Genomic DNA, 241,217 nt, shown 5'->3' on the forward strand with positions numbered 1-241,217 from the left:
TGTCCAAAGCCAGGTTGGACAGGGCTTGGAGCAACCTGGGCTAGTGGAAGGTGTCCCAGCCCACGGTAGGATCTTTCCCAGTCTCAGATTCTATGATTCCAACAGATTTCACCTCCCTGCCGATGTCCTTTGAGCAGGGCAGTGCCCGAGGACAGTTGTGATAGGGACGGTGCATTGTCTGCAAGAGGATGGCACACAGAGCTCCTTCCTGGGCAGAGCAGAGCTGCAGCCTCTTTGAAATTCCTCACACACGTATCCCGGGGAGTCAGCAGGGGCGCGGGCTGGGGGGAGCTGGGTTTTGTTTTCTCTCTGCAGAGAGCCTGTCAGAGACGCCCACCTCTGGGAGGACAGGATGGACAGACGGACGTGGCTGGGCTGAGCAATGCTCGGGGTGGGCTGGGGGAGCTCCCTGAGCTCTGATGAGCCCTCCAGCGCTGGTGCTGACAGCTGCAAAGCTGTGCCTTCGGTTTCATCCTCTCCCAGGACTGCTCCCACCACTGACAAAAGCTCTTCCTCGGCTTTTACACACCCTCATTCCAGCAGCCAAGACCCTGACACGGCTCCTTTGGCACAGGGTTTCATCCTGCCCTCGGGACAGAGCTCTCCTCGCCTGCCCTGCCCTTGCTGAGCATCCCCAGGCTGCTGGTCCTGCTCCATCTCAGGGCTCTGGTGCAGCTGACAAAAACTTTATTCTCACAGCATGTGATTGTGGGAATCTCACTGTGGCCTTCCAGTACTTAAGGGGGAATTCATAAAAACCAGGGAGAGTGACTTTTTACATGGGCAGAGAGTGACAGGACAAGAGAAATGACTTCAAATTGAAATAGAGGAGGTTTATTCTAGATATCAGGAATAAATCCTTCCCTGTGAGGGTGGGGAGGCCCTGGCACAGGTTGCCCAGAGAAACTGTGGCTGCCCCATCCCTGGAAGTGTCCAAGGCCAGGTTGGACAGGGCTTGGAGCAACCTGGGCTAGTGGAAGGTGTCCCAGCCCATGGCAGGGGGTGAAAAAAGATGACCTTGAAGGTCCCTTCCAACCCAAACCTTCCTGTGGTTCTGTGATTCTCTGAGGACAGCCCAGGCTGAGGAAAAAGCTGTTGGAATGAAAAGGAGCTCAAGGAATAGCTGCACAAGGCCCACCCTCAGTTCTCCCCCAGCCTTGTGAAACAGTCTTGGGAAGACAAGTGGGTCTGTGCCAGCTGCTTCTCTCCAGTGTCCTGCATCCTCCCCTTCTCAGTTTTCCAGGTCTCCTATGTCTATATTCACATTTACTTTTCAAGCCTCTCTAAAATCCCAGTGCTTTGCAAGGAGATGGGGGGGTTGTGTAGAATTTAAGAGCAGTTGAAAGGGGCTCGACACACCACTCCCACTACACAGGGTTGGCACTGGGACAGGTTTTCAAGGGCCAACATTAGAGCTGAGGGCGACATTCCTTGTCTTTTAAGAATATTCAGTGTCCATGGGAGGCATCTGTGATGACTGCCCACAGATCTTGCTGTGGCTCTCTCTCACTGAGCCTGTGTTTTTGTGTGGGTTTTGGAAGCTGGGGCATGGGACAAGGGAGCAGATGCAGCAGACACATCTTGAGTTTACACTCAGTGGTAGGAGGAGGTGGGGAAGGCTCCGTCTGCAGACACCCTGCAGGAAATTGCAGGTATTTTTGTTGGTTTGCCCAAACCCTTCTTTTCCCTGTGGCAGTTTTAGCATCTTCTCTGTGAGGCAGAGGTGGGGATGTAGCTTGTGGGGCCAAGACAGGTACACCCTGCCCTGGGTCACCTCCCTGGCTGGGTTTGCCCTCAGGTGAGGCTGCAGGCTTTGTGTGGGGATGCTGGTCCAGACCTCTCCCTGTGCACAGGTCCCACTGTGGGATGCTGCCTTATACTGCAGACCTGTGGGAGACCTGCAGTCTGGAGGGTTCAATCCCCCTTTCAGTCACTACCCCAGAGCATTTTAGCATCCTCTGTTGCCCTGGGAGGAGGGTGAGGGGTCCCACAGCCTCACAGCAATCCCTGATGAGCCCCAGCTACAGCAGCTGCTGCTGCCAGTCCTTTCTTTGCTCTTCCTCTCTGGTGGCATTGCTCTGCTCCTGCATGGCTTCATTACCCCTGAGCCTGGATCAGCAAAGTTCCTGCCTCAACATCTTCCTGGGGGAAGACTGATCTGCTCTGGGGAGAAGGTGACTTCCCTGCTAATGGGCACCACAGAGCAGGGCAAAGCTGCCTGGGAGTGCCTTTGGACCTCTTCATGTGACGCTGAAATGACTCACCAGTTTTTAATGGAAGTTTTGGGAGCCCAGGAGACGGCTCCTGGCTGAGAGGAGGGTGCAGTCCCAGGGAGACAGCAGTGCCGTGGAGGGGTCCCCAGATTTTTCACGGGCACTCTGCTCCTGGAGCCTTCACCCCCAGCCTGGCTGAGCAGGCAGCCCAGTGCCTGCCAGAGCACAGCCCACAGGCTCAGGACACGTGGCTTGTGGTCAAAACATGCTCTGTGGAGTGCAGGACCCACCAGCTGCTGCTGCATCACGTCAGGATCTCTGAACTGCTGCTGGTTTTTGTGCTCCTGGCAATGTCTCAGAGGAGGGATGGAAGAAAGGTAAGGAGGGAAGGGTGGTGGCATGGTTGGAACGTCCTGCAGACAACCACAGGTTGCTCTGAGCCAGCACCAGTGATATTTCCACCAAACCCAGTTGCTTTACCATGCAATCTCCGTGGCATTCCTGAGCCACATGGAAGAATAAGAGAGGACAAGAGGAAATGGCTTCAGGTTGCACTGGGGGAGTTTAGTTTGGATATTAGGAACAATTTCTTCACTGAAAGGGTGGTCAGGCAGTGGCACAGGCTGCCCAGGGCAGTGGTGGAACCCCAGTCCCTGGAGAGATTTAGAAGATGTGTGGATGTGGCACATGGGGACGTGGTTTTGTGGTGGAGTGCTGGGTTAATGATTGGACTTGATGATCTTAGAAGGCTTCTCCAATCTCAATGATTCTATGAAAGGCCAAAGCAGAAAGTGCTTGGAGATGGAAACCTGGCACAGGAAAGGGAAAGTCAGCAGGCTCTCCCCAGTGACAGGCTCACCAGCTGCCACCAGCTAGTGTACTGCTCTGGGCACGCTGGGGATGAGCACCAGGAAAGGGCCAAGTGGAGCTAAAATGGGAGTTTCCTATCTTGGTTCTCTGTGCCTCTTGGCAGAGCTCCATGAGGAATGGGGATGGCTGCCTGCCCATTTGTGTAACTTCCAGCTTGCCTGTCCTTTAATCCTGTTTTTTCTCTCTTCCTGCCTTGTCAGCCTTGATCATGGGCTCCATCAGCCCTCCCTTCCCTCCACTCCTCCCTCTGCCATTCCTGCTGGGAGTTTGCAGCCAAGTCCCCCCACAGCTGCTCACATCCCTCCCTGTGCAGCAGACACCTTAGAATCACAGAATCATTCAGCCTGGAAAAGCCCTCTGAGATCAAGTCCAACCATTAACCCAGCACTTCCAGGGCCACCACTAAACCATGTCCCCAAGTGCCACATCTGCAAGGTTTTTGAACACTTCCAGGGGTAGTGACTCCACCACTGCCCTGAGCATCCTGTTCCAATGCCTGAACACCCCTTCTGTGAAGAAATTTTCTCTAAAATCCATTCTAAACCTCTCCTGGCACAGCTACCTGGGAGAAGAGACCGACCTCTCCTGGCTCCAACCTCCTTTCAGGTGTGGAAAGAGTGATGAGATCCCCCTGAGTCTCCCTTTCTCCAGGCTGAGCCCCACCAGCTCCTAGCCATTTCTCATCAGACTTGTGCTCCAGCCCCTTTCCCAGCTCCATTACCCTTCTCTGGATATGCTCCAGCACGTTGGTTCAGCTCCTGCCATGGGCTGAGGATCCTGCCTGCAGTCTGCCTCTCCAACACCAGTAGTAGCCCTGCTGCTGGGATCTGTGCCTCACACCCTCACCTCACAGCAGCAGGGTCCTCAGAGTCTCTTGCAGACAAGGGTAAAGCCCCAAAAGAGATGCTTTTTGGGGGCAAACAGACCTTAGTCACTGTCTGCCATGGGCGTTGTCTTCTCCTCATCTTGCCAGGCAGGACCAGCTTGGACTTCCCTGGGTGCTCACCTACCCCTAGCAGCACTGAGGAGCAACTGCCCAAACCCAGGGCCAGGAAAAGCCTCCAGCAGCCATGGAGTCCCATGCAACCCACTTTCTCTGCTGACCTTCAGAGGCCAGACGCTGAAAGCAGTGACTTGAGCTTACCTGGGACACCACTGAGTCCCTGCCAGGTCTCACAGCCTGGACCCAGCCCATGCTCAGCCCTTGGTTCCCCTCTCCTCTGGCCTCCCCCACCCCGGTCCTGGGGTCCTCCCCACACCAGGCAGGGCTCCCCCACCCTTTGCACCGGCCTTTATGTTGCCGAAGTGGGGCAGGGCATGAAATATGGATGAGGCGCCGTGACCTGTCGCGTGCTGCTGGGCTGGACCCGGACTCGATTAGCCCTGATGTTTCTTTCATGAGCCAGAGGCTTTCTCCTCTCCGCAGCTCTTTGCCGCGAATGCCGGGCTCAGTCACGGAAGCAGACGGCTGATTAACCACCCACTGCCTGCCCCTGCTCCTGCCTGCTGCTCCTGCCTGCTGCTCCTGCCTGCTGCTCCTGCCTGCAGCCACCCGGCCGCGCCCTCCCTCCTGTCCCTGCCGCCGCTGTCTCCTGCTTTTCCCTACCACTCTAGCTGGCACCTGCCTTCCTCCTTCTCCCTAAGCTGGCATTCCCGTGGGTCATTCCAACACCAAATGCAGAGTGGTTTTCCCCATGTGTTGGGACTGGGCATGACTGGAGGTGGAGCAGCACTGCTCAGGGAAGAGGTGATGGGACACTGCCTGATCTGAAGGATACGGTTCAAGGTGTGCAACCAGGTACCTCCTGCACCAGGGACAGAGCTCCTGCATCTGCTCCAGGGACATAGGGTTGGTTCCCAATCAGGCTCATAAATCCTCTCTTCAGCAAAATGTTGATGATTTTCCTAATGACCAGGCCCGGCTCCAGAGAATTTCACTGGGCTATTTCAGGCAGCTAATTGTGCCTAGCAAGGACGTTCCTACCGTTCAAATTTTCAGTTATCTGGGATGTGAGAGCTCACAGGCTTCCCAGAGCTGCTCTGTGGGGCAGGAGAAGGAGACACAGCAGTGCCTCTGCGTCTCTCTTCGTCCCTCTGCTTTCCTAGGGTAACCTTGGAGCTGATACGTGCCATTGGCTTTGAGACTCTGTGCATCCAACTCTCCTCAGCTTTCCTTGTGCAGGAAATCCTAGGAATGGCAGGAGCCATTCCCCCCAGCTCCATCCACACGTGTGATAACGTGGCTCACACTCAGCAAGATCTTGGTTGTCTCCTTCCCAAACAACCAGCTGCAGGAGGCATTAGAGGCACCAGAACTTTGCACAAATTTAAATGCTCAGGTGTCTGGAGAGGGGTGGATAATTTTGCAGCTGAAAACTTTCCCTCTGCCTTTTGACCCCCTGAATTGCACCCGTGCTCTTAATCGTGTGCCTGCATAAAGTTTCCAAGGAAGCACTGGTGGGGGCCAAAAAATCTTCACCGATGAAGATTTTCAGCTCTCAGTTGGCCAAGGGCAACCTGATCTGACTTTGAAGTGGACATGCTTGCAGCTGGGGGCTGTACTGTGGATCTCCAGCCCTTCCAACAAAACTCCTTGGCTGAACCTTGTTTCGTGACAGCTCCAGCACCTCGAACCCTCAGGACTGTGGACTTTTGCTCTTTCACTGCTGGAACAACCCAGAGCATCCTCTCGAGTGTTGTTTTGCTCTGGGAAAAGCTCTGCCCATTCTTACAGCTGCACTCCCTGGCCTCCAACGGGTGCCATTCAGAGATGGTGCAGTTGGCTCCAGGAATGATTTTTCACACTGTCACTGCTTGGATGCAGCTCAAGACATGGCAGTGGTATGGGTGGGTCACGCCTGCCAGCTCTCTGTGCCCCTTAGCTGAGGGCACAGGGGTTTCCCTGACCTCGTGCCCGTGCTCCGAGGGGAGGCAACGAGCTGGATCAGGAATGACCTCCAACACACGGACAGGTACAAGCCAGTCAGCTGGAATAAATGGAGTCACGACAGGATGAGAGCCGAGCCCAGCAGCCTGAATGCACTGACCCACTTCTTACCCCTGAATTCCAATGCCTCCCCGTCTTGGCGGGGCTGTTTTTGGGAGCGCATCGAGCACTCCGGGGGAGCAGGGGCTGTGCCCAGGATCGCAGCCCTCGCTGCCTCCTTACCCGGTGGGTGGGTGGGCTGCCTGCTGGGCTGCCGCTTCCAGAGCCTTTCCGCCGCTCTGCCTCCGGCTCCCGCGCGGGGAGGGCCGGGCTGGAGGCGGCGGCAGCGATCCCGCGGCCCTGGGGAGCACTTGACACGCGATTCCTCTCGCACAGACAGCGCTTTACACGCTATTGTTGGCACAACACAGCGAGCGGCCGGGGGTTTCTCTGACACACACACACACACATGCTCTCACTGCAGCTCCCACGTCTCGTCCTTCTCTCAGCCGGGATCCTGTCGCTGCCGAGCGCTGCTTGGGCAGCAGGAGGGTCTGTGCTCCTCGGGGAGAGCAGGTTCCTCACTCTGCCTCTGCTTCTTCTGCCCCTCCAGCCCTCACTGCCTGGCTGCCCCAGGCCACTGGTGAAGACTTTGTGGGGATGGAGATGGCTTTCCCCCTACAACATCTGGAGTAGTTGGTGGAAGATGCCTGTCCCAGCCATAACAAGCTATTACCCATCTCACCAGTGTGGTTCAGAGATTGTTTTTCAATTTGAATTTGTCGTTCTTGGATCTTGTGGCCAGGCTTTAGGGTCTGTCTGCCTTTTTCCAGTTCAAGCTGACAGTGATTGGCATTCCTCTGGGCCAAGAACCATGGTGCAAATCCAGACCCTTCCTGTGCTGGATAGAGTGGTCCTGCCCTGGAAACTGCAGCTCCTCCTGGTCCCTTACCTCTTCCCCCAGACCCAGCCTCAGACTCTATGTCTGTCATGGGGTGGTGATAACACCTCCAGGTGTTCCTATATCCCAGGCTATTTTTCCATCTCCTGCACTTCATTTACATGCACAGAGGGTTCACTATGTGGGTTTTTTCCCTCTGTGCATTTGTTGTGCAGTTCATGCAATTCATCTGCTGTTATGTTGGCCATGCACCACACTCAGCCAGGGCTCCCTGAGAAGCTCAATTTGGGGCTCAGAACTCCAGGGAAGAGAGACAGGGGCCCTTGAGGACAGAGTGAGTGACTCTGCCAGCAGGCCATCTGTCCATGCTACGAGTGCTGGAAGGGAAGGACAGCAGACACACTGGTGAGGCAATGCCAGCACAGGAGATGCCCCAGAGGGTCCAGCCCAGGTGGGAAATTCAAGGGGTTTGGAGCTGGGAGTGTTCTAACCAGAGAGGAAGCACTATCCCATGTGGCTGAGATTCGTGTACCAAAGGGTGAGCAGCTGGTGTGTGCAAGGGAGTGACTGGGGTGACTTTGGTTTGCCCGTGTCCAAGCTACCAGAGCAGAGATGTTTACCCTGGAGCTGTGCAGAAGGATGGTCCCTCTGTGCCCTGGTGTGGTCTAGGGGTGTCTGGCAGATTGTGGCTGCACAGGATGGTGGGCATACTCCTCTCCTCCCAGCCTTCAGGCTTCCGACTCCATCTGCTGTAACAAAAGTGGAATTTCTGCGACTTGCACCGAGCTGCCTGTGCTGGGGGAACATGCAGCTCTGAGCAGGAGGAAACTAGGGCAGGCAGGGATGAACTGGGCTGTGGATGTAGCCTTGGGAATCCCAGGTATTTCCCAGGAAGACTGAAATCTCCACTCAGCTTGATTAGAAAGAGTGCCTGGAGCGTTGTAACTCAGCAGTAGGAAGACGGAGACCACACCAGTTGGTTCTTCCAGCATCATCCATGTGAGTTCGAGCTTTTTGCAGCATCCCTGTGATACATGGATGTTTGCCAGGTGAATGTGCTGCCCAGATGCCCAGTACAGGGCAGCAGAGTAGCTGCCACCCCAGTTTCCTGACTGGGAGTGTCCCATCAGGGATCCAGGTCTGTGGGATCATGTGTGCACAGAGGAGGCTGCACTGGAGCATGCACAGGGCAGGCCTGCAGGGCTTTAGCAACAAAAAGCTGCTTTCCCTCTTCCCAGCTCCCAGTGAAGTTTGGGGCCATGAGTCCAGATGGGACACCCCATCTGCCCACATCCCAGGGCTTTGTCTCTCCCTGTCCATGCCCCTCACACCCTGCACATCAGGAGCTTGTAGCCAGTTGTATTTGCTGCAGAGAGAGGGAGAACCAAGCCCTTGCTTTGGGACAGAGCTGGACGTGGCTCTGATGTCCCATCTGACTCCTTTCTCCCCACTTCCTGGGCTGCCTGCTCCCAGCTCTGCTGGCAGGGACATGTGGGCAGTTCCTGCCCATTTATGTGTGAGGAAAGAGAAAATCCAGACTGGTGATTTTCTCTGGGGGGCTGAGCACAGATCAATCTCACTCTGCGCTCTGAAGCCTAAAGGACACCTTGAAAACTTCTTTTGTCAGGAAAGAAGCTGATTCCTCACTCCCTGAGGCTCCTTAGGGACTTCCCAACAGATTTCCAGCATCCGAGAAAGCATCTTCCCTGTGCCCACTTTCTCCAGCACCCGTTGGCAGTGCATGTTCATGGGCTGCCACCGAGCCTGATCAGGGGGTCCTCAGGCTGGGCTGGGGTGCAGGGAGCACCATTTTCATGGATCCATGTTTTTTCACAGGGCTCTTTCAGTCTCTGCTCTCTGTGGTACCTGCCCAAGTGTCCTCGTACACCCAGAATGGGAATGTGCCCAGGGAGAGTTTCATTGCAGTCCTAAAGGTGCTGCAGGGGCAGAGCCAGGTCTCTGGTGCTGTCCCCCCTTTGGCTGAGCCACATAGGATGAGCCTGCAGATGGCTGCAGGTGCTGGGAGAGCTTTGCAGGTCAGGACATTGCAGCACCCCCACAGCTGGGGCCAGACCCTGCACAGTGGGTGGATCCGGGAGGCTTCCATGGAACAGGAGTGTCCCTCTCCTCCCTTCCCAGTGCAGCTGTTCCCTCCATCCCTCCTGGCTCCTCCACCTCCCAGCCTTGGCTGTGCATAGCAGAGTGGAGAGAAATTCCCACAGAGAGGGGGAGCAGAGTCTGGAAGCAGTGGGAAGGAGTCATCAGACCCCTCACAGCCCCCCCAGCCCCTTGCCCTCCCCCTCAGCTGCTTATGGCAGCCCCAAATTAGAGATGAAAGGTTAACAGGAAAAAACTCCATGAAGGCAAAAAGCAGGACATGGGCTTCTCCAAAACAGCCCTTGCCCTCCACTCTGTGGCAAACCTGGGTCACCACAGCCCTTACTTTGCTCCAGGTGGGAGAGCTCACCACAGGCATGGGAATGCCCCCATGTCCCATCAGCTCCAGGCAGGGCCCCTCGCTTTGATACTGTAATTTAGCAACGTGAAAACAGTTGCATTCTGGAATTAAGCATACAAGGAGCTCTCCTTAAGCTGGGGGAATTATTTCCACATCATTTCAAATTTTCTGCTCTATTAATTTCCCTCTAGTCTGTCATTTTCTTCATTTGTCCCACGGCTCCTGGGGTTCAGCAGAGCCAGCACTAGGCATGATGCTTAGTCCCTTCTCCTCAGGCTAAATCCTGGTGGCTGGCTGGGCTTTCCATTTCCCTGGAAGCACAGCTAAGTCCTGGGTTTGCAGGCCAGTGTCGCCTTGGGATAAGGGATGCTCTTCTAGCTCAGCATCAGCTCCAGTCATTCAAAAGGAGGCTCTGCACTAGGCACAGGGATGTGATGATGCTCCCGTGACTGCCTGCATCAGGCACCCCCAGCAGTGTGTTCCCTCTCACCTCCCACCTTTGCCCCAGGCTGGAGGGGGCTGGGAGAACCTGGCACTTGGATATGTGGCCTTCCCACAGGGATGCTGGCAGTGGTAAGGGCTGCTGCCACCTCCTGTGCTCTCCTGATACTCTCTCTGCTGGCACAGAGGGCTGGTGGTGGCAGGGGGACGCAGCCTGCAGTTGCCTTCTTGGAATCATGGAATTGTTAATGCTGGAAAAGCCCTCGAAGATCATTGAGTCCAACTGCTAATGCCACGTCACCACTAACCCATGTCCCCAAGAGCCACATCCAGAGGTTTTTTGAACACTTCCAGGATAGTGACTCCACTGCCCTGGGCAGCTGTGCCAGTGCCTGACCACCCTTCCCAGGAAGAAATATCCCTAGTGTCCAACCTAAGCCTCCCCTGGTGCAACTTGAGCCGCATCCTCTTGTCCTGTCACTTGTTCCCTGGATGTTCTCAGAATCCTACACATTCAGCTGGGCACAGGGCAGAGTACCCTGAAACCAAATACCTTTGCCTCAGCCTCTCCCAGTTCCTTGTGTCCTGGCTCTAGTGCTCAGATCCTTCCTGCCCTCAGGGTTTCCAGTGTCTCCTGCAGACCCCTTGTTTCAGGATTGGTGTCCTGCTTGGCTGGGCAGCCTGGGCTCTGCCCTTTGCTGCAGGTGAGGACTGGAAGCAGGATGCTCTCCAGCATGACGGGCTGGATTAATCCCCCTCCTCCCCAGTCTTTTTACATTTACTTCCCCTTGGTGGTCCCTCATTAGCATCCCACTGTTGTCCTCCAGCTGCTCTCCCTGTTTACACCATATCCAAGACTATGGTAGGACTTTATGAATCATTTATCTTAAGCAGCAATTATTGTACAAACAAGTCATAAATACTGTGTCGATCAACCTGCTCTGAACAGCCGAGACAAAGAGAGAGGCACAAATGTCGCAGGAGACGGATTGAGAGAGGAATTGTTCCAATTATGTGAGCCATCCTCATCCTCTCCCCACTCACACAAGCCTTTTCAGGAATGCCAGTGGGATACCTGGGCTGAGCAGGATTCCAGTGTGAGACTCAGGGGCAGGAGGAGGAAAGGTCTGGGTGGAACAGGGCAGCAATGAATATGCAGAGGGCCCATCCCAGATATCAGGAATTAGAATGTTATGTATTAGGACAGATATTAGGATATTAGGACTAGATATTAGTTAGAAATTGTTCTCTGTGAGGGTGGGGAGGCCCTGGCACAGGTTGCCCAGAGAAGCTGTGGTTGCCCCTGGATCCCTGGAAGTGTCCAAGGCCAGGTTGGACAGGGCTTGGAGCAACCTGGGCTGGTGGAAGGTGTCCCTGGGGGTGGAACGAGAGGAGCTTTAAGGTCCTTTCCAACCCAACCTATTCTGAGATTGTATGGTTGATCCTGCAGCCCTGGGTATGCATCTGAGCACCATGTAGTGCCATATATATATATATGTATGTGGCATAGATGATTGATAGATAGATAGATTAGATAGATAGATAGATAGATAGATAGATAGATAGATAGATAGATAGATAGATAGATAGACAGACAGATAGATAAATAGATATCCTGGACTTTTTTCAGGGCAGCCCAAGAGAAGGGTGAGCAGTGGATGCCCCAGGGGGGTGTCAGGTAGTCTCTTCCTAAACAGCACCACTTACCTCCTGCAGTGGTGACTGAACCTCGGGACCTCAGGAGGCAGTGAGAGACCTTTGGCTGCCCAGGCTGAGTGGGTCCTTCAGCACCATCTCAGGGAGCAGGAATTACATTCCTGGATGGGTCCCTGCAGGAGCAAGGGGTTGGGAGACTTCAAAAGTTTCTGGGCAGGATCTGAGGAGGGCAATGCTACAGCACTGAGTGTTCCAGGGAATCTTGCAAGAAGGAGAAATGCCAAGCTGCCTGTGAAAGGATGCCTTTCTGCAGGAGGGTAAACAGCACAACCCTCAGCATCTGGTCAGTAGGGAAAACTTCAAAGCTGGAAACAAAGCCAATTCCATCACAGCTGTGAGTCCTGCCAGGATAAATGGAGTTGGCACAACCTCAATTACTTCAGTTAATTTGTGATATAATATACAAGGTTTCCTGGTGACAACTGGCATGGCATCATTGCTCTGGCCCCATCCAGCACCCTCCAGGCACAACCTAATCCAAGCCCTAGGAGAGCACTTGAGTGTCCTAAACCATTTCTGGGAGCACTGAGCACCCTATGGGGGGAGGGGGGGGCACCCTGAGTCAGGCTGGCCTGGGCTTTGCTGGGACCAGTTGCCAGGAGACCAGTCCTTAAGACCGATCAGCCTTATCCTGACCATGCTGAATGAACCAAGAAGTGCTTCAGTGTATGAAAATCATAGGATCATAGAGTTGTTAAGGTTGGAAAAGACCTTTAAGATCATCAAGTCCAACTGTGAACCCAGAACCACGACCATGTTCACCATTAAAACTCAAGTCCCATATACACAGTTTTTTGAACAGTTCCAGGGATGGGGACTCCACCACTGCCCTGGGCACCCTGTGCCAATGCTCTACAACCCTGTCTGTGAAAAAAAAATCCTTAATATCCAACCTAAACCTCCCTTGGTGCAACTTGGTCCTCTTCTCCTCTTCCCTGGGAGCAGAGCCTGACCTCCGCCTGGCTCCACCCTCCTGTAAAGGAGTTGTAGAGAGCAAGAAGGTCCCCTTGAGCCTCCTTTTCTCCAGATTATACTACAGGGACCAGGTTCAAACAGGGGAGGCAGCACGTGCAAGGTGTAGCAGAGACTGAGGGGCTTTGCCTCACCTTCCAAGGAAGAGACGTGAGGCTGGGAGGGTTGAAGCCCCTGGAGAAAGGCTGGGGTCAGGTCCAGTGGAGAAACAAAGGCCAAAAAATGATGCATGTCTTGTTGTCCCCACCTGCCCTTGGAGAGAAGCAAGTTGGAATTTGGCACTGATGAGCAGACTCTGCCTCTGCCAGCTGGGCACATGGCTCCTCAGAGCTGAAGGCACCATCTCCTCTGACGCCTGATTCATCCCTATCCCCTCTTCATTCCCACTCCCATCTATCTCCCCAGCCCCATCCCTATCTCCATCCCCATCCCCATTCCCACCTCCACCTCCACCCCCACCCCTACCTCCATCCCCATCTCCATCCCCATTCCCATCCCTACCTCCATCCCCATCTCCATCCCCATCTCCATCCCCACTCCCATCCCCACCTCCATCCCCATCTCCATCCCCATCCCCATCTCCATCCCCACTCCCATCCCCACCTCCATCCCCATCTCCATCCCCATCCCCATCTCCATCCCCACCTCCACCCCCATCCCCACCTCCACCCCCATCCTCACCTCCACCCCCTCTCCCACCTCCACCCCCTCTCCCACCTCCATCCCCATCCCCACCTCCATCCCCATTGCCATCTCCATCTCCACCCCTGTCCCCACCCCCAGTCCCAGCCTCATCCTGAGCACGTGCAGCACAGGCTGCCCTCTCCCTGCAGCCCCCTCGGGGAGTGTCCCCCCCTCGCAGGGACCTCAGTGAGGCCGAGGGTGTGTTTTGCAGTGGGGAGAGTCACAGAAAAAGCTTTTTCAGTGACTCCTTCAAAGGCGGCGCGTGCGGGGCTGGGGTCACCGCGGGGCCGTTCCCCGGCACTCCTCCGTAAAAGCTCTTCCCCCAAAACACACAGAGCCGTTTTCAAACACGTTGAAATGAATCACCTCTACTCCACAGACAAACTTTTTCTCCTCCTAATTCTCCTTTGAAGATGCTCACAACATGCTGGACTTATCAAGACTAATTTTAGAGAAAAACAGAAAAAAAATATGCAAACTACAGACTCAGGCCCCTGAAGACTAAAGCACTAAGAGCTCTTCTGAGGAGTGCAGATGCAGCGAGACTGCCTTATCTCGGAGTCAGTGCTGAAGCAGAGCCACGTAACGAGGGACTATTTCCCATCTGCTGCATAAATCTAAAGTTACTTCAGGCAGAATGAGGAATCAGAAGATACTTCAAAGGCATTTGAGCTCTATATCTGTGTCAAACCGCAGCTCTAAGCACTCTGTGTTGCCCCCCTATTAAAGATGAACTTTTGTACTCTGTTAGACATCTTAAAAAGCATAAAACATAGGTTCATTTGCTTTTCAAGTACTCCCATCCCCACCTCCCCGCTCAGCTCCTGTGCAAAACAGGGTATTTGTGAACAAACAGCCCTGGTTTTGCTGCAGAGGTTTCATCTCCCCTGCAGCGCAGGAGGGCTCGGCCGGGTGAGCTGCAGTTCTCCAGCACAGAGGGGAAATGTCACCAATGCTGTCAGGGCACGATGGGACCAGGCACCACTTCCCACAGGCACGTCCTCAGCATCCCCTGGGCTGGAAATGCTGTGCAAGGGGAGGTGCAGCTCTGCCCTGTCAGAATTGGGAGGGTTGCTTGGGAGGAGAGCAAACAAGGCTGACTGTCAAGGTAACCCTTTTCCTTGTGGAATTTGTGGCTTTATCAGCATTTTTTTTTTTTTTTTTTTTTTTTTTGCAAGATGAGATGAGATGTGAAGAGTTTTCAGCTGTGAAAATGTATCGCTTCGTTCTAAGCTGGCACGGAGCCCACGGCCTCGGGTCCTCACGGGGTGTTGTGGCATCCCCACACGGGTCAGTGACCACGTTGCTCCACAGGACCCCTCCCCTGGTAGTGCCACGAGCACTGTGGGACACACTGCTTGGGCAGTGGGGAAGAGAGAAGAGCACAAAAAGCCCCTAAACTGAAATCAATTTATGGCACTGAAGCAAAACAAAGGGCTTTGCTGTTTCCAGAATCCGCTGTGTATTCGCCAGCAGAGCAGCTGCCAGGATTCTGGCCTGTTCTTTATGTGGTATTTCTTGACAGGGCTGTAATTCTCTTGCTTTAATGAGCCACAGCCCTGTTACCCACGGGGCAGCTGGGAGGGAGGTGGCCCCAGAGAGACAGGGAGGATGGGTGAGTCAAGGCCAAGCAAAGCCTTCAGAACCTCCAGGATCTGAAGGGAATATTTTTCAGGGGGAGTGGGGAGGAAGAGTATGAGAAGAGAAGGAGAAAGTGTTAGGAAGAAAGAGAGGAAGACATGGGTAGGGCTCTGTACAGCAAGATCAGAGGAGGGGAGCACAGTGGGAGTAATTAGGGGCTTGTGATTCAGGTGTGAGGCAAAAGGAGGGGAATGTCCATAGGGGTTGGGGGAACAGAGAACAAGGAGGAATTCAGAGCCTGGCAGCAGATGGGCAGGAGGGGGTTAGTGCAAAGGCAGGAAGGGAAGAACCAGAGGAGCAGCAAAGGAGGACACAGGTACAACAGGCTCGAAAATGGCTGTGACAGTGAATTTCTGCACTGCCTTAGAGAAGGTGAAGTACCTGGTAATGTCTGCAAGGATGAGATGGGGTGTCAGATAAAGCAAACCAGGGGGCACAGGAACAGCCAGACAACAGCATCATCCATTTAGGAGAGCAGAGAGGCTGGGTGGGGATGGGGTACAGCTTACAGAAGGGATTGAAACAAGGAGCACTAAAGATAGAGGATTTCAAATCAGGAATTAAAATAGCACTCACGACCATGTCTTAAATCTGAAGACAAAGAGCTGCTGCTCACCTGGGTGCACAGAGCCAGAGATGAAGGCAGGTTTGTACAGACCACTGGAGATGTCCAAACGTGGGAGCACCTCCTGTGCCACACTGGCACCTCGTCCTGGGCAGCTCAGGGTCTGTAGGCACAGCAGTGACAGGGTGTGTCTTCCTGGTTTGTGTCCCAGTGGGGTGGGCCCTGGCCCCAGGAGACATCAGGATCCCTGAAGAAGGTTTTTGAGGGATCTATTCCCAACCTGTGAGAGGTTGTCCTGTGTCAGCAGCATTTGCCAGCCCGGGATGGAGCCAATGCCACCCCAGTGTTACCCAGAGAGGGGTTGTGTGGCCTTGGCAAGCTTCATCAAACCCAGTGCAGGAGAAAATCAGACCTTCTCTCTTGTTAGCGATTTACAATCCCTTCTCTAATTTTCATTATCTGCAGCAAAGGAGCAATTCAGGGAATCAATTTTCTAGCAAACTCAGCAGATGGATTTGGCTGGATTGCCACCTGTCCATGTTGGGTGTTTTCCCAGTCCCTTTCCAGCTCATGGGGGGCACTGAGGAGGCTGTAGCTGCCAGCCCAAGCTGTCTCACATGCAGCAGTGCTGCAGGTCAAGTCCAGGACCAGCACAGAGCCAAGAGGGCTCTGCCTGGCATGGGGACTGGTGGGTACACACTGCAGGTACGCAAAGCACCACATCAATCCTGCAGGACAAGGACCCCCAGAACCAGCCCACCACCTCTGGCAGAGCTGTCCTCCACAAACACCCCCCTTCCCATTTCCAGCTGCCAGCCCTTCGTTATTCTACATGCAGCAGATCTCCAAAGCATCTCTTTCCCATCTTCCCATCCGTTCCACCTCTTTGTACACCTGTTCTGCCTCTCCCACCAAGCCACGTCTCCCTTGTGGTCCTGATTCTGGTTGTAAGAACTTAGGTTTTGGGTGCCAAGGCCAGAACTGCCTGTGCTGTATCAAAGTTTTCTCATTGATCTCAGTATTTTACTGAACCAATTTGCCTTTCCCTTTGCTGCTGGACATAATTTCAAGGTACTGTGAGGGAGTTTCATGTTGCTGCAAGATCCTTTCTGTGTGTTGCTAATTTGGAGCCTGTTATCATGTACAGCTTGGGTTTCTTTTCCATCTGAGTGACTTTGTGTCAAGGGCATGGACTCAGGGCCATTTTATCTCCCTGCTGGTCGTCATTTTGACTTTTTTTTTTTGTTTCTTTTGAGATCTGAACATTCTGAATACAGTTGCATTGCTGCCTCAGCTTTCACCGCCTCCTTTGGCTGTTACAAACATGCTATCAAGCCTTGGACTCTGCCAGAATTCCTGGGCCTCTGATGATGAGCTCTTCCATCATGCAACTGGCCATCTCTTCCCAGCTTTGTTTTTCTCTTTTTTGAGCTGGTCCACAGGGCTGAACCCCTACACCTTAGCACAGGAGCCTTTTCTGAGGTACCTTAGCACAGCCTTTTGAGTTCAAAGGAACTTGTGTTGGTGATATAGTCCTTCTCCTTGTCCTTTTTCACCTCTTCAGAGATCTCCCTGGGGTCTGATAGAACTGACTCCCCTCTACAGAAAATCCCAGGGCAACTTCTTGATAAATTTTGTTTATTGAGGTGTCTATTATGTCTGTCCCTCACTGAAAGTTGTCCCAATTGCTTGGTGTGGCATTGAGACCCACTGGCCACTTGCAGTCCAGTTTTTTGTGTGGTTCAGTGTCACATCTGTCACCCTCCACACCGATTTGAGGTTGCACATTGGAGTTTGCAGCTGATTTGATTCTTCTGGAAGTCTTTTCTGAGTCACATATAATCCTGGCTCTTTGGGACTCTTCAGGCACGTTTTGCTCCTCTGACAAATTTTTGAGGCAACTTCTCACATTTATCCCTTGGGAATCTCCTTGACAAGAGGTGTTCAGAACATCACGCAAAGGTTTAATTTTGTTTTTCTGTGCAGCCATGTGCTGCTCCTGTCCTCCTTTAATACACTGTAACCTGCGAGTGGTGACTGCCTCTTGACCACCTGACCTCCCGAAGGGTGGGAGAAATTGCATTCTCAGCTTTTAAGCTGCTAATAAGTTGCTCTTAAGAATTTTTAATCAGCTACATTACGATTTGACACTTAATTTGCCTGGGTATGGACACATTTTTCTTTTCTGCATTTGAACAGTACTTTTTTTTTTGATTTCTGAGAAACTGGTTCACTTTGCAGTGTAACCATTGCAGACATTTAAAACCTATCAGTGCTAACGTTCAGTGTTTAAAAGAGCATTTCTCCACCTTAACATACAGCAATGCAGAAGTTTAACAGATTTTTAAGCACTGCTTACATCTCTAGGTTTTATAAAGTAGCACGGCGCTGCTGTAAAAGTGTGGTTTATCATACTGGAAGATAGAAGAGGCAGTTATGGACTAACAAGCGTGACCAAGACCCCAAAATGGATTTACCTCATTTGAGAGGCTTTTCCATTAATTTGTTTCACTCCAGGCAAATTATTTGTGCCTCTCAAATCAGGCTTAGTGAAGATCTTAGTCACAAACAATTGGTCTCAAACCTCAGAGATCAAGGGTAGTTGATATCTCTTTTTTCCTCTAATCTAATTTGATTCCCAATAGTCTGTGGCTAATGCGGGCACACAATGCACCAGACAGAGCGTTTGCAGCAGAGACAGGGACGTACAAGGCGGTGTTAAGATCTTACTTACATCATTATCTCCAGCTCTGGCAGCAGTGCTGAGAGGATTTGGGGAGTGGAGGAGCACAGGGACCTTGGCCTGACGCAACCGGGGTCGAGAAAGGAGATCGCGATCTCTTAAATATGGAAGGGGATTATCCCATTTCATGGCCAATTCTGGCAGCACATAAAATCTGCATAAACTGCCTGCGACCACCGTGACACGGAAAATTAAGAGATTCACGAACACACAAAGGGGAACGGGTTCCCAAGCAGGGAGAAGGGGACAAAGACGTTTGGGATTAGTTCCATAGCAAAGGGTCGGGGAAGGAGTCAACCTGGCGCTGGAAATGCAGGTCTGCATTGCAGGCAGAATAACAGCATCCCCTGGAGAGGCTGAAAGGGATGGTCCATCACTGCCTGCCAGCATCCCTTTGTCAGGTCCTGCCGGCCACCTGCAGGGCCAGAAACCATTTTTCTCCTTTAGAATTTTTTTTCCTTCCCGTTGCTCATTCTCTCAGTTCTCTTCCCTGCCAGAGCAGTGAAACAGCTGGACTGATGTCCAGGTTAAGGTCAGTCAGGCCTGACGCATCTGTTACCGTAACTGAGGTCAGGATGAAGCTCCCCCAGCCAGAGATGCTGTTATTTTCCCTCTGTACTATAGGTTTTGTCCACTTTCTCCCAGTATCAGCTGGAATTTTCCCCCGAGAAACTGCCTGCTGTCAGTCGTCTCCCTTGATACCTGTCAAGCATTGAAAAAATATCCTGTCTTTGCCTTAATATCTCACCAGTCCCCAATCAGTGAATGTGCTTTTGGAGCAAACATCCATGATCAGTAACCTGGTCTTGTGGAAGGTGTCTCTGCCCACGGCAGGGGTGGAATGAGATGAGCTTTAAGGTCCCATCCAACACAAACTAGTCTGGGATTCTTTGACTACTGTGACTGCTCAGAGCTGGGCTTAGCTCAGGTGGTGTAGTCTCTCCTTGACTCCTGGTCAAGGTACATTGTTTTCTGAGAGAGTAGTTTTTGATGTAGAAATCTCTGAGGGCCAAGGATGACTTTAGGAAACCTGGATGAAGCAATCAAGGATGAATAGGTGGATAACAAAATGGGAGAAATCACATCCACAGACGGCATAGGGTAGAGCTGCAGCCAGTGTCCTTTGCAATCCAAAATGCTGAAGGTGTTTAAGGACTAAAGAAGAAGCTGCCATAGAAGAAGTTAGAAAAGTACAGGACTTGACTGGGCACACTGAAGCTCCAACCAGCTCCACATCTTCCTTACACACCAAAATAAGAACACAAGACCGGAAAAGATCCCTTTGATAATGCTGGGAAAACATTACCAAAGGAAAATTGAGAGATCAGGGTGACCTAGAGACCCACTTTGTCTGAAGGGGTCTGCACCAAGCACAGGACAAGATCACAGATTGCCCCTGTGGAGACTGATGGAAGTCAAGGAGCTCCTGAACATTTCTCCTCACCCACGGGTATGGTCCAGGCGTGGAGCTGCTGTGCTTGGAAAGGTCTCATAGCTCACAGTGGAGCTGAACCACTTTGTGCCAGGCACCTCCTGCAAAGGTTCCTCTGATGGAGGAGGGCTGAGAGTGGGCTGAGGCAGGTCCTTGGCACATGGTGGAAGGGGAAGGCTGTGTTGAAATTCAGCACAACACACCTGAGCCCTTCTTTTTAAAGTCTTCATTTAGCAGCACCTGCATCCAAGCAAATGATATGGAAAGCACAGAGAGCAGTTCTGCAAGGAGAATATAGATGGGATGTCAGGACATTGGGGAACGTACACCAACCCTCCAGCAGGAATTCCCTGTCCATCCTGAGCCATGGGCAGCTCATAGCATGAAGAAAAAGAATGAGAGAATCTCAGAGAGGTTTGGGTTGGAAGGGACCTTAAAGACCATCTCGTTCCACCCTCCTGCCATGGGAAGGGACACTGCAAATGTGACAGCACCTACCAGTACAGGATGGGAAGAAACCCTCCAGCTTTCAAGGAGTGCCTGGCAGTGGGGCAGCACGACTCAGCCCCACCAGCTGTTTGTGACTGATGGATGGATGGTGGCCATGGCTTGGCTCTTCCGTAAGTTTGCCACGTTCACCTCTTCATGGGGAAGGCATTTTTTTCTCTGAACACTGATATAAATTGAAACAAATCTTTACCAAGCGTCCACCTCTAATAGCACCTGTCCCCAAGTCCTCCCCCTGTGAGAACCTCCAGGAAACAGGAGAGCTCTGGTGACCATGTCAGCACAAGCTGCAGATCAGACTTGCTGCTGTCCTTGCTTACAACAGGGCATTGGTGACTATGAAATCCTATAGAACAGAGAATCACTAAGGTTGGAGAAGCCCTCTAATGTCATTGAGTCCAACCATTAACTCAGTGTGATGATTGTCACCACTAAACCACATCCCCAAGGGCCACATCCAAGTCTTGAAGACTTCCAGCGGTGGTGACTCCCCCACTGCCCTGGGCAGCCTGTGCCAATGCCTGACCACCCTTTCTTGGAAGGAATTTTCTCTAATATCCAGTCTAAACCTCCCCTGGTACTACTCGAGGCCACTTCCTCTGGTCCTGTCCCTGGTTCCCTGGGAGCAGAGCCTGACCCCCACCCGGCTCCCCCCTCCTGTCAGGGAGTTGCAGAGAGCAAGGTCCCCTCTGAACCTCCTTTTCTCCAGGCTGAGCCCCCCCAGCTCCCTCAGCCCCTCCTGGTGCTCCAGACCCTTCCCCAGCTTCTCTCTGTTCTCTGGACAAGCTCCAGCATGCACAGCCTTGGTTGGAAATCTGGCTGCATCTCACAGAAGCACTTTCTGCCTGCAGCAGTTAGGAGGGGTGGGAGAAATACTCCAGCATTTAAAGAGGATCCAGAGGTCAGCTGTCTCCTGGGACTGGCAGCAAGGTGGTTCAGTCCATGTATCGTGGACCATGCCAAAGTCTGACAGAGGCTCAGACACTTAGGGAGAGACATTCTGGCTCTTCTCAGCCCTGTTCACAGTCACAGCCCAGTGGCAGTGATGAGCCTTGACAGAAGATGTGTCAGAGGCAGTGTTGCCTTCCAGGTGTTTCCTGGTGTTCGTGTCCCAGCACAAACTGCAGAGCCTGAGGGAACCACAGGCAGCCACCACCCTCTGATAAGTGGTCCCTCGTGGAATCCATCTCGGAGAGGCAAAGGGAGGGATGCAGTGGCACAGTAAGAGCTGCCCTTTGCCTTCTCCTTCCTAAGACACACTGCTCAGCCCACTGCAAAGTCCCCACGGGACATCAGCAGCCGTGGAGGGCCCAGGATCTGCGTGAGGACCAGTCAGTCTCGTTTGATTACCAGCAGATGGAAGATAAATGCAAGAGAGAGATAATTAATTAATTGCAACTTTCCCAGCCTCTAGACTTTGGTTTCTATTGATCTAAGTTTTATCTGGAGTAATAGAGACAATTAGGAGGAAACACAGCAGCAGAAGTTAATTACCAATGGAATGGAAACTGTGTCTTTCAATTTATTAAACTTTTATCAAAAAAGCAGCCCTGCTGCAGGAGCATGGGGAGAGGAACCGTGCCTCCCATGCCTCCCTGCGTCCTCTGGGTCGTGCAGAGCACTCCCCACTCCTGACAATCAATAATAAATTATAAATTCACCCCCCTCCTGAGCAGGGCCAAGGCTCTCGTGCCAAGTCCCAGGGAGCTGAGCCCATGGAGGAGAAACATCTGGGCTGCTTGGACGGGCAGGGTTTGCTCCCACCAGGATTCTGGAAGCTGCTGCTCATCCCTGCTGGCATCCCACGGAGCACAGGCAGGCAGGGGCTGTGACATTGCTATTCCTGCCCTGAGGCTCTGAGGAAGGCAGCCCTGCCTGCAGCCACAGGGCTGGGCAGAGCCAGCTGGGGAGCCTCAGAGAGCTGCACTGGTCAGGGCTGGGTCGAGATGAGCTCTTGGAGGTGGGTTTCAAGCAGCCTCGGGGACACATGCCCCTTCTAGACTTACAACACTCCCATAGGGAGGAAGTGTTTCATTTTGTCCCGTCATGCTCTGTCCTTGTGTCCTCCTGCTCTTTCATTCTACACCTCTGGCTCTACCTCCTTTAAAGCCTCCACGTAAGGCAGAGAAAGATCTCACCCATCTCTCCCTTCTGGAGGCTGAACAGATGTTCTTTTGTTCTCTTTTGGCCCCATGTTCCAGCTCCTGACCACCTTGGTGACCTCCTCTGGATCTGCATCTCATGCAGCAGAGGGGCCAAAACAGTCTCTGTTGTGTGTTGAGTAGACTCCTTGAGTGTTGAGTAGGAAGGAAAATGACTTTCCTTGACACACCAGGTCAGTGTAGCCCACCTGAGGACAGCCCTGCTCAGTGAAGGGTGCATTGCTGACCCAGTCCAAACTGACCTTGACCCACACAGCCTTGACCAAATTGGAGATTTCACCAGAAAAATGTCTGATCCTTTATGAACCTGTCAAGACTCCCATCCTGGAGTGGACCCAGTTGCTAAGCTCTCTTCAGGGTGAAAAAAAATGACTGATTAATTGCATTTATTTAAGACGGTTAATTTTCTTTAGGACTCATTCTTGAAGCATCACATCAAAAAATTTTGACATGGCATCACTGACTGCTTCACCAGGGTCACAGGTTTAGGAATAATGGTTCCATTTTTAATGTGAGGTGACACTGAACTGGACTGCAAAGGGAAAGGCAGCCTGGAATATCTCCTGTCTGATGGCTTGGTGTTCATGCTGTTAGAAATGAAGCAGTTGTGAATCTGGCCGGTGCTTGAAGAGGGTACAGGTTTTAAATCCCTTGTATGGTAGGCACAAGCAAATTAGTCATGCTTAAATACTTGGGAGATTGCTGGAGCTCCAAGCCTCAGGGAGCTGAGAGATACAGCCATGCCCTGCTAATGAACTGATTCAGAGGGAAAGAGGGAAAGAGATATTTTCTCAAGGTGAAATAGAAGTTCCTGGAGGATACGTGGGTTTAACCCAGTTATTAACTGGCATATTAGCCCCACAGCCTTGATTAGCCCTACCCTGGGTTTCCCAGGTGAAGCAAACATGAAAAGCAAAAATTAAACAATCTACAGTCACAGAGATTTGCAAAATGAGGCTTTTTGTGGCAGTTTAACCAGTTCTGATGCTAATAGAATCACAGAAATCTGGAATGATTTGAGTTGGAAGAGACCTTAAAATGCATCTCGTTCCACCCCCTGCCATGGGCAGGGACACCTTCCACTAGACCAGGTTGCTCCAAGTCCTGTCCAACCTGGCCTTGAACACTTCCAGGGAGATGAAAATGTCATTCTGTAATGCAGCATTATAGCAAAGAGAAACACAACTCTGGAGTCAAAGTAGAGACAGGGTGAAGGCAAGAAGCCCTGAGCACCCTGGCCAAGCTAATGCCAGGCTTTGCAATGAATTCATGATATCCCCTCTCCGGTCCAGTGTGGGACCTGGCTGAGTGCCCCAGGTGGGCAGGTCCAACCTGGATACCTGTCCCTTACATCCACTTTTCCCAGCCCTTTCCAGGGGAGTCTGCTCAGCAGCTGTGTCCGTGCCAACCTGACAGAGGCTGGGGCATCTCTCCTTTCCATGTCACTCGACACATCCTCCTGCTCGCCCACAACTCCTAAATTCAATCTGATTTCAGTCTGATTACTTTCCCCTTCACTTGAGAGAATTAATTAATCTCCGGCTCTGCTCCAGGTTTTTTTTTTCCCAATCGATAGAAAGAGGAAGGGAAGGGTGGTGTACCTGTCATTAATCATCATTAAATTAGTGACTCTGGATTTAGCTCGCCATGAAAGCCCTCTCTATTGCATCTGCAGAGCTCTACTCTCTCTCTGTGCAGCCAGACCTGGAGCTCTGCAGAGCCTGGACAGCAAGGAACAGAGGTCTGAGGGACACCTGCACATGGGTGTCACATGAGGGAAAGAATGCAGAACCTCCTTGGTGGCAGAGGAGGAATTTCACCACAGCAAAGCACCTCTACATGGACAAGTACCTGCAGCTCCAGGTGCCTCAAGCCGACACTTGAGCCAAGCCAGAGCTTCCCAGTCCCTGATCAGCATCAGCCACATCTCCCTGGAGGTGACACTCTGATCCTGAGGGCTGGCTCCATGCTCAAATGGCCACACTGATGGTTTCTTTCCCTTCCACCCCGCACAGCAAGTGGCCTCCAGCTGTATATGGAAAATACAGGATTATCTTCTGCATGCCCTGCATCCCTTCTTCCAGCCAGCCACGGGGATCAAGTGATGCTGTCCCTTGCCCTCATTCCCTGCCCTCACCCCTTCCTCTTCGGCCTCCCCTCACCCATCCTCTCCACCCTATGCTTCGACCTGGGACAGGAATCACAGAATCACAGAATGGTTTGGTTTGGGAGGGATCTTAAAACTCCTCTCATTCCACCCTCTGTATCATGAGCAGGGACATCTTCCACTATCCCAGGTTGCTCCAAGCCCTGTCCAACCTGGCCTTGGACACTTCCAGGGATGGGGCAGGCACAGCTTCTCTGGGCAACCTGTGCCAGGGCCTCACCACCCTCACAGGGAAGAATTTATTTGCCTTCCCTTGGCAAAGTTGGTCATGCCTGGCCTTCACCAGCCCATCTGCATGCAGCACCCAGCACAGGCTCCATAAACATCCTCTGCTTGACACTGACACAGCCAGTGGCCAAATCACATCTTTGCAAGGGCTCAGGCACAAGGGCAGGTAGGTGACCCCCCTCCATGGCACCTCTTGCTCACACAAGCACCTCATTTGCCCCATTAGCCACAGTGAACAGCACTTTTTTGCCTTCTGTGACCTGCAACCAACATCCAAGGGCCCTTCTACCCGGGATGCAGCCCCTCTGACAATTGTGACCTCCCCTCCTTGTGTGTGACCTGCCCTCTGGCCTTGTTAAAATGCATGTCTGTGAAATGAGCCCACCCTACCCAGCACTGCACTGACATCACCCAGCACAGGTCTGGCTCTCTCCTCTAAATAATGTATCTCAATAACTGAGCACTCAGTTCCTCCAACAGCCACCGCCGTGCTGAGGAGACGCTTTCTCTCCTGCTATGCCTCAAAGCACTTCATTTAGTACATCAGAAAAGGCCAGAAAAACAATGCAAATATTCCAGTCAGTCAGTGCTTTCGGAAGGATTTGCTGTCCCCGCCTGGCTGGACTGCGTCCAGAGCATCTCCGTGTGCCCATCTCTGCACAACCACGAATCTGAGCCTTTCTGGGGACTCAGACCAAATCCTCCCCTCCTTGGACCACCCCTCCCACCCCTGATGTGGCTCATGCATGTTCCCAAACCCCTTTGTCCATGGGGCTGCAGGTTTAACCCCTCAGGGAATGAATGCAGGATACTTCCCAACCCCTCCTCCTTCTCCCTCCTTCCTCCGTCACTTTGCTCCTGTCTGGGATGTCCTGTCCCTCCCCTGTGACAGCTCTGGTGTAAGATCACCAACCCTGCTCCTGTTGGGCACCACGACTTTGGAAAATATTCCAGAAACTTCTCCCCTTCCACGTGCAGCTGGTGTTGCTGCTGGCAATGAGAGACCAGGGTGGGTCATTGCTGGTGCTGTTGGGGTGACAATCCAGGCAAAAAGAGCAAAGCTTGGGGTACAAGGGAGGTGTCTCCCATGGCTGGCCTGGGGAGGGTGGGCATGCTACTATCCAAAATCCTGTCCCTGTTGCAGGGAAGAGGCATTCCCAGTGCCGTGAAGCCTGCACCCCAGGGCTGCCATGATGTTTTCTCTCCCAAGACTTTTTCTCCTCACCCTCTCCTGTTGGCAGAAGAGCCAGGAATTTGGCATGGAGATGAGCTGTGTCAGCTGCAGACATACCTGTGCCAAACACCCCCACTGTCACAGGCATATTTTCTCCCAGTGTAACACTTTAGAAATTAAAAAAAAAACACTCTATTTTGAGTTATAATTCTCAGTCACAGATCTAGAGAAAGGTTTGTGATGTACATGAGAGTGTGTGCCTGCCCTTGCTGTACCTGTATTCATATAGTATGTTTGTGCTCCTGTGTGTATCTGGATGCCACAGCTCCTCCTACATTTCATGTTCCCATCACACACGTGCCAACACACATGTGCAACCTTCCTGCTGTGCCCTGCACTAGTCCCTTAGTCATGGGATTTGGGCCAGCACAGGACCAGGACCCACCCATGGTACCAGGGATGCCCTGCCTATGGAGTGGGAATCTCTATGCAGCCTCCAAAAACATGGGCTGAAAGGCACTAGGATTTTAAATAACCCTTTCCTTGCCAAAAAAGAAAACTGTGCCCATGGTGCAATCTGTGAATTGAGAGCTGAGGGAGGCTGAAAGGCTGGAAGGGGTGATCTGAGATGTTCTGTGAATATCCATGTCCAGAGGACACCTCTGTCTACAGGTCACAATGACTCCACCTCTGTGCACACTAACTGGAAACTGTGGGATGTGAATATTACAAAGTCACCATCACTGCCAGGGTCCCAAACCAGTAGTATTTCACTCTGGCTTTGTTGACCAAGCCTGGACCTGCACTCACTAAGACAGTGTGCTCCTTCCCACAAAACCCCTGCCCCTGGTAAGCCCCTCGCTTGCACCAAGTTGCTAAACCAGCTGAATTTGCCAAAAATGAAGGTGTCATTGCAATGAATGTGAGCATGAATTCATAATGGCACTTTAAAGCCTCTCTCTGTGCTTCCTGCATCACTGCCTCAGAGCTGTGGAGGAGCCAGATCCACTGCCTCATTTTGCACTAATAACAGCCTTCCCCTAACAGGGACAAACAGCAGACTGAAGTTTTTGCTGGCAAAACACATCTCCAAATGAACTGCTAAAAATGGCCCACAAAAGGCTATTTCCAGCTCCTCCACCCAGCTGGAGCTGGCTCTCCTCCCTGGCTGGTGTCTTCTGCTTCTGCCACAGGAGTTACTGCGCAGGGAAGGGAGGCAGGGGGTGGTGCAGGGCACAGGTGAGAAAGTTTGGGACAGGCAGGAAAAGGCACTCAATGTTCGCTCATGAGAATGTTCACATGTTCAATGTTCACTCATGAGAATGTTCACATGTTCAATGTTCACAGGAAGGGATCACAGCCCTGTCACCCCTGTCACCAAACAGCATCACCAACACAGCCCATCCAGGCTGGGAGCTCTGTGAAGGTCTGTGCAGGCACCATCCTTATCCTCCAGGAGCCCTCCGTGCTCCTCCCTGGCCACAGGCCCACTGATGCTGCCAAGTCCTGAGGTCCACGAGGGAATCAGGTCCCAGGGGTGCTCACTCACATGGGGGTCCTTTACTTCTCTCTGACTTACAGTAAGCACTTGTCAGACACCTCTATAATCTCAGGTATAATAAACCTCCCTGGCTCCCTGATTCCCATCTCTGACATGTGAGCCAGCTGTGCACTTTGCATGCAGATGATTTATCTGTCCTCAGTCTGATCCAAATACACCCCCTGAGCACAATCAGGCAGCAGCAGCTCCTCCTCCCAGAGCCTGGTTCTAGGACACCAGAGTGAGAGGTTGTACTTGCAGGGATCACAGAATCCTGGAATGGTTTGGTTTGGAAGAGACATTAAAGACATCCCATCCCACCCCCTGCCATGGGCAGGGACACCTTCTACTAGACCAGATTGCTCCAAGCCCTGTCCAACCTGGCCATGGACACTTCCAGGGATGGGGCCCCCAGAACCCTGCTAGAAGGCTCTGGTCCTAAATGGTCCTTCATGAGATGATCCCATAAGAAGATCATGGGATCATCATAATCGGGCTGAGAGAGCTGGGCTTGTTCACCTGGAGAAGAGAAGGGAGACCTTCAAGCCCCTTCCAGGGCCTAAAGGGGCTCCAGGAGAGCTGGAGAGGGACTTGGGACAAGGGATGGAGGGACAGGAAAGAGGGAAATTGCTTCCCACTGCCAGAGGACAGGGTTAGATGGGATATTGGGTAGGAATTGTTTCCTATGAGGGTGGTGAGGCCCTGGCACAGGCTGCCCAAAGAAGATGTGGCTGCCCCATCCCTGGAAGTGTCCAAGGCCAGGTGGATGAGCTTGGACCTGGTCTAGTGGAAGGTGACCCTGCTCATGGCAGGGGGTGAAAGAAGAGATAGATTAATTGATTGATGCATTTGTGATTGATTTCTTCCAACCCGAACCGTTCTGGGGTTCTATGGCTCTGTGATCAGCTCTGCTGAGAGCACAGCTGAGACAGGAAGGCACACAAATGCTGCTTCAGAGGTGCCAGAAACACAGGAGTCCTCAGCAGTGCAGCCCTGGGGGCTTGGAGACAGCCACTGGCAAACACAGTTTGATTAGAAATTAATCAGCCCACGAAGCCAAGTGTGATATTTAATAAAGGGTGAGGAGATGCAGCAGAGCCCAAGGGCCAGCCTGTCAGATCCACAGCCTTAGGCACAGCAGAGTCCCCGTCCCCACACAGCTGCAGCACACAGGGCTGGCAGGAGGCCGTGGCTGCTGGTCAGGACACGTCTGAACCTCAGAGACACAGGGGAGATGCTGCCATCCCATGTCATGTCTATAGCATGGTGTCCCTAAATCTTCCAGACATTTAGAAATGCTTCTCAGTGTCACCCTGGGGGTGCTGGTAAAGCCCCTGCTCTGTCCCAAACCTCTTCCAGACTTCAAATCAGGCCTTACTTAAAAACCATTATTGATTTTGGATTGTCACCCTCAGCTTTTGATGTCTAAACTGACAGCAGCCTTTTCATAGTGGTTTCGAGACTCTTCCTTCAGCAGATGGGCAAAAATATGCTTGTTTCAGGCAGAAACTGAGTATTATGCTTAATCCTATCACTGAGGGAAGTAGGGCTTTAAAAAATACATTTTTATCAGTTTGTGAAAGCAAGGGAGCATCTCTTCCTGATTCTCCTCTGGGAGAAGGTAATGGCCAGAGAGAGAACAAGAATTTTGCTGTTGAGGCACCAGGTCTCAATGAAAAATCAAGCAGGTACCACTAGGGCTCCAGACAATGATGTCTCATCTCCAGATCCAAACCACAGAGGAAGTGGGATGCTGAGAGAGAGGCTTTGCGTGCCACGCACCGAGCTGGTGGGATCCCAGAGGAGCAGCAGGATGAGCAGCTTCTGGAAGAACAACATCACTGGCAGAGTATCTTGGTCTTGTCTCCAAAAAGGTTTTTTTTTCTCCCCTTCTGTATATCCAGAGATGCAGCACATCAGGGTCTGCAGCAGGATCCTTGTAACCACAGCAGAGACAAGTGTGGGTGGTTCCTGTGCTGTTTCTCAATCTCTTTTCCATTAAATTGTTGGTTTCAGTAATTTTTGTTAGTGCTGATCCAACAGCTGAGTGACATGAGGTGCTGCAGCTGCCTGTGCCCAGGTCCAACAAGTAGTGAGGCTGAAGATGTGTGTTCCCAGCAGGCACAAACGAGTACTTCATCCCTACCAACAGAACTGGATATCTGGGGTGGCACATAGCTTGCTTTGTGTCCCATGGGCTGTCAAGCCCTGAAGGGATTTGTATACTGCTTTTCAGGGGAATGAAGTGTAATTTCTGGACCAGTTTGCCCAGTTGTTCCCTTCAGTGGTCTGCAAAGTCTGATTTCCACCAGCCCTGGTTACTGACGTGCTCTGCTGCTAGAGTTGCACACCAGGACACAAAGAGTTTAAATTCAGGGAAGATGTCATGTCTAGCACAAGAATTGTCACTCATACACTTTCTTATCAAGCACCTAAAGCCTTCTAAAACTGTGCCCAGCCTGGATCTGGAGGCAACAGGCAAAGGGAAAGCAGGGAAGGTGGGTGCTCATATCCCCACTGTAGAGGCAGAGATGTCAAGGGACCAAAGCAGGGTGACAGAGCCACCATCAATCACAGAGGCTTCTGAGTATTTAAATCATTAATTAAGATTAATGAAATGCACTTTTGCAGTATATTTAACTGCATGTTCCGAATCTGAAACCTGATCATTAATTAGTGAGGGAGACAATCTGAAGGGCTCAGGAAATCCCCTCGTAATCCTCAACGAGGCCCATCAGCACCGCTCCGAGGGGAAAGACATGGCCCTGCCCAGAAAATGGTACATCAGAGCAGCATAAGAGACACCTGGGAAGAGATATAGATCCTAACAATATGGGCTTTAAGGCATTAGGGAGATCCATCCAGCTCAGGACTGAGAATGGGAGGCAAAAACTGTAATCTCATTGTACCATTGAGGCAAACGAGAGGCTTCATTTGACTTCCCCAAATAAATTAAGCTGAAAAATTCAGGGATTACTGAAGGGATTAAAGTTCCTTAGAAATCCCACTGCTCATCCCGAGACTCCTGAAACCTCCTCGTGAGGGCTCATGCAAACAAATACGTCCCATTGCAGGATGAATCTGCACTGGAAATTAAAATGCCTGCTTTTTGTCCTGCAAAACGCCATATGAAGCCCCACTGTAGGGTCCTGCATGTGCCAGCTTGTGCTTGTCCTCCTGCTGGGACCACTGTGTTCACCGGATGAGATGATGGAATCATAGAATCCCAGAATGGATTGGGTTGGAAGGGACCTTAAAGCTCATCCTGTTCCACCCCCTGCCATGGCCAGGGACACCTTCCACCAGCCCAGGTTGCTCCAAGCCCCGTCCAACCTGGCCTTGGACACTTTCAGGGATGGGGCAGCTACACCACCCTCACAGGGAACAATTTCTTCCTACATATCCAGAGGACCAGGACCCACTGTCCAGAGGCAGCCACCTTCCAACATTCCTTGTCCTCCAGTGTGCTTCCCCATTCTGGTCACATACACAGGACACAGGACCACAGTCTTCTTCTGCCACTCAGTGCAAACTTCCCCCTGGCTCTGGAGAGTCCAGCTGTTTCAGGGCTTGAGGCCACTCACTGGGATGTTTGGAAAAATAGTGTTCAGAGTGACCTTCTCCACAGTGCAATAAACCAGACACACTGGCAGCATTTTCCATTACGGAAAACTCAGTAATTAATTAGAAGCTGGGATTCTTCCCATCCCTCAGTGCAAGCTTGGAAATTAAAATCCAAGTGAAGAATAACTCCAGGCCAGGGAGTCGGTGCTGGGGCTGCCACACAGTTGCCCCCACACAGAGACTTGAGTTGGGCTGCAATTGCCTCTGAAATGTTGATTGATTTGCTTCTGAGTTGGCAGCAAGGACATGGGTTAGACCTCTGCCTGTGGAGAGGACTTCAACAGGAGGGGACCCTGCGTGGCTCATGCCACTGCAAGAGGAAAAGTGTTCATCCATGCTGGAAAGGGGCTGTGGAGGTGGCTGAGGAGGGTGAAGTCATAGGGAGCACAGCAGAAGGGGAGAGGTTGGAACCAGCCCATGGAGCGTTGTGAGGTGCCGAGCTGATGGAAGCGCCTGAGAGGATGTTGGAGGCGTGTGGGCCACACCAGGTATCACTGCCCTCTGCTTGGGGAACCAGGGCCCAAAGAGCAGCCAAAAGCAGAGCTCCTGAAATTCCGTGCTCACTAGACACAGATCATCAAATCCCGGAATGGTTTGGTTTGGAAGGGACCTTCAAGACCACCTCATTCCAAGCCCCTGCCATGGGCAGGGACACCTTCCACTAGAGGTGTCCAGCTTTCACACCACAGGGATGGAGAGGCACCGTGACCTCCAGCTTAACACAGTCTGGATGCCTCGAAAATGTCTGGCCTGGCTTTGCACGGCACATTCCTCAGATATTCCTCGGAAATCTGCTCAGTGGAAGGTTGGCTGGTGGAGCCTGTGAGGCCCCTGCTGGGGTTCTGGCGTCCGGGAGCAAAGGCAATCAGAGCCTCGGGAGCAGCAATCAGATCCTCCAAATTGGGCAGATGTGAGGGGGGGGTTGTGAGTTCGGATCGATCCGGCAGCCAAGGTCAGTCAGAGGGAAGCCGAGTTCCTGGAGGAGGCACTGTGGAAAGCAAGCTGTAATAAAAATGAGGTGTAATAGGGCTGCAGCCAGCATGGACCTCCAGCTGCCGTGACCTAGTTAACGCTGACACTCTCCTGCAGGAAACTTCCACTCCATTTTCAAGGCCTTAATGTCAGGGAAAGCAGGTCGTGGTGTGGATATCAACCTGGGAAGGGGAGACAAGGCCCTGGCAGCCGCCAGGATGTGCAAAGGGTGCAGGAAGGATCTGTGCTGGTCATCTCAGCCCCATGGGAAACACCGTGTTACTACAAACCAGTGCGTGGTGGTTCGCACTCCACTGGGATGAGCACATCCCTGTCAGGGGGAGGGATTCCCGATGGTCTTGCCATGGCCTGATGGCCCCAAAGAGTGCAAACCTCACATACCCAGAACTGAGGTGTCAGAACACACAGCCCGGACAGAGGGATCTTGTGCCTCCCCCCAGTGTGACCCTCACTTGGGGTTTGAAGGGAATCTCACTATGTCCGGGGTGTATTTCAGAGCCTTATCTCCTGAGCCTTATCTCCTTATCTCCTGAGCATAAAGCCAGGAGGGGAAGGAAAGAAGGAACGGAATTTGTCTTTTTTTTTTTCAGTTGCCTTCTAAAAATGGCATTTCAAGCCATTTCTTTAAACCCCTGGGATGTTTAGGGGATACTGTGGGCTCTCCTTGTCGGGTGAACAGGCTGGGGACTCCCTGCTGGAGTAGGGGAATGGCTGGGGTGGGAATCAGTGGGCACCAGGCTGAATGTGAGCAAAACACAGATGAGCTAAACTGCTATATTAGGGGGATTGTGGCCAAGTCAAGAAAAATTATTCATCCTTATGATCAGCGGTGGGGCAGCCACCCCACTGGGATGTGGTGGTAGCTGATCACTGCTGCAGCTGCTTGGGAGCTACTGCAAGGAAATAGAGTCCAGGACATCTCACTAATGCCAAAGGATGTCACACGGGATGGTGGTCACAGAGTGGACCTTCAGAGATTTGAGGTGGACATTAGGAAGTGCTTCTTTAGCTGAGTGTGGTCCAGCCCTCAGACAGGTCACCAGAGCGATGGGTGATCCCTGTCCTGGGGGGTTTCAAGGCTCAGGTAGGCAAAGCCATATCCACCCTGATCTAGAGTTGGGAATATTCTTACCATGAGCAAGGACCTGGACTGGAGATCCCTGAGGTCCTTTCCACGGCTTAGTCTGTTTGGCCTTCTCTGCTGGGGGAACAAGCCAGTCTGCCAGGACCATGACTCTGCACAGTGGGGACTCCTGTTGCTTGCCATAGGGCTCCTGGCGTGTTGTCAGCACAGCTCTGGGCACCCCGTCTTGATCCCATCTTATTTATGGCACATCCTTCCTGTCTTCCCCCTGCTATTACTGCCTGAAATGTTGTAATTTAGATTCCGGCTGTGTTTGATTGCAAATTCTCCCAATGTACAAATTTCAGTGACAAGCACTAGAGCAGCTCATTTACATGCCAAAGTGATCAATCTGGAACTGCTTGTTACACCAGAGAATAAATAAATAACGGATACATTAAAGAATGGGTAACAATCAGCCAAATTAACCAATATATGTCGAATAATGACAAGCCCTGACATTCTTAACAGGGAACAAAAGAGGGAAGGATGGGACAAGCTTTCCCAACATTGCCCAGGGCTGCTCAGCACTCATCTATCTCCTCTCACCCCATGAGCCGACAGGGATGTGCATCAATGACAGTGAGCAAGGGCTGGAGCCTGAAATCCTGCCTTTTAAACCACATACCTGTCTTTATTCCTCACATCTGCTTTCTGCAAGGATTTTTCATAGGAACAACACATTCCCTGGGACAGCAATTTAAATATTTCAGACGTGTGTGGCAGCTACGCAGTGTGGCAAGTGGCCTTGTGGCCTGATTTTCACCTGACATGTCAGGAAATCCTTCCAGGGCACCATCACTCTCCACAACCCCCTGACAGGAGGGTGGAGCCAGGTGGGGGTAGGCTTCTCCTCCCAGATAACAAGTGACAGGACAGAGAAAATGGCCTCAGTTTGTGCCAGGGGAGGCTTAGGTTGGATATTGGGAACAATTCCTTCACTAAAAGGGCTGTCAGGCATTGGAACAGGCTGCCCAGGGCGGTGATGGAGTCACCATCACCAGAAGAGTTCAAAGAACATGTGGATGTGGCACCTGGGGACATGGTTTAGGGGTGGCCCTGGCAGTGCTGAGTTAATGGTGGAACTCCATGATCTTAGAGGGCTTTTCCAACCCTAATAATTCCACGACTCTGTGATTCTGCTTTGGGACAGCCCAGCTCAACAGCTCTAACATCCATCTGTGTGGTTATCCAGGCACCATTAACCCACCAGTGGCTGCAGCAGAGTGCATGCCAGTGGGTGCAGGTCTGCACTGGGATGCTGTGACTGGCAGCAGAGGTGTGTGTGGTACCTGACAGCACTGCTGATCTCCATCTCTGCCTCCTGCACAGTGACAGGGAGGTGCCAGCTGCCTGATTTCTCCTCCTCTGGCAGCTCCTGCCTGTCAGCTCATCACCCTGGGGATCCCCAGCAGGGAAGGAGCATCTCTCCCTGTTGTCTGCTGTCAGGCAGCTCGCGTGCGCCTGCAGGCACTGGGGACGTGTGGGGAGGCTTCACAGGGGTCACTGCTCTTCCAGGAAAGGCTGCAAGGCTGGGATGGCACTGACTGATCTTGCCTGTCAGCACCAGCTGGGAGGGCAGCAAGAGGTGAAGGTGTTGCCCCGTGGCCCATCCTGAACCCATTCTGAAAGGAGGAGGGTTGCTCAGGGTAGAATCCTCTGGAGCAGAGTTGCTTGGTGTGCAGCAGAGCCAGGAGGCCACGACAGGTGCCCTAAATCATGGGGATGCTCACCTGAGTGGTCGGGTTCCCCAAAACTGAGGGCACCATCCTCTTTGGGGATGATTTTGTGACACCTGGAGCTCTGAAGAGCATCTACATCCCCTGGTTCTTCCAGGTACACCCACTGTCCCCTCTGCCTTGGGCTTGGCCCCATTCCATATCACCTGGGGGTCCCACGTATCGACGTGGCCCCTGCTCGGTGATGGAGTGACGGTGCTGCTGGATCCACCTCAGCCAGGAGAACCTGGCAGGGTTCACACGCCCCACCATGGAGTTCCTTTCCTCACTGAGGAAAACTCCTCCCCCAGTCTCGGGGGGTACCAAAGTGCCCCCACCCCTGGGAAAGGGCTTTTGTGGCCGTGTCGAGGGGGTGGGTTATCCTGGCTCCCAACGTGCGGAGGTGTCCGTGCTCTCACTCTGCACCTGGACATCCTGCAGGACACCTGGGGACAGGGGGACCCCCAGGGGGGTCTCCCCGCCCCTGCTTCGGGCGGAGGAGCGGGTGGCACCGAGCACGGCTGAGGCAGCGCTGCCATCTCGTGGCGCGTCCCGTCGCTGCCGAGCCGACCCTGCCCGCGGCCCCCCGGCCACCTCCCGCTCCCACGGACAGCCCCGTGGGAATCGCAAGGACGGGGATTCTTGTGCTGGCGTTTGTGGTCCTCAGCAGCCTTCGGGACGGCGCCGTGCAGTGCTTACCCACGGCTCCCCGCAGCCGGCACCTCTGGAACCACGGGTGGCAGTTCGAGTAACTTCCCGCTGCCAGAGGACGGGGTTAGGGTTAGATGGGATTTGGGGAAGAAATCCTTCCCTGGGAGGGTGGGGAGGCCCTGGCACAGGTTGCCCAGAGAAGCTGTGGCTGCCCCTGGATCCCTGGAAGTGTCCAAGGTTGGACGGGGCTTGGAGCAACCTGGGCTAGTGGAAGGTGTCCCTGCTCGTGGCAGGGGGTGGAACGAGATGAGCTTTAAGGTCCCTTCCAACACAAACCAGTCTGCGATGTCCCAGCTGCCGATCTGGAGGAGGAGGAGGAGATAGAGGATGGGAGAAGAAAGCTTGGCTTGACCACAGCGACTCTGAAAGTCACACAAGTGGGGCTAGACACTGCTCAGGAGTCTGGAGGAGGGAACCCCTGGAACAAGCACAGCTTCAAGGAGATACTGGAGACCCACAAGCAGCCCCTGTAATTCAGCATTTAAATGGGGTTAAAGGGACAACAGGAGACAAAGGACACGGGAGCACAAGGACCAGCCATCGATCAATCCTGGATGAAATGATGGAGTGGTCTCATTTGGGCTGTATATTAAGAAAGGGCAATGGGGCAGAAATACAATTACTGTCCAGAAGCATCGTTTGGTGGAAGGTAGGTCCTTTCAAACTCACCTGTCATCTTGTCTTGACACGGTTACAGGTCTGGTTGATAGAGGAACTCTGTTGATAAAATAAAATTGCATTTCTTCTGGGCATCTGATTTATTATGGGATGACATTTTGATTAAAAATATGTATTATATTACATTAAGAGGGCATCTATTCAATGAATTAAAGACCAGCTCAGTGACAGATCTCTGGTGGCAATGATCTCAGCGCTGAGCTTTGGTCATTCCCTTTTTCAGCTGTATTAGACATGATGCAACACCTTCCTTGGGACTGCCAGAGGTGGCAGGCAGGGGGGAAAGAAAGGGAGGGTTGCCAGCACCCCTAGGCTTTAGAGCCACCCTAATCCCAGGCCTACTCACTGCCCTCTTTCCTTGGACATTCTCCTCTGAACCCCAGCTCCAGCTTTGGGGACCCCAATGTCCCTTTCTCATGAAGGTCAGTGCAGCTGCCATAGGACACCTGAAAAGACACTCCAGGTGGATATGGATCAGAAAGCCCCTCCTCACAACCCACTGTGTCTCCCCTGGCTGGTCCCCAGGGTCCCAAGGACCCCACGGTCCCTGCTGGGATCATCGTGGTACCTCTCACCACTCACTCCCTGGCACGATGGGGCTTGGGCACTTGTGGCATTTCGGGGCTCATTTTTAGCAGAGCTGAAGGCACATCCCTGGGCTCTTTCCCTGCACTCAGTGGGATGAAATGTTGGTGTTTCATTTGTCCAGTCTCATGAGGCCACACAGCTCCAGAGGTTGCCCAGGTCTGGTTGGTGCAAGGCACAGCCACCCAAAGGGAATTGAGAGCAGTGCCAGACACCCCCTCTACTACAGGCACAAGGTCCCCAAAGCACTGAAGAGAAGGCAGTGGGAAGGAGACCATAGGATCACAGAATATCTTGATCTGCAACAGAACCACAAGGATCATCAGTCCAACTGCTTGGCCCCGCACAGATACCCCAACAATCCCACCCTGTCCCTGAGAGAGCTGTCCAAACACTCCTGGAGCTCTGACAGCCTTGGGGCCATGACCACCACCCTGGGGAGCCTGGGCAGTGCCCAATCATCCTCTGGAAGATGAACCTTTTCCTAATATCCAGCCTAAATGCTCAAGGTCCTGCTGAGCCACACAGGCACTGACATTCCCTGCTCCATCAGGCTGCAGTGCCCAGGTGGGCATCTGGAGGGGTTAGCCCCCAGCAGCCACTATGACAAGGCTGGGTACCAGTGGCAGACACACTCTGCTCATCACCCAGACCAGGAGCCTTCAGAGGTGATCCCTGGCCCCCCTCTGAGCATTCCTTGGCTGGCTGTGACCCCTGGTGCTGTGATCACCTGTCCCCTCCTGCAGGGACAGAGCTGTGCTGTTCCCCTGGACAGCCTCTGGGCACCCTCCACTGTCATGTTGCCTTGTGCCCAGTGTCCACCAGTCCCCGCTGTGGGAGCTGTGCTGCTGGGCCAGGCTAGGTACCCAGCAGTCCTGCACTCTTGCTGACCAAGCTGTTTCCAGCACAGCCAGAGTCAAGCGAGGAAAGGGGAACAAAGTTCTTTCTCATACAGAGAAAGTGAAACTCGACACATGCCTTCCCTGACTGGGCAAACCACCGTGTGTGCAAAGACATCCTCCCCCCCTGCTCCTCTTCCTCCCTGTTCCCAGGGAAGAGCTTCCAGCAAGCTGAGCTGCTGCTCACTCTGGTCTGTCTTGACCCCCTGCACCGAGGTAAGTCACCCCAAAGAGCAGGGGACACACTCCTCCTCTGCCACCACTCTCCTGACCTTGCTCCCTCTCCTCATTCTTTCTTCACATTCCCCCTCCACAGGAGTTTAAAGTAGGAAAATGGGAGGAGATGACACAAGGGTGGGGGGAGCTGCAAGAATCTGTCCTGGGCTCTGCAGGCTTGTCCCAGGCTGAGTACCTCAGGTTTTGAGATAGGTGTTGTGTGCTCAGGGTGTCTCTCCGTTCTCCCAGCTCTGTGTGTTGGAGATTTGGATCCCATTTTCCTGTTTTCCCCTCCCTGTCATGTCTCTTTGCATCCTTTCTTCCCTTGTGTTCTCTGTCCCATGGAACCACGGCCCTGTACATCACTGCTTCTCCCTCAAAACTGCACTAAACATCCTCTACATGCATTTGAGGAGCCACGACCCATCCCCGGGACATGCAGCCATCCTCTACATCCTGGGTTTTTGCTGTCGTCTACATCTCAGGCTTTCTAATCCCACAGTCCTGCCATGGGCATGTCAGAGATTGTCATTGACTTCTGTTATGTCTGATCACACAAGGAAACACCTCCAAAACCCTTCTAGGAAGCTGTTTCCACCACTGCATGCAGAGTCTGGTGAATTGTACCAAACAAGTGCTGAGAGCAGTTGCATGTCCGTGTCCAAGATCTGTGTGTTTGCCTCCATCCCCAATTCCCCACCCTTTTGCTTGTAGGAGGCAGGATGCAACCCGAATTTTGGCTGGGGATCAGCACCCTGGCAGCAGTGCTGAGCACAGCCATGCTGGAGAATGGATTCTGCCGGGCACCAGATGGCAAGGATGGCTTCCCTGGAGTCCCTGGCCGTGATGGGAGGCCAGGGCAGAAGGGTGACATGGGAGAGCCAGGTAAGGGGAAGCCTGAGATGCCCAGTGTGGGGAGCCTGGGAACCTCTTGATAGGGGCATTCCAGGCTGTGGGAGCAGCTTGGGAGATGCTGGATGTGCACCAACCGCTCCTCTTCACCACCTCTCCCCAGGGAAATCAGGGCCAAGGACGGGCATCCAGGGACCCAAAGGGGATGCAGGTGAACCCGGCCCTCCTGGCATTCCAGGGGACCGAGGCCTCCCTGGCCTCCCTGGCACCATTGGGATGCCAGGGCTGCCAGGGCTCAAGGGGGAGAAGGGGGTACCCGGCAATACCCTGGAGCAGCCGCGCCCTGCCTTCTCCGCCTCGCGGAGGTCCCCGCCATCCATGGGCAGGACGGTGGTGTTCGACAACATCATCACCAACGAGGAGAACTCCTACAGCCCCCAGACGGGGCAGTTCACCTGCCGCATCCCCGGGCTCTACTACTTCGCCTACCAGGTGGTCTCCAGCGGGGACCTGTGCCTGAGCATCACCAAGAACAGGGAGGACGTCGCCAGCTTCTGCGACAACAACAGCGTCGGCATCCTGCAGGTGAACTCGGGCAGCAGCGTCCTCAGCCTGGCCCCGGGCGACCAGGTGTCCGTGACCACCAACCCCGCCCTGGGCAGCTCCATCTACAGCGGCTCCGAGGCAGACAGCGTCTTCAGCGGCTTCATGCTCTTCCCACAGACAGGCTGAGGGGCCCCCAGGGCATCGCGGGGGGTCTGTCTGCGTGGGTGATCCCCCTGTGGGTGTGGGATGGTTTAGTGCCACAGCACGCCAGGATGGCCCCAAACTGAGCGTGCAGATGGGTCCTGTGCTTCCACCAATGTCACAGCTGGCCAGGCCGTGGGTCCCCAGCGCAGCAGTCACCTCTGTGCTGAGCCTGCCCACTCCATCCTGGAGGCAGTGGACTCTCATCCCTTTCTCCTCCTGGGCATTCATACCTCACTCCGGCGGGTCCCAGTTGTCACTGGCTGTGGCTCTTTGCTCCTGGGTGGGAAATCACTGCCTGCCACTGCTTCTGCTACACTAACCACTGTAAATGCCTTCCTGGCACTGGCACACATTCTCTCACATCCTCCCCACCAGTATAAATAAACCCTTCTTTCACCATATCTCTTTGAGTTTTCTTTTCTACTCATGCAATCTTCCCCAAACCATGAATATCCTGGATCCCTCCCCAAACTGTCCAGGGAGAGAAGCGATCCCAGCTTGTCCCTGGCACTGCATAGAGAGGACAGGAGGGAATGGAGTGTCCAGTCAGAGTTGACACTTACAGGAAGGAATGCTGGGATTGGGCTGTGTGTGTCCTTCTCTGCTGAGCCCAAGGCAGCTGTCCTGCAAGGGAAAACACAGGCAGCAGGTCGTGCACCTCACCAATGTGGCCCCTGTTAGTACCCAAACTCTCCTAGGAAGAGGAAAGGCAGCTGTGGTCCTCTGGCCTTACAGCAAGGAGGGACAGGGATATCAGGGTGACTGATGGGGTTGTGGGGTGTTGGTGGTGGAGTTGTGAGGGCCTTGGGGTGAGATGAGTGGGAGGTACAATAAGCTGGGCACGAATCGGACAGCTGGGAAGCATCAGGGAAGACACATAGGTGCCATACCCTGGGTCTGCTCCTCAGGGGAGCTACTGCACACACATTGGGCACTCAAATGTCTCCGTTCCTGGAGCTGTGAGGAGGAGGTCAGGTCACTGAGTGGAGCGACACCCTGACAAGGGATGCTGGGGCCTCACAAAGTCCAGCACCCAGCAGAACTGGTGGAGCACAGTGGAAGGTGCAGGTCAGAAACTCTCAAGGAGAAACACCCTCCAGTCCCATTTAGGGGTGCAGCATCTTCCATCAGAGCCCAGCAGCGACCTCGCACCAGCCCTTCAGTGTCACAGGCATCTCTAGCCCAATAGAGTTGGCCTGAGGCTCTGCTCTCCACGCTCAGAAACAAGTGAAGCAAAGGGGAATGCAGGTGATTTCGGGGGGGGCCAGTCCCCATGGAGGCTTCTGAGGGTGGTGGCACATCTTTTGGCAGAGTTTTGTCCCACTTCTGTCCTTCCAGCCCTTCCTGTTGCAGTGGCACGAGTGCAGGTCTCACTAGACAGCCAAGAAAGTGCTCGCTCAGCAGAAACAACCAGGCAGAAGGATGTGAAACTCTGCTGGGAACAGCTGGGGGTTCTGGGTTCCCAAGGGCCTTTCCCAAATCTGCAGCTTCCTCCGTGGGGGTGACAGGGATTGTCACTGTGCAGTGACTGCCGCGGCCAGAGGGACCAGCAGCACAGGGTCCTGTCCCCTGCTCCCCACCAGAGGTAAGAGGTGCTGCAGGGTCCCTGTGTCTAGGGTGGGCTGCAGGGGGCCTGGGGGTCCAGCAATGTGGCCCAGTGCTGTGAGGAGGATGTGGATGTGAGAGGAGGAGGAGGAGGAGGAGGAGGGGAAGGAGACAGGCACTGCTGGGCTGCACACATGTCATGGATGCACCAGCAGATAGAAGTAATCAACCCGAGGGACAGAGCCAAGACAGTGAGGCTGCTGCTGGAGGGGGAATGAGATCAGCTGGGTCCAGGGAGCTCCAGCCTTGGTGCAGCACAGTGTGGCAGTCCACAGTGGTGTGTGCATCACCAGGGGCTTGGACACTGGACTGGGAGGACTTGGAGCTGGCCGTGGGTACCACAGACCTCATGGCTTCATCCAGACTGGAAGTCCAACCCAACTTGTGCCATCAGTGACTGCCCTGGGGTTGGTGATGAGCACAGGGCCCATCTCCACGTATCCACCTCCCCACTGCCTGGCAGTTGGTAGGGGTGGGACACTGAGGGCACACTCATGGGACCCAGGAGCTCCTGATGCAGCCAGCCTCCTTTTCTCCATGCCCTGGAAGCCACCCTGCCATGGCCCCTCAGTCCAGCATTTCTTTCCCTTTGCATGCTACAGAACCAAAATGGAGCAGAGATTCTGGGAGCAGCTCAGTCTGGCCCTCACCCTCCTCCTCCTGCATGTGGGCTCTGCTGTGAATGAAGATATCCCTCTCAACTCCTATGGAGTTCCAGGCCTGCCAGGAATGCCGGGTATGCCAGGCAAGGATGGCCGGGATGGACTGAAGGGAGCCAAAGGGGAGCCAGGTGAGTGAGAAATGAGGGAAACCAGCATTGAGGCCTCCATGGCTGGTCTGCCTTGGTTTGCAGGCTGGGGAGAGCACCCTCTGTGGTCAGGCTGGAAAGAGGCAACAGCACTCTCCTGCCCAAGGGAAGGGGCTGGAGAAGAAGCCTCTCCCCACATCCTGCTATTGACACCGACTCCCTTTCACTCCCCACTACCCCGCAGGTATCCCAGCTCCTCCTGCAATGCAAGGGCCCAAGGGCATGAAAGGGGAACCGGGCAGCCCTGGCTTGCCAGGCAAGAAGGGTCCCGCTGGCCTTCCTGGTCCCGCTGGAGCCCCTGGGGTGATGGGCCCGCGTGGAGAGCCAGGAATGCCAGGCAGCTACAAGCAGAAGCACCAGTCAGCGTTCTCAGTGACGAGGCAGACCAAGGAGCACCCCTTGAAGAACGTCCCTGTGATTTTCAACCACGTCATCACCAACACCAACCACGACTACAACACCACCACGGGCAAGTTCACCTGCAAAGTCCCCGGGCTCTACTACTTCGTCTTCCACACCTCGCAGACAGCCAACCTCTGCACCATCCTGCACAAGAACCAGAGGAGGATGGCCAGCTTCTGTGACCACAAGACCAACACCATGCAGGTCAGCTCGGGGGGGCTCCTGCTCCACCTGGCTGCTGAGGACCAGGTCTGGCTGGGAGTGAATGACTACAACGGCATGGTGGGCATCGCCAACTCTGACACCATCTTCTCAGGGTTCCTGCTCTTCCCAGACTAGAGGGTCACCAGAGCCCACCCCAGCACCCTGACTGCTTCATCCTGCTCCAAACACACTGCTCACTGCCAGGCTGCTGCTGACACTCCCAGTTTCTCTGCTGAGTGGGAAGCCCCAGTGAGGGCATCACCCCCCAGACACAATCCCTCAGTGTGGGGACTGAGCATTGGCAGCTGCTGAACAGGGGGAACAGGCACATCTGGATGCATCTGCACCCAGAGTGATGGTGCTGAGCCCCCTGTCCCACTGGCACTGCCTTATAACCCCACCCGATAACCCGACATTACCTCAGGGGTCTCTCTGCCTCTCTCCCCTCCCCACCTTGGTTGCCCCAGGTTCAGCCAGGTGTCCCGGGGCTGCAGCAGCCCCTTTGCCATGACCTGGCTGTGGAAAGTGTCAATAAATCCTTCCCCAGTGCACCTGGTATAGTGTGTTGTCTCCTCCATGACTTACCTTTCTGCAGGTAGAGCCTGATGGATATGGTGACGGATGTGTGTGTGACATCTGGACATCTGGGTGGCATCAGCAAGTCCCTGAGCCCTTGCTGTGCTCAGCATCAGTGACATCACACACCATCCACACCCAGGCTCGGGGTGGGGTGAGGGTACGACCCCTGGCTGCACTGCCTGCAAGAACGGGATGGTTTCTTTGCCCCCACGCAGGCCCCACCAAGGGAGGACCAAGACTCCTCCAAGTAGGGCCCCTGCTCCTCCCCTTTCCCATCAAAGTGGAAGCAATCCAGCTGCAGATGGGCACAGACCACGCAGCAAACCCCACTGACACGCCACTGAGGGGGGGATATCCCCGGGGTCCCAGCCCTGCCAGGGACAGAGCTCTGCTTCCCTGACCCAGACCAAAGGAGTTCATGGCTGTGCAGGCTGCAGAGCCCACCAAAACTCAATGGGGACTCCTCCTGGTGGCACACATTGTAGGGTGGAACAGGTCATATCCCAATGTCCTGCGCTTCACCTGCGCAAGGCAGCAGGGGAAAGCAGGCCTGGGAATGCTTTTCCCGCAGGGTAAAATCACTTCCCACACACAACATTTAGGAGAGCCTGGGGCACATATTCAGGATGATGGATGCCAAGGCCCTGCAGCATCCCCTGGGTCTGCCAGAACCTCCCAGCAGAGCTGGGAAGGTGCGGAGCAGCCTGAGGGAGGTTGGCTGAACGCACGCACAACTCTGCGGCACCGATGGGTTCCCCCAAACCTGTCTGGAGCTCAGGTCAGTGTTCTTCTGAGCAGGGGAGGGGGCATCTGAGCAGGACCCAGGGACCCTGCAGGACAGAGCTGTACTCTGGGGGGGCCTGGGGTGCTGTTTGGGGGTGCCTTGTTCTGCTGAGCTGGCAGAGACCATTCGTGGAGGATGTGAAACTGCCACGGACAAAAGGGCAGGAGCTAAAGATTAAAAAATGGGATGTGTCCCAGATCCTTTCACAATAACTCCTGCAGCCAACTTCTGCTTCTCCTCGCAGGCATTTCCAAGCAGGACGCTGGTGTGTCCCACTCCATCTCCCTACCCAAGCAACAAGGAGTTCAAGGTAAGAGCAGGGCTGAGCCCCAGCCCCCCACACAGGCAGGAGCACGTGGAACACCTGGTCTCGGGAGGGTGACAGTCACCTGCACCCCTGGCACTTCCCTGTGGCTTGGGGCAGTAGAGAAAAGGGGTGGTGGGTATGCTGGGTGGGGATGGTGGAGATTTCTGGTGGGACCCCAACCTCTCCTGCTCCACCTGGGAGAAAGGAGAACATGAAAGGGGAGATTGCAAAGTCCCAGAGGGGTGATCAGGGACTGGGCATCAGTCTGAAAGGTGCCCTGGGTGTGGTCTCCTGCTCTTAGATGCTCTGGTCATGTGATAGACCTGGGCTAGGAGCCTGTGAATTCATCCTGTCACATCCAAATTGGACCTGCCGTGGCTGGAGAATCCAACTCACCAACCTCTTGTCCTGCTAGCATCAGAGTTTCAGTGCTGGGAAAGTCCACCTGAGGCTAGAGGGCATGGTTGGGGTAATGTGTAATACAGCCCCCAAATGCCAGGTGCTTATCCACAGGCATCCACACCAGGACCTGGGGGAAGGAGCTGAGTTGTGGGATACAGGGAGGGCAGAAGGAATGTGAGACCTCAGGGACTGGAAACCCAAATGACTGTCCCAGTAATACTGTTTAGGTACAGAAATGCCTCTGGGATGGAGCAGCCATGTGGCAGGACACAAGGGGAAGCTGCAGGGTGCAGGGGAAGGTTTGGGGATTCATTGCCATCTTCGAGGACCAACGCTGTCCCTCAGACCTGCTGGTGGAAGGCAAAAACCTTCCCCTTGCAGATGATGAAACTGCCCTGGCTGGAGGAAAGATTGTCCCCTGCAGGTGTGGTCCTGAGATGGGATGAGGAATTTCTCCCCCCAAGGGAGCAGCATGGCCAGGCTGGACATCAGACCTCTGGGATAACCTGTCCCAGATAGTCATGTGGCTGAAGCTGTGGGCACTTGCAAACTGGGAATTTAAGATGACCAGAGACTGACAATCTCTGCCTCGCCCAAAGGGACTGGTCCTTCCCTCCAAGGCCATCAGGACAGCAGATTTGGCTCCATAGTAGGATGTTTTCCCTCCCTGATGATATTACCCAGATGTGCTTCCAGTCACCATCCTTCAGAGTAGCATAGAGTGCCCTCCCCAACCCTCCCACCACCCAGGCAAGCCCCTCCACACCCTTCTGTGCCCCTGCAGATGTGGATTGTGTGGGTGATGCTGATCTGCCTGGCTGAAGGGCAGCTTGCCAGTGCCACACTCTGCAAGACCTACGGCACCATCCCAGGCATCCCAGGGTCACCAGGACGACCTGGCAGCAATGGCAGAGATGGGGAGGATGGCCCAAAGGGCGAGCAAGGTAAGGAGGAGGCTGCAGGTGGGGAAGACAATCATCTTGTGAATGCCAAGAGCAGGAAAAAGCAGAACCAGGTACGTGGTCCTGGGAAAGCAATCCACTTTCGCCAGTTCCTTTGAGGTGTTGTCAGGTGGGGGTGATGCTCAGGGACAGAAGGGACTGGACAGACTGGAGCTCACCAAGGAACCTGGGGAGGGAGGGTGAACAACAGCAAGTTTTCAGTGCTTGCAATGCTATTTTTGCATTCTTTAGCTCCTGTGCAGTTTCCACTTTCAGCTTGTCGATATTAAGAGTGTTTCACTGGCAACTACAGACAGAAGCTGTTTCAAAGCTTCTACTTTAAGCATTGTTTAGAGGACATCCCACTAGTTTCTTCCTGAACTTGTTTTTGTTCTTTCACAAATTTCTGTAGATTTTCTACATCTTGACAGATTACTGGAGGTAGATTTTCATCCTGTCACACCTGCCAGTTGGGCAGGGGTCTGACCCGCATTGCGTGCAGGTTTCCTTCCCCAGACTCCCTCTGCAGACCTGTGGGGCTCAGCTGTGACCACAATGACTCTTCTTCCTGCTTCCTAGGACCTCCTGGTCGGGCGGAGCATGAAGGAGACCTGGGGGAGAAGGGAGACCCGGGAGAGCCAGGGCACCCGGGGAAGGTCGGCCCCAGGGGCCCACCAGGTGCCAGGGGAATACCAGGTCTCAGCGGATTACCCGGCCCGCCTGGGGACGCTGGAGACTACCAGGCCACCCTCAAGTCTGCCTTCTCGGCTGCCAGGAGCATCAGCACCTACCCCCGCCGGGAGCAGCCCGTCCGCTTCGACCGCGTCGTCACCAACGAGAGGGGCCACTACGAGAACCGCTACGGCCGCTTCCTCTGCCGCGTCCCCGGCATCTACTACTTCACCTACCACGTCACCTCCAGGGGCAACCTCTGCCTCAGCTTCAAAAAGGGACGCGGCGGCAGCAGGGGGGAGAAGGTGGTGACCTTCTGTGACTACGTGCACAGCAGCTTCCAGGTCACCACGGGCGGCGTGGTCCTCAAGGTGGCAATGAACGAGTCTGTCTGGCTGGAGCCGTCGGAGAAGAACTCCCTGGTGGGGATCGAGGGGTCCGACAGCATCTTCTCCGGCTTCCTCATCTTCCCTGAGGCTTAGCCCGCTGGAGGTGTCTCTGCAGCCCCCTCTGCAGGGCTGGGGACTCCCCTGCAAATGACTCTTGGCTCCCGGATCGGTGCCCCAAGTGCATTGTTGCCATTCCCGCCCATTAAATGACAGCTTTTTGCGTTGTTGGTTCCTTTCTGCCTCGGATTTGCCTTTTTTCCCCCCACATAATGTTCACATACCCAGGGCATTGCTTCCCATCCTCCTGGTGCAGCCCAGGCTTATTAGGATCTCATCACTGCTGAGCAGAGCCAGACAACTCATGCAGTTCCTGCTGCACACCAGGCTGAGGATCACCTTCCAAGACACCCAGAGAGTCCCAGCCTAGGGTTAGGAAAACATGGAGAGGCAGCCTGGCCTCTAGCAGGGGACAGGACACATGACATAACTGGGGCCACTGGGTACTGATGGTAGATGGGAAGATGCTGCAGATGGTGCTGTACTGGAGAATCCTGACAGTGGCAGGATCTGGGAACCCAATTTCTCTTAGACTTTTTTTTTCGGGTGGTGGTGACAGAAATATGCACAGGAATTTGTCAAATCTTGTGATAATGTGTGTGTGACAAGGGCAGTTTGATGCCATGATGGGAGTGGTTTGGAACACACAGCTACGCCCACACAGCCCCAAAACCCCAGCAGAGAACTGACACACACATGTCCTGCAGCACAGCCAAGTCCTCCCTGAGATCTCATTAACAGTAGAGCTGATGGACTCAAAGACATCCAAATGAATTAAAGCTGAGCAACCCAATGACATCCCCGGCATGGGGCAGGTGACAACCCAGTGTTGTACCTGGGTGGTGAGTTGTCTGCAGACCTCAACCCAGCTCACGGTGGACACGGGACGTTCAGGAAGTAGAAAAGAGAATTTTTGTGGGAGCGTGGGGCTGGATGGAGAGGATGACGATAAAGGGTCTTAGGGAGGTGGGTGCGATATGGACTGGATTTGTGGAGCTCTCCGCGCCTGCTTGTAAGTCCAGAGGGCCCCCCGCAGCTCTGGGATGCTCAGGTGTCCCTCTACCAGCGCAGGACAGTGACTGACGCCGTTGTGACTAGCTTAGAGGCTCCTGCTCGTGTCCGGGGTGATTTGCCGGCAGGTGGCACTGGAGACTGGCTCAGCCCTCACCCAGCAGCAGGACCATGCTCGTCCCGCCGGCTGGGCGGGCACAGCTCCAGGGGCCGGCTCAGCTCTGCCCGTAAAGTCTGGGAGGAGGCAGCGGGCGGGATCAGGGAGTCTCCCCTTTCCAGCCTAGTCCATACCTCCTCCTTCTCCCCACATCGCTGCTTCATCCTTCCTGCAGCAAAATTTGAGGCTGCAGGACACGGCCACCCGTGTCCCCAGACCTCTGCTCCTCTCAGAAGGTCGGGGCAGAGGTGTTGGGTGTCACGACTCGAAGTTCTCTCGGTGCCAGAGCCCTGGTGGCTTTTAAAACGCAGCCACAACACTCAGGGTGTTTCACAGCTGGAGATGTAGCATCCCACCAAAAATCGGGACAGCAGGACATGGTAAGAAGGACAAGAGCAATCCCCAAAACCGAGCTGGGCTACATTGAACACCAGCTCCATCTCCTGCCAGGAGACACTGAACCAAGGAGCAGTGGATGTACAGTGGATGTTCTGCCATTCCAAGAGCCCTAACAGGCTGGAAAATGAGCTGGCAGGAGCCCACTGACATTTAATGCCTTCTTCTGGCATGGGATAACCCCATGTGATAGGACAGGTGTGGGCAAGAGGAAGCTTCATCTGGGATGCTGTTGGACACCAAAACTTTGATCCAGGTCTGCTCCCAAACCTCCCCACCCTGCTTTGAGGTCCAAAATTCATTCATAGAACATGGAGCAATTCTGGAACAACAACACAACGATTAACAGGAGAGCTGGAGAGAAACCTGTGCAGGGTCAGGTGTGGTGGGTGATAAGGGCAGATCAGGGCAGTGCAACGGTCGCTGATCCTCAGGAAAGGGACAATTTACATATTTAATTAATTCCTCACACCTTCCCCACGAGCATCTGAGCCCAGCACACTCCAACCCTGCACAGCTGCACCGCAGGAACAGACCTGCAGTGTCTGTCCTTACAGAAACACAGAATTACAGAGTCATCCGTGTTGGAGAAGACCTCTGAGATCATCAAGTCCAACCTTTGACCCAACACCACCTTGTCAACTTGACCACGGCACTAAATGCCACATCCATATTCCTCTTAAACACCTCCAGAAATGGTGACTCCACCCCCTCCCTGGGCAGCCCGTTCCAGTGTCCGATCACCCTCTCTGTAAAGAATTTCTTCCTAATGTCCAACCTAAACCTCCCCTAGTGCAGCTTAAGACTGTGCCCTCTTGTCCTGCTGCTGGTTGCCTGGAAGCAGAGCCCGACCCCCACCCAGCTCCCCCCTCCTGTCAGGGACTTGTAGAAAGTGAGAAGGTCTCCCCTGAGCCTCCTCCTCTCCAGGCTGAACCCCCCCCCAGCTCCGTTGGCTGCTCCTCCCAGGACTTGTGCTCCACATACCCACGTTCCTGCACATCCACGTCGCTCTGTGTGTGCTCACACGGTGCACCCTCCCCCCTGTGCACGCTCCCCCCGTCCCTCAAACGCCCCCTCTGCTCCGTGTGTGCTCTGCAGCTCTGCCCTGACACGCCCATTCTGCTCCTCTTCGCTGCCTTCGGAGTTTATTTTCAGGGTGGCCGCGGTGCCTCCCCATGGCCCAGCCACAGCCTGTCACGAGGAGGTGCCGTGACCCTCACCTGTGCACAGGCTGAGCCCACCAGATGCTCAGCAGATGCTGAAGTTGGGGCAGGAGGTATTTCAAGGTGACTTGGGGAGTTTTAGGGTTTGTCAGTGTTTTGCCAAGCAGCTTGTGGGGTGCTTTGGTCTGTCGGTGCTGGAGGGGAACAGAGAGGGAAACAGGAGCACAGATGTGGGCAAAGACTGGTAGAGCTGCCAGGGTTTTAAAATAAAATCTTCCTGTTTCCAGGCACAGAGCATCAAGGATCAACAACAGAGACCAGCAAGAAAACCAGGTGGAGGTTTCTCCTGCATCATCTGTGGGGGCTTGGAAGTTTCCTCTGTGCCAAAGCTCCAGAGGCAGGACTTTGGCAGGATCTGATGCAGTGGAGAATCCATCGTGGCTGTCAATATTTGTGGAAATGAAGCTGAGCTGGACACATGAAAGCACGACTGTGTTGTTTGTCAGCGAGATTGAGGCAGTGATGTCAGTCCCACAGTCTGGTCTAACACCACCAGTAAATGCTGGGGAGCCTGCAAAGGTGTTGATCTGTTTGCACCTGAGCCCATGAGTTCCTAGTACCTGCTGCTCAAGGAAGAGCCCTTCCTAAACCATCCTTGCTTGGCCTTGGTCCTTGCTGGAAGCATCAGCCACAGCCAGGCTGCCCAGCAGGGCCTCCTGGAGCAGTCCCCCATGCAAGCCCCTCCAACCAGCCCTTCTCCCATGCAGCTTGTGACACTGCTCCCAGATACAGGGAGGCTTTTCCCTTGCCAGCAGCTCCCTCCTGAAAAACCAGCTCTGAGGTACAGTCTCCTCTCCCCTTGGGCCAGACTGTGTAGTGAAATACAGGGGAGGAGGGATTGTGTTTTTCCTTCCCTCCCATTCTCCAAACCATAATATCAAGCAGGAGCTGTATGGGAGTATGGGAAGATCTGTATGGGTTCAGTGCTGTACCAGGATGCTGGAATGCTTTTGGCAGAGGCATTACTGGGACAGGCACTGGACTGTGCCTGCTGGCATGTTGCAGACAGCAACAGGACACAGCAGCACCAACTCAGGTTTGGTGGTTACTGGGGTCACACATGTCACACTTCATTGTCAGCAGGGCAGGAGCTCCCTCCATGGATCCTCTGGGTGCACTGGCTCCACTGGAGGGTGGTCCCAACCCCAGAGGGACTCTTGTGGAGTTTGATACAGCAGGGACCAGTCTGGGACAGGGAAGAGTGTTCAGACACCAGCTCCTACCTCAAATCTCACCTCAGGGCTGTTGTTTGTTTTCCCCATCCTCACTCAGGCTTGGATTTGAATTTGAATGGGAAGGAGCAATTACTTCTTTTGCCTGGAGCAACACAGCCTGGCTTGTCTCCGCTCTGAGCTGTGCAGGGAACTCCTGGTTTTCCTGGCCCCTCTGCAGGGACCGGGAGCTGGGAGCCTCTGCGCTGGACTGGACACCAAGGGGTTAAATCCCAGCCCTGTTTTTTCTGCTCTGCCTCCTTATGAGGAACAGCCTTCGCAGGGCTGCAGAAAGGCTCTTTCTTTCCCCAGCAGATCTCTGGGAATGAAAAGTCTGTGTTCCAGATATTAAATTACTCATAAAATAGTTGGCCTGTCCCCGAGGCGGCTCCGCACCCCCCCAGCCCCCGCCGCCGCTCTGACGGGCTGCTGATGTGCATCTGCATGTCACCTCCTGCTACAAGGTCAATCTCTCCAATTTAAAGCAGCAACGTTCGAAAGCGAACCAGATTTCAGCCGGAATTAGCTTCAAATGGAGCATTCAGGGGACTCGTGCTGGGAGGGGAGCGCAGGAGGGGAAGGACCAGCAGAACCGGCTGGGGGGGTGGGGGCGGTCCTGCGGCTGCAAACCCCCGTGGTGGGGCACCCAACGCACCTCGGGGTCCGTGGAGGGGCTGGGATGCTGCCAGAGCCGCGGGGATGCTGCCGGGGACCCCTAACGCTGCTCAGTGGGGTGGATGTGGGCGGGGACGGGGGGAAGGGCTCAATCCCTCTCCCCTTCGCAGCTTTGGAAGCCTCGGCAGGAGCCCCTGGGTGTCGGGGAGCTCCCCTCCCCCTCGGACAGCCCCCCTCGCCCCCCTGGACCGGCGCGGCCATCGGTGACCTACAATCGGGCACGGGTGCGAGGCGGGGCGGCGGGGCCGAGGTTTCCATGGGGATGTGCGGGATGGGAAGCCTGGCCTGGTTCAGCTCCAGGCACAGCTCTCCTGGATGTCGGGGCTCGGCTCCTTCCGCTCCGCTTCCCGCTGCCTCCTGCCCTCCTGCGCCCGGCGCGGCGGTGGGAGGGGATGCGGGAGGGGATGCGGGAGGGGATGCGGGAGGGGATGCGGGAGGGAGCGGCGGGAGCACGGCTTGGCCCTGCCTGGTCCGCTACATGTCCTTAACCCCTTGGGGGATGCACCGCAATGAACTCAGCTCAATGGTTAATCCAAACAGTGGTTTGTCCCCCACCCATTGGGACTGGGTGCCCGCGGGGATGCTCTGCCGTGATGGGGATGCTCTGCTGCGATGCAGGACCAGGTTCTTGGCAAAATCCCAAAAGCAATGCTGGAGATGTTGACAACGCAGGTCTGGGAGAGCCCCACACAGTCCTGCTCTCCTCCCCAGAGGTTTTCTCTGTTCTGCAAGAAAAAGGAAAGGCACACTTTTTTTTTCTTCCACTACTGGCTCCTGGCAGTAACTGAGACTGGGGACAAATCAGTCACACACACCCCTCCCCAAATGCCTCAGTTCCCCCACAGGGAGAACAGCCCTGCTCTGCTCTATATCCTGTTCTACCCTCCTCGCTGGAGGGGTTTCAGCCCTCGGTTTGCCGTGACCTCACCCCTGTGAGGCTGAGACAAGCCCCCAGCCCCAGCCCGTCACATGTGGACCCATGTGCCTCACACGAGGCTCGGCTCCCGTGAATTATCAAGCAGGGCAGGCACAGGCACCAGCACAAACCACACAAACAGAGCACCACACTCCTCCAGCACGCAGGGCCAGAGCCATGCCCAGGCTGGGCAGGCAGTACCAGCGGGCAGGAGACCAGGGCTGCTCTCAACAACCTCATGCTGCCCTTAAATCTTGTATTTACACACAGAGGGGAAAAAAAACCTGAAGCAAGGCAGCTTGAAGCCCACAGCACAGCAAGACGTGGACATGTGCATAAGGAGGGTCCCTGGGTAACTGCGTGCAGCAGGCACGGACACATACCTGGAATTCCCATCTGGCTTGTGAACAAGGAATATCTGTGAGCCTGCAATCCTGGCTGCCTGGGAAAGAGCAGGGGCTGGAGCTCGGGGATGAGTGCTCGGGTGGCAGCTCCCCAGGGCTGTGTGGTGCTGCCCAGTGCTCCCTTCTGTTCCCATTGTGTGCCGGGATAGCTTTTGTCCGGGGATGTTGGCGTGTGCAGTCACCAAGGTGACGGGAACAGCGGCGGGTCAGCGGCAGCACTTCCAGAGGAGCTGGGAGAGAACTGGACAACCCTGAACATCCTGGGGGGAAACTGGACAGCCCTGCACATCCTGAGAGGGAACTGGGCAGCCCTGCACGTCCCTGAGTGAGTGATTCTTGTGGATGCACACTCACCACAGACTGCACAGCCTGGTATCCTCTGCTGTGTGAGGTGACCCTGTGTCACACATCCAGCCCTGCAGCCTGGATGTGTGTCCATGAGGGGTGTCCATGAGGGCTGGGCAGAGGGTCAGGCTTTGGGAACATGAGGGGTTTGTGCACAGTTTTGGCTCCTGCAGAGCCCCAGGCTGTACATGGCACCAGGCAGCAGCAGTTGGAAGACCCCAGCATCCATTGAGACCTGGGCTCTGCTCCTGTCACGACGCCTGGGATCTGCAGAGCACCAGGGTGGTCCTGCCACTGGTGTCACCAGCTGCCTGCAGTGGAGCATGGTCCCTCAGGATGTGGGGGAAGAGCATGGGTCACGCTGGATGTCTCCTCCCTGGAGAAAGGCAAGGATCAGCTGGCCCTTCCTAGCCCTGGATGCTCTCCTGTGGCAGGCTGGGCGGCCAGGAGTAGGTGACCTTCTGTCTTTAACATCCATGTGGATCCACTACAACTGCTCCAACGCCTGCATCCTCAGGCTCAGGATGAGGTTGGGCAGTTCTGCCTTTGTCCTTCAGTCTCCTCCTCCATCACACGTGTCCCTCAGGCCCATGGAAAGCAAGGAGCTGAAGCTGTAGGTGCTTTGCTAACAGCAGTTCATACCTGCATCCTCACTGAGCAGGGAAAGAGGGGAAAGAAAAGCCTTTTTGGAGGAGAAACAAATGCCAGGACAGTTTGGGAAATGCTGTAGCACCTTTTGCCTTCCCAGCTCCAACATGCAGCCACCAATGGCTGTCCCAAAAGGCAATGGAGGTGGATGCTCCTGCCATTTGCCAGACTGGGACCTCAGGAGAGGATACAGAGCATGAGTGAGAAGGAAGAGGTGAGTTGAGGGTTATCCAGGAGGCTTGTCCTCCTCCTTTGGACAGGCTTATTCATGTTCTCACATGTTCTGTCTCTATTTTGTCAGTCTTTCCCCCTTGTTTTCTTTTCCCTCTAGTCAAATCAATTACTGGAACATTGGATGTGCCTGAACATTGTGCATTGGTGACCCCAAGGACCTCTACCCAGAGCATCTGAGCACCGTGAGCCTTGGCAGAAGGAAGCATCTCCAGTTTACTATTAACACATTTTGGTCTCTGTGGCTCTGGGTTCAATGCATTTCATTTTTAAAGGCAGTTTTGGTGCTGGGTTTTCCTCATTTTTTTCCTGCCAACATTAAAATGCGGGTGGGTTTTTCCTTGATCCTGGTTTTGCTGTGGCATTGCTTGTGTCTAGGAGTGCTCACAGGGACTGAAGTTGCTGTCACAGGAGACGAGGAATGTCATCCCAGGTTTCCTGTCGCAATTTTCAGACATCCAGCTGAAGATCAACATCCAGCTCAATGCGTCGGGTTCAGCTGCACGTCTGGCTGCTCACAGTGTGGCACAGCCACTTGGCACAACCACTTGGCACAGGCTGCGAGGTTCAGTGGAGGTTACAGCTGCTCTGGCTCTGTGGAGGACCACCAAAGCCACACCCTGCATCTGTATTTCTGGTCTCTTTGCCCTGCTGTCAGTGTGGTCCTGAAGTCCTCATTCCCTGGTGCATCTACAGGTGTATCCTTCCCGTACGCCCTGTGTGCCAAGTCATAGAATCCCAGAATGATTTGGGTTGGGGGGACCTTAAAATCCACCTTGTTCCATGTCCTTGCCATGGGCAGGGACACCTTCTGCTATCCCAGGTTGCTCCAAGCCCCATCCAACCCGTCCTTGGACACTTCCAGGGATGGGGCAGCCACAGCTTCTCTGGGAAACCTCTTCCAGCGAAGCCAAGGTGATCTGCAGCAGAAGGTAGGCTGTACCAGAGGGAATTTAGGCTCCATGGTCTCTTTTGCCAGGGGACAACATCCATCAGCTATCAGCAGCTCATGGTCCAGCAGTGTGGATGGTCTGGTGCGTAGTAAACAGTAAGAAATTGCACTGAAACCCTGCAGTGGGGACATTAATGACCAACCTCTCCCGTGTGTGCTCTCCAGAGTGGGTTTTCCATCGTCTGGTGAGGTATGGAAACTCTTGCCAACACCTTAGTTAAACACTGAGCAGCCCAGGCTGTTATTTAACCTCAACCAACCCATCATCCCCCTGCCAGGGCCACCTTAGGTCCTGGGGGCCACCTCAGCTGGGATGAGATGCCCTGTGAGCATCCTTGGAGCCACGTTCCATGGTGCAGGGTCACTTCACCTGTGGCTGATGCAGGACACAGTGTGAACACCCTGCTTGCACTGGAAATATTCCCAGGCCTGACCTCTATGCCACATACCTGCCTCTGAGCAGCTGGCAGCAAACAGGGGAACGTGTTGGAGCACAGACCGAGTGGGAAGGCGATAGATGCGCCTGTGTTTGCTTCCATTTCCAGCCCAGACATCTGCTCTGGGGCCCCTGAAAATCCGAGACGAAGCCCAGGGAGCAGAGCACGTTTCGGGGTGGGCTGTTTGACATCTCGGGGCTGCCGAGGCTATTGTGCAGCTTGTTTTTGCTTCCCTCTTCACTGGGGGCTGTCTGCTGCCATACAAAGGGCAAAATGCCGCAGCGGGAGATGCCGTGCTCGAGCCAGGAAAACCCAGCCGACGTTTTCCTCCTTCCCTGTCTTTACCACTAGATGTCATTGGAAAAGCAACATCGCCAGCCCTGCTCGGCTCACCGGGATGGGATTCTGGGGGGTTAACAGGTCCTTCGCCCACCGCCGGACGTGAAGCATCTTCCCAGCCTCCTCCTCCTCCTCCTCCTCCGTGGCTTTGTCTGTCTGCAGACCCTCTGGAAAAACCATCGCCGGGGATTCAGGGTTCAATGGACATTGAAATGCAACTGAAACCTTTTTTCCCAGCGCCTGGCTAAGCCGCCCGCTCGGACCCTCCCAGGAGGGAGCCGCACGTCACCCGCTCTCAAAGGGGCGACGCTGTCACGCCGGGACCCGCGGCACCTACAGCAATATGGTCCCCTCAAACAAGTCGGACAAACAAGGCCTTTATAGGCACTTTCTTTTCTTCTGGAGTGGAAGAGAGAGGAGCCGGGGGAGAACTCGGGGGCGTCCCACCGCAGCGGAGCAGCACACAAAGGCTTGTAATGAAAGGGGCGCCAGCAAATCCTCTTAGGGGCTTCACTGTGTGCACATTCATATCCCGGCCCCATCTGCCGGGGGGATCCCCGGGAGCGAGGGGGGAGCGGGGCTCTCCCTGCCCCGCGCCGCCAAAGCAACCAAAGCGCATTCAGGGAGGGAGAAAGGGATGAAAAGGAAGAAAGGCCAAGCCACGCCAGTGCAGAGCCGGGCTGGAAATACAGCTCTGCCGAGGAGGAGGGGGGTTGGCTTACAGGGGGAGGGGGACGCAGATGTGGTGGCGACTGTGGGAGTGCCGACACCCCACCCCCGACCACTCTTGGACGCCGGGGATGAGATGGGAGCGAGGTGGGCATGAAGAGAGCCTGGTGCCTCCGGACAGAAGAGCCATGATGGCTCCCTGGGCACAGAGGAACACCCTCCGTGGGTTTAATGGTGCCTTGAGCGGTGGAGACCTGCTGGGAACTGGTGGAGCTGCAGGAGGATGGAAGTGACCTGGCCAGGTGGGGAGCCAGTGGGCTCATAATGGTGCTTGACCCCACACAAGCAGAGCCAGGCTAATAGGACTTATGTTTCTTCCCAAGATGGGGGAAAGCCAGGAATACTTTTAGTCTGGTCTGGAGAAAACACCTGTCCCTTCCTAGAAGCAGGTGATGACTCAGTAAATGACACACATTGATACCCACTTCTTGGTGCTGCAGGACAGCAAACGTCCTGTCTCCCATGGGTTTGCCTCTTCCTTTTCCTGCTCATCCTGCAGCCTTTGTGCACTGGGGAGCCCAAGGACGTGTCTAAACCAGGTCAGTCTATACCAGGAATTCGCTCCCTGCTCCCCCAGGCTCAGGGCAGCCACGCTGAGATGCTCAGACATGGGTGAGCAGATCCGAAAGGTTAGGCCAGAGTGATGGGTGGATTTGGACAGTTGACCCAGAGAAGCTGGGAGCCCTGCCTAGGCTTGGACACAGCGAGGACGGAGCCCAAGTGACCTAAGTCCAGCCTAAGTCCCCTGGGGGATGACTGATGTGCTTGCCTAGTGATGCCAGGGACTTGCACGTTGCAGCACTGTGGCAAAAGTGGGGAGGATGGGATGTTCTCTCTCTCGTTTGGGTGAAGGATTTAATTACTGCAGCCAAGGCAGCTTGTCCATCCTTCTAGCCTGGAGCCAGTCCAGTCCAGGGAGTGGTCCTTCCTCTCTGGTGGCCTGGAGCCAGTGCTCCACGAGCCCTTCCAATTCTGCCAGGAGGTGGTTGGGTCATGCTCTGGGAGAACATCTCTTTCCTGCAGCTGGGTGGGGATGTCAGGGAACGAGGATAAAATGCTGGAGAGGCAAAGAAAATCAGGATGCCTCAGGTCTCTTCAGGAGGCAGGAGTAAGACTGAGGTTGGGATGTGACTGCTTTGGGCTGTCCCATCAGGGTACCTCAGGCTTCCAGCCACGTGGCTGAGGAAAGCATTCAGGAGTGAAGCAGGAATGCAGGAGTACAGATAATTCCCACCTGGGGACCTCCAAAGCTGCTCCCAAGCCCTGTGATCAGGGTGGATGACAACGGGTACATCCATTATCTGGAGGCTTCTGTTCTCTGCTGCCTGCAGAGATGACTCAGGAGCAGGTTGGGTAACTCCTGGTGCCAAGCTGGTGATGAAGGTCAGACAGTCTGTGTGAGGCTCTCCCGGGTGAGACAGTGTGAGACACAAACAGCGACAGACCGAGGGAGAGAGGGGGATGTTGGAGGGCACCGCCTCTCAGAGGGCACCACGGGCCACCCACACCAGTCTGCTGAGTGACACCCATGGGAAGGTCTGCACAGCACCTCACCTGAGCTCCTGCTGTCATCTCAGGCTCTGGGCACTGCCTACACACCCTTCCAGGGAGCCAGCTGGCTCAGTGGCACAGCCTGGGCCATCCAGATTGTGTCAGGAAAGGTCTGTGGGAAGGACTCGGGGGTTTGGCTGCTGAGTGTGACCATCAGATAACTTTGAGCTCTGGCTGGCCTGGCTGCATTTGAAAGAGCCAGCTGGAGCAGTTCTTCCACAGGCAGGGGAACGAGTTGTGTTTGTCCCGCCTGACTATTCCAAAAATTTTGTGAGGTGCGTGGGAGGAAGGAGGGGTGCAAGAACATCATCTTGACTCTTTGCACTGGTGATCCAACATCAGTGCAGGGATCAGGGAGGGAATGTTGAAAAAGAAAATGAGGAACGTGGTAGTGGCCCTACCTCACTGGGTCTGACCAACCATTTCTGCTCCAGTGACCTCCACCCTTATCCCAGTCACCACTGCCTCCTTAGCAGGAAGGGTTTATGATGCCCCACGGAATGCAACCAACATGCTCATGAAAAGTGCTGTCATGGACTTATTTTCCAGTGCTTGCAGATTTCCACCTGCATCATGCCCTCGAGCTTCCAGGGAAGCCTCCTCCTAGCAGAGCTGCAGCAGTGTGAGTGCTCAGGCCCTGCAGAACATGCTGCTCAGGTTCAGGAGTGCCTGATGCCCACTGGACAGTGCTCCATGCACCAAGAGACCAGCTCTGAGAAGGGCAGTGTGAGGCACTTCATGGTGAGGTGCAGTTTTTGGCATAAACTGTTGCCAAGGGTACTTTCATAGAATCACAGAATGGTTTGGGTTAGAAGCGACCTTAAAGGCCATCTTATTCCAACCCCCTGCCATGGACAGGGACACCTTCCACTAGACCAGGTTGCTCCAAGCCCCATTTCACTTCCTGCCCATCAGCCTGGCTAGGAGCCCTTGGCACATGGGGAAAAAAGGTTTGGCACTGATCCAGAGTCAGGGGTGGATTTCTGTGCCTCTGGTGGAAGGCAGCATATGGGATTTTTTTATTTCTCTTATTCTGAAGAGAGCACTTTGAGTGTCTTCAGCCCCCACCAAATGCAGACACGCTTCTGTTGATCCCGTGGAGCTCATATCCTGTGGCAGCGAGCTCCCAGGCAATCACTCAGCATATGAAAGTATATCCCTGACGAAAAGGATCGGAGATTGCATCAGAAGGCATCGAACATCCCCTCCTGGAGGCCAGCAAAGCCTCCACGAGAGCGAGAAACGCCGCTGACATTTTGCTGTGTGTGATTCCAGCAGGACATGGGAGGTCGAGCTCCAGGTGCTGTGCTGGCTGGCACACCCGGCAGGCTCCCCTTCCCCCGGGCAGGATCCGAGCAGGGAGCTTAGATCCACGTCAGTCGCCAAATACGAAGAGCCTGATGTTTTCCGACAGCCCCTTCTCCCCTCATCCTCACAGCAGACTCTGGCTCGCCCTTCACTCAGCAGCTCGTGCAGCGTCGCTCCCCGCAGTTGCACATATTTCTTGTCTTGGCTCTCCTCCCCTTCCTCCGGCAGGCCTGGATCTGCTGGGAGGAGCAGCTCCTTCCTGGAGCCCCTAAAGGCGGGTGGGATGGGCTCCTACAGGCAGCCACCGAGGTCTCTGGGCTGCTGAGTGATGCTCTCCTTCCACTCCTGCATCCTCGCGGTGCTGCGGTGACAGGGACGGGATCCCGCAGGGATGGGAGAGCTGTAATTGCAATCCCACTGACTGCCACGCTGCCTCGGAGCTGGAGTCGCGGCAGCTCCCGGCGGTTTCTGGCACCGGCAGTGTCCCTGTTGGCAGTGCTCCCCCCGCCCCGGGGCCGCGCTGTTTGCTTATCTAGTGCCGTGATTTAACACAGACGCAGGAACTCACACACTCTCTCCCAGTCTCCTTCAAATTACTTTATTGCTTCCTGTCAACTAGCCGAGCATATCCTGTTAATATACAATCCCCAACGAGCCATTTTCCCAGCGTAATCCCCCTCCGGCAGATAACACGGCTCAGCTCCTGCGGGATGCCTGGCTCTGTCTAAGGATGCAGGATTCCAGCACCGGGCAGGTATTTTCCAGCAAGGTGGGGCTGCTGTGGTTGTTATTGTTAAAGATAAGCCCCAGTGCTGTGAGAGATGCTGGCACTCTGCCAGTCCTGTGTTATTCCCAGGGCTCCATCCACTGGTGACCTTGCTCAGCCGGTGCCAAGTGCTGTCCCATGCTGGGTAGCAGCGAGGCTCCTGGTGCTGGAGCCTTTCTCCCAGCTCTCCCATCCCTGCTCCTGAGGTCTGTCCTGATCCAGAGATGTGTCTTTATCCACCTGCAGCAGTGGGACAGCAATAGAATCACAGAGTGACAGAATCATTACAGTTGGGAAAGACCTCCAAGATCAAGTCCAAACTTCCATCAAACACCATGGCCACTAAACCATATCCATGTCCATGTCCATATAGCATCAGGCACTGCAGGAATAATTAGCTGTTCCTTTTGCTGCTGTTTATGAGCTGTGCCCCAGAGAAGGTCAGTTCAGGAGATATCCATGCATCCTGGAGGTGGTGGTGGAAACCCGTGTGACCCACCAGGTCAGGGTAGACATGGCTGTGTCTGGCCAGATCCTGGAAACGCTCCAAGGGATTTCCTGCAACCCCAGGTTTCCTTATGCCAGGTGTCCCATCACCCACCCTGAGGCACTGTGGACTCTCAGCACCACTTGGAACATCCCCCAGCAGGACATCTGCCACAGGCTGCTCTTGTAGTTAACCTGCTGTGTTTCTCCTACCTCTTTCTGGTCCTCCATCCCCCATGCTCAGGTCCCTTGCTAAGACATCTGTGTGTGTCCTGACATTGCATTTGTAGGACATTTACACTGCTCTGCCCCATCTGGTCTCCCCCAGCCTCCTCAAGGTCTTCCTCCCTAATCCTGATGTCCATCTGATGTGCCAGCTGAGCCTGTGTCCACAGAGTAATATTGAGAAAGTCCCTTTCAGAGAACACCACTGTGATTTTTTGACTCTGTGGTGTGGAAGTGTCCTGAAGACCAGGTCACTTCAGAGCCTGTGCATCCCCCCTGTCCTTGTGCCAGGTGGTCCTGCTGCTCCTGGGCCTGTTGTGCACAGAGCAAGAGGACAGATGGAGGTGGCTGGGCCCTCCACTGTGGAGGGATGGAGACCAGGGCTATTCGGTGTGGGTGCAGCTGGGCTTTTGGGCTGCTCTAAAGGCAAACAAAGTGGGCAGATGATAAATTTGGCTTGAAGGCTCACCCTGTTCCTCTGCAGCTCCGAGGATACTGCTGAGGATGCCTGGTTGATGAGCAGCCAAGGCACGTAGCTCAGGCTCAGACAGCTCCCTTCTCCTGGGAGCAGGTACCTGTGCTAAACCTCCCTGACAGAATCCACTGCGTCTTCTGTGGACATTTCTTCAGCAAACTTTGGTATTTCAGGGCTCTGGGGGCTGTTCCTGCTTGGCCCCTTGTTGCAAGCTGAAAGCCACTGTTTCTGTCTGTCCCTTGTCATCAGCCTCCTCCTTCGGCCCAAGGAAAGGGAACACCTGGAGCCACACGATGCAGCCGACATGAAATGCGGCCATATTTTTGTGGTTCTATTTCCCAAGTTTTCCCTCGGTCCTGCCCTTAGGACAGTGTCTTTGCCTGAAGTTGTACCTGGAAGTTGAGGACAATCCTGGTGCTGGTTGTTGGTTTTACTACCAGCTGGATCTGCCCTCAAGTACTTGTGATTCTCTCTACACTTAACACCTCATTAGCTGGAACATCCACTTAGAGAGCACAGCTTTGCTGTCTGAAAAGAAGGAAAATCCTGTTTGACTGAGACGTTACACAGATCACTTATCTCAGAGACATCTGAACAGCCGGGCTTGGAAATTGAGTCCAAATTAAAAACCAGTTGAGAAGAAGTATCTGTCCTCCCAGGTAAATCAGGGGCTGATTTATTTCCTCCTCAGTATTCCTGCTAAGCAATGCATTCAGCACAGAGCCAACCTGGCACATCCCTGCCTCCATATCCCCTCCTGCTCTCCCTTACCTCCAAACTATTTTAATTCCCTGTGTGTTATTGATTCCTGACTTTTCCTTCCAAGAGCTTCTCCAGCCTCCACTTGAATCCCTATGAGTTTTGTGTATCCACAGCTCTGCTGAGGAGGTCCCCCGTTCATCTCCCACCTGTGTGAAGAACAACCTCCTTTATTGCCAAACCCCAATCTTTTGTGCCCTGGCCCTGGACCTCGCACAGGTGTCGTTTGGTGGTCTTGATTCTTTCATGGGAAAAGACAGAGAGCAGCCTCATCACCGTGCAAGCGAAGCTGTGGTTGTTTTCCCCATGACATCACCTGTCCTTTGTCACCTCCCTGCTCATTCCTATTCCTGCCACTTCTGGGGCTGTTGTTATTGGGTCCAGCTCAGGCCCTGCAGGACAGACTGATGACCTCCCTCTGCTTGTTCCTCTCTGCTTAAGCAACTAAAACAACAAGGAACCCCCTTGATACTCTTGGCTCCTTGTTTTCTTTAAAAAAATTTTGGCGAAGGACTTAATGGAAAGCCTTTGGAACTCCCAGCACATACCAGGGACAGATTGCACTGACCACATGTGTTTTGCCATGCTGAAGGGCTCTGAGGAGTTGTGGAGCAAGATTCCCCTTTGGAGAAGCCCCATGGACTCTCCCCTGGCAGATAGCACTCACCCTGAGGTCTTCAGCTCTCCTCTGATACGTGCTTTTTGTGTCTTCCAGGGACTTTTCTTATGGCCACCACAGTACCCATCAAGGCACCCTGTACACTCCTGGTGCCAGGAATGGCTGTGAGAGACTCAGCCCTGATGCCATGGCCATGCAGGAGCAGGGGCACCTCGATGGGTGCAGGAGGAGTCAGCAGCCCCAGGTGCTCATGAGAGTCCCCAGAGGAGGACTCAAAGAGAAGTTCCACAGAGTCCAGGCAGGACGCTGATGCCAATGGGCCAAGGGGATCCCAGGAGCTGCAAGGACCAAGTCTTGGATGGAAAACAGCAAAGAGCCTCTTCCATTGGCCACACTGAAGGCTCGAGGAAAGGATGAACCCATGAGCTTTGTGACCATTGCTGCCCCCTCTGCTCAGTGCTCAGGGCAGGGACCTGTGCCATGGCCTCTCTACCAGCTCTGCCCCTGTCCCAGCGGTGCCGTGGCACCATGTCAAGGTGCCAGGAGTCACCTGAGAACTTTTTTGCTGGCAGGCCCCTCGGGAGGCTTGCCAGGGCAGCAACCCAAAGAGCGGGTGGACAGGCTCTTCCAGGGGTAGCCATGCTCCATCCATCCTGGTTAATTGGGCAGTGCTTCCTTCCATTCCCTGCCAGAGACACAGACAGGCTCGGGGCAGCTCCCTGCTCCTGCACCACAGCCAACACTCCTGCAGGGATGCTTCCCCTCCCTCTACGGACAAGGGATGGAGTGGCAGGACAAGGGGAATGGCTTCCCACTGCCAGAGGGCAGGGTTAGGTGGGATACTGGGAAGAAATTCTTCCCTGTGAGGGTGGGGAGATCCTGGCACAGGTTGCCCAGAGAAGCTGTGGCTGCCCCATCCCCGAGGTCCAAGGTCAGGTTGGATGGGGCTTGGAACAACCCAGGATAGTGGAAGGTGTCCCTGCCCACGGTAGGGGGTTGGAACTCAGTGTGGTTTAAGGTCCCTTCCAACCCAACCCCTTCTATAATTCTATGATAACTCAATGCTAGAGATTATTATTCTGATGAATTGTCAATAAAAAAATGGTAAGTCAGTCAATATCAGCATGAGGAGCCTGTGCATGCATTTGCCATCCATCTTACTCTGCAGGAATTGTTCCAGTTCAGTCACATTTCAGTCCAGGCCTTAATGACACGGATATTCCGAGACCCAAAGGGAAAATGGGAAATGCCAATCATGCAGCACGAGCCCCATTCCTGCTGACTCCTGACCTTTCATCTCCAGACCTCCGGGGGGGTGAGGGGGGGCAGTTTGCCTGTTTGCCTGCACACTGCTCTGCTTTCTCTGCTCCACCACATCTCCTGCAGCTTGCTTCCCTTTGGAAAGACATGGATAGAATGGTAGAATGGTTTGGGTTGGAAGGAACCCTAAAGATCAGCGAGTTCTACCCCCCTGCCATGGGCAGGGGCACCTTCCTCTAGACCAGCTTGCTCAGGGCCCCATCCAGCCTGGCTATGATAACCTGTCTCTTTTCCAGATGTGCCTGCCTCCTTCAGGTCTGCATTTCTATAGCAATCACCTCTTAGGAGGAAAGAGCAATTTCTCACCGGGCTGTTACCTCTGATCCTGTATTTGCCTTCCCATAAACTGCTGCTGTCTCGGGGCACCAGAGCACTTTGCTCTCAAGGGCCTTCAGTGTAACACATAATGTTGCATTTTTTCATAGTGTTCATATGCATTTGCAAAGCTCCTACTTTTAACACCAGCACCGACAAATACCAGGTAGTTTTCTCCCTGGTTTCCTATTAAACGCCATTTCAGCATTTTCAATTTCAAAGATGCCACCCTGTAATTTTATAGTATTAAACATAGACCTGAGTCTGACTTTTCAGCTTTTTTACCTTCCTTTCAATGACTTTAAAACTATTTTCTTGAAGACTTCTGGGCCTTGGGTTCCCTGCCACAAACTAGCTTGAGTTACATCCTTTTTTTAAAAAAAGTCTTTACAAATGACAGCAATTAAATCGAGCATCCTTTTATGTTGTTACCCCTGTCAGTAGGTAATGCCTGGCAGTTTTTCATCAGAGGTTACCCACTGGGCAGATTTATTCTCTAACATTGCTATTTCTGGCTACAATCAAGGACTAAAATGAAAATATCTTCCAGAATACAAACCCCACCTTCTGCCAGTCATGCCTCATTGCTGTAAAGTATTTTGGATTAGGTTTATACATATAACATGATATTTTGGTGATGGTTCCACCTATTCTTTGCAGTATATCTAAATACCGGGTTTTAAATGTATTTTTTAAAACAGAGTGATACTTTATATTCTTGGTGATTGCATTTCTCTCCATTCTGGAAAGGTGGTGGTACTTAGTTGAAGGTTAGACTCGATAATCTTGGAGGTCTTTTCCAACCTTAACGGTCATATGATTTTACAAATCAGGAAATCCTTGGGTTTATTTAAAAATAAATATGTAATACAATGTTTTATTTAAATTTGCCTACTTTTCACCCTTTTTTCCTTTTCTGTCTCTCTAAGGTCCTGCTTATTTACCAAAATAACTTTTTTCAAGAAGACCTGGCATCTTTTGCAGTCCCCCAGGAGACACTTTTGCAAACTTTATTTTTCCAAAATCTGCTTTTAATTTTGAACGTGGCTCCAAATTATCTGTTGAACAAAATATCCCGAATTTCCTGCTCAATTCTACAGCTCTAAATCTATTTTAAATGCTTCAAAAGCACCTCTTCTCTTTTAATTTGTTCCCATGGCTACCATTCAAAAGTTTCATTCATTTTCGGAGTGGAGAACTCTCCAAACCATTACTGCAGTCTACCAGTTGACTTCCCCTTCCTAATTTAGCTAAACCCTCAGACTTCAAACATTGCAACAGCAACAGGAACAGTGTTACCTTCCACTCCTTGATCCCGGATCCTCACTGCAGCCACCCTTGTCCCCCCCAAAGAGATTAAATCCTCGCTTGAAGCTTTTCGGTGGCTCTGCCTCCTTCCTGGGGGTCCCAGTGCAGGCGATGCTCAGCTGCCCAGTGCCATCCTCTTACCTTCCCCCTTCTCTGGTGACAAGCAGCTCAGAGTTCCTACACACGTGAATCCCTCAGGTAGCAAGAGATGAGCTGAGAAACGCCGGAGGAAAGAGCTGAAGGGGAGAGGGAGCTGCTGGTTCCCCCCTCCACAGGTCCCTGCAACAAGCTAAACAGGTTGAGTGAGGTGGGCTGTCCAGTGTCGTGTTTCAGCAGGAGTCATCCAGGGCCAGGTGCCCTCACCGAGCATAAAGGGATGTAAAAGCTTTATCTTGATTTAACTGTGTGCAGAGAAACCTCACCACAGTGACCCCAGTGGGGTGGGCAGGGCAGTGGGCTGCAGCCAACGCCTGCTGGGGTGGTGGCCAGTGACTGGTTATACCTGGTAAAGGTGCTGGTTTGTTCTGGGCTGATGAGGGAGAGGTCTGAGACCCTTGAAAGCTGTGGTTTTATGGGACAGATCAGAGCGGGGATGTTGAGCTGAGAGGTGTTGGGCAGCACCCAAGGCTCAGCCCGGTGGCGGGGAGCCCCTCCTGCTCCCACCCTTCTCCCCCAAAGGACCAACCTGCTTCTCCCTCAGTCTGCAGAGCATTCAAGGTGCTGGGAAAAGGCAAGGAAGGACAGAGGAGACAGGTGGTCACCTCTGGTGGTGGTGACAGGCTGCAGTCACAGATATCCGTGGGGTTTCTTGCTGTTCACACACCCTTCTCAGAGGTTAGAAAAACTGGCTATTGGGAACAATTCCTCCACCCCTGCTGAGCTGGGGAACATTAAGTAGGTGATAATATGCGGTCCCTGAGCGGGAGGGCCTGCTCTCCTCTGGATAGTGCTACTTCAGACAATTTATCATTCAAACAAAGAGGGGAAAAAGGGTTAAACACTGCCCAGCCTCCCCAGCCAGCAGTGGCTTTGGTTATCTGCAGCATGGCTGCAGGGCTACATGGTGCCTGTACATGTTCGAGGATCAAGAGTTAAGTGTTTAAATGATAAGTGATATCTTAAAAACATAAGTTTAGCAATGAATCTTTACCGACAATACTATACTATTAGTTAATAGGCAGAATTAACTCACTGGCCTGGGGCCAAGCCCATCACAGCCAGAGCCAGAACAGCTGAAGTTGCTTTTCACTTGGGTTTTGCTTTTACGGGATTTGCTGCTGCAGGGAGACTCCAATTTCTGTAAAAATATGCTCATATTTTCCTCCTCCCAGCCTGCTCCTGGAAGCTTGAGGCTCCTCGGAGCTCAAGGGATTCAGCCAAGAGGTGGAGAGCTTTCCTCCTGCACACAGAGATGTGACCAGGGGAGCTGGTTTATGACCAAGGGTGCTGGTTCCCTGCAGGGTGTCTCTCAGTGGCCCCAGACCAGCTCCCTGCCTGCTCTTGGTGGGACTTCACAGACAGATTTATTGCTCCAGGTGCCACCCTGGGACTCACTCCCCATCTCTCCCATCCCAAATAAACTGCCCTCTCCCTCGACTGGGGCATTGAGATTGACCAAGTAGCTTCCCTGGACCACAAGAGCCTCTCCTGAATGCCTCTGGTAGCTGAGGCTCCTTGGCATCACCAAGGATGACCAAGGCAACCAGCAGCAGGACAAGAGGGCACAGTCTTAAGCTGTGCCAGGGGAGGTTTAGGTTGGACATTAGAAAGAAGTTCTTTACAGAGGGAGTGATCAGGCACTGGAATGGGCTGCCCAGGGAGGTGGTGGAGTCAGCGTCCCTGGAGGTGTTTAAGAAGATATTGGATGTGGCACTGAGTGCCATGGTGTAGTAGGTAACGTGGTGTTGGGTCAAAGGTTGGACTTTAACCTTGCAGAAGGTGAGAGGGAGTCACCTCCTCCAGGTGTGATGAGCCAAGGGCTTCATGTGCAAATCGAACCTGTTCTTCCTGCACCAGGAACTGAAAATGCTGCATTAAATGCGTCACCATCAAACCCACTTTAATGTCCTGGAGATGGCATCTCTCCTGGCTCTGTCTACCAGAGAACCATCTTTTGATGTAAACTAACACTTAGGTACAGCTGGAGGGGTGGCTGTCCCCTTTTTGTGACCCCATCAAGGCTTTACCTCATGCTCTCTGCAGCAGGGTTTGAGTCTCCTGCAGCTGTAGTGCTGCCCAAGGGTTAGTTGTGGGCAGCAAGTACCAGTAAAACCTACATAGGTTGACTCCCAAGGTGGCCACATCCATGTGACACAGTCCCTCGACCACTTGTCACCAGATGGCAGCAAGGAGAGCATCATCAGCTCACAGTGTGGTGGCTGGCTGAGGACACACAGTGCTCCCTAATCCATGACCAGGCCACTAAACCTGGTGCAGAGCGAGTGAAAGGCGCAGAGAAGGGCATTGGAGGAGGTCTGGAGTCGCTTGTCACGGCGTGGGGCTTTGTGGTACTTGCTGGTCTGCTCAGAGCTAGTGGCTTGGTGACCAGAGGGGCTTGTGGCTTCAGGTCCGAAGGTGGATACTGGTGGCATCGCCTTCAGTGGGAACAGCAAGTTTGTGACAGTGACTGGAAACCTTGGCAGGCCTTCACATGGATTCCAAAAGGATGCAACAGTCACAGAACGTCCTTCCCGGGAGCAGAGAGAAGGCATGAGGTGGGACCAGTGCTCACAGTTCATGACTGACCCTGAAGAGCATCTTCAGGGCAGAAAACAGATTCCAAGGAGCAACATAAGAACTTCAAAGTCAGTGCAGCAGCCAGACAATGTCTGCATAGTCCAAGATCCATCTCCATCAGCAACAGCCTAAGGGAATGCTAAAGGAGAAGAGAGGAGGTCTCCAGTGGCTGTTCCTTTGGAACAAAATTCCCATTGTGTCTGGCAGTGCAGCACTGGAGAGTGCTGCAAGAAAATCCAGAGGGTCTGGGTGTCAAATGGACAGGGCTGCTGCTCTTGGGCTCTTAATTTGGAGAACTGGTGGATCCTCAGGGATATGCCTCTTCAGAGCACTGTAGGACACAACAACAGCCTTGGGATGAAGAAGGGTTGGAAGAGTTTGGAAGTGGTGAGTGATTTCAAACATCTGATGGACATTGCTGATTGCTCCAGAGCAACAGAGAGCTTGGGAAATGGGGGAGCCTGGGACAGTGCTGGAATGGGTAAATAACTGCTGAGGATCCTTGGAATTCTAGCCCTGGAGAGGAAAACCTCTGGAGGCAGGAGCAGCAAGGCCACTGGCTGTCCCTGGCCTTCAGCCTCCTTCTTCCATGCAAGAATGTTCCCTACAGAGGCACTAAAGATGAAAGCTTCTCCACACACAGTGGAGCTGGGCCACAGGATTCTCCAGAGGCTGTTGTGTTGGAAGTGGGGCCAACCTGGAAAGGCAGCAACATCTGCAGTGACAGGAGCTCCCAAAGCAGATCAGAGCCTGCAGTTGTCCACACGGAGCTGAGGAAGCACATTTGGCTCACATGTATGGCCAATACTCTCAGGGAGCTATGACCTCCTCTAAACACTCCTGTGGAATCATTTCCTGTAGCCAGAAATGATGGGTCAAGGCATGGAAGACAAGGTGCTCAAGCTGCTGGTGCAGCAAAGGGGCAAGGAAGAGCACAGTGAAGCCTGGACTGTCTTTTCCATGTCTTAGACACTTTGGTGAGTCGAAGGACAGAAGTCCATCCTGGAAGTCCAGTGGGTCTTCAGGTCCTGCCTACGAGCCTGGCACAGCTTGTGCAGAGCTCCGTGTTCAGGGTGTGACCTCCCTGAGAAGATTCTCCAGGACAGAAATGGTTCTCGCAGGAGGCATCTGACCCTACTTCCCAGCCAGTAGAAACTGGGACACAGCTATGAGGGGTGAGCAGAGGGCACTGCTGGGTACAATATGGATGCTGGAGGGATGGACGGGAGGAGGAGGAGATGTCAGGGTGGTGGTAGAGGGACCTCATGGAGCAAACTGTCCTGGTAGCAGTCACGTATGTCATAGATCCACAGAATGGGTTGAGTTGGAAGGGACCTTAAAGACCATCTGATCCCAACCCTCCGGCTATGTCCTGAACAGGGTTTGGCTCAGGAGATGCCCCCAGGGCAGATGTGGCTCCCAGGCACCGAGGGGAGTTGGCGCTGTTGAGTGCTGGGATGCAGAGGTGGAGCTGGGTCTCATCTTGCACTTTCTGGGAAGGTCCTGCTTCACCTCAGTGGTGTCAGTGGGGCTTGTGACCAGCTCACAACTGCTCCACGCTTGAAGTGGGGGGGAATTCCTGCTCCATCTCCACCTGGGCCGGTCTCAGGGGGCTGGGGTGGGGAGGGAGGGCTGCTCAGGGCTGCCAGCAACAAGCCGCGGCTTTAACAACTCCTTGGATTCTTGTTTCCTTTTTTTTTTTTTTTTTGTATCCTGCTGGATACATCCCCTTCTCCGGCCGGGAATCTCCTCACCGCCCCGCTGGGCAGCGGCGTGGGCTCAGCCCCGCGGGAGGGATGCTCAGCTCGTGGCCCGCGGCGACCGCGGGCGGTGCGAAGGGCGGCGGGGGCATCCCCGGGGACACCCCCCCCCCGCCTCTCAGCTGCCCCTCCGCCCCTTTGCCCGGTGCCGGCGGCGCAGCGAGGCGGATTTGGGCTGAAATCACGGCTTTCTCTGGATGATCGACAGCTCCGGGAGAAACCATCGGGCGGGTCGGGGGGAACCTCCCGCCCGCCCGCCTCCCACCCTCGCCCGTCCGGGGCCCGCCGGTCCCCGCCGCCCCCCGGCCCGGCGCGGCCGCCCCCTCTCCCGCCGCCCCCGCCTCCCCCCGCGGGCAGCGCGGCCCCGGGGCGGGGCGGGGCGGGCGGCGCGGGGCGTCCCCCGCGCGGCGGCGGCGGTGGCTCGGCCCGGCCGCGGCGGCGGGGCCGGCGGAGCGCTCCGTGCCCGCGGCCGTGCCCGCGCCGGCGGCGGCCCCAGCGAGGGGCTCCTGGGCTCTGCGCTCCGCCGCCTCCATGGAGCGCCGGCCGCGCCGCCTCTGATGCCCGGCCCGGCGCGCACCATGGGGCCGCTATGGCTCTGCTGCCTCCCCCTCGCCCTCCTGCCCCTGCTCGCCGCCGTGGAAGGTAGGAGGGGGTGGGGGGGGGGGCGACGAGGGGCGCGGGGGGCCCTGTGTGTGCGGCGAGCCCCCTTCCGCGTTTTCCCCGTTTTTTGGGGAGGTGGCACTTGGCCCCCCCCCCCCCCCCCAACCACTCTCCGCCGCACACCCACCCCCCCCCTTCGGAAGGGAGGCGAAGTTTTGGGGAAGTGCTGCCCCAGCTGGAGGTGTCGCCGGCGGAGCCCCGGTGTGTCGCGTGTGCCCCCCGCCATCCCCGGACCCTCCCCATGGCCCGCCGCGCTTCTCCCCGCCATCCCTTCGCCACGGTGGGCATCCCCGGGTACCACGGAGCGTCCCCCAGGGATGCCCGGGATTCGCCGCCCCACCGCTGGTCTTGGGAGAGTCTTTGGGGCGCCCCTCAACCAGGCCTCGCCGGCATCCTGGAGCTGGTGGCCGGCTCCCCGTTGGCGCCGTGGCGTTCCCGGCGTCCCCGGGAGGAGCCGAGCTCCCCGCCGAGGTCCCCGGTGCTCAGACAAAGCAGAGCGAGGCGGCAGGTGGGAGCTCCAGGGCTGGGTGCGTGGGGACGGCGCTGGGTGGGAGCCCCGTGCTGGGGTCTGGGCAAGGGGACGGCTCGTTTTCCCATCTCTGAAACCATCCCAGCTATTCCTTCCTTCCTCCTGCCCGCCCGCTGCATGGACACCCTGGGAAGCGGCGGCGAACTGGGCTGGGCAGGGGCGAGGGCAAGGTGTCAGGCCAAAAACAGGCTCATCCCGGAGCAGCGCGGTCCGTGGGTTCGTTGTGGAAGGGTTGTGTCTGAGGGGTTGGGTGGCTCCACTGTCTCTGGCTCTGTTGGGCTCCGTGGGCAGGCTGGGTGGCCACTGCTGGCCCTGGGCGCGCCGGGCGGTGGGAGCCGCATGGACAGTGTTTGTCTGGAACGTGGATGAGGCACCATTTATTAAGTTGGAGTTTTGGGAGATGACTCATGGGTTGGCCAGCTATACATCGTGATATTTACAATATGGGAGCTTGGCATAAATAGGACTATTTACGTTGCAGTGGAGAGCGCTCGCCAGCTCTGGTATTCAAATGAGCCCAGCATGGTTTTAATTATGGGGGGGGGAAGGTTTGGGGTGATGAGTGTGTTTTTGGGAGCGTGTGTGTCCATGCAGGATGTCTGGCCCGATCAGCTAGTGGCCTTGACACTTCCAACGGGGTCTGGGCTTGGCCAGCGGGGCTTGGCCGTGCCCAGCCAACACTGCCAACTGCAGCGGGGACAGAGCGGGGACAGAGCCAGGTGCCTTGTGCGGGGACGAGGTGACACGTCCACCCCACCCTGCCCCTCCTGCACCGCAGGAGAGGTTGTTGGGCAGTGCTGGGGGTCAGCGACCGGCTCCCAGGGGCTCCTCTGCGCGTGCTTGAGACGTGAATGACTGTTCCCCTGTCATGGCAGGAGCAGCGGGCGCTGGATGCACGAGTGCCAGGGCACATCCCAAGGGATGGGGAAAATATCTGGGAGCAAGGGGGTGGCCATTGCTGGTGGGGTGTTTTGCCCACCGGAGCTGGTCTCCGTAAGGTGTGCTCCTACATGGGTGGAGATGTGCCCGTGGAGGTGGTCAATGGGCACCCTGCACTGTGCTTCCAGCAGCCATTCCCAGCTGGAGCCAGCTGTGTGGATTTAGGTTCAGGGGGTCTCCCCATGCCCCTGATGTTGCCTCTTGCCCTGTGTGTGCTGTGGGGTTATGACGGTCACTCGCAGTGTTGGCGTGGGCAGCCAGCTCCCACGCCCAGCCTTCCTGGAAAAGGCACCTGGAGATCTGGCAAGGTGAAGGCATGTGGGATGCAGGTCCCCTGGTGTGCCTCTGCTCCTTCCTTTTGGGAGCCGCCTCTTCCCACGGTGTTTGGATGTGGTGTCCACCTGCACCTCTGGATGCTCTGGATCCCTGTGGTGTGGGCAGACTGACCCAACAGCAGCTGCTGCCCATGGAGGTGTTGGCTGGACCCCACCACGTCCCCCCGGCCGCAGGCACCTCCGCGGTGGCGATGCCTTCCACGCTGCCATCACCAGCTCCAGCAAATTCCCAGGGCCAAAATGGGGGCAAAAAGGCTTGTTGAGGGAAAAACCACAATGCTGGAGGATCCTGCCTCTTGAGTCCTGTTTTCAGCTCTGCCACAGAACGTTTCTGTACTGCTGGTAATTTCACTTGTCTCCTCTGTGCCTCAGTTTTCCTAATTACAAGGCGTAAAATAATCCAAGCGTCTTTCCCAAGGGAGCTGCGAGGTTTTGTTAATGAACATGACAAAGTGCTTTGGGATCCGTGGTTGAAAGCATAGCCTTAGTCAGTGTGGCTGTGTGTGGGGTGTTTATTTATCTACATGCTTTATATTTCTCTGTACGCTATATATTCACTTGCATTTAACAAACCTTAATTAGAAACAAAGCCGATAGGGAAGGAAATATAAACAGGAGTGTGCATGGAAATTGGAAGTTGATTACTCACTGGCCAGCAGAATGCGTGGCTTGGGCTCGGGAGGGAAGGCTGTTTGGTTAAAACCGGCTCTGTTAAAAGGAAATGTGAAAAGAACGTAAAACATAAATCAATATGGAAAACAGGGAGGTGGATGACAACGTACATAAAGCAGAGGTTAGGAATTGCCTATAGTTGTGAAGGCAGTTGGAAGGTAATGTGTCTGCAGCTGAGAAAGTTCAGGCTTCTCAAAGGAAAGTTTTTTTTGTGTGTTTTTTGAAAAAAAAAAAAAAACCCAACCCCAAACCAGAAAGTCAAGAACAAAGGAGTCCTGGAAGGGTCTGGATCCCACACCGGTTGGTAGTGCTGCTATTGCTAACGGCTCCGCTTTGTATTCCTGCCGCGTGTGCTGCGCACGGATCGGAGCACCGGCTCTGCCGAGGTGTTTTGGGGGGAGCTGGGAAGGACACCGAGGTATTTTAAAATCAGCAGCCCGTCTGACTCACGTGCGAGGGGGGGAAAACCAAACCGCCGGCACTCTTTGCCCCGTTGGAGTTAACTTTTCATAAACCTTGCGGTGCTGGCAACTTTCCCGAGGGCTGGAGGAGAGCCAGCCTTGTGCCAAAAATGCGAGAGGAGACACGAGATTGCCCTGCTGTCAGAGAGGCTCTGGGCAGCCTGGGGCCGACAACACAGAGGCAGTGCCAGGCTCCAACTCGATGATTCTCCGTTGCCCACCACGAGCTTTGCTGGGAAGCAGCATCACAGGAGAGGGGACTCGATAGGGAAAATCAGCTGTGCCTGGCAATCCTAATCGTGAGCCCAGCTTTGGGCTTGGAGAGGAATGCTGGGGTGGGAGGGCTGTTATCCACTCCCCGGGTGGGTATTCCCGAGGCATGCTGTGGCTGAGGTGCTGGACATGGACATCCCTGCCCATCCTCTGAGCAAGCTGGAGACAAGACTTTTCAGTTTATAGTTAATTATAATGTACATAATATGTCTTACGCTCTCAGGCACATGGTGGGATTGTTGGGGTGTCCTGTGCGGGGCCAGGAGTTGGACTGGGTGATCTTTGTGGGTCCTTCCCAGCGTGAGATATTCTGTGGTTCTGTAATATATGGTATATTTAATTTCATGTCTACTATGACATATTTTAGTGTTCAGACATGGTCTCCTCTTCTGTACCCATGGTCATGACCTGCTGCTGAGCACCCCACAGCCTCCTTCAGGCCCTGGGGGTGCAGGGGGATGCCAGTGGACACAGGGTTGGTTTGTATCTCCTCGTATGTGGCTTTGTGGTCTCTATGGGGGAAGAGTTGAGCCATCCCCTTCAGAGTTACAGTCACACCAGGGCATTGACCTTGGTACTCCAGGGAGGTGGCATATTCCAGGTGTGCCAGGACCACAGGAGCTGCAGGAGCATCCTGGCAAGCCCAGCACGCTCCAGAGGGACATGGCAGAGCAGCAGGTCCAGGGAAAAACCCAGGATCTGTCAAGAAGCTGATCCCTCCTGTGTGATTTAACTTCAGATCTGCAAACACCGTCCTGAGACCAGGCTGGGAACAAATTTTTTTTGAACTAATGGGACTGAGGAGCAGAGCAGAGCAGAGCAGAGCCTGTGGTTTCAGGTCAGCCCTGTGCCTCCCTGCTGCTGCCTCCCCTCCCCTCCTTTTCCTGGGTTAATTTTTGACGAGGCACATTCCTTGCACCCACCTGCCCTTTGCATTACAGGGGCAGCAACAGGGAAAACTCCTTTTGGAGAACAAATAAATCGGTACCTCATTTAAATGTCCGTGTTGCAGCCATTGCCAGTCTGCTCCGTGGCTTTTCCAGAGCAGCAATTCGCTCAACCCCTGCTGAATTTCCAGCTTCTCTGGGTGACAAAAGCGTAGGGAGCAGATGCTGGAGGGGACAGGGTGGTAGGAGAAGAGGGCTTTGGGGTTGGCATGGCCACCACTGTCCCCCAGGGGCACCACACTGAGGGATGTGGGGCTGTGAAGGGGGTGTGTCTGTGCCTCGAAGATGCTTCCAAGGGGTTGGGGCTGTCCCCCAGGATGGGAGCAGCAATTCCCTTGGAGACAGGCTGAGGGCCTGCCTGCACTAGTCGTGGCCGTTTGTGTACACATACCTGAGCTGGCTGGAGAGAGGAGTGGGCACCCGCGAAACCCTCCCGAGGAGCTGGGTAAATAGTGGATGCTGCGACAGCTCCCGAGGCCTGAGCGCTTTGAAGGGAGGGATAAAGGAGAGTCTGACTACCCCTCACCCCCCCGCTCCTGCACGGACCCCTCCCGGCACACTGGCCCTGCTGAGATGGGTGCTGGGCGTGAGTCTGTCTGGGAACGCAGTTCCCATCCCCCCAAAAGCCCGTTTTTACCGAGGAAGACCCCTGTCGGCTCCCGCTCTGGTTTGCAATCCCTCCCAAACCTGGAGCTGGTTTGCAGAGCGGCCGGGGCAAAGTGTTGGATCTCGTTGGGATGGGGGGAGCGGGGAGATCCTTGGAGGCAAAAGTTCAGCCCTTAGATAAGGGGTAACGTGGGGCCTCCCGCGATAAGGAGCTGACGGGCGGCACGAGAGGGAGGGAGGGAGGGAGGGAGAGGCACCACAGGGTGGGGGGAGTTGGGAGAGGGCTCTGCCCTGCCTGGTACCCAGGGATGCAGGAGCACGGGGGGATCAGCCTGCCCTGCCTGGTACCCAGGAGCACAGGGTATCCCTGCCTGGTACCCAGGGATGCAGGAGCACAGAGGTATCCCTGCCTGGTACCCAGGGATGCAGGAGCACAGGGGTATCCCTGCCTGGTACCCAGGGATGCAGGAGCACAGGGGTATCCCTGCCTGGTACCCAGGGATGCAGGAGCACAGGGGTATCCCTACCTGGTACCCAGGGATGCAGGAGCACAGGAGTATCCCTGCCTGGTACCCAGGAGCATGGGGTATCCCTGCCTGGTACCCCGGGATGCAGGAGCACGGGGGGATCACTGTACTCTGCCTGGTACCCAGGAGCACAGGGGTATCCCTGCCTGGTAGCCAAGGATGCAGGAGCACAGGGGATCACTGCCAGGTACCCGAGGATGCAGGAGCATGTGTATATCCATGCCTGGTAGCCAGGGATGCAGGAGCACAGGGGTATCCCTGCCTGGTAGCCAAGGATGCAGGAGCACAGGGGATCACTGCCAGGTACCCAGGGATGCAGGAGCACAGGGGATCACTGCCAGGTACCCGAGGATGCAGGAGTATGTGTGTATCTGTGCCTGGTAGCCAGGGATGCAGGAGCATGGAGGTATCTGTGTCTGGTACCCAGGGTTGCAGGAGCACAGGGGAATCACTGGGAATGCTGGAGGCAGGCCCCTTGGGGGCCAAGTGGCAGCAGGAAGGAGTGTGTGAGGTGCTGGGAGATGTGCAGGGAGGTATCGATACGGACTTTACATCAATGCCAGGTGTTTCAGGAACATGCTGGATGCATGTGAAGTTGTGCCAGGGTGCAGGCACAGGGGTGGCTGTTCAGGATGTGCCAGCCCGCTCAGGAAAACAGGATGAGGTGAAGGAGTGAGAATCATGCCATGCTGTGTGCCCATCCCTGAATTTCCTTGCTCAGGTTGAAGGGAGCAGCACCAGGTGTGATGCCCCCTGACAGGACATGTGGCACCGTTTGCCAAGCCATAAAGGAAGATGAAATGGGCCACGAGGGTAGAAAACACAACTATAATTGTGGCTGGTCTGTGCCTCCCTAAATGTCACATTCAGAAATTATAGTTTTAGTGGCTGGGAACAGTTGTGGCTCTTTGGAGAGCCCACAGGAGGAGGATCTCTGAATCAGACCCGAACACAATGTGCAGGACATGGGGTCGACTGCGTGGGAGCAGGTTCAGTCTCCCAGTGGGCACGAAAAGGGTCTGGAGAGCTCCAAAAGTTGCTGAAGCTTTATCAGTTGATCCAATAAATGATGTTCTTTCCACCTTATGTCTCTTAGAGTCAGACCATCACATCCGTAAAACAACCAGCACTTAAAACCACCACACAGTAATGGTCTGTAAGTGAGGCAAAGTGAAGGAGCTGGCCAAAGGGAGAAGCTAAAATAGGGAAGTGCTTGCCCATGATGTAGGAAATTAAATTAAAGCTCAGAATAAATTCACACAGCCATTTAACATGAGTTTTCTAAAAAAAAAAAAAAGCAAACTTGATTAAATGGCAAATTGGAGGAGGTCAACGGAGGTAAAAAGATGTTCTTTGGAAAGTGGAAGTGGTATCTAAAAGGAGAAAATAGAAAAAAAAATCAGAAACTGTGGTGTGGTGAATGCAAAGCCATATAAGGCAGGCTGAGAGGAGTTTGAAAAATAACTTGAGAGAAGAAATTATTTATCCCCCCAAGTTTCCCTATGACAAATGAGTGTTGGGAGGTTAAACCTGCAGGATGGAGCCCTGGGGAAGGTGGGGACTGACTTCAGTGTCCCCCCAAATGGCCATGGCCAAGGGGCCTCCTGCCAAGGAGCTTTCCTTCCCAGGGCAGGGCTGGGAGACTGCTCTGGAGCGATGGCAGGAGAATATTTGGGGCAGAGTAAATGGGACGAGCATCCTTTAAGATGATCTCCCTGGGTGATCCGAGAGACTCCAGAGCAGTAATTTTAGAGGAAGGGCTCTCTTATGGATTAAAATCTGCTTAAAGAATGGGAAACAAAGAGTCAGTTTTCCCACTGGATGGGGTCGGCATGAGACTTGTGCTGGGTGATGTATTCATAAATGAGAGAGGGGTGGGAATGGGAAGGCCAGAGTGTTTGCAGATTATACAAAATTATTCAGGATGATAAAAACAACAGTTGTCTTGAAAATATTGCAAAAGGCTCTCATGACACTGGATAGCCGGGCTATAAAGTGGCAGATTAAATGTAGTCAGGGATGAATGAAAAGGGATTCACATGGAAAAAATTACCCTAAACCCATGCATGCACAGTGGCAGTCTTTAAATTACTTATTAGCATTTTAAGAAAGAGATCTTAAAGTCATTGTGGATGGCTCTTTGAAAGCATCGACTCTGAGCCGGGAAAGACTGGGAATGGGGGTGAAGATGCTTGTACAGGAGGGGTACAGGGGAGGGATGCTCCAAGAAAGATGCAGCTCGGGCTCAGGGGGGGGCACAGAGGTGCATTGGACCACAGGAGGTGTGAAGAAGACGGTGATGAAGGGGTGATGATGCTTTATTTTATATTTTTCCCCTCACTCAGGAGCAGTGGAGGGTGAAGCCCCAGCCCTGCCCGTCCTTGGGTCCTGGGGGGCATCAGGAAGCCCTTGGTGCTGGGGTGCTTGTTACACCTCCTCCCTGAGCATCCTGGTGCACTGCTGGAGGTGGGATGGAAACCAGGAATTCCTTTGGTTCACCCTCCCTTGGCAGGTGTGGTGTTTGAGGTCAGTCCCAAGGGAAAGGTGCCTTCTCCAGGCTCCCACACTGGATGCCCAGGCTCAGTGGGGTCCTGTTGCCCCCCAGCTCCCAGTTTGGCTTTCAAGACCATCTGCAGGTTTTGAGGCAAAGTGCTGGGGAGGTCCACATTGCTCTGGGGGCTCATGGCCTTGGTGAACCACGATGGTGAACTCTCTGGGTCTGGGAACACCTTTAGGCTCTTGATTTTGGCAGGATGGCCAGGCGAGGGTGACATCCCCTGGAAAACGCTTGTGGACGCTCGTCTTCACCTTGCTTGGAGTTTTGGAGGCCAAGAGCATCTGGCTGGAGCTGCGGGGAGGAGAGGAGCTGCCCTCAGCCCAGGGTTCATCTTGGGGGGGGCAAAGGCTGGGCTAGGGGAGGTGCTTGGCTGAGCGGGTCAGGGGTGGCGAGGGCGGCCAAGCGTGTGAACGTCCCAGCGGTGCAGGTGACGCCTCGAGCTCGTGCTCCAAGGGCCAGACAAAGGGAACAATGGGCTCTGGCTGCCGAGCCCCCGGCCTGGGAGAGGAGGGGGAGGCAGTGGGGATGACTGCAGAGGTCTGGGATCCCCTCTGCTCCCACTCAGGTGTTGGGGGACACAGGGACACCCAGTCTGCAGCGGGCTGGAGGGCATCCCCAGTGAGAGTTATCACATGTGGGGCAGCCTGTGCCCAGCTGGGAGTCTGTCTGTCTGCCAGTGGGCTGAGTCCTCACCATGGGAAGTGTCACCCCAGCTACCAAAATGTGTCCCAAAGTGTGTGAGGCCCTGCTGAAGCCTGGTGAGCTCTGGTTGAGTGTCGTTGTTGTGGCTTGCAGGGACCCACGTTAGGGGGCTGCTGCAGCACTGCTTTGCTGAGAGGCAGAGGAGAGGGGAACCAGGGAGGGTGAGGAGGGTCAAACAGGGAACAGACCCCCTGGACCTCATGTCAAAACCCTCTCTGAGCCTGGACAACTTCAGCAGAGGGAGGCAGGAGAGAGAAGGGGTCTCCATCCTCCACAGTCCTCGTGCACAGGCTGTAGATGAGAAGCATCTGATGCTTCACTATGGTGTGACAATGCAGGTTCTGCCTGTCCTAGAGTGTCTTGGAGCAAGAGAGGACAATCAGAGGACTCTGCCTTGGAGCAGGGAGTCCTCAGTTGCTCTTGGGTCTCCAGAGGAGGTCCTGCTCTTTGAGCCTCCCAGGAGGCCACTAGTTCCTGCAGAGTGGCCACTGAACCCAAGCACTTTGGTTTGGGTTGCTCACTGAGACTGGAGGGTTGGACACGATGTGTCCAAGGACAAACCAGGCAGGAATGGGTTGTTCAAGTGCCTCCAGGTGTGTGGTTGGTTTCAAGGCTGGGGGGTGTGTGTGTCCTACCACGACCTAGATCTGCCTGCATCCACTGCTCTCCACTCCTTCCAGGCACGTACTGGTGGCCATGGCTGGTGCCCCTGGGTGTAGCTGGCATCATCCTTCCCTGCTTCTGGCTCCCGTCACTCTGCAGCTCATTGTCCCCAGGTATGGACAGGGCGATGCCTCCATGAGTTTGACTTCAGTCCTTCCTCATGAGATGCATCTTTCTTGCCAGCTTTGCTTTTTGTATGTCCAGTGTATGTCCAGACTTTTGGGTGGGACCGATGATTCAGCCAGGAGGGTTTGGTCCTAGAATCATAGAATTATGGAATGATTGGGATTGGAAGGGACCTTAAAGCTCATCCAGTTCCATCTCCCTGCCATGGGCAGGGACACCTTCCACTATCCCAAGTTGCTCCAAGTCCCATCCAACCTGGCCTTGAACACTTGGGTGGAGCAACCACAGCTTCTCTGGGCAACCTGTGCCAGGGCCCGTGCCACAGCCAAGAATTTCTGCCCAGTATTCCATCCTACCCTGCCCTCTGTCAGTGGGAAGCCATTCCCCCTTGTCCTGTCACTTGTAAAAAGTGCCCTCGTAAAAAGTCCCTCTCGAGCTCTCTTGGAGCCCCTTTAGGCAGTGGAAGGCACAATAAGGTCACCATAGAATTCCGAGGGTGTGTCCAAAGAAGCTGTTTGTGGTGTTGAAGGAGAACCAGGAGTGCTCTGGGCTGACAAACACCTGTGCAGCTGGTCTGAGGCGAGGTATAGCAGAGAGTCTGCTGAGGATCAGGGTTGGGCCACCCAGATGAGCAGCAGAGGGGAGTTGAGGAAGCCCTGGGCCATCACAGAGAGGGCCGTGGTAGTCAGGCAGCCCCAGCTGGTGCACGCCACATACTTGGAGGGGGGAGCTGGGCTGGAGCACGTGAGGGGTCACGTCTCGCCGTGCCGAGGTTACGGTCGCGTTTCATGATTTGCTTTGCTTGTAATCCTGTTTCCAGGCCCCACAACTGCGACTCGGAAACCTTTGCTGGGAGCCTCACTTCATAAATCTCGGCCTTGTTTTACTTTTAAGCCTGTCTGGTATCAGGGGACAAAGCGAGGGGGAGAAACGCGTGACCTGAGGGGCAGCGTGGATGGAAGGGAACAAGGTGTCCGGGCTGCCTGCAGGGACGGGGGCTGGCCGGGCTGCAGGGAGTTCACTGCCAGCTTTGAGAAGGCATTTTCCGCGGATCTCTTCTCCGGGATCTCTCCTGCAGGATCCCGACAGCTTCAAGGCTGTTTGCAGAGTGCCCTTGCAGGTGACTGAGCGCTGGTTTCGTGTCCCCAGCCACGCTGTGGCACCTGTGTGGTAGATGGGAGCAGGCACGTGGCTCCCTGGGCACCTCTCTGGCGGGGAAAGCAAAGTGGGGATGTTGTATTTTCATTCCCTGGGGAGCAGAGAGCAGCAGGTGCCTGGATGTGGGGAATGGCTCGTGGCAGGGTATTGATTACCCAGTGTTGGTTGCCTGGTGGTGGGATGGAGGTGCCATCTCCCCGAGCTGGCTGTGCTGCCTGGCATGGGGCACAGTGCTGAGGAAGTGGATCAAGGCAGGCAGAGCAGGGCAGCCCCACCTGGGGCAGTTTCCAGGCAAGATGGGCAAATGCATTCCTGGAGCCACCCTGTCCATGCAGGAACTCCCTGGAAGTGTCCAAGGCCAGGCTGGATGGGGCTTGGAGCAACCTGGGTTAGTGGAAGGTGTCCCTGCCCATGGAGATGGTCTTTATGGTCCCTTCCAATCCAAACCATCCTGTAATTCTATGACACTGGGACAAAGCCCCAGTCCTTTTGCAGAGAGATGGATACTCCCTGTGTAACAAGGACCCTCCTGGGCTTCTCCCATCCTGGCTGCATGTCAGCCCCGCTCTGGAGGCTCGGGAGGGGAGTTTGTGTGATGCTGTGTGGAAATGCCTTGACATCAGACTCATGGCAGAGCAGTGGGACTGGCATGGGCTGGGGGAGCTGCTGTGCCAGCTGCTCTGGAGGGGCAGAGTGCTCAGTGCCTCAGGGCTTGTCCCCATCCCCTATCACCTTTGGAGGACCTCAGAGAGTCCTGGACAGGTGCAGAGCAGTCGGGAGCAGGGTTGGTGCAGGGAGGGTGCTAATTAGGATGTTGGCTAATTAGGGGTCAGTTTCTGGCTGGTGGGAGAGGTTGAACAGGATCTGCTCCGTGTCATGTTCAATGTAAAGCTCGGGGCAGGAGGCAGGTTGTGAGTCTGCAGGGAGGACAAGGCCAGTTCAGGGGTGATGGAACTGTCCTGGGGTAGGTGGGTGAGTCCACCCGTGGCAGCTGGGTGACAGACAGTGATGTGACTCTGCCATGGGACTGCTCAGAGCATCACCAACGCTGGGGAGCTGCCAGCTGGGTGACAGACAGTGATGTGACTGCCATGGGACTGCTCAGAGCATCACCAATGCTGGGGAGCTGCCTACATTGTGTGGCTGTGCTGCTGCTACTCTGGAGCCAGTGCTGGCACACCTGGTGTTGTTCTCCCTCTTTTGGCTCTTCACCTCTCTTTTTCCGTGGCTGTGGGTGAAATGGAGAGTAGGGGAGCTGCTCACATTGCATTTGGGTTTTTTTTTTGGTCTGCTGTCAAACTCTTATGCCATCACACTGAATAGCTGCCACAAAATTTTGCTGTGACTGACACCTGTTCTGGCTGCAGAGCAGCAGCTTTTGATACAAACATCCTCTGGAAATGCTGAATTTACTGGCAGCTGCTCCCGTGTATCTACTGGTCTCTCTTCCCAGGTTTGGCTAAACCTTACTCCACTTAGAAGGTTGCTGGGGGGTCTCCTGGGCTCCACTGGTTTATGGACTGTGGGACAGGCAGGAGATGCAGACATGTGCAGGTGAGGCTTTGCCAGAGGGTGCATCCAGGGCCACTCTGGGCCACTGAGCTGTCTCCATCCCGGTGGGACAGAGTTCATGGGTGTGCACAAGGCGGGAAAAGGAGCTCATGCCAAAAACTGAGCAAGCCAACTCGACCGTTGCGGCTTCCCTTTCATTCCTGGCCGTTGCAGGAGCCCATCCTTCCTTATCTGTGGGGTTGGGGGTGAAGTTCAACCTCTCCCTGTTGTGTCCCCCGGTGTTGCTTTGATGCTCCCAGTTTCTGTTAGTCCCTGGGCCAGGCAAGGTGGGGCTGCAGGGAGAGGGGTTGAATTTTGGACTGGAAAGCAGGGGATGTGTAGGGGCACTGCCAGGGGCTGCAGTAGGTTTGGGAGTAGCACGTTTGTGACCAACAGGAGGGACCAGTGGAGCCCACATGTCCCCATGGCATTCTGGGTGGGATGGCAGGGGCTGCCCATGTGGCTTCGTGCTGGGGGAAGCCAAGCAGGTCACCCTCAAGAAGAAACCTTGCCCTGTAATTTGAGTGTCCTAAATATGACCTGGGCTTCTGCTTGTGGGTGCTGAGCCCTTGGAAGGCTGACCCGGCATTTTACTGTGCGTTTGGGAGGTCCTTGGTGTGTGGGCTACGGAGGGGAAAGGAAAAAAACTGGGATTTATGAGGTCAGCCCTGGGTGTGGTGTCCACCAGCCCTGAATTACTTGGTGGCCAGAGGGGTGGAGAAGGGCTTAACCCCTCTCTGGATCTCCCAGGGGTTCTGACAGCTCATCAAGCCGTGGTGATGTGCCCACCCCTGTGTGTCAAGGTGCTTGTGCATGGTGTGTCAGTGTGCTGCCTGTGCTGGAAGGAGGAACCCCATTAGGGGCACGGGCTCAGGTGATGGCACCCGAAAACACCACGGGCTCTCCTTCCCCTCACTGGCAGGAATGTACCCTACACTCACACAGGGCTAAAATAAAACTGCTGGCAAACTCCCATCCCACAGAAAAAGCCCTGGGGGGACATGTTCCTCTCCTGGCTGCTGTGGTGGGGATGCTCAGCAAGGGTTTCTGAGGTGCTGGTGGCTTTTATTCAGCGCAGAAGAAGGGGTTGAAGTCAATGGTCTGCTCTTGTGCTCTGTGTGCTCCAGAGCCGGAACTCTGAGAGACCACCTCGCATGGCCATGGGCTAACGTGGATGGTGGGAGCCCACCTGGGCTGAGAGTGTGTGGTGGCCAGGAGGGAGATGGTGCATCGTGCCAGGGAAGTATGGTGAGGGTGAGCAGACAAGCTGGTGGATGAATCAACAGAGCCAAAAAATGTAAATTAGAAAAAGGAAAACCTCGTTTCAGTTCCAATTCTATAACAATAAAATGAAACAAACATCGTGTTCACGTTCCCTGAAGAAATCCCACCCGCCAGTAGGGCTGGGGGAGACCCTGCTGGTCTGATGTCCCTGCCCCAGCCCTTCTTCCCGTTTCCAGCTAAGCAGAGACTGGAGTGGGGCTTGGCTTGGCTGCACCAAGCGTTGGGTTGGTGTGACCCTGTGACAAGCCTGGGCTGGGAGTACCCACCCTTTCAATCTCCCCCCCTCCCAAGTCTTTATTTCCTTCTCAGACAGTCAAATTTGAGCACCCTGGCAGTGGTTTGGCCCAGGTGGGCCTGGTTTTCTGGGTCAACATCTGCTGGAGCAGATACCCTCTCTGCAGGAGGACTTTGCCCATGCTGGGGACCATGGTCTGAGCTACAGCCATGGAGCATCAGCCTGGTAGAGACAGCGGGTGAGCCACAACTTGGATCATCTCAGTTTAGCGAGGCTGGCTCAAAATCAGGTGTTTTAACCGAGCAGAAAATGTTGCTGTGGGTTTTATTTGGTCTTTTAGGGGGGTGGTGGAGGGCTCTGTGCCGATTCTGGGCTGCTTCTAGGGGAGAAGGACATTGAATTCCATCGCTGAAAGCACGGTTTTGTTGCACCTCCTGCACCCAGATGGAGTCCTGGTGGGGTGGTTATCCTTTGCCCTGCTCTGGGCTGCAGCAGGAGTAAATACTCACTAGAGATGTTTTATTTTGGTCTCCCAGGCTCTGGAGCCCGGTGGAGGTGGGAGCTGGGATGTCCCCCAGTGGGGCTCGCCAGCCTTTAATACTTGGAATACTTTTGCCGCCTGCGTTCGCAGGGCTCTGGTGGGGATGAGACTTGCCAGTCTCCATGGTTTTATGTGCCATGGGACCGTGCCAACAGTTTAATCACAGCTGAACCCTCACAGAGCAGCATAAAAAATGTTGTAGTTGGGATTAGGTTACCCATCCTTCCTATAAAAGACTCTATAAACAGTCCATCAAGCCCCAGCATTCCTGTGTTGGCTGTGAGGTCCTTCGCACTTAATGGATCTGGCATTTGCTTTGACTAAGCCCTTTCTGGGGGGAGGCAGTGATATAAAGGAGCCCCCAAAGGATGGGTTTTCTGCTTGCATTAGTGGGGGAACCCAACTGGGCTGGCTTGGCAAGAGGCGGTGTTGGATGTCAGAGGATCCGGCTGGGGAGGCGCTGGGTGAGAGGCAGCCGTGACAAGCCCAGGAGGCACTGACAACAGCAGCTGCTCCCTCCCCATTGCTGAGGGCTTTTTCCATAGGGATTTGCTGTTTGCCTGAGAGTTTTCCCTAACTTTGGGGCAGGCAAGGACCTGGGACTCTCCTCCCATCTCCCAGCACGCTACAGATGTGTCTTGTCTCTGCTGTAGCTGAGTAATGCTCCTGAGTTAAAGCTCCCCAAACTTTCTGAAAATTCTAAAGCTTGGTCTAGGGACCAGATGGTCTGTTCTAGCCATGGGTTTGCCTTCACCTTCCCCTTCCCCTTCACATGTGATGCCTGCCATGGAAGAGCTCCCAGTTTAATAGCATTGATGGGACTTTCTTGAGGTGGTTTGAGTTTTGTTCATCCTTTGGGGAGCCAAAGGGGAAGGGAATGGATGGATGCCCGGGGTGATGCTGAGGCTGTTCCTTATCCTGGTTGCTGCATCCTTGAGGCAGGTGTGCACACCTTGATTGTCTTTTGGGGCTGCTCATCTCTGAGACACTGTTGATGCTCCTGCCTGGGGCAGTCATCTCCTGGAAACCTTAAAACCACAGTTATGCTATGGAGGGGAAGGAAGAGCCCTAATCCTCCTGGTTGCCAGGGGTTCCCAGCTGTGGTGGCAGTCCTGTAGGTGACACCTGCCTGCCTGGAAGGGGACTGAAGCCATCCCATTGTTTCACACACAAGGAATGTCTGTCAGGTGGGAACAGCATCCAGAGCTGTGGTACCAGAGCTGGGCACAGAGGGCTGTCCCTAATCAGTGCCACCATGTCACTGGGATCATCTGGAGCTTTTCCTGGTGCTTACACCTGCTGAGCCACACCAGCTCCGGGGGTGGTTGCTGGAGGAGACCAGGCTTTCCAACGCTGAGTTTAAACCCAACAGGGTTTAATTTATTTTAAGGTTTGTACAACCCCTAAATTTTCTTCGAGGATGATTTGATCAATTTAATCATCATCACAAAAATGAGATTTCTAATGTAAGCTGGAAGCAAGCCCCCCCCTGCCTCAGTACCCTGCTGAAGGCAATTCAGCCCACCTGCCTGGCTGGTCTCGATCATCAGCCTGTCCTTGGAGGCCCTTTTCTCTCTGTTGTTACTATCTGGAGAAAATGAACAACTGCATTAAAGTGGGAGCGTTATTTTTTAATGTGGCGAACGCCAAGGGTGAATCCCATATCCTTCACCTGAGGATGCTCTGCAAGGGCATTCCATACCTCAGCAGTGCTTTCCTTCACCCCTCTCCATCACTGCTGACTGTAAAGGCAAAAATGAACCCGGGGCTGGTTCCTGCAGAGCCCACCAAGGTCCAGTGCTGGGAACTATTACTTGGAACCTGCCTGCTAATGAGTTCTTAATCTATTTAGGATGTTTTTTGATGATGTGGGGTCCAGGCTGTGCCTGGCACAGCAGCTCTGCTCCCTGTGCTGCCCTCATGCCTCCTGGTTTCGGCGCTCAAGACGCTCTCCTGCCTTGTACACAGCTCCTCTCACCAATCCAGCTTGTAATCTCAGTGAAGAATGAAATCAGATTTGTTTGACAAGAGCTGTTTCCTGTTCGAAGTATGTTGACTGGTGTTAATCATATTCCTGTTCTTTAATTCTTTATGATTGGAATTACATCAGCTTTTTCATTATTTTTCCAGAAGTGATTTCAAACCGAGCGAGACCTTGAGTGCCTGCCATTCCCTCACGTTGTAATCCTAGTGCATCCACCAGACGTGATCCTTCTGCTCTGAGATGCTCTGCATTAGTGTCTTCAAGGACTTACCAGCCTTCTTCTTCTCCCAGGCATCCCCTCATGGGCTCTTGCTTGTTCATTCTCGGAGCCTGTTGGGTCTGTCGCTGTGAAATGTGTTTGATTTTCTTAGTTCTGCCTCTCCCTGTTGTCGTGGTTTTACCCCAGCTGGCAGCTCAGCTCCACACAGATACAATACACAGATATTCCCTGGAATGGGCTGCCCAGGGTAGTGGTGGAGTTGCCATCCCTGGAAGTGCTCTAAGGCGTGTGGATGTGGCACCTGGGGACATGGTGTAGTGGTGAATAGGGCAGTCCTGGCCCAATAGTTAGAATCCATGATCTTGTGGGGTTTGCCAGCCTTAGTTATTCTATGATCCCTTAGTCTATGGACCATCCCCTGGAAAATGTCCACAAAATGTCCACTGAGTTCATCAGGTCCATGACTTCGGGCTCTACCTTTTGTGGTGATCACTTAGACAGGAGAGGTGACAAAGGGGATGGGGACACTCTCTGGAAACACAGTGCTGGAGAGAGCTGCATAGGTTTGCTGCACCGCCCAGTTACTCCTACAAACCTTGACCAGCACAGGAACCAGGCTTGGGAGCTTTCTTTTGGCTTTCTCCCAGTTTGCTCTTAATGGCTGGTCCCACAATTTGATTTTGTCAGATCTGTTGTGGAGGTGTCGCGCAGGAATTTGATGTGGTCATGGTTCCTTGGCCTTGTTTATAAAAGTGTCATCACCGAAGCGGCCAGAAATGAAGATAAATGAAGGCTGTGGGTTCTCCCACCTCCACGGGGCCGTTGTCTGTGGAGAAAAGAGCCGAGATGTTTGGCCCCCTCATGGTCCCGACGCATCCGTTCCAAAGTCTCAGTTATTTGCTAAACGCCTGCAAACGTGTGTGATTTTTAAGGAATTACAGCCAGACGTTCCCTGGGTCGTTAGTTATGTATGAGCTCAGGAATCCTGGCTGCTCAGGGGAGGAAGCAGCCCTGTCCTCCGGAGGGCTGTGGAATAACATCCCACTTTCCTAATAAAGACACAAACTGGCTGACCACAGCCATCCTTCACACACGGTTACCAGGAACCACAGCGAGGGAAGGTCTAACTGAGAGCAAAAAACTACTGATGGAGAGTAAAAATCCTGTTGATCACCTTGGGAGGGGAGCAGGAGTGAGAATGGCGACAGTACCACCAGCCCTGAGCTGTCTCAATGCTTTTTTCTATGTTTCTATGAATATTAACATTTTTTACATAGCATTTTGTCTATGTGCTGAAAAGAATTAACATCACCATAACTTTTTCTTCTCTTCAGACAGGGATTTTTCCATAGGTTTCTCTTATTCACTTCCTGCCAGTCACAATAAAACAGGGGTTGTGCTTATTCTCCTTCCATTTCTCTTGCATTGCCTTTGCACGTGTGATTGTCACGAGCAGTTTGTTCCTCTGAGGCTGGTTTGGGTTGAAGTTCTTGTCTTCCTAGGTTGCCTTCATATATAAAAAACCAGTTGTTTAAACTTTTCTTTGAGTTACAGAATCATAGAATGGTTTGGGTTGGACGGGACTTTAAAGATCATTTAGTCCCAAACCCCTCTGGTTTTCATTTGTGCTTTTTGCTCCTGTTTCCTGGTTGATTCTGGTGGTGAATTTTATGAGATAGGGGAAACTGATACATTTGGATCAACAGGCAAAGCCATTTCAGGGTTTGGCCTGTCCTCCCTTTGGCCCACACAGGCTGAGGTCATCAGTGCTGGGGCAATTCCATGCTTCCATTCCAGTGATTCAGCCCTCAGTCAGTGTCATTAGGAGGCCCAAAATTGGAGACCTCAGGGTCTTTACTGCACTTTGTGCATTAAAATTATGTAACGAGCCTGAGCTCACTGATCACAGGGTGTGATACAGCGGGACAGGGACAGATATCGACAGGTACCAGGCACCAGGGAGAGAGGCAGAAACCCTGCCCTGAGAGCTGGGTTGTTGGCTCTGTGTTGTCACGTGTTGCCTTTCCACTGTGTGTCATTGCACATGTCCTGACACGCATGTCCTGAGCAGGTTATAATTTGTATTCGTGCAGGGGGGGGGGGCTCAGCTGAACCAGGGTGGACTGAGATGTCTTCTCCAGCATCCTCTTCTGCAGAACTTCCTGGTGATGAGTTTATAGGATCACAGAATCATTAAGGTTGGAAAAGGGCCTCCAAGATCATTGAGCTCAACTATCAACCCAGCACTGCCATGTTTGCCACTAAACCATGTCCCCCCGTGCCACATCCACACATTTTTGCCCTGGGAAGCCTCTTCCAATGCCAGATCACCCTGTCAGTGAAGAAATTTTCCCAAATATCCAAGCTAAACCTCCCCTGGCACAACTTGAGGCTGTTTTCCTCTTGTTCTGTCTCTTGTTCCCTGGGAGCAGAGCCCAGTTTCCCCCCGGCTCCCCCCTCCTGTCAGGGATTTGCAGAGAGCCAGAAGGTCCCCCCTGAGCCTCCTTTTCTCCAGGCTGAGCCCCCCCAGCTCCCTCAGCTGCTCCTCATTGGACTTGTGCTCCAGACCTGTAGTGGGGACCAGTTTCGTGTCAATGAGCCTGCTGTTAGTCCAGGGACACCCTGCCTTCCTCCTGCCCTGCTGGCCTGGTGCATCTGCTGGATTTGTTCTCCAAAACACAACAAAGAGGAAGCAATGCTATTCCCCCCCCCCAAGTAAGTTTTATTACTCAACAGATGAACATGCTGGAGTAGGGGGTATGTTTTCAGTGGGTTCAGGGGGCTCCCACATCCTCGGGTGGTTAATATGGAGATGGGTCTGGATGATGTTTCCCAGCCTGTGTTTCCATCCAGCCTTCCTGTGGGCAAAATTTAGAGCTGCATGTTGTAGTTCCACTTGCCAGAAAAACTGAACACTGGGGCAGCAAAAAGGGATTTGGATGAGATAGTGGCTGGGATCACTATATAGGAATGATTTGGGATCCTGCTGTGTCTCACCTTCCACAAGAAAAAGATTTATCAGCTCCATCAGTCCATCAGTAAAACAAGGCAGCTCCATCTGTGATCAGAGCAGATGTCTAGCTCTGGTGTTCCTGTTCCCAAGGTCCCGCTGCCCCAGCTGTAGTGATCAGGGTAACTGTGGATTTGGAGGGCCAGTTCCTGGAAGCTTCCAGTGCTGGAGATCCCCCACGTCCCCAGAGAGCCCTCCTGAGGAAACAATGTCCTAAATCATCTGTTAATGTCCAACTTGAACATCCCAAGTCAGAATTTTTATTTTAAAAAGCCTCTTGTGGGTCAAGATGTCCATCCTGGAGTGACTTGCTGTTCTCATTTTATGGGATGAGTCACTTCTTGTTTTATGAGATGAGATCCCTTCTACGTAGCTGAGCGTGGGTGGGGGCTGTGTTTTCCCTTCATTACTTCCAGCTCTTTCTTTAAAAGAAGAAAGAAAAGGAGCTTTGCATCTTTCTGGGAATGGCCACATTCAGGGTTTAAACTGTGTCTTTGTTTTTGATCCTTTTCTTGTTCTGTCCCAAGAGCTGGTGGTGCACAAATAACGTGTCCTGGTGTTGCTGATTCCATTTGGCCACGGCCCCCCACTGCTCCTGTCCTGGAGCTCTGGGGAAAGAAGCACCAGGGAGGAGGTGGGAAAGGAGCTAATCCAGAAGTTGACTTGTCTCTTAAGGCGTGGTTCACAACGTTTTTGTGTGCACAAACTAGAAATGTCTGCGCCCATCTGGAATTCCTCACTGGAATGGTGCTACACTAAACGCTGGAGAGCATCAGAGGTTCTTTTCACAAGGGCATGAAGTGACAGGAATGGCTTCCCACTGCCAGAGGGCACGGATAGATGGGATACTGGGAAGAAATTCTTCCCTGTGAGGGTGGGGAGGCCCTGGCACAGGTTGCCCAGAGAAGCTGTGGCTGCCCCATCCCTGGAAGTGTCCAAGGCCAGGTTGGATGGGACTTGGAGCAACCTGGGCTGGTGGAAGGTGTTCCTGCCCATGGCAGCTTTAAGATTCCTTCCAAACCATTCTGGGATTCTTTTTCCTTGGAGCAGCAATTTGCAATCCTATCCCAGCTTCTCCTGAGTCAGACGAGGGTGATTATTTGCAGGTAGCAGAGCTGCCTCCTCCTGCATTCCAACAGCATCTCACGTGTGGAGGATGCGGCGGGAGAGGCTGTGGCTGTGAAAGATGTCCAGGTGTGGGAGCAGGTCCATCCTGGCGCTGGGAATGCTCCCTCCCATCCCTTCTCCCACCTGGTCCCTCCCCATTGGCCGCAGCAGGGTTTTTAATCGCCGTTTCCCTGTGAAATTAGGAGGATTTCTGGCTGTGAAATACAAATGATACGAACTAAATGCTGTGTAATGGGTTCCACTTGCAGCCTCTGGTGACTGTGTGTTTCTAATAAAAGGCTCTGGAGCGAGGCAAAGGCTCCCAGCCGGCGGGGGGTCGGGATGGTGGGGAGGGCTGGGTCCCACTGCCAGCCTGCACGGTCCCCACGAGGCCCTGGGTCAGCTGGGGTGGCTCTTGTGAGGTGAAACAGCTGGGTATGGAACAGTCAGCTGTGGAACCCCATGGGGATGTGAGCCAAGGGAGGAAATGAGTTCACAGCAATGCTCTTCAAGGGGGAGATGTGGGGTTCATAGAACTGCAGAATATCCTGAGTTGGAAGGGACCCACAAGGATCATCCAGTCCTGGCCCTGCACAGGACACCCCAACAATCCCACTCTGTTTGCACAAATGCTCCTTGAGCTCTGGCAGCCTTGGTGCTGTGCCCACTGCCCTGGGCAGCCTGTGCAGTGCCCAAGCACCCTCCTGTGGGGGAAGGACCTTTTCCTGAGACCCAACCTGACCCTCCCCTGACACAGCTCCGGCCGTTCCCTCAGGTTCAGACGTGGGGTTTGGGGGAACAGGGCAGCAGCAGGACTTGCTCTGCACCATCATGGGACACAAAGATGCCCTGAGGACAGCCCTGCAGCCCAGGCTGGCTGTAAGGATGGCGAGTCCGTGGATATGTGGTTATAAAACAGGGTGTCAGCATGGAGGGAAGCGCGTGGGCAGCACTTTATGCCTTCAAGCTGGGGGATAGATGAGTCACCCCAAGAGTTGTTGCAGAGGTAAACACGGCTTTCACACCTTTTATGTACAATTCTGCAGCATTAGGAGTGGAGAGGGTGGTGGTGGGGTTACCACAGTGCTCCAGCAAGAAATGGGTTTACAGGTGTGTACTGGCAGGGCTTAAAATTGACTGGTCAGAGGAAAATACCCCGAGTGGGTGATCAGCACTTTTTGGGCAGCATTGCTAAGGAGTTCCCCATCTGCAGCAACTGCTGATGCTGGGAGAGCAATAAAGGGCAGAGGGGATGGATTGGTTACACCTGAGACAATTTGGTGCATCAGGGGAACAGAAGTTAGTCTGAGTATGGCCACACCGTATCTGGGAGCAGACAGGGTGGTCCACAGCTATGGGACATAAGCAGGACAATCAGGAAATCTCTGGCTCTGACAACACCTTGGAAATCAGGTATTCTTGGAATGAAAGAGCTGATCATGTCCTTGCTTGGTGAGCCAGGATATACCTGGATGTTCTATCCTTCTGATCCAGAGGCCAGCCCTGAGTTCCTCTGGATCTGTTTATGGTGTCCAAAGCCAAAGAAGAATCAAAATAAAAATAAACTGGTTTAATGGTCATGACTCAAGGTGTGGAAACCTGCCCATTGTTGGCTTTATCCAGCAGATTGAGGAGTGTCTGCTGCCTTGTCTGCTGGTACCAGCCTGCAGGAAGGGTTGTTAATCAGGAAGGTCTGTTTAATTAGACAGGGCAGGATTCTATGGCTTGGAAGCTGGACTAATTCGGCCTGGTAGAGGAGCATGTTTTTAATAACGTGTCTAATTAACTGTGCAGCAGCTCACCCAGGGATAGAGTCGATTTGCTATTGCTCGAATCTGTAGATCAAAAGATGACTGATTTCTCATAAACTGGTGTTGACCTCTGGGGCTCTTCTGTCCAGCCAATGCTCCTCTCCTGTCTCCAGCCATCCTGGGCACGTGTTGGGCTGGTGGGATGGCCAGGTAGCCTGGGTTCCACCCCCTGCCATGGGCAGTGACACCTACCACTAGACCAGGCTGCTCCAAGCCTGGTCCAACCTGGCCTTGGACACTTCATGTGTAAGGCTGGAGATACCTGGACACGACCTCATGGATCACGGCCTGGCACTTACCCTGTGGGGCTCCTGGGCACAAACCAGGACCCCTGGGGATTTCTATCCTGGGAATTTTGACAGCAACATTGGCTGCCTCCTTCTGAAAGACTCGCCCTTGCCTGTACAACCCCAAGGAGGTCCTTGTGCCAGCGCTGGGCAGGGCCAGAGCAGATGTTCTCTCTTCACCCGTCTGACCTCGGGATCGATGGAGCCGTGAACTGGCCTTTGTTCCCCGTCCTTGTGGCTGCCACCCACCCCCAACCATGACAGCTGGCCCTGCTGCCCACAGCCCCTGGCCCAGGGGCGGGGTGGGGGTCCCACTGCCCCCTGGCTGGGGGGTGTCAGCACCCAGGGGCTTCCCCGCCCCTTCCCCTGCAGCAAAGAGGGGGCAAAGCTATTTTGTCGTGGTGTTTTCCAGGGTCTGATTTTCTCTGCTCTGTGAGGAGCAGAAACATCTTGGTTTTGGTGGGGGTGGGCTGGCCAAAGCAAATGCTTTCCCCAGAACTGAGTGAGAAGCTGCCAGCTTTGTGCTCTGTAGGGAATGCTGGGGAGGGCTCTGCTCCTGGGCACAGCATCGCCTGCTCAGCCCCATCCCAAGTGCCACCTTACAAGACACACCTAGTTGGGGGTGGCAGAGCTCTTTGGGTCCCCCCTCCTGTCATCTGTGCCTCTGTAATGCCACATTTTGCTTTGGGGGGCTTTGCCACAAGAGTGACCTTGAGCAAATCCATGATATCTGCAGGTTAAAAAGTTACCAGGGATGAAAGGCACCAAAGGTCTGACCATCCTGCTTCACACCCAGCTGGAAAGGCAGCTGGCTATGGGCAGCCAGCACAGCTGATTCCTGCAGGGATGCTCCCCCCTGCCCCCAGCCTCTCCCAGCCCTCCAGGGCTTCTTTCCCAGGCTCTGTGGTGCAGGGCTTTGCTCCTTGCACACTATCCCTGGGATCAGTCCCAGCCTGGGGACATCATGGCATGGGGACAGTGAGCATGTGGAGCTGAGGCCAGGCTTGGCACTGCCCTGGTGTGATATAGGGAATATTATAATATGTCCCATGCTTGGAGTGGGACAGCTTTAAGGTTTCACCAAATTCTTTAAATCAGAGTATCCCAGAATGGTTTGGGTTGGATGGGACCTTAAAGCTCATCTTGTTCCAGCCCCTGCCATGGGCAGGGACACCTTCCACTAGCCCAGGTTGCTCCAAGCCCTGTCCAGCCTGACCTTGAACACTTCTAGGGGTGGGCCAGCCACAGCTTCTCTGGGCAACCTGTGCCAGGGCCTCCCCACCCTTAGAGGGAAGAATTCCTTCTCAATATCCAATCTAACCCTGCCCTCCTGTCAGGGCTGGGACTGGCTGGTTCTCCCTTCTCTGCCTACCAAGCATGTGGGGTTTGGGGAGCCTTGCCTTATGCATTTGGGGTGTGTTCTGGCAAGAGGAACCTCCTGTAGGCCTGACAGCATTGGCAGCTCCAGGCTGTGCTCACCTTGTTATAACCCCACCTCGGGGACAGGTAACCTGAGGGTCCCATCTGTGCTGTGGTGACATCGCAGCCTCTGGGCTCTCCTTGACACTGGTGGCTCATCAGTGGTTTTGGGATGTGCTGAGGTGCTCTGGAGACGTGGTGCCCACACACAGAGCTGTGAGTGGAACCTCGTGCTCTGCCCAGTGGGCAGGTCTGGTCTCGAGGACATCGGTGTGGCCACTCTGGGCCCAGGCTACACATGTTCCTGCCATAATTCCCTGTGCATCCCTGTGCCCCAGGGTCACTGACAGCAGTGCAGGGTGGCCACTGGCTGGCTCAGGCTCTTGTATGGCAGCAGCAGGACCTGCTGGGATGCTCCTGGGGGGCTCCATGTCCTGGAAGCATGGGAGAGGAGAGGGATGCTGGGGTACCAGAGGACTGAGCGCAGTGCTGGGAAATGGGAGAAGTGTCCTCTTGTTTTAGTGCTTCCTGAAGTTTGGGGGCATCCCTGAGTGCTCAGGAGCATCCCACAGGTCACACACAGTCCCTCCCTGAGCAGTGGATGGGGACATCAGCCCTGGAGAGATTCCATCCCATCACACTTGTGGGATTCAGGGATCACCGGGAGTGCAGCAGCAAGGGAGGGATGAACTTGCTGCTCCCTCACGTGTTTTCCTCCTGCAGACATTGATTTATAAAGGCTGCTTCATGCTGAGTAGGGAATCTGGGGGATGGGGCATTCACTGCACAGGACTTTTTGCCTGATTTCCCATGTCAAGGCTGGTGTCAGGTAACACCTCGGTCACCCTAAATTTTGGAGGTGTGGTACTTTTATGAGGCTCAGGCAGCAAACCCTAAACCCTGCAAAACTGTTAGAGGTTGCCTGTGCATCCTTTGCATCCTCACAGGATGCAGGGATGCTCTCTCTTGGCAGGATGGGGAGGGAGTAGGGATGCAGCTGAAGGATCCACCCAGGGCCCCCTGAGGTGCATCCATGCAAAGAGCACTGGAGGTCTGGGGTGCAGACACAGCCTGGCTCAAGGATGTGTCATCCCCTTGGGGTCTGCAGGTGCTGGGTGTGTGTCTCTGGGTTGGCACAGGCAATGCCAGCTGCTGTGGTGTCACTTCAGTACCTTGTGCTGGAAGGCTCTGGCGGTGCTGATGGTGGCAAGGGGACTGGGTGCTCTGTGCTCACTGATCCCCCAGCTCCCTGGAGAACAGCAGGCTCTCCTCCTGGCACAGATGGGGGTTTTACCCACAGTGAAAAAAGACAGCAAAAGAAGGACCTTCTCCACTGAGGAATGAAATAGGGAACTTGCCCACTGCACAGTGGCACCGCTCTGTCCTTCCCCACCTCTGCTCCTGCCTGTAGGACAGTCCTGATGGCTTGTCCTTGCCATCCTGTGTCTGTGCTGGCTGGAGGTGGCCTTGGCTGTGCAGAGGGAGGAGCCAGAAGCTCATGGCTGCATCTGATACCTTTGCTGCTTTATCCTCAAAGCTTACTCAGGGGGTTCCCTGCTGCTGCACCTCCACAGAGCATCTGAGGTGCAGAGCAGGGAGGTACAGAGGTGCAGAGCAGCATGAGAGGTGCAGGGCCAAACCACCTGGATTTTGGCCTGGAGAGCTCCAGCACTGGATTCACCCTCTCCAATGCTCATTCTGCTTTCCTATATCCTGGCTAATGCCCTGGTCATCTCTCTGGTTTGACTCCTGCCAAGATGTTGGCTGAGCTGTCTGGGCGACTGTTGTGGCTTTTGTGGGCTGTTTCTCCTCCCAAGATTTGGTGATCGTGTCTGGGGGGCCAGGATGGATCCTGCAGCGGAGCTTGTAGAGCCACCATGGCCACTCTGCAGGCAACAACTGCAGCAGGTGCTTTAGAATCCTCCTGGTCCAGGAAGGGTTTGCTGAGCAGCTGGATGTGCCCACATCACTTTGCAGCAAGTCCCTGGGGCACTGGGACATCTCCGTCCCTGAAGCTCTCCCAGAGTTGCCCCCTGTCTCATGGTGAGAATGGGGTTGGACAGAGACCCCAGAGCTCCTTTCTGCTATCCCTTTGGGATGCTACAAAATAATTGCCCCTCCTTGGACTGCACTGTCCCTGTGTGGTGCCCACCACAAAGCGCTGGGAGGGGAAAGGGGAGCTGTTGGTCCCAGGGCGGTGCTGAACACACCACGGAGCTGCTTGAGAGCAAATAGTTGTCTTGGGGCTGATGTTGCCATCAGAAAACAACTCCAAAGTTGCTTTCCTGACCCTGACACCTCACAGCCCTGGCTCCTGGATGGGGCAAGGTGAGCAGCCACCCGGGGCTGCCAGCGAGGGGTCTCAGGTGTGTCCGTGGCTCTTGGCATCTCCTGGGCACTGCTGGTCCCCGGAGCCACCACTGCTCATCCCTCCTGCCCTTGTTTTGGTTGGGATGTCTGTCTTTGCTGCCTGTCTTCACACTCAGTCATCCCCGTGGGCTCTCCTTTCCACAGCTCCGGTTGTGTTTGCTTTTGGTGTATTTAAAAATTCCTTCCCCCCCCCCCTTTTCTGTCTCCTGGCAGTCGATTTTTTCATTGATACGTCCTTTTGCAACTGTCTGCATCTCAGAGCTGCTAATTCGCTGCTGCCAACTTCCCCCGGGTTTAATTTATACAATATGTTTATTTTTACTGCAATTTTTTCCTTTTATTCCAAGCCAAGATAATTTTGAACTCAAGACGCCTTCTTTTATGATCGCAGATTTATGAGATTTTGGCAAAGCCGCCGTAAGCCGTAATTACTCTTCATTGTTTTTGTTTACATTCTCCCCCCCCCCCGCCCCGATCAATTTTTGCTAATAATCCCTTTCAACTTTTGGAAATTGCCCTTTTTCCGCCTCCGGGTGTGGTTTCTTTTTGGTGGATGCAAAAACCTCTTCCCGCAGCCGTGGGACTGGATTAGGGTTGTCTGTAGCCGCGCAACCCTCAGCGCACAGGTGAGCTCTGCTCTGCCCCGTTTCTCACATCAGTTGTTTTGTGATGGAAATGAGTCTCCTCGAGCCTTGGGGTCTCCAGTGGCAGCCTGGACCCCGGTGTGCGCTCTCCTCCAGCCCCATGAGCAGCACAGCTGGTTCATAAGCTGCTGCCACCTGCTCCAGGCTGGTCTGCAGAGCTGCAGCGTGGACATTCCCCGCTCCTGCGCCAGTCCCTGATCCTCCAGTTCCTCGCTGCAGCCCTTGTGGGTGATGGCAGAGGGGCTTCTCTCTGCCTGTGGCCCCACAGCCCACCTCCTGCCTGCTCCAGAGATGCTTTTTCCCAATGGAAAGCAGCTGCTTGGTGGGGGGATGGATGGATGGATGGATGGATGGAAGGGAGGGAGGGATGGATGCAGCACATCCCTCGCCCAAGCAGGACCACCAGTGAGCAGGAGCATGATGGCACTGACTGATGGAACATCTCCTCAGTTCAACCCACTGCCTGTGAGGGGGAATTAGTGTGTGAGGGAAGGAGGGAAGGCCCCTCCATGGTGAGGTATGGAAGATGGGGTTTTCCCAAGGAGGGAAACATTTCCAGCTTACTGAAAATACCCACTGCCTGCAGCTGCTGGGGCTTTATCTGAAGGGGGGGACTGGAGGGGACAGAGGGTTTGCATTCCTGGCAAACCCCTGGAGATAGCAAAAGGATGGCAGCAGGGAGATGCTTTGGCCTTTGAAGGGACTAGAGGGAAGCCAAGCTTCTTGAAGGGATTTTCCTGCATCTGTCCTGGGGAGGGGCTTCCTGTGGCCTGGAGGCTGAAGCCCCCCATTGCCCAGGGTATGGGGTGTCCCTCTTTGGCTTGGCAAAAAACGGGCAGCAGTTCTTCCCAAGCTATTCCTGCTTGGAGCTGCCATCCAGAAGCAAATTTCCAGCCTGTCAGTAACAGCAGGGAGAAGCAGGAATGTCAGGCAGATAGATGGAGCAGACGTGTGATGGAGGGCTCCTGGCTCACCCACGTGCTCGGTTTGGGGGGTTGCACAAGGGGGTCCAGAGGCTCCACATGTCACCAGCAGTGCCAGGGAAGCAGGAGCATCCACAGGCACCAGCGTTTGGGTGCATGTGGCACAAGTTAAGGGCTGTTTGATGCTTGTTGTTTGCTGGGAGACCCCAACCCTGGACCCTGCGGCGGGGGTAGCCAGGTGCCTGTAGCACTGCCTGTCCCTGCCTGTCCCTGCACATTCCTGCAGCTTTGACCTGGACTTGTTGCAGGGGAATGGCTGGAGTTAGGGATGCTGGGAGCAGCTGCAGGGGCTGCAGGCAGGGGCTGGCTCTGGACAGGGGGTCACCAGTGCTGGGCAGCAGCTTTGGGCATCTCTCCACCCTGGGCAGTGCCCCAGCTGCTCTGCAGAGACCCGGTCATGTGAGAGGTGACCAAGGTCACTCTGCCAGGCTTGGCTGGGAAGGGGTTCATCCTGCTCTTTAATTCTCCTTTGCTGGGCCCTGACCCTGCCTCCCCTCTCTGGTGACTGAGTGGCCCTGGCCCAGGGCTGTGGGTGTGCCATTGTGGGGTGGTGGGGCTTTTGCTGCAGCTTGGGCTGTTTGGAGATAACATCTTTCCCCTGTAAATGTCATTATCCTGTATATGTTCAGGCCGGGAGGGGGGTGGGGGGTCACCATCTGTGTTTTCCAATAAAAGCAAATTAAAATTGAAGCCCATTAAGGATAGCTCAATTGGGATGCTGAGCAGGGCTCCAGAGCCTGCTGGGAACTGGTTGCTTGCAGCCCGTGCCACCATGGAGGGTGACAAACCCTCATTCAGTGCCAGCGGTGCTGGGAGGTGGCACTGGCTGCTCACACCATCCGAGGGGCAGAGCTGGCCACAAAGCCATGCCCTGGGCTCATGTCACTCCTCCTGGTCCCCTCTGTGCCCCATGATGGGCAGGGGTTAGTGGGGAAAGGGATGGATGTTGCCCAAGAACTAAGCATGTGCTCCTTACCCAGTGATGCTCTGCAGCCTCCGGGCTTCCTTCTGCATCCCAAATCTCCTGAGGTCACCTTACCCCAGTGCCTGGGGACACAGGACAGTGGGGCTGGGAATACAGGATGCTGTGCCTGGGGATACAGGACAGTGGGGCTGGGAATACAGGATGCTGTACCTGGGACACAGGAGAGTGGCTGTGGGGTATCAAAGGGGACGGGGCAGTGCTGCCCTGCACCCTGGGCATTACACATGGTTCCAGGTGGCCATGGTGCATGGTGGTGGGAGCAGGTTATTATGTTATAAAGCAACTTTTTCCTCAGTTGCTGCAGCCAGGAGCTGTACACAGGAGCTGTACACAGCACGTGCTGCTGCACTCCGGTGACAGTGGCTTTGTGTTTGGGCTCCAACAGTGACAGCCAGGGTCCATCCTCTATCTAGTGGCTCAGTTGGACCAGGGAAGTGCGTGGTGAAGGCTGCCAGCTCCTTTGGGGCATGTCTAGAAGGAGCTCGTGGGCATGGAGGCCCTCCCAGAGCACCCCTGTGTCCATCCCTCAGCGAGGAAGAGAGACCTGGAGGCTCTTGGGAGGGACATGGCCCTGCTCCATTGTCTTGGAAGGTGGCTTAGTAGGGAATTTAGTCTTTACTGGGCCTGGATGAGACTGGATGCAGGTGAGGGCAACACTTTACCCCGGGATTCCCTCCCTCAAGGTGTCTCACTGGGTGAGACACTCAAGGTGGGGTCGGTACCACCGCGGGGACAAATCATTAGCAGTGACAGTAGCTGCTAAATGCCTGCATCTGTGTCTCCTCTGTGTGGCTCCTGCATTCCTGGCAGCAGCAGGAGGGCCTCTGCTCGCTGGCACTTGGCATCTGCATTGTCTCTTCCCGGCAGCCTGCCCTCCCCTGAACCCAGACCACCTACAAGTCCCGGCTCCTTTCGGGACAGATGCTGCCAGTGGGTCCCAGTGCTGCTGGAGCAGCTTCCCAGAGTCCCTGGTGGGGTTATCCTGTTTCTGCTGGAGCAGATGGTGTGGGGAGACTGGAACAGACAGGATGTATCTGCAGCCACGACTGAGACGACGTGGCAGTTGGGTGGAGCGTGGTCCTGCCTCACGTCCAGCCTCACCTGCTCCTTCAGCAGGGGCTGAACGGTCACAAAATCAGAATTCCCTGCTGAAAGCTGGAGCTGTTGCTCCCTTCCCAGCCAGACAGGTGAGAGGGACAATCCTGGATGGGCTGATGGGTGCTTAGAAAGCAGGACAAGTGCTTGGGTGACCTGCAGGATCCCCAGGACTGCTGAGTTGGACTTTTCCCTTTGTTCTGAGCTTTTCAGCAGTGGAGCAGGTGGCACCGTGCAGGGCAACTGCACGAGGCCTTCAGAGGGAGAGGACAGGCTCAGAAGAGGAGCTGGGAAGCTGCTGGATTTGGGTCATGGTGGTGCTCAGCCCTGGCTCACCCAGTGGCGTGGCCATGTGCCCAAGGGCCAGGTGCAACTCTGCTCCAAGCCCTGCTTTCCCTATTTCCTGGTCTAGCAAGAGCTGGAAGCCAAGGGCCTCAGTGATCTCTTTCTACAGAGCAGCATCAGCCCCGGGTTTGGTTCCCTGAGGATGGGTCCAGTGATGTCAGAAGGGTGTGCAGGATCACAGGAAGGAGGAGGATTTAGGTGGGGAATGGGAGAGCATAGCCCAGCTCGTGGCATTTCCCCCAGCAAGGTGTGGAACTGCAGGGGGAGTTTTCCCTGGGGCTGCTGAACTGCTGTGCCGAGGGCAGGGTGTTGGGGCCATCCCTTAGTTTGACACTTGTCCCCAGGTGTCACAAGCAGCTGAGGATCACCCAGTAGCTGGGTGAGGGTGTCCCAGTGGGCACTGCTGAGCCCCACCAGCTCCCAGCACTGTCCCCTGCTGACTCCTGGGCTGGCTCCTGTCTCACAGGGCTTGCAGGTGGACGTGGCTGATGTCCAGATGAACTGCAGGTCCAGGAAGCCCCATGGCTCCCCAAAAGTGGGGACATCTTTCCCTTCCCAGTGTTGAGTGGTGTCTCTGGGGTCAGGCCTCCCTGCTCCATGTACTATCACCCTGGGGCCTGGCTGGTGGGTCAGAGGTACTCTGGGGGATGGAGATGATGGACATCATCCTAATTCTTAGATCCCTGAGACTGGCTGGACCTATTTTTTCAGGGAAGTGCATCAGATACCTCTCTGCTGGGTCCACAGCTCCAGGGCCACGGGCATGACCTGCTGTGCTGCCCTCGGAGTGGCCTTTGGAGCTCCGGGCACTCCCCATCCCAGCTCAGTCAACTGCCTCTTCTCGCTCCCTATCAATCACTCTCCCTCTTGGAGTTTAAGTGGATCCCTGAGTGAAGTATCCAGAATATCCTGTAGCCGCCGGCTCACAATGCACCGCGCTGTTCCCGCGCCAGCGGCTCAGCCAGGGGGGGGATTGGGTTTCAGCTTGTTCCGCTGGCCCCTGGCCAGGCAAAGCAAAGCTTGGGGCTGCAGGGAAGGGCCACTAGGTTTGCTCAGCCCCTCTCAGCTTGTGCTGGCAAAAATATTATAATCAGGCTCCAGTAAAGCTCGGGAGGCAGAGAGGGGCCTTTCAACTTCGGGAAGGGTAAAGAGATCTGCGGCGGGGGCTCCTCGGGTGGGGGACAGACGGGTTTCTCATTAGCCACCCCTCCCGCCCCAGGATGCCGTGGATGTGCCTGAGGCCAGGATAGGAACATGGTTCCAGGAGCACGTGTTCCTGCATGGAGGAGCTCATCCCAAGCTGTGGTGTCTCCGGTGCGGATCCTGGTCTCGCTCCACCTGGCTGGGCTCTGACACGGAGCATCCCTCCAGCCTGGAGCTGATGAGGTGTGTTAGGGGGGCTTCCGGGTTATGTCTGGGACGTGGTGACAAGGAATGATCTCCTGGTGTCTCTGACTTTTCTCCCAACCCATCAGAGAGGGCTGGACAATTTCTTGCCTGTTTTGCCCATCCAGCACCGGCCACAGCTGATGCAGTCGTGGGTCCCTGAGAAGATAATATTGTCCCTGTGTTGATAATATTGTACCAGGATTGAAATGCTGGCAAGTGTCCTACCCTGAGAGAGGAGCTGGTGTGAGGAGTGAAAAGGAAAGGGAAGAAGTTGTGGGTGGAAAAATGAGGGTGGAGGCTCCAGTTATCTGTGGGGCTATTTATTTGTCCAGCTGTTTCTTTATCTGGATGAGCTTGGAGCCTGTGAATGTGAAGGATTTGCCAGGACTTGTGAGAAACTCAGGGCCAGATGCTCTAAATTGGTCTGAATTGGCAAAACTCCATGGAAGTTATTTTTCCGGACAGAGAGAAGTGTGTCTGCAACATGCACAGTTCCTCTGTTAATCCCTTCACCTCCAACCTCTGCCACTGTCCTGTGGTCCTGCCACTCTCCACCCCCACTCCTGGACAGCCTGTGCTGGTGTCCCATCACTACCAGCACCCAGAATTGTCCTCCCCCCACCAGTGCTGCCCACCAGTCTCAGTCCTGATCTGGCCAGATGAGAAAAGCTGGTGCAGCCGAGAACCCCACACTCATCTCACTTGTGGCTGAGCAGCAGGAAGCCCCAGCAGAAGCACAGGAACTCCCTCCCAGGTCATTGTCACAGCAGATCATCGGCGTGACGGCATTTCAGCGTGGCTGTGGAGCATCTGGAGGTGGTGGCGCGGTGGTGATGATGCATCTCGGGCTGCCAAGTGTTCCTCCAGAGCCCTGGCATGCCCTCGGAGCCAGCAGCAGCTCCGGCAACGGGGCTGCTTATTGAGAACATCTTCAAAGTGAAAAGGACAGGCACTTATCTCGGAGCATCCCGTGGGAAGCAGCAGTTCCCAGTGGGAAGCGGGCCAGAGTCGCGTCTGCTGGTCTCGAGCAGCTGCAGATTTATTTATAATGCCGTGGGCAGCATGTGAGGCTGCAGATAAACATGAGGGAGGGAAGAGCACAAACAACAACACTGAGGAAATGCTGCTGTGGAGAAATCGTCACGCTGAGCTGCAGCTATCGCAGCCACCAGAGGTGGGCCAAGGGCCAGGCTCCCGCCCCTGCTGCTCCCACGGGGGTTTGATCCATGTCCTGGGTGCCAGGAGGGTCTTTATGGGGCTGCCGAGGCATCAGCCCTCACCCTGTTATCTGGTTCTGCCAAACCAGCAGGATGGCACCGTGAAAGCACTGGCTGTGACAGAGAGTGAAGCTGCTGAGGTGATTGGTGAGGCATTAACAGTTGGGCTCAGGGTTGCCCATCCAGAAATTGGTCACAGAATCATAGAATCATAGAATCAGCTGGGTTGGAAGGGACCTCCAAGATCATCAAGTCCAACCCTTGATCCACTACCACTGCAGTCACTAGACCATGGCACTGATGCCACATCCAGTCTCTTCTTAAAAACCTCCAGGGACGGAGAATCCACCACTTCCCTGGACAGCCCATTCCAATGGCTGAGCACCCTCTCTGGAAAGAAATTCTTTCTGATATCCAACCTAAACCTCCCCTGGCACAACTTGAGACCCAGCCCTCTTGTCTTGCTGAGAGTTACCTGGGAAAAGAGACCAACCCCCCCCCTGGCTGCAACCTCCTTTCAGGGAGCTGTAGAGAGTGAGGAGGTCTCCCCTGATCTGTCTTTGTTGTGTCTAGCACAGGAGTTTGTCTTGTTGGGTGCTCAGGGAGGGGTATGAACATGGGGCAGCCCCAGGTAGGACCAGGAGATATGGCTGTGGCAGCCACAGGTCACTGTGGGTGCAGAAGGGGCAAGGAAGGGGCTGAGGGCAGCCCAGTGGGAACGCTGCAGGTGGAGGAGCTGCCTTGGGAGGGTGGTGGGTTCCCATTGCTTGAGGCTTTATCACACCTCGTGTGGAGCTGGGGCAAACCAGGGTCACTGTGAACCACAGGGACCAGTTATTCCCAGTGCTCTGTGATTCAGGCACCCACTGCTCAGCGTAACACACTGACCCACCTCCAAAGGGAGCCAGGGCAGCAACCTGGTGGAAAAGCTGCACAAAAAGGGGCACGTTGGAATGTTACAACTGTGTGTTGTGGGGACCACGGCCTTGGGACCCCTCCTACACAATGGAGGCTGATAAACAGGAGCCTCAAAGACAGGAACCTGGTTTAGGGTGGAAGAAGAAGGAAGCTCAGCTAATTTTGCTGTCTTGGAGAATCATTTGCCACCCATGAACATCACAAGAGGGAAAGGAGGTTTTGGACAGCAGAGTCTTTGTAGAAGGAAAAGGAAATCCAAAAGCTGGCAGCCAAATGGTGTAAATCCAGACTAAAATTAATGGAATATCTGGTGGGTTTTACGAGAAGATAATTGACCGTTGGAAAAACTTGCTTAAAGCCTGCAAATTTCTTCTCCTCCTTGTCCCTGGGCCAGCCAGGGTGGATTCAGAGCTCCGAGGGGATTGTTCAGCTCAGGATAAGAGGCTGGAAGCTGTGGTGCACTGAGCATGACATTTCCATTGCACCGAGTTTTCATTAAATAAAAGGCTTTTAAAAATGCAAAATGCTTCAAAGTATGAGGTTTATTTGGGGTATTATTTGTAATGGTTTAGAATATATCTTCTTTTACATTATAGTTGCTGCTATTAATGTACTTACTGTGCACCACTGTCATTGCTAGTTAAGATAAAGTAACAAATTTAGGGGTGTTTTAGAGCTTCTTGCTAGCACTGGGTGAAAAATGTTGTTTTCCTCTCAGATCAAACGCCACTAGTGTTTTAATGAAAAAGCCAGGTCCTCTGATAAAACAAACACTATTTTTGCCCTGCGTAAACAAATACTCAGTTTAAAAAGAAATTTCGCAAGTCTGACCCACACAACGTTTCGGGATTAGCTGTTTTCCAGAGCTCTTCCTAGTGGGAAAAATTGAAGAGATCTATTTCTTGCCTTTTTTTTTTTTTTTTTTTTTTCTTGCTCTTGGAATAAAACCAAATTTTGAAATCCTGGTTTCCTGTGAGCTCGAAACCGCTGGCTGGGACCAGGAGTAAGGAACAACCCACAGCCTGAGAAGGATTTACTGCCAGGAGTAGGCGTAAGGAGCACAGTGGTGTCGAGGCAGTTTTTGGGGTGTCAGTGGGAGAAGGGAGGTTCTGTGTGCTGAGCAGCCACCTCTGGCTCTTCAGTGATGGGTCTGCTCGAGGCTGAACTTTTCTTCCTTTGTTTTTGTTCGGTGGAGTGAAAGTGGAGAAGGTGGAGATGCTTTGGGGTTGTTTGTGGCAGGATGGTTGGTTTGTCGGTGGGGAGAAGCAGCAGGACTTGGTTACAGCCAGTAACCCTTCATGCCTGTTGTGGGACCATCCCTGGAAGTGTTCAAGGCCAGGTTGGACAGGATTTGGAGCAACATGGTCTACTGGAAGGTGTCCCTGCCCATGGCAGGAGGATGGAATGAGAAAAGGGCCTGGAGTGATAGGACAACGGGAATGGCTTCCCAGTGCCAGAGGGCAGGGATAGATGGGATATTGGGAAGAAATTCTTCCCTGTGAGGGTGGCGAGGCCCTGGCACAGGTTGCCCAGAGAAGCTGTGGCTGCCCCATCCCTGGAAGTGTCCAAGGCCAGGTTGGATGGGGCTTGGAGCAACCTGGGCTAGTGGAAGGTGTCCCTGCCCATGGCAGGGGGTGGAACTGGGTGGTCTTGAAGGTCCCTCCCAATCCCAACCGTTCTGTGACTCCATGTGTGGGATGGATGCTCTGCAGCTTCCCTACAAGTGCACTTGGCATCCCCAGGGCATGTGCTGAAATCAGGGGCAGATTCCCATTCTCCCTGCAGAGGGACAGAATTTATTCTGTGCTCATCACCTTGGTTTCAGCACAGGATCACTGGCTGTGTGCTGCTCTGTGCAGTCTGTCCCACCACGCTTCCCTCATGTCCAGCCTCCTCGTGGTGAGACCTTTGGGCAGAATTTCTAAACTCCATTTCCTAAACTCTGGAATACTGTCCTATTTTCTTAAAATGTCAGCATTGGGAATGGTGCAGAAAAATCCCCATGTTGCAATGAGGATGTAGCTGCAGGCCTGGAGGAGGGAGAGATGCTCAGACTGTGGAAACCACTCCTGGAAGTGTTCAAAATGTGTTCAAAAACCACTGCTGAGCACTCCCTGAAAGTGTTAAAAACATGTGGTGGTTAGAGACATGGTTTAGTGGTGAACATGGCAGTGCTGGGTTAATGATTGGACTCAGTGGCCTTGGGGGCTTTTCCAACCTTGATGCCATGACTCTGAGTGTCCAGTGGGTCATGTTTCTGATGGGGCATGTTAGCCCAAGTATTGGGGGGCCATAACCTGAGCACCTCTTCTTATGCCACCAGTGGAGTTAAACCAACTTGCAGCTCTTTGGGATGGAAGAAATCCCAGTGCTGGAAGTGTGATGATCTGTAGAGAGGGCGAGGAGGCTTTGCTGTTGTTTGGCTTTGGAAGACTTGTCTGTTGCCGGTCGGTGGTAGCATCACCTGACCTATTTCAACCCAAATCATCTGGAAAACCAGCTTTAACATTGGTTTAATTTTTTAGTACTTTTAAGTCCTAAAAGTGCTGTTCCTCCACATGTGCTGCTGCATCTCTGAGGATTTGCCGACTGTGCAAAGTGCTGAGGAAAGAATACCCTGTTTTCCGAAGGGAACTGGGAGGTGATGGAGGATCCCTGCTCAGGCTGCTCCTCCACTGCAGAGGCAGAGCTGCTCTGGGGTGGGGGCACCCAGATTTGGGATTCAGAGGAGGAAGGTCCAGCTGGGCTGAGGGGTGGAAGAGCCCCCCATGCGTGGCAGGAAACATTGCCTGTGCTGGGCACTGGTGAGGCACCTCAGGGTCGATTCTGGGCTCCTCATGAAAAGAAAGAGATTGAGGGGCTGCAGCATTTCCAGAGAAGGGCAGCGGAGCTGGGGAAGGGTCTGAAGCACAAAGAGTGGCTGAGGTAGCTGAGGAGGCTCAGCCTGGAGAAAAGAAGGCTCAAGGGAGGACCTTCTTGCTCTCTGCAACTCCCTGACAGGAGGGGGGAGCTGGGGGGTGTTGAGCTCTGCTCCCGGGAACAAGCGGCAGGATGAGTGGAAATAGCTTCAGGTTGCACCAGGGAAGGTTTAGATTGGATATTAGGGGAAAATCCTTCATGGAAAGGGTGGTGAGGCATTGGAACAGACTTCCAAGGGCAGTGGTGGAGTCCTCATCCCTGGAAGAGTTCAAAAGCACGTGGATGTGGCACTTGGGGACATGGTTTAATGGTGAACATGGTTTCGGTGCTGGGCTGATGGTTGGACTTGATGAGCTTGGAGATGTTTTCCAACCTCACCAGTTCTGTGAGTCCATGTTTCTCCAGGGGGGCCAGGGAGCAGTTGGCAATGGATAGGGGAGCAGATGGGTGGAGTGACCACTACTTGGCTCCCCCCTGGCAGAGATGTGGCCAAAGGGCTCAGTGTGGGCTGGGCTCCATCCCTGCAGCCCTGGGCTGGCTCCCCTCTGCTTTTTTCCCCCCTGTTTCCATCTTCAGTCCTTTCACAACCTACAATGACTCCTTGTTTCACCTTCCTCCTACAGAGACACTGATGGACTCCACAACAGCAACAGCAGAGCTGGGCTGGATGGTGCATCCTCCATCAGGGGTAAGTCATCAGCACTTCCAGAGCTGCTCTGTGGCCTCCTGCTGCACTTCAACATAGGAGGGTTGGCCCAACAAAAGTCAGGCACTGAAGCAGAGTGAGCAGAGTGCCTTGGCCACTTGAAGTATCTGGTGGGAAGAGGACAAAAGAAGGCTGACAGTTGAGGTTTCCAGTAGTTTTCTAGGAGGTCTTGCTCCAAAAAAATACCCCAGTGCTGGAGGGATGTAATTCTCACCCCACAGAATCAGGCCAGTGGGGTGTTGAAGGACTCGTGCTCTCCATAAAGCCAGCCTGCAGCCCCCTAAAAATCAGAGGGGAAGAAACAAAATGCCAAGGCCACCCTCATTTGTCCCCATTGTCTCACTTGTTGTTCCACTACCTGTCACTTGTATCATGATGAGGGCATTGGCCTCAGGGCCTGAAATGACTGTCCAGCATCCCTGGCATCCCATGGAGAGTCATTTGCTGACCCAGCAGCAATGGTCTCTCTGCTTTACTGGTACCAAGAGTCCCCTGAGCCACACCTGAAGACCACCCAGCACAAGCTCCTTTAAAGAACTTGGACAGGGCAGTGCATCAGGTTCTTCCCCCAGAGGGTAGTCTGGCACTGAACAGGCTGCCCAGGTCACAGCCCCAAGGCTACCAGAGCTCCAGGAGTGTTTGGACAACACTCTCAGGGACAGGATGGGATTTCTGAGGTGTGCAAGGCCAGCAGTTGGACTGGATCATCCTTGTGGATCCCTTCCAACCCAATGTATTCTGTGTTTCTGTGATCCCTGGCCCTTCCACTTGTGACAGAAAACCAGAGTGGAGCCACCTCCATGTCCTACGTGGGGCATTGAGATGCTTCAGAGCGTACTGCCCAGCTCTGGCTGTGGTGACCAGCAGCAACCTCAGTGCCCAACACCCCAGACCTGCTCCCTTGCACTTGGGTGGCCCAATCCAGCCTGGCCAAAGCCTGGAGATGCTTCTCACGCCTGTACGTGGCAGTGGCTCAGGCTCCATCCTGCCCTCCATCTACCCTCCACAGGGGCTGGATGAAGACGTTTCTGTGGACCTCACCAGGCTGACAGCAAGTCCTAGACCCGAGCTGACTTGGCAGAATAGAAACAGCCAAGAGAAGCCTCTTGTGGAGAGATTAAACCCAGCTCTGAGCAGTGTGTCGAGCGGGGCGCGGGTGATGCCGGCCCCAGGCCCCATCACCATGATAAAGCCAGTGTTGCCTGAGCCCCCCCAGCCTGGCCAGTTCCCCCCCGAGGGGGGATGATGGGCACACAATGGGGGGGAGCAGAGGTCAAGTCTTTTTCTCTCCCGGCCCAGCCTTTCTTGTTTGCGGTGTTTCCATATGTAAAGCACGCCCTGCTCCCGCTCCCCAGCCCCCGCCGTAATGAGGCCCGGGCCGGCTGGAAGCCGTCTCCCCCTGTTATTGTGCTGCTGCCTCCTTTTGAGCTCCCGGCATGTTAATTAGAGAACGAGGAGAAAGGGAGAGGCTTCTAATTAAGCGCCGAGGAAGCGCAGGGCTGGTGCGCAGGGGTGACTTTCTCTCCCAGCTGGGAAGAGGGAGGTTGGGAGCCCCCTGGGGATGTGGGAGGATGCTGGGGGTCCTAAGCCTCGACCCCGGGGTGCTCCCGTGTCCCCCATCGGGATGAAGAAGTCCAGTGTGGCCCCAGTGGACCTACATCCCCACCTCCAGGCAGGACCCTTGAGGGGGGGTGGCGATGCTGTGGTGCCTTCACAGCCATGGGCAGGACAAGGCAGGGCATCCCACCCATGGGTGACTGGCCAGGTTGGGTGCAGCCAGCATTGCCTGGAAGAGAGAAGCTGCTGTGTGCTCCTCTTTGGGGGTTATCAGAGACCCAAAAGCCCAAACTGTTGCTTTTTGCCTGTGCCACCCATAGGTGCCCCCAGGCCCTGTCTCCACTGTCTCCTGTTCATCCCAAGCTGTGGAGACCCTCATTCCATCTCCTGCTCGACTAAGGATGAGCTCTCTGGGCTCATGTCCTGACCTTTCCTGGGGGCTGGGCAAGTGTGGATGGGGATGGAGCAGCACTGGGGGTCCTGGGTCTTGGTGGCTGACAAGGTGGGTGTCAGGAGTGGCCCAGGTGAGGGAGAGCCACGTCAGAGACAGGGCAGGGGAAGGAATTGCTTCTCTGTGCCTTGTCCTTGATTCCCTCTCTCCCCTCCCAACCAGTGCCCTAAAAAAGGGGGAGATCCTGCAATTTTCCACTACCACATCAAATTTATTTCTGGAAAACAAAGCAAATGCTCCCACTGTATTTTGCGAGGATGCTCTTCTCCTCCCCCGGCCATGGCAGCAGATTTGCAGCCACTGCCAATCCAAAGTGGTTGGAACTGTTAGGGATCTTCCCTGACAGCCTTCTGTTGGGCTGTTAGCCTTGATGTGCGAGGAGCAATCTGTCTCCCATCTCCTGAGCCTCCCTCTCCAGTCCTGGGTGCCCTCATGAGGCCGTTTGCAACCCGAGGGGCTGGGAATGCTCTGCTCCTGCAGGATTTTCCCTGTGGACTCAGTACTGGCACTGGTGCTGGGTCAGGACTGTGCTGCTGCCCTGCCCTGGGTGTTGTGATAGGATGTGTAGGGTTGAGGTCAGAATGTTATAGAAGTGGGAAACAGCTCGGCTTCCACTTGAGCAGGTTTATGAACAAGTTCAGGAGGAGCTGTTCCAGCTGGCCAGGGCTGTGTCACATGCCAGCAGGACCCTGGTCCCTACTGCCAGCAGCACACGGGTGCCCTGGGTGGGGAGGGACTGCAGGGAGATGCTGCACAATCCAGCAGGGTTTAGACTGTGGGAGATGCTCTGTGAGCCAAGGGTGCTCCTCCCACACGGACTCTTCCCTGTTGGTGCTCAGTGCAGAGGAGCAGGGGCCTGTTACAGGCTGCAGTTCGTGCCCTGCATCCCCCACCCCAAAGTATCCCCATCCTACACAGAATGAAGACAGCAAGCACTGAAGGGGTTGGGAAAAAAACAGCCTGGGAAAAAAGCAGGGAGCTGAAGAGGGCCAGGAGGTGCCACAGCAACCCTGAGCTCTTTGGGGATCCAGGGAGCAGCTGGAGCTGTGGCAGGGCAGGTTTAGGTTGGATTTCAGGAAAAGGTCCTTCCCCCAGAGGGTGGTTGGGCAGTGAACAGGCTCTCCAGGGCAGTGGGCACGGCCCCGAGGCTGCCAGAGCTCAAGGAGCATTTGGACAACACTCTCAGGGACAGGGTGGGATTATTTGGGCTGTGCAGGCCAAGAGTGGGACACATTGATCCTTGTGGGTCCCTTCCAGCTCAGGATATTCTATGATCCTATGATTCTATGAGCTCTACAGAGCCTCCTCCAGAGATGGCAGAGTCAGTCAGCTGGGATAGTGGGCTGAGCTTCCCATGGGGAAATCTGTCAGCTCCGAGCTGTCTTGCTGAGGAGGATGCTGCTGTCATTCCACGGCTCGCAGGCATGTCTACATCCCATAGATCCAGCTCAGGACAGCTGGAGCTGGGACCTGCAGACACTGACCCTCGAAGGGACAGGGATGGGGGCTCCAGAGGGATCCACCCAGCATCTCCCTTTCTGGGAATGCAGTGGGATCGGCTGTGGTCCATTCATGCTGCTGGGAAAGGCAGTGGCCACTGGCCTCTGCAGCTGGCCAGGAGGTTTTACGGCTCCCGGGGAAGTGGGTCCTGTCTGCCACAGCTGTAACCATAGTGGCACCGGTGGGAATCCATCTGCTTAAGGCATCATGTTCCTTTGCCGGAGGCTGAGCCGTGCAGGCAGAGTCCCTGCTAAAGCCATTCCTGCTGTGGAGAAGACCCTGCTGTCCCTGTCACCAGCAGAGAGGCTTGACCCTAAATCCAAGCGTGGAGCACAGTGCTGGTGGCCCCAAGCTCTGCTGAGGGCTTGGGCCACCTTGTCCCCACAGTGCAGAGCCTGCCTCGGGGGTGGTGTGGGTCAAACCCCACCAGGCAGGGGTGTGATGCTGGGCACTATGGGATGGGCACAGAGTGGGGCAGCTGGTGCTGGCAGAGCCTGCTTGGCACATAGTGGGGTTGGGAAGAGGCAAGGAGGGTGGGGAGCATCTGCTCAGTGCAGCCCCGTGACTTTCTGTGTCCTGCCCACAGTGGGAAGAGGTGAGTGGGTACGACGAGAACATGAACACGATTCGCACCTACCAGGTGTGCAACGTCTTCGAATCCTCCCAGAACAACTGGCTCCGGACCAAGTACATCCGGCGGCGAGGAGCACACCGCATCCACGTGGAGATGAAATTCTCAGTCCGGGACTGCAGCAGCATCCCAAATGTCCCAGGCTCCTGTAAGGAGACTTTTAACCTCTACTATTTTGAGTCGGACTTTGACTCAGCCACCAAGACCTTTCCTAACTGGATGGAGAATCCCTGGATGAAGGTGGATACAATTGCCGCTGACGAGAGCTTCTCACAGGTGGACCTGGGTGGACGGGTGATGAAGATCAACACTGAGGTGCGCAGTTTTGGGCCCGTCTCCAAGAATGGTTTCTACCTGGCCTTCCAGGACTACGGGGGCTGCATGTCCTTGATTGCCGTGCGCGTCTTCTACCGCAAGTGTCCCCGTGTGATCCAGAACGGGGCCGTCTTCCAGGAAACCCTCTCAGGGGCAGAGAGCACCTCGCTGGTGGCGGCGCGGGGGACGTGCATCGCCAACGCCGAGGAGGTGGACGTGCCCATCAAGCTCTACTGCAACGGGGACGGCGAGTGGCTGGTGCCCATCGGGCGCTGCATGTGCCGGCCGGGATACGAGTCGGTGGAGAACGGGACCGTCTGCAGAGGTAACCACGTGCTTTGGTCCCACCCTGGGCACCCGCCTCCGTGTGCCAGGGGTGGCAGTTGGGATTTGCTCCTGGGATCTGCATGAACCAGCTGGGAGTGACCTCCCTGGGCAGGGGTGGGAGAGGAGCATGTGTGCAGGCTGACTCTTTCCCCAGCTCCTCAATTCCTGCCCTGGGCTCATCCATCCATTGCAGAGGCTCTACGTGACCTCTGGGTCCCAGGGCCACTGTTCCCAACCACCTGTTGCTGGTGCCATCCATGCTCTTGGATGGGACACATGTGTGTCACTGTGGTGCGTGTCACCAATTGGCTGCTGCCTCCCAAAATACTGGGGCTGTTTTCTCATTGGTTTGTGCCCTTGGCATGGGCTGAGTTGCTTCTGGGATGAGGGCAGTGGGAATGCAGGCTCCCAAAGGGAGTGGCAGGGAACAAGTTGTCTACAGCGTTTTCCTGGCGAGGTGCAAATGGCCCAGGGTGGAACATGTGCTGTTCAGCTGGCCCCTGGGCTCCTCAACAGCCAGAGGTTTCCTGCCCTGTAGATGTTCTGCCTCCCTGCCCCTGTAGATGTTTTCCTGTTTTGTAGATGTTCTCCTGTTCTGTAGATGTTCTCCTGCCCTGTAGATGTTCACCTGCTCTATAGATATCCTCCTGTCCCTATAGATGTTCACCTGCTCTATAGGAGTTCTCCTGCCCCTGAAGGTGTTCAAAGCAGGCTCCATGAGTGCCTGCTGAGCTCAGCTGAGCACCATGGAGCCAGTGTGGTGCAGGCAAGTGAGAGGCTCTGCGCCACCCTCCCTCTGTGCTCCTCCCCAGTTGCACTTGGGAAGGTTGGAAGAGGAACTACTGGGGTTGTTGGAAGAGAGATGGGGACCCAAGAGCTGTGTGATGGGCACCTGCAGCTGTACCACACGTGGAGCAAACAACCGTGTTTGGCACATGGGATCTTGTCCCCCCCTGTCCTGGCTGAACAGCCAAATCCCACTGCAGTTCCAACAGTACCAGCACACTCCAAGCAGAGCCTCTGAGATCAGTTATAGATACATTGGTGGGCACTGCAGAGCCAAGGGAGGACCTGTGTCTCCTCTCTTCTGGCTGTGAAGGGGTGGCCAGGTAGCACCAAGCAAGGGGAAGGTGCTGGTAGTGGAAGATGCACAGGGTGGAGAGGGGGATGGACAGTCTGGCTGTGCTCAGTAGGGACTGCAGGCTGTATAGTCCCCTTGGAGAGGGCTCCATGTCTGCTGCTGGTGGCTGGGCTGCTCACATGCCAAAATTTTAGGTCCTGGTGTGCTCCGGGGGTCACTTAATATCCATGATTTCAGCTACTCCTCAATTGGCCACTCAACATCTCTTCCCACTGAGCTTGGGGAGATCAGGTGTCTTCCGGCCTTAGCAGGGATGGGGATGGGGACAGCAAGGAAATACTGCTGGAAACTGAGCCTGGCTAATCCCTGCCTCGAAGGGCAGACGGGGGTTTTACAACTCCCAAGCAAAGCATCTGTAGCAACACCAGAAAGCCCCAATGATTCATGGCAACTTTTCCATCTCAGCCTGTTTTTTTTTCAGAGCAGACCCAGCCCTGTGCAGTGCTTTGCTCTGATGCAACTGGGCTTTCTTGGGGGCTCCCTGGTCCCGCTGCCAGCCCGGCCAAGGGACAGTCCCTTGGCATGCCCCGCGGCTGCCAGGACCCCTCCCGCAGAGCCCTGTGCCCGCAGGGCTGGAGGGGAGGCAAGAGCGGGGGCCAAGGTGGAGGGAGCGAGCAGGAGGGAGAGGCCGGGCCCTCTTTGTCTGCGCAGCAGCAGCAGCAGGATTTTGGGAGGTCCGGTGCCTCGGCAGCTGTTTCTCCAGCCGGTGCTGGCGCTCGCCCGGCCCCGCTCTCCCCGCCCTCATTAATCACACAGTGGCCGCAGCCCGACATCTGCGTGGGGCAGCTGGCTCCGGGGCTGCCTTCCCCTTCCCCTTTCCTTTCCCCTTTCCCATCCCTTTCCCTTCCCCCTTCCCCTTTCTCTTTCCCATTCCCCTTCCTTTTCCCTGTCCCTTTCCCCTTCCCTTTCCCCTTCCTTTTCCCTTTCCCCTCCCCTTTCCCCTTTCTCTTACCTTTCTTCTTCCCCTTCCCTTTCCTTTTTCCCCTTCCCTTTCCTTTTTCCCCTTCCCTTTCCTCTTTCCCCTTTCCTCTTCCCACTCCCTTCCCCTTTCCCATCCCTTTCCTCTTTTTCTTCCCCTTTCCATCTTTCCCTTCCCCTTCCTTCCCCTTCTCCTTCCTTCCCCTTCTCCTTCCTTCCCCTTCTCCTTCCTTCCCCTTCCCATGTGGGGCTGGATCAGGGCTGGATGGGACCCCAGGATTGTGCTAGACTGGGAAACCCCCTCCGTTTCCCCCCAGTATCCCCCAGAAGCGGAGTGGGGACTGGGACAGGAGTCAGCCACAGAGCTGTCAGGACAGCCAAGGCATCCCCATCCACTCCCAGCCCTCCCAGTGAGCCCCCCAAAGGGCTGGGGAAGGGGCTGGTGGCCCCAGCTCAGCTCAGGAAGGACCTGTGGGATGCAGCCCTGCATCCCTACCCACCTCCCACCCTGGCCCTGGTCCCTGTGGAGGCAGTGTCGGAGCCGCCTGGCTCGGCCAACTCACTCCCACATGTGGCTGGCAGGTTTGCTCGTGTTTCCAGGGGTGGGAGGGAATCTGGGCCCCTTTCCAGAAGCAAAACAAAAGCAAATCCGAGCTGACTTTCGGGGTGAAGTGTTCTCACATGGCTCGGGTGCCCCAACAGGACATAGCAGGGACTGTGGGGGGACAGGGTCCTGCCCCTCCAAGGGGTCCAGGTGGAGAAGGGCATCCCAAGGAATGGCCAGCAGCTGGAAGGAGCTGCTTATTTTCCGCCCTGGGTTTCTCAGCCGGCTGACAGCGCCGGCCTGCTCGCGGCACTGCGCTCCAGGGATATTTATGGAGGAAGTTCATGCATCTAACAGCTTAAGCTCTTCTAAGCTCACAGCCCCAGCACAAAAGGATTTGGGGGCAGTTAACAATTCTATGTGGTTAAGAGATTTTCATTTTGCCGGGGCCTCGCTCGCCCGTCCCACAGGGCCCTGAGAGGGGCTGGCTGCCCGTTCCCCTCCACTTCCCTCCGCTCCTCCGCTCGCTTCCCGGCTCCTGGGCCGCGCCTCCCCCAGCCCCGTCCTCCCCACTTCACCTTCTGCTCCCTGCCTGCATCTCTTCTCTCCATCTCCCTGTTCTTTGTCTGCGCCTCCCCCCTGGCCCCCCCTCCCCGTCCCTCCCATGCAGCACATTAAGCGCATTTCTCCCTGTGCCTCTCGTATCCATTGGCTCCGCTCAGCCACGGCAGAGGCAGAACCATTGTGCTGCTGCTCTCCCTGGCCTGGCTGGATGGTGCCTGCACAGGCTCTGCCTGCTCAGGGGTCGCTGCTGGTCCCAGCAATTCAGCCCTTCATCCTCCTCCAGCCCCTCTCCATCACAGGGGGACACCTCTGATCCCAGAATTCTCTCTTTGTTGTGCCTGTGCAGTGCTGAGCGTGGGGAGTCCCCTGGCCTTGCTGGGGTGACAAGGGATGGTTTTGCCCTGCAGAAGCTGGTGGTGACACTCTCTGGCTATCAGAGACATGTGGTGTCATCCCTTGGGGTCACGAGCATTTCTGAGGAGGAGAGGAACTGGTGACCTGATGGGAAGAGGAGAAACCTGGTCAGATTCAGGCTGCCAGCTGTCTTCTCCTTGCCCCTCTTCTATGCTCTTTGCCTCTCTTTTTCCGTCTTGTGAGACCTCCCTCCTCCAGTGCTGCCTCCAGCTCTGGGGTCCCCAACAACAGAATGACATGGACCTGTTGGAATGAGTCCAGAGGAGGCCATGGAGATGCTCCAAGAGCTGGAGCCCCTCTGCTCTGGATTCAGGCTGGGAGAGTTGGGGACGTTCACCTGGAGAAGGGAAGGCTCCAGGGAGACCTGAGAGCCCCTTCCAGTGCCTAGAGGGGCTCCAAGAGAGCTGGAGAGGGACTTGGGACAAGGGCCTGGAGGGACAGGACACTGCGGAATGGCTTCCCACTGGCAGAGGGCAGGGATAGATGGGGAGAAATTCTTCCCTGTGAGGGTGGCGAGGCCCTGGCACAGGTTGCTCAGAGGAACTGTGACTGCCCCATCTGGAATCGTTCAAGGCCAGGTTGGATGGACCCGTGTGATCTAGTGGAAGGTGTCCCTGCCCATGGCAGGGGTGTTGGAGCAAGATGAGCTTCAAGGTCCCTCCCGACCCAAACCATTTGGGGATTCTGTGATCCTCCAGCCCCAGGTGGAGATGAACCTCCTTCCCTGCCTGTGCTTTATGTTATTTTGGTGTCCAGGGCAGCAGATTTGTCCCCATCCCACCATGTGTGCAGGATGCAGGTGCAGATCATGCTGTGCATGTACATGAGGACCCAGAGCCATCCCTCCTTTCCAGAGGGGTGGGAAGCAGTGAGGGTCTTTCCCAGACAAGCTGTACTTGGGATTCAGAGGGGGCCAAAGTATGTGCTAAGGGCTTGGAGTGCCATACAGCTTTCCAAGGTGCCGGAGAAGGGCATGTCCGAGCAGGACGTGATGTTTTGATGAGAAGAGGCTATTTATGGCACTCTGCCTGTTTCAGGTCTGGGCCTCCACTGATAATGCTGGACCCAGCCAATAAATTGTAAGGCTCTAGGGGTAATCAAGTTCTTCCAGGAAGCATTCCTGGTTGAACTGGAGCAGATACAGCCAATAGTGCTGGAAATGTTTCCAGAGATGGAGAACTGCCCGTTAAACGCTTCCAGCCGTCGCTCCTGCTGTGCCTAGCGCTGGGAGCTTTGTCTATCACCACACCTCTGTGGTCTCTGTGGCTGTTTATGGATAATCCTTGGCCTCCACTCCTCTGGTGAGGTTTTCAGCCAGCTTTTTTGGCTCTTCCCAGCCCTTGGCACTGCTTTAGCCTTTCCCTTGGCAGATCCAGCTCTCCATGCACAGGATGCTTGTGGTGATCAGCCTCGTGCCAGGGAGGATGCTGAGATTCCCTCTTCCTACACCCCCCCCCCTTGCTTAACCATTTGGGCAGTGGCATTTCTCTGGGTGCTTTTGAAGGATCCTTGTCCTTCCTTGTGGGACTGGGAAGACTGAGTCTGTGGCCTTCTTGCCCCTGGAGGTGTGATTTGACACGTATTTGTACCGAAATGCACATTCCCAGCTTGCACCCAGCTCCCGGAGGCGTCGGGGGGTCACTGTATCCAGAACCCGTCATCCTCGGTATTTACCACACTACAGCTTCCATGTCATCAGCTAACTTTTATTGGGAGTGCTTTGGGCTCTCTCCTGGGTCATTGATAAAAATGTTAAACAGCCCAGAGGCACGAACCAAATTTGTTGGCTCTAGTGGAAACAGACCCGCTCGCTGCACATTCCCTGCTCAGATCTCAGGCCCTGCAGTGTCAGCCAAGTTTTAATGCATCAAGGGTGTCCCGTGGTGTCGGTGGACCCACTGATGTTGGAATCAAAATATCATGTATGTTAGCAAGGGAAATGCTCTGCAGAGGTTTGGGTATGTGGCATTAACAGCGCAACCCCCCCCCCAGCCAATCTTGTAATTGCATCAAAAACCCCTACAAGGCTAATTTGCCTTAATCTGTTTTCCCTAAATACAAGGAGATTGGCACTGCTATGCCTACCTTCCTTTAATCCTTCCCTGATCCAGTCCTGGGGCTGGCACAGCCTTATTTGACTGGTACTGACGTTGCAATCCTAAAATAGCCACAACTGCCTCATTTAGCAAACAGCTTTTTCCTACATCTCCAAAACCTGTTGCCTCTCACGGTGCATGGAAAATGAACGTTGAGTGTCCCCCGGTCCATCAGCCCCCTTTTTACACCCCCTTAGGAAGGTGCTGCCCTGACAGACTGATTTAGCAATGTTTAACTTTAGTAGCTGCTATTTAACATCTAGAGTTACTGCTGGAATGGAAAGTATTCCACCATCATCCTCAAAGATGATTACATCACCTGGCTGCTTCCCAAGTACAAAACAGGAATTTGTCTGCCTTTTCTACAGGCTTGTTGACAATTTGAATGCTCCCAGCCGGCCAGGGCTCCGTGGCATTGTTGGATGCTGCTTTTGGGGCTTCTCCCTCTCCTCCCTCTCCGTCTGGGAAGCAAGAATACAGCGTCTTTCTTTCCACGGCTTTGATTCTTCTCGCTGACCTCTCCATGTTGTGAATCCAATTAGGGCTGTGGTGGGGACTGCAGCTGCTCTGGGAGCTGCTCCACGCCTGCTTGGTGCTCCCTGGGGTGGGAGGAGATGCCAGCCTGTCCCCTGCACATTCCCGTTGGAGTCTGGGCTTCGGGAGGTTGGAGTGGGACCAGGGGGAGCCTGGCAGAGCAAGGGGGTGTCAGATGGGGGTTTGAGGGATTGATTTACTGTTGGTGTGAAGCCCTAAGAGATGCTGACCTCGCAGGGAGGTCACAGGAATGGGGCAAGATGTGCTGCTGGAGGAGGGAGATGGACCACTTACCTTGGAGCAGGAAGTGCAGCTTCTGAGGGACTAGGTCTTCTTGGGAAACAAAGGAAATGAGAGTCGCTTTCTGATTTTGCTTTCAAGACAAGGAATGGGCTGAGACCTTCTATGGAAGTATTTTCTCTACAGAGAAAGAGAGGAGATGAGATTTTCCAGGATGTGAGAGTGGATTTTAAGCAGCAGGAGTGTTGCAGAGCACTTCCAGCCCTGTCGTGATGGTGTATTCAAGACCCCAGCAGGATGCAGAGGATGGCCTTAGAGCAGCCCAGGGAAGCTGAAGAGGAGCAGCATATTCTCATTTATCAGTGGGGGCAGGTCATGAGTACCTTGGGTTGGAGGAAGGGATGGAGATCTCAGGTCCAGCAAAACCCAGTAGTAGTTTCCTGATGGAAATGATGGCCACTCCCAGGATTTCTCAGAGAAACATGGTGGACTTTTGCATTGCCACTGTCTGCCTCAGCTGCTGCTCCCCAGTCCCTTTGCACCAGCCCCTTCATCTCTGTGCTCGAGGTCTCACAATGGTTTGGGTTGGAAGGCACCTTAAAGATCATGTGGTCTTCTCCTGCAGAGCTACAGGGATGGTCTGTGCCCCCCTTCCCACTCTGGGACAGGCTGCTCCCCCCAGCCCTGTGTTGGGATCAGGGAGAAGATGGGAGGAGCTGTTGAGAGCATCCCTGGAGGGTGGTGTCCCCTCGGCCCCCCAGGGGCACAGGGATGTGCTGTGACACGGGTGCTCTCATGGAGCTGACACGTGTATCCAGAAGAAAATCTCCCTCTGACTTATTTTTTACAGATGAAAACAGCATTTTGGATCAAATACCACATTCCTGGTCCTGCTACACCCATGTGAGCAGGGAATGGGGGCTCTGGCAGCATCTCTCTCCTTCCTTGGCCTCCCTTTACCCCCCCCCCTTTTTTCTTTTCTGAGAGAAGTGGTAAACATTAATAGGAACTGGAATGAATGGCTGGGATTCAGGCCCAGGATTCCAGAATTTTAACTCGTTATTGCCATAAAATGAAGGGAATGTGTTTTTTGCCATTAGTTTTTTTGCCTCTGATTCAAAGAGCTCAGAGATCTTGGGGGGAAGAAGGATTTTTCCTTGAATTCCTCACAGTGCTGAATTTTTATGAGGGGAATATTCTTTGTCATATGTAGCTTGAGGAAAATGGGAGAAAAAGGTGCTTTTGAGGATTTTTTTTCTTTTTCATTTGAGATTTTTCACCAAGTTGGGCCAAAGCCAAGAAATCGTTTTGAACATTTAATTTTGGGAAATACCCTGAGATGTTCTCTGCACAGATTTAAGGGTTTTTTGATGTCAGATGAGTCAGATGCGCTTGGTAGGAGCACAGTTCTTTTATTTTAGCCACACAAGGTGAAAATCATACAGAAAATTTAATCTAGAAGCCATAATTAGCTTAATTAGCTCCAGGGAAACTCGTTATTGTTCCCCATATGCCTTAGAAACATATATCACTGGGAAGTGTACAGAAAAGTCCCAATAAATGTTAGGAAGTGGAATCAAAGTGTTCATAGCTCACACAATGGCTCTGTTTGCACAGACCAAACATCAAAGGAGGTTAAATTAGGTTTGGCCAAGCAAAATACACAATATTGTCACATTTGAAGGAGACCTTAAGTCTGGTGACACTGATCTGTGACACCCAGTCCTGGTGTTGGAGCTCAAACAATGTGAGGAAGGACTTGGGTGAAGAATGAGGAGCAGAACCAGGTGAGAGGGTGGTGAGGATTACAGTTTCATAGAGTTGTAGAATCTCCTGAGTTGGAAGGGACCCACAGGGATCATCCAGTCCAGTTCCTGGACAACCCCAAAAATCCCACCCTGTCCCTGAGAGCGTTGTCCAAACACTCCTGGAGCTCTGTCAGCCTTGGGGCTGTGACCTCTGCCCTGGGGAGCCTGGGCAGTGCCCCACCACGCTCTGGGGGAAGAGCTTTTCCCTGAGATCCAACCTGACCCTCCCCTGGCCCAGCTCCAGCCGTTCCCTGGGTCCTGTCGCTGCTCACAGGGAGCAGAGCTCCTCCTGAGGAAGCTGCAGACCCTGATGAGCTCTGCCCTCAGTCTCCTCTTCTCCAGGCTGAACACACCCAGTGGCCTCATCTGCTCCTCATGTGCCTTCCCCTCCAGGCCCTTCACCATCCTCGTGGCCCTTCTTTGGATGCTTTCTAAGAGCTTTAACAGAAGAGGCTCTGAACCACATCCTTGGCTTCCTCCCTGCCACTGAGCTTCAGCAGGAGTCTTCCTCCCAGTGAGCAGCAGCTCCACACCCACCTGGGTCAGGTGCTTTTGTTGGAGTCCAGGGAGTGGGGAAACTGGTTGTAGTATGTGAGAAACTGGTAATTTGAGGGATGGCAGGTCTTAAAGGCTGGAAAATGGGGAACAGGGTATGGCATGGGCAGGAAACTGGGAGTCCCAGGGTCTGGAAAGCAGCTTGTGAAGGTGGGACAAGGAAAGGTCCTGCTCAGACCTGGAGCCAGTGTGCAGTGCTCCTCCCACATCCTTTTTTTAAAGGCTCCCAGAAGGGGACCTGTGTGAACACAATGTGCCTCCTGGGAAGCCTTTCCAGGTCTCTGCAGCAAGGTCTTCAAAGACTGAGATCTCTTCTCCCCAGCAGGTTGAAATGACACCTGCCAAGGTGTTACACCTTCCTAGAGGCCTTGGAGGCAAAGTGGGGATCTTGGGGATCCTTGTGTCAGAAACTTGAGAGAACTTTGCAAAAACTTAGGTTTTCAGTTGGCCAGTGGGACTTTTGATGCTGGAGTGGAGGGCTCTGCTCCCAAACACATCCCAGGCACCTGGGCTGGCTCCCACCTCCATGGAGGGCCGTGGGTACCACAGGGATGCTGCAGGTGATGGGCATCCCTGGACCATGAAGTGAGGGTGCCCTTGGAGATCCACAGCCTAGAAATAACCCCTGTGACTAGAAGCAAATTCAAAATGCATTTTGAGGGAATATCTCCGGGATATGACAGTTTTCAACAACGACAACCTCCTACTTTTAGAGTCTTTTGGCACTTTCAGACTGTTGTCAGGAGCTCACAGAGACCCTGTGTTCAGGAACACTGTTTTTAAGGCTGAAACCACAGCTATCAATTTTCTTCCAAAACATCATGATCCCAGGAGTCCCGTGGTTGTTCCACCTGGAGCTGTGACAGGAACAGGAGCAGAGTGAACAATAAACGGCCACGAGAGAAAAGCTTTATCATTTCAAACTATCAAAATGCCCAAACCCTCCAGATTAGTCAGAATTAAAGTGCAGCCTGAAGTGGAGCCCCCGAAGCACAGTAACATGCATACTTTGCTGCAAATGGCATTTTCCAGCCTGGATGGCTTTGGAAAAGATCATAGTGACTTCTGAAGCGGCTGCAGGAACAGATAATGTTTGTCAAACGTGAACAACACAGTCCATTAAATGTCCCAGATCTGCCTTTTTATGGCCCAGGCTCTCCGGGGGCCTTCTCTGGGAACACGGGAAGAGCTCTCCGGGGGCCTTCTCTGGGAACATGGGAAGGGGCTGCACAGGATCAGGGATATGTTTGCTCTTGGGCAGCAGTGGGTGGTTCCCATCACACCCTTCCCCCTTTTCCCTGCCCTTCAGGAGAGCTGTTCCTGGGCAGGGTGTCTGCATCCTCTTGGCATGTGGGCTGGTCCCCCCTGCAGTGGCCTGAAGTGCCCACGTGGCACAGGTGGAATGCAGGACGTTGCTGGGCATCAGAGTTTTCCCTGGGAATTTCTGAGGTGCTGATCTCTCTCTTGAGACATTTCAGTGACGTCTGCCCTTTTCCCTCCCTTCCCTTTTTCTTTATCCCTCCAGTTTCATGTACTGGTGACAATTCTTCAGTGTCCATCCATGTTCCTGTCACCATGATCCCAGAGCATTATTTTGGCAGATAACTTCCCCGTTCATCCCCACCTGGGTGGTTTGGGATCCTACAGAACTATCTTTGGCTCTCAGGGATCTGTGACGAGGGAGGAGGAAGAGGAAGTGATTCCTCAGGCTGCCCAGGCAGAGGATGCTGGAGCTGCTCCCTCATGCCAGCCATCACCCAGAGCATTCCTGAAGCTGGAGGCAGGAAGCTTAGGAGGGTTTATCCCAGTGGGAATACTCCTGCTGCAGGCTCTTCCTTGCAGCATGGTGAGCAAAATTAATTCTGAGCCTTTCAGAGCACCCGTGTTTTCTGTGATTCCACGCAGCCTTGTTAATAAAACAGCACGAGGAAAAGCAGGGAAAACAGGATTAGGAGAAACATTTGGGGAATGACTCACACCCAGAAAAGCTTCTCATTCACCTTTCCCCACAGTGCACCCCAGTGATGGATTTAAAGCTGCCCTTGTTTGCCATCTCAGTGCTGTTTGCAGCACTGAGGGGGATGGCGAGCGCTGCCTGTGCTGTCATCCCCTCACCTTCCCAGGTACCATCACCTGCACTGGCTCCCACACTGATCCAAGCAGAAATGGGGGGGTTTTACTCTCAGTTTCCACCCTGGGAGTCAATCCCTGACACTAACTGAAGAGTAAGAGATGAGGAAGATGTTGTAGGAAAAATATTCTCCAGCTTTTCTCCAGCTTGGTTTTCCAGCCAGGCAAATCCCAGTCTTAGGACCTTGCTGGAGCATGTCCAGAGACAGGAATGGAGCTGGAGGAGGGTTTGGAGCACAAGGAACAACTGAAGGAGCTGGGAGGGGGCTCAGCCTGGAGAACAGGAGGCTTGGGGGGACCTTCTCACTCTCTCCAACTCCCTGACAAGAGGGTGGAGCCAGGTGGGGGTCAGGCTCTGTTCTCAGGACAAGAGGAAACAGCCTCAGGTTGTGCCAGAGGAGGTTTAGTGTGGATATTAGGGAAAATTCCATCATGGAAAGGGTGGTCAAGCATTGGAACAGGCAGTGGTGGAGTCCCCATCCCTGGAAGTGTTCAGAAAAGGTCTAGATGTGGCTCTTGGAGACACAGGTTAGTGGTGAACCCAGCAGTGCTGGGTTAGTGATTGGACTTGCTCTTATAGGGCTTTTCCAGCCTTAGTGATTCCATAAAAGGGAAAGGCAGGATGCACTGGCTCACCCTCAGTGACTGCTTACAGTGGTGTTCTTGCTGTCCAAAGGGGATTATGAAGCCAGGAGAGGAACTCCAGCATGCCTAGTGCTCCCTCTCATTGTCACCATGGTATGACTGAGGACTAATCTGCAAATAGGGTGACAAATCTGAGCGTGTGTATCTTCAGGATACCCTATAATTAGAACTGGTTGGGGGTTTTTTGTTGGTTTGTTTTTTTTCTTTTTGCTTCTGGAAAGTTTTTGCTGTCTGGCACAGATGGAAGCAATCCCAGTTTGTTTTTGTTTCTCTTGAATTAGAGCGCGGCTGCTCTTTCCAGGATTTCCCAGGCAAAAATAGGCACATGGGGACCTGCCCAACACGCACAGTGGGTCCTCTAGGACGTGAGTTTGGGTGTATTTGGTTCTCTGCACCTTTGCAGGGGCCACAGTGGGGGTTTACCCTTGTCCAGGGGCTGGTTTTCTGGCATTTCCAGCTGCAAGGCAGATATGGAGTGGGTGAGAGTGTGGGATGAGGGGGCACACGTGGGAAACCAGATGGAGCATAACGTGCAAAGCTGACTGGACCCAGGTGCTGGTTTGCAGCTTAGTCCTGCCTGAAGAATCTCAGACTGCTTTGGGTTGAAGGGACCTCAAAGCACACCCAGTGCCACAGGCAGGGACACCTTCCACTATCCCAGGTTGCTCCAAGCCCCGTCCAACCTGGCCTTGGACACTTCCAGGGCTCCAGGGGCAGCCACAGCTTCTCTGGGCAAACAAGTAGAGAGGGAGTGTGAGATGTTTCTCTGGCAGCAGAATTCCTCCCTCCAGCCCGGGTTGCAACCCCAGGGCTCAGAAAGGCTTTGGGGGGAACCCAGGAGGGGGTGGCCAAGCCAGGGACGGGGGTAGCAGGACACGTGGGACCACCACTGCTGTGCCAGCCCGGCCGTGGTGCATAGACTGGGGGGTGCCCCCTGCCATGGGGTTTCCATGGAAACCAGAGTGGTGGTTTCCTGCATACTGATGTGCTGGAAGGCCAAAAGCAGAGGGAAGGGAGGGAGGGAGGAAGCAGTGTCTCCTCAGGGAGCCTCGGCCCTGAAGGATGAAGGAGAGGAGGGAAGGGGCTTTGGTACCCTGAGCTTCAGGGAGACATTGTCACCTCCCTGAAGCTCAGAGTGTGGCTGGGAGTGACCCCTGCTGAGGGCTTTGGGGGGACAGGATTCATGTGTGTGGGTGTCCAGCAGCATCAGCTCTTGCTGCAGGCAGGGCTGCAGAGCCCAACACGAGCCTCCAGGGATGCAGCACCTTGACAGAGCTCCACACCAGCCCAGGTAGCTCACTAACGAGCAGGATTAATTAATTAGCCCGGGAGGAACTGCAGCAGCAGCACTCTTGAGGTTTGGTCCGTGACCTCTGGCTCTGAGCATCACCTTTGTGATGATGATGGCAGGTCGAGACAGGGGTGAGACACCAGCAGGGCTGAGGTGGCACCTCGTACACAGGAGGTCTGGCAGGAGGGTGGGACACCTCAGGCAGCTGCTGGGTCCCAACACAGGCACATCTGGCCCACATCTGGCCCACGGAGATTTGTAGGGGTCCCAGGTATTTCGTCCTGCTGTGAGCTGACTGCCTGCATCTCCCTCAGAGTGCAGGTGTGCCCGTCTGTCTCTCGTGCCCCGCGGGTGTGTGGCATTGCCCTGGCACCGCTGTGCCTGCATCTGGGGCCGGTGTCCCCCCATCCCCACTGTCACCTGCCGCCTTTGAACCCCCCGGGCCGAGCTGCGGCTGCGGCGGCACCGAGCGCTGGAGCTGCTGGCAGGCTGGAAATGTCTTTTGTCAAAGCTTGAGATGCCTCCAACCTCCTTTAATTAAAGACAATTACTGCTTTCAGCCCCTCTTCACAGCTCAGCTGGGTTGTTTGCAAACACACAGCTGCGGGAGGCTTTGTGCCCCTCTCCGAGTCCCGCTTCCCTGGAGACGCACAGAGGTTTCTTTATGATCAGCGTTAGGCTGGCGAGTAGCTGAGGAAGAGGAGGGGGCGTCCCGGGCTCCCCGGGTGGTTCGAGGTGCAGACTGGAGCAGCCCTGCCTGCTCCTGTCCAGTTTTTCCTGCCAAACCTTCTGCCTGGTGAAGAGAGAAGAGCAGCTTTTGCTGGAGGCAAAACTGGAGGAGGGAAGCGCAGGGGGGTCAGTGGGCACGTGGAGGTGTTTGGACTGCAGGGAAGGTGCCTCTTGCCCCAGGACTGAGCAGACCCAGGAGTTCTGAATATGTCCTTTTCAATAACCCTCTGCTGACTGAGCCGTGACTCTGCAGGCGCGTGGGAGAGGCTCATTTCCTCACCGGGCAGCCCAAATCGGGGCTTCCTCGTCCAAACCAGGCTCGGAGAACAGCCCTGAAACCTCCCGTAACCGATCACCCCCCTTTCTGCACTTGAATAACTCGGAGGCAGCGAAACGGAGCTTAACGAAACTTTCCCAAACAGTCGAGGCTGGCAGGAGAACAAGCAGCATCCTCTGGGATGCTGTTTCCAAAAATACGAGCCCCAGCGCGTGAAGCCGTCCCGGAGCCGCTGCTCTCGTGCGGATCCAACCCCAAACGCTGCGCCAGGGCCGTGGCTTCTCCCTTTTCAGGTGCTAATGGTGTCCTCGGGGAGGGGTCAGGGAGGGAGAGGCGAGAGGGGAGGCCCCTGCCTGCCTTGGAAGCGTTTGGTTGTTAAATCTGAATGGTAAGTGCTCAGCCTTGGAGGCTCAGGGGAGCCAAGATCCTTTTTGAGCCTCTAACAGCCTGACACTGCTCTGTCTTCTCAAATTCATTTTGCAGCTCCAATTCCCCGGCGAGCATTAATCACTGGGCTAAGCATGAAGGGAAACATACCCCTCAAATGGGAAGCCCAGAAGCTCTTTTCCCTTAAGCAGCCTCTCTGTGGACATCTTTGATCTGTTTTGGGAGGGTTTCTTGTTCCACAGAATGCTCTTGGAGGCCACCAGAGGAGTTGGAGCGGCCTCCTGGAACAGGTTTAATGCACGTGGGGGTGCCATGCTGTGGGTGGGCAGGATTAGACACCCATGGCAAGGGCAAAGACCGGGACTCCAGAGCCCTTGGTCCTGCTGCAGTCACCTCTGTGGGATGCTGAGGTGACAGGGACACAGCCCAGGGACACATCATGGGATGCTGGGAGTCTCAGGACACAGTCCATGGTCCAGAGTGTGACATCATGGGATGCTGGGATTCCAGGCACACAGTCCATGGTCCAGAGTGTGACATCATGGGATGCTGGGATTCCAGGCACACAGTCCATGGTCCAGAGTGTGACATCATGGGGTGCTGGGATTCCAGGCACACAGTCCATGTGTGACATCCACAGTGCTGTGGGTCCTGCTGCTCTCACACAGTGACTGTCCTTAGCCCCATGGTACCTGTGTTTGGCAGCCCCTCCACTTTCAGTTCCAGGGGTTGGCACTGTTGACCTGGCTCACCAGGAGGAATGTGTTTGGGGCTGGAGCATGGACATCCCCCTCCTGTCCCCTGGAAACTGTCAGCTGAAGCTCTTGGTAGCTGCAGGTCCCATGGGGACCCAGAAACACATCCAGGAGGTGTCCAAGAGAGAGATTCCCATGTGTTGGGCAAGATGGTGCATGTGATGGAAAAACATGACCTTCTCAGAAACACAGTGGTGTTTGTTGGTCTGCAGAGCTCTGTACTGCCCAGATAGCAGAGAAGTAAGTGGTGGATAGAGCAGTGTTTCCTTCTATCTCCTGCCATGCTGTTCCTGTTTCCAGTGCCCACGGTGCCTGGTTACAGCAAGTTATGCAATTTAATTATGCACCATGTTAAAAAAATATGTCCTTGCACACTGCAAGAAGTCACAAGCAATCTATTCCCATTCATGGCTCTCGTATTCCTGATGGCTTTATATCCCTCCCTGAGTGGCCTCTTTTCACATGGAAGCTCTGAGTTGATTGATTCTCCATATGGAAGCTGCTCTGTGTCCCTAATAATTTTTATCAGCTCCCTCATGCCCTTGTCTGGGGGTGACCACCACTGCCAGCACTGCTCAAGCTGTGGCTCCTTGGATGGCTTAATGACATTCCTGCACTGGGCTCCTTTCTTCATAATTTCTTACACTTTCTCATTTTTTTTGATGATGGATGAGCTTTGAACTGATGTTTTCAGAGCATTATCTCTAGTGCTGCCGAGATCCCCTCCCTGCATGTTAATAGCTAATTTAGTGCCATCATTGTGTTTGTATAATTAGGGCTCTTCTCCCCCAAGTGCATTAGTTTCCTTTTGTCACCACTGAATTTCATTTGCCACGTTCTTGCCCAGTCACTCAGCATCTGGAGATATTCCTGTCACTCTCTGCCAGTGAGTTCAGCCCTGGCACACCCTGCTTATCTGGGGACATCAGGAGGCTGAGCTGTGTCACTTGTCACCCCCTGCCCCAGCCTGCAGGTGGGTGCTCAGGGCAGCTCCTTGTTTCAGCATCACTGGGATCGACATCCTCACCATCCGCCTGAACCTGGGATGAATCTGAATTTTGGGATGTCACTCATGCTTTGTGCCCACCCTTGGTGGGCCTGAGCTCTGGATGCCAATAGGGAATGTGTTGAGTTACTGGGATCTTCAGGCTGGATGGAGTTTTATGAACGTGTCGAGCTCTGTTCCAGATCTCAGTGCAGTTTCTTGGAGCGCTCTTAGGCCATCAGAGCTCTGTATCTCATGTCCCAGGGGGCTCTTCCCCATCTCCTGAGCAGCTGGCAGAGCAGGGTTGGATCATGTGCAGTGTGGAACAGTGGAGGGATGCAGCTGGAGCTTGGCATGAGCTGATTTCAGTGCGGTGGAGAGAACCTGGTAAAGAAAAACCTGAGAAAGGATCTCAGCATGGCTCTGTGGGGGGCAGTTAAGGATGGAGCCAAGCCCCCATCAGTGGTGCCAGATCCTGTAGGAAGGAACAGCAGCCACACGGTGCAGCTTGAGAGGCTCAGAATGGGCTTTGGGAAAGCAGAGACAGTTCCCCAGAGAGGCTGAGGATCCCCATCCCAAGGATTTCAAAGGCTTGACTGCAGGCAGCTGCCCTGATTTGGGGCATTAGCCCTTCTGTGAGCTGGAGAGTGGCCTGGAGACCTCAGAGGTGCCTCCCACCATCCCTGCTGGGATGCCATGGGTGCTCATATGCCAGGACCATGGATCCAGCTTGACCCGAGCACCACCTCTGCTCTGGAGATGGATGGAGAGGCCCCGGGACAGTGCTGAGGCCAATGTGAGGTCTTGGGATTGCTCCTCAAATAACAAGAGATGGAACGAGAGGGAAAGGCCTCAAGTTGTGCCAGGGGAGGTTTAGATTGGATATTAGGAAAAATTTCATCACTGCAAGGGTTGTCAAACACAGGAACAGTGTTCCCAGGGAACTGGTGGAGTCCCTGTCTCTGGAGGGATTTAGAAGACGTGGATGTGGCACTTGGGGACATGGTTTAGTGCTGGACATGGCAGTGCTGGGTTACTGGTTGGACTACATGATCTTAGAGGACTTTTCCAACCTGAGCAATTCTGTGATTCTATTCTGTGATTCTGAATATGTTCCTCAGGTGCGTGAGGGGACAGGAGCATCCAGAGCCAGCCCTCCACCTGGCAGGGAGTGGAAAATCTCTGCTGATAAAACCATAAGCAGCTGGTGAGGAGGTCTGGGAGGTCATGCTGGGCTTCATATGAAGAAGTTAAGTGCAAAATTTGCCTGTCCTGTAGCCTGAGGTCAGAAAAATGCCACTAGGTGAGCGGCCCTCCCTGCTCTGCCAGGCTCAAGTGGGATAAGAAAAATAAACCTGGAGGATGCTGTAGGGAAAGGCAAATGTGGTCCCAAGAGCTGTGGAAAATGCCCTTCCACAAGAGACTGAAAGAGCTCAGTGGCTTCTCACAAAGAAGATTAGGAGGTGAGATGATTACCAAAGGAAACCCCAGCCTCTAAAGGGCTCTTTAATCTGCCAAAGGAAGGGATAACAAGAACTAGTAGGGTTAAACTGAAGCTAAACAAATTAAAAAAATTAGACATGTGTTTCTTAGTGATTAACCACTAGAGCAAGCTAATGCAGTGAGGGACTTCTCCACGTTTTGGAGCGTGTAAAACAAGCTGGTTCCTTGCTGAGTGTTGGGCTTTGGCTGAGGACCAGCCATCAGGGTCATCAAAGGACACCTGGATGAAGGGCAGGGCCCTGAGTGCTCAAATCTGTGCAAGGCTGTGGAGGGCCCAGCCCCAGGGGAGCTGAGAAGACCCAGCAGTGCCTGGGAGAATATGGGCAGTGTCCTCTCTGAAGCTGGACCCTGGTCCCTGCTGGCAGCTCCTGCTGAGGGGACATTGCCAACAGCCCTTCCCGTGCCCCCCATCCTGTTGGCACTGTGGGCATTGGATGCTGGAGCTGTGACCACGGGGCTGCCCAGCTGGAGACACTGGTGGAGAAGGAGGGAGATGTCCAAAGTGGCAGCAGCAGTTCCTCCCACCAGTGTCAGCCGTGGAGAGACTCCCTTCCCCTCCCTCCTGGGTTGCAGCGAGTCCCCAGCACAGCATCCTATGGATCATAGGCTGGTTTGGGTTGGAAGGGACCTTAAAGACCATCTTGTTCTACCCCCTGCCACAGTCAGGGACACCTTCCCCCTGCCTGGGTGGTGTTTGTAATGCACTGACCCCAGACAACCCCACAGCACCCACTGCAGCATCCGAGACACCCCTCGCCCTGCTGCTGCATCCCTCCCCTTCCCAAGGAGCTTTGCTCCAGCCACCCCCAAACCAATTTTCCATGTCCCTCAGGTTCATCATCCTGCACCCAGGGCCAGCAGGGTGATCCCAGCTGATTGCCTCCTGGATGGGATGAGGCAGAGGCTGAAGGCTCCTGTTGGTCCCAGGGCATCCTCACACACCCATTGGGGCAGGGACAGCCCAGCCTGGCACACTGGGGTGCTGCATCCTCCCCAGGAGCTCCAGGCTCCAGGCAGGGATGGAGAGCTCTGCTCCAGTGACCCTGCTGCAGGGCAGGGCAGCACCACTGGGCTGATTTGCCTTCATTAACTAGATTAGCTGCTTTAATCTGCTGAAAGTGAGAGGCAGTTGGTCCCACCTGGGACCCCGCAGAAGGGATGGATGTCACTGGGAGCAGGGGTGGAGGCAGCAGGGAGGCTCTGCCTGCTGCTCCTGCTGCTTCCTGCTTGCATGGACAGATTTACCCCTTCTCCTCCCACCCCCTCTCCAGCCCTTTTCTTTGTACAGATGGAAAAGTGTGCAGGGGATTACACTGTTCCTGTTCTGTCCCCCCGTGGATCACCCCCAGGGATGGACCCTGAGCCTTAATGTTTGGGCACCCTCAGCTTTTCTGCATTGCACAAAGAGATGTGGGGAAATGGGTTGAATCCCTCCATTGTTGGGTCAATTATTTCAATTTCCCCACAAAAAAAATGATCCTTTTTGCCCAGCCATGTGTGTCCAGCTCCAGCAAAGGGGGCTGTGGTCAGCAGGGTGATGCCCTCAAGGCAGGAGGTCTTGCAGGGCATCGTCTGTGCCTGCACATGCAGGAAATGTCCCCTGTGCCAGGACTGGGGGGTCTGTGCTTTAACTGTGTCCCCAGGTGGGGACAGATGTGGTTGTCACCACGTTACAAACTGCTGATGGACCAAGTGTGCTCCATTCTGGAGGATGAAGGCTCCTCCCTACGTCTGTCTCCAGCTGCAGACAAAAATCACCTTTCCTATATATTCCCTATATATTTCATTGTCGTTTGTGTTCCCCTGTTTCCCTCGTGCAGAGGGGGACTGGGATTGCCCAGGGTTTGCTCAGGGAATGCCCAGGATTGACCCAATCCAGTTTGGGTCACAGAACACCTTGAAGGGTATGAATTCCTGCCCAGCAAAAGTGAAGGTCACGCTTTCCTAAATGGGAATGTGGTTAAAAAGAAAAGCTTGGGAACAATGTGAATGTGTCTCAGGTTTGAGATTTTTTTTTTTTCCCTTGTGCCAGATGCTGTCTGGGATTTTTCTGGAGGAAGTCAGGGATGAGTGGAAGGTGTTCCTGCCCATGGCAGGGGGGTTAGAACTAGATGATCTTTAAGGACTCTTCCAACCCAACCCATCCTGCAGTTCCCGTGGTTTTGAGGGACACAAGGGGCAAAGCTGGGATGCAAAAGCCAAATCCCAGCCCTGAGCTCTAACCCTCCACCCTCTGTCCCCGCTCTGCATTGCTGCTTTTCATTTCTTGGTGCACTCCAGCCCTTTTTTTGCCCAAGGAGAAAAGGATCATGCAAATGATTTGCCCCCAGGGATTCCTGGAAGCTGTTTAAGCCAGCAAATGCCACCTTCTCCCCAGCTGTGCCAGGCAACTCCATGTGCTCATGAATTTCCCCTCCCCTAAGTGCAGGAAGGGGCTGACAGATGTTAACACACGATCAGTGTCTCAGGAGAGAGGAATTAAAGCCACACTGGACCCTTGGAAGACACACATTAGTGTCAGAAATTTCTAATCAATCAGCTGGGAGCCTCCTGGGGTCAGGAGCCTCTTTGAAATTCAAATGGAAAATGGCTCCTAATGGGTTTTATTTTGATTGCTATAAATTGATTAGCGTTAAGATAAACAAGTTTTGTTTCTTTCTGAAAGCTCTAAATACGCTCTGGGGGAGGAGGAGCAGTGGGGTCTGATTGCTTCCCATTAGGAGGTCCCCACTTATCTCCCACCCCACCATCAGCAGTTTGCACCAGCCACAGGAGACACCTTTTTCCTCCAGAGCTGGCTAAATCCCCGAATCCCGGAATGGTTTGGGTAGAAAGGGACCTTAAATCTCATCTCATTTCCCCCCCTGCCATGGACAGGAACGCCTTCCACTAGACCAGGGTGCTGCTGATGGATGCATCATCCAAAGGGGTTTTTACAGTGCTGGAGAGTCTGGGTCAGAGAAGGTTTGAGCATCCTCGTGTGTTTTCCATGGTGGGATGTGAAGATGCAGCTTGGTTCTGAGTGCGTGGTGGGAAATGTGGCCGTTCTTGAGGAACGTGCAAGGTTTTGGGGCTGGTTCAGCCTGGCAGCTGGAATATCTCTGGGAGATGCTCCGTTGCAGGAGCATTTCCTCTGGGTGACAGCTCAGCACTCACCACTGTCACCAGACACAGGAGGGGTCCTGTGTCCCTGGGACCCTTGTGGGGGCCGTGTGGGGCAGGCAGGTCCTGTGGGGGAGACCCCAGGCAGCTGTGGGGGTTTGTGTGGGCTGGGCTCAGCAGGGTGAGGGTGAAGTGGTGTGCGTGGTACCCATGGCCTGTGCTGTGCTACTGAGTGGGACCAGTCTGAGAACCACTGGTTCCCCCAGCCCCCTTTGTTCTCCCTGTTCTCTCTGGGTTATCCCTACACCCCTGTGTGTGCTCCCTACACCCTCTGTGTTTCCTACAACCTGTGTGTGCTCCCTACAGCTTGTCTTTATGCAGTCTGAGTGTACAGTCCCTACAGCCTGTGTGTGTTCCATGCAACCCATATGTGCTCCCTACAGCCCTGTGTGTGCTCCTTACAGACCCCATGTGCTCCCTACAGCCCTGTGTGTGCTCCCTACAGACCCCATGTGCTCCCTACAGCCCTGTGTGTGCTCCCTACAGACCCCATGTGCTCCCTACAGCCCTGTGTGTGCTCCCTACAGACCCTATGTGCTCCCTACAGCCCTGTGTGATCCTTACAGACCCCATGTGCTCCCTACAGCCCTGTGTGTGCTCCCTACAGACCCTATGTGCTCCCTACAGCCCTGTGTGTGCTCCCTACACCCTGTGTGTGCTCCCTACACCCTGTGTGTGCTCCCTACAGCCCTGTGTGTGCTCCCTGCAGCCCATGTGTGTGCCCTGTAGGACCCTGTTGTGCTCTGTGCAGTCGCTGTGTGGGCTCCCCACAACCAGCTGTGGGTTTCCTATAACGAGGTGTAGGGTTCCTACAACCAGGTGTGGGGTTCCTACAGCCATGTCTGGGGTTCCTGCAACAAGATGTGGGCTCCCCACAACCAGCTGTGGGGTTCCTACAACCAGCTGTGGGGTTCCTTTAACGAGGTGTGGGGTTCCTACAACCCGGTGTGGGGTTCCTACAACCATGTCTCGGGTTCCTACAACCATGTTGGGGTTCTTACAACCAGGTATGTGGTTCCTACAACCAGCTGTGGGGTTCCTACACCATGTCTCGGGTTCCTACAACCAGGTGTGGGGTTCCTACGACTGTGTGTGGTGTTCCTACAACCATGTCTGGGGTTCCTACAACCATGCCTGGGGTTCCTACAACAAGGTGTGGGCTTCCCACAACCAGCTGTGGGGTTCCTATAACAAGGTGTAGGGTTCCTACAACCAGCTGTGGGGTTCCCCCAACAAGGTGTTGGCTTCCCACAACCAGCTGTGGGATTCCAACAACTGTGTCTGGAGTTCCTACAACCTTGTCTGGGGTTCCTACAACACGATGTGGTGTTCCTACAACCAGGTGTGGGCTTCCTACAACCTTGTCTGGGGTTCCTACAACACGATGTGGTGTTTCTATAACCAGGTGTGGGCTTCCTACAACTGGGTGTGGAGTTCCTACAACCGTGTCTGGGGTTCCTACAACCATGTCTGGGGTTCCTACAGACAGTGTGTGCTCTCTGCAGTGCCTGTGTGTTCCCTACAACCTCTGTGCTTCATGTAGCTCTACCTGTGCTGTGTGTAACTCCCTGCCTGCCCCCACCAGGTCTCACTGGTGGTGGCAGTGGGGTCTCTGTTGGTGGTGGTAAAGGGTCTCAGTGTTGTTGGTGATGACAGTGAGGGTCCAACTGGTGGTGGCAGTGAGGGTCTTGATGTTGCTGGTGGTGAGGGTCTGGCTGTTGGTGGCAGTGAGAGTCTTGTTGGTCACAGTGAAGGTCTCACTGGTGGTGGTGACAACGAGGGTCTCTGTTGGTGGTGGTAAAGGGTCTCACTGTTGTTGGTGATGACAGTGAGGGTTTCACTGGTAGTGGTCTGGCTGTTGGTGACAGGGAGGGTCTCTGTTGGTGACAGGGAGGGTCTCACAGGTCATGGTGACAGTGTCTCTCAGGGCAGTGACGGAGGCTGGATGTGCCCTCAGAGGAGGTGACCGGGTGATCCCGCGGGCTCTGCTGTGTGTGAAGCCCAGGAGATCATCAGGTTCATATTTCTGTACTGAACAGGGAGCTGACATTAATGAACAGCTAATTAACATCGCAGAGCTCGATGGTTGCAGTGTCAGCGTCCCTAATTAGTCTCGCACTAATCTGCTTTAATTAACTGTCCCTGTCGCGGTTTAAATTTAATTTTCAGCTCTAGACCAGCGAGGGCAGTCCTGTGAGCATCTGGGTTCCAGTACCCTGGCACTGCCTGTACTGGGACGGACTGGAGGGGGGCAAGTAGGGCTGCCCAGCTCCATGTGCTTGTGCTTTCTCAGGGATGAGGAACCTGCTGGGCCCCACATTGTTGTGTTGGCAGGGCAGGGGATCACAGAGCTGAGGGACACATCGTGAGCTGCCCCAAGCCCTCTCATGGTGCTGGTTTGGGGGTGTTCTCTGGTGTGGGGAGCTGTCAATCCCTGTTCTGGGGTGGGGGGAGGGCGAGGGGTTGCCTGGAGTTTCTGTGCCTGCTTGGGTTTGCTGTTCATTGCCTGGAGGAATCAATCACAGGATCCCAGAATGGTTTGGGTTGGAGGAACCTTAAAGCTCATCTCATCCCACCCCCCTGCCATGGGCAGGGACACCTTCCACTAGCCCAGGTTGCTCCAAGCCCCATCCAACCTGGCCTTGGACACTTCCAGGGCTGGGGCAGCCACAGCTTCTCTGGGCAACCTGTGCCAGGGCCTCCCCACCCTCATATCTTTCCTAATATCCCATCTAACCCTGCCCTCTGGCAGTGGGAAGCCATTCCCCCTTGTCCTGTCACCAGGCAGGAAGAGCCAGAGCATCCTAAAGATGCTGGAGGAGTTTGTGTTTATTCCTGGCAGAGCTGCTGATTGGAAAACAGGGTCCCGTCCTGCCAAGCAGAGCTCTCTGCCTTGCAAGCTGGCTGCAATCAGTCTGTGTGTCCTTGCCCATGACATTGCCTTTCTGTGGAAAACTAGGCTCTGTGGCATTGCAGATGGAGCCAAAAGGAGCAGGAGCAGGTTGGAAAAGCCCTCTAAGATCACCAAGTCCATCTGTTAACCCAGCACTGACAGGGCCACCACTAAACCATGTCCACAAGGGCCACATCTAGACCTTTTCTGAACATTTCCAGCAATGGTGACTCCACCACTGCCCTGGGCAGCCTGTGCCAATACCCTTTCCCTGAAGAAATTTTCCCTAATATCCAATCTAAACCTTCCCTCGCACAGCTTGAGGCTGTTTCCTCTTGTCCCATCACTTGTTCCCTGGGAGAGCCCAACCCCACCTTACAACCACCTCCTTACAAGTAGTTATAGAGAACAATGACATTCTTCCCTACTAATAAGGCAATTCCTTGTTAACATCCCTGCTCTGCAGCATGTGCCGTGCTGGGATGAAGGATGAGAACGTGTCAGGTTGGGGAATTTCAGTGTTTTGCACTCCACTGGTAAGGATTACAGCAGGAGAGGGTTGGGACAGGTACCCCCTGCTGCAGCCTGGCTTCAGTCTCCCCCCTCTGCTTCAGTCCCACATCCTTCATCAATCAGGGCTCAAATCTTCCCAAACAGGAGTGTCTCCCCACAGGACCTTCTCGGGGGCTGGGTTAATCTGTATGAGCTAGTGGGGCCTTTAAAGCAGGAGCTCAGGCCTGGCAGCATCCCAGGGAGCTGCACAGTCCTGGGCTTGGCTCGCCTGTCTGGATTAGCGGGGCCTCTGCCATCTGTCCTGCTCCCAGCCCTGCCTGGAACTGCTCCAGGAGCCTCCTGCTTTGAAGAAAACCCTTCTCCGACCACAGCCCCTTTTCCAAATAACCCAGCTGCTTCCCTCTCTCCTCTGCAGACAGAGGAAATCCTGGTGTCAGCACCACAGCCATGCCCTGGGCTTTGGGAGCTGCGCATTTCCTTGGGGAAATGCAGTGAAGTCCCTGGAGAACAATTCCTGGGACCCCTCTCAGCCAAGTGAGCTCAGTGCCTGGGATTTAAAAGCCCAAATCTCTCTGTGTTTTTACAGGGCTGCTGAGGGACCAGGAAACTGGTGGTTGCACCACACTGCCTGTGTGCAGTTCTCACATCACGTCCAGGTCTGACCCAATGTGTTGGGCTCTCTCTGTCTTTGTAGGATCCCAGAATGGTTTGGGTTGGAAGGGACCTTAAAGCCCATCTCGTTCCATCCCCCTGGCAGGGACACTTTACACTAGACCAGGTTACTCCAACCTGGCCTTGAACACTTCCAGGGATGGAGCAGCCACAACTACCCTGGGCAACCTGTGCCAGGGCCTCACCACCCTCACAGCCAAGAATTCCTTCCCAATATCCCATCTGACCCTGCCCTCTGGCAGTGGGAAGCCATTCCCCTTTGTCCTGTTACTCTGGGCCGTACTCTGTCCCAAGTCCCTCTCCAGCTCTCCCGGAGTCCCTTCAGGCACTGGAAGGGGCTCTCAGGTCTCCCTGGAGCCTTCTCTTCTCCAGGCTGAGCCCCCCCGGCTCTCCCAGCCTGGCTCCAGAGCAGAGGGGCTCCAGCCCTTGGAGCAGCTCCGTGGCCTCCTCTGGACTTGTTCCAGCAGCTCCACGTCCTCCCTGTGCTGAGGGTCCCAGAGCTGGATGCAGCACTACAGGGGGGTCTCAGAGCAGAGTGGAGGGTCTTCTCCACCTGAAGATCTCACAGATCCATTGCTGCAGCTTCATGCCAGGCTATCCCACTCTGCCTGTTCCCTCCAGCCTCCTCCCTGTTCTCCATCCTGGTTTCTTTGCACGGCACACGGTGCTGAGGCCCACGTTGTGCAGAATGGGGCTGGGAGGCTCCCCAGCACTCCCAGTGCTTGATCCCACCCTCCAGAGTGAAACAACACCAAGGAAATATCTCAGGGGACTTTATTTCATGTCACTTGTTCCACTTTTCACCCATGGCAGTGGTGCCATCACCTTGGCCAGGACAGCTGAGGACCTCCTACCCCTGGAGATCCTTGTTGTGATCAGTGTGTCTGGAATGGCCTCCCAGTGCCTGATTTCATAAACACCAGCAGTTGCATCACAGAGTTCCCTTGGCTGAGTCCTAAAAGTCTGGAGTACGAGTTGTCTAATCCTGCCCAACACAGGGAGCCCAGAGCTGATATTCCTGTTTCCAGGAGCAATGGAAAATTTTGGGGAAGTGCTGGTTATGAAACAATCCCTCTCTGTGCACGTACCATGTGACTGAGTATCCCTTTCTCTCTGTGTCACAATGGATGATTTTGCCATATTTTGGGGGCAGGCCCATCTCTTTTCTGTGGCTTCTTTTTTCTTGTGTTCTTGATTTCCATCTCATTACTGTTAATCTTACAGGCCCTGTTTTTTCCTCTGCTTTTACTGTATTTTGTGCTGACTAATTTAAAGCCACTGCTGCCAGTTCATGACTTTTTAAGATGTATTTTTACTCCTCCACGGTCATTTCTTGCCCAGAATTAATTTTCACTGAAAAAAAAAAAAATGAATTGCCTTTTCCTGGGGGCAGCAGCAACTTTATTTGAGGCTATTTTGGTTATTATTATTATTCAAAGTGGTTTATTTGTACTCTCTGTCCTTGGTGGCTTTGCTGGCATCTCTGGAAACCTGTTCCGTGCTCATGCCCGGGGATGGCAGCCAGCCCTCGACATGGTGGGAGAGCCCTGGAAATCTAGGAAGTGGGAAAGCCCCTGATTTACTGAGAGGTACTTTTAAATGCACAGAGGGAGGAGCTGAGTTCAACCTTCCCAGAGCTGACACCAGCCAGCATCTCCCAGCCTTCTGTCAGAACATCTTTTCCACCTCGAGTTGCTTGCGGTGCCTTCCAGTGGGCGTATGAAAATCTGGGAGTTTAGAAGTATGAAATCTGGTTGGAAGAAAAGCATTCGAATGTGGAAGGTGCATTTTGATGGATGCAGGCAAAACCCACCCGAATTATTGGAATTATGAGCTGTTGGAAATGGCCTCTTCCCATCTGTTTTCCGGCACGCTCGGCTCTCAGATCCCGCTGTACAGCACTGCTCCTGATGGATTTAGACAGATAATTATTTGCTGCTGGTTTTCCCTCATCAGAGCATCCTTTTGGAGAAAGTTATCAGTGGAATGGGAGCCAGGGGACTGAGGGCTCAGCCTTTTCCCTCTGATGTTGATCCCCCTCAACGCTCGGTGCTGCACGACCGGATTGAGGCATTGAGTGCAGAGGGAATGGGGATGGTGGGAATTGCTTCTGGATGTGTGCTCAGCCATGAATTCGGGAGGTCCTTACAGTTGTGCAACACAGGCAGGATTTACAAAAGGTTTCCCAGAAAATAATATATAAAATCCCTACTTTAATTTTCCTTACATGCATGTCCCTGGCACAGGGTGATCTTGGCATGGCCGTGCTGCTGCTTCTCATGTGCAGGACCTGCTCTTTGGGAAGAGTTGGAGGTTACAGTAATTTTCTGATATTTTGGTCCACGGCCCCACATCATATTCCCTGTTTGCTGTCAAAAATCCATGTGTTGATTACAGAGATGTGTCTTCCTTCCTTGGACTTCCTTGGCCCAGGGGCTGGAGCACCAAGGGTGGCTGAAGCAGCTGGAGGGGCTCAGCCTGGAGAAAAGGAGGCTCAGGGGGGACCTTCTCACTCTCTCCAACTTCCTGACAGGAGGAGGGAGCCAGGTGGGGGTCAGGCTCTGCTCCCAGGGAACAAGGGCCAGGATGAGAGGAAACAGCCTCAAATTTCATCAGAGGAGGTTTAGGTGGAATATTGTGGAAAATTTTTCCCGGAAAGGATGGTCAGGCATTGGAACAGGCTGCCCAGGGCAGTGGTGGAGTCCCCATCCCTGGAAGTGAATCTGTGGATGTGGCACTTGGGGACGTGGGTTAGTGGTGGACCTGGCAGTGCTGGGGGAATGGTTGGACTTGATGATCTTAGAGGGCTTTTGCAACCTTAATGATTCCAGTCACGAGGGGCTTGTTTCAACGGAGCCTGAGCTTTTTGGCAGATCAGGTGCCTGGAGACACGGCAGTTTTGGTTTATTCCTCCTTTTTCCTCTGCAAGAACAAAGCTGGCATTTCAAACCCATGGCAACTCATGGCTGGGTGAAGCTGCTTCGGCTCAGGTTGTTGGGGAAGCCTTGAAAACGTCCGAGCAGCAGAAGTGTGGCTGTTGGGACGTGAGGGAATCCGAGGTGGCAGGGCCAGATGGAGCTCTGAGGCAGAGCTGGAGTCACAGGCTGGCACTGCCACCCGTGAGCCGAGCGTGGGGACAGCACTGAGGGGCTCTGCTCTGGGGAAGGGCCACTTGCTTCAACTGGGACCGATTTAGCAAAGGGAAGAGTGAATTTTTTTCCCAGACTGCTCCTACAAGCAATTCCTGCACCTTGAAAAGTGGAAGCTCTGTTGGGTGTAGGCAGCTGGAGTGACAGCAGAGAATCTCAGTTCCCAGGGAGAGGCTTTGACTGTCTCTGAGGATGTAGATCCTCGTACTTCTGATCCCTCCTTCCCATGCTTGACCTCCCCCATGGTGAAAATGTTCTTGTTGTGTCAAGCTGGAATTTCCCATGTGCCAGCTTGAGTCTTGTCCTACTTTTGAGGTCTGGCTCCACCCTGAAGGCAGCAGCAAGGTCTCTCTTTTGCCTTCTCTTCTCCAGGCTCACATCTAACCTTCTCCCCTCCCGCCCTGTGCTCCAGTCCTGGTGGCCTTCCCTGAGTCACTCCAGTGCCTTTCTTGCACTGGGGAACCCCAAACCGGAACAGTTTGGGACTTGGAGAGATTTCTTTGGAGGAAGGCTGGTTCTGCCTGTCTTTTGCCTTTCGTCATCCTCCGGGGCATTTTGGGAGGTGGATGGTGTGTGACCGCCGTGCTGCCCCCCCCAGCTTCTCTGCTCACTGCAGGTCAGGAGGGAAAGTTACTGTGCAGCTCCTCGCCCCTCCCTCCCCCGCCTCAGTGACTTAAACCACCGTAAAAAAACATTTCTAATCACCCTTTGCCAGCCCTGCTCAGCACCCGGGGCTGACACAGAACAATGTCATCATCTGGACAGCGGCTGCTGGCGCCAAACCAGCCGGAGTGCTTTAAACTTGTCCAAACCGGGTGCTAAGTTAAAATGGGATGATTAAACATGCCCAGCCTCCCTGAAAGGGCTCCTGGCCGCCCCCACCTCCACCTGGAAAAGCTGCTCGTGCCCTGGGAAGTGCAGCTGGAGGGGTCTGCAGAGCTGGAGATGGGGAGGGGAGTGTGGGGTGGGAGGACTCTGCTCCTCGTGCTGGGGGAAGTCAAGGCAGGGCAATTTGGGAATAGTGCCATTGGCTGCGTGGGCTGGGGCCTCAGGGTCAGGTAGGGATTTCTCCAGAGGCTCCATCTCAGGCTCTGTCCCCCACCCTAAATCCTGCTCCTCCAATATCTTGGACAGGGGACTGGAGTGGAGACGGGTGATTCACAGGTGAAAACACTGAGCAGCCACAGAGGCACTTACAGCCCCTGGAGGGGGAGGAAAAAACCCATTTGGGGGCCTTATCCTGGCTCTGTTCACACTGGGGACATGCAGACATCACTTGGTCCCTGCCTGCTCTGGTCCCCCAAGTCTGTGTCTGGCTCTGGGAGGGTCGTGCCCGTCCCCAGCAGCCCCATGGTGCCAGGGGTGTGACTGGATTTGCACCAGGACCAAGAGGGCTGGGACACCCTCCACTCGAAGGGCTCTTGTCAAGGGAAAGCTCCCTTTTTACTCTCCCGTTTCTTTAGGATTAAAGCCATTCTCCTCGGGCTGGAAACACGGAATGTTTGTCAAGTTTACGAGGGCTTTTAGAAAGGCTTTTAGAGAGAACGTCCTATCCCTGCTTTTATAGGGCTGAGATAAGATTATCTTTGTTTTAACACCAATTAAAGCAGGAAGGGTTTATAGGATTAGGGCTTTTCCATCAGTGCAACTTTGATGTCACCACTTGCTTGCCTGGTTTGCTCCTTTCCCTGTGTTAAAACCTTGGGAGCTGTTCCCGTAATGGTTAACATACCTCCCTCCCCAGGCAGAGCTCTCCCAGGCAGGAGCTTTGGGAAACATTTAAACAAGACCAAACAAAGTAACAAAACGTGAAAGTCCTAAATTCTTCTGGAGAGCTCTTGGAGAAAGCTGGCTCAGGGTTTGAACAAACACTCTGTGAGTCCACAATGGGAAAAGGGATGTGCTGGTGGCCTGAAAAGCATCTTTAAAATATCAAAATAAAATCACAGAATCACAGAATGGTTTGAGTTGGAAGGGACCTTAAAGCTCATCTCATCCCACCCCCTGCCATGGGCAGGGACACCTCCCACTGTCCCAGGTTGCTCCAAGCCCCGTCCAACCTGGCCTTGGACACTTCCAGGGCTGGGGCAGCCACAGCTTCTCTGGGCAACCTGTGCCAGGGCCTCCCCACCCTCACAAGGAAGGATTTCTCCCCAATATCCCACCTAACCCTGCCCTCTGGCAGTGGGAAGCCATTCCCCCTTGTCCTGTCCCTCCATTCCTTGTCCCAAGTCCCTCTCCAGCTCTCCTGGAGCCCCTTTAGGCCCTGGAAGGGGCTCTCAGGTCTCCCTGGAGTTTTCCTTCTCCATTTGACCACCCCCAGCTCTCCCAGCCTGGCTCCAGAGCAGAGGGGCTCCAGCCCTTGGAGCAGCTCCGTGGCTTCCTCTGGATTTACTCCAACAGGTCCACATCCCTCCTGTGCTGAGGACCCCAGAGCTGGAGGCAGTGCTCCACTGCTCCATGGGAATCACCCCAGGCTTTCCAGGCAATGCCATTTTCCAGCCCCTGAAGCTCTGGATCCCTCTGTGCCTGCCAAGCCCCCGAGACAAGGTTTTGGGGTTGAAGTTGCACAGGCACTGGCAGTGTCCTGATCACCCCGTGCCTGGCACTGGGATTGCTCCTGGGCAGGCAGCACTTGGCATCCCCAGGGTGGGAATGTTGTGCTTCAGGAGAGCACTGCTGGCTGCTGAGCTTGGTCTTGGAGCTACATCCTGGGGTGCTCTGCAGGTGCCTGCAGGAGCCAGGAGGTTGAAGGCACCCGTGCTCCTGACCTCTAAACTCAGCACCTGGTTTCAGCTTCCCACAGGGACACTGGGCTCTGGAAGAGAGCTGTGAGCTCAGCTTTTGGGCTGCAGCCACCTGTGGTCTACAGTAGCATGATGAATATCCAGATCCGTGTCTCCTCTGGATAGAATCATAGAATCATGGAATCATTAGGTTGGAAAAGCCCTCTAAGATCACCAAGTGCAACCATCCCTCCAGCACTGCCAGGCCCACCACTAACCCATGTCCCCAAGTGCCACATCCACATGTTTTTGGAACGCTTCCAGGGATGGGGACTCCACCACTGCCCTGGGCAGCCTGTTCCAGTGCCTGACCACCCTTTCTGTGAAGAAATGTTCCCTAACATCCCATCTAAACCTTCCCTGGCACAACTTGAGGCCATTTCCTCTTGTCCTTTTGCTTGTTCCCTGGGAGCAGAGCCTGACCCCAGCCAGGAACAGGGAAGTCCTCTCCCCTTGCATGTGTACTACACAGCCCTGGCAGGACAAGTGCTGGATTATTTCTCTTTAAGAGAATTCCATTTCTCTTTAAGAGGGGCTGGAGAGGCTGAACCAGGCTGATGATGTAAGAGCTGACCGGGCAGGTAAGAAATTCCTGGCATTTCTCCCTGACAGCTGAATCCCATCAGTGCTGATGGATGTGCCCCAGAGCAGGGGGGGCTCCCAGGTGTGTGTGTGTGCCCACAGGTGTGCTGGGCTCACCAGGTGCTGCAGCCTGGGAGTGATGCTGCTGGGGAGGTGACCTTGTGAACCCCGAGGAACCTGTGGGGGGAATTTGCTGGGAAGCCCCAACACGAAGCCTCTCCCAGCCAAGGCTCAGCCCTGCTGCTGGTGGCACTGGGAGAGAGCTGCCAGGGTTGGGATGAGGCTGGTTCTGCCCCAGGCTGTCCTGGGATGCTCTCAGAAAAGCAGAGGGACTGTAACTGTCTGGCTTTGGTGTGATGACCACTGTTGGTTGTCTCATGGTGTCCAAAAGGCTGAATCCTTGGCCTGTGCAGTTTTCCTGCTCTTGGGAGCTTGTTTGGGCTGAGGACAGCCTGGCTGGAAGGTCAGGGTATATTTGTCCCTTGTAGAACCCTCCAGCGTGGTCTTTTGGGGAGCTCCCAGAGCAGGACCTCACTCTGCCCTGCCTGGTCCTCTCCAAACCCCTGTGACACCCCCCCACTGAGGTCCTGTCACAGTCCCCCAGTCCCTGTGCTGCCCCAGCACTGCCCCTCTGCCTGTGGACCACAGGAAAGGGGAAATGTTAGTGAGACCAAGATGTGAGCTCTTGGTGATGAGCTGCATATGGGCAGGGAGCAACGTGGAAGTCCTTGTCAGGGCAATTCTGAGGGAGTTGTGGCTGAAGGAGCCCTGGGATGAAGCTGGGGGGCAGATGAGGAGGCTGGGAAGGGAAACACTATTATAGGGGATGTGGGGTTTGGAGTCCTGGCACTCCAGCTGGGAGGCCAGTGCAGTGCAGTGCCTGTGCTAGGCAGGAGATGGGACTCAGGGGATCTCCTGGAGCTGCTGGTGAGGTGCAGGATGCTGGTCCAGTCAGTGGCATGGGGACTGTCTGAAATCCAGGAGGATGATTTTTCAGCCTGTGTTGTCTGCTTCCATTCCTGTCCTGTGGAGAATGACGGGGTTAAACAGGAACATTTGCATTGGGACTTCTCCCTTTATTGACAAGCTCTGTAATCCACATCACAGAGGTGCCTAAGCACGTTCCCCTCCAGTTAATCTCATTTAACCCTGTTTTCCCTCCTGTGTTTCTCTCCTCTGCTCTCCAAATGCTGTCAGAGCTGTTGGCAGTGACAGCACCTGGCAGTGGCATTAATTGCTTATCTCGAGCATGAGGTAACAGCACAGGCCGCTAATTAAATTTATCAGGAAGGAAACTGGAGGACCTCTGTGGCCCCAGAAAGGGCAAGTGCAGAGAGCTGGCACCTGCAGGTCCCAGATCCTTGCCCTTTCCAAGCTGACAGCCAACTCCAATGTCTAAGGGAGTGTCACCACCTGCCTCCTCAAGGAGTCCTCTTCCCTCCAGCACTCTCCAGGCTGGAGAGACCACGGCAGAAGTGGGAGCAGATCCAAAGGCAATGGGCAGCGTTGTTCCTTTGGGTTGTCCAGAGCTCAGCCTTTCACTAAGGGCATAAACACCATCGTGTGTGGGACAGGGGACAGGAACAAGGAGAGAAAGGACAAATTCACAGGTGAAACAAAGTGAGACCATTTGGATGCAGAACTGAAAACGAGGATCAAGGCACAAGGGGCAGAATGTAGGAAAACACCACCCACACACCACAAACAGAGACCCAGAAGGGTCAGGCAGTACCCGTGGTACCCACGGTCACAGTCATCACAGAACAGCAGCTAGTCTGGGGGGGGAGGAATTCCCATGAGGACACTCCAAAAATCATCAGGTTTTCCCCAAAAAACACCTTCTGTGTCCTACAGATTCTAAAAACCCGAAGATTTCCCCCCCAAAAGTCTCTCCAGGGGGAAACTCAATGATTTTCCCCATCAAAAAGCCCCTCCCACAAATTATTAAAACACAAAGATTCACCCCCAAAAAAGCCTCCCAGTGTCCTTCAAATTATTTAAATACAAAGATTTTTCCCCCGAAAAGATTCTTCTGTGTCTTACAGACGCTGAAAACTCAAAGGTTTCTCCCAGAAAGATTCCTATGCACCAATAAAACCCAATGATTGCCCAAAAAAAAAAGACTCTCTGGTGTCCTACGGACTCTTAAAACCCCAAGATTTTCCTCCCAGAAAGCTTTTCCAGGGTCTTATGGACTCTTAAAACCCATTGATTTCCCCCTTTTTGGTGTGTCCTGTCTATGGAGGAGGGGGAGAGGGAGGATGTGCCACTGCCCCCACCTCCGGCCCGCGGGGAGAAGGGAGGCAGAGGGGAGATAAGGCCGGGGATTTAAGGCTTCTGGCGGATCCTGACAGAGCTGGGACTGCCTGGTTTCCATCAGCCCTTTAAAATGCCTCACTGGAGTGGAGGGATCCTTGTGCCAGGAGAAACAGAGCCAGGCAAAGGGGGCGAGGAGGGCCCTCCCTCCCTCCCTCCGAGCCATCGGCCCAAGGTGCCATTTTCGGAGCTTTTATTACAGGAAGGAGCTGATGAATCAGAGCTGTTTGCAGGAGAGATCTGGGGTGGGCTCTGGAGGCCAGGGGAGTTTGGGATGCCTGTTTGGAGCCTGCCCTGCTCGGGCTGGATTAATTAAACAGTTGGTTAGAGAGAGGCAGTGAGACATGAGGGAGCAGGGATCCCCTCTGTGGGCCCTCCTGCATGTTTGGCCGAAGGCTTTTCCTTCAGGCTCAGCCGTGGGATGCCTTTTCCTGCTGAGCTGCCCCAGGACAGGAGGGCTGGAAGCTTGGTGCCAGCTCTGCCTCCAGCAGCAGATGCTGCAGAGGTGGCCTTGCCTCCCAGATCCTAACATGTTCCTCTGCAGAGGAGGGCAGGGCCCCTCGTGGCTCCTTCTCCGTGGCATTGCATTCCCTTCAGGAGCTGGACTCGATGATCCTGGTGGATCCCTTCCAAATTAGGTTATTCTATGATTCCCAAAGCACATGCCTGCCCAGGCATAACCACCTTTCCATGTCCTGGGAAGGAGTGAGTGGGAAACAAGGACACTGGTGGTGCTCAGCGTTCCAAACCCTCTTTGGGAGAGCCACAGCCAGGACTTGAGGCTGTCTTGGAGCTGTGTCTCAACGAGGCAGCCATCCCTGGATAGGTGCAGCAATTAAAGGTCCATATGTTCCCTGTGAACCCCTGTTTGCATCCTCTAAGTAGGTCTGGAGTTGTGGGAACCCCATGGGAAGCTGCTTCAGTGAGGGGCCAGAGCCACTGTCTCCATAATCACCTTCCAGGATAAAGGATTCTTGGATGAAGTAGGAATTTCTGTGCTTTTGCCGTTTCAATTCCCTCTTTCCAAGCAGGAATTTCTAGGGATGCTCTGCCCCTGCCCTCACTGCAATCCTAAGGGGAAGCAGCATGTCCCAAAGCTGCTGTCACCTCCTGGGGCAGAAAACTGGGGAGTCCTCATGTCTGTGTCAGGCTGGATATCAGGAAAAGGTTTCTCCTCTGGCACTGAACAGGCTCCCCAGGGCAGTGGCCACGGCCCCAAGGCTGCCAGGGCTCAAGGAGTATTTGGATGATCCTCTCAGGCACAGGGTGGGATTGTTGGAGTGCCCTGTGCCAGGCCAGGAGTTGGACTGGGTGATCCTTGTAGGTCCCTTCCAGCTCAGGATAGTCTGTGATTCCATGATTCCTTCAGCACATGGTGAGAACATTCACATTGTTCAGGCAGGAGGGGGTTTAGCCACTGTGTGAAGATTTCGCTTCTGATTTGCTGTTTACTCTGCAAACAAGAAATTGGGTGGATTCCAAAAGAAAAGCTGTTTTCTCAGCCAGGGGAAGACCTGGAGGGAGCAGAACAGTTTTGAACACAACGCTCATTTATTTTACTTCTGGAGGTTGTCATTACTTGAGAAAAATAAATAAATAAAAAGGGGACTTTGCATCAAATTTCAGTGATCTTCCTGTCTTTCTGCATGATTTCAGAACATTCATCTTTGGAGAAGTGCTGATTTTTCCAGGATTGTTTCATCCCAAGTGGGACCTCCTGGGGAGGAAGGGACTTGCCAAAACTTCTGGCTTTGTGTTGGTGGCCCATGCAAAGAGTTTCAGCACCCCAACTTGGTATTTTGGGGAACAACCCTTCAGCCCCAATTTTTATCCCTGTCCAGCTATCGACCTGTGCCAGGGCAAATGTGGGGAATGTTTTTATCCCTTGGGATCAGTCTCCACTATGTCTCCACAGCGTGGGCATTTTTTGAGTGTCTCTCTATCTTGATGCAGAAGAAGCCTTACAGGAAAGTTGTTATTTTTAGAATAAGCCTCAGGAAGGTGAAAGATGCCCCTGTCTTAAACCATCTTGGATCAAATGATCCTGTATCTTGCCCTGGATGTCAGACTGGAGCAATTTTGTGTGTTGTTCTCACGGTGTTTCAAATATTGGTATTAGTGCAAGGACCCTGTTATCATTTCAGCTGCAGTCACATCTCTCCTGGGTAATGGAGAACTGCCCAGCCATCACCTCTCCTGACAGCTCAACACCCTCTGAGATGGGCTGGTCCCAAGGGAACGGGGGCAGAAATGGAGTCAAACACACAGGAACAGGGTGGAAAGATCCAGGAACATGAGGAGAATCCAGTTTTTCCACAGCTCCTTTGACCGTAGGAGACAGGAGGGACTGGTGGAATTTTCTGCAGAGCTTTTCTCATTGGAAACCCAGAATCATTTTGGAGGAAGGGCGAGGAAAATGGAAAAAAATCAACCCTTGTTTTTTTTTCTTCTTTTTTTTTTTTTTCCCAAAGAAAAAAGTGGCTGCTTCCCAGCAATGGCTCTTGCTTTACAGCAACCCCAAGTGTATGTTTTTCCCAGGCTGTTTTCTGATCTGCCTCATTCCTGGAAGCCTTGGCAGGCAGCTGAAGGAGAAGTTTGTTTAACTCATTTCAGCACAGAAAGCACCTGCCACCCCCCAGGCTCTTCAGGCTGCACCAGAATTAGCAGCAGGGGAAGGTCCTCACCAGGAGTGACCACAGAGAAATGCTCCAAGCCGAGCTCCCCCTTGGGCAGGGGTGATCCCTGGGCTTGGGAGGGACTTTGTGGTGTTGAAAGCTTTGCAGTGCTGTTTTTAGCCACGTGTGCTGGACCTGTCAGTGCTGTATTACAGTGGTCCAGCTTTCATCAGCCACCTGCTCTGCCCCCCTCGCCCACCCTGCCGGGTTGAACACACGTGGCTGCTGCTCATGGAGCATCTTCTTCGTCTGTGGGGGGCTCAGAGGTCTGAGCCCCAGTGGGGGTAGAACCCAGCACGCTGCTGCTGTGACTCAGGATCACAATTTGCTTGTGATACCGAGCCATAAAACCATTAGGGTTGGAAAAGCCCTCTAAGATCATCAAGTCCAATCATTAGCCCATGGCCACCACTGACCCGTGTCCCCAAGTGCCACATCCACAAAGTCATGAAGACAAAGACTGGGTGTAGGGAGTAACAGAAGGACCTTATGAGATGGTGTGACCAGGGAATGAGGAGGCAGTTGGAATTCAACAGACTTGAGGTGATACAAGTTGGAGAAAACAGCCCCAGCTTCGTGGAATCCTGGAATCCCAGAGTGGTTTGGGGTGAGAGAGCGTCTTGTTCCACCTCCTGCTGTGTGCAGGGACACCTTCCACTAGCCCAGTTCACACCCACCTGCACAGAGATAGACTGGGAGTTGGCCCTATTTCCCTCGTGGTACATTGGTGGTTAAAAATAATTTGGGTGTTTGCTGATTATGGGAAAAGAGAATAAAATAGTGAATGTGGTTATGCCACCTGCGTGGGGCACGGCAGAGGTTTGGACCCTTGGGGTCATGGGGAAGGTGGATGATGATTGAGGGTCCCTTCCCAGTGGAAGTGTGGGGTGGCATCAGGAGTGGCAGCTGGTGGCTTCAAAGCAGAGGGCAGCGGTTTCTTCATGCAGCATGTGGTTGCCTCACGGGGCTCTGTGGGTGCAGAACATTTGCAGGGAATAAAGAAAGGACTGGGCAACGTAGTGGAAGAAACACCCCACATGGGATGCTAAATGGGAAGAGCCTGCACCTTAGACAGCTACAAATCATTGGAGGGTGGGGAGGTATTGAGGGCAACACGTGTGCCTGGCTCATGTCCTGCTCCTTGGGTGGTCACAGAATCAGGAATTTCCGGAGTTGGAAGGGATCACCCACAACAATCACCCAGTCCAACCCTCAGCCCTGCACAGACACCCCAACAATCTCCCCCTGTCCCTGAGAGCATTGTCCAAACCCTCCTTGAACCCTGTCAACCTTGGTACTGTGCCCACTGCCCTGCAGAGACTGTTCAGTGCCAACCACCCTCTGAGCAAAGAACCTTTTCCTGAGATCCAAGATAACACCCCTTCAATCACCAGCACTGTTGGGGAGAGGATTCTGGTGACCATGGTCTGACCTGGAACAGCCACTGGTGTCTTCTTACGTGTCAGTGGCTAAAACTCCCCTTTGCATTCCTGCAATCCATGTTCTGTGCTTGTGACTGGGGCAGAGATATCTGCATGGGGACCCATCTCTGCAGGTGCATCCTCAGGGCCTTCAAACCAGCTGCTCCTTCTCCTCTGTGTTCACTTCCAGTTGTCAGGATTTGGGTTTGGTATCTGCAAAACCCCAAGGGGTGTTTTTGGCAATGGTGCTGGGCTCTGGATGTCCCCACCAGCCCCCTCCTCACCACTGCTCTCTGTTCCCTTCCAGGCTGCCCCTCAGGGACGTTCAAGGCCAGCCAAGGGGATGAAGGATGTGTCCACTGTCCCATCAACAGCCGGACAACCTCAGAAGGGGCCACGAACTGCGTGTGCCGGAACGGGTATTACCGGGCAGACGCCGACCCCGTGGACATGCCGTGCACCAGTATGTGTAACTGGTCTGGGCAACTGGGAGGGGCTGCACTGGGGTGGGGGGAAAGGAAATGCTCGTCAAGGGATGCTTGACAAATGCATCTATCCCAGTGGGATTTGGGGGGAGGCTGAGGGGCTCAAAGCAGCTTGTCCGGAGGAGCTTTGCAGGTGTGGGTCTGTTGTACTTGGGGCCAGAGGGGGCAGAAACCTGGGTTGGTTTGTGCTGCTCCAGGCAGTGTGATGATTTCACTCTGGGGCTGTAACTGGGCGAGAAGCTTGGGATGTCACACAATCACATTACCTGGGATAAGAGGACAGGTTTTATTCCCACTCTTGCCGTTGGCTCTCCAGCTTGCTCCACGCATCCCTGACACCAAGAGAAGCCCCCAGCTCAGTGTGTGCCTGCTGGGGTCAGGAGTGGGGGGTGCAGCTGGTCCTGCAGCGAGGAGCAGCGCTCTGGCTCTTACACCTCTCTGTGTGTTCCCTCCACAGCCATCCCATCCGCCCCCCAGGCCGTCATCTCCAGCGTGAACGAGACCTCCCTGATGCTGGAGTGGACCCCCCCCCGGGACTCAGGAGGGCGGGAGGACCTGGTGTACAACATCATCTGCAAGAGCTGCGGGTCGGGCCGGGGGGCCTGCACGCGCTGCGGGGACAACGTGCAGTTCGCCCCCCGCCAGCTGGGGCTGACGGAGCCCCGGATCTACATCAGCGACCTGCTGGCACACACCCAGTACACCTTCGAGATCCAGGCTGTCAACGGCGTCACCGACCAGAGCCCCTTCTCCCCGCAGTTTGCATCTGTGAACATCACCACCAACCAGGCTGGTGAGGATCCCTGGCTGCCAGCAGGGTGGGGAGGGCGTGGGCAGCATCTCCTGCTCACTGCTGGGGTGAACAGGGCTGGAGGGGGAGAAGGGGAGAAGAGGTGGGGTGGGACGTCACGTTGGTGGTGACCAGAGTGCCTGGCAATTCCTGGATAAATCCCAAGCCCTGGCTGTGAAAATATCCCCTTATTTCAGTGAAAAGCTGTAGTGTGCCCCAAGGCAGAGCTGCCCTCCCTGTCCCCCCAATGGAACAGCTCATGCCACTGTCCCCTGGTGCCACATTGCTCTTGGGGCACTGGGTAGGACTGTTCCTGAAGCTTTTCCCTTGAAGCACCATTGCAGGCATTGTCAGAGCGTTGCAGTCACAGCAGCAGCTCCTGGTTCCTGGAGAGGGAAGGTGAGATTGGCTCCAGCATTTTGATATGAGCTGCAATTCCTGCTTAGACCATAGAGAGAGACAGGTCAGACTGGGAAAGCAAAGGAGGGAGCTGGGAGATGAATATATGGGACAACCATCTGGAAATCTGCTCCAGGTCCAATGCCACTGCAGAGCCACCTTGGTGAGGCAGATGAAGGAGAGGGCTGGGAGGGTTTCATCTGGGGTCTCCAGCTCTGGGCAGGGTGGGTTTGCTGGGGGAAGTGATGTGTCAGGGTGGCTGGTAGTGCTGCTCCTGGGACGGTCTCCAGCAGCCCCCTGGCAGCTGTGCTGGTGGCAGGGTGTCCCACTGAGCTGCTGGCCAGGGGCTGCTCTCCTAAGCCACCTGGAAACCATCTGGAGCTGGGCACAGGCTGGGGCTCGGATTAACCGGAGGAAGCTGGAAGCCTGCCAGCGAGGCACGGGCCTGGATGGGAGCAGGAGAGGCTCTGTGGTCCCTCTGAACCTGCCCTGGACACTACCTGACCTTCAGGACTGAATTTGGCAGCTATTGGTGGTGGTTGTGTTTCCACTGAATTGCCTAGAGACTGGTGCAGGGAATGGGATGTTTGGGCTGGGGTAAAGCAGCAGTGAGGCAGGGGGGCATCACTTGGGGGCATCATTTTCAGAGCATGGGGATAGAGGGAACCTGCAAAAATGTCTAGGTGAACCAGCATAGTGACCTCTGACCTGCTGTGAGCTCAGGATCGCAGGGTCAGGGTGTGTTTGAAGCCCTGAAGGCAGATCTGAGAGTGTTGAACCCTGGTTTGGGGCAAGCAGGGCCAGGTCTGAACACAGAGGAGAGGGGAATAGGTCTGGGACAGTGACCAGTTCAGCTTCCTTTCCCTGATGGAGATAGGGTGGGTATGATGCTACCTGGGGCTGGGAAGGGGCTCTGCCCCTGCCCACCGTGGTCCTGCACTATGGATTCATCATTTCATGCTCATACTTTGCAGTTGTGGGTGTTCTTGAACCTTCTTGTGTTACCTGTGGCTGCTTCCACCTGAGCAAAACCAGTGAGCTGAGTTGCAGACGAATCCTTTTCAGTCCCCTGGATCCTCCTCCTTGTGTTTTCCTAGTTTGACACTCCTTTATTATCAGGCCTCACACTTCTCAGCCTGTGTGATGTCTCTCTTAATGTATCTATTCATTAGCACTAAACACTAACTGTCTGCTTGCTAATTCCTCTGTAATTAGAGGCTCTGAATTCTTCTGCTTACGATCTGAACCGCCTGGCAGCCTTGATGTAGATCATTAGCAGTTGGTAACAGAAGCTGCAGACACAAAGGCAGAGCTGGGACAGGAGAATGGAGGGTGTTGTGGGGAGAGGAGAGGCAGCAGAGGGAGGGATTAGCCTGGGGAAGCTGTGGAAGCCCTGGCTCTGCATTGAGCAGCCAGCTGGGGCTCCATCTCTGGATATGTGATGGGGTTGTGCTCCTGGATGATGGGCTCCCTGCAAAGTGCCCACCACACCGGCCTCTAGGGTCCTGCAGCCCTACAGGAAGCAAAGACAGTCACCCTGGTTCACCCAGGGGTACAGGGGCTGCTGCTGGGCACCACCTGTGCTGGTGCTGTGGGGCATGAGCAGAGATGCCCCATCACCAACGGCATCACAAAGTCTTCAGCATCCACACTGACAAGGACATGGAGTGACAGAACAAGGAGGAATGGCTTCCCACTGCCAGAGGACAGGGTTAGATGGGATACTGGGAAAGAATTCTTGGCTGTGAGGGTGGTGAGTCTCTGGCACAGGTTGCCCAGAGAAGCTGTGGCTGCTCCTGGATCCCTGGAAGTGTCCAAGACCAGGTTGGACGGGGTTTGAAGCAACCTGGGCTAGTGAAAGGTGTCTCTGCCCATGGCAGGGAGTGGGATGAGATGAGCTTTAGTATCCCTTCCAACCTAAACCATTCCATGACCCCAGGAAAAAGCTTCTGTGAGAGACTAAGAAAACAACCCCCCTAGAGCAGCTCCCCCTTCCTAGAGCAGCCAGAGGGCAGGTCCTGAGTGTGCCTGGGCCAGTGGCACTGGGGGTGGGACAGTTTGGTGACCCCTAAAGAGAAACCTGAGATCCGAGAGGGTGACACACCATTCACCTTGTTCTCCCAGAGGGAAGGGGCTGCAGTCAATCCTGCTCTGACTGCAGTGGGTTTCTATTGCAGTGAGTGTTTAACTCAAAGGTGCTTAACCTCCAGAAGAGCAGGTTTTGCTCGAAGAGGAGGTGTGATGCTTCCCTTTGCAAAGTACAGAAAATCAGAAAGGACCAGGACCCAGCAGAACAGAAATAAGACGAGCTTGGAATAAACATCCCCTTCCCACCACCTCCTTACTCCCTGGTCTGTCTTCAACCTACTCAAATTCCAGCAAACTTTGCATGATCTCACTTCCTTCCTGGGAAGTACCTTCTGTTACCTCTGAGTTTTCTCTCTGCTCTTCTCAGCAGCCTCTCCTTGACCTCCAGCTCCGTTCTGTGCATCTCCCAACTCACCTCCACTCCCCTGCCTGTCAAACACTGCAGCTGAGCAGCACCCAAAGCTCAGCATCCCTCCAGGAGGGAGATTCAGGACTCACCACATGTCTTAAGAGTGTGGCCCCTCGTGCTTTTGGGTGCCACCAAAAGCCTTCTCCCAGCCATTCCTGAACAAAAGATCCATGCCAAGAGGGTGGCTGAGATGCTTGCCAGCATCCCAAGGGGAGCCAGGGGTCAAGGAGCTGAGCCTGGCCCAGTGCTTGGGATAATGACACTTGACTAATTGAGAGCCCTGCGAGGCACCAGCTCTTCTTGCTGGTGGCAACACACAGCCCCTGACTGAGGATTTGTGGCCATTCTTTGGGGAGGGTTGGGGTGTGGGGAGAGCTCTGCTGCTGTGTGAGGATTTACAGGCTCCACCCCACCGTGGGCAGGCTGAGTGTCCCAGGAAAACTGCCGAGGAAAAGGGCTCCGTGGGCAGGGATGAGTTAAATATGGGAAGGGCACTTCTTGATAACTGTGGCTGCTCTGGCCTGAGAAATGAGGAAGAAGCCCTGGGCTCTGGAGTATCCAGAGACTAATTCAAAACCTCCCGGTGATGGGGGAAAGAGAACATCCAGGTTTTTGGGAACGTGTCTTTTTTGTGAGCAACTCTTGTGATAGGGGATGAGAAGGGAGGATTAGTGCTGATGTCAGAGGCTCTTGGCTGCAAACAGAGCCACAGAGAGCCTTGAGCAGCCCACAGAGTGGGAGTACCAGGATTGTGTGACAGGAAACCAATCCACTGTCCTGATAAACCCATCGGGACAATTTCTCCCTCTCCATGGATCCAGAAAACTTGTTCTGATTTTTTGCATTGTTATTCTGGGTGGCATTTTACAGCAGTAAAATACATCCAGCAGTATGTCATGCCATGGTGATATGGGTTAGTGGGCATGGTGGCATTCACTCAAAGGTTGGACTTGATGATCTTGGAGGTCTTTTCCTGCCTTGATGACTCCATGATTCTCTGTGTCCTTTGGCCAGAGAGATGTGCGACTCACACCTCTGCCCCACACTCATGCCAGGCATCAGAAGGGTTTGAATTTCAGCTTCGTGGTGGCTGTCACAGCCCAGGTTGTGTCCCAGCCCAGGTTGTGTCCCAGCCCAGGTTGTGTCCCAGCCAGGCAAGGCCTTTTGGGCAGGGCTGTCCCAACAGGACCCAGAGGTGCCCATGAGCTCAAGGACAGATGAATGTTTCAACAGTCCAAAGCAAGGCTCTGCTCTGCTCTGGGTGTCTGAGTCCAGCCTGGTCCTGGTGCAAACTTTGAGGAATTCAGCCATGAGCAATGAAGCCAAACAGATCCTGGGAAGTGCAGAGCACCAGAAAGGAGGATTTTTCCCTCACCTGCAACCGAAACAATTCCCTTGCAGCCATGGCCCAGGAGCTTTGCTGCCAAACACAGCAGGGAGCACAGAGGGGCCTGGGGAGCAGACAAGGTGTAAGTATAAGGTGAGTAGGACTAGACCTTCTCACCAGCCTTCCAAGGTTGCTGTTTGCTTGTCACATTAGTTATGCTGCTGGCTGGACAGGGAGGGGAGAGTTGTACTGCCTGGGGCACAGTGAGTCTTGCTTTTATCTTCTCACTTTCACTGTGTATCAGAAGATCTGGCTGGCTCCCTCCTTCCCAGGGATGCACAGCAGTGTCCTCTGGACACAAGTAGGGAATCATGGCACCTCCTGTTCCCCCTCATGCTGTTCAGCCATGCCCTGTATGTGCTGGCTACAGTCAGGAATCGTTTGGCTGTGAGACAAGGACCTGGGAAAGTGTTTGCAGAAATTACCTCGAAGGGTCGGAATGAGCTTTCCAGAGCTTCAAAGCTGGGAATGTCTGTTTATCACAGAATCACAGGATGGTTTGGGCTGGAAGGGACTTAAAAGCTCAACCAGTTTCACCCCCCTGTCACAGGCAGGGGCACCTTCCACTAGACCAGGTTGCTCTAAGCCTCATCCAACTGGCCTTGAACTTGAACAAATTTTTGATGCCCCAATTTTTTCTTCCAGAATAAAAGGCAGGAAATTGTTGCATCTCAGCACCTCAGATCTCTCACCCAACTTCCCACCTACAGCAGGACCTGCCAGCAGGACCTGCCAGCGCTACATCAGAGCATGGATTTGGGTGGATAGTTATTGATAACCTGCAAAGGCAGAGCTCTCCCCATGTTTCCACTGACTTGTCCCAGATCTGTACCATCCCTCTGGTGAGGGAACTTTTTCCAGTGTCCAACCTGACCCACCCAAGCTATGATTTGTGGCCATTGCTCATTTTTGTACTAAGTTTCAAAGGTTCAAGCCCAGAGATGTTTTAGATCAGCCTGAATACCAATTAGAATCACAGAATCCCAGGATGGTTTGGGTTGAAGCTCAGCTTGTTCCACCCCCTGCCATGGGCAGGGACACCTCCCACTAGTCCAGATTGCTCCAAGCCCTGGCCAACCTGGCCTTGAACACTTCCAGGAATGGGAATTATCCTCACATTCAGTCCTGTCTCAGCTAAAACACCTTTCAAGAAGGCCAACTAGTCTTGACATGAGCCATCAAGAGACAGGCAGCCCATCAGGTCCTTGTACTCGAGGTTGTGGAGCTTGTTCTTGCCTTTTCTTTTCCCAAGGAGATCACTGATTTTCTAAGGAAATGCAGTAGACTCTGTCAGGACACAAGGAAAACATTTGATTTGGAAAACTACTACTAAAGCCAGAAGTGATTCTGTGAAATCTGTCCAGGAAGTGCCTGAATGGGAGACCAGGGTGACACGATGGGGAAGCATCAGGCTGAACTGAGGGGACTTAACTGAGGTCCATGAGAAGTAGCCTCGTACTTCTTGATGTTTCAAGATCTGGTGGGGTATTTCTTGTGCAGAAAACTGACACAAAAGCTGGAAAAGCAGAAATTTTCTGAGCTTTGGAGCCATCTCACACGTGGAGGAGCCGGGACAGGGTTTGCCCGTGTGACAGAGCAAGCTGGAGTGTGTCTGCTGGGCTACTGTAGGTCCTGAGATCCCTTAAACCCCAGGCTTCTTCTTCTGGGGACTTCACTGGGTCTGTTTATGTGACAGTTTGGTCAATTTGCTCCCAGGATCCAAACCTCCTGAAACCCTGACATCCCTGTGGCTGCTTCTCTTATCCCAATTAAGATCCAGACCTTCCCTTCCCCTGGACCCACGTCACCATCCTGGTTCTGCCATCCTTCTTTCCCACTTCTCTTTCCCTCATCTGCAGCTCCCACCTTCACCCTGACAGCCACCAAAACATGATGTGGCTTGACATTTGCTGCCCTCCTCCCCTCACTTGTCCCAACCTGTTGCCTTCACTGCACCCCCCCGCAGCCTGCAGTGCCCAGGAGAGATCCTGCCATGCCCAAATCCCTTCTCCCCTGCCACTGGAGACCATCTGCAGCAGATGGTAGGAGCTTTGCCAGCTGCTGGCTCTTCAGGATCCTCTCCCTGCTCCTGTGGTGGGCAGTTGGGGGGAATGTTGGCAGAGCAGGGCCTGGGCTGCACTGCTGTACCTTCCCTGGCAGATGCCCTTCTCCTCCCACCACCTGCTGACTCCCAGGCTTCCCTTTGCATAATTTACTCCGTGAATCTTTGCATAATTTACTCCATTTTTTCCCACACCTGCCTTGGGGCTTCAGAAGCCTGTTCCAGTGCATCTGGAGCTGACTTCAGGCAGAAAACAAAAGCCTGTCCATGATGGATGGGGAGGAAAGTCCCTTCTGGTGAACCAGGGCCTCTCCCAGCGTGCCACCATCCCTGTTTCCTGTGCAGTGCTGGGAGCTGATGGAGAGGCTCCAGAGCTCACCTTTTGCTCCTGTGTTCCAGAGGGGTGATTTACCTTTCCTGCTGCTCTTGGGAAACATGGCCCATGGGGCTGTGACTTCTTGTGCAGGTTCTGAGTGCCAGCCCTGGGGCAGGTGGGGCTGTCAGAGGCAGGGACACACGGAATGAAGGGACACACAGGAGGCAGGGGACACAGGAGAGGCAGGGACACACAGGACACAGGGACACACAGGAGGCAGGGGACACAGGAGAGGCAGGGACACAATGGAGGCAGGGACACAGGAGAGGCAGGGACACACAGGAGGCAGGGACTCACAGGATTCAGGGACACACAGAATGCAGGGACACACTGGAGGCAGCGACACACAGGAGGCCAGTTCCAGAGTCCCAGTGCTGGAACAGCTGAGCACTCCCTGGGGGGGTGATGCTGCTCCCTGGTGCCTTTGTGTGGGTTGTAAATGGGTGGTTGTAGCAAAGGGGTTCCTGCAGCCTCCTGGCCAGGTGTCCCTTGGTCCCTCTCGGGGTCCCTGGGGTTCAGTGCTCCCCTCTGTCTGTGGGAAATGATGAGTCTCTGCCTGGCACTGCTCAGGCAGGAAGGTGCTCACTGTGCCTGTCCCTCCAAGCCCATTCCATATCCATCCCTGATGCTGGCAGATGTGCAGCAGGCAGCTGCATTTGTGGGGCTGGGCGGGAAATGCTCTTTCTGAGAAAAAACCCTGATATTTCCAAAATTTTGTCAGCACACACAGAGGGCCTGGTGGAATTTATCATGCAAGAGGGAAAGGGAACAAGTTCAGCCAAAAATTAACAAGACACAGTGGGCCCAAGGGGATGATGCTCCAAGGGCTGCAGCCCCTCTGCTCTGGAGGCAGGCTGGGAGAGCTGGGGGTGGTCAAATGGAGAAGGGAAGCTCCAGGGAGACCTGAAAGCCCCTTCCAGTGCCTAAAGGGGTTCCAGGAGAGCTGGAGAGGGACTTGGGACAAGGAATGGAGTGCCAGGACAAGGAGGAATGGCTTCCCACTGCCAGAGGGCAGGGTTAGGTGGGATATTGGGAAGGAATTCCTCCCTGTGAGGGTGGTGAGGCCCTGGCACAGGTTGCCCAGAGAAGCTGTGGCTGCCCCAGCCCTGAGACTGTTCAAGGCCAGGTTGGACAGAGATTGGAGCAACCTGGGCTAGTGGAAGGTGTCCCTGCCCATGGCAGGGGGTGGGATGAGATGGGCTTTAAGGTCCCTTCCAACCCAAGCCATTCTGGGATTCTGTGGATGCTCTGCACAGGCCTGACTCTTTCAAGAAATATTTCTCTACTCTGAGCTTTCTATATTTGAAATTCTGATCAGGCTGTTCCTGAGGACAGTTTTCATTGCAATTAATTGGCATTTTCTGGGAAAAGTATAATTTTATGGAAAATCTGGGGGGCAAGTTGGAGGCGTGGGGGTCTGGCTCCTGCCAGCATTCCTGCTACCCTTCTGCTGATGATCATCATGTCCCTGATCTGGAGCAGATGGAGAGGGGGCAGGAGGTGGGAACAATCTTGGCACTGGGTAAACCCAACCCTCTCCATCAGCCACATGAGGGGTGCCAAGATCCTCTGGAGCACCTCCTCAGTGTGGGAACAAAGCCCTGCCCTCCTCCACAGCCCAGTGGCACATGCAAATGGGCACTGCAAACCCCATTAAACAAAGAGCTCAAAGACAGCCAAAGCCTTCGGCTGCCTGGGCCAAGTCGCTGGGCTTGTGGCATTAACAACTGCTTTAAAGTCTGTAATCTACACCAAAGCCTGCCTTGATCCAAGTGGGGCCAGAGCCAGGACCAGCTTTGCCATGTTCTTGAGATTTTCCAGCGTTTTGTAGTTACAGACTCAAGGAGCTGGAGGCCGGGCCCGCTGGGAAGTTTTCCAGACACTTGACACAGTGTGGGCACCAGCCTGATGGGGCCACCTTGCCAGGAACCTCGGGAACAAAAACCTCACACTCTGCGAAGCGCCAGCCTTCCGGAGCTCCAGCAAGACCAGGAATCCCCCAGACCTGAGGATTTTGCTGCTTTAAGGGCAAATGTTGTTTATTTAAGAGCCCCAGTCCTGTCTGTCACCCCCTGCTTTCCTCAGCTTCTGCTGGAGAGTATTGATTCCAAAAGTGTGTGGCTCCTGAAATGCCATCACAGGGGTGGGACTGGGCAAGGAATTGGGTGGTCAAATGTTATAATAGTCCAAGGAATAGTGAACCCCTATAGCAGGAGAGAGTCTCACACACACACAAGTGCTGGTGGTGGGGCTTCTGGAGGTCTCCAGCCCAACCCTACACACAAAACAGGGTCACCAGGGTCCCCATGGTCAGGAGAAGCTTCCCTTCCTCCCTTCCTCACCCAGATGTTCCTCCCTATGGTGCTTCCAGTGCTCACATTGGAGGAAGGCATCTCAAATTCAAATCCATTCCCCAGGAGGGCCCATGGCACAAAAGCCCACGAGGCTTCAATGGCAGGAGAGAACTTGACTGAGAAAAACACAAGGAAAGTTTTAATCAGAGAAATCATTTTCAGTTCAATACCTGGATGTGCTTGGACTCTGAGCTCGGTAGGAGCACAAAGAACTGGAGCCTTGGTAGGATCTGAACTGGGGAGAGTGGGTCCATTGCTCAGTGACAGTCACCTACTGGGGACCTTTTGGGACTGGGGTGCTGTAGGGCAAGGAGGGCTGCTTTGGGTTAGGTGTCCTTTGGGTGAGATACTGGTGCAAGACATCCAGGTCTCTGGGAAAGTGGGCAGTGAGTTGTCGTGGATTTCCACTCTGCCCTTGCTGGGGAAACAGAGGTCGGTCCCCATACCCCCTGTGCCCACTTCAACTTCCTGAAGCCTTGCACAGAGGCCCTGTCTGCTCCTGCCACTTCAAACACAGTTTTCCAGGTGCTGCTGGAGTCTGGATCCCAGCCTAGATGTCTCCAAGCCCTGTGGTTTCAAGGTCAGGGAGGCCCTTGCTCCGTGAGGGATCACAGCACCACTGCACAGTGTCACCCTTCAGCCTCTCTGCAGCGGGCTCCAAGTGCAGGAGGAGCTCTGAGAACCCTGTACTGAGGAATAGACTCCCAGAGAATCCTGTTCCCCACGTGTTGGAGCTACCTGGGTGACCCAGTGAGACTGAGTCCCTGGGTGGAGGCAGTGGGAGGGAAGATTGCCCCCTTCCCCCAAGGACTTTTCCAAGTCCACATTGGCAGGGCAGTCACAGGCATCCCCTGCCAGATGCTCTGACACAACTTTCTCCCCCACATCTCCCCATTCAGGGCCCTGTCCCGTGGCCTCTGGACTGGCTGGTGCCTTGCAGCATCATGGTGCATTTCCCTGCCACTCTGTCTTCAGCTGGGGGTCAGGCAGTTAATCCTGACCCCGGATCGCAGCCGCTGCTGCTCGGGGGTAATTGAAAATGCCAGAATTCCCTGCTGACCCTCCTATAATAAAAGCAGTTCCCCCAGTCCGGTAACCTGACACTCCGGGGACCAAGATCTGTCAGGAGGGTTCTGAGGAGATGCTGGAAAACTCCCAGCTGTTCACCTCAGTTTTCCCCTGGGTGATTTCAAAGTGTTGCCGGGGAGAGGCCACGGGCCGGGCTGGCTTTGCTCTCTCTCTGTGGTGAGTGTTTTCCAGAGCAAATGTTGACTCTGTCTGACATGACATGGGTTAGTGGTATTAGTGTGATCAGAGATAGGGGTTTGCTGCCTGTAACCTGACTCTCCCAGCTAAGCCAGCGGAGGAATGGGGAGGCTTTGATTTTCCCGGGATCTCCACAGCTCTGACCGTCTGGCAAGGAGCGAGCGGCTGAGCCTTGGGACTGGCAGGTGAAGGGGGGGCTGGCTGCAAAGTGGGGGGCAGATTGCATGGCAGCGTTTCAAATGGGTATAGAGATGATGAAAGAGAAGCTGTGGAAAGATCCTGGTGTCCCCCAGCAGGCTGGAGCCACACAGTCCCAGCAGGCACTCCCAGGGAGCATTGCAGACGATGCTGCCGGTGGGGTCTGAGCCCCTGGGCTGCTCCCTGGCTGCATCCTTGGCTGATGGCACTGTCTTTTCCCTTTTTATTCCCTTTACACCAGCAGTCCAGCTTCCCAGCCTGCACAGTGTGACCTTCCACAGGCTTGGAAGTGACCCTGGAGTGCCATGGGCATTGTCCAGTGTGTAACTGGAGGTGGGCTTGTTCCATAGCATCACCTCACTGGGAGCCAGACCTCCTAAAAACTGGTGGCAGCCACAGCCCCTGGCCATTGTGGTGGCCTAAGACACAGAAAATTGGCTCCTGCTATCACTCTGTTAGCAATAAGGATGTGTGGAGCCCTGGTGTGTGCCTTGGGATGGGGTGAACCAGAATATACTGAATCCCAGAATCCCAGAGTGGTTTGGGTTGGAAGGGACCTTAAAGCTCATCTCGTTCCACCCCTGCCATGGACAGGGACACCTCACACTAGACCAGGTTGCTCCAAGTCCAGCTTCCAGGGATGGGGCAGGTAGAGATGGGATAGGAGGGAGATCTCCTTAGCATACTGAGAAAGCAAGTCTGGGAGAAAGGAACAGTTCCTAGATGGAAGCTCTCGTTGAATAAAAGAGGAAGGTGCCTCAGCAGATGTCCTGAGGCTCCTGGTCCTGTTCAGAGTTGTGGTGTGGTGGGGATTGGTTGGGGTGAGAGCTGCCTAAGAACCCTCAAAACAACTCAGAGACATAAAATCAAGGAGGAAAATGGGCCTATTTCTTTCCCATCGCCCCAAAACAATTCTTCATTATGTGATGTCCCCCTGCTGCTTTTTGTCAGCTTTATCATAATGAATTGCCCTAAGCTTTACAGAGCAGTTTTAGCAATTACACTAATTTTGGATGGATCCAGGGTCTCTCACCCCTCTCCCAGCAGGACACAGGGTGTGATTGGAAATGCTGCAACAGCCTCAGTCCCCTGGGGTTGGGTCTGACCCCAAGCTGCAGGGAGGGGCAAGGAGTGAGGAAGCAGCAGCCACCTCATCCCTCCAGCTCAGTGGACACAGCTGAAAAAAACAGTGGATGTGCCCAGTGGAGAGGGAAGAGAAGCTCTGCAGAGCTGGCTGAGGGCTGGGCTGAGCCAGGGAAGTGGCCCTGGCAGCCAGGAGGGCCAACCCTGTCCTGGGGCATCAGGGAGGGGATTGTCCCGCTCTGCTCTGCCCTGGGGCGGCCTCACCTCAACATTGGGGCAGTTTGGGGGGACACAATGTCAGGGAGATATTGAGCCATTGGAGAGTGTCCAAAGGAGGCAACAGAGATGGGAAGGGCCTTGATTTGAAGCCGTGTGAGGACACTGAGGGCACTTGGTGTGTTCAGCTGGAGAAGAGGGGACTGAGGGGAGACCTCACTGCAGTTCCAGCTTCCTGGGGAGGGGCAGAGGAGGGGCAGGGACTGAGCTCTGCTCTGGGGGGACCAGGGACAGCAGCCAGGGAATGGCCTGGAGTTGGGTCAGGGGACCTTTAGGTTGGATCTCAGGCAAAGGTTCTTCCCCCAGAGGCTGGTTGGGCACTGCCCAGGCTCCCCAGGGCAGTGGGCACAGCCCCAAGGCTGCCAGAGCTCAGGAGTGTTTGGATGATCCTCTGGAGCACAGGGTGTGACTCTTGGAGATGGGCATTTGCAGGGCTGAGGATTAGACTGGATGATCCTTGTGGGTCCCTTCCACCTCAGCATATTCTGTGATCTTGGACACACAGGGATATCAAACCTGAGCGAGGAGTTGGATGCTGTCTCTGGAGCTGAGAGGCAGATCCTGGCTATTGAGCTCAGTTTTGAGTTTTATGTTTGAAAAGGACGTTAACAAAAAATTGGGAAATGTTGAGGAGAGAGTCATTAGGTAGATATGTGAGCAGATGAAATGCTCAGTCTACTTCGGTAACAGAAGAGAATCATAGAATCATAGGGTTGGAAGGGAACCTAAAAATCATCCAGTTCCATCCCTTCTGCCATGGAAAAAAAGTAAATGTTTTCATTATCTTTCAGTTCTTCCATGAGGACAAAATTCTGTTTCTAGTCTCCTCCTCCATTTAGCTCCAAACCCCAGAAAAGTTCCAGCAGTTGGAAAGTGAAGTCCATAAATTTCAACCTGAAGATAATAGTTGTGTTTTCAAAGAGAGCTTCAGGAAAACCTCCCCAGAGCCACTGTGGGCTCATCATCATCTGAAGTCCTCAGAGAAGTGGGGTCTGTGTCCAAAACATACTCACAGGGACAACCACAAGCATTTCAGCTGTTTCTAACTCTGCCTGGGCTCCATGGACAGTCTCATGCAGATGTTCAGACCTGGGTGTTATGGAAGCTTTTCCCAATTTTCTCCTGAATTGCCGTGTTCTTGCACTGACTCTTCATTCCACCCTGGGGTTTGCAGCTGATGTGACCTTCTTTCAGCTTTTTCTGTCATTGAGAAGTGACTGTTTTTCCTGGAAAACTCACATTTTTTCCTTCTTATTTTCTTCCATTTCCTTCTTTCCCTTAATCTTTTTTTTTTTTATCATTTCCAGCAAGCTCAAAAGAAGTAAATCCTCATACAAAAGTAAAATTATGGCTATGGCAAGCCTGAGGCTTCACAATGTGACCGACACACCCCTTTGTCCCTACAGGAGATCAGGCAAATCCTTAGTTACAGAATCCAAAGCCTCTTGTGGAGGATCAGTTCTGGTTAAGCTGCCTCTGTGTGATGGATCTGGGCCACCTGGGGTTTTGGTTTCTCTCAGCAGAGGCTGCTTTAAGTAGCCCATGAGGCTGGTGGCCATGCAGTTCTCTGGGGCCTTGCCCAGGGAGGTGTTGGCCTGCATGTCACAACATCCTCTTGGAGCAACTCTGTCAGAGTAAAACCTGGACATGCTTCCCATCAAGGACGTGAGCCTGGAAAGAGAGATGTGCCTGTTTAGGATCTTTGGCAAAAGCTCCTCTTAAAAAAAAGAAAAAGCTCTTTTGTAGAATTTCATAGAATTGACTTCAGCTTCATAATCAGGGCCCAGAGCATCACTTTTGGTCTCTTTTTTTCTCCTTTTTTTTTTTCCTTCAGAATTCATGCTTTAAAATGCTGGATATGCCTCAGCTACCACACCTGGGAGGCAGGACACAGAGGAGGGGGCCTCATTTACAGGGATGTGGCAGAGAAAGATTGTGCTTTATGGTCAAAAATTGTCATTTTATATCTGGAGGTAATCAAAAAGATGGAAAGGTACTGATAGAGAGGGGATCCATCAAGGGTCTGGCTGTGATCAGTGTCCTGTGGCCATCTGGGGGCTTGGGATGATGACCATGGAAGTGTCCCTCACATTCCTCCTGTCACATGAGAGACGTTGGCCTCGTACATTAGTGGATTTTCATTAAGCTTGTTTGACACTCCAGGGGTGGTTTTGGCTTGGTTTATTTCTCCAGCAATTTGGAGAAGCCACAGGGCTCCACTAAGAGGAATCTGAGGCCATCCCTGACAAAGAGGATGCAGAAAAGTGCCTTTCAAGGGCTGAAATGATTCGTTTCGCCTCAAAATGACGTTGGGGCTCAAGGGCTTCAGTCATGAGAAGTGTTTCCACCCTCTGTGGAATGAAGCTCTGTTTATTTTTTGCATTGTTGCTACACCAGGAGACACCATTGAGATAAATCTGCCTCTGCTCACACCTTCATGGGTGATGTCTCAGGGTGATCGTGGCTCTGAGAGTGGGGACGCTCCATATCTGATCTCCTCTGTGTGTCACAGGGCACAGTCACCTCTCTGGACGTCTGTGTCATGATCCAGCTGAAGCTTTTTCTCCCAGCTACACCTGGGAAAGTCACTCTGAGGTCTGGCTGACTCCACTATAAACTGGTTTCAAACTCAGACACCCAGTCCCAGCCCATCCCTGACTCACAGAACTGGGAGCCTCTCTCTGCACCCCAGCTCCTCATCTGGGGTCAAGGTGTGACCACGTTTCGTGGCTTTGCAGAGTTCAGTGCTCTCAGTGAAAACTGAGGATGTTTAAATTGAGGGTGTTTAAAGAGAAGACAGAGCCCAACCTTCCCCAGAGGTGCACAGTGAAGACAACAGTAGAAAGGGACACAAGAGACAATGAGCAAAGTTCCAGTGGAATGGCAGAAAAAGCTTCTTCCCCACAAGAGTGAGACTGGTGTTCAGAGAGCCCGTGGGATTACTGTCATGGGCATGTTTGGGTCCCAGCTGGACACAGTCCTGAGCAAAGTGATCTGATTTTGAAATTACTCTGCCATGCACTTGGACCAGAAACATCCAGGGGTCACTTCTGACCTGAATCTTCCTGGGATTTTACTCTTGTGCACTCCCCTGGTGTCTGTGATAACAGGAGTGGTTTCTGAGGAGACAGTGGGGAGGTTCCTGCCCATCCAGAGACACTGCCTTGCCCCAGGTGTAGGAAAAGCGCTGAAGATGCTGAAGATTCATCTCACCTGCCTCCTCCCACCATGCAGCACATTTGCCTCATTAAGGCTCATCAGATGAGCTCCACCTCATCCATTTGGGTCTTTTCCTGGGCCAAACTGGGGTGGGTTCCCCAGGTACACAGCAGCCTGGCCTGGCTGCTCACAAATGAGTCACACACATCTTCCTGGAGTTGGATACCTTGTGCAGCTTCCTCAGCACAGCCTGGAGAAGCAGGAGATCCCTTCCAGGACCTGTGTACTCCCAGATTGTGAAGTGCATGGAACTGGAAGAGCAACATCCCAGAGACCTCACTCCCACCAGGAGGAACCTGAAGCTGAGGAGCTTCTCCAGCTGCAAGGCCACTGAACCTATGTCTAAATCATGAGGTGTGGCCACATCCAATTTCTGTGGTGGGACAGGTCTGTCTGTGTGTGGCCCCTGTCCTGAAATAGCCTGTCTAAATCATGGGATGTTGCCACATCCCGGTGGGACAGGTCTGTGCAGCCCCTGTCCTGGAATAGCCCGTACGAGTGTGGGATCAGTTCCCAGAGCAGATGCCAGAGAGACCCTGGGCTGTTCTCACTCCTCAGTCCTGTCCCTTCCAAGCTGCAGGGCACCTGGAGCGTAGTCACATCTCCCTTCCAAGGCTTGACTCCAGAGAGAGATAAATGTCTTGGAAATCACAGATGTCCTATGAAATCTGTGTTGACAGGGAAGCAGCAAGCTCCAGCAAGAGCTGACAGGCTCCAGAAATGTTACCTGTGTTTTATCTTAACGCCGGCATGAGAAGCTATTCCCAGGAGTGTGTAAAGATGTGGCCTGAAGCAGTGGGACAGGAGGGAGGCAATGCCTTGTCCATGGAGCAAGGGCAGGGCTGAGGTGATACAGAGGGTTTCAGACTGGTGGGTAATGGGACTTGGCTTCGCCAGGAATGGATGGAAGGATTAGTCTCAGGATCTGTTAGGATCCCAGAATTGTTTGGGTTGGAAGGGACCTTACAGCTCATCTCATTCCACCCCCTGCCATGGGCAGGGACACCTTCCACTAGCCCAGCTTGCTCCAGCCTGGCCTTGAACACTTCCAGTGATGGAAGTCCTCTGCCCTCCTTCAGTTTTACTAAATTCTGGACGAAACTAGAGCTCGGCAACACTCTGCTGAAGCTAATAGACATCAGGATTCCTTCAGGAGTGGGGAAACCCAGGCAGGTGAAGGGAAACTCAGGCAGCAGTGTGGTGGCTTTGCCCATACCCAGCCCCTTGGCACACAGACATTGAACATCCTGGGAGCTGCAGTGCTCTGAGTCCAGAAAACCAGCAGTGAAGAGGCAGATGGTGGATCAGAAAACTGGCTTTTGTGGGTGTATTTGAGAGGAGCAGCTCCATGGTAATTCCTTGCAGTGCTGTGCAGGAACACTCTGGAGCCACGCTGGTCCAAGTACCATGGTCCTACTGCTGCAATCCCAGCTGGCACAGCTCCTGTTGCTGCCCAGGATGCCAAGGGGAGCCAGCCTGGGGATAGGTGTGAGGCATTGCTTTGTGTGCTGCTCCTCTGAGCTGTGTCTCAGAGCTGTCAAATGAGTTATTCTTCATGAAATATTGAAAGGGTTGGACTTGGTAAAAGCCCATCTGAGTGCAAACCTCTCTGCATCCATTTGTATCCAGGCCTAGCATACAAGTGATGGGGAAGCTTTCATGCTCCTGCTCCAGTCCTCTCCCACCCCTGAGGCTTCCCCTCTGCCCTGGAGCTGCTGGAGTGGTGAGTCTGCGCTGGCAGACGTGCCAGGGCTAACGCTCGGCTGGAGTTCACACTCTCCAGGGCAGGGCTGGCGCTGGGTGAGGTCTGGAAAGGCCTTGGACTGATGTGGATGTGTCAGCAGTGCCGTGGGCAAGGTGGGCAGGGTGGGCAAGGTGCTCAGCTCGCTGCTCTCAGTGCAGAGGAGAGGAGGCAGCACAGGCACCCATGTGTGTGTCAGCCCTCCAGCAAGGGTGGGTGGCTGATCCTGCAGTGCTGTGGCATCTCTGCTGTCAGTACCTAGAAGCAGAGAATCACAGGTTATCCTGAGCTGGGAGGCACCCCCAAGAATCATCCAGTCCAACTCCTGGCCCTTCACAGGGCACCCCAGCAATCCCACTGTGTCCCTGAAAGCGTTGTCCAAACTCTGTGGGGCCGTGCCCACTGCCCTGGGGAGCCTGTCGAGTGCCTGGCCACCCTCTGGGGGAAGAACCTTTTCCTGAGATCCAACCCAACCCTCCCCTGACACACCCTCAGCCCCGATGAGCTCTGCAGCCTCCTGATCCAGCTGGATCACAAGCAGCCCGGGCTGTTGGCTCACCTGCCCCAGGCTCCGCAGCAGGATCAGAGCTGGTCGGGGTTTCCCAGGGAGGTGGCAGCTCCGTGCCGTGGTCCCTGCCCCACGGGCCTGTCAGAACAGCTCCCCAGGACAGCTTTCCCACGCCGTGGCACCAGCGCTGCTCCCACCTGGCCCCGTGTCAAAGCCACGGCGGCGACGCGGGGGCCACGCGGTGGCAGCTGCCCGGGAAGGGCCCTTTGTGCCCGTGGGACGAGTGGCATCTGGGGGGTGCTGTTTGCAGGGGCCGGGCCGGCCGGGCGGCTCTGCATTGTCAGCGTGTCAGGTCAGGTTTGTGTTGCCTGCTCACGCTGCTGGATGTGCTGGATGCACCTCCCGTGGTTGGAGTGTGCAGCTCGCAGACCCCACACGCCCAGCCGAGGAGCTTCCCGTGCCCTCCAGAGACTTGGGAAGCTCCTCCCAAGCCTTGGAAAGCTTCCCTATGCAAATGGCAAAGTGCAAAGCCCCCGATTTCCCCGTGGCAAGCAGGAAGGATTGCATGTTACTGGGCTGGTGAGGCTTTTCCCAGCTGGAACAATGCTGTGCTTGCTCCAACCCTGGCCTTGTTTTGCCTTGGAATTATGCATTTTCCTGCTGGAGACACTGCCCTATGTGTTTTCTAATTACAACCTCTGTGGAAACATTTTTTTCCTTCCCTAACTGCTCTCTACAAACAGCAAAATCCAGGATCTCCTGACCACTGAACTGGGAGTGAATTCCACAGCTCCAAACATCAGTAACCCACCTGCCTGCCTCCAGCCTGGGCTGTGGGTCTCACCTGTGCTGGTGTCTGACTGAGGTCCCTCTCTTGCTCTCTTTCTCCCAGCTCCCTCTGCCGTGTCCATCATGCACCAGGTGAGCCGCACCGTTGACAGCATCACCCTCTCCTGGTCCCAGCCTGACCAGCCCAACGGAGTCATCCTGGACTACGAGCTGCAGTATTACGAGAAGGTACCACAGGGATCACCCACAGCTTTTGGGGAGAGGAGGGGGTACAGAGCTCTGCTTAGGGGTGTAACACCAGCTACAGCACTTGGCTGATCAGCAGGTTACTTCTCTTGCTGCACTTGGCCATGGGGGTGGCAGTGGCCATCAGCCCTCCAGACTCCAGTCCCAGTGACCCAAGTGTGGAAAATCTGCTGGTCATTCAGGAGGAGCTTCTCCCTTCTCCCTTCACCTCCACAGCACTTGGGGCAGGTGGACCCACTGCAGGGAAAGTTGGGTAGCCAAGAGTCTGGTTTTTCTCTTCCCTGTACTGGAAGAATGAGGATTGGTGGGAATATCCAGTCCAGGGCCAGAGCACACTTTCTGGGTGTCCCATCCTGGAGGTTTTATGGAATGCTGTCCCTGGATGCATTGGCACCAAAGGTGAGTTTGGCATATGTTTAGCATCCTGAACCTCGGTGCTGTACCAGGGAGAACCTGTCCCATGCTCCCATGGAGGGTCCACACTGCACGATGGGGTCGGTGTGAAGGGGTCCTGCAGCTCTGGCTCTTTCATCCCAGAGGAACGTGCCCCTTCCACCATCTCCCTACTCAGAAGAGCAGAGGGATTTCATTCTGGACCATGCCAGGGTGTCCATCCCATGGGGCTGGAGTTGTGTGGCTGCTTAGAGACCTGAAGACCACATAGGTGTTAGTCCCAGGATCACCAGGCTGGTGAACTCCATCCGTGCGACCCAGGGGAGATGGGGAGCTGGAGATTTCTCCTTTCGGGAATCTGCCCCCTTACACAAGAGCTTATAAACATTATACGTTATAAATTGCAAACTAACTAATTAAAAAGCTTTATGATTAAATGGAACTGAAAATATTTTTCCCAGCAGTTGCCGGAAGAAATGATTAATCCCCCCCACTGCCTGCCTGTGACCTATTTTCTCATCACCAAGAGCCAGAGGGAGAACAGGGAGGAGGGGGTGCTCCTTTGTAAGCTGTTAAATAGGTCCTGACCTATATTGCATAAATCACAGCCATTTATTTGACCCTTGGAAACGATCCCAGAATATGTGGCAAGATAGATGAGTAGATAACAAGACAGATCTGGAAAGCAAGAGGGGTCTGTTCCCTGGGGACCCTCAATGTAGAAGCTGAAGACCTCAAGGAGTTCATTCTCCTCCTCTTACTTTCTCTTAATCTCTCATCCTCTTTCTTTCATCCCTCTCCCCTCTGTTTTCTGGGGGAGGCTGTAAATAAAGGGAATTTTTGTCTAAAACATTGTGCTGCTGGTGATGGTCAGTCTTTGCAGGCAGCCACAAGGTGAGTGTTGTCACAGCTTAGGGCACTGTGTCCCTGATGATAGGGACAAGTGGCCCAAGCCACTCTCAGGCAGCAGGGAGAGAGCACAGAGGACAACACGAGCAGCCCCACGTGCTGGGTGCTCTCTGTCCTGGTATTTCATTAAGTTATGGAATCATCCCAGAATGAGTTTGGGTTGGAGGGATCTTAAAGCTCATCTCATCCCACCCCCTGCCATGAGCAGGGACACTTTCCACTATCCCATGTTGCTGCAAGCCCTGTCCAACCTGAACTCCCAGGGATGGGGCAGCCACAGCTTCCGTGGGCAACCTGTGCCAGGGCCTCCCCACCCTCACAGCCAAGAATTCCTTCCCAATATCCCACCTAACCCTGCCTCTGCCATTCCCCCTTGTCCTGTCCCTCCATCCCTTGTCCCCAGTCCCTCTCCAGCTCTCCTGGAGCCCCTTTCAGCCCTGGAAGGGGCTCTCAGGTCTCCCTGGAGTTTCCCTTCTCCATTTGACCACCCCCAGCTCTCCCAGCCTGGCTCCAGAGCAGAGGGGCTCCAGCCCTGGGAGCAGCTCCGTGGCCCCCTCTGGACTCTCTCCAGCAGCTCCACGTCCTTCCTGTGCTGGGCTGGAGGCAGCTCTGCAGGGGGGTCTCACCTGAGCAGAGCAGAGGGGCAGAATCATCTAAACCTCATGGTACCTTTTTTTTCTGTTTCTTTGGTTGAAGAACAGCAGGGCTGTGACTCCTCCCCAAGCAAGGGATGTGTGTATGTACACAAGGACACTCTGTCCTGCTCGGGCTGATGGGCCAGAGGTTAATCCCTGAATCCCAGGTTAGTCCCTGAATCCCAGGTTAGTCCCTGAATCCCAGGTTAGTTCCTGAATCCCAGGTTAGTCCCTAAATCCCAGGTTAGTCCCTGAATCCCAGGTTAGTCCCTGAATCCCAGGTTAGTCCCTGAATCCCAGCTTAGTCCCTGAATCTCAGGTTAGTCCCTGAATCCCAGGTTAGTTCCTGAATCCCAGGTTAGTCCCTGAATCCCAGGTTAGTCCCTGAATCTCAGGTTAGTCCCTGAATCCCAGGTTAGTCCCTGAATCCCAGGTTAATCCCTGAATCTCAGGTTAGTCCCTGAATCCCAGGTTAGTTCCTGAATCCCAGGTTAATCCCTGAATCCCAGGTTAGTCCCTGAATCCCAGGTTAGTTCTGCCACTGCAGGGCTGAGTTTTGCAATTGAAAGCCATTTACTGGATGCCTGGGAACACTCCCAAAATGCAGGGCTTTGGTTCTGCTGTGCTCTTCCCCTACTTCCCATCAATCTTGCAGTTGGATGGGGTGTGTGATACACCCCAGGTGTGTTCTCAGTCCACTGCCAGTCTCTGCAGAGGTGATTTCCTTCCAAATATTTCACTGCAAACTGTCCCTCATGCTTCTGAATGCTCAGCAAAGATCTCTGGAGCTGTTTTAAGTTGTTTCTACTGGAATTTTTTTTTTCCCCCAGTAGAAAATTATGTTTTATTTTCATGAAAATAGCTCCAATGACTAATAGCAGCACACACATTTTGTATAAAAAGTGCCTTGGCTCTTCATTTTGAACCGATTCTCTTCTATGTAAAGACATAAATTAAATTAAAAAAAAATTGGAAGAAATTATTTTAGCATTGACTGAAAAGAGCCGCTCACAATACCTGAAACAAAGATATATTTTTGTTTCCCTTTCACAGATTATTTATAACATTGCTATTCTTAGGTGCTATTAAAGGTGCCTGTACAAAGGCAACATTAAGAGTTGCTTTCAGTGCAGGTCGTTGTGCAAACCTTGCCTGACGTGGCTGCTCTCTGTGTTTTTTAATGTGGCTTTTTTCCACTTCCAAGAGGTACCTGCCAACATTTGCCTTACTGAAAGAAGTGTGTATTGTCTTCATGTAGAAAGGGCAGAGCAATTTTTGGCCAAAGTTGCCAAACTCATCCCAGAGTGTGGGAACTGGAGAGCCACTGCAGTGTCAAGCACTGCAAAGGGTAATCAGCTCTCCTCGTTATGCAAAATGATTGGGCTTGATTATGCTCATTTTGTAATTGTTTGAAGACATTCAGCCCGGTTTGGTCACCAGTGTAATAGTTTAGGAGGCAAAGGAGCCCTTTGATGTCTCCTGGGCTGGCTGGGAGAGGTGACCTGTGCCAGCTGGAGCTGGAGCTGGAGGTGGGAGTAGAGCCCTTGTGGTGCCTGGGAGCTTCTGGTCAGAGCCCAGCAGCCCCAGGATGGGGTGTCCTCAGGGCTTGGACCAAGGATGCTGGAAGTGCTGCTCCTGGGCTGGCTCAGGGGACTTCAGGGAGGTGCAGTGAGATGGTCCCTTCCAACCCAAACCATTCCCTGATTCTCTGAGTTTTTCGACTCCATCCTGCAGTGTTGGACACCAGAATCCCTGAGCTCGGAGCCAAAGCTGCTGCCTGGCATTTCCCACCTGTCCCCAGGATGGAGCAAGAGCTGGGATAGCAATTCCCCCTTCGTGCTGCCCAAGGGAGTGGGCTCTGTCTGGGGAAAACTGTGAGATCAAGAAGATGAAGAGGAAGCCTTGCCAGGGAGACTTGGGACAGCTTTCCTGCATTCCCAGTCCCTGCCTGGGGCCCACACTGGGCCTGTCCACTGTCCTGGACTGTCCACTGTCTAGAACTCAGTTTTCTTGTGAGAGGCATCCAAACACTCTTAGCACTTAGTATCATGGAATCAGAGAATATTTAAGGTTGGAAAAGACCTCCAAGATCATTAAGTCCTACCTTCACCCCCATGCCCACTAAACCGTATTGCCAAGTGCAACATCTACTTGTTTTATTGAACAATTTCATGGCTGGTGTCTCCACCACTGCCCTGGGCAGCCTGTGCCAATGCCTGACCACCCTTTCCATGAAGAAATTTTTCCTGATATCCAACCCCAACTTCCCCTGGCACAGCTTGAGGCCGTTCCCCCTTGCCCCACGCGACTGGAGACCTGGCTGAGAGGATGAATGCTCTCGAGATGTGAAGCCCCATGAGAGTCCAAGGCTCTGCAGACCCCACGGATCCACCTCCAGAGTGGCTGGCAGGACCCTCTCCCCACACCTGAGCCTCCCCCGTGCCATGAGGGCTGAAGTTCAGCTGTGTGTGATGGTCTGATCATGGCAGATTGGGCTGTTCAGGCACACAGGAGCTCTCTGCCAAATTAAGCCAGTTGACATTTTTCCTTGGCTTTTTTATTTTTTTTATTTTTTTTTAAATGTGACATTTTAGAAGCAGTTTTTGCAAGTCCTTTTGGTGTTTCACAGTCTACTTGAAAGGATTTCAAGAAACTCTTTCTCTGTTGATCAGACTTTGGTTTCGGCTTCAGTTTGACTCGAGGGAAGGGGAACCAGATGAGGACTCAAAATCAAACCTAAGAGGAAATAAGTGTGTTATTTTGAATTAGGAATTACAAACACAAACCAAAATCAGCAGGAAAAAGACCCAAACACCACAAACCTCTGCAACAAAACAGCTTGAACTTGGATTTTGAACCACCTTGGTTGCCCTGGACCTGCTGGAGAAGCCCAGAGGGACGAAAGAAGTGTTTGAGGTGAATGTACAGGTTCTGGAGAGGTGATGTCAAGGAAAAAGAATAGGTTTGATAAGGGAAGGTGGAGAGGTGTAAATGCCTTTTCCTTGTGGTCTGGGATTAAAGGTGAGCCCAGTCATGAGCACTCCTTCCTCAGACAAGCACACAGAGATTTCCCAGGCTATCAACCAGCTTGTAGGCTACCCCTTTATGTTCAATTTAAAGTCCTCCAGGAGCAGGGATGAGGTTCTTCAAAAGAGTTGGATAAAATGATTTTAAAACTACCATGTTGTTAGTGCCATCCAAGGGCCTGGGAGGATTGATCCAAGCCCTTGAGCTCTAAAACTGTAAACATTTCCTGACCTATTTCTCTCCTGGCCCGCCTGGGAAAGGTCCAAGGGAGTGCTGAGGCCTGATCAGACAAACAAGGCCATGGGTTTACTGTGTGCTCATCTTCCCTTGATCTGTGTGTATTTGTACTTGGGCTTTTCTTTGTCATTAGTCTGATTCCCAAACACCCTGGTGACAACCAGGAACCTTCAGCACCAGATCCAGATGGATAAAACTGATGTAGTTTTTTAGAAGAGAAAACTGTTAGTAGTGGAGGTCTCTCAGGTGTTTCATAGAATCATAGAGTGGTTTGGGTTGGAAAGGACCTTGAAGCTCATCTTGTTTCAACCCCTGCCAGGGGCAGAGACACCTTCCACTAGGCCTGGTTGCTCCAAGCCCCCTTCCAACCCAAACTATTTCATGATCCTATGATCACAAGATCACTCTCTGCGACTCCCTGGCAGGAGGGGGGACCCAAGTGGGGATCAGTCTCTTCTTCCAGGTAACAAACAACAGGACAAGAGGACATAATCTCAGGCAGTGCCAGGGGAGGATCAGGTTAGGCATCAGGAGGAATTTCTTCCCTGAAAGGGCTGTCAGGCTTTGGAAGGGGCTGCCCAGGGAGGTGGGAGAGCCCCCATCCCTGGAGGTGTCCGAGGAATGACTGGATGTGGCACTCAGTGCTCTGGGCTGGGGGACAAGTTGAGAATTGGTCACAGGTTGGACTCGATCTCAGAGGTCTTTTCCAGCCTTGATGATTCTGTGGGACCTTCCTTCTTCCTAATTGCCCCTTCATTACTCTCTGTCCTTCAGCAGTCCACTGCAGCAGTTGGTGAGGAGGAGCAGATGCTCTCTCCTTGCTGGGAGTTTTACTCTGACCTCACATTCCCATGGGACAAGCAGAAATCCCTCCCTGCTACCCCAGTGACACTTCAGAACTGGGACAGAGACCAGTCCCTTGATCACACCCTCATTTCCACTTATGGGGTTCCACAAACCTCATGTGTGACTTTCTGCCAGTGTATCCTGAGGTTACCCCTCCTCAGTGGTGAGGGTGCAGGGTGAGGGGTCCTTGGGCTTGCTGAGCCCTTTGCAGTGACTTGAAGTTAACAGATCTCAGGGGACTCCTCTGTAAAGTTGCCAACTCAGATTTTGAGCTGTCAGCTGCTGCTCTGTTTTACCAGTGATCCTGCCAAGGCAGCCTGACCTGCCAGATCCGAGGTGCTGCCAGGAAGGATGAGCACCTTCAACATCACCACAGACATTGGGTTCAAAAATCAGTGCCTGTGCCTCCTTTTCTCAGGGCTCATGCCCACAGCTCGGCTTTCCTAAGATCTCTCTGTTTTCCAGAAGCATTGCACTCTTTGCAGAGATTACTGCTTTGCTCTGACTTTTGGGACTTCGTGCCTGCCAGGCTTTCAGCCACCTTGCTCTGACCACCTTCAAGGCTCTCTGAATGTGGTCCCATCCTCCTCTGCTGTCCAGTTTCTCCATGGGGGGGGACAGGGACTGCCTGTTCTCTTGTACAAGGAGATCCTGCCTGTCCACCAGTGCTTCTGCATCCTCAGCTAAGGGCATAACTCCTAATGGATCCATCACTGACACAAGTGCAATGCCAGCTGTATCATTATGGTGTGACTGCTCCAGTCCTCAGCTAGAAGAACGGCAGACAAGGGGCAGGACAAAAGTTTGGAAATAGTCTCATTATCACTTTTAAATATGTTCTTGGGTTCCCCAGCTTTGGTAACTTGGCCATGGCCCCTGGAGAAGCAGGCCCTGGGTGGTAGCAATCCAAATACTTCTCCCAAGGTCCAAAACCCGGTGTTCAGGGGGGCTTTGCCTCCAGCACAGGTAAAGGGAGATAGTGAAGAGCAAATGGAGAGGGTGCTGAGGCTGGATCAGGCACAGGAGGAGGGGATGAGGAAGGAGGACAGTGCTAAGAGAAAGTGGGCACAGAAGAGGGAAGCAGTTCCCATCCCCACTGAGCTCAAGGCTTGGAGCAACAACTCAAGTTTTCTAGCTAAAACCTCCTCTAGAGCCTTTCCTGAGAGGTGCCAGATAGCCCAGGGATACCTATACTCACATCCCTGCTTCTGTGTCTCCCTGCCAGGAGGAAGGACCTGTTTGTTCTCCCGGGGTGGCCTCTCTGCCCACACCACTCTGCCCTTCCTCCTCCCAGGAACACAGCGCCCAATTCTGAGCTGATTTTTCCGACGACAGATTTGTATTTTCTTGGCAGGATCTGAGCGAGTTGAACTCGACCACAGTGAAAAGCCCCACCAACACTGTGGCAGTGCAGAACCTCAAAGCTGGCACCATCTACGTGTTCCAGGTGCGGGCACGGACTGTGGCCGGGTACGGCCGCTACAGTGGGAAGATGTACTTCCAGACCATGACTGAAGGTGAGTCTGTCACCTCTGGGTGAAGGTGACACAGGGTCCACAAAGCCATGGAGCTGCACTGGCAGAAGTGCTGATCCCCTTGCTGTCAGCCCCTTCAAGGGTGTGTTGTCAAGTCATGTGCATTTATTCAAGACCTGGAGAGAGGCTTGGCCGTGGTGGTCCATGCAGACAATCCCATAGTTTGGTCTGATTTCTGCCCAGCTTTCCTGCCATGGGGATGCCTCTGCTTAGCTGGAGTTAGAGGAAGCAAACTTTATGTCTTCTATGTGCCCAGCTGGTGATGACAAATGCAGACCCAGCTCTTAATTTTCTAAATTTGTGCTGCTAAATAAAACAGGCCAAGCCAGTTTTCCAGCCCTGAGGCCAAGGACGAGGCACAGCACGTATCCATGGGACTAAATCTTCCTCCCAAAAGGGGTAGCTCCATCCAACCTGCCTACTTGGGGCACATCCCAGGCCTGAAACAGCACCACCTGTCCTGGACCAAAAGAAGCAACAGCCATGCAGATGTGGTGGGCTTTGCTCTGACTTTGATGAGCTTGTGAGGGATGACACATTAACCCACTCCCTCTTCTTTGTGCACCAGCTGAATACCAGACCAGTGTCCAGGAGAAGCTGCCGCTCATCATCGGCTCCTCGGCGGCGGGGCTGGTGTTCCTCATCGCCGTCGTCGTCATCGGCATCGTGTGCAACAGGTAGGTCACCTGAGCACACCAGGGCCGGGCAGGAGGTGGTCCCTGGGGGCAGGGTGGCGGGGCATGGGGATGGGAAGGGCCCATGCTGTGCTCAGGTCTCCCTTCCTTTCCAGAAGAAGGGGCTTTGAGCGCGCGGACTCCGAGTACACCGACAAGCTGCAGCACTATACCAGTGGCCACAGTACGTACCGAGGGTCCCCGCCCGCCCTGGGGGGCCGCTCGCTCTTCGGTTTGTGTTCCTGTTCACTCATTCCTTGTTCTGGGGGGGGGCTCAGGGGCCTCCTGGGGTGTGCATGTGTGGGCAGGAGCATCCCCTCACCCAGCCCCCTGATCCCTGCCCTGATCCCCAGCCCTGTGTGCTGGCTGGAGCCAACCCCTGGGTATGCTCTGCAAACCCCTGTGACATCCAACACGCCCCCTGAAGCCTCACCCTCTTCTGTGCTGCAGCTCCTGCCACCACACCATGTCTTGCTCCTCCGACTCCTCATCTTTGCCCATCTGCTGGGCAGCAGTGAGACCCCTTCCCTGGCCCGTCCCTCTCCTGCAGAGTGCTGTCCTTCTGCAGGAGCCCACACCCCTTTGCTAGAGCCCATCCCAGTGCTCCCACGTTCCCAGTAGATAGGAGCTGTATCTACGTATAGGTGTATAATACAGTACCTAACATGCCCTCTCTTGCAGCCTCCCTCTTCCAACATCCAAGTGCAAGGCACTCCCTCAATCCAGCATTCCTGCTCCCAGCCTCACTGCACACCCTTTGCCTCACCTCAGTGCATCCTCCTTCCCCCTTCCCAGGAAGTGTCCAAGGCCAGGTTGGACAGGGCTCGGAGAAACCTGAGACAGTGAAAGATGTCTCTGCCCATGGCAGGGGGTGGAACGAGATGAGGTCATTTAAGATCCCTTCCAACCCAAGCCATTCCATGATTCTATGATTAATCCCTGCCTGCATGTCCCTGAAATTCCTTTCTCCTCCCTCACTAGAGACACGTGGCTCTAATCTTGCTTTATTCCAGTCTCAGTCGTTATTTTCCTTGTGTTCCACTTGAAACTTCAGCATTTCTGCCCTTTTAATAACCTTTTCCTGTACAAATCCAGACCTCGCTCAGAGCATGGAAAACACCAGTAGTGTTTCTGCTCAGGACTCGCTGTTGCTTCTCATTTATCTGGGAAACACCTCCCAAAAGGCAGAGCTCTGAGCTGCAGCCCTGTGGCCCAGCAGCCCGTGCTGGCTGCCTCGCTATCCCTTACCAGGAGAAATGACACTTTTCAGGAGAGATTATGAAAATGCAGCTCTCAGGTGTTTGTCAGTCCAGGCTGTAAACACACATTCACACATTCTCCTGGGCCTGGTGTGGGACATGACAGCTCCAGGCTGGGGTGGCATTGATAGCTGTGCCTGCACCACTTGGTGCCATGGGATGCACATGAGCTGCTAAAGGGCCTGAGGTGCCTTTTAACCACTTCCACACTCAACACAGCTGTCCAAGGCTCAGTCCCTGCTCACTCCCCAACAGTGATTGCTGTGGGGAGACTACAGCAAATTGCCAAAGCCTGGGTAGCCTGTGAGCATTGCAGAACCCCCCTGAATCCAACCAGCATCCCGGAGTTGGGACTCATGCTCTGGTGCTGTGTTGGGCTTCTTGTTTAGTGAGCTGTGAGCTCTGCTCTCCATATAACCCCCATTTTGGAGTGAGCCAGAGGCCAGAAAATGGGTATAGAAAGAGGAGACCCATAGGTAAGAGCTGTCCCACAGGTAGTGTGGGATGTGGCAGCAGCAGTCCAGCCTCACCAGGTCCCATGGCCATTGCCTTTCCCAGGACATGTCACTGTGTCCTCTGCTCTGCCCAGCAGGAAGAACTTGGTGCTTGCAATTTTCCTTGTGTCCTCCACAGCTTGTCTTGGCCATTTTGGGGCTCCCAAGAGGAAACCCAGCCTTGGGTTACCTGTCAGGAGAACAGACTGGACTGTCCATTCTGCTTGCACTGCCCCTGGAAGGGTCACAGACTTCTCATGGAGGAGTCAGTCTGCAGTTTGCACTCTGAGCTCACAACATATCCCCTCACTACCCCAACAATGATTTGTGAACTGATATTCATTAAATCCGGCTTTAATAGTCCTATGAAACATGACTCTGCATGTTCCTTCTCAAACTGTTTCTCTGTTTCTGCTTTGTGCCCTTGATTATGCAACTTGCTGAGGAAGAAAGACCCTCAAGCAAACAAGTTTCTCTTTTCCTCGATGCCAACAATCTGTTGTTCCAGTTGCATCCACCTATCTGACTCTCTCCTCACCTTTGTGCAGTGACTCCAGGGATGAAGATCTATATCGATCCCTTCACCTACGAAGATCCCAACGAGGCTGTCAGGGAGTTTGCAAAGGAAATCGATATCTCCTGTGTCAAAATCGAGCAGGTGATCGGGGCAGGTAGGTGACCTGGGAATGGCTGGCTCCCCTCAGCACCACAGGCTCCTTCGTGCTCCCAGGATCAGGTGAGGATTTAGCCTTACCTGTACTGGGAAGACTGGTGTTTACTCATGTCTTAGCCCCGGCCTGGACTAGAAGGAGCAGCAGGGTCCAGTGCTGGAGAAACATGAACACCCAGTTCCCATGTGCAAATAGTCCCATATCCAGTGCTCCTCACAGTGATGGGTCTACCTGAAGGGGGGTCTTTGGTGTGGAGGAGGGAGGAAGCAGAGATCAAGTGATGGGTGGCAGCTCAGGGACGTGCAGGGCAGACAGGGCTGGACCAGTGGGAGCTTGTGGGAAGCTGACAAGCCCTACCTGTCTGTCCACAGGGGAGTTTGGCGAGGTGTGCAGTGGGCATCTCAAGCTTCCTGGCAAGAGGGAGATCTTTGTGGCCATCAAGACCCTCAAGTCTGGTTACACGGAGAAGCAGAGACGGGACTTCCTGAGCGAGGCCAGCATCATGGGCCAGTTTGACCACCCCAATGTCATCCACCTGGAGGGCGTGGTGACCAAGAGCTCTCCAGTCATGATCATCACCGAGTTCATGGAGAACGGCTCCCTGGACTCCTTCCTGCGGGTACAGGATCCTGGGAGTGGGCAGCTCCAGAAACTGTGCTGGGACAGAGGAGGACTGGGGGGAAGGTTCCCTCCCCAGTGCCCTTCCCTGCCCAGTGTCCCCTGGAGCAGCTGTTGCATAGTCCAGAGGTCTGTGGTTTGGGAACAGAGGTGGAGGTGCCACCTGTTCTATGTCTCATCCTAGGGAGAGGCTGTGCCCTCCTGCACACCCACAGGTGCCTGTACAAACTGGCACAGGGGGACAGTCTGACGGAGCTTTAAGACAGCAGGACTTCACCTCCAGCTGCTCTGTCCAAGTATTTCTACTTCTGAGCTTGAAGGGGAAAATTGACTGTAGAAGGGAGATAACAGGAATGGATGGTCCCTTCTGAGCCCTCCTGTGCAAGGTGGGTGCACCTTTGGGTGACAGCAGCCACCATGGTGATGCCCTTGGGGTGAGTGGGGGTGAATTCCAGCCCCTGTGAGCCCTCTACTCCCCTTTGGAGGGAATGTACACATTCGTGGCAGAGCTGTGTCTTGCCATGAGTGTGGAAAGACACTCCTGGCTGTTTGCCTGACCGTGCCAGGCTGTGAATTTGCTCCTCTCACATGGTCTCCCCCTCTGTTCCCCAAGCAAAACGACGGGCAGTTCACGGTGATCCAGCTGGTGGGGATGCTGAGGGGCATTGCTGCGGGCATGAAGTACCTGGCAGACATGAACTACGTGCACCGGGACCTGGCTGCCCGAAACATCCTGGTCAACAGCAACCTGGTCTGCAAAGTGTCTGACTTTGGCCTCTCCCGCTTCCTGGAGGACGACACCTCTGATCCCACCTACACCAGCGCCCTGGTAACGCTGCTCTTCCAGAGGGAGGGATGGGTGGGAGGGTGAAGGAAGGGGCTGGGGAGGGAAAAGAGGGAGGTCGCTTTTTCAGGGTGTCAGCGGTGGAAATGAGGTCCCAGATGGGAAAGACCAATGAAAGAAATGGAAGAAGATTCTCTCCTGCAAGGTCCTGTCATTCCTGGGGGTAGCTGAGCCTTCTTCCAAACATATTTGGATATCAGGAGAAAATTCTTTACAGAGAGAGTGATCAGGCATTGGAATGGGCTGCCCAGAGAGGTGGTGGATTCACCATCCCTGGAGATTTTTAAACGCAGATTGGACGTGGCACTGAGTGCCATGATCTAGTAAATGGACTGGATTTGGACCAAGGGTTGGACTCGATGATCTCGGAGGTCTTTTCCAACCCAGTCGATTCTATGATTCTATGATTCTATATATATCCCTGGTTGGGGGTATATATCCCTTAGTTGGGATCATGCACTATACCCACTCAGTGGGATCCAGCTGGGGTCCTTTGAAATGCTGCCCTGACAGATTTGTTGCCAGGGCAGCAAGTGTGGGGTTTTTTTGTCATCACTGTCCAGTTGTGCTGCCCTGCTGTCCAGGAATCCATCATCCTTCTGTCCAGGAATCTGTCATCCTTCTCCATGTCATGTCACAGGCTCAGCCCCAGGAACGACAGACTGAAGTGTGGATGCATGCTGGGCATTCATCCCAGCAGTACTAGATACTGATTCTCCAGAGAATCTGTATAAATTAGACAGAAACATTCCTAGAAATGACTTCATGAACATGTAACAACTTCCCAGGAACACCCACAGTGCCAGTGACACAAGTGCCACCAAGGACTCGTGGCCTGTCTCAGGCTACAGAATGTTCATTGGGACCAAAGGACTGTTTGAAGACTTGTTGCTCAGTGAAGCTGTAGCCAGGACTTCTCATAAATATCACACAGCGTGGCTCTGGAACAGTGCAACAGGATCAATGCCTAGGACAAGAATCCCTGGAAATAAGTGTTGGTATTGCTGGAGGAAATCATCCCTCCTGGGTCTTTTGAAGCTGCCTGGCATAGTTCTTAGTGAATTGTGTCAGCAGCTGAACACCAAACAAACACCAAAAATGTGGGGCTTTATTTTCTTCGGAACTTGTGTAGCTTCAAACATCAACTCTTCCATCTTACACAGCCTTAGAAACACTGATAATATTTATTTTTCATACCATGTTCCTCACAGCCAATTAACTTTCCCTTTGTTAAGTAAATACATGGTATTTATTGCTGTTCTCTATCCCTGTTATTGTGCCTGTAGCTTTTCTCTCTAATAATAAATTTGTCATCCCTAATTTATTCATCTTGGACTGTGGGCACTGTGGCAGGACATAGATTGTCTGTAGTGACAGAACATGTGCACCTGCTGCATCAGAGAACTAGGAGGATCTTCCTCTACAGAATCCCTGTCCTGGGATGCACAAGTGGGTTTTATTGTCATCATCCCTGGTGCCCAGGGGTGGCAACAGCCACAAGCTTTGGCATGGGAGGTTCATGGCTGAAGCCCTGGGTCAGATCACCACAGACATGGGAGGTCTCACTGAAGTGAATTCCTCTACAAAGAACTTCCAAAGTCTGTAATTTCTACTTTAGAACCTCTCTTTTATATATTTTTTTAAACCCACTGCTTGCCATGAGCTCTGTCAAGAGTCTGCCTGATGGAGGGGACATCTTGCTTGGTGGGGAGTGCTTGGTCTTCCCCTTTTGTGGAAAACAGAATATTTTGCCTGAGATCTGTGGCTGTGAGAAGATTAAGGAACGTTATCTTTCTTCATTATTCTGGCATGTACTGGGGCTGAGTCCTAGGAAGTCCTAGGAGACCCTTAATAACACATACCAGTTATTAATTGACAAAATATAATGTTCTTTAATCTTCTCCCAGCCACAAAACATAGACAGTTTTGCTTAGTTTTCAGCACAGGGGAAGAATTTCCCTTCAGAATGTCCCCTGAGTGAATGGCTCAAGCCCAAAGCTCCCGGAGGGAAATCAGGAGGATGGAAGGGCTTAAGCAGAGCATGGCTCTGTGTGTGCCACTCCTGTGTTCTTCAGGGGATGACAGAGCCCCCAGTGCCCACCCAGTCCCTCCCATTTCCCACCAGTGACCCAGCAGAAGCTGTTCACTCCATCCTGGTCTCCAGAAACAGATCCTTCTGGATCATGTGTATCCACAAACAGACTGAGATACGAGGACTCCAGCTCAAAAATGATGTACCATTGACTTCAAGGAGTCAACAGCTGTAGAAGGCTGAAGAGGAAGATGTTCTAATTCCATATTTCCTGCTCTGGAGGTAGAGAGGTGACAGCAAAAGGATGGAGGGAGATCAGTTTGAATTTTCCTGTGTTCCTAGACCTTAATTTTTCTACCCAAGTCACTACTAGCACCATGGGCATTTCTCCATGCCAAGGAAAACTGTAGCAGGAGGCAGGTGGAAGGAGCTGGTCTTGTTTAATGTGATGAAGAGGAGGCTGAGGGAACCCTCTAAGTGACCTGGAGGAAAAAGACTTTTTACAGTGGCACCAGATGATATAATAAGGAGTAATAGGTAAAAATATGGCTTGTGAGGTGAATAACAGGAGAGTGGTGGGACAGGTCACCAAATGGGGAGAACCATCATCACTGAAGGCTTCCCAACTTGGCTAGACAATCCACATCCATCCTGAAGTAGCATGAGAGATAGTCCTGTGGTCTCTTCCTTCTGGGGTTTTACCAGAACATTACAGGCAAACATTATGGACACTCATGTTTTCAGCTGCTCTCGCTCCTCCTGTTCCCATCCTCTGTTCTCTCCCTGCAGGGTGGGAAGATCCCCATCCGATGGACAGCACCTGAGGCAATCCAGTACCGCAAATTCACCTCAGCCAGCGACGTGTGGAGCTATGGAATCGTCATGTGGGAGGTGATGTCCTACGGAGAGCGGCCCTACTGGGACATGACCAACCAAGATGTGAGTTAAGAAACCAGGGGCAGAAACACTGAAATTGGGGGCACTGCAAGGTGAAAGCGTGGCTACAGCCTGTGGCATGCCCAGAGCCTTCTCTGTTGAGGGAGATGTGTCGACACCTTTGGAAAAAGTAATGGGGATAATTTTGGGATTTGGTCTGGTTGCCTCGTGCTGCTGTGGCAGAGGTTGGGGACTGCTCAGCACCTACTGCAGCAGGACAGGGTTAAGGTGAGCAGGTGGTGGGCAGCTGCTGAGAAGGTAAAGGAACCAGGTGGGTGGAAAAAGAAATGTCACTGAGCTGAGAGCTCCTGGAGCAGTAAGCAGAGCTTCACCTGCAGGGATCACAGGCATTCCATGGGAGTCTGCTACAGAGACAAGAATGGTTTGGGAAGGAAGAGACCTCTAAAGATCATCTTCCATGGTCAGAGGCACCTTCCACTAGATGGTCATTAAACCCCCCTGGCAAACCTGGACTGTGGTCTAGAAGAAGCCAAGCAATTTATGCGCAGCTAAAAAACAAACCCGCAAGGTATTTCAGTATTTTTGAAATACTTTATGACTCTCCTCTTGAATTGGAGCGTTTCTGTGCACTCCTTCCTCCCAGGGGGACAGTTTCCTTGCCTCCATGCAACGATGACCTGTGGCTGCAGCCACACTTTCACCATAGCAATGCCATTCTCCCTGTTCTCCTGGTATCTGGGTGGTCAAAGCCCTCCTGTCTGGTGGCAGTGAGTGCCATGAGGATGCTGCACCTGCCCCTGTGGGTCCAGAAGGTCTCTTTTAACACTGTCTCTGAAGAGCTCAAGCTCTTCTTGCCCTTCTTTGCCTCATGAACCCTCAGGATCTAATGCCAAGGTCCTAGGTGGACCCTTGGTAAGCCCAAGGCTTGTCCTCCCCTTCTGCTGCAAGTCTGAGCCTTGCACACCTACCTGTGCCAGCATCTACCTGGCTTCCAGCGTGTCTCAGAGCTGCCTCTGGGCAGTCCATAGGAAGCCTTCAGACTCACATCTCCATCTCCATCATCCTGTGGGCTCCTAAACCAGCCTTACCTTAGAGGGGGAGAGTGAGAGCCAGGCTCCCACCTGACTCCTGCCTCTCCTCCTGCCCCTGGGGCAGATCAGACCTTTTCCATGTCAGTAGATCTCCATCCAGGCCACATCAGGTTTCTCCAGGGTGGAACCACACCCTCCTTAGTGCCTGGTGGGAAACTGTGAGTCCTTAGCCTGGAGCAAGTAGATGATACCTGAGCAAACTTTGACTGTTCACAGCCTTGCCCAAGCCCCTGCCATACGAGAAAAATCTTTGCATCAGTTCTTCAAGGCAGAGGGAGGGGAGTTGGGGGTCTGCCCCTCTCAGCAAGGACAATTCCCTTCCTGTTAAGGCTTCACTGTCACCTCAATTTCAAGCATTTCCTGCAGCCAGGTGTCACTGCACCTGTAGCCTCTCCCTTGTACTCCACAGAATCACAGAATCAACCAGGTTGGAAAACACCTCTGAGATCTTCAAGTCCAACCTTTGACCCAACACCACCTTGCCTACGAGTCCATGGCACTGATGCCAAATCCAGCCTCTTCTTAAACACCTCCAGGGACAGTGGCTCCACCCCCTACCTGGGCAGCCCATTCCAGTGTCTGATCACTCTCTCTGCAAAGAATTTCTCCTCCCTGGACCCCTTCCCTCCAAGGTTTCTCCTGCCACAACCCCAGTGCTGCATCGGCACCGGTCCACCCGCCGGGGATGGCGGAGCCCATTCCTGTCTCCTTGGCATCTCCTGCTGCCTGTCTCCCGTCCCCAGCCCCTTCTCCCACTTTTTCTGCTGCAGGCCATGGTGACATGGTGGCCCAGAAGCTGTCACCACTTAAGCCCAGCTGGTCCTCCCCGCCGAGGGTGCAGATTAGCCTCCTGACCCTGGGGCATGAGCGCCTGGGGGAGAAGAGATGGAGACAGCAGCCTGTGCTGTCTGCTGGGAGAGGAGATGGAAAGAGCAGCCTGTGCTGCCTCTGCGTGTGTCTGGTGGCAGCACAGCAGGCAGCTCGTCTGGAAAGTGCTCAGTCCGTGCCAGAGACGAACACTTGGTCCTTGTGTGATGCTGCTGCCCAGCCCTGTGCCCCCTGTGCCTCCCCTCCCCTCTGTCTTGGGTAGATGTAGAGCTGGGAGAGGGGTCAACTTGCACCTCCTGGGAGAATCCCTGAGCAGGAGCCAAGAGCTGCACAAAGCACATCAGTCATGGGATCATGTTGGAAGTTGGAAAAGACCTCTAAGGTCATGGAGTCCAACCATCAACCCAGCACTGCCATGTTCACCACTAAACCATGTCCCCAAGTGCCACATCCACACACCTTTTGAACCCTTCCAGGGATGGTGACTCCACCACTTCCCTGCACACCCTGTTCTAATGCTTGACAACTTTTCCATGAAGAATTTTTCCCTAATAACCAATCTAAACCTCCCCTGGCACAAATTGAGGCTGTTTCCTCTTGTCCTGTTGCTTGTTACCTGTGAGAAGATACCAACCCCCACCTGGCTCCACCCTCCTATCAGGGAGTTGTAGAGGAGGTGCCTCTGGTCAGACCATCACAAGCCCTGTGGAGTACCACCATGTCCAACCAGGGCAGGGAAGGGCGGGGAGGGTTCCTCTCACCTGGCACATTTTGGCAGCAGTGGTGCCAGCCCCCGTGTCTCAGGTCAGCCTGCCCAGCACCTTGGCCACGCACAGCAGTGTCTGGAGAACCTCCCAGTGCATTCCCTGCCTGAAGTCACCATCCTTCTTAAACCCTGCCAGATCCCCCACCTCACACTCTGGATTGCTTGGCATGGGTTGGCCATCTGCCCTCCCTTGGAGGGAGCCTTCTACTGCCACAGCACCTCCAGTGCCTCCTCCCCACCAACCCTTCCCTGCCTCTTTCCCATTCCCAGCTGCAGTATCCCTAATTTTCTCTAGGCAGCCTTCCTGCTCAACAATATATTCACCTCCCTGGGTATGTCCAGCCCTTCCCCAGGATGGGGACACAGCCCTGGGGTATCCCACCAGGCAGATCTCTGTCCTTGGAAGTGTGCAAGACATAGCCAGACAAAGTCATGGCAGCCTTGATCCCGTGGTGAGAGCAGCCAGAGACATCCAGGTCCTTCCTCTGGATCCCTGAGGGAAGTTCTGTCCCTCTTCCTCCCCTTTTCTCTCATTCCCACAGAGAGTTGGTCATTTCGAAATGCTGCTCCTGATTTCTGCAGTATCCTCAGGTCTGGTTTTTATCCTCACTCCTGGGTTTTGTTGCCACACAAGCCTGTTTATGGTGCCCAAGACTCCTTCTCATCCTTCAGTGCCCGTGCTGTGCATGACCTAAAGGCAGGAGAATCCTGCCTGCACCTGCCTCTGTGAGAGGAACAGATGTTCCTGGAGGGTGGAGCAGCTCCATCCTCCTCCATCACCCAGGAGAGGATGGAGGGCTGCAGGAGCAGAGCAGCAGGGATATGGGGAGATCCTCGAAGAAGATCCTCCAGCCTTTGTTCCTCTGCTGTTTCCACTGGACAGTGCAAGACTGGGCATTTTCCCAGGTCGTGTGGAGCAGTGAGGAGACACCCAAGCCTTGTGCCAGCCCAGATCTGCAGCCTGGGCTGCATCCCCTGGCACAACCCTCTCACTTGGCTGGGCTTGATTGCTGGCAGGAGTAGAAAACCACTGGAGGAAGGAAAACACAGGGGCAGCTTCCCTGTCTGTAGGTCACAACCCTTCACTGGATGGGGACGTTCTCCCAGTGAGCTGCTGGGCTGGGTACCCGTCCAAACACATCACCCTGACTCACCTGCCTTGTGGCTGGAGCTGTGAGGTCACATATCCCAGCAGGGATGGTCTCTATCCCTAGATCAGACTGACCACCATGAGCAGCCAGCCGGGCTGGGTGTCAGCTGAGCAAGGCTGGTGTCGCCTCCCAGGACACTCCTCACTGGAATGCCAAGGGCTGTGAGTTAAGTGTGTGGTGGGAGGGGGTTGGAGGGCACCAGAGAGTGCAGGCTGCAGCAGGGCTGGTCATGCCAGTCACCTTCAGGATCCAAGAGAGGGAACACTGTGAATTAAATAGGTTTTATCACAACTGCACTGATCTCTTTTTCCCCTCCTGCAGGTGATAAATGCCATTGAGCAGGACTATCGGCTGCCACCGCCCATGGATTGCCCAAATGCCCTTCACCAGCTAATGCTGGACTGTTGGCAGAAGGATCGAAACCACAGGCCCAAATTTGGGCAAATTGTCAACACCTTGGACAAAATGATCCGAAATCCAAACAGCCTGAAAGCCATGGCACCTCTCTCCTCTGGGTACATGTCTCTGCCTTCCCCTTGTTCTCTGGCTCCTCTGTGCAGTCCTGCTGTCCTTGGGTCTTGGTGGGCACCATCTCTGCATCTCTCTAGGAGCTGTGTTAGAGGCAGCTTGGCCTGTGTTTAGTCCTTTACAGGGTGGGCATTGAAAGAACACAGAATCCCAGAACAGTTTGGGTTGGAAGGGACCTTAAAGCCCAACTCATTCCACCCTCCTTCTATGGGCAGGGACACCTTCCACTAGCCCAGGTTGCTCCAAGCCCCATCTAACCTGGCTTTGGACACTTCAGGGATGGGGCAGCCACAGCTTCTCTGGGCAACCTGTGCCAGGGCCTGCCCACCCTCACAGCCAAGAATTCCTTCCTTAATATCTAATTAAATATCTGATGTCCAGGGCAGAGAGCTTGGAATCACAGAGATTCCTGTGACTGGCAGTCTGTGCAGATGTCAAGGTCACTCTGGTCCCTCTCCTTGGACGGGTCTGGTGAACACAGACAGCTCGTGGACAGTGGACTCTGCACACAGAGGAGCATCTTGGGTTCATGTACATGTGGGTGCTGGAGGAGTGTGGTTGCTCTGATTGTCCAGTCTCACATTCACAGAATCACAGAATCAACGAGGTTGGAAAACACCTCTGAGATCCTCAAGCCCAACCTTTGACCCAACACCACTTTGCCTATCAGCCCATGGCACTGATGCCACATCCAGCCTCTTCTTAAACACCTCCAGGAATGATGACTCCACCATCTCCCTGGGCAGCCCATTCCAGTGTCTGATCACTCTCTCTGTAAAGAATTTCTTCTTAATATCCAAGCTAAACCTACCCTGGCACAGCTTAAGACTCTTGCCCTACTGCTGGTTCATGGGAGAAGAGCTCGACCCCCACCTGGCTACTTCTCCTGTCAGGGAGTTACAGAGAGCCAGAAGGTCCCCCCTGAGCCTCCTTTTCTCCAGGCTGAGCCCCCCCAGCTCCCTCAGCCTCTCCTCCCAGCACTTGTGCTCCAGTCCCTTCCCCAGCCTCATTGCCCTTCTCTGGACCTGCTCCAGCCCCTCCATGTCCTTCCTGAGCTGAGGGCCCAGAACTGGACACAGCACTCGAGGTGCAGCCTAACTAACCTTCCATGGAGCCAAATCAGCCTCCTGAGAGGGTTTGATGCTTCCCAGGGCTGGCTGGGATTCCCCAGCTTGCTGGAAGCACTGCTCCTGTTATGAGAATGGATTTTCTCCCCTTGTGGGATTTTAGAGCTACATCTCATAATCTCTGATGGCTCTTGCCTTTCCTCTATGAACTGATCCAGAAAGACTGATCCTGATGCCCTGTACAGATTTTTTTCCAAAAAAAACCATTTTTCCAAAACACCTTTTCACCAAAACCCCCATATTTTTTCTAAAAAAACCTCCCACATTTTCCTAAAAGAAATCCATTTTTGCCCCTCTCAAACCTATATTTTTCAAAAAAAGACATTTTCACCAGATTTGTTTCTCAAGACACCACAATTCCCCCCCCAAAAAAAAAACATTTTTCCCAAAACCCCACAATTTTTCCAAAGAATGCTCAAATTTTTTCCCCCAAACCCACCATTTTTTCCCCATTTTTTCCTAAAACCACTGTGGTTTTTTTTACATAAACCCCACCATTTTTTCCTAATAAAACCCTTTTCCTTCCTAAAAATCTCCGCTTTTTTTTCCCCAAACCCCCCATTTTTCTTCCAAAACCCCTTTTCCCCCAAAACATGCACGTGGAGCCAACTGGGAGTCCCTTGGGTTTGAGAGGGGGGGGGCTGGGATCCCCCAGGTGTATTTTGGGGTCTCCCAGGTGTATTTTTGCATCCTCCAGGTGTGTTTTGGAGGTATTTTGGAGTTCCTGGGGACTTTTGGAGTCCCCCAGGTGTATTTTGGGGTCCGTCAGCAGAACAAAGTGTTGTCTACGTGGTAGTTCATAACACACTGGGAATGATGCTGGTCCAGGTGCCTCCAGCTGCTGGAGGGTGCAGGGACAGTTGTGTTTGTGGCTCTTGGTCTGCTCATTCCCCGTTTCTGTGTTCCAGGATGAACCTCCCCCTCCTGGACCGCACAATCCCGGATTATTCCAGCTTCAACACTGTGGATGAATGGCTGGATGCCATCAAGATGAGCCAGTACAAGGAGAGCTTTGCCAGTGCTGGCTTCACCACCTTTGATGTAGTATCTCAGATGACTGTAGAGTAAGTGCCCAAAGCACAGGGAAAGTCTCAGCAGTTTAACAGCAATTGTTTGTTACTGAATTAGCTTTATTTTCACATTTCATGGTTTTACTTTTGTAGAAATTGTTGCTTTGTGGAGCCACTTTTAGTCTGTTCAGTTTCTGGAGGCTCCAGACTTTGTGTCCTCTGTCCCTCTGCACTTGCAGAGTTCATCTCCACATCCCCACTGTGAGAATGAACACCCCCCCAAGGGTCTCCAGAACCCCAACATGGAACAAATGGAGAGTTCAGGTGGCATCAGACAGTTCTCCACCCACTCAAGAGCACATTTATACTCTGCACTCCTCTTGGGTGTGTGGTGCATCAGGGATGGAGACAATGAAGTTCTGCCTAACAAAGGTGTCTGAAAGTCCAGGCCATGGAATCACAGAGTGGTAAAGGCTGGAAGGGACCGCTGGAGGTCATCCAGTCCAACCTTCCTGCCCAACAGGACCCCCAGAGTGCCTTGCTCAGGGTGGTGTCCAGATGGCTTTTGGGTATCTCTGGTGGGGGGACACTTCACCCCCTCTCTGCGCAGCCTGTTTGGTGCTTGGTGACTGCACATCAAAGAAGTTCTTCCTCGTGTTCAGGTGGAACTTCCTGGTCATCAGTTTGTGCCAGTTGCCTCTTGTGCCAAGGCTTGGCACCCTCAGGCAGAGCCTGGTCCAGCCCCTGACACCTCCCCTCAGATGTTTACATTCCTTGATAAGACCCCCTCTTGGGGGATGGTGACAAGTTTGTTCTGCATTGTCCTGCATCCACTAAAACCATCCTGCAGTGACAAATTCTGAGCAAGCCCTTTGGAGAAAGCAGCTGAAATCCATTTGTGGTGGGTTTGAAATCACTTGGGGCTCTGATGCCTCTGCTGAAAGGTCTATGGCTGGTTGCACTTTGCTGTAGAAACCCTTAGAAAGGGCCAGGCATTAAAGCCATCTGCAAGTGCTGTGATGTCTTTGAGCCTGGTGACCAGGAATGATTTTGGAGTTGGTGCCTTAATCCAGATTTTAAATCTACTAATGAATCAGAATCTGTTCACACAAACAGCCTTTTCTGGCTTTTTGTTCTTATTTGCTGCTGGGAAAATCCCATGGCACTTCTGACTGTTTCAGCACATCTGTGGTACAACCCCAAGACCCTGGGGATGATTTTGGCACAATATTTTCTGTGTTCATACAACAGAAAGAGAGCCCACAAAATCTGAAGGGTAGAGAAGAAGAACTTTGACTAAAGAGAGACATCAGACCCACACTACAACCCAACCCTGCCTGGGTTGTGCTATTTTGAGTATCTAACAGTAAACAGTTCTGCAGGCAGAGGAGCCAATGCAGCCTGTTCTCTCACAGACATCCTCAGTGTCCCTTAAAAGCCACTTCTCCCAGTCCCTTACTACATCCCTCACAATGTCTTCCAAGTGCCTTCACCACAATCACAAGGGCGTCCTCAGCTCACGTCCCACCAGATTTGACAAACCTCCCTTCCACATCCCTCACCTCCTTGGCTGGATGTTTAACAGAGAGAAGGACAGTCCAAGTCCTTTTTCCTTGGCAAATCATGGTGCAACTGTTCTTGACACCACCACCTGATGTTTACCTGGCCTTTGCAGAAGTACATAGTCATGGAAGTGGAGCTGCTGTTTTGTTCAGACTTGGACAGCCAGCAAAGGGTAAATGTTTCCTGAAGACTGATTTGGTTCCCCAAATCCCCAAATGGTTTCAACACTAGAAAGATTTCTTACTGGTTGTCTGCAGGCTGGGATACCTGGGCCACTAAATTATCTGCCAAGAATCCCAGAATGGTTTGGGTTGGAAGGGACCTTAAAGCCCAACTCATCCCACCCCCTGCCATGGGCAGGGACACCTTCCACTAGCCCAGGTTGCTCCAAGCCCTGTCCAACCTGGCCTTGGACACTTCCAGGGATGGGGCAGCCACAGCTTCTCTGGGCAACCTGTGCCAGGGCCTCCTCACCCTCCCAGGGAGGAATTCCTTCCCAGTATACAATCAAATATCTAATGTCCAAGGCAGAAAGCTGGGAATCACAGGGCTGTGCAGAGCCACAGTCCTATCCTGGTTTACAGAAATGAGTTAAGAATTTTTTTCACCTTTCCTTGGAGCTCCTCTTTGCTCTTCTTTGCCCATTGGCTTCCACTCGAAACCAGGCAAGGGTTTTGCCACACTTCCCCTTAAAAGTCTGTTCCTAACACTCAAGGAGAAAAGGCACCTGACAACCCTCAGAGTCAGGTGTGGGTCACGTCCCTCCATCCCCTGATGGGAAGAACATCTGAAGAATTCATGACTGAGGTTTATCCACCAGGAGGGAGAATGCAGAGGGGAACAAACACAGCTGGAGCCACAAATGGGACCAATTTAGAGTCACACTCACCCTCTTGCCATGACCTTTATTTCTCCCAGATGCCCAATATCTTTAAAAAACAGAAGCACTCCAAAAATTAGATTACCATGATTTAACACAGAGCACAAGTACAAAAGCTGATCATTTCATGGTCCTATCAGATGAAAGGAAAAGCATCAAGAGCAGTGCATCCTCTGCACAGGAGGAGTGAGATCCACACTGATGAGGGACAGGACACCCTGGTCCTGTGTCTCCAGGGATGGAAAAAAGGTGTCACAAAATGAAAGAGAATCCAAAGAAAATGGCACAAGAGTAGAAAATTCCAGGCAAGTTGACTCAGCAGAGCCCGGGGCATTTGGTTTCACAGTCTCTGTTGAGGTTCCAGGACTCTGAGGGTGCTGCAGGTGGGTAGAAAATGCAAAGATTGGAGGATAAGCCAGAAAAAGTAAAAGAGTAGAGGTTCCATGGGGTTTGCATCCATTGGTTGCATTCATGGAAGAAATCTGTGGAGACTTCAGCTCCCTTCTCATGGAATCATAGAATTACAGAATGGTTTGGGTTGAAAGGGACCTTAAAGATCATCTGAAATATCATCTGTGATCTTGTCCTGTCGTGAGAAAATATCTTCTGATGTTTGTGTTTGTTTTCTTTTCCTCCCAAAGGGACATTCTGCGAGTTGGGGTCACTTTAGCAGGACACCAGAAGAAAATTCTGAACAGTATCCAGGTGATGAGGGCACAGATGAACCAAATTCAGTCTGTGGAGGTTTGATGGCTGCGTGTCCTCCTCCTCCTCCTCCTCTTCCTCAAGGCCCTGCTCCCCTTCACCCCTGTAATGTCCAAGCTCCAGTTCTTGAGTGTTCTGCATGGACCAGAGACAGGCAGCTGCTCTGAGGATTAGGGCAGCAGGAAGGAACACCCTGTCCTCAAAAAAAAGGTCGCCAAGAGCTTCTAGAATTTAAGTAACGGAAAAAGGGAACAAAACAAAACAAAACAAAAGACAATTATTTTGAAAAACAAAAACAAAACAACAAACTATGAAATATTTTTAAATAATAATAAAGCAATTGCATTCTTGAAAAGGGCTCCAAGACCAATGGGAGTCTCCAAAGGAAGAGAAAAGAGCAGCTTCATGTTTCCCCTTGCACAAGGCTGCTGCAGCTGGGCCCAGGCACCTCTGGAGAGATGAGACTTTTTCAGGAAGAGGAATGCAAAGGAAGGCCACAGAAGCACATCCTTTCCTCCCATGGGCTGTGGCTCTGGGAGTGTCGTGCAGCCCTCCCCCAAAAGCCCCTGTGAGCAGATCAGAGGGGGAAGAGCTGAAGCTCTTTGGTGCTGTGGAACCAAGTGCGTCTCAGAAACTGGTGGACTTACTTCAAAAGCTGAAGACTTTTTTTTTTTTTTTTTTTTTTCTAAAAAAAAAAAAACAACAACCCACCACACACAACAAATAAACCAAGACTTAGAGGAGGCTGTTTCCAACAAATGAGAAGGAATCTGTAACGCCTTGGGTGGGAGGGAGGGTGGGGATGGGGGGAAAAAACAAACAGTCCTTTTTTTACATCTCTTATTTTCTCTTGTCATGGAACAGTTTTGTGAGTGACAGTTTCCTAAAGGGTCCGTCCATCCACCGTCCAGTGGCACCGTGTCTCACACATATCATATGCACAAGACTTTTAGTGATGTCTTTTCTAGATGCCAATGATCTTTTCCCCAGAGGACTCCCCAAGTACAGTATGTAGTAGTTTTTGATTACAAACGCTGACGTGTACCTTTGTTTTTCGGTTGTCATTGTTGGGAGATTTTTGTCCATTGCTTTGTTAACACCAGTTTGTGAGTTTGGGGGTTGGAAATTTTTTTGGTTAGACGGTTGGGGTTTGGTTGTTTTGGTTTGGTTTTGTTTTTTTTTGTTGTTTTTTTTTTGACGAAAAAGAAATTACATCTCCAAGCATCATATCATCCAAGAACTTAAAATCTCTTCCCCGGGGAAGGAAAAATTGCAGCTTATTGACAATATGCCAGGAGAAAAAGGTTTTTTTTATATGCACATTCCCTCCTGTTTGAGTATTTGTTCTTTTCCACTGGTCGTGGCACGGCAGATGTTTGTGGCTTTTGGGTTTCCAGTTGTTTGACACGATGAAAAGGCCACCAGTTCAGTTCAGGGGTACTGATGCAGGGCTGAGCCAGCACCAACAGAGGGTTTGGGGGAGGGAGAGAGGGGTGGGTGGCTAGGTTTTGTGACTCTGCATTGTCAGAGCCCTTTGGAAAGGTCTGGCTGCTGGGAAAAGTGTTGGATTTGGTGCCTGCAGCGCAGAAAGGTGGGGAAGGCCAGTCCTCCAAGAGGAGCTGGGAGTTTTGGGGTGTGAGTTGTGTGATCTGGTTCTCTGCAGTTCCCAAGCTGGGCAGGTGTGCTCTGTGCCATTTGGGGACCGGTACCTTACTTAGAGATGATGCTCTGGGAGCTCTGAGGCAGCTTCAGTCTCAGCCCTTCACCTTGAGGAGAGCCCAGGTCGACAAAGGCAAAAACCTCATCCCAGGTCTCCGGAGGCAAAATGCTGTGGCTGAAGCTGAAGGATCACTCCATGGGTTTATAAATAACTGAAACAAATTCTTTAGTTACTGAACAGGTCTTTGGGATGTTTAAATGACACCAACCAAGCACAGGGAGTGCAAATGGGAATCAGGTTGTTCTTCCTGTCCAGCACCACATCATATCCTCTGAAACACTCCTGCCACCACCACCTTCCTGTGGCCACATGTGGCATTTTTCCACCCACCCCCTGGCCATGGCCAGCAGAACTGGTGTTTACAGGCCCCTGTCTGCCATTCCTGGGGTCCTCTCCTCGTTTTCAGCAGCTGAAGACACATTCATTGGGAGCTGCTTGGCTGTATTTTCCAGGAGCTCGATCCAAGAGGAAGTGTGTCTGCTGTGGATGAAAATCCCAAGCTGTCTAGACCTCTGAGGCCAGACATCATCTCCCTGGACTGCTTGTAAAATATGAGGCCATTTATAAAATACTTTTAGCATTTTCCACTTCCAGACCAGATCCAACAACAAAGCCCTTGCAAGTGGCATCAGACCATTCCCTACAGGCACGAGTCACTTCTCTACTGAGCTCCTGCACTGTCCCAAAGTTTGGTGCTCCAGCAGCAGGGTCTTTAACTGGATGAATTGTCCCTCCAGCCCCTACTCATCCAAAAATCTACTCATCCAAAATCCCCAGTGCAGTGCTGTGTTTGTATTTGAACACACATCCCTGGCCTGGCATCAGAGCACACCTGTGGGGAGGTGAACACAGGGTGTGTGCTGGGCACCCAGGGACATATTCTGAGCTCAGTGTCCCCAGGGCAGCCCCTCTGATGGCATCACTACTGCCCTGCATCGCTTTCGGGTGGCAGAATTTGGGGGGAGTGGGCTCTGGGCGTGGTGTGTGCAGGTGGTACCTGGACATGTCACCTGTCTGTCCTGCCTGTGTGTCCAAAGGGATGCTGGTGATGCCTTTGTGTCCAAAAAGCACTTGCTCCTAGTCAGGGAATGGACTTTGAAGGAACATAGAAGAATCCCTGGAGCTGATTAAAGCACACGAAGTGCTTGCAGAGGGCACACAGGGAACCAGGAGCTTCTCCCGTGTGGGGAGCAGGGAGGACTCTCCCCTGGTGCCTCTTATCTCACGTGCTTGAACAAGGAGCAGTGCTCAGTCTTTCCCAAAGGCATGTCTGGAGCTGTGTGGTGGCACTCCAGGGTGAGGGAAGGATGGTGCTGTGCCAAGCTGTCCTACCACAGCCAACCAGAGACTTGTGTACCAGAGCTTTGCAAGGAGAGCTGCCTGCCCAGAAAAGCAACCAGCAGATTCCTGTGGGGCAGCCATGTGGAAGGAGCACATGATGCCCTTCAGTTGTCCTCCCCAGACAATTCCTGACTGTTCTCTGCCATCCTGTACATTCCTGCAGACACTAAGGAGGAGCAGCACCCCTTCAGAGCCACCCAGGGCTTGGAAGGGCACTTCAGGTCTTCTTCATTTGGAGACATTTTGTCTTAATGCACTGAATCTCCTCGCTGGCTGCTGTCAGACACATCTACCTGCCAGACCCAGCCCACTGTGAAGGACAGGACCCAGCTCAGTGCCACAGCCCCCCAAAGCCGTGGCAGCTGCCCGCAGGACAGAGAAAGCACATCCATGTCTCTTCTTCTGACCAAAAAATCACATGATGCCGGTTCTAAAAGGAGCACATCCCCATCTGTTTGTACCAGACATCGCTGTGACATCTGTGTTTGGTTTTGTAGGACTACTGGAGAACTAAAATAGACATGGTCCAAAAAACACTGCAATTTTCTGCATCCCTCAGCTCTGCTGGGAGCACGAGGAGCTGAGTTCCTGTCAAGTCCTTTGGTTGTGAAGGCCCCTGGCACACTCTGCAGTGCAGGGCACAGGCACTGGAGTGACTTTAACATATTTATTTCATGGGTCTCCGACGCACTGCTACGAAATGGGAGTCTAATGGCAAAATCCAGTGTGTTCCGAGGGGAAAAGGCACTTGCTGACATTGGCACTGTGAAATCCTGTTGTGCATGTGCATGTGTGCATGTGTGGGGACTGAACAGAAGGGATCAGGCAGCTTGTCGCGATTTTCACGTTTTCCCTCCCCCTTTCAAGCTACCTCCCAGACCTGCCTTCCTCCTCCATTTCCCGCTGCCACCTCCTGCTCAGGTCACCCTGGGGGTGGTGTCTGGTGGGAAAGCTGAGCAGGCTGGAAGTTCTCAGTTGGTTGGCCAGTGAGGAGTTCAGACCTTGCAGAACGTCAGGGAGCAGAGCAGAGAAAGCAAAGCACACGTGGATAGGAAAAATTAAAATATATTTAGAGGATCATTTCCAGCTGTTGCCTTTTCCCTGCAGTTGCAGCGCAGTGATGTGAGGGAGAAGGGAAAAGCAAACCTGTGAGACACAGCAGTGCCACGAGGAATTGTCCTTGTGGTTCTGGGGACACACAAACAGAGCACTGTGAACAGCACATCCCCTCCCCAAATGACCTGCCCTCCCCCCCAGTAAAACCTCAGAGCTGCCTTTCCTAAATGAGTGGATATTTGTGGTTCTCAGCAGCTGAGGAGCTTCTCCTCTCTGTAGTGTCCTCACTACGGAGCAGGAGCTTCCAAAGGCAGCAATCCAGGTCAGTGGGGCTGGCACAGGGTTTGCCACTACTGCAGTATTCCTTTGGTATTATAATTCCAGTGTGGACTTCCATCCCACAGCTCTGTGCCAGTCATGGCACAGGGTCCTCTCATTGGCATCACTGGGCCAGGACATCTCGAGGTCAGCAAGAGGAGTGTTTGAAGTAGCTGGGGAGGAAACAGTGCTCCAGCCTCTGAGATCTGCCTTGGAGCATCTGCCACAAAGAGGTTCTTGGGTCCTGTTATCCCTTTCCCAACAGCAAGATCCTGCTCTCTTCACTGGAGCTCTCTCCAGTGCAGTTCCCTCCTGCTCTGGCATGGCATGAGCCAAGGAGGAGGTGCTTCATCAGCATCTCTTCTCATGGTGCTTTTCCCCACTGCCCTGGAAGTTGTTCTTTGAATTTGGGTTAAAGGAAAGGTTCTTTCCCAGGAATCATCATCCAGGCTGCAGATTAGCAGTGACCTGTAGAGAAAACCTCTTGGAGGGTGTGAGCAGCTGAGGAAACTTCTTGTTGTATTTTCCAGGCTGATTTATACGAAACCTGGAGTCAGGGCTTGAACTCTGCTGCGTTGTTAACAGTTGTATCTTCTGATGATGCAATAAATCTGTCGCTGCCTTGGGTGTATGAATAATCCAGAGTGCTGGAAGCATCACTGCTGTCTGGTTTGGTTTAGTGGAGTTTATTGTTTTAATGTAAATCACCTTCCTTCCTGCATGTCTGACTCAAAGCTGACTTAATGTAGGTCTTTTTCCATCCTCAGAAATTTTACATGCAAGTTCTTCACATTCGGGATTCAACTTTTCCTCCCTCAAAATTCTATGAACAATTAATGCAGCACTAGCTTCATTTTTCTCTCCTGCTGGCAGTTATCCAGTGCCACTAATGGCATCCTAACAATTGTCTCCTTTGCTGTGTTCCCCTTCTTTTGCACTGCAATCCCCAAGGAACTGGTGTAGGACCAACAGTCCTTTATATCAGCTGACTGAGCCAAATGCCATGTCCTCAGAGTTCCATGGTGGGAGCTTTACCTGTTGCAGTCAACACCCCCCAGTTCTGTCCTGGAGCTCTGGTTTGTGACTTAAGCACTGCTCCCACCTGCTCATGGTGCTGGTTCCACTCTGGTCCCAGTTCTGTGCAATTCTGCCACTGTCCCATGAGCAATTCCCACCAAAAATTCTCTTCTATATTGCTGATTTCTCCTTCTCATTGCTGAGAGTTGCTGGAATCCTCCCACTATGCAGAATATAAGGGGTTTTTTCTTTATCTACAGTCACATTTTAGCCTTTTTTCTTGGACTTGTTCAGACTTTGCTTCTTATAAATTCTTCGCCCTTCCCAAAGACAGGACACAACGTTGGTCTCTGTTTGCTTTCATATGTGTTCCAATCTTCCATACATCTCCTAGAAATCTCCCTGCACTCTGCAAATATTTCCTGGAAAATCTTCCACAGCTCTCCTAGAAAAGTCCCTGCACTCTGCAGATATTTCCTGGAATTTACTTTCTCTCTCTCCCTCTGCTGCTCCTGCCAACTCCATTGACAAATATTATTTGCAGAACTTTGGGACTGGAAGCACCAAGACCTCTCTCTGCACAAATCTTTGTCTGGATCTGCATTCCTGGCTACTCCTACCTGTCTTACAACCAATTCAGCAGCTTCTGTCCCTTTTTTATTTTTTTTTTTTTGAATTCTGCCAGAAATTCCCCCGTGTGGTCCTGACCTGTGTCCCTCTCTGTATCCCTGTCTGATCCCTGTTGGTTATCACACTGCTCCCATTGCCATCCCTGCAAACAAACCACAACACTTCATTTATTTTTTTGTCAGGAGCCCTATTTTACCCTCGTGAAAAAAAAAAAAAAAAAAAAAAAAAAACCAAAAAAAAACCAAGCAAACATTTGGTTGATGCTTTTCCAGCTCTTTCCTTCCAGTAAACTCCAGGAATGTTTCAGTTGCCTCAACTGTAGCTTCTACTTCTCCCTCTGAGGTCAGTCTGGAGTTCTTGCACAGATGTTGTGCCGTATCCTTTGATGATTCCAAGCAAGTCTGGGAGGAAAGGATTAAGCTTTGTCAAGTCTTTAACAGCCAAACAGCTGTGTTAGCAAGAATCAGTGGAAAGGGTTCAAAGTCCTGCCCGTGGCCACGAGGTGGGAATGAGATGATCTTTAAGGTCCCTTCCAACCCAAACCATCCTGGGATTCTATGAGGACTTATCTAACCTGAGGTTTAAGCTGAGAGTCAAATCCCCAACTTGCTTTTTGTCTGCACTTCCAGCTCAGCACTCCAGGTTGTGCTGAGTGAGCTGGTTTGGGAGATGGAGGTTGGCAAAAGCAGCAGACCCAACCAGCACCAGCCTGGGACAGATGATGTGGCAAACCCACCCCCTGGCTTGGCCTTTGCTGGTGGAGAATAAATGTGAAATCTTTGATGGCTATCAAATATTGGCACTCAGGAGCCTTCACACTGAGCCAGTGAAATTCTGATGTACTGGCTCCTCAAAGGCTGGCCATGCTTTTGTTTTCCTCAACTCAGAAGGGATGCACAGGAATTAAGAAATATAGAGAGCTGCCTCTGGAACTGCCAGAAGTCTTTGGGAGGTATAAAAGATAAATAGATTTGGATTCTTGGTCTGGCAGAGGTAAAAATGATCAAAATTTCATGCCATTAAACCAGGAAAGACGTGAGAAGGGTGAGAAAGGGGCAGTCACTGTTGCTGACAGGAACAGCCCCAAGTCAGGTGAAGCAGAACATTCTTTGGCACAAAGCACAGGGATTGAAGGGTGGAACTCGTGGCTGGAGCACGTGGATATTGCTGATATATCATCCAGCATTAGATGGACTGATAGGAAAAGGGGAAATGATTTCAAGCTAAAAGAGGGTAAGTTTAGATTGGATGTTGGGAAGAAATCCTTCCCTGGGAGGGTGGTGGGGCCCTGGCACAGGTTGCCCAGAGAAGCTGTGGCTGCCCCAGCCCTGGGAGTGTCCAAGGCCAGGTTGGACCGGGCCTGGAGCAACCTGGGCTGGTGGAAGGTGTCCCTGCCCATGGCAGGGGGTGGAATTGGTCCCTTCCAACCCAAACCAGTCTAACATTCTGTGATTTTATGATTCAGAAGATGACTGGACAAAGTTGTGAAAGAGTAATCTTGACACAAAAAAATCTCTTCCAGTCTTTTCTGGGTCACGGGTGCTTGGGGCACTGGGTGTTTAACAGCATCCCTACCAAACTCCTTTTGCACCCTCATATTCTTGGGACTGACACGTTTTGCATCTCTTAAAAGCCCAAATACTCCATCAAGCATCACTGATTTCCCTTTTTCACTCTGTCTGGGGAAGGATTTCAGTGCAGAGCCAGAGGGCTTCCCATGTCAGAGCAAACCCCTTGCTTCCTCCTCCCAGTTCCCTGTGTATCCCAAGGTATCCCTGGGGCTCAGTGACATCAGTGCCTCAAACAGCAGGAAAGGCACAAAAAGGGAGACTGACTTGGTGATCCATCATGTGGTGGATGTGGAAGTTCTTTGTGGAAGCCTCCATGCCTCAAACCTTCTTTCATGACTCGGAGAACACTAAGGGGGTGCTGGGGTAAGGTGAGGTCCCTGTCCTTCCCTTCCTCTGTTCTGGTGTGGATTCTGACTATGAGACTTGTCCCTGTGAGCTTCTGGTTGTTTGGGTATCTGACCATGAGCCCAAATGGACCCATCAGAGCTGTCTCAGGGGGAAAAAGGAAGGAAAGGAGCCTGAGACAAGCTTCCAAAATGGGCAAAGAGCTCTTGTTGCAATGGAGCTTTTCAGGGCTGGGCTGGGTGAGTGCAGTGAAATCCCAGAGGGACCTCAGAGCAGGCACTGAGCGTTGGGGGCTTCAGGACAAGATACAGGCAGAGATTAAGTGCAAGGTTCAGTTGTGCATGCTGGCCCAGCTCTGAAGAGGAATTTGTTCTTTATGTTCTGGGACAACTTAGATCCAGACATTAAATCCCTCCTATTGCTTACTCTGCCTTGGCAGGAATGAAAAGCTGTTTGACACAGGCAGTGATTTGTTTTCCTCTGCAGAGTAGCCCAGGAATTTGGGAGAAGGGCCTGGCTGGAGCTGAAGGGGTCCCTGACTGGGTATTCCCAGCCCTTGCAGACCCTTGTGAGCTGCAGGAGACCAGGGGAGGGACACAGCATTTGGTACAGTTGTGCTTCTTGCCTGGCCCCCTCTGGTCTCCAGTAGGGACTGGGAGAGGACCAGTGTCTTTCTAGATAATGGTTTTATGAGCTCTCTGGTGGTTCTTTTAGTCTGAAAATCCCAACTCCCATGTTTATGATCTCAGGAGCACTGGGGTCATAGGAAAATCCCAGCTTTTAGTGAAGGGTGGCCCAACTCCCCTGTGAGAAAACCAAAGGGCTGGACTGGGGGTTTCATATCCCAGTTTTAGAGCCCAGTGTCTGTTCCCCCCCATCCCTGAGCACCTCACAGTCTGTAGAGAACATGACCTAGAGCCCAGCCAAGGCTTTCCACAGGTCTGAGGAGCAGGGAAATGAAGTTCAAATTGCAGGAGTTCCCAAAATAATACTGTGCCTCCGTAGTAAGAACTTGCTCAGGGTCCCACAGTCAGGCTGTGGTTGGGTCCCTCAGGTCTGCAGGAGCACTGACCATTCTTCTTTCACGTTTCAGAGTTTTCCTCCAAGCCATTCAAGAGTGAAGCAGGAAAGCCCAGCTCACCCTGCCCAGGATGGGCCATGGGCAGAGTGACAGGCAAGTCTGATTATCCCTGGCCCATCCAACAGGGAGATCTGAGCAGTGAAACCCCTGGTTTGAGCAGGGGTGGAAGGAAAGACTCCTTGGAGGGTTGAGGGAGTTGGAGTGTGAGCTGCAGTTTGTGGATGCCCTGGCAAGGAGAGCAGTCTCTGGTGCAGGGCTGTGGTTCTCCTCCTGCATCATCCAGATTCTCCTGCCAAAGTCCTGGCTTTGCTTCTCCCCTCTCCATATGGTCCTCCTGACCCAAGACCCCACATCCCAGCACGTCCCCTGATATCCCACTGGAGCTGCAGGGGGAGAAATCAGGGATCAGGGATGGAGGCTTGCATCTGTTCCTTTTGTGGATCCACAGCCCCCCTGCACCAGGGGGCATTCGGTTGGATGCCCTCTTCCAGTGGCTTTCCCACCTATTTTCCATCCTGTGACTCTTGCACCCTTGTCTTTGCCATTGCTTGTCCTCCTGTTCAGCTCTCTGTTCTCTGTGCTGTTTCTCTTCCCTCTGCCCCTCCTGCAGTCTGGGAGGGCTGGATGGATTTTTTTTTAGGTTTGGGCCATTGCCAGGGATTCCCTTCCTTGGATCTCAGCGCATCCTCACAGGCAACCTGTGGTTATCTACATTTCTTCCCATGAAAACATACCTTTCCTTCTGGAACTATCACCCCACACACACACATCCCAGATCTCCCTGGATGAAGCAGTAGAAAGCTGTGTGAAAGCAGGTCAGATGTGTCAGGATCCCTGGTCAATGTTCCCATGGGATAGGTCAGGGAAAAGACTCCAACCCTGCCTCTTCCCCACAGGTGGATGAGCCCATCCCTCAGTCTGGGGACGTGCTTTCTACTCCTAGGTTTGTTCTGGAAAGGCTTTGCTGACCTTGTGGCACTCCCTGCCGTGCTGTTTGTCTTGGATGTGAAGTCAGTCTGCCCAGGGAGTGCTTTGAGGCCCTGCTTTGAGTTTTGGGAGGGTGTTCAAGCAGCTGAAGCCAGAGCCGAGCAGTAGCAGCTCCTGCTGGAGGAATGAGCCTGAGGTTTCCAAGCAGTGTCCCAAATAAAGCTGTGACCCCTCTCACTTTCCCAAGCCAGTGGGGTGCAAGACATGGGTGAGTTTGGGAGCTCAGAGACCTCCCCTTCAGGGTGAGCTGGGCACAGGAAGTCAAACTGCCCCCCACAGCACTGGATGGGTCTATCCAGGGATTTTTGAGGAACTAGAGGGCCAACATAGCTGTCCATGTTCCCATTGTAAAAGACTCCTTGCAGGGAAGGTCTTTCCTGCTCAGACACTAAAGCCCAAGAAGATCCTGGAGGGAAGGAAGCCTCGGGCTGGGGTGGGAGGTGAGGTGGGAGGTGGCCATGGGGGGTGGACGGGTGCTGTGGCAGCAAATCCCCTTGTCCACCAGGGTGTTGAGCACTGTGGTTTGCTCACAGGGCTCCTCCAACATGACGTGGTACGAAGCCACCAGCTGGAAAAAGTCCTTCACCCAAAGATTTGTGGAGGAGCTGCTGATGTCACAGGGAAGGTTTTCAGGGGTGGGAGGGTTTGCTGGGCTCTCACCTCGTTGTCACAGCTCTGGGAGTGTGGGATGGGGAAATGAGGTGTGTCCTTCAACCACCCAAAGACAAGTGTGTCCAGTCATCCCCTAAACCAGTCCCAGGACACATCAACTGGGCTCCAGGGTGTCCCCAACCCTGGTTTCCCACTCTCTGTGACCCCATGGACAACACAACACTTTTCATGACAGTATCTGTATTTTTTTTTTTAAATTGTGAATGGGGAGATAGTGTGCAGGTCCTTGTTACACAGGGATGTGTCTTCCATTCAGCCCAGGGCTTTCCTGGCTTTGTCAGATGTCTTTCAATGTTACTGAGAAAAAAAAAAATAAAGAAATAAAGAAATCAGATGTATTTATAAAGGAAACAGAAAACTCGCTGCTCCAATGCCTTTGTAGGAGTATTTTTAACAAAACATTTTTTCAAAATAAATGTGAATTGTAAAGTTTGAAGCATTTGCTTGTGGCTTTCCTTTCTAGGTGCTTTGTCCAACTTTCCCCCCTCCCAATAAACCTGCCTGGATGTAAATATTGTGGGAGACAAAGAAGAGGGATATCGATTTCTTAAAGAGAGGAAAACATGCCCAGAACTTGTTTAGTGCCTGGTAAATGACTTCAAGATAAAGAGATATCACTGTTACCCTGCTTAAACCATTTAGTCTGAATAATTAATTGACAAATGTAGCCATAAATTATCCAAGAGAACACTTTGTTTGTCACTAAGTTGTTCTTCAGTTAAAAAGATGCTGCAAATTTCAATGTGCATGTGTTGGAGTATTTGAACTTAGAACTTCTGTGCTGATTTTCTTTGGTCTTCATTATTCATGGAGCAAGAGAAGATATCAATGCCCAGTGGATCGACAAGCAACTGTAAACAGGAGAAGGGAACTCAAGGCAATTCAATGGCTGAGCAACTTCCTCCCAGCTGGGACCCCACGTTGGAAGTAAATTACAGCTGTTTTCCTGGGAATCTTGTTCCCTTGACAATCCTGTGTGTAAAAACTAAAAAAAAAAAAAAAAATGGAAAATCACACATTTAAAGGATTATTGTAAATCAGGGAAAGGATCAAGTCCTATGGAAATGAACTTGATTTTATTTTACTTATTACCCCAAGTTCTTCTCTGCAATAATCTCCCAACCCAGAAGTCCCACACACTGAGAGAACGAGGTGTAGATGAGATGGCTGATATCAATAATGCAGTGCAGAGTCTGTACAGACCATTAGCTGTCATAATCCAACATCCAGCTGCAATAAAGACTTTGACTCATAAGAAGGGGACATCAATAATTTAGTTCATAATCACAGATCTGTGATGTCTGGTTCTGTCACCCTCCTACTTCTTTTGCAAAGGAAAAAGGAATTTCTGCAGAGATTTGTCAGAAGAAGCTTCAGCTTGTAACTGAGGCAAATATTTCTGCAGTCCTAAGGCAGTTCTGTGCAGCTGGAGCAGGAGCTGGATGTGCTCCTGAACCTTTGGGTCAAGGCCTGGACCTGCCAGCTCTGCCCTCTGCTCGTGATCAGCACTCACAGGTCTGAAATGTCCACAAGAAATCCTGATGGGAGCATTGGACTAAACCTCAGCAAGGCTTCCATTTGGCTGTTAACCAGCACCAGCCCTCCTGGCACTACAAATTTGGGTGTAGCTGAGCAGGGCAGAAGCTTTCCCCTTTTCCATGGGGGTCCTGGAAAGGCCTTAAAGGTGACTGGGGAGGGAGGGAGGGAGGGAGGGAGCCTCGTTTCCTGCAGTGACAGCCCTTCCCAAGAGCCCAGCACTGGTGAGCAGCAAGGGGCACAAGTCACAAGGGACAAGGACTGTAAAAAAAGGGATCCTCGAGGGAGCCCAGGTAGTTCTGACCTGTACAGAAGTGGGTGCAGCTGGTGCTCACCCCCCCCCAGCACTGACCCTGAGCCCAAAGGAGGGTCTTAGAAGGCAACAAAGGCATTAACTGCCTTAAATTAAATTAAATTAAATTAAATTAAATTAAATCAAGGCTCACCTCCCACCCCACTGGCCACTCCAGTTTATGAGGGAACAGTGTTGTCTTCATCTGGGGTCAGACCTGATCTCTCTTGGAAACCTCTAGAACAGATAGTGGGACCAGGATCAGCTCCCAGGGGTTACTTTAGGCACACCTGAAATTCTTCCCAAGAAAGGCACATGTTCAGCAGTATTGGTCCAGGCTGGGTCAAATAGCCTCCTCCTGACTCTCCCATTGCACCATGAGCCCTCTCAGAACCCTGTTTCTCCTCCCAAACCTCCTTTCTCCGTCAGGTCACTCACTCTCCCCAGAAATCTTTGTGATGTCCAAGTGCTGTGAGACCCTGGACACCTCCTCCCATCTGAACTGAGTGTATAAAGAACCTGCAAAAAAATCCAGGGAGGTCCCTGAGCCCAAAACCACCTGCAAATGTGATACAGGTGGCATTTTGCAGAGTATCCTGGGAGGTGGAACACTTGGACTCAAAGCTGGTCATAAAAAAAAGCTTCATGTAAAAAACAGGCAAAATATCTCGCAACAGAAAATATGGACAACCCTCTCAGGCACAGGGTGGGATTATTGGGGTGTCCTGTGCAGGGCCAGGAGTTGGACTGGATGATCCTTGTAGGCCCCTTCCAGCTCAGGATATTCTGTGATTCCATGATTCTCTAACAGTGAGGACAGGATTTGCTGCTGTCCAAATAGGAAACTGCTTTTCCCTGGGCTGCTTCCAGCCTGCTTCCCACCATCCCTTCCCCAAGTCACTGCTCTGCTTTGAAAGGCAGCTGGTGAGGAAAATAGCAGCCCAAAAATTCCCCCCAGGCTGCTCTGCTGCACCCCACGAAGACACAGTGGTGACTGTCGAGTAGTTTGGATTTCTCTCCCATCACACTGATGCAAGTCAGGCACAACTCAGTGGGAAGCAGTGGAAAAACACTGAGGGGAAACTGCTGTGTAATCAGAATCTATCCTGGGTGTGTAGGGCTGCAATTTCCCAAAGTTATTGAGACATAAAGAGGGAATTATAGGGAGATCTATCTCCAGGTCTCAGCAGTCCCTGCACATGCCATCTGCTGGAGACCCACATGTGAGATCAGGCCTGAGGGGCTCAATCTTCATCTCTAAAACTGGGCACAGTCATTTAAGCACCTGCATTTCTGCCCCAGGAGCTGCAGATGTCTCCTTGATTTGCTGGACTTCAGCTCCACCAAGTATGAAGCCTGGTGGCCAGGGACCCGTTTGTGGGGTCAGTTTTACCTTTCATAGTCAAGCCCACCTTGAAAGACAACCTTCAACTTTGAAGGGTTTCCCTGTGCTCCCAACCAAGTTCCTCTTCCCAGTCACCAGGATCTGGGGATCTGTTGGCTTTTGTCTGCAGTTCCAGCAATGAACCACCAGCAGGTCTTGATATCTGTGCTGGGACAGAGAATCACAGAATAGTCATAGAATCAGAGAAGCCCAGAATGGTTTGGGCTGGGAGGGAACTCTAAAAGTCCTCTAGTCCCATTGGACATCACAAAGACCCCACACCTTCCACCAGCCCATGTTCCTCCAAGCCCTGTCCAACCTGGCCTTGGACACTTCCAGGGATGGGGCAGCCACAGCTTCTCTGGGCAACTGTGCCAGTGTTTTACCACCCTTATAGTTCCCCGAAAAAATCCTGGAAAATGTCCCTGTTGGGCTTCCCAGGGTCTCCCTACACCTGGACTCAAGTGATGTGGTTGATGTTTCTGTTGATATGAGACCTTCCACCCTCATTCAGGGTCTTCTCTGTGCAAAAGAAAGTGCCAGGGTGAGTTGTGCCTGAAGCTCAGCCCACACTGGAGCTGCTGCCTCCGAAGTGACACCAGTCCCTGCAGTCCTGGGTATCAGAAGGGATTTCTCCCTCGCTGGCAAATGCCTCACACTGACTGAATATTTCATATTTGCTTATCCATTTCACTCCTGTGGGTTTATATGGAATATTTCTCCCTGATTCCACGTCAGCTCCCTTTAATTTACTGCTGACAGTAACGATTCCTGTGTTGTTTGGCCGATAAATATCCTTTCTGGTGTGTTTGTGTCTTACCCTGCCTTCGAGCCTGCATGAAATTTTAATTTCTCTTTGCTCAGCTCTGGATTTGCTTTCTCCCTCAGCACAATGCACTGAAGTCTTTGTAGCTTCACAGATCATTGAAGTCCACTTCCCATCCAATTTCCTGGTTGGTTGTGTGCCTCTGCCAGCTTTTTTCCTTATCTGGTGCTAGTCAGAGCTGGGAAAAAAAAAAAAAGGTCTGCCTTTTTGGTGTCATAAATGTAAAAAATCTGATATTTTGAGGTTCTGCTCACATTGTGCTTTCTTTCCTTGGCTTTTTCTGCTCTGCAGACTCCTCTGTAATAATTGATCTGCCAATGATTACTAGATACAAGCCCACTGTGAGGCATTTTTCTTAAGGCATTTTGTCCATTGTCTGCTCTGCTCCTTCTTTGCATATTTATCTCCCCTCTGCTACATTTCTGTACTTGCTTTACACAGTTTTGACACACTTTTGCTGCATAGAATCCCAGAATGGTTTGGGTTTGGGAAGGGACCTTAAAGATCATCCATTCCCACCCCCTGCCATGGGCAGGGACACCTCCCACTGTCCCAGGTTGCTCCAGCCTGGCCTTGGACACTTCCAGGGATGGGGCAGCCACAGCTTCTCTGGGCAACCTGGGCCAGGGCCAAACCACCCTCACAGCCAAGACTTTCTTCCTAATATCTAATATTTTCTTGTTTTCCCCACTCACCTCTGGATCTGCTCCACTTTGTTTATCCTGTGCTTTGTTCATCCCTCTGCCACGAAGAGGAGGAAGGGAGGACCTTGGTCCTTCTCATCAAAGCCTTGGTTGTTCTCATCAAGGCTTTTTTTATCCTTTGCTCACTGTTGTCAGGGCATTCAGCAGCCAAACCAAATGTGATGAGCATCCTGGCTCATGGCTGGGCCAGTGCTGCCAATACCTCACCCTTCTCATGAGGGTTTGGAATTCATCAGCTCGGAGACAGACCAAGTGCACGCTTGCATTTCCCACATTACACCCTACAACAGCTTTAGGATCTGTAACTCCCTTCCAATGCACTTTTGGTAGCAGGATATGGTGAAAGCTTTGAGTCCTCAGGTCCTCCTAGGCACATTTGCAATGCAGATTGCCACATGTTCCCAGTGTTGTGGGATACACTGGAACAGGACTGGGGAGCAAGGGCTGAGCTGCTGCTGCATCCAAAGGAGCTGTCCTCCATCAGGGATGCTCAGTCCAAGGTGGCCTGAGTGTGTTTCTGGTGGAATATCTGGTAACAGAAAATATGTCTTGCCAAGTTTTTGGCCTCCTGTGGTGACAGAGGAGCAGAAGAAACCTCCAGGTAAAAACCATCCATGTTCCAAGTCCTCCCGTTATTCAGAGATCCCGGGGGGGGGTGGGAGGGACCTCAGGTGTCTCTGGCCCAACCTCCCTCTCACAGCAGAACTGTCCCAAAACAGTCATGGCTTTGTGCAGATGAGTCTCAGGAACCCCAAATGGGGACCTTCCCCTGGCTCTGGAGCTGCAGCACCCCCTGAGAAAGGAGCTTTTCCCAAAGTCCAACCAGAGCCTCTGAGCCTTCCACTTCCTTTGCCACAGGCCTTCAGAAGAAGATAAATATCTTTCTTTAGAGCCACTCAAATGAAGAACCACAGTGTTATATCAACCCTGTTCCTTCCACACTCTCACTGATTATTAGCACTGAATTTGGACTTTTTTCCTTGGTTTTTTTTTTGTTTGTTTTAATTCCAATCCAAGCTGTTTCACAGTTCTGACTACTATTAATTGTATTTTCTGTTTTGCACCAAACTTATTTTTGTCATCGTTGACATAAATCTATCTTAATAAGACTTTTAGCAGTCTTGTTTTGCATTCTCCTCTCTTATTCCTTTATACCATATTTTATTTAACATTTTAATATCTAAATAAGGTGCTTTCTTGTAATCTTGATGGAAAAATCCATCCAAGTATGAAATGCAGCTCAGCTTAAGTGGAGATCCAGGCCCGCTACAAGCACAGTAAAAACCAAACCACAGCTCTTTGGAGTTGTTGATAAAAATCAATTAAAAGTGTATTTCAGGTCAATCTAATATATATAAACTGCCAGGATGAGAAAACATAGATAATAGGATGTTGTGGATCTCAATTAATCAGATCAGGCCACATATATGAAAGTGCCACATTGATGCTGGTTAGTACATTATTCATGGGAATTTATGGGGCTGGGAATGCTCTGAATGGGAGGATTTGCAGTGAGGGAAATAAATGCAGTGGTGGTACAGCAGGAAGGGAATAATCAATTGTTCATTTACCCAAGCAAGGGAAAGGGGCAGGAGGCCCAGAGCAAAATGAAATCAGTTTTTGCTGTGTTTTGTTGTTCTCCTTAAATAAAATAAAAAAAAAAATAAAACAACGCACACGATCCCTGTGGAATTTAACAAGGCTGAAAATGACCCTTTGGGCTTCCTTTTTGCTTCCCCAACCAAGTGCCATTTCTTTTTTTTTTTGTTTGTTTTCCAAATGCAAATGCTCGACCCAAGGTAAGATGGTTTGGGTTTTGAAAATGTCACAACTGGCTGGTCTGACTGGTCAGGCAGATGATTCTTTGTGCAAGCGTCGAAGGAGAATTGTCTGGACTTCAAAAAAATCTGGATTTTTCTGGTTGGAAAGGTTTGCCACACGAGGAGTTTGTTTGTTTTGGTTTTTTTTTACTCATTTCCATCCTTCCTGAACTCTTCTTTTTTTTTCCTTTGCAAATTTGTTATTAGCAGAAAACAGGGACACATATGGATGTGTGTATGTGGGGGAGGATCTATAATTGCATTTACTGAGTGCAATCAGCCCAGGCACCCCTAGCTCATGGTTGTTGGAGCAACACAAAGGATAAAATTGCCATTAGAAAAAAAAAAAAAACGAATGGGAATTTATAAAGAACAAATAATGTCATAAATCCAGGGCTGGTGTAGGAAATTGCAATGGCTTATTACAAAGAAAACATGCTCAGAACCCTGGTAACAGCAGCAAGTCTCTGTGACAATAAATACCCAGGGACAGCACAGCCTGGTGGAGTGAAAATGGGAGGATGAACTAAATATTTCTACAGTTTAAAATCTCCTTTATTAAAAATATTTATCAGGGAGGGGGGAGAAAGAGAAGAAAGATTTAATGATAATTAATTTCTTTCACTGGAAAAATGTAAGCTTCATTTATTTCACTGACACATGGAAAGAAAATTTGCATTTGCTCTTGTTTTTTAATAAACAAAAGATGTCTAAAACACCTGAAGAGAGGCAATAATTATTTGCATACATTTCTGTTTTTTCCTGCTGCCTTGATGGTTGGGGGAGATACTGCTCTGACTCTGTTTCCTCCCCGACTTTAACTCTGTGACTTTTCAAAACACTCAAGAAAAAGGTGTCTCATTCTCTATCACTCATAAAGATACTGTTTTTCCCCCCTGGAAATCAATCATTCTGCCACTTTCAATCAGATATAATGCTTTAAGGTGCCTCTGTCACCCTTGCTCCTTATATCACATTCCAATAGTCAGTTTATTCTGTCCCCTTTCCCATATGTTGGTCATCCCTATCTGAGTTTGGCATCTGTGTTTATTTATTGAATATCTGACAAATAATCCCTAAATAATTTAGTTTTCCACACTAAGCCTCAGCTTTCTTTCTTCTGCATTTGCATCCTCATGTATTTCCCTTTTTTTCCATTACCTGTCATTCAGAGCTGTGACTGTCAGCTGGGAATCCCAGGCTGATTCCATGGACACTCCTCCACAGCAGGTCACTGTCAGAGCTGCCTGGTCTAACATGACACAAAGCTGGGGCTAAAGGGAGGCTCTTAATGACCCCCCAGGATTTCTGCTCACACCCTCAAGCAACACACTGATAATCCCCCAGGAAACAGGGCCTGGAGCTGTTCCCTGCCCCTTTACAGGCACTCTCCCTCTCAAAGCCATAGAGGGGCTCGTTGACCCCCAGGGAGGGGAATATTCACACCTTGTGGGTAAGATTCCCACAGTCACGTTGTCTTTTGTGTTCCCTCTCCAGTTAGATTTTGCCAGGAGCTGGAGTTGGGTTTGAGAACAGGGTGTGTGGTGATATTCCAGCTGGGACGGTCTCTGTCCTCTCTTCCCTCTCCCCTCTATTTCCACACAGGAAGTTGTACAAAGAGGTGCATCTTCCTCAGCAAGAGTAGAACCTGGTTGGCAGTGAGTGCATGGGAGTAGAGAAAGGATCCCTCACCAAGCAGTCAAAGCAGTGCTACAAAAATGGGGTGACAGTACTTCCAGCTTCCTTCAGGTTTCACGTGACGGTGCTTCAACCCCATTAATTCATGGGCATGTGTTTGAAGGAATGTAAGAGCTTCTCTCGTGGTTGCAGACAGGAAACCTTTCATTCCCTCCAAATCAACAACTCCTACAGCCTAGTTTTTACTCGGGGCTGTCAAGATCATCTCCCCCTTACTGCAAGAGCAGTCCATGCTCAACATCCTCCTGTGCTTCCTTCAGCCTCGCTGGCGTTGTGCCTGTGGCTGGGGTGCCTGTGTCAGAGAACCACAGGATGGTTTGCGTTGGAAAGGACATCACAGATCACCGGTTCCATTCCATCTCTGCCCCTGTGGGCCTTGGCACTGCAGCAGTTTTGTCTGAGAGTCTCCAGGGAGTCTCCCACCAGCGAACAACTCCGGGACTGTGTAGCCTGAGCTTCTTCATCGCCCGGGTTGTGGGTCATCCCTGACTGAATTGCTGCAAAGAAGGTGCTCCAGAGAATCTTATTCCACATATTTCTGGTAGCAGCAGCTGCTCGGCCCCCTGGGTGCCATTAATGGACTACCTGTGTGAGGTGGACGCCCTCCTTCTTCTTCAGGCCCTTCCAGAGAGCTTTTCCCATCAGAGTCCACACAAAGAGTCCACATCCACTGCTCTGTACAAAGAGTAGGAAAAACCAATGTTTGGTGATTCCAGTGGATTTTTCCACCCAACTTGTGTTGGGAAAAACATTTCAGGAAAATAAAACCACAACGAATCAAGGTCACAGGAGAGCTTGCCAATTCAAACTGCTCAGTGGCCTGGATTTATGATTTTTTTTTCTTCTCCAATTAACTTCACCTTCCCTAAGTGGGGATTTCACACCCCTCGTGTTAAGTAAATTGGTGTCTGGATTTTTATGAGCTTTGGCAGGAAAAAGTAGCCAGTGAACCAAGAAAAATCCTGAGCTTTTGGATGGGGGGCACCCAGGATTTTCAGGCTCACATCTGAACCAGAGGAATGTTTGTGAGACGCCCTTTGATGAGTAAAGACAATCATTTTGATGGAATTTATAATTAAATATTGTTGTGTATCTCCGTTCTTCCAGAACCTCCTCCTGCCACTGGAGTTTCGTGTGGGTTATTTATGCATCGGTGATGTGTTCTGAATGCCTCGCTAACAGTGACGGATATTACACTTGATGTTTTTCCTTATGTCCCTTTGGTGGTGCAAACGTGAGAAAGGGCAATGAACTTTGGATGACTCTCTCGTAAAAAAAAAAAAAAAAGAAAAAAAAAGAAGATTTTTTTCGTCGGGTTCAAAAGTTCAGGCGCGTCAGGAGGAATCATCTTCTGGGCGCCATCGCACGAGGGGCGGGAGAATTTTGGGGAAGTTTTTTTTAGTTTGCAGAGGGAGATATGATTATTCCGGGGTGCGAGTTGGGGTAGTTGTCACCGCCGTTGGCTTTCAGAGCGCCGTGTTGATCAATTATTTGCCGGGTTTTTTACGAACCTCCAGGCCCCGGTGGGGTGGGTTTTGCCAAGCCCCGAGTCGCTCGCGAAGGACAAAAAGCTCTTGGCGCGCCACTCATCGCGGGAGCAGCGCCTCGGGGTCCCTCAGCTGCCGCTTCGCTGGGGTTGAGAGAGTCAAAAACACCAAGTCTTTCGCTTGGCGGCAGGGGGAATGATGGGAAGGAAACATGGAGAAAGAGCAAAGCGAAAAATCCCAAGGGTTTCAGCCCTCTTCCCCAAGTTCCTGCCAAACTCAGGGCTTGGGTCTTCCCAAGCGCGGTGTTTCCTTCGAGCACGCTCATCTGGAGGGGCTGAAAAGCAATCACAGTTAAAAATAGATGTGTTGGCAGGGAGAGTCCATTCTGGAAAAGGGCCATCATTTTGGGAGGACAAAAAAAAAACCAAACCACCTTCCATGCACAGGGAAAAATGAACCAAAAAAAAAAAAACCCCAAACCCCAAATGCCAACTTCACTGTAGTTAAAAAGATCAGCTTTTTATAGCAAATGGCTTCTCTGGATGATGGACCATGGACTTAAATAGAATCAGAGAATCACGAACTGGTTAGGGTTGGAAGGGACTTTAAAGATCATCCAGTCCTACCCCCTGCCATGGGCAGGGACACCTCCCACTAGACCAGGTTGCTCCAAGTCCCGTCCAATCTAGCCTTGGACACTTCTAGGGATGGGGCAGTAGAGCATCATGTCACTCAGCTACTGGTCAGAGAACCACTGATGACCACCTTGATCTTCACCCAGCCCTGTTATGGGACCTCAGCAAAAAACCTCAGGGGCTCCTTCACAGAGAGGAGGCCCTTTCTCCATGAACCAGGGTGTCACTGTCCAATATTTGTCAGGGGAACATTGTCCCACTGTGGAGTGTCTGTTGCACAAGGGGGATGTGGAGATCAGTGTTCGGGCAGAGATGCTCTTCTCACTCCATCCCATTTTCCTCCTGATCCATCCTGGCTTTGAGGCCCCTGCCACCGACCTTTTGTGAGTCCTGATGGAAATGTCTGGAAAAGGCAGCAGAACTGTGTTCATGACAGGAACACCCTGACAGCAATCACACTGTCCTGTGTGCACAACAGCTCCCAAGCCACTCAGCTTCCTGTTCAAACAAAACATGTGGCTAATGCCACATCTGAGGACTCTCAAAGTCTTGAACTAACTTAGAGAGACAACCATCTGCCCTTGCAGGGAGCAGCTGGGGGTGAGGCTCATCCCCATCCTCGCAGACACGTGTGTTCAAGAACAGGCACGTGTTCCTGTTCACACACAGTTATATTAAAGTGAAAGGCTAAGCCAGATGCAACTTGACCAGCCTTCTCCACTTGCTCAGGTCTACCCTTCAACCATAACATTCCACAGTCTGATTCAGCCCAGACCTGACAGGTTTTCAATCCTGGAGGTTTTCAATCTTGCTGAAAAGTCCCAGGTCCTGCTGGAGGAATCTGTGCATGGGGGGTGGAATGTATGCCAAGAGCTCGTTCCCGTTGCAGATAAGGCAAACCATGCCCTGGGCAACACCAGGAGGATGTGCCAAGCAGAGTAAGGGAAAGTAGTTTCCTCTCTGATCAGTGATGGGGAGGACAAATGTGACTTATTGTGGCCAGTTTTGGGGTCCTTCTCTCCTGTTTCAGGAGGGATATGGAAAAAAAAAGAGAGGCCAGGGGAGGGTCAGACCCAGGTTCCAGGCTCACAAGAAGGAACAAAGAAAGTTGGGTTGTGTTAACCAGGTGAAGAGGGCCTTGAAGGAGGATCTAAAAGCAGCTGCAGCTCCTGGAAGGCAGTTACAAAGAGGATGGAGTCCCAGTTCTCCATCCATAATAAGGGGCAATAGACAAACACTGCGAATTAGGTGGTTCAGTTTGGACATCAGTAGAAATGCAGGGACAGGTCCTTTCCTTGCACTGCAAATGGGGACTCACAGCACCCCCATGACAGGCAAAGATTTTTATTTGATCATCAAAACCTTCCTTTGGCTCCTCACAGACCTGGTGGGACAAAGCATCTCCGTGTCCCACCACTTCCTTCGAACACTTTGACTCCCATTCTGACCCCCTCTTTCTCCCTGAAGACTCAAAAATCCCACATTGGTGCTCAATTTACCATTTCATCCCATTTTCTCTTTTGCACTTCTGTTTCTAACTACCCACTTGCAATCCTCCTCAGATACCCAGACCTGGTGGCTCTAAACTTGTTAACTCTGCAGTTTGTGACCCATTTTTCAACCACATTTTCTTTAACATACCAGACCCAGGTGAATGTGCTTTAGTTGTTGCACTAGAAACAGGGATTTCTATTCTGCTCTCTGCAATATCATCCACATCCTTCCATCACAGGAGTTCTGACTGGGAACTCAACAGCCTCCTTGTGTTAATCTAAACCCTTGTCCCTCTGGGAGTATTCTTGTCTGCACAGGAATAGACAGTGTAGTTCCTGAGATATAACCACATCTCTAAATGTCTACAAGAATTTCCAGGTCATGATATATGTGCAAATTAACCCTCATTAAGGGACAAAAACATTCACTCATGGACACCAACGTCACAGCAACGTGGATGTTGTGTGGGCTTCATCTCAGTTCCTGTCAGCTCATAAGGGACATCTCCGCAGCCAGGCAGACCCAGATCTTCTCCAGGTCCAGGAGTGTCCCCCTACACCCCTGCCCATGTTTGTTGTCTTTGTGATGTGCCTTAGACAACCCTTTCTGAGCTGTAGGGCTGCACTTGGTTCTGGCACAAGTCGTAGGCTGGAGGACAGGCATATGTTTGACTCCTCGGGGGGATTCGTGGCTCCCTTAATCTTCTTGGAACAATGTTCAGTGGAGGGTCTGCAGCTGTTTCAGGATTAAAAGGTGGTTTGTTGGATGTTCCTTCCATGTTCTCTGGTGAATCTCTGGAGAAGAGCTGGAATATTTGACTTCCACAATGACTCTCCCTACCTGGGTTGGTGTTATTCCCTCCCTGATGCCATCAAGGGATGAGGCTGCTGAGACAGACTGCAGGACAGCCCAAACACATGGTGGTGCAGGACTGTCATTCCAACGGCTGGCCACGAGGACTCAGTTTGAATGGACGTTTCTGAGTGACTTTGGGACTCGTGTGCCCCACAGGACTGCTCCACCCAGTTTGACTTGGGCAGAAGAATCATGGAATCGTATAGAATCCTAGAATGGTTTGGGTTGGAAGGGACCTCAAAGGTCACAGTGCCATGGCACTTCCACAGTGAGATCCATTCCACCTCCACCCTTCCAGGTGAGACAGCTCCTGCCCACAAATCCTCACTCCCACGTCTGGGAGAACCATCTGTCCCAGTTCTTTGCAGGGTAGGGAAAACTTTACTTTCTCCATCATACCACCAGCAAAAACCACTTGCTGCTTCATCTGGGATTGAACGAACCCTGGGGGGGGGGGGAAGGAAGAAAATCAGGGGGAGGAAGAAAATTTGGATTTCAGGAGACAATATTTCTCTGGGATTCTCTCTGTTGAGGCTGAGACATTTCCTGAGAGTGTCAACAAGTGCTGTGTGGAGACAGCTGCCTGTTTGCATCCCTGGCACACTGGGGAAGGTTTTTCCTGGAGGAAGGTTGGGGTGCTGACGGTACCACCCTGGTGCAGCAGAGCAGCAGATTGTCTCTGTTTGGAAAGTGGCAAAGTCACTCCCAACACTTGCCGAGACATTTGCAAAATGATCCTGCTCATCTTTGTAAACTGAGCTCTGAAGGGTTTTTGGCTGGAATACGAACCAGTTGCAGTGGATGTGAGTGCCAGCGAGGGAGATGAAGTTTAAATGTTCAAGCAGCTGAGTGATTGGGCCAAAAAAAACCACCAAAAGAAGGATTTTGAGGACTGTGTTTGCCATCTCCAGCTGAATGTCTGTTCAGCAGTTTCAGAGCAACCTTTGTCAGTTGTTTTTCAGGCTCTGTCCCTGGTCATTTTTTTTTTCTTCTGGTTAGTGCTCCGTGACTGATGAGGATCTCAGTAAAACACAAATTGATTTGCTTGGCTTTCATGGTCACCTCTGGACTGTAATTACTCAGGCAGGAAAAATTAATTAGTCCAGTGCGGGCCGACTGCTGCTCTCCAAGCGCTGCTGAATCTTAATTGGAGAGCTCCAGAGGAAGGTGCTGATTCACACCATGGCACGATGGGCTGGGGAGTTTTCCAGGGACAAAGGGCAAAGGGGTGAAGGGGGCTGAAGGTCAAGAAGAGATCTGTTGTCTGTTCCAACACCAGCAGCTGTACTCTCTTCCCTCTCCTTAGCTGTGATAATGAGCCTGTTAAAGCCTCTTTGCCTCTTTCAAACAACAACTGCAGTAAAAGACACTGTGCCCTCAGTCACACGAGGAGACATCTCCACAGATCTTTCTGGAGAAGGCAAAGCTCACCAGGAAAAAAAAATAAAACAACTCAGTGGGAGTTGATCTCTGAGAAACACTAGTGATTAATCTCTTATTCCTTTCTGTGATGCCATTTGTGATGGTGGTGGAGCACTGACATCTCATAGAATCTTAGAATCCCAAGATGATTTCATTTGGAGAAGCCCTAAAGATCATCCAGTCAACCCCTGCCATGGGCAGGGACACCTTCCACTAGCCCAGGTTGCTCCAAGCCCCGTCCAGCCTGGCCTTGGACACTTCCAGGGATGGGGCAGCCACAGCTGCTCTGGGCACATATCTAAATTCCCTTTCTTTAGCATGTGAAGCAATCATTTTGTTGTACTTGGGAAGGGCAGGATCACAGTGGGAATAGTATTGCCATTTTAAAGAGCTACGTTTTGGGAGAGAGGAAGACCAACTGGATAGAGAACTCTGAGGGGGAAAAACAGATTTGAGGTGTTTATCCAGAAGAACAGCTGATTTAGGGGACTTGTGAGAAGAAGGAGGGAATGGTTTTGCTTCCATACCCATTATAGATAGACCAGAAACTACTGAGTTTCATTTGCAAAACAGGATTTAGGTCAGAGTCACCAGGGAGAATATTTTAATGTAAAGATTAGATGAATATTTATTAGGAGTGATAAATGACTAGAGGTAGAGAAACAGGCTGGGGACAGCCACAAATTGCTGCCCTGTGATTCCAGGGCTGAAATGAGGAGCCCTGGGGCTGGTGTTGGGCTCGGTTGCTCACATGGTTGTCTTAGTTTGGCTTTGCCTTTTAGAATCACAGAATCTCAAACTGGTTTGGTTGGAAGGGACCTCAAAACCTATCACATTCCACCCCCTTCCACAGGCAGGGACACCTTCCACTATCCCAGTTTGCTCCAAGCCCCATCCAACCTGGCCTTGAAAAGCCCACGACCTCCAGCTTCACCCCGACCAAGCTTCTGTCAGTCTTACAGGACTGACAATTTTTCAGGCAAGTTTGAGCTACTTGGGCATCACCCACATAATAAAACTGTTCTCTTGTGGAGGGGGATTCATCCACATTTCATCTGACAAAGATGCCCCTTTTCTGTCTCATAATGATCCATCTGGGTCACCACACTGACCTCAGCTCTGCTCTGGCTCCATTGTTTGAGTGCCTGAAATTTTTACATGAAAAGGGCTTTTCATTCCAAATCATTTGCACAAAGTGAAACCATTCCTTGAAGAAAAATTCATTATCATTTAAACGCTCTGCTTTTCACAAACCTACTGGTATCTAAAATTGATATTTTAATCAAAGCATTACTAAACATCTATCAAACTAATTTAAATAATTACTGCTTTGCTGTCTTTACAGTAGACACAGTTTTCTGTAAGCAAATGCAAATGAGCAAAGGGTGAATATTTCAAAAATTGTTTTATTAGCTTTAGAAATCTTCCCTAAAATCTGATAGATTTTGTAGAACAAGGAACATATGTTGGATCCAGTTAACAGAAAGCATTTCACAATCTTGATAAAGAGCAATTTTCCCATTTTTGCCAGTTTCCTTCTATCTAAAGCATTTTTTACATTAAAGATTTGATAATGACTTAACCACCTTGCACCTTTTCCTAGGAGATAAAATGCCTCTCCATTGTTGTGAGCATTTTCAGTCAAACATTTGCTGCTGCTTCATGACACCAAATGTGGCTCAAGAAGGTTTTCTCTACGTGGGTGGGTTGAGCAGAAAACAGCTCCAGAACCAGTCTTACTGGGATGGTGAATGTTAAAAGCTTCAGAAAATGCCCCAGTATCAATACTAATGTTTTTCATACCAGCCCTGTCAGCAGCTTCACCCACAGCTCTGCTTCCCTGGCATCACGTGTGTCACAGGTGACAGCTGAGCCATGGAAAAGGCACTGATTGTTCCACACAAGGCAGGTTAGGCAGGAGGATGAGAGATGCAGATGGACTGGGGCAATCAAACCGTCTCCATCCCACAAGACATGGTGATTTCAGGATTTCTGTCAGCTTCCCTAAAGGAGGAACTTAATCACAGGATCATTAAGGTTGGAAAAACCCTCTGAGATCAGCAAGTCCAACTATTAACCCAGAACCATCATGTTCAACAATAATCCATGTTCCCAAGTGACACATCAGCACAGCCTTTGAACACCTCCAGGGATGGGGACTCCACCACTGCTCTGGGCAGCCCATGCCAAGGCCTGATCACCCTTTCCAGGAAGGAATTTTCCCCAATATCCAACCTGACCTTCCCCTGGCACAGTTGGAGGCCGTTCCCTCTCCTCCTGTCCCTTGTTCCCTGGGAGCAGAGCCCGACCCCCCCTGGCTCCCCCCTCCTGTCAGGGGGTTGAAGAGAGTGAGAAGGTCCCTCCTGAACCTCCTTTTCTCCAAGCTGAGCCCCGCCAGCTCCCTCAGACATTCCTCGTGTTCCCACCCTTCCCCAACTCCCTCAGCCACTCCAGGTGCTCCAGACCCTTCCCCAGCTCCATTCCCTTCCCTGCACACACTCCAGCCCCTCCAGGTCCTTCTTGCCATGAGAGGCCCAGAGGGGACCTCAGGATTTGAGGTACCTCAGCAGTGCCCAGCACAGGGGACAGTCACTGCCCTGGTCCTGTGGCCACACTCTGCCTGGTACAAGCCAGGATGCCCTTGGCCTTCTTGGCCAATGATGTGATAACATTTTAGCCACAGAAATGAAGACTGTGGTCCAAGATACCCATGTCCTTGACTGACTTGTCTGCCAGAACACCCTCAGATGCTTCTCCATGTCTCTGGACCCCAAAGTGTTTGCCACTGCTGTGGTTTGTGTGAGGTACAAGTCGGCCACTGGATTTTAGGTGAGTGCTGACTTCAGACCTACGGTGCACTTTCCTCTTGAAATGGCAAGTTCTTGCTCATTTCCAGTCCAAACTGGCTCATGGTCCACCTTCAGCCATCCTTACAGACCCATCTCCCAGCCCCAGTTCCTGTTGATCCTCACACAGGACACACCTTCCCTGTCTCACAGGAGCATCTCCCCCTAAAGTCATGATGAACACACGTGACAGAACAAGCTGCTCTGGTGGAGGGTGTCCCTGCCCATGGCAGGAGGTGGAACTTTAAGGAGATGAGCTTTAAGGTCCCTCCAACCCAAACCATTCTGGGATTCTACAACTGTATAATGTCTCACATGAGTGTCAGGTCTGGTCTGCCCAGTGTATTCTTAGTGGAAAAAAATAAAAAGCCATATGCAACCTGTAAATGCTTAAAACTTTTCCACCCTCCTTGTGCCTGCAGTTCACCCATTTTCATTCCTTAACTCCTGGGCCCCTGTCTCACAGCAAGCACCAAAAATGGCAGCCTTGGCTGAGACTCTGTAAGGATATGAGTCTGCTTTGTGTTATCAAATGTCTCCTCACCTGAACTGTTCCGATCAAGAGAAAAATCCAGTTCTTCTGTCAGGCTGGGTGGCACCTCCCAGTTTTGTGTCACATTTCAGTCGTGAAGCTCATACAGAATTTTTAGTCTTTTGCCACTAAACAAACCTCCCTTTGCAGGCAGCTCTGATGCAGCAGGAGGTTTTCTCTCCAGAGATCCCACATTTCCCCAGGGGTCCATGTTCTGTTGCTTTCAGAACTATCTCTGAGCACCACCAGAGGTAAGGACTCCTTTTCTGGGAATTTTCTCCTCAGAGTGAAAACTTGCAGACTCCTTTTATTCAGTTTCAGCTCCAGAGCCCAAATCCATGGGTAATTTATTAGAATCTCACAGGAAGTGAGATGGATTTAGTCCATGTATATCCTATGCATGGCAGCACTGATGCTACCAGGAAATGCTGCCAAATTATCCAGAAACAATTTAGCTATGGTAAATTATCTTAGCCTTTATCAGTTTCTCCTGCTTCCTTGGTTTTATCTATCCTTGTTCCATAACTTGGCCATCCAACTGACAGCCTACACTTGTCTGAATATCCTCCACCCTCTTTGTGACAGAGGTGTTATATCTATCACCCTCCAATTATGGGGACTATCTCTGCTTTGTATAATTATTTTCCATCTTCCCTCTTGATCTGCTGTTTTGCCAATGCTGTTGGTTCAGACAGAAACCAGCATTTCATTTTTCACTTCAATCAGCCTAAGTAGTGGCTTCTCCCCAGATGCCATCCTGCCTCATGCCCCACCCTAATTTACACTGTTAATGCCCTTGATATCCCCTTGTTGCTGCTGTTAATTGTGGTAAATAAGATTTTCAGTCTTGCTGACAGGTAACTTGTGATCTATTTTTGCCTCAAGTGTGCAACTGTCCTAATCTTCTCTTTGCTCCCCTTGGTTTCTGTGGCTCAGGTGCCATCTACTATTATTAATTTTAATTTCCTGAGTGAGGCAGGTTTCTGTTCATTCTGAGTTTCCTTTTCAGTTTGTAGCCTCTCAAAAATGCCTCTTCTCACCACTCTCTCTCCCTTTTGAATTTTGAATTTTAAGTACCTGCGCCTTCTCTGCGCAGAGATCCCAGAGCTGCTTAGTCAGACTCAATAATTCATTTCCTTAGATTTCAAAGTTTGCCTTTCTAAGCTTCCAAACCTTCTTTCTAGACCTACTTTTGCCCATTTTGAAATTTAAAGTGAGAAAAGTTGGCTCAGGATTGCACTTTATTCAAATTTTACTACATTTATACCCATCGAGGAGTGAGGTTTAAAGCAAGTGTTCCACTCCCTTTTGCAAAGAAATACATCACTTAAAATATCTGAGCCAATATAAGCAGTAATTATACTTTCAATCCATTTTTGAGAGGTTAAAGTCTCCCATAATTCCCATCAGTGCTCATTCATTTGATAATTGTACTGAGACTAATCGTGGTTAGGCTGGACCTGGGGGTGCAGAGGAGGCTGGTGAGACTTTGTTCCCCTCCCAACCCTCCTTCCTGGCACTGCTTTGCCCCTGCCACAGCATTCCACTTCTCTGCACTCTTTGCTAACACAAAGCACCACCTTCCTTCCATCTATCCATCTATCCATCCACCCATCCATCCATCCATCCATCCATCCATCCATCCATCCACCCATTCATCCATCCACCCATCCACCCATCCATCCATCCACCCATCCACCCATCCACCCATCCATCCATCCATCCACCCATCCATCCATCCACCCATCCATCCATCCATCCACCCATCCACCCATCCATCCATCCATCCACCCATCCATCCATCCATCCATCCATCCATCCACCCATCCATCCATCCATCCATCCATCCATCCACCCATCCACCCATCCATCCATCCATCCATCCATCCATCCATCCACCCATCCATCCATCCATCCATCCATCCATCCATCCATCCATCCATCCATCCACCCACCCATCCATCCATCCACCCATCCATCCATCCATCCACCCACCCACCCATCCATCCATCCATCCACCCATCCATCCATCCATCCACCCATCCATCCATCCATCCATCCATCCATCCATCCATCCATCCATCCATCCATCCACACTGGTTTCCAGCATCCCTGAGGTTTCTCAGAGCCCTTCATGGTTGTTTCCCCCTTCCATGGGCCCCAATCCTGTTCCATGTGCTCTGGGAAGACCCCTCTTAGCAGGGAGGTTGGACCAGCTGACCCCACTGCAGTCTCTTCTCACCTTCCCCACTCTGTGACTCAGCACCGTGGTGGTTGTGAGTCCTGAATGTGATCAGCTCAAAGTGTCCTTCACAGTTTGGTCTTTCCCACATTGTCCCCAAATGCCAGATCTCTGTCACTTTTAGTAGTCATTGGGTGTTGGGGTCACTTCTGGGCATTGGCTCTTGTGCTGGAGGCCCAAATCACAGAATAGTTTGGGTGGAATCACTGGAGATCCTCCAGTCCAATCCCCCTGCCCAGGCAGGGTCACCCAGAGCAGGGGACATCCAGGAGGGTTTGGAATATCTTCAGAGAGGGAGCCTCCACACCCTCCTGGGGCAGCTGTTGCAGTGCTCTGCCACCCTCTGCCACCCTCTGCCACCCACCTGGGAAGAGGTTCTTCCCCAAAAAATCTTCTCAGTCCACAGAGTTGGTCTCTGTCTGAGGCAACGAGGCCTCCTTCTGTCCATTTATCTTCCTGGAAACAATCCCTCCTCTCTGAAAGGCAGCTTCCATTTCCTAAACTAACTGCAATTGTCTGGCTTCATGATACAAAATTAGGGAGCTTTTGTCTTTCCTGACTCTTCTTGCTCAGAACAGGGCAGGATTTTCCCCAGCTTTCTACGTGTCTCTGCCCATGGCAGGGGGTCAAAGCAGATGGGATTTAAGGTCCCTTCCAACCTAAACCATTCTGGGATCCTTCTTGATGTTTTGTTTTTGGTTTTTTTTTTTTTTTTCTCCGAGAATTCCCACCTGAAATAAATCAGGCTCTTGGGCTTTCATCATTTTTTTATAAAAGCTGTGCTTCAACATCTCCCCATCTCTGGTGAAGGTAAAAGGAAACACTTGTGTACCAGATCCTCAGTGAGTCCTGCTTTTCTTTGGGAGTGACTACAGTGTAGATAATCCCACATCTCTCCTTTCCTCTTTTCCCAATATTCTGAACGTTCTGAACCAAGAAAAAAATGCAACACCAAGGACATTTGTGTGTGTATTTAAACCTTTTTAAAGCATGAAATCATGGACAGTCCTCATTTCCCAAACTCCTGGAGGCAGAAGGGGACATCAGACTTAGTGACTGCCATGACTTCTCCTGAACAGGAAGATTCCAGCCCAGCATGTCCTGAACAAGGAGATTCCAGCCCAAAATATCGACAGGTTGTTGGATCTGGAAGGCACACTGGAAAAAAAAATAAAGTTCTCTTTGTTCTTACACCTTTTCAGGTAAAATTTTGCTTGTTTTTTTCTTTGTTTGGGTGGGGAGTTTTGCTGCTGGTGGTTTTAAGAGCAGTTTCTTTGGGTGTTTATGGAAGAGAAAATCCATTTGAAACTTATGGACAGTTCAGAGCCTTGTTAAAAGAGACAATCTGGTAATTTCTATATTTTAAATTTATGTTTGGCATTGACAATTTAATTAACATAGCTCTTAATACTTAATTAACAACAATAAAAAACAACACTGGCTCCCTGAGAAAACCCCTTTCTCACCTCTGCTCCTCTGGGAAAAAACTTCCTTTGTGTTTCCCTGGTTTGTATCTTTTAATGCAGTTATGAAGAACCATTTCCCTTTCTCTTATTTATTTCCTTAAGTCTTTAATGAGGGACCTTATAAAGTGTTTTCAAAATCCAAGTAAATGACATGCACTGAGGTCACCTTGCTCTCCCATTTTAAAGTTTTCCAGGTTAACAAGACACATTTCTCCCTTCAAAAGCTCTGATGGTTTGACCCAATCAGGCTGCTCTGAGTTTATGTCAATGTTGTATTATTTGATTCTTAATTAGACTGTTTCTCTGGGACTGGTGTTCCTGACACCAATGGGCAACTTTCTAATCTTCTCATTAATTGCTGCTGGTACAAACAGAGGGACTGATGCAAAGTCCACTGAAAAAGCAGCCTCAGGAACTACACTAAAACCTATGTGGAAATACCTTTTGGACCTGGTTGGCAGCTCCTCTCACAGTTCCACAGCTTTGGGTTTAATGGCTGAAGGTTCTTTCAAGGCCATAATCTTGTTTTCTGAACAAAAAAAACCCCAAAGCAAACCAAACAAAAAAACCTTGACCAAACAAAAACACACACAAAAAAAAAAAAAAAAAAAAAAAAAAAAGCAGCAAAAAACCCCCACCAAAAAACCCCAAAACAAAACAACAAAACAAAACAAACAAACAAGTAAAAAGGACAAAACCAAATAAAAAACAAAACTAAGGTCAACAAAAACCACTAAAAAAAACGAAAACCAACCAACCAACAAAACCACCACAAAAATACCCCAAATAAGCAACACAAAGGGGTTCTCCTTGCAGAGTACAATTACTTTTTGTATTATTCTTTCTATAGACTGGGTGACCCTTTTATAGGTTCTTTATATGTTTTTCTTCACCTTCTCACCTTCAGGTGCACCTTTTGTTAGGAGAAATCTCTTCCTTGTCACACTTTTCAAACTTCACAAGGCTTGGGGAACTAAATACCTAAAAAAACAAAGGCAGCCCAAGGCCCCTGCACACCCCCCTTGTCACTGGACAGGGTGTGGCTTTCTGTGCGTGGTTTTCCCACCTGGAAGGTTTGTTATCCTTGTATTTGCTGTCTTCTGGAATCCACAGCACCATGGAATCACTGAGGTTGGCAAAGCCCAATGGGCCCCCTAACCCAGCACTGCCAGGTTCATCACTGGATGGCCCCAAGTGCCACATCCACATGTTTTTTGAACCCTTCCAGGGGTGGTGACTCCATCACTGCCCTGGGCAGCCTGTGCCAGTGCCTGACCACCCTTTCCACGAAGAAATTTTTCCTAAAATCCTGTTTGAACCTCCCCTGGGGCCACTTCTCTCGTCCTGTCACTTGTTCCCGGGGGTGCATCTTCTACCTGAGGAAGGAGAGTGAAGCAACATGTACAAGAATCCAGATTTTACATGAACGAAAGGGTACCTTTCCATTTACCACCTCCACACTTTTTATGCTTAAAGCTATGGATGAACAGTCTGAAAACATAAAAGAAGGAGTTGGAGGTGTTATTTGTATAACTCATTTTGTGGAGCTGTGCAGGACCAGGCACAGCAGCCAGTAAGTGCAGCTGAAACAACTTTTAACCCACAGCTTTTGGTTGCAAGTCCCAATTTCTGTCTCAGTTTCAGGAACACCACATTCCAAGCAGGATTTCCTACCCACAGGTTGCCCAGCTGTGGCTGCAACATCCCTGGAAGTGTCCAAGGCCGGGCTGGATGGGACTTGGAACAACCTGGGCTCGTGGGATAGTGGGAAGTGAGTGGGACTGGATGAGCTTTAAGGTCCCTTCCAATGCAAACTAGTTTGGGATTCTGTGATTCTAAGAAGGAGAAGACACCAGGGGAGAATGGTGGCCTTAGAGCCTAAACCTCATCTTTCCCTTGGGGATCATGGTGGGTTGGAGCTCTAAGAACCCCTGGCTTTGGGTTCTGGCTTTTGATCTTCTGCAATGGGCTGCAAAGACAATTCCTTTGTGTGGCAGGGAAAGGACCAGGAACCCAGTGGGAATGAGGGGATTGTACAGGAGTTGCCTACCTCACTCTGTCATCAGGATCACAGAAACTAAGAATCACAGAATCTCAGAGCACGGTGAGTTGGAAGGGACCCACAAGGATCATCCAGTCCAACCCTCAGCCCTGCACAGGCCCATCCCCAAGAGTCACATCCTGTGCCCCAGAGGATCATCCAAACCCTCCTGGAGCTCTGCCAGCCTTGGTGCTGTGCCCACTGCCCTGGGGAGCCTGGGCAGTGCCCAACTACTCTCTGGGGGAAAGATCTTTTCCTGAGATCCAACCTAACCCTTCCCTGACACAACTTCAGACCATTCCCTGGGGTCCTGTCATGCCCTGTGCCTGAGAGGATCATCCAAAAACTCCTTGAGCTATGTCAGCCTTGGTGCTCTGGGCTGGGTGCTTTAATTATTCTCAATTTGAAGAAGTTGGGAAGGACCCCCCTGTTGGCCCTGTGCTTCCTCCCAGCCTCCATCACATATCACAATGCTTTTCCTTCACTTTACATTCTTTAATCTTTGGATGTTTTTCCTTTTTACGAGTGTTTTCTCTTTTCCCGTCTCCTCTCTTTGTATCCAACACCAATTTTTTTGCACCTTGAGCATCTTTCTCCGTTCCCTGTGTTTCCCCTCCCTTCCCTGCAGTCAGACGGTGTTGCCTTGATCAGTGAAGTGGCAACATGTCACTTATACCATAAACTGCTGTGGCCAGAGCAGCCCCAGCACAGCTGCAGACCACAGGGAGACCACACATCACCACCTTTGGACACTGCCTGTCGCAGCTCCTCACTCTGAAGGCTGTGATGCTGCCAAGAGCAATCTCATCTCCTCAGCACCCATCCATTTCCTCTCCTCCCAGACCCTCAAGGTATCTAAGCCAAGCCACCCCCCTCCGTCCTGTCCCATCTGCCTGTCCCACATTCCTCTTTCCTCAGGGCCCTTCTTTTCTTTCCAGCAACAGGAGCTCCTGCTGTTTGACCCCCCCGCCTCCCAGTTGGCTTGGGCTGAACTATTGGAAAAGGAAAAGCTGTGAATAGCAGGAGGCAGAGGGGGAATACCCAACAATCTCTGCAAAGCAGACACTTAAGGGAACAGAAAATTGATAAAGGGCTTTAAGGTCCACAGTGAAAAATCCACAGCTGCAATCAATAGGGCAAAGTTGTTTTCCAAGTACATTGGAAGGCAAAATTCTGGTGATGATACAGATCCAATATAAAATGAGGATTTGCTCAGTGAGGCTACAAGAAGTAAAGAGTGTATTGTGTGCATGTTTTGTTCTATATTTTGGAAAAAGACAGGCTAAAGAGCAATATTTTCTATATGAGATCACTTTGTTGGTAAAGAGAACTGTATGTGCCTAACAAAGAGTTCTTAGAGAACTGATTTTTTTATGAATAGCCTTGGTGGCAGAAAAACTTGCAGCATGTGATATTAACAAAATCTTAATCACATGAGACTTAGGCCAGGTTGGCTGGGGCTTGGAGCAACCTGGGCTAGTGGAAAGTGTCCCTGCCCATGGCAGGGAGTGGGACAGGATGACCTTTAAGGTCCCTTCCAACCCAAAGCACCTGTGATTCTATGATTTAAACCCAGCTGACATTTCAAAGCCTAATTCTCCAATGAAGGATGTGTAGGGCTTTCTGCTGGATGTATTCATGGCTCAGCTCTGGGACCTGAGATCTAAAACCATGTCAGGTGTTACAGCTGAGACTGTAACCAAAAAAAGGGATGAAAAAACCAAACAAAAAACAAAAACCAAGGTCAACAAAAACACTAAACAAGACAAAACCAACCAAACAACAAACAAAGCGACCACAGAAACACTCAGGGTGGACCCCAGGCTGGGGTGGTGATGACACAACAATGAGCAGACACAAGCAGAAAGGACGATACAACATTTGGCAAAGTCTGGTAAAAACCCTTTTTTATGTAGGCAAACTTACCCACCTGGGGATGGAGAGTGGACACTGGTGTGCTGGTCCCACCTGGGGATGAGGAGTGGACACTGGTGTGTTGGTCCCACCTGGATGAAGAGTGGACACTGGTGTGTTGGTCCCACCTGGATGAAGAGTGGACACTGGTGTGTTGGTCCCAGCTGGGGATGGAGAGTGGACACTGGTGTGTTGGTCCCACCTGGATGAAGAGTGGACACTGGTGTGTTGGTCCCACCTGGATGAAGAGTGGACACTGGGGTGCTGGTCCCAGCAAGCAGCCAAACCCCTGCCCAGCTGCTCCTTCACTGCTCCCCACAGCAGGATGGGAGACAGGTTTGGAAGGTCAGGAATGAGAAAACTCTTGGGCTGAGATAAAGACAAAAGGTCACTTATCAGATGTCACAGAAATCATTACAGAAATCACAGGATGGTTGGGATTGGAGGGACCTCAAAGATCATAGAGATCCAACACCCCCACCATGGGCAGGGATGTCCTCCTAGTCCAGGGTGCTCAGGGCCTCATCCTTGTGGACTGAACAGATTTGACTTGGGGACATTATTTAGTGCCAAATTATAAATATAAATATATTTAAAATATTTATAAATATATACATTATATATTAATATAATATATAGTTCTTAAATATATAATCTTATCTATTTTATATATAATTATACATAAATATACATTATATATAGTTATATATATAATTTTTATATATTTACATATATAATTTTTTATTCAGGTATTTGGAATAAAAAAATACAAATATTAACCCACAGAGGGAAACAACCTTTCTTCCTTCCTTTCCCAGGGCTGACTTCACTCCAAGCACCTGCCCTGCCCCTGTTGTTGTCACCAAAGATCACATCCAACCCCTTCATTACAAAACAGCAGCACAGGTTGGGAGTGCAGTTCTCCTTCTGTACCTCTGCTCCAGTGTGGGTCCTCCCCAGGCTGTATTTCCTGACAGGAATATCCATCTGCTCCAGGGCAGGTCCTCCATGGAATGCAGGGAACACCTGCTCTGCCACAGAGCTCCCATCATGCCACCAAAATCTTGCCACAAATACCCACTCAGACACCTGTTAAAAGGGGTTCTCTCTTTCAAAACAATTATTTGCAATCAGAGTGGGGGAAAAAAGGCTCTTTTGTCTGTCTCTGCAAAGCTGTTTTGAGGGCTCAGAGAAACAAAAAGGTTTCATTTGGTTCATTTGGTTTAGCCCAGTTCACAGATTTTTCCAAATCCACTCTCAAACTGTTTAGATTTTCTGGTCCTAAAACCATCCATCAGCACAGACGAGTCTTGTCCACTGTTATTAATGTTCATCTCCTTCTTCCTCCACACTCATCCCTCATCATGACAATGTTCTTCTGGCTGAATTCACCACGGACTCATATGTGGGGTGCAGCACTTCCAGAACTGAGGAGTGGCAGCCCAGTTCCAGGACTGGAGTCTGAAATTCTGCCTACGTCAGAGTGAGGATTGAAAAAGCAGGATCAGAGAGCAGGATTTGTGACAAGGCTGATGCTGAGCACAGGGATGTCCACGGTCCTGCACTGGAGATGACAACGACACGGGTTGTGTGGAGTTTCTTCCACAGGAGTTCACGTGTCTATCCAAGAGCAGCACTTAGTCAACTTGTGAAACTGGGATTTGGAGCATGAAACTTATTCCTGTGTTTAGACACTTAGACCTCTGTCTTCTTATGAAACACGTACGACCGTGTCGTACCCGGCAGCCAGAGCACCTGCCTGAGAGACAGAGGGCAAATTCCACTTCCCAGCTGAAATCCATAGGGATAACTGCAATCATTTGGGGAAGGGAGAGCACAAGTAGCTCCCCCCATCGCCCTCACTCCCTGTGAAGACTCGAAATTGGAAAAGGAGCATAAATAAAGTGTGTGTGTTTTGAAATCGAGCCTAAAACCTGCAGGTGTGTGGAACAGGCAGGTGGGAAACCTTGTATGTGCAACCTGCTGGAAAAACTGTGCCTTGAGGTTCTGCTCTGACTGCTTGGGCGTGTTACATCTGACATTTGTTGGATAAGTTAAAATAAAAACCAAGATCCAGAGAGCAGCAATTAGACAACTTACGTCTGGGGTGAGCTTGGCTCAGTTCTGTGCTGTGGGGTGACAGCAAAGCACATTCTGCACATCCAGATCCGTGCCCAGCAGCACCAGCTACCCAGTTTAGGTTGAGGGAACCCACCCCTGATCCCTCTGGGAGCAAAGGGGAAATGCAAACATTGTGAGTGCGTTGAGGTATCACCTCCTGCTACCAGAAAAAACACCCCTGCTCAGCCTTTCCCAGTAAGGCTCATCCTAAAGGTTAATCTTGAGCCAGGTCATTGCATGAACATAAAATACAACACTGGGGTTTGGATCCATCTGTTGGCTTTTGAACTTCCCTGCCTCTCCCCATGCCACAGAGGGGAATACCAATGGAAATTGCCAGCTTTCATGTGGAATGAGGGAGTTTTCTCTTCTCTGCAGCAGCTCTGTTGCCACCTGTGCCCAGAAATAAGCACCACCTGAGTCAGCAGCACCATTCCCTCCTCCCTCAGTTGGTTCTTTCCCATCAGACTTAAAAACACTGTCCACCAAAAACAGGGAAGAGAAACCACTCAAAGCCTTGCTCAGGCAGGAGTGGGAATGTGGCACTTCATAACATGGTTTAACCAACCTGGTTTAGTGGTGAACGTGGTATCAAAAATGGTGCTTGGCATCGGTGCTGTGCTCCAAACCAGGGAACAGAAACTCTCCCCTGCCTTTCAGAGAATCATGGAATCATTTAGGTTGGAAAAGTCCTCGGAGATCATCGAGTCCAACCATTCCCCCAGCACTGCCAGGTCCATCACTAAACCGTGTCCCCACGTTGCCACATCCACATGTTTTTGGAACACCTCCAGGGGTGGTAAATCCACCACCTCCCTGGGCAGCCCCTTTCAATGCCTGACCACCCTTTCCATGAAGGAATTTTCCCCAATATCCAATCTAAACCTGCCCTGGCACAACTTGAGGCCATTTCCTTGTCCCAGGAATGACTCCTGCTCTGGGCATCCAGAGGGAACCAAGCCCTGGGCATCCAGAGGGAGCCAAACCCAGGAATGACTCCTGCCCTGGGCATCCAGAGGGAACCAAACCCAGGAACCACTCCTGCCCTGAGCATCCAGAGGGAGCCAAACCCAGGAACCACTCCTGCTCTGGGCATCCAGAGGGAACCAAAGCCCCAGAGCAGCCCCAGCCCAGCCCTGTGTGTCTCTCCTGGCTGCCAGGACACCTGCAAGCACAGCCATGCAGGAAATCCGTGCGTGCCCCTGGCGTGCCCCGATACCCCACATGTGGCCTGACAGCCCTGGCAGCCAGAGGTCAGCCCAGCCCAGTCCCAGGCTTTGCTTTAGCAGCTCCTCCAAGGCGCTGCCTCGGAGCGGTGAGTTTATGAATGTGACATATCATTCAATACCGTCGACCATAAGCCACTCTGTTGCCATGGCAACTGCATCCTTAGCCCAATTCCTGGGGCTCCTCAGGTCTGCTTGATATTCACCTTGACACTTTCACAGGAGACCTTGGGGAAGCACATTAAGTGTGAAAACACCTCCCGTTCCCGGGGCGAGGTAATTCCTCCCCAGACGAGCCCGTGGCCTCAGCACCAGGAGAGGGGCTCCCACCCCCGACTCCTGGCCATCCTCCCCTTCTCTCTGTCCCTGCACAGATAATGAGCTGCAAAGCCCAACCTGAGCAGAGCCCAGCCTCCTCTCTGGTCAGAAATGCTGAATTCTCGGAGCTGTGCCCAGGCTCCTGCTGGAAGAGCAGGAGCAGATGGGATTAGGGCTGTGTGTGAAATATTGACCCCAGCTAACACAATTTTCCTGGATTTCTGAGCCCAGCAGGTGGCTGGCTCTCCTTACTTTGAGCCTTCCTTCTTTCTTGTCCAATTATTCCTTTTCCCCCCCCTCATTTTCCGGGCCAGGCACTAAGTGTTCTGATTCCTTCCCAGGGATCTTTCCTCAGAACTTTTCCTTACACATTCTGTCAGTCTGCTCCTATGTGTGTCTCGCCACTGGTTGATCCCTTGCCCACACTGTCCCAGTTCCCTAATTCCTGCCAGCTTGTGGGACTGGCATTTCCGTACACAGCTGCCAGGTTCTGCCCATGGCTCCTTCCACCCATCAGGGAAGGATCACAGGGCACCATAAGGGTAAACAAATGACATTTAATAGCAGGTGAGATGCCAGTCAGGCAAATGAGGGTTGTCCTGTGCAGGGCCAGGAGCTGGACTCCATGATCCTTGTGGGTCCCTTCCAGCTCAGCACATTCCAAATCTGATGATTCTAAATTTTCAGGTGACACGGTCAGTGCCAATAGTGAATAAATGTGATTCCATCCATTCTCCAGCCTTTCCCAGCAGCTATTGATGATGGCACGTGGGTCCTTCTGCTCTCTCTCTTCATCCCAGGTCTCTCTCCAGAACTCCTACAAATGGATAAATTAGGTTTGCCTAATGATGTGTCCCCACTGGAGATTTCAGAGGTCTGCTTCAAAACCTAGTCACAGAGTGAGTGAGAGAGCACCAGAGCTTTGCACAGTCCTGTAACTGGAAGGTGGAAGACTTTGGGCTGTTGGGTATGTCTTCTGTTCTTAGTGTGGGGGTTGGCTGTGCTGGGATAATGGTTGGACCTGATTGTCTTAGAGGGTTGGTTTTTTCCACGCAAGTGATTCTGTGAAAAATCTCATCTGAATTCCTGTTTCCTCTTCATTTGATACCTTCATTTGATTGGATGGGAGGACTCCATGGAAAGGCTGTAAACTGTACAGGATCCATAACAGGTGTCAGGAAGTTGCACCAGGAGAGGTTTAGGCTGGAAATTAGAGAAAATTTCCTCATGGAAAGGGTGGTCAGGCACTGGCACAGGCTGCCCAGGGCAGTGGTGGAGTCACCACCCCTGGAAGTGTTCAAAAAGTGTTGGGAACATGGGTTAGTGGTGGCCTTGGCAGTGCTGGGGGAGTGGTTGGACTCAATGATCTCAGAGGGCTTTTCCAACCTTAACAATTCCATGATCCTATGGAAGGCAGGGGAGAGTTTCTGTTCCCTGGTTTGGAGCACAGCACCGATGCCAAGCACCACTTCTGACTGTGCCTTGTTTGGAGACCTGTGTGCCAAGAAACCACTTCTTTTTATCTCCTGGAGCAGAAAGGTGTTTCTCAGCACAGAAGAAACTGGGAAACTGAGGCACCACGACCAAAAGAATAGCACAAAACATTCCTGTGTTGTCCACACTGCACGAGTTATCCACAGCTGTGTGGCAGATGGATCAGAGGGAGGGCTCTGGGTGAAGGATGTTTGATAGTTCACAAGGGCTCACACGTGCCCCGGCCCCGCTCGGCCACAGCAGTGGTGAGAGGACCAGTGCTGGGAGAGGAACAATTTCAGCTCAGCATCGAGGACATGGGACTGCCCTGTGCTGTCCTCACATCCTCTGTCTCCTCCTGTGATGTTTGGGCTGCTGCAAAGTTCGGCGGTTAGCTGGGAAATAATCAAGGAAACCTTTTTCATGGGCAATGCTATCTGAGCCCTACAAAAATCCCCTGCTTTTGATAGTGCTCTCCCCAGGAAGGTGTCCGAGGGCAGGAGAGCCTCCTCTGCTCTGTGCCTGTGTCTGCTTAACCAGCAGGGGAGACCAGGATGAAGGCTGTTTTCCAGCTCTGGAGAAGGGAATTATACATGAGCTTCCCTCAAAGGCAGCCCCCCCTCCACCCTCCCATGCTCTGCCAGCCCCCTGCCATTTCCTCTTCTTTCTGCTTCTCAGAGGTTTCAAACCATGCTGGATTTTGCTCGCATTTCACCCATCCCAGGGTTGCTTTCCTGTATCCTCCTGCATCTGTGAACTCCCCAGTCTGACAGCAAAGCACTTGCAGGGGAGCTCTGCTCCCCACCACCCCCCATCACAGCAGCTGGGGTGCTGTTCTGAGGAAGGACAGCTCTGGATTTGGGGATCTCAAGCAGCTTTTTGGTGGTTTTTCACATTTCTACCCCCTGGGCATTTCTACAAGACAGTGGTGCTGCCACACCTCCAGCTAAGCTTTACTGAGCCCCAGAGCCAGCCCCTGGCACCTGTGAGCTCCAGCTTCAGGAGGATGTCATAAATCCAGGTAAACATGAATTTCAGATGTGTTTGTGCCAACTACTGGCAGGTTGTGCCACTCCCACACTCACCATGTGGCTCCTGTGAATCCCACCTCACACAACTCACTTTCCCTGAGGTGCTGGATCATAGAAACAGAGAATCATGGAATGGTTGGGATTGGAGGGACCTTAAAAATTATCCCGTTCCACCCCCTGCCATGGGCAGGGACACCTCCCACTAGCCCAGGTTGCTCCAAGCCCCGTCCAACCTGGCCTTGGACACTCCCAGGGATGGGGCAGCCACAGCTTCTCTGGGCAGCCTGTGCCTCATGACCCTCACAGCCAAGAATTCCTTCCCAATATCCCATCTAACTCCGCCCTCTGGCAGTGGGAAGCCATTCCCTCTTGTCCTATCCCTCCAGGCTCTTATCCCAAGTCCCTCTCCAGCTCTTGTAGGCCCTTCAGGGACCCTCAGGATGGGAAGGTGCCTGTCCTGGCTCTGTGCTGTCCATGGCAGACTGGGGATGGCCCCTGTGGATCAGCACTTGCAGGGCTGAGGAAATGCCAGGGACGCTGTACCCGCACCCAGAGGGTGGGTGCAGACCCCATTTCAGGCCCCTGGAATGGCAGCAGCTGTGGGACCACAACAGCCACAGGCAGGACAGGGCAGCAGTGCTTTGTTTCTCCCCTGGAGAAGGGAAGGGCTGGGATGTTCTTGCCGAGCCCTTCTCCTGTGATTCATTACCTTTGAAATACTTTGTGTTCATCTGAGGACACTTCATCTTCTCTGATACCACCAGATCATCAGGAGGAGCTGTCAGGTTTTATGGCAGGGGTTGAGCAGGTTGTTGAGGCTGAGGTGTCTCTGCCTGGACTGGTTTGACCCGTGATGGGATTGGGAGATTGGGATGTGCTGTCACAGGGCTTGATCCCTGGCCAAGATAAGGTTTGAGCAATCACTCAAGGGCTTATTTGAGCAAACAGAGCCATCCTGGATCCAGGCCAGTCTCTGGGGCTGCCTGGGAGAGTCAGGGGCTGTGTTCCTGCAGAGGAGAACATTGGTATGTTCTTTGGGATGGCGGGATGAGCAGAAGAGACCACAACACCCTTCCCACTCCCTGCAAGCTTCTGGACACTGTTCTGCTCCCAGCACTCCATCCAGCAATGCCTCACTGCTTGGGAGATATTTGATTTTAAACCCAGACCCTTCACCCACCCACCCTGGTACCGCACTCCCAAACTCCCAGCAGCTGTTTTTGTGCACACAGACCCAAAAAATGATCTGAGGTGGCACAGAAACAGCACATTTTTGTCACTCCCCTTCCAACCTCTGCTCTTCACTCCATCTGCTCCTTCTCTAGGATTTCATTCCTACAAAGGCCTGCCAGCTGGAATCAGAGGAAGACATGAATGTTTTTCCCAGCATGGCCTTCTTTGTAAGGTAGAAAAACAGGGTCAGGCTGAGCCCCTGGCAGAGGTGTGGTGTGTAGGCAGGATTAGGGATGGTCCCTGCATGATATGGCAGTTCCTGCTGGCACAGGAACCTTGGCAGGAACAGCTGGGAGCCATCTGGAGAGGAAATTTGGGGATCATGCTCCCAGAGGGGGATCACCTGGTGCTTTCATTTGGCTGAACTTGCACAAGAAATGACCAAGACTGGTGCAATCCTCCCACTCCTGCCAGCCCAGGGACATGCACATGGAATGAACCAGGAGCCTCTGGAGCAGTGTTGTGTTCCACCTCCAGTCAGACACACTCTGGGTGAAGCAGCTGTGAGGAAGAGCTGTGAGGATGCACCTGCAGGGGCTGAGGAGAGCAGTCTGTCCTGCACCTTGGCTTTTGCTTTCTTGGAGCCACAGGAAGGTGGAAAACCCCTCTGGGGACCTCTAACCTCCTGATCTGTCCCCAGGGCTAACCAAAGTCATAGCACATTCCCCAAAGAAGCAGTGGCTGCCTCATCCCTGGAAGTGTCCAAGGCCAGGTTGGAAAGGGCTTGGAGCAACCTGGGCTGGTGGAAGGTGTCCCTGCCCATGGCAGGGGGTGGAATGAGGTGCACTTTAAGGTCCCTTCCAACCCAAGCCTTTCCATGATTCTGTGATTTCTCATGACCTTGCTCAGTCCAGTTTTGAAAATCTCCAGGGCCAGAGATTTTTGACCACGCCTTTGCTGCAGACCTTCCCCAGCCAGGTTAAAGAGACCCAGGGCCCTCCCCAGACTCTGCAGGCTTTTCTGACATCCCCCTTGTACCAGAGTGCCCTCAAACTGTCCCTAGTTCTCACTAGTGCTGGTGAGGATACCTGTCTAGTCCATCAGTAGTCCATCCTACTGCATCTCCCACCCAAGAGCCATTCCTTAGGAGGGCTGTCCCAGGAGCAGGACTAATTGCCAGGGGAGCAGACTGGAAGACATCACCCAGAAGAAAAATGATGGTCTGGAGGAGATCAGACCACTGTCTGTAAACATTTGGGGGGGACTCAATAGCGGGGGAGGAGCTTTTAAAGCAGCTGCCCAGTGGTGGTGTAAGGAAAGATAGGGATGGATTCACAGGTCAGATAAGTCTGGACTGGAAACTTGGGGTGGTGGAAGGTGCAGTGGTAGGAACAGCTTGGAGAAACTCCCAGTTTCATGTCAGGAAGGAGGGAATTTCAGAGGAGGTGAAAAAAGGATGGCAAATTCCAAAGAGAGCTGCCTGGAAGCAGATGGTACCTGGAGAAGATGGGCTGGGTTGTTGTGGGTGGGAGGGAGCTGACAGGATTTATTGACAGACACCCAGATGACTCAACAGAACACAACATGCCCCGTTTGGCCTGAATTACTCACACCTTTCACACCAGGAGTGTGAGTCCCTGGATGGTTTGGCCTTCTTGGAGCTACATCAGGTTCCTGTGGGCTCAGGGGAGCCAGGACAAATATGGGAATTCGGGGTTTAACCGTTTTCTCTGAGCCTGTGAGGTGAGAGTTGAAGGCAAGAAAGCTGAAAGGGATATTCCATGGCATTCTGGTCGGTTCCCCAGCTGCAGATTTGTAGACTCAAAGTGGGGGCAAACAGGAGAAGAATGAGAAAATCAAAGGCACATCTCCAAAACTACATTTTTATATATATATAAAAAAGAAAGCATTTCATCCACCTGCTTGCATTTTCCTTGATGCTTCTTTTCCAGTGCTTTGATAAGCAAGACACTTACAAAAATGGTATGGAAGAAATGTCCTTCCCTCAACAACTACTTTCCCTTATCAATTCTCCCCAAATGAAAAGATTATTAAAAAAAAAAAAATAATAGAGAAAGAAAGAAAGAAAAGAAAAGAAAGGAGAAAAGCCACAAAGGTTCCTGTGATTTAACAAGGCCATTGTGGGCAATATGAAAGAAACTGAGGAACCCACGGGCTGGCTTTGATGTGGAGCCTTTGAAAACCTGAGCAGTGAGAAACAGCCCCGACCCAGGCACGTCCTGATGAAAGGGGAGAGTGGGACCTGTCACACGGAGCCAGGACTGTCACAGTCACACGGAGGTGCCACGTCCAGACGTGGCTTTGCTGATGCTCAGTGTCAGGCCGGCTCTGTGCAATCCAGTCTCAATCCAGGCAGGAGCTGGAGGAAGGGCTGGGTGGCACCAGTGCCATGCACACCCAAGGGCGAGGAGCAGGGAGCTTCGGGAGTCACCTCCCCTCCTCACTCCGTGAATTCCCGGGCAGGAAGCAGGATGGGACTCCCGCTGTGCGTGGAAGGCAGAGGGAGCTGCTGGGCTTTGCTTCCTCTGGCAGTCAGAGAACCCCAGAATATGCTGTGCTGGAAGGGACCCACAAGGATCATCCAGTTCAACCCTCAGCCCTGCACAGGCCCATCCCCATCCCCTGTGCCCCTGTGCAGGGCTGAGGGTTGGATTGGATGATCCTTGTGGGTCCCTTCCAGCTCAGCATATCCTGTGATTCTGTGATTTCCCCGAGACACTTCCACGCACAGCCCCTGCTGGTCACTCTGCCCCTACAGACAGACCTGGGGAGCTTTGAGCCCCAGATAACTGGTTTTAGTGCAGAGCTGTGCCCTGCAGCCCTGCCAGTGCTGCTCCTCCTGCTCCATCCCTGCTGACAGGGCTTCTGGCACAGGCACCAGCCCCTGCTCAGTGTGGCACCTCAGCCACTGAGTCCCCCACAATGACAGGGTCACACGTGGTCA

General features: G+C 52.8%; 3 protein-coding genes and 2 long non-coding RNA genes across 8 annotated transcripts; all 5 read left to right on the forward strand.

The window, feature by feature from the left end:
• The first annotated feature begins 37,809 nt into the window (after positions 1-37,809).
• On the forward strand, positions 37,810-43,064 carry LOC114001559 (collagen alpha-1(IX) chain). Its single transcript, XM_027746818.2, has 5 exons — positions 37,810-37,887; positions 38,602-38,772; positions 38,903-39,466; positions 41,600-41,884; positions 42,087-43,064. The coding sequence occupies exons 2-5, from the start codon at positions 38,610-38,612 to the stop codon at positions 42,641-42,643; spliced, it is 1,569 nt and encodes a 522-aa protein (XP_027602619.2). The 5' UTR covers positions 37,810-37,887; positions 38,602-38,609; the 3' UTR covers positions 42,644-43,064.
• A 1,040-nt stretch (positions 43,065-44,104) lies between these two features.
• Positions 44,105-46,819, forward strand: C1QB (complement C1q B chain). Its single transcript, XM_027746814.2, has 3 exons — positions 44,105-44,181; positions 45,365-45,524; positions 46,101-46,819. The coding sequence occupies exons 2-3, from the start codon at positions 45,365-45,367 to the stop codon at positions 46,673-46,675; spliced, it is 735 nt and encodes a 244-aa protein (XP_027602615.1). The 5' UTR covers positions 44,105-44,181; the 3' UTR covers positions 46,676-46,819.
• Positions 46,820-51,476: 4,657 nt separating this feature from the next.
• On the forward strand, positions 51,477-54,162 carry LOC120324274. Its single transcript, XR_005565438.1, has 3 exons — positions 51,477-51,536; positions 52,499-53,839; positions 53,957-54,162. It is a non-coding gene; the product is annotated as an uncharacterized LOC120324274 (long non-coding RNA).
• Positions 54,163-70,424: 16,262 nt separating this feature from the next.
• EPHB2 (EPH receptor B2) lies at positions 70,425-195,737 on the forward strand. 4 transcript variants are annotated; one of them, XM_027746807.2, is made up of 16 exons: positions 70,425-70,583; positions 108,034-108,098; positions 112,211-112,895; positions 150,890-151,045; positions 151,525-151,860; positions 170,116-170,240; positions 177,660-177,822; positions 178,409-178,517; positions 178,631-178,746; positions 180,816-180,938; positions 181,310-181,557; positions 182,170-182,385; positions 185,222-185,371; positions 189,487-189,680; positions 191,729-191,884; positions 194,915-195,737. In XM_027746807.2, exons 1-16 carry the CDS (start codon positions 70,499-70,501, stop codon positions 195,021-195,023), a joined length of 3,036 nt encoding a protein of 1,011 aa, XP_027602608.2. In that variant the 5' UTR covers positions 70,425-70,498; the 3' UTR covers positions 195,024-195,737. The 4 variants fall into 4 exon arrangements, with proteins under 4 accessions (XP_027602608.2, XP_027602611.2, XP_027602610.2 ...); XM_027746810.2 differs by having other exon boundaries at positions 178,631-178,698; XM_027746809.2 differs by having other exon boundaries at positions 178,634-178,746.
• Positions 195,738-223,397: 27,660 nt separating this feature from the next.
• LOC120324272 lies at positions 223,398-226,680 on the forward strand. The gene is made up of 2 exons (XR_005565436.1): positions 223,398-223,498; positions 226,569-226,680. It is a non-coding gene; the product is annotated as an uncharacterized LOC120324272 (long non-coding RNA).
• Positions 226,681-241,217: the final 14,537 nt, after the last annotated feature.

Source organism: Pipra filicauda, unplaced genomic scaffold (assembly GCF_003945595.2).
Source record: "Pipra filicauda isolate LSUMZ 115617 unplaced genomic scaffold, ASM394559v2 scaffold47_size6085603_pilon, whole genome shotgun sequence".
Lineage (NCBI taxonomy): Eukaryota > Metazoa > Chordata > Aves > Passeriformes > Pipridae > Pipra > Pipra filicauda.

Bases quoted from the DNA above. Each gene is read 5' to 3' on its own strand.
- C1QB (XM_027746814.2), top strand. From the start codon at position 45,365: ATGTGGATTGTGTGGGTGATGCTGATCTGCCTGGCTGAAGGGCAGCTT. The intron at 45,525-46,100 runs GTAAGGAGGAGG...CCTGCTTCCTAG, and splicing joins TGGCCCAAAGGGCGAGCAAG to GACCTCCTGGTCGGGCGGAG.
- EPHB2 (XM_027746807.2), top strand. From the start codon at position 70,499: ATGCCCGGCCCGGCGCGCACCATGGGGCCGCTATGGCTCTGCTGCCTC. The intron at 178,518-178,630 runs GTAGGTCACCTG...CTTCCTTTCCAG, and splicing joins ATCGGCATCGTGTGCAACAG to AAGAAGGGGCTTTGAGCGCG. The intron at 189,681-191,728 runs GTACATGTCTCT...TCTGTGTTCCAG, and splicing joins ATGGCACCTCTCTCCTCTGG to GATGAACCTCCCCCTCCTGG.
- LOC114001559 (XM_027746818.2), top strand. From the start codon at position 38,610: ATGCAACCCGAATTTTGGCTGGGGATCAGCACCCTGGCAGCAGTGCTG. The intron at 38,773-38,902 runs GTAAGGGGAAGC...ACCTCTCCCCAG, and splicing joins GGGTGACATGGGAGAGCCAG to GGAAATCAGGGCCAAGGACG. The intron at 41,885-42,086 runs GTGAGTGAGAAA...ACTACCCCGCAG, and splicing joins GGGAGCCAAAGGGGAGCCAG to GTATCCCAGCTCCTCCTGCA.